At 45.6% G+C, this 288,358-nt stretch overlaps 3 protein-coding genes and 1 long non-coding RNA gene across 5 annotated transcripts; 1 reads left to right on the top strand and 3 right to left on the bottom strand.

Moving 5' to 3' along the window:
* Positions 1-8,876: 8,876 nt before the first annotated feature.
* LOC132330717 (uncharacterized) lies at positions 8,877-10,236 on the bottom strand. Its single transcript, XR_009487405.1, has 2 exons — positions 9,968-10,236; positions 8,877-9,889 (listed from the first exon to the last, which is right to left on the bottom strand). It is a non-coding gene; the product is annotated as an uncharacterized LOC132330717 (long non-coding RNA).
* A 5,024-nt stretch (positions 10,237-15,260) lies between these two features.
* Positions 15,261-26,236, top strand: NABP1 (nucleic acid binding protein 1). The gene is made up of 6 exons (XM_059853412.1): positions 15,261-15,590; positions 15,697-15,835; positions 18,824-18,895; positions 20,264-20,336; positions 20,603-20,669; positions 21,482-26,236. The coding sequence occupies exons 1-6, from the start codon at positions 15,500-15,502 to the stop codon at positions 21,667-21,669; spliced, it is 630 nt and encodes a 209-aa protein (XP_059709395.1). The 5' UTR covers positions 15,261-15,499; the 3' UTR covers positions 21,670-26,236.
* A 43,986-nt stretch (positions 26,237-70,222) lies between these two features.
* Positions 70,223-80,795, bottom strand: CAVIN2 (caveolae associated protein 2). The gene is made up of 2 exons (XM_059853411.1): positions 80,385-80,795; positions 70,223-72,772 (listed from the first exon to the last, which is right to left on the bottom strand). Exons 1-2 carry the CDS (start codon positions 80,778-80,780, stop codon positions 71,987-71,989), a joined length of 1,182 nt encoding a protein of 393 aa, XP_059709394.1. The 5' UTR covers positions 80,781-80,795; the 3' UTR covers positions 70,223-71,986.
* Positions 80,796-108,895: 28,100 nt separating this feature from the next.
* TMEFF2 (transmembrane protein with EGF like and two follistatin like domains 2) lies at positions 108,896-241,023 on the bottom strand. Of its 2 annotated transcripts, XM_059853409.1 has the most exons (11): positions 240,751-241,021; positions 239,277-239,386; positions 233,370-233,499; positions 230,623-230,649; positions 164,616-164,712; positions 143,455-143,603; positions 142,289-142,348; positions 117,598-117,721; positions 115,355-115,513; positions 110,541-110,627; positions 108,896-110,138 (listed from the first exon to the last, which is right to left on the bottom strand). In XM_059853409.1, exons 1-11 carry the CDS (start codon positions 240,929-240,931, stop codon positions 110,042-110,044), a joined length of 1,221 nt encoding a protein of 406 aa, XP_059709392.1. In that variant the 5' UTR covers positions 240,932-241,021; the 3' UTR covers positions 108,896-110,041. The 2 variants fall into 2 exon arrangements, with proteins under 2 accessions (XP_059709392.1, XP_059709393.1); XM_059853410.1 differs by lacking the exon at positions 230,623-230,649 and having other exon boundaries at positions 240,751-241,023.
* Positions 241,024-288,358: the final 47,335 nt, after the last annotated feature.

The following is a 288,358-nucleotide window of genomic DNA, read 5'->3' as shown; positions in this document are numbered from 1 at the left end:
AACGGTTGCATGGGTTCCATTAACAGCCCTCATGCCCAGAAATGCTGCTTCTTCTCCCACCCTGCCTATTTCTCCAGTCCTTACTGAAATTTTGTGTCAGAAGCTAAGCTATTTCCTTCTCGAAGGCACAGAATTTAATGAGGGTAGCTGGGTTTCCTCATGGACCCACTTTCATCAGCCAAACCTGAAGCAGGAGGTAGAGCCCAAGTCATGCCCCACAGTCCAAAACCAGCAGACTGGCCAAGGAAATCCAGAGCCACTAAAGACTTTGAATCCAAAGCCCTTCAGCCTCTCATGGAGCCACTGCTCCCACAGCCAACCCAGCAGCAGGGTAGCCCTGCTGTGCCTTTGCCCAGCTGGGAAGGAAGATAGCCAGGGAAACAGAAGCCTTGGCCAGCTGTAGCCTCTGCTCATGCTGTGTGGGCCCTTTGCAAGGAGAGATCCCACCTGTGGCCTTGGTTGTTTGGCTGCTTGTCAAGATTGCCAAGCCTAATTTAATTTTCGACTGGTCACGACTTGACTGATTTGATCAGTACAATTCTCCAGGGACAAAAAAGAAAAAAAACATTATTCCCACTTCCTGCTCTATTTGACTTTGCTAAAACAACAGATTAGTTATCACGGAGGTAAAGGCATCAGCTGAGCACAGTTCTCAGCTGGAGCGTTGTGTATTTAAATGATAACGGGGCTATGTGAGCACAAACACCTTTTTGTTAAAGGTGCCTCCCACTTAATGAAGTGTTAGATGAAAACGAAATTGTCCCCAGGTAGTTTTAGTCTGGAGTACTTGGGTAACACACGGAGCAACAGCTTATTAAAATGGAAGAAGCAAACAAAAATAACAATGATGAAAGGGATCCTTGATTCAAAATGATATTGTGTGTCTCAGAGCATTGACATTTGTGTCAATATCGTATTAGCAGCAATCAAATTTCTCATTGTCTGCTGCAATGTAACCAACTCCTGAGTGCAAAAGTCCATTAATCATGGAGGTGTGCTCTCTGTGCCTGTGTTGGTGGGAAGATAAATTAGGTGGCACTTTGCAGATCTGCTGAGAGAGAGGAGGACATGCATTGAGTATAGATGGAGTAAGATAAGCAAAACCTACTCCTAGATCATTTTCCTTGACATTTTCCCCGTGCCAAGCCAAATAATGGTTCAAATTGTACTTTTACTAACTATTCTGCATACTTCTGTATCACAGTTTTCATTTTAGACCAAATGAAAGTGCATTTCTGTGCTTGTGGCAAGAGGTTGAAAGTGCATTTCTGTGCTTGTGGCAAGAGGTTGTGGGGGGTGAGTTTCTGTGACTGCAGACTGTACAGGCATTTTCACCCTCTTAAAATGGGAGTAACTACATTTCATAGTTACCTTGGTCCTGACAGAAACTGCAATGCTTTCAGCAGGCTCTGGAGACCCAAGTCTGCCACAGACCTCCTGCATGATGTTGGCAGATCATTTTGCTCTACCTTTTTTCCCCTACTCTTCCCCAACAGCACCCCTGCATCCAGAAGGCACAGCTTTCATAACACCTAGTTACTGTTATGAGATAGATCCAAAGAAAGAACTTGTGGGTGTGTTTTCTTCATTCCTGAAACTGTGTGAGGATGGGCTGCACAAGGCAGATGCCAGATGGATGGATGGGGGGGATCTTAGAGACTCTGCATCCTGTCCCATCCTCATCATGGCTCTGTGAACAGCCCTTGCTGTGTGTGAGAGGAGCCCTGTTACACCTCTGTTTGGCTGGGAAGGACACTCCTCTTCCCAGGGGAATGGGTGGCCAGGGAAACACGAGCCTTGGTGCATGCTGTGGCAGGCCCTTTGCAAAGGAGAGGTCCCACCTGCAGCTCAGGTGTGCAGTCAGCTCAGACCTGCAATTTCTGCAGCCAGGATTACATGCATGGGGAACCTGACACCACGGATCTTTCCCCCCATTAATTCCCCTGTCATCCTCCAGAACGTGCTCTCATCCCAGTGCCTTGCTTCCACACAGTTTGCCCCGGCTGTTGTGTGGGCTGTCTGAAGGGGCTGCATGTTTGAGGAGGTGATTTCAGGTGTTAGAGCCTTTAAATGAGTGGGGGTTACCTGAGGGATCGATCCCACCTCATAGTGGTGGGACCCTCTGCATCTCCAGTTGAAAAGTGGTGACAGTATTCCTGACTTTCCAACATGGAGCTCTTGGTAACAGCAATGCCAAGTGTTGCTGCAGTGTACAGAGTGCTGGGGCTCTGCAGTTTAGAAATCTTTGGTTGTCCATAGCAACCTGCAGGCCCTGAAATACCAGCTTGCACATACGTGGGGGTTTGAAACGCTGCTGGAGGCTCCTAGGAAAAGGCTCTTAGCTCTGCTCCTGTGTGGACCTTTCCCCATTGCCCCTCCCCATCCCACACAGGATGGGGCTCCTGCCAGCACAGCAGTTTTTAGCAGGCTGCAGGTCCTCCCTAGGAGCATTGTGCATGGCCAGAGAGAAAGCAGGACTGAGGCAATGTGTGCAGGACAGTCCTCCCCAGAGGCAGCCCCCTTCCAGCACAGACACCAGGGCTCTGATGTTCCCCACTACACACAAGACCAGAGCTCACTGGTGACTGATGCATTGTAAAAGGCAGACTTGCTTGTAGTTGAAATTAGGAAAGAAGCAAAGAAAGAGATCAGAGCCACTCTATCTCACACTCCCAGGCCATGATCTGGGCAAAATTCCCTGTGTCCCAGCTAACAAGCAGGAGGCAGGGCAGCATCCCAAGCTGTAGCCAAGTCATGGGGCCAAAGCAGTGGCTGTGTGACATGACTCAACATGGCAGTGTTCCCCCCTGCTGCAAATGTCTCAGATGAACATCCTGGGTCACCCTGCACCTGTTGGTGACCGAGGACCCTTGTGTCAGCCAGCCAGTGCACACTGTATTCTGATGCAGGGTGCTGTGACAGCCCTGAAAGGGTCACTGCCACCTGTGCTTTGTCACTGCCTCACTCCTTAATACTCCCCTCTGTGGGGAGCCAGAGCCTGGACCAACTGCTCAGCTTCAGTGAGCCACTTTTGCAATATTACAGTATGAAGACATTTTGAGCAGCTTCTGTGCTTTTGGCAGCCTCCAGTCCTTACTGTAATTAGGCCTGGGTGTCCTCCAAAATGACAAAAACTTTAAAAGCCCCAAGCACAACCCTGGTGAATGCAGGTGGGGCTGTGATCTCCAGGAATCGCCATCCTGGGAGGCTTTCAGCTCCAGTGGCCAGTTTACATAATCAAGACCTGACACAGCAAAAGAGAGACTTACAGTCTGATGGCTTCAATCTTTTAATCCCTATTTCTACCAGTAATCCTTTCTCTGCCAGGAAGAGAAGTCCCCTACTTGTCCAAGTAGTTCTCTTGGCCTCAGCAGAGTGTCTTTGGCCTGCCTGTACTTAATGTAAACTAAGATTAGTTTTGGCATCTGTGGAATCCTAAAAAACTAAACCAGCAGAGTATGACTGAGGGCAACAGGCTTTACAGGCACAGGAGGTCACACTGGAGTTTACTTTTGCTGCTGGCAATTCCAAGGGTTTGCTACAACAGCACAACAGATGAATCTCCTTTCTAACTGCAGAATAAACACTGCATGTGGGGTAAATATTAAAGGAATTACAGGGGAGGGGAGGGGAGGGGAGGGGAGGGGAGGGGAGGGGAGGGGAGGGGAGGGGAGGGGAGGGGAGGGGAGGGGAGGGGAGGGGAGGGGAGGGGAGGGAAGGGGAGGGAAGGGAAGGGAAGGGAAGGGAAGGGAAGGGAAGGGAAGGGAAGGGAAGGGAAGGGAAGGGAAGGGAAGGGAAGGGAAGGGAAGGGAAGGGAAGGGAAGGGAAGGGAAGGGAAGGGAAGGGAAGGGAAGGGAAGGGAAGGGAAGGGAAGGGAAGGGAAGGGAAGGGAAGGGAAGGGAAGGGAAGGAAAGGAAAGGAAAGGAAAGGAAAGGAAAGGAAAGGAAAGGAAAGGAAAGGAAAGGAAAGGAAAGGAAAGGAAAGGAAAGGAAAGGAAAGGAAAGGAAAGGAAAGGGGTTCTTTGGCAAACAAAGGATGTCTGTTTACCTCTAGCAGACATTGCTTATTGGAATGTTTTGCAAGTCAAGAGATAAAGACCTAAATGGGGACAGCCAATGCACAAAGATGAGTGCTCTTCCAGCTTTTCAAGTTTTGGCTAATTGTGGCCATGGCTAATTTTCATACCACGATGGCTTAACAGTTATGTGCCTGTGACTGTGCAGCCCAACTCCCATGGGAAATGCTTCTTGAAGCCTAATAAGCACTGAGGTGCACATCCTGCGTGCTGCCATGGCAACAGCAGGATGCAGGAGAGCTGGGAGGGCTGGCTGCCAGGAGCTGCTGCACTTTGGCAAGAGAACTGCCCTTTGGATGTCCAAATCAGTTTAATTACCAGCTGTGGAAACTACCTGGTGTCTAGTGACTGATTCTTCAAACAAGTGATACCCCCGTGAGCAGAATGAACCCTTTGGTTGCTGGGCCAGCACAGCAGTGTAGTGGGGGACAGGCAGTCCTGGGGACACTGCCATGCAGTGCACAGGCTGGCAGCATTTGTGCAAAACTGCCAGGGCTGATAAGGAAGCCCAGGAAAGCTCCACTGATGGTTTTCTGGCATTCAATGTCAGATTGTGTTAGGGGGTTTTGTTTTTACCTTGCTTTCCTGGTCACTGCTGATGCCTGTCCCTTTTGCTGCTGACAGGACACGTGCAGGGCAGCCCTCACTCCCTGCTGACCACCTCTGGACAAGGCTGAGTGGGCTTTTGGCAGGAGAGCTGGTAACAATTCTGTCCCATGGAGAACGGTGGTACTTTGACACTTATTTTCCCCCAGGTGAGGTGTTTTCAGATCATGGCTCTGCAATGCTGGGGCTGTGTTTGCCAGGTCAGCCAGGAAGAGAAGTCCCCTGCCTGAGGAGTGGCAGTGCCCATGGGAACTGGTGGCTTGGATACCCTGTGTTCTCAGTTTTCCTCTGTGGCAGAGACTTCCAGCAGGGCAGTGACTCCTGTGCTGTGTCGTAGCCAAGGAAACCACAGGAGGCCCTGTCGCTGGTGAGGGAGGACAGTGGGATGGGAAATGAAATGGGGAACATGGGCCATGTAGGAGAACAGGGACGTGAAATAATTTAAATGCAGTTCCTATGAAGTACTCTGCCAGCTTGGGTAGGTACCTGGTAATTCCAAGCTGAACCAAAATCAACTGTTTTGGGGAGGTTTTCTATTCCATTTGACAAACTGAAGGAATATGATTAAATTACCATGGACCTGAAACAGCTTTCTTTTGACATATCTCTGCTCAAACTGTGGTAAAAGTTAGTATTTCACACTCTTGGGTCTTGACATGAAAGAAAGCAAGTGTTTTGCATCAGCCACCAGTGCTGACTGCAGTTGCAGGATGCACCCTTGGCAGTGGGTTTCCTGCTAGTGTTTTGAGTAATGTTTTGAGTGTTGCTACAGTGATGGCTGATACAAAGCCTGAGTCTTCTGATATGGCCCTTCACTTGATCTGTGGTTTGCAGCCCAGGTACCTCCATGCCAGATCCAGCCCATGAAATTAGAGGGTGGCTATCTAAAGGATGTTCTGAGCGTCTCACAGCTCTCTGCTGAGGGGTTGGGTCACCTGGTGAGCTCTCCCAGGAAGAGCCTGCATGGTCCTAATGCCAGCATGGAGTGGCTTGTGTGACATATGCTCCACGTGAATGCCCTGCACCCTCCACAGGTGCATCACTTGGCTGAAAACAGACAACACTCATGGCTAATTATGTGTTGCTCTGCTACCTGCTAATTAAGGAAAGCTGCAAAGCTGAGATCTCTGGGGTAGTGACCACCTCACTCAGTGAGTGCAGAGGTGAAGGATTAAAAACTTGGGAGAGAAACCTGGAATGGGTAATACAATAGTGGTCAGTTGGGTTTTTAACCTTCTTCAGGATTTACTGACATTCCTGTTCAGAAATACAGTGACACGGGATAAAGAAATGTATGTAAAAGTCACAATTCCTAACTCAAGGGAAGCTAACACATTGCAGTAGGAAAAGCCACTTCTTATCTGGCTGGAAAAGAAACCCAGTTGTGTTGGCACAGAGGCAGTTTGGAAAATTAAACAGCAGGAAGGGAAATGACGCCGTGGTTCCACAGGTGGGCAGGGAGGCCATCAGAAGGGAGCTCCCTTGCCTTGCAGGCTTCAGAGAAGGCTGAGGGGAGCTGCAGGGGTGGCTCCCACTGCTGGGAATTCAGCTGGGTTTCCTGGGGCATCCACGGCAGAGGCGGAGCTGAGAAGGTGTCTGACAGACTAAGCAAACAAACTCCAACCAGCAATGAGATCTCAGTATTGCTCCATGGTCCCCGTGCATTGCAGATGTACAGATGCACACCTCTGGCCATGGCTTCACCTTGGTACCTAGGCTGACAAATGCCATGGGGAGGTTTCTTCATCTAACATATACATTGAAGAGTCTCATTATAGTTCCAATATAGGGCTGGATTTCAAAACCAGAATGGTGCCATCAAGCTTCTGAAATTAACATCTGGTTAAAGCCTGGCTTATAGGAACTTTTTAAAACTCTTGATATAACACAAGATAAAAATGAGCCTGAATATGGAAAAGCTGTACAAAAATATTCATGATGTGTGTCACTATGTATCTTCTTTTACATGGCATATGACATGAACCAGGATATAACTTAGGGGGGTTACTGAACTGTGTTATCGAGGTGTTGATGTCTCTCAATTCTGCACCACAGCAGCTGAAGCTCTGTCGTAAGGGATGGATGACTAAATGACAAGGCACAGATGATGTGCCTCCTGTGGAAGCATCTATGGAAGATGCTAAATGGGTATGAGATACTATTCATTTTATCAGTAATGAAATATCTGCAATACAAAATAACTTTTTTGTGTGCTAAGATTTCGGTATTGTCTGGCTTGCCCGGAGAACATAATGAAACTATGGCACTGACAGATAATACAACTGCAAGCTAAATTAACTGCAGGTTTTGATCCTCTGGCTGTATAAGACTTTATTTGTGTTTTTTTGTTAAGCTAAATTGCAATAATTAATTATTCTTTTGCAGAAAATATATTCTGTATTCCAATATCACTCTGCAGCAAAGACGAGACTCTTAGAAAAGCTTTAAATGTAATCTCATCAAGAAGTATTCTGGGCAGCACCAACATCTTAATAGTTAAAAACACACAAAAAATAGTCCATACAAGAACCAAATCTTTAGCTCTCCTTTGTACATATCTAATAGTAACAGGAAGGGAATGGAGAGACTTGCTGCATGAAGACATTACCTTATATTTTACTATTACTAAAGCCTTTTATTGGTCAAGGAGACCCAGCAGAACAGAAACAATAATTATTTCCTGTAGTACTAGTTTTACAACAGTGGAAATGCACCCAGTTGGCAAACCCCTTTAAATGAGAGCAGTGAAGGCATCTGATGGTTTGGGATTAACCATTTCCCCAGCAGTGCCAGTGAGGAATCACACTCCTCTTTCCTAAAGTGAACCTGCAGTCATTCAGACAATGGATACAGATTGATTTGGGTGGGTAAAATCCCCTTTCAGTACCTGGTACCTGCTCCACTGGCAGTGTTTTCTTGCAGGATCTCCTGGAGACCTAAATGAGGCCTCTAAAGGTTAACCTGTGGGCAGGTGTAGGATGCCAGCAGGGAAGGTTCACCCAGCTGGTCTGAGGCTGATGACGTGCACAGGTAACCCGAGAGCCTGTTGCACAGCTTTTGTGCCTGGGGTTGCTGTGGGATCATACAGAGCTGGCTGGTTCTGTCCCTGCATGTGCCATGTCCACACCAGCTCTGTCCCTGTGTGTGCCATGTCCATGTTGGCTCTGTCCCTGTGTGTGACATGCCCATGATGGCTCTGTCCCTGTGTGTGCCATGTCCACACCAGCTCTGTCCCTGTGTGTGCAATGCTCTGGATGGCTCTGTCCCTGTGTGTGCCATGTCCATGTTGGCTCTGTCCCTGTGTGTGCCATGCTCATGATGGCTGTGTCCCTGCGTGTGCCATGTCCACACCAGCTCTGTCCCTGTGTGTGCCATGCCCATGTTGGCTCTGTCCCTGTGTGTGCCATGCCCACATCAGAGGCTGTGCTGCCCCTCCTGAGCACGTGCCTTTCAGCTGTGTTTGAATTCAATGTGCAATGCCTGTTGCCCAGTAACTCACTGGCTGCATGGTCCTATTCTGTGCTGCCCTGTCTGGATTATTCAGGAACCTGTGTTCCTGAACTGTTTGTTATCAGCAAGCCCAAGAGCTGGGAAACCCTTGGAAGCTTTTACTGTACTCTGTTTATTTTTCCATTCCCTCCCACACCTCACACAACATGGGGTGACAGCACAGGATGCAGTCCAGTGGTGACCTACAAACATCACTATGAGTAAGGCTTTCTAATTCCTCTTTAAAAGATCCCAAACTACAACTTGGTTTCAAACACTACCTCCCCAGGGGTGCCCATTCCAAAGGACCACTTGGAGTACCCATTTTACTTCACATATATTCATGGCTTTCGGATGGAACAATTTCATTTGTTAGCCCACCTGGACAGGAATGTTGTTGTTATACATGGTCAGAAAATGGAAGTGAAAATACAAAAGCTGGGGTACAAAACCTCTTCTTGTTGCCAGTGGTGCTTGAAATGTGCTACATCATCAGGTTTGATGTTCTGAAAGAACATTTTTTTACTTTTTGGTCAGGTGGATGATTCTTAGGGCTTTTCCTAATGTCTTTAATAGCAGTGATGATATGCAGCTTACAGAATTCTGCAGCAATTGTTGCTCATTAGTCACTGACACAAAGCTTTGCACAGTAGAATCTATCTACAGGTGCCACAGGGAGAAGACAAGAAAGAAAAATGTGTCATACTCTGAGGTAAACAGCTTTATTCCCTATTAGTCTGCCAGAGGCTGAATTAGTAATTGATGAAGCACTTTGCCACGATGAGATTTGTTTAGTCCACTTAGGATTTGTTTTTTGCTGTTAACACAGAGCTAAACAAGCGAGGCTGTGTCTACATGCTCTTCTGCAGATAGGAGCCTGCTCCGTGCCTGGTGCCTGTCAGCTGTGAGCCACATCCCCGGCAGCACAGCTGCCTTGTTTGCACAGCACCGAGGGGAGGGCTAATATTCCCACAGTTACTCATCCCAGCACCGCACCCCCTTCCTCCACCAGGTGCTGGAGCTGCCTCTGCCCGGCTAGGCAGGGCAGGCACGCTGTCTGCCGCACAGGAATGCAGCTGTCACACACACAGCGCTGCTGGCATGCCAGGGGCAGGGCTGGTGACAGCCTTGGGCAGCGTGGGGGTCATGGCACCTTCAGCCAGCTCCGTGGCAGTGTGAACAAAGTGGTTCTTCTGCCTAGGGAACACACCTGTGGGAAGGCTGGGGCTTTTTCCATCTTTAACACACCGTAATGCTTATGAAGATTTGAGAAAGGCAGAAGCCCATATTGTTAAGACCACCACCAAATTTTCAGAAAGAAGCTGACACTGCTACAGCTGAAAAAAAAAAAAAAACCCAAGAATATAGAAAAGAAACACAAATCCCTATCTCAAAAAGAAAATCCAAACCAAATTAAATTTTCAAAGCCTCCTTCCTGGACACAAATCCCCTATTTTTCTTTTGAAGGTCAGCAATAGATGATGCAAGAACAAGGCTGAACTTCCAGCCCATTAGGCTCTGCGGAGCCAGGCGGCAGACGGTGATGTGGTGTGTCTGCATACCGCCCCCAGGCACTGGAGAAGAGGTAAGATGCAAAACCCTTCCCGCAGTGCAAGGAGTTACAAGATCCTTCTCATCTTCAAGGGAACACACTGCTGCCACAGGGGTGCCATGGGACAAGCTCATGGACTGCAGGAATCACTCCTAGAAGAGACAGGGCTGGCAAAAGGAGAAGGCGTTTGCAAAGCCTTCTGAAATGTTGCATCCCCTGGCTAAAACTGTTAGGCAAGGGCTCACCTTGAAGGCACCTGAAGGGCTTCTGAGGCACTCCAGACAACTCCCCAGAGTCAGCTGTCCTGTGTGAAACAAGGAACTCAGCTCAGTCGGGAAGGCAGAGGTTTGGCAGAGCCCGGTGTCCCACTGGAACTGCCCTCATCCTCCAACTTGAAGTGTTTGTCTCTTCTATCAGCCTTGGCAGTGGGGCAGTTTAAGGGATCACTCCACACTTTTGTTGGCATAAAGCTGGTATCTATTTTCCCTATGTAAGCAGGAGTTACTGGACTGGTTTAGGTGACTGACTGGAGCTCCTGTGAACAGTGTGGGTTATTTTGGCACAGCTACAGTGGGAAAGTGCTAATCCCCTCATCTGCACTTGTTAAACCTTTTAATTAAAGATCACTTTGATGAAGGTGCAAGGCTGAGAGGTCAGAGTTTTGCCACAGCACTCGCCAGAGACCCAAGAAACAGCAGTTGTCAGTGGTAGTGGGCTTTGAGACTTGTCCTTTGGAGCTCTAGTGGAAAAGATGAAGAGGCACCAGCTCCTGTGCTCTCCATCTGTATGGGGCAAAGTTAGACCCAGAGGAATTTGGGTCTGATTCACAGCTGAGCAGGAAAGGTGACCTAGAACTGCCCCACATGAGTGATTTCATGTAAGTCATCGGACTGATGTGTGAGGGATTCATCAAAAGAGGGAAATGAATAACTTCCAAAAGCACCTTGGAGGACTGGCTTCTCAGATGAAAGCATGTGCTAAAATGTGTAGAACCCAGGAAGAAAAGGCTACATTAGTGCAGCCACATGAGCACATGGCTCCTCTGGAAAGAATAAGAATGCTGTGAATTCTGATTGTTTGCTTGCCCTTTTTATTTTCCTCCTGTGGTATTTACAGTGCCCTGGTACTCATTCAGCTTTCCTAGCTAACAGCTAGGGAGGTAGATGGAGCTGCCTGGAATCCTGGCATCAGATACCTGACAGGCACCTTCCTGCTTCAGGCATCCTGCAGGAGGCAGGAGGGCAGCAGGCAGCTTGGTTGTGTTCCTGTGTGGGGAACAGGACCCCAACAGAGCTGGGATTCCCCTATTTGAGAGGAAGAAGTTCCTCTCAAACCTCTGTGTCATTCCTAGGCATCACTCCTATTTCCCTAGGGAAATACTGACCCTGATGGCAGAATATGATGTGTTTGAGATGCTAAAGACACCAAACTACTGTTTGCTGGGGGGGGTCTCCAGACTGCCAGACTGGCTGCCAGCTTGTTAAGCACACACTGATGTGCCATTAGGGAGCTGAAGTGTCATCAGTGTTATAAACCTGAACCTGTAGCTTAATTTAGGGGTTTGTCAGACATATGGTAATGGGTTAGTAAGGCTTGGTGAAAGGTGGCATCTGCAGGCATCTGTACATTTTTAATCTCTGTATACAATAAAATATTGCACATTAGCTTTTGCTCTTGCTGGCAGATTTCTTGTGGGAAGATCTACTTTGGGACTCCAGTAGCACTGAATACTGAGCAAGTGACAGAAATAGGGAGTTTGGAGCAATGTCTCTGCTGGCATAGCTCCATTGCAGCCAGAGGGTGAAATCCCAGCCCTGTTGAGATGCACGGGACTTGTGCCAGGCTTCAACTGCTGAGAACTCTTTTAGCAACTCAGCCCTGATTTTGCTTTGGACTGAAACCTCCCTGTGGATCTCATCCTAGAAACACTTGCATCTTTCACACAGAAGAAAAATGTTCTGCAGCAAGCAAATGAGCTTGGAAATGATTTGAACTTCATCAGTGGAACCCTTGCTGTAGGCATTCACTGTGGGCTGAATTTGGTTTGTGTGGTAGGACACTGAGTGGCTCAGAGACACCCAAGTCCCTCAGCGATGGAAGGGCTCAGGCTTTGGCTGCAGTCACAGTTTATTGGACGTGCTCCCTGTTACTGCTGGGAACGGCAGGAGCAAAGTTTTGGTGCTCTCAGTGGAACTCATTCATGCAGTCAGTGCTCATCAACATTTTTTTAAGACCAGGAACCCTAGATATTGCCAGTACCTCTCTCTTCTCTTTAGTGTATATTGCTGTCCTGGCATCCCAGCTCCTTTTCCAGGCCTATCCATTGTTCCAGGGTATTTGCTGGAAGCTCTTGAGGATGAAGACACACCTGCATCAGAGCCCTGAGCTTGTTTGTGTGAGACTACAGAAAGGTCCAAGAGCTGGTGCTTCCATTACCCACAGCTGTGACTTGATAACCTTATGGTTCTGAGGTCAAATACTAAGCAGGAAAAGAAGTGCTGGAAAACCAAAATAAATTAATAATAATTCTGTTTTCTTTATATATTATAACGAAAAAGGATGGGGAAAACTGTTTTGCTTTGCAGGTCACCTTCACAGCAAACAGGAATCATTCAGTCACTGCTGGATAATACCAAGGGCACTCTCAGAGGCTGGCAACTGGAATCATTAAAAAAATATGAGCAAAATTTAAATGTCTCTTTGAGAAACAAACAGAGCAAAAATGCTCATCAGTGGAACAGACACTGTAAACAATGTATTTAATGAATCTGGAAGGCTCTTGTAAGGGACCAGATGACCAGCTCTGTGTTTCCAGCACAGTTCCAGTCCCTTAGTGAAGGAGTTTGTGACCTTGCCTTCCTATCCCACACATCAAGCTTTCTGCAGCTGCGTCTCCTGCATTTTAGAAAACAGGAACTATTTCACAGAATCAATGAAATTGGTTGGTGAGCTAGCGCAGGTTGCCAAGAATTGTGTCCAGTTGGGTTTTGAGTATCTCCATGGAGTGAGATTCCACCACCTTTCTGCACAACTGATTTGGTTTTGGGCATTCTCGCAGTAAAAAACAAAAAAAATAAAGGTTTTTTGTGTTTAGGTGGAATCTGGTATTTCAATTTGTGTCTCTTAGCCTGTCAGTGAGCACTACTGAGCAGAGTCTGCCTCCCTCTTGTTCTTTGTGCTGGGGATGGACCTTGGCAGCACTTGCAGGTGACCTTGGAAAGTCAGGAAGCTTTTCAGGATGCTGTGATCTCCAGGACCATGTCACAAGCAGATCCCTGAAGAGGCCAAAGTCTGCTCTTCAAACTCAGAGTTGTGGTCTTGCTTCTTGTGCCACCGTCCCCTCAGTATCCTGAACTCCACTATCTCACAGGCCCTGGACCAAATGCTGACCCACCTTCACATTTCCAAGCAGTTCTTCCTCAATTCTGAGGTCCAGCAGAGCACCCTTGCCAGGGAGTTGTCCGTGTGCTCTGAACTCACCTAGATTGCTTGGGCCCCTCCCTGTGGTTGTCATTTCTAGTTCAAACCTCTTCCTACCAGCTTCAAAAGAAGACTTGGTATAGAATAAATCCTCCATGCTTGCTGCTGGTCCCTGTGCTCCCTGCTGCAGGCCTGGTGCAGCATTTCCAGGTGTGCTGGCTGTGAGGTGGCTTGGAGCCCACATCTGCACCCCTGCAGCTGCTCTGGAGCACCAGCCCTTGCCTTCCTGGACAGATGTTCACCTAAAACCATCCCACCAGTGACACACCACACAAGTGTTCTTGGTGAAGCGTTTTAGTGTTTTTTCAGCTAACCACACTTGTGATTTCCTCTCTGCTCAAGGCTTGAGCATAACGTGAATAAACTTTCACCATATTCACCACAACGTAAATAAACTTTCTTAACTGGTTTTTTGGGTTTTTTTTTTCCTTGAAAAATTGAAGGGTTCTCCTCAAATCTATTGTGCTTGGGGCTGAAAACACAGGATACAAAATTATTCTTTCCAAGGGCTCTAAATAGATGTGGTAGACAAAAGGAAGAAATTAAGGCAGAAAAACCACCCATGTATGAAAAAATGTTGCCAGTTCTAAATGAAGGTAAAAGTGTTTTTGTCCAACCTCTGCCAGAGACACTGTCATTCCTAGAGTTTGGTTTGAAATCCTTCCCAAGTGACTAAATTAAAGCCATTCATGTACTGAAATACAATTGATGACTCTGAAAGTTTTAGCACTACCGTGTTATAGATCCCACCAGGAGATAGGCCCCTGAGGGAGCCTGTCATTTCCCTCGTCTGCACTCACTGAAGGATTCAGTACAGAAGTAGATAAACCTCTTGGGGGCTTTAAGCAAACTCTCCTTCCAGATTCCTGCAGTATATTTAATTCTGAGCACTGAGTGGCACCCAGCAAGGCTGCTCGGCTGCCTGCACACAAATATTGCTCAAAATTCCCTGGCCCAGAGCTCCCGTGTGGCAGAACGTGTGGCCAGGCACTTCACAACTGCTGTCATCTCTGGATTTCTGCTCACACAAACAGAAAAGCCCAGCTAGCTTGGTTTGGCTCTGTCAAGGAGCAGCGGCGCACACTCGCTGCTCTGCTACCCTTCCTAAGGGGGAGAGCTGAATTACAGGTGTTTGGGCTGTTCTGCGGCACAGAGCTATTCCCTTGGGACCCAGCAGCCAAGGGTGTCACAATGCTTGTGGGGGCTTGTCCACCACCTCGATGCCTTCCTGCCTGCAGAAGCTCCCTTCCCTATTTTACACCCTGCCTGCAGCCAAGCTCAAGGGAGTAACGCACCTCCTCAAGAAGCTGCTGGCAAAATTCAGACGCTTTGAGAGCCCTTTTAGTGTTCATCACGATTTAAGCTCACATTTTAAGCACAGGAAGGCTTAAAGCAGGCTACGGCACCACCCCGGGTTTTCCCTACACGCCACAAGCACTCTGTCCCAGGGTCAGAACGATGCGGTGTAGCCCTGCCAAACCCTGAGATGCCCGCAGCACCGACAACAGCCTTTTCTACTTCAGACATCAAATCTTTTCCGGAAAACAAAAAACTAACTAACTCACAAATCTTTATTTCTTTATTCCCACTGAAAGAGGGCGGAACTGCAGGGAAATCGTCCTCCGGGAAACCTGGGACAACGCTCCTCTCCGTGTTACAGCCAGGGCTTAAAATGGCGCGGAAGGGCAGCGAACCGCTCCCTCACTCCGCTGTGCCGCACCAGCCGCTCTCGGGGCGCGGCAGGGCTCTTGCCCGGAGGGAAGTCAGTGGGTGGGCGAGGGGCTGAGGGGAGGCCGAAGGGATGAGGAGCGGCAGGGCGAGCTGACGGAGCACACCCGGCTCGGCAGCCCCGACTGGGCAGCTGCAACGCCCCGCGAAGGAGAAGATGGCGGCAGCAACGTTAGCCAATCAGCGCGCGGCGCCGGCTCGCGCCCGCCCGTTACCCAGTCCCGGCGCTCCGCGTGCCCCGGACGGTTCCATTCGCCGCAATCGCCCCCTCCCGGGGCCCGCGTTGGTGGCGCCCGGCCGGTATAAAGCGGAGCGCGGCGCACGTGGGCTTCTCAGTGCCGGCGGGAGAGGGAGGCGGGGTGGTTTCCGTGCTGGTGGTGTTGGTGTGGAGAGGGAGCGGTGGGGGTCGGGCGTGCCGCACAGTCACCGCACAGCCCCTCGGTGCTCGTGTCCCCGTCCCCTGTGAGGGTCGCCGGTGCCCCCCTGCCCGGCCCCGCGCTGCTTCTGCTCCCCCACGGGATGCGGGCTCGGCCCGCCCCGCTAGCCCTCACCCCTGTGCCGGCCGCAGCATGAGCGCGGCGAGCGACACGTATTTCCTTATAAAAGACATAAAACCCGGACTGAAAAACTTAAATGTCATCTTTATTGTGCTGGAGATCGGTAAGTGGCGCCCGGCACGCCCCACCCCCGGGCCGCCCACGCGTGTCACGGCGGGCGGGGGGGCCGGCGGCGCCGTGCCCCCCCTGAGCCGCGCTTCTCCCCGCAGGGCGAGTCACCAAGACCAAGGACGGGCACGAGGTGAGGTCCTGCAAGGTGGCGGACAAGACGGGCAGCATCACCATCTGCGTGTGGGACGAGATCGGCGGCCTCATCCAGCCGGGGGACATCATCCGCCTGACCAAAGGGTGCGTACGGGGCCGGGCCGCGCTGCCCTTTGTCACCCGCGGGGCCCCTCCAGGGCCACGGGGGACACGGCCGCCGCCTCCGACCCGCTCCCTGTAACCCAGCCAGCGCCCTAAGGTCACTTGCCAAATTAAACCCACCTTTCCAAGGCCGGAACATGCTTAGTGTGGGCATGCAGGCTAGGAGGGGCTTGGGTTTGTAATAAGGAGGTGGTGGTGGAGAGATTTGTGGCGGCTTTAAAAAGCTCCCGAGGAAAATACTTCTGGGGCAGGGGGGAATGCAACAGTCGGTCCTGGCCTGTAAATCAAACAGGGGAAGTCCAAAGCATGTTCTTATTTTCTCAGCTATTTCTTTTCTCTGGCAGTCAGCTCCTAAATGAAAGGTGAGGATGATTACATATCACGCAGAAAAGTTGCTTTTCATTGGAATGACGTAACAAAAGTGACAGGCAGAGGAGCACCTTGTCAGTTTCGCTGTAAAATTCCTTTTAGGGCTACACTGTAGAATGTGTTAATTTGCTTGGGTGTGAATCGTTCCTCAGAGGTCATGTAATTAAAAAAAGAAACAAACCCAACTCCCAAATTTAATGCGAGAATGCTCGAGTCAATCTGAAAATCCTTTTCCGTGTCACTTAAATTGTCACAGCAAAGTCATAGTAAGTTTCATTTGAGTTCTTCATGCCAGTTAGGTTACACTTTTAGAAATCCATTACACTGATCCTTTGGCCTACGGCTCTCTGGGATCTGCAATGTGTGTAAGGTCCTGTTAATTTGTTTGTATGAAAAAGTAGGTGAAAGGCAACTCGGGCTGCTAACTGAGCTGCTCTTAAGTTGTTCATTTGAGTGTAATTCTCAGTTCTGGACTGAAATTGCATGACCCTTGCCACCAAAACTACAGCTGCTTCCTCCTATGCAAATGTCCTTTTACACGAAATGGGCTGACTCCTCAGCAGAGGTGGTTCTGGGCAAGGCTGCTTGCGTGGAGAGCACGTGGAGCTCAGGGATGGGTGGAACTAAACCAGAGCTCTGGGCCAGCACAAAGCCCCGTGTGTAAATGACATTGAAACAAATTAAGAGCGATACTGTTCAGATGCATTACTGTACCCCCTTCTGTGACTGGCTTACTGTAACTGCTCTGGTGTTTCTGTGCTACGAGTCCTGGCATCCTTTAATCTAAAAAACTGAGCTTGGCTTGTATGTATTACATTTATGAGCTGACATCACTGTTTCTGGTGGGTGGCAAAGTCATGCCTTCATTTACATGAATTGCATGCTCCCTTAGGACTGCGGAGGGAGTGAAATGGCAAAAGCTAAATCCATTCTGGTTTGGCTCTCATCTTCAGAAAACTGGCCTCGTGCTGGCATACAGGGCTCTCCAAATACAATTTTATATTTAAATAGAATTGACTGTGTGATGTTGCCATTGCAAGGCAGGTAAATTTCAGCTCTGTAGGCTAATCTGGCCTCATGGGGCAGAATGCCCTCTGATAAAAGCAGAAAAGCTTACACAGGCACCATGAGTAAACGTGCCTTTTTTTGCCCCTTGCTGAATTTCAAGCTGCAGATGCATTCCTCTGCAAAAGCAGACAGTGTTGCTTACTTTTCACTGGCTGGTGACCCCATTTACAAGAAACTGTTGCACTTAATATTTCTGAAATTGAAATTAGTGCTGGAGTTTAGTGCTTTATGACTAACTCTTCTTGAGATAAAAACCAATGCTTGCATACATGGAATAACTTTGTGCTGGGGGTTGTTAGTCATGTGGTTTGCTGTATTTTTTTTCCCAGCAAATGTATGTTTGACTTACATTTATTGTTTGGTAGCTCTTTTCCTTTGTTTTCTGCCACAAGAGTGCCTGACTAGCTGGTTATTAAAGGTTAAGCAGTGAGGGAATCTTTAAAGTGAATCTATGAAGTGAAGAACACTAATCCTTGTTCTGGATGGAACGCTCCCAAGATAGTATCTGCAGTTACAGTGCCTGTGCTTTGCTGCTGAAGTACAGAGAAGGTTATCACTGCACTGGCAGTGCTGTCCTCTCCTGGCAGCCTGACTCCTCCCTGCTGCCTCTTCAGGGCCCTGCGTGTGGCCGGATGTCTCCCAGTCTCAGCAGATAAGGCAGAGGGCAAGAGGAAGGTTTGTTATCTCTGTTCCAGAGATACACCCAGGGTGTAAGGAAGTGGTGACTTGTCCAGACTGGTGACTCCTCTGAGTGCAGTTGCTGAGGCTCCCTGTTCCTGTGCTGGAAGACACACATATTCTTTTAAACTCCCTTGCACTGTGCCTGTGTTTCTGGTCTGTGTTTTCCTCATTGTCTACACATACGTGATGCCCCTCACTGAAGGGAACAATTACACAGGAGGTTTTGTATGGCTCAGATTTCAGTGCTTGAAGTCAAGTGCCACCATAAAGAATAGACTGCACTCACCCTTTGTGAGGGAACATTTCCTGCAATCAAAAACCTGTTTCAGTGTGTTTCTATACATCACTTGGTGTTTGATGGCCAAACTTGTGCCTTTAAAAAAGCCAGTCTGGTAAGGACCTGGTTAAGAATGGAAGCACTTTTGATCATGCACATTCAGTAGCAGTAGCTGTTCTCCAGCAAGCAAAGGTGATTCTTCCTGGCTCCTGCTGAAAGCAGAACTGAGAGTTGTCACCAAATATAACACAGACACTGCTTTTGGCAAAATGCCTTTTCTCTGCAGGACAAGTCATAAGGGTTGCTCCAGTCAACAAAAGAGCATCCAATCTCAAAATAATTGGCTGCTTTCCTGGAATTGTCAAAGGAGTCTGCTGAGCTTCCGGTACCTTTTGCTAGAAGTAGTACATGGGGATCTATAAACAATTAGTGTTGGTGACTTTGGGGTCCCTGGGAAATTTTTTGGTCCATGCTCTTGTGTAATAATTGTTAACTTCCTGGAAGATTGCTTCCTTCAACTTCCTCTGTCAGCTCATTCACTAAGAAACTGCTTCACTTCTCCTTTCTCTGGCCAGGTACGCATCTCTGTGGAAAGGATGCCTGACACTTTACACAGGACGAGGAGGGGAGCTGCATAAAATTGGGGAGTAAGTATTGTGTGTTCATACCTCTCAGCAGAGTGCCATGGTAAGTATGAGACCTGGTAGTTCTTAGGAAATGGAATTCAAGGTAGCAAAAGTGTGTTCTCAGTTGTGGATGTAATGAGCTCTGACCCTGTCTGCACTGTAGGTACTTGGAGGAAAATCAGCCTCCATCACTGGCACAGGTGTAGGAGGAAAAAATGTATAAATGACAATGTGCTTTGCTTACCTAGGCCTTACCTTGATTAACCACTTCGTTTTGGTGGAAGCCTTTTGTATGTGTGTCATCCTTGAGGGCCAGGCAGTGCAGAGAAGGAAGAGCAAGGTCACTGCAGTGAATCATATCCAAGCAGAAACAGGCCTCATTAAACCTGCTTTAAACTGCCCACGGACTGGGGCAGCAGCTCCTGCCCAAGAACAAACATGAGTAACACACTTGAGCAACAGAAAAAATAGCAACCTTTTCTAACCAGAAGAGTGCTTCCTCTGTTGCACAAAGTGCTGTGGGAAACCTTGCAGTCATCAGGGAAGTGGGGCTCTGGGGTTGCTACATATCCTCCTGTATGGTTCAGAAATGCCCAGTGTTCAGATTGATTTACACAAAAACAAAACAAAAATCTGCACATTGTCTTGTACAAAATCCATTACCTCAGAAGTGTTACCCAGCTGACTTACTCTCCAGCAGGCTGGAGTGATGAGAGTCCTTATCTGAGTTGTACCTCCCAGCAGCAGGTAGGAGCTCCACTTGTGTTTAACCATTCCAAGCAGTGTAATGATCCAGATCTGTCTTCCTCTCTGCCATAATTTCCATGTTGTGACTTGATGGGCCTATTCCATAGTCCCCTTGAGTGGAAAAGGATGAAAGCATCCTTTTCATTCCAATTTCATTGCCAGTTTTGGGCTCCTCTGTGCTATTATTGTTAATGGGGCACTGCATAGTATGGGAGTGTGTGGGAGTGATTTTTCTCTAGAGGTGTAATGCAGTCCCTGTCTGGGAGCAGGCAGGGTGACTCAGTGCCTCAGGTGACCTTGTGAGTGGGTGCTGGACAAGATTATGCAGCTGGAAGAGAGACAAAGGGAGCCCTTTCATCAGCTTTTGTTTTGTTTAGGCCAGTTTACCTCCTTGATTAAATGAAAGCTTGCCTCTGCTTGATTGAAATGCCCTCACCAGGAAGATGTGGCAGCCTCACCACAAGCCTATAAAGGGATCAAAGAGCCTTTTAATACCTACAGATATTTTCTGAACAGTGGGGTCTGGATTAATTACTTCTAGGTGATGGGATGTCAAGAATATCTGCTCTGTGAATTGTGGAGTTGAGAACTCTGTTAAAACAATGGCTTTAGAACTTCCTAATAATCCTGATTTCTTCCCAGGTTCTGCATGGTGTACTCAGAAGTGCCAAACTACAGCGAACCCAACTCGGAGCACGTCGGGCAGAACAAACTGGTATGTTAAACTTGTCTGAGGCTTCTGGCCTAAAGTGCTCTTTGTTCTGAATATTTCACACTAGGTTGTGGTCAGATGTGACACTTCTTGGAAAAGGGACTCGGTGGTATATAGCTAGAAGTGAGCCAATAATTGAAGTAGCAGATAAATTCCATGTGGAGCCACTGTAAGAACACAGAGGGGAAAAAATCAGCCCCTTTCTGTAAAAATATGAATTTTCTTTCTCTGATCCATGTCTTTTTTTTTTTTTTTACCTTTCTATTAAGGCACAGGGTGAACAGAATAATATTTCTGCATCAAGTGGTATGGGTACTTGTACTTTTGGGCCACTGGGTAAGTTTTTTTCAGTTTGTAGAAGTGAAAAAATGAGAAACACTTTATGGGAATAGAAATTTATTTCAAGGGTTCTCCATTCTTGGGATAAAAAAAGTGTACTAGCCTCTAGAAAGTCATTCAAACTGGGGCCAGAACCTCAAGCATGTAAGCATGAACATTTCCTGAAAATGTTTTTAAGATTTCCTCTGTAGGAGAGAGGAGGAGATTAGAGTATTTGGGGTGTCTATATCACATAAGAGATCTTGACTAATCTTAAATTGTTGTGATGCTTTTGAAAAGTTTTTGCAGCACTTGAAATTCTGCTTTTTTTAAACTTGCTGAGGCATTGGCTTTTAAAATTACTTCAGTCTTGCTAGATACCATGGCTTTTCTGCCTCGTTAGCTCACGAAAAAGGATGTGGTGGTAATCTGAATTCCAATATTTGACTTATCCAGATCATTTTGTGCTGTATTTAAACATAGAATCTTAAATATGAAAATGCTTCAAGGCTTTGAGCAGGTGTAAACTGAGAGGGGACCTTAGTTCTGGCCTGCCTACACAGTGCCCACACTCAGTAGCTGCTGTTATACAGCTGTTATTGTGACCCTTCTTGCTTTAGTTGAGAAAGGGATGGAGGAAAAGTAGTTTGGGAGGGGAAAGGTGAGCTGTGATTTAGGGTCCTTCAGTGCCAGAGAGAGGCTTTTCCTTTCTGGTCTTCGGGGTTTGGTGTTTACTGCAAACTCCATGTATTCCCTGTTGGTTAACTTGTGTAAGGAATCGGTGATTTCAACCCACGGAACTCGTGATAATGTTTTTTTTGTCTTTTTAGGAAATGGTTTACAAACTGGACCTGAAGCAAGTGGATTTCCATTCACGTATAACCATGGCCACATTTATGCAGGTAGTGGGAGAGGCAATGGCCGAGGACCTGTAAATCCAGCACCAGCTAATAGTGTTCAGCCTCTTCCCCCTGCTGTCAGTAACGGGAGGGACCCACGCAGGGCCTTTAAAAGATGACTATGCCAAATGTGGTTGTACAGCTTGCTTAAACTCTACACTCTACTTGAACACTTACTGCACTTTTATTTATAGTTAACTGTGAACCAGTTTGTCCTTTGGTTTGTTTTTTTGGTTTTTTTTTTTTACCTTTTGGTGTATGGAGCAAACTTGATGTGATCTATTTCTTGTTTTGCATCAGGGAAGCACAGTGAGTCTTCCCCGTACATAAAGGGGGAGAAGGTGGATCCAAGGAAGTAAGGGTCACAGGTGAAAATGTCTCAATTAAAACCCAGTGCCCTTTGCTGAACAGAAGAAAATTTCAGTTACATACATGTATTTCTGTTGGTCAGCCATGTAGCCTTAATAGGTCTACTCTGTCCTGTGCAAGCATGTGTTGACTTCTGTTAGGGATAATGGGAGCTCCTCGTATGGGAAGAGAAATGAAGGGAAGAGCAAAAGTGCTCTGGTGAGCTGGGTGTCCTGGGAATGAATATGGCTTGTGAAGCAATAAGTGTGAGGAAATGGTGGTGCCAGACCTAGTGGTGTCTCTGGAATCAGGGAATGGATAGCTCAGATCAAAGCTGAAGATGTGGTGAATGTCGTGAGCCTTGATTCTGATTTCAGAAAGGTGTGCACTACTTGAAAAATTCTCTCTAAACACCATTATCACTGTCAAGGAAAGTGACACTGATTTTTGCTTTGGATAGAAGCTTGAATATTTGTTCTTGCTTTGCATGAGATAGCAGAATAGGAGGATCTAAATTCAGACAGTGTTGGGGAATATGTTTTTTCTAGCCTTTCCTCGTGTAAAAGCCCAAGGTTACTTTGCAGGAGCCTGAATTTCCAGGAGTGGACTGTTCTCAAATGCTGCATTACCCATCTCTTCAATGAGTCTGCCTACTCCTCCTTCCTTCATTCACTTTTCCAAATAAATTATGTATTAGATGAAGCTGTATATGTGGATTGCAGAGGTACTGGCCAAGCACACAGCTGCCCTTGTGATGCTGTTAAGCTTTCCTTCCTCTGTTTTATATGAAACATGGATTATCCCTTGAAGAGCCCTCTCCATATCCTGGGGGGCAAATAGCTGGTTTTATTTCTGAGATCACAAATGCCTTGACTCTAGATGAGAGTCCAGTGCCATATTTCAGATCAGGTTCAAAGCAACTCGGAAACTGAGGTGTCATACTGGATTCATCTGTTTAACTCTTCTTAACTGACCTCTCAAATAAAAAACAATTGCACTAACCACATCAAAAACAAATCTAACTTTCTTTCTGTCAAGCCATAAAGACTTCATGACAAAAGGCTTTTTCTGAATCGTGAGTTGTCTCTGTGGTCATTCATGTTCTTTGAATCTACGGATGTGTTACTAATGTTTACAAGTTGTTTACATTTGATACTTTTTGCTTTTGGTACTTTATCATGATCTATTGAAAATTGCTTCTACTTGGTGCAAGTTCCCTGTTTGGTGTGAAATGAACTGAAGTTTGTTTGAAATGCAAGCATCAGCAACAACAAAGTGCTGAAGGGAGGTTGAGAGAGACCTGTGTGCCCAGACACCTGAGGGCTGTTTGCTCTGGTGAAGTGCTTTCCTGGTACTTCCAGGTGGAACTAGTGAAACTTGTTTTGGACACAAGAGGGTGGCATGCCTCAGGAGATCGCCTCTGCATGCTGCTGTGGAAGAACACTGGTCATTGGTGAAGCAGAAAGCAGGCATTTCTGGGGAAATGGTGTAAGGAGGAGACGTGTAACTCAGGGACTTTAAATTGCTTACTTGCTTAAATAAATGTGATGTATAGTCGAGATGCATGGACAACCTTCTTCTGCAGTGTTGCTCTAAGACATTTGATGTGCTTGTGAGAAGGAAGCCCAGAGGACTTCTAAACCCAGGAGGTGTCTGTGACGTGTTCCAGAGGTACAGAAGATGTAAGTATGGTGTGAGAGCCATGCTGCCCAGTCAGCAGTAGCTGTAAAGTTAGCAAAGTGAACAGTGCAGGTGATGTGGTGGGGTCTTGGTGTTCATTGGAGTATATCCAGGGTGGATCACAAATCCTGGTGGTCTTCTCTGGGGCATAAAGAAGCTAAAATCAAGGGCAGCCCTGTGTTAGTGTATGCTGAGGTGCCTGATGTTTGTAGCTCTATGCATCTGAGCTTTTATTAAGCTAATAAACAGAATACTTGTTCACAAATTCTAAGTAAAAAGTGATATGATTAATGCTAATAAGAGGCACAAGAGTAAATCCCTGCAGTCAAGTGGATGATTGATGTGCAGTCAAGAGGAAAAAAGCAAGAGTCTGGTCTTCACATTCTCAAGGTTAGTAGCATTCCTGCTTTCCTGTTTCTTACATGAAACTATTGCAGTTTATTAATAAATTTTTACTTCTTTGCAGGGGAAATCTGTGCCCTGAAATGGACATGGAGTTAAATATAATTTTTCAAGGTCCTCTGATCTTCCACTGAACCTGTGACAAAGTTGTTTCCCTCAGAGGTATCAGTGTCAAGATTGTGAGCTCTCAGCTTGCAGAGGAATATGGGAGCCTTACAGCTGTTGGGATCATACCACCTCGGTTCACAGAGATACAGACACACACATCTCTGTGCAAACAAGCAGTTGTGAATTACTGTGACATGCTAAGGCAGGTCCTCAGTGCTCAGAGATGAGCTCAGGGAGTCTCTTCACAGATGTATTCCTCTTTATGGTTAGGCTGCACTTAGGGTACTCTCATTCTGGATAATACAGATTTCCAAAGGAAAAAAGACACTGGAAGGTGTTCATGTACCCAGACACAAACTGCACAGTGCTGAAGTGCTGCTGAGTAGTCCCCATTCACTTGAATCACAGATGCCCTGTTCTCATTGCCTGACAACAGCTCCCCCCTCTCCTGCCTGCCCCAGCACAAGGACTGATGGCAGAGTGGAAAGAGTTCTGCTGTATTTCTGCTGCCATCTGTTTTTTCTGTCCATCCTCTGCATGAATCACCTTGATTTGAAAGTGACAAAGCAGTCCTGTACTGTGAAATACTGGCCTATCTTTAGATACAGGGGAAAGTCATACACCCCATGCCCACAGTGAAAATGGAAAGGTGCTATAAGAACAAGTATAAATGCTGGACCAAAGTGCAGGACTTTAATGCAATCTGCCTTCACAACTTGGCTTTTTTAGCTTTGGTCTTAACTTGAAACTGGCAGTATGCAGTCCTGTGCTGTCCAAATAATGCTGGTCTTTAGCATCACAAATCCCAGGAAGGGTGTCTGCAGTGAGTGCTGCTTCTGCAAAGCCATGATGGGTGGTACAAAACACCTTTCTTACCTCAGTGTCTGCACAGCCATCCCCCTTAGCAGCACTGCAGGGCTGTCCACCATGTTCTCTGGATGGGGAGTGTTCAGGAGACACGTGCTGGTCCCTGAAACCCCTTTTGTTTTTCATAGACCTTGAACCTTGTGTTTCATAATGACCTGGCTGCTATGGCCATCTTCTGCAGCTCATGTACATACTCCTAAAACAAGGCATCTTTTCCCCACCATAAGGCAGTTTTCTTCAGAAGCTCCTGACGTGCTTTTATAGGACTAGGAGTTGTAAAAGCTATGGGGTTTGGAGTGTTTCTGGGGAAGTCTCCTGTTCTCCTTCATGGCCCGTGTGTTTTCACCTGCTAGGTTGTTCCTTTACTTCTCTAATGCTTGTAGATGTGCCCAGTCACACGTGCTCTTTGTCCTGAAGCCCTGAGCCAAGCAGTTATTTGCAGTGCAGGTGTGGTGTCCAGCTGCCTTGCTGGCAGCTGGCTGAGGAGCTGCAGTCAGTTAATTGGGGAATTGCATGCACCTGTGCATGCTCCTGGGGAGGCTGCAGGGCTGTGGCTGCCCAGCCCGGCCCTGCTGAGCTCTGTTAATGACTGCAGTGGAGCTCCTGCCGGCTGTGCCCCAGCCAGGTCTGCCCCTGGCTGTGCACTGCTGCCGGGTGAGCCTGGCCCTGCTGCTCAGGAGGTCCCAGGCATCCCAGGAATTCATTAAGAGATGCTCTTTCTGTCTTCAGCCTTTGTCCTACTGAGTCCTTTATTCTTGCTTCCAGAGAATGTCAAATTGTGCTGACTCTTTATGGGGATTCTGCTTTTCAATTTATTCTCTGATGGACATTTGTGTGTGTGTAACTGGGATGAGAAGATTATTCCTAAACAAGCTGTTGATTAAACTACTGGAGTTCAAAGGGATTAGGAAAAAAGTCTGGGAGTGACTAAGGGGAACACTTAAGGACTTCATTTTGGTTTTCAATTTCTCTAAGTTGCTGTTGTTTATTTTCTTGTTAAGAAAACAATGCAGTTGTAAGAGCTTCGTCTAAAACTGTCCTCCCACACCCCCAGCTGATAAAGACTGTCTGGATTTGTACATGTCCTAGCAAGTAAGATTTGGGAAGGAAGAAAACATCAGGATGTAGCTCAGAGAAGAAAACTAGTGCTCTAAATGTACCTTCAGAGCTAAATGTTTCCTTATTATACAAGTTTAAATGGGATGTTTTTGGCTGTGTGGAGTGGATTGTAGGGCTGATTGGCTGCTCCATGTTTAATAAATTTGTGTATAAAAGACAAAATTGGCTTAATGCACCATCAGCTGTGACTCCATGGAAGCATAGGTGCATGTTGGTTGTAGTGTGTCAGGAGAGCCCTCTACCAAGCTTTCTTTGGGTTTGTGTCCAGAGGATGAAATGGCTTTGCAAAGTACTGGACAGCTATTTGGGAAATACAGAACCATGCTTGTCCATGCCATGTCCCATGGGGTTCACTGGGAGATCCCACTGACCTCAAGGATAATTTGGAACAGGTCCTATGCAGCCAGTTGTTTCTCAGCTGTAAAACTGGGATAAAGGGGTAGTGCAGATCTGTCAGGTGCTAAATTCATAATTTATGGTGTGGAGAAGCTGAAAGCCACAGCCAATAAATATGTAGAGTTCTTTCTAAATCAGGAAACTTAAAAATATATATTTCTAAGCCTGGATCCTCTGTAATTGGGTAACTGGGCTTGCCCTTTTGGATTTGCTCTTTTCTTTTTTTCCCAGTGGTGCCAAGTGCTGCAGTTCTGTGCCCCAAACTGCAAGTGACCTGTCAGTGCAACTGGGAGGAGCTGCAATCCTGGGCTCTGCCAGCTGGGGCAGGGGTGGGGGATGCCAAGGCAGGCCTGGAGCAGAAGGGCTGGTGGGGCCTGCAGGGCTCTGAGTGCTGGCTTCTGGTACCTGTGTTGGGAAATTTTTGAAAGGGTAGGACAATAACTGTCAGAGTGGCTTGGAGAAGGGGGGAGCTGGTTCTGGTGTGGGACAAGGTGAAGATGCATTAAATGATCTCTGGCTGGCTCCACCATTTTCTATGATTTATGCATTAGGTTAATTTTTGTAATTTCCTTCTTCCTAGCTTGATTAATACTAAATTTAATTTTCTATAATCAACTTGAGCATGTAACTTGGAGAGATGAGGATTAGGCTGATTGCAGTAAAAATCTACCTATCCAGCCTAGCTTGAATAAAGCAAAACTATTTTTATCCCTAAATTATGCAATATTTTCATGGAGCTCTGCAGCTTACTTATTTAACCTTTGAAAGGAGTGCTCTATTTTTTCAGATCACCTAATGCAAACTTTGCAAATGGGTTTTTTAATTATGAGAAACCCACCTGCATGCCATCAACCAAATTATTAGTGAGGCAGAGAAGGATAACCAATAGTGCTGCCAGACTTAAGGTGAATATGAAAAATGTTTAAATGCCGAGAACAGAAGTTGCCAAGAAATAAGTTTAAACACCAGGTGCTGGAGGAACAAATTAATATTACTTACTTTATTTTTAGAAATAAAGTAGTTGAGGCCTGATAGAGATAGTCAGAATTTCTATGTGCAGCAGCAGCGCTTGGCTATGCAATAGAACCAACAAAATCAACACAACCTTCTTTTAGAAGAAAACAAAATATCTGTTTTAGTTTTAAAAAAGCCTTAGGTAGGGAGAGAAAGAGACCTTCATAAACTCTCTACTGTTTTTAAGTCTCTGGTGAGCTGCTGTGCTGTTGCTTATCAGAGCTGTCTGCAATGTGGGTTGGGATGACCTTGAAGCAAGAAACTTCTGTGCAAAAGCCATTCTTGCAAGAGTCTCCCTGGAATGGCCAGTCTGGTTTCATTTTGGCTGTGCTTTACTGATGGCAGGGCCCATTGCTAGGGATAGTGAGTCTAAATGTTATTGCTAAGCTTATTTTCCCCTGTAGTATGGGGAATCAGAGGTAATTTCTAGAGGAAGTGGGACCCATGACATCAGTAAGTCAGGACCATGAAGCCAATTAGAAGGATATGTCAGCTCAGGAAAAGTGCTGCAATTACCTTCCTGTAGTCTTTTTAGCCAGGTGGATTTGCAGCAGCTCACTCTGCAACTTCATCAGGGCTGGACCTGAAGGCATGAGTCACAAAAATCTGGGTTTTTCTAGTAGATGTAAATGTCTGGAAGCCACACTGGAAAAAAAAGAGCTGCATTGATCATGGTGGTTCTCTTGGATGTCTGGTGACTGGGAAACAAGAACTGATAGTAGATCTGTAATTACCTTGTGGTTTTGGGGATGTGCTTCAGCAGCCTGTTGTCACTGGGCTAATTGTGATTTAGTTTGGGTGGTGTGAACAAATGGCTCCTTCTGTGGCTGCTTTGGTGGCCAAAGCTGGGGAGGCTTTTTCTTCAGTCCAGGCACGCAGGTGGCCCCTGAGGAATTAGCTGAAGGGATTAGCTTCAGGTGCTGTGTGCAGCCTGTGATCAGAAGTCACAGCCTGTCAGAGGGTCTCAGCTGTCTGCAGGTGATGCACAAGAGGAGGTCTCCACAGGACAGTATTTTTAGGTACCACGGGTTACCTCATCTCCCAGAAATATTTGGTTCACTCAGGGTGTGAGGGCTTTGGGTTTGGGGTTTTTTTTGTTTGTTTGTTTCTTGTAGACTTGAGCTGCCTGCTGTGCAGCTCTGTGGTTTCTTTGACTGCCTTCTCTTTTACCTGTCCTGAGAAAACCTTCTCAGTGGAGGTGCTCCTGTGGTGTCCTGCTGAGCCTTCCCCTGCCTGTTGTTACCTTGCCCTGTGAGCACTTGCCCTGCTGCTCCTGCCAGTGCTTGACCTCTCCTCGTTTGTCCCTGCTCCTCGGGTGTTTGGCAGGTCTGCCTCATTATTTCTACTTGTTCCAGCTCCTTTCTGTATTACCAAAGTAATTTACAGCCCTGCCCAGTTAGAGCCCCTGTTTCCCTCCCCAGCCGGGTGTGACATTGCCTGCCCTCAAGAATTACAGTGATCTTCCTGCAGTCCCACTGATGGCATCCCCTGGGGCTGGAGAAGGCCTTTCATGCATCACTCTAACAAGTTGTTCACAGCTCCCCATGTGCTGGGCTTCACATTCAGCCTTCCAAAAGACTTTGATAAAGAAGAAAGGACTGGTTTTTTTCCCTGACTGCTGCAAATGAAAAAGCTTCTCACTTGGGAGTCGTGGGTCATATTTATGGAAATGGGGAGAGCAGTTGCAATATTTATGGCAGTTACAGAAGCACTTGAATCTATATTTTATTGATATGTATTTACGTGCCCACAGAAATCTTATTGCATGCTAGTTGAGAGAACTTTATTTAGATTTAGTATTTTGAAGTCATTTTTTAGTGCTTCTTTATTATCCATGGAGTGTGAGGTCCAATATTTCAAGTAGGACTGTCACCAAACAGCCGGAGGTTTTAAAAAGATTTTTATTTTACATAAAGATAAATGTTGAAGCCACATTTTTCAGAGGCACCATCTGTTCTATGTTGACCTTAATTTTCTGGATGAGTGCTTTTCTTCAAACATTTTAAGTCTTGTCTACATTTCATTTGGTTGGGAGTGTTTAGGTTATTTGTTGAACAGGAAATCAGATATTCAGAATGCAAACACACCATTACGTTGCAAATTATTCCCTTTGTATAATTTAGCAAACTGCTTCTTAAATACTCTGCAGACTTGCTGGGGTAGCTCTGTGTCTCTGGCATCTGGTGGGTTGGCCCTGTGTGGAGCTGGATTTCTTTGGAATGTCACTGTCATGCCTTGCACTGGGCACTGGGGTGCAGAACACCGAGGCAGAGCTGCTTTTTAATGGACAGTTTCTGGGAGTGAAGCTTGGCTAAGGATTTGTTGGTTCATGGCCTTGGAAGGATTTGCTGTGCAACAAACAATATCTGCTCCTACTGAAAGGTGACACTAAAATAGCTGTGTGAGTACATAGGCATTGTTCCCACAGGGCCATACTCCCCTTTCTCCCTTCAAATTCTCCTTGCTTCCATGTCTTCAGCTGAAATAGGTTTTATAGATTATTTTTGCCTTCCCTTGCCTCCAGCCTTGCTCTGTGACTTGTCTGGACTCCTGACTCTGCCACTTCCAGGACTCTGCCTGCCTGTCTGTTCCTTCTCTCCTGTATCACTCCCTTCCTTGCCCTATCCAAAGCTTGTCCCTTGTCATAAAACTTCTTGGCACTGCCTGTCACTTGCAGGGGCTGCAGCCCCAGCCTGTCCAGCTGGATGTCAGGGGTTCACTATTGCTATGTGCTACATCTGGGCTAACACTGGCCTGCAGTAGCAACTATTTTAGTGGCAAAATGTACTCTTGGCAGAGATACTCATATCCTCGTGGCTTTGGATGGGAGGTGAGACCATAATCCTCCTCTTATGTGGTTTTTTAGTTTTTATTTAGCATCTCCTTTTTCCTCTGCAAAATGCAGAGTGAGAGTGAGACCTTTTTTTCCCCTCAGACTATGGACTTGGAAGTAAAAGTCATGATGTGGTAGAAAAAGTGTTACAATATAAATTTTTTGTGTGTGTGTGCTTCAAGAAATTCCCAGAGGGGAAAGCTGTAAGGACTGCACTCTTTTAAATTAACCAGCTGGTTTCTTTACAGCTCTGCTATGTAAGTGCCTAGTAAAGCTCATTTCAATGAGGTGCCAAGACAGGGGGGGAAAGAGCTGAACAAACAACAAAATATCTGCTTAAACCAAGGCTGAGCTGATCTGAATAGCAAAGCCTGCAGTCTGTCTCACCAGGCTGGCTGCTTTTGGAAATACCTATTCCTACACCAAGTTTTGAGGCAAGTGATGGACAAGGAGGAGGAAGGAGTGACTGCTGGGCTTGTGGCTTGTGCTAGTGGCTGTTTGCCAGCCCAAAATCCACACAGTGCTCTGGTGCTGGATATTTAGAAGGTTTTTAGGTGTTCATGTGGTACCTGAGACCCTGTGGAGAAAGGCAGTGTGTGGCCAGGTCACTTGCTCTTCTTCCTCCTCACCATGCCCAGGGCACCAGGCATCTCTGCTGGGAAGTGGGGATGTCAGTCTTGTTTCAACTCCAGGATCTTTTCCTAATCTGTGCCATAAAATAATTAAATCTAGAGTGGGTAAGTTTTGCCTCTTGTGGCTATCACTAGCATCTAGATTTATGTTTTTGTTTGCAAAGACAGAAGTTGTTAATACTAGAGAAAACAAAGTCTGCTCTCCCTTGACCATGGAAATAAATGCTTTTCTACTTCTGAAAAAGCACTGAGTCCTGAAAATGGAAAATGAGAGTGGTTTGGGTTGTTTTGAGGCTGTGATTTATGTGCAAATTGCACATCTCTAGACAGGTGAAGAGTAACTTTTCCTGAGGAGCTACAGCACCGTGCTGCACCTGTGAGATAGGCTGTAAGGAAGGGAAGGTATCTAGCTTAACTGCCAGAAGGTCAGCTCTTAATTATTACTGTAATTAATCTCAGGTGATCTTTTTTATCTACTCAGCAGAAGGAGCTGTTGCAGAAACTCATTAAAGGCATGGCTCTTCAGCAGGTAGCAGAGTGGGGAGTTGGTTTGGGCTCTCCCAGGGCTGGGTGAGATCTCAGAAATAGCACACTGGCCTGGCAGCAGCATTTAGGCCCTTACATGCCTCTCTAGGGTGGCTTGGAACATCTGAACTGTCAAAAAGTTGGACTGTGCATTTGATGTGGGAATTTTGGGCAATCTAGTGGCATCCCAGCGTGCTGCTAACTGCCCTGGCAGCAGTACCCCCTTCAAGGGGCTTCCACTCGAGGGTCCCAGTCAGAATCTGAATGTCCCAAGACAGAGTCTGGATTTGCAGAAGTGGGGCAAGTGCATGAGCAACAGCTGTGTTATTTTCATAACAGATCTACATTAAAAAACATTATTTCTGTCTCTCCAAAGAGAAAAATGTTTAATTTTACAAGACAAAGACCTGGGGTTTTTTTTTCTGTGCATCTGACTTTCTACAATTGCTTAAGAAAACACCCAGCTTTGTTGCAGAATAAATTGTTTGATGCATATTCACAATGTTTCTTTTGGTAGTTCCATAGCATGAATTTTGGGAGGGTTTGAACAAATAATTGTTTTGAACTAAAAAAACCTAACTTTCATGTGACTTAAGGAAGATCTTCTGCAAATCCTGCCTGTCCTTTGGTATGGTATGTAGTCATACCTGGACCACGTGAGTGAGTGTATTAGGGGTGACCAAAAGCTCTCTGACCTGCTGGGCAGCAAGTTAAACATGAAGTCACTGTAAAACCATTTGGAAGACTACAAATTTGTTTCTAGTTATGCATGAGAATGTCTGAACTATCACCACCATGTGATTTTAGATATAAAAAAATGAGTGTTTTGAATCTAGGGGGCAATATGCTCTTCACTGGCACATAAGGATAGGTTATTACTTTAAAATAACAAAGGCAGCTCCATCCACTTCAAATGTGGCCTCACCCTCCCCAAAATCTGTGCTTGCTTTTCACTGCTAGTACTTTTATGTTCTGTAGTGGAATCCAACAGGCCCTGCTGCCTGTTTAATTTTTGAGGGAGGCTGCTGTGCAGCCTTTCTCACAGGGTGAAACTGATGCTGAAAAATCTACCAGAAAACTGGCAGGGGAAGCAGAACTGATGTTGCTTTTGTTTGTCAGGGTGGAACAAGGTGTTCAATAATGGGAGCTTGTGTATTGCTTGAATGTTGTGTGTGTGATTTTGTGTGTGTGCCTGGGCTCACCCCAACGTGCAGATCAGGAAAATGAACTGACAGACAAGGAGCAGCTGAAGGTTGTCAGTGGGAGGTTCACAGGGAGGTTATTGAGGGCTGCAGAGAAGGCAAACACAAGCTAATGGGTTTTGAGTCTTCTAGTCTGCAGCAAGAAAAGAAACTCCAGCCAGTCATAGCCCTGCTGCTGGGTTGCAGCACCCCTGATGAGAAAATGAAGCCACAATTTGCTGCCCAGGTCTCACCTGTGTGCTGTTAAGGGTCTGCCTCAGCAGGTGTCCTGGTCTGGCTGGGCTGGGGCAGCACAGAACTTCTGGGGCTCCCACTACTCAAAAAAACCCCAAACGAACTGAAACCCACTTCAGAATGACTGCTTGATGTTTGGAAGAAACAGCAAGGTTGGTTTCCTGGGCTTCTGAAATAGGCTTTCATATTCACTTCTCAAAGTAAACAATTAAAATTGCTACTTTGTTTGTATCCATGGTTTTTAATAAAGCAGGCTCCTCTTTAAGGAAATTGCCACAAACCCACATGTTCATAAGGCAAGTGTCATTTTTCCTTATTAGAACATGCTATTATCCCATGTAATCTCTGAATTATAACTAATGAATGTAGCTGCACCTAATTACTGAGCTAGCTACAGGTGAGAAGCTTATTTTTAATGAGATTTTTGTGTGATGGGAATGAGTGGATTCTCCAAATGGCATATCCTTACACACAGAATTTTTATCCGAGAACTGGGTATTCTAGTGATGAAGGTTGTGTTTATTTTGTTGTTTTTTGGTTTTGTGTTTTTTCAAATCTAATGCAAAATGTAATGTGTAACATGGCTGACTGCTCAAGAGTAAAGAACGCTGTTTAAGAAGAGGCTGTCAGTGTTTTACCAGGATTCCCAAATATAAGAAACTTGCAGTGCAGACACTATTGTGGAGATATTGATACTTTGATAGCAGTGAGGTGGCAATAAAGTCACTGCTTGGGAGCTGGGCCTGTGGGAGAGACACAGTGTCTCTCCAGTGCATCAGAAACCCCCAGAATGGTCTACAGGTGCAGCCCCAAAGGATGTTCATTCCCTGCACAAGTGATTCTGATCTAAAGCAGGCTGGTCCTGCTGGGCCATAAACCATTTTCTCCCTGGCCTAGCTGGCACTGGTGCTTGGAACACTCCAGCCAAAATCTGGGAGAGAAAAGGATGTCCCTTTTGCTGGTCTCAGGGGGACAGAAGAGCAATACATTCTCACTATCAAATTGGTGTCACAATTTGGAGCCAAATTTAGTCCTAGACATTGTTTATGGGTTCATCCAAATGCAGGCAATTAGTTTTCCCACTATTACAAAAATAATTTGTTTATTTGCCATCTGGTTATTATACATGATTTTCTTTTTTTTTTCCCCCAAGATAAAATGAAGATCTTTTGATTAGCCACTACAGTAAAATGTGTCTGATTTATTTGTGAGGGTTGCTGTTTGCCAAGTACATTGCTGCAGCACAAGTACTGTTTGTTATGACATTGTACTGAGTCACTTGTTGATGCTATTTGAGGGACAAAATTTAGTTAAAGAAACTGGAACAGGATGTCCATTTTATTTCAGTACTTGTAATCCTGAGTCATCTCAGATAGCTGATGAAATACAGCACCTCACATTTTAGACAGGGCTTCTCTTAACATAATTTGGGGATGCTGTAATTTGATAGAGGGTGGAAAAATACAGAGAGCTGAATTAATGCAGTGGGGTTTATTTTAGTTGTCACTTTCTGTTGAAGCGCTCTTAAACCTTGCACACAACTGTGGTAATTTCCCAGGTCCTTAAATACTTTGTATTTAGAGTGAAACAGGAACCCATGTGTAGATAGCTGTGCAGGTAGTGGCATTTTGAGGACTCTGCCTCAATGATGTGCATTCTGCCCGTGGAGATCACTTAGGTTCATTCTTGATTGATCGTGTTGGCTGCCTCCTGCTTTACTTCTGCTGCAAAAATAGAACTCCAGAGGCGTCTGGTTGAGTGCATGGGAAGCAAACAACCAATGGGATGGTTATTTCTCATGGATGAGGTTGAATTCAAATATGAAGTGAAATTTTTGATCTGATTTTATAAAAGCCTGCATATCTGTGTGAGTGTGAGAATAAAGGTCTTTGTGAGAGTAGTATGAACCATCAAATGTGTATTATTGTTACTTCCTCTATGAATTTGTTAATGGTTGTAAGATTCTGGAGTTGAGATATTTCCCCTTAGGAGCTCAGAGGCTTGTCAGAATAATTGCATGTATCCCATTAGCTTCACTTTGGGGTAGCAGGCAGCAAATCTTTAAAACATAGAGTATTTATGGGCAGAAAAGAAAGAATACTGACTCTATTTAAAGCTGTGGGAAGAATTCATATTAGAATAATAGAAACAAATAATAGAATATAGAAATAATAGAATAATAGAAAATCCCATATTACATTTGGAATTTGCCCTGTGAAACACAACACTGCTTTAGGTGAGGGATGCTGCTATAGGGTAAACACTGGTCAGAGGGTATAAGGGCCTGGTTTCACTTTTCATTTGGATACATGCATGCTCAGTAGCTGCAGAAGCTAAGAAGATATAGGGCCAATGTGTATTTCTCAAACACTGATATCCAGATAGCCCAGGAATCCACTAAAGATTGTTGGTAATAACACACAAAGTGAGAAAGAACAGGATGTGGCTGCAGAAGGGGCCTTATGGGGCAGGGCAGCACTTTCCTGGGACAAGCATCCTTGTTCTGACTCCTGGAGAGAAGCACAAGCACAGGATTGAGGCTGAGAGGTGGGCATAGGTGTTGGGGGATTGAGAGCACCAAAACCCTCTGACCTGTTTCCAGAAAGGTCTGAAAGAATGGACTGTGCACTGTAACTAATTTGCACAGAAAATGAGAAATTTCCAGGGCAGTGAAAATTTAGTGTGGGTACCCCAAGGGCCCTGGACACCCCATCAGCTGCACATATGCTGGAACCAGGGCTGGTGATCTCTTTTTCTTCCTTCCTTTATCTCTCCTCTCTTTAATCTTTCTCTCTTCCCTTTCACCTTCCCTCTTTAATCAAACCCCACTGCTGTGTACCTAAGAGGAGCTCAGGGACTATTGTAGCAATTTCCATGCCAAGTGAGTAATTTACAAATAAAACTTCATAAGCTTTTGCTGACCTTATGATTTTTGTCATTCTTCTCAACCACAAGGATCTCTGAATCTTGGGGGCTGCCTTCCCCTGAAGGGTGGCACATCACAGTAGTGCAGTTACTGTTCTGGGAACCAAGGTGACAGTCTGGTTGGAAAAGCAGAATTATACCACCCCTCATGCCATGCAGTTGTTGTTTTCCTCCTGGGATCCTGTGGATCTAGGAGAGCTGTGTTTGATCTGGCTGGTATGGCAGTGTGCCTGTCCAAAGGCTTCTCCTTTCATCCCTTCACCTCTGCCATTCTCAGGAAATCTGTGTGACCAGGCAGCAGAGCAGCTAGGAAAGCTCCTTCATCCCTTAATAGGAAAGAACAATGAATAGAGGTAATGTAGGTAAAACTGTACATTTAAATCATCTGCAGTCAAGAAGTGAAATACATTCATCCCCTCTGGCACTCTTGCTAATTTATATTTAAAGCAATATGAATTTCATGAGCATTTTAAAAAATCATATTTTAAATTCAATCTGCTGTCAAGTCATTTGATGTTTTGTGTAAAGTCATTTCCCGTAAACAGGTTATTGAATATCAAAAGACTTGTCTCATGCATAATTTCTGGAAAGAAACAATATTATAATAAAGATGAGAATCTGGCCCTCGTGTGAGTTGGTGAGCACTTTCTGGATCACTGCAGCTTCTTGGTGCTTCCTTTATCCCTGTCAAGGCAGTGACCTGGGAAAGGAACATTTGAGGAGTCCATAAAAATAATATTTTCTAGGTTACAGTAGGTTATTCTGTAATTAACTACTGATATATAATAGATGATGAAAGACGGTGTAATTTTTTTCCAAATACCAGAAAGAAAGTTGAAAAAATATGGATTAAAATCCCTCAAACCTGACAGACCTTTCAAGCTGTAGAGCACATGCAGAGTAATGGACTGGGTAATACAAGCAGATATGTTGAAAAACTAAGATAAGTTTGTTCAAAAGTGCTGATGAAATAACTGCTGTATTTTCTTGGCATGAGGTTCTTACCTGTGCTTGGAGGCTGCTGGCATTTGCAGATGCTGCACTATGTAAAACTGAGCATCAAAGCTGGGATGTAGCTGAGTCTTTTGCACAAAGAAATAAATTTGCCTCTGGATGCCACCAGTTCCTCTTCCGAGTGCTGACTAATATACCCTGGGTGGAAGTGTATAAAACACACAAATAAGGTGCTTGGGCTCTCCAAGATTTGATGGATCAGACAGTAGGGCTGAAATAGCTTTTAATTCAATCATTTATTCATTCATTCATTCATTTGAACAATCTCTGTTTTGAAAAGGGGTTTCTCCTTCTGTCTTTGAAGACTGCCAGAAGAAGTAGTTTCTACATTTTGCATCTCTAGTTCAATGTGATGAATCAGTATAACATAAACACTGAAATAGTCTTGCTTGTGTTAAAGAGGCAACTGGACATTGTGCTGGGTAGAACTGGACTGTCCTTCTGGCTTTCTCCAGCAAACTGCCTCCTACTTGACACAGGTTTGATGCAGTTTTATACCTTAACAAACTTCAATCTTAAACTTTGAAATCCCAAGCTCCCAAACTTTCCCAAGTCAGTCTTTTGGTTTTTTCCCCAGGTGTTGATTGTCCTGGAATTTTTGTGTTATTTCAATCAGGAATGAAGTTCCACCTAATTGCTAAGTGCCCAAATGCTCTGAAACATAGAATTTCTGAGCTTGAGGCCACTGAAGTATTTCTGAAATGGCCCCAATGACATCTCAACTCTGAAGCCACCTGGGTTCAGGTAACCTCTGGTTATCCCCGAGGTTTGCTGTGCATGTTTTGTGGCTCTTGGAGACGCAAAGACTCTGGCACAGGACTCAGACAAAAGAGTTGTCCATTCTTTCATTCCTTGTCCCCCTGGGCTGGAGGTTTAGAGCTGGATCCTGCCTGCTGTGAGCCTGGGGGCTGAGCTGGCAGGAGCTGTTCCCACTCAGGCATTTACCCTCCATCAGCCACGTGTGCCTCAGGGTGTTGTTAGTGAGGCTGGACAGGGCTTGGGAGCCAAAGGCTCCTTGGCAAGGAGATCAAAGCAGGGCCATGCTGCAGGGGTGGGAGAGAAGGATGAGTCCTGGAAGGGGCTGAAGGAACCCCCTGTTACTGCAGAGGGTGGAGAGTGGTGTCACCACCAAAAGGAGCAAACAGCAAGTGGGTTTTGCCCTCTGTGCTGTCTATTTTTTCATTGTTGGGTAAATTCTCATCTGCTGGGTATTGCCTCCCTTTCTTTATTCCAGAAGAACTGATGTGACTTAATTTGTGTCTGAGAAAAGCATTTTTTATGAGGAGTGGAAGGTGCTGTTCAAATCCTTGGTGTTCATATGGTAACATTTTCCCCATGTTCCTTTTATGAACAAGGTGAAATTAAACCCTGAGGGTCACAGACATCTAATGACCTAAATCTAATGCCATCTAAAGACCTAATCTGAAAATGCTGACACCATTGCTTTGATTCGATTCTTGGAAAAGAATTCAGAGCAGGTAGAAAGCTGAGCATGAGGGGAAAATGAGATAAATAAAACCAGCTTTTCCTAGCAAGCACATGGCTTTGGAAGAGTTAAAGTGTACTGTGCACTGATAATGCTGTGGCCTGCAAGTTAAAATTATAATGTGAAGCAAATCCACAATACCCACAGTAGGAAGCTCAGCACATTACAGTGGAATTAATGTGCCATTTCTGTGGTCAGAACGTGGGGCATGCTGAATAGCAGCTAAATTGTCTGGGAAGAGCCTGGCCAGACACCCTGTATTCCTGTGGAGCTCTTGTTCTGAGCGTGTTTGACTTCTCCCTTCTGGCTCCAAGGAACAGCAAAAGAAAATCTTCCCAGCTCCTGCACCCTGGGCAGGGCTGGCGTCCATCTCGGTCACACCAGCTCTGTTCTCAGAGGCTGCTGTGTTCTCAGGTCACTGAGATCACTCCTCTGCAGAGCCCCTGACCTGAGGGCACTCAGTGGTGGTCAGAGGTGAGGAAGAAATAGCATCCTTTGGCTGCTGGCAGGCTTTGTGTGGCTATTGTGCTCACTGCTCGTAGCTGTGACTGCATTCAAAGAAGTCACCGCAGATGTCACCACCTGGGACAGCCTCCCAAAGTATCTGCAGCTTTCTGCTGCACACAGAGGAGAAAATTTTATATAATGGAGTATTTCTGATAATAGCAATGTGTCAGTGCCTGCTGTGAAGTGTGCAGCAGAGACTCAGTGGGGCAGAGGTGCCAGGGATGTCTGTGACCTGCACAAGGGATGGGCACCTCTTCCTTGCAGGGTCAGCGTGGTAAAATGAGTTTGCTATACAGCAGAAATAAATTAAATTGGAGAAGATGTTCATGGAATACATGGGAATGAGAAAAAAAAGAGGTTAACTTCAAGTGGAGGAAGTTCTCTATGGCCATGGCTCTTTGTGACAATGAATCCAAAACCACCTGAGCCAGAGGTGAGGATGCACAGGCCATCCTCTGCCAAGCCCAGCTGGTGACACAGGGACAGCAGCACACCTCTGCCAGCCCGGGGCCCCCAGATTAGCCCCTGTGTCACCGACATGTTTTATGAAAAATCCTTTCTGTGGGATTTTTCCTCCTGAGAAGCTGAGAGGCCTCAGGAACAAACTGCAAGCAATGATTCTCTGCTGCTGTGGAATACAACAGGTGGGTCTGGGATTGGTCTCACCTGGTTGTTTCTAATTAATGGCCAATCCCAGCCCAGCTGTCCAGACTGTCTCGGTCAGTCCGAGCCTTTATCATTCATTCCTTTTCTATTCTTAGCCAGCCTTCTGCAGCAATCCTTTCTTCTATTCTTTTAGTATAGTTTTAAATATAATATATATAATAATATATCAAGCCTTGTGAAACATGGAGTCAACTTTCTCATCGCTTCCCTCATCCTGGGACCCCTGCAAACACTGTCACACCCCTGCACGGGGATGGTGGCAGGGAGTGATCCGGGTTAGGGGATGGTGGCAGGGAGTGATCCGGGTTAGCCCTTGCACAGGGATGGTGGCAGGGAGTGATCCGGGTTAGCCCTTGCACAGGGATGGTGGCAGGGAGTGATCCGGGTTAGCTCCTGCACAGGGGATGGTGGCAGGGAGTGATCCGGGTTAGCCCTTGCACAGGGATGGTGGCAGGGAGTGATCCGGGTTAGGGGATAGTGGCAGGGAGTGATCCGGGTTAGCCCTTGCACAGGGATGGTGGCAGGGAGTGATCCGGGTTAGCTCCTGCACGGGGATGGTGACAGGGAGTGATCCGGGTTAGCCCTTGCACAGGGATGGTGGCAGGGAGTGATCCGGGTTAGCCATCACACAGGGGATGGTGACAGGGAGTGATCCGGGTTAGCTCCTGCACAGGGATGGTGGCAGGGAGTGATCCGGGTTAGCCCTTGCACAGGGGATGGTGGCAGGGAGTGATCCGGGTTAGCTCCTGCACAGGGATGGTGGCAGGGAGTGATCCGGGTTAGCCCTTGCACGGGGATGGTGGCAGGGAGTGATCCGGGTTAGCCCTTGCACAGGGATGGTGGCAGGGAGTGATCCGGGTTAGGGGATGGTGGCAGGGAGTGATCCGGGTTAGCCCTTGCACAGGGGATGGTGGCAGGGAGTGATCCGGGTTAGGGGATGGTGGCAGGGAGTGATCCGGGTTAGCCCTTGCACGGGGATGGTGGCAGGGAGTGATCCGGGTTAGCCCTTGCACAGGGATGGTGGCAGGGAGTGATCCGGGTTAGCCCTTGCACAGGGATGGTGGCAGGGAGTGATCCGGGTTAGCTCCTGCACAGGGATGGTGGCAGGGAGTGATCCGGGTTAGCTCCTGCACGGGGATGGTGGCAGGGAGTGATCCGGGTTAGCCCCTGCACAGGGATGGTGGCAGGGAGTGATCCGGGTTAGCCCTCGCACAGGGGATGGTGGCAGGGAGTGATCCGGGTTTGCTCCTGCACAGGGATGGTGGCAGGGAGTGATCCGGGTTAGGGAATGGTGGCAGGGAGTGATCCGGGTTAGCCCTTGCACGGGGATGGTGGCAGGGAGTGATCCGGGTTAGCCCTTGCACAGGGGATGGTGGCAGGGAGTGATCCGGGTTAGCCCCTGTACGTGGATGGTGGCAGGGAGTGATCCGGGTTAGCCCCTGCACGGGGATGTTGGCAGGGAGTGATCCGGGTTAGGGGATGGTGGCAGGGAGTGATCCGGGTTAGGGGATGGTGGCAGGGAGTGATCCGGGTTAGCCCTTGCACAGGGGATGGTGGCAGGGAGTGATCCGGGTTAGGGGATGGTGGCAGGGAGTGATCCGGGTTAGCCCTTGCACAGGGATGGTGGCAGGGAGTGATCCGGGTTAGCCCTTGCACAGGGATGGTGGCAGGGAGTGATCCGGGTTAGCCCTTGCACGGGGATGGTGGCAGGGAGTGATCCGGGTTAGCCCTTGCACAGGGGATGGTGGCAGGGAGTGATCCGGGTTAGCCCTTGCACGGGGATGGTGGCAGGGAGTGATCCGGGTTAAACCTTGCACAGGGGATGGTGGCAGGGAGTGATCCGGGTTAGCCCTTGCACAGGGATGGTGGCAGGGAGTGATCCGGGTTAGCCCCTGCACAGGGGATGGTGGCAGGGAGTGATCCGGGTTAGCCCTTGCACGGGGATGGTGGCAGGGAGTGATCCGGGTTAGCCCCTGCACGTGGATGGTGGCAGGGAGTGATCCGGGTTAGCCCTTGCACAGGGATGGTGGCAGGGAGTGATCCGGGTTAGGGGATGGTGGCAGGGAGTGATCCGGGTTAGCCCCTGCACAGGGATGGTGGCAGGGAGTGATCCGGGTTAGCCCTTGCACAGGGATGGTGGCAGGGAGTGATCCGGGTTAGCCCCTGCACAGGGATGGTGGCAGGGAGTGATCCGGGTTAGGGGATGGTGGCAGGGAGTGATCCGGGTTAGCCCTTGCACAGGGATGGTGGCAGGGAGTGATCCGGGTTAGGGGATGGTGGCAGGGAGTGATCCGGGTTAGCCCCTGCACAGGGGATGGTGACAGGGAGTGATCCGGGTTAGCCCTCGCACAGGGGATGGTGGCAGGGACGCAGGCACATCTGGAGCCCCCAGCTGTGTGCCCCGCAGCGCTGAGGCGGAGCGCTGCCTTTTGGAGCCATTCTGAGGCAGCACGCTGGAGTGCGGGGATGGTTGCAGCGCTCTCGGGTTGCTTTGCTGCCTTCTGGCCCCACACCAGCGGCTCTGCTGTGTCGATAGGTGGTGCAAGATTGCCACGGCTTCTGGAAAGCTGGAGCAGCTTTCCCAACATTGCAGCGCATGTTTAGGCTCCAGGGATCGGAGGAGGAAAAGCTGAACGCTGTAAGCAAAAGCAGACTCTTAAATATTGGCCCTCTCAATATCTGGCCCGTGGCAAAGCTGCTGAGGCAGTGCCCTGCCATGTGTGCCACTTGCAGGGACTCAGGAGCTGGCATTTAGGCTGTGTTGGCATGATGCCCAGGTCAGTGGGAGCCCTGGGCTGGCTGGTGGTGGCTGCCCCAGCCTTGCTGCAGGAGGGGTGAGCCGTGCTCCCTCCAAATGAGCCCTGGAACAAGCAGGGCAGGACAGCAAAGCCATCAGACTGTTGGTCTCCGTGTTCTGCATGCCGTTAAATGGCTGTGAGGGAAAGTGAAAGCCTTGCTGATGCTGAGCAGAAGTGGCAAAGCCCCCTGGTTTCAGCTAAAGCAGCTCTGACTGCTAAAAATAAAGGAAAAAGAGGATTTAAGCTAAAGCTGGGTGTCTAACAAGTCAGCACTGCATGCTGAATGTCCAAATGCAGAGTTTGTCAATCAGGCTGTAAACGTGTCCTGTAAGGTTTGCAGGTGGTTGTGTTGCCAGTTGGGGAAATCTGGTCTAAATCAGAGGCAGAGCAGGAGCACAAAGTCATCGGGACTTCCACTGCCAGAGGAAATCTGTGCTGGTATTTCCAGTGGTAAACTGTGGGGTTGTAGAGTCTAAATGTATTATATGGAAATATTTAGCTTAGCTTTTTCTTCAGAAGTGACCCCTCTGAATAGCTGTTAGCAGGTCCACTCAACAGAAGAAATTAATGCTCATGGACACCCCAGTGTAAGGAGACTGTGAAGCTGAGTGAGAAACTGAAGTGATACAGTCTGGCTGCAGGAATATTTTCTACAAGGGTTTGTTTCCAAGCCCTGTAGCTGGCAGTCACCCTGTCCCAGCTGTCCAGGGAACGACAATTTCTCTTTGCTGCAGCTTTCAAGGTTTTTTTTGCTGCGTCTGTTTCACTTTGAAACAAAAAAAAAAAAAAAAAAAAAACAAACAAAAAAAAAACCACCAAACTCTTTTGGACTGCTTTCATCAAAGTGGAAACATCTGGTTTGGGTGTAAAAATAGCTGGGTGTGTTCTCAAGGCAGAGTACATTTTGCTTCTGCCTGTCCTGTTCTGCAAGAGCAGCAGGTGCAGGCACCATCTCCCCCCAGGGTCACTGTGGCACTGGTTTGCTGGAGCCCTGGTTTGTGTGTGCCTGCCTGCCCTGCCCAGCCTCTGGGGCTGTTTTCATTGGAAGCCCTGTATCTGCAAGCAGAAATGCTGCCTGGAGCAGCAGTGTGCTTCAGGAATGTGTTACCTGGGTAAGCAGGTCTCTGACAGCCAGAACATTACTTGGGAGAGGAGCAGTGCAGATACTGGGGTTTGGACAGCTTTTCCACTGCATTGTCACTTTGGCACGTTTGTGGATGAATCAAGGCCTCCCTCAGACAGCTGGGAAGAGAAAAGGTGGGGTAGATCTGGTATTTCTGCTGTTTGTTCTCTCCCTTCCCTTGCCAGCTGCCCTCCTTGCACAGCACCGTGCTGAAGCCAAGGCACAGGAAAGGGTGGCAGTGATCTCCAGGGATCTCCCTTGTAGCCCAGGAACAGACCCTGCCCTGGTCCCAGCTCCTCTGCTGGCTCTGGCCCAGCTCCCAGCCTGCTCTGCCAAGCAGGAGGGGTGGCAGTGAAACACAGAGTGCATCTGAGATGGATGGGGGAAACTGCATAAAGATCCCTTGCTAATAATCCTTGATTAGTGCAGTTATACTGTTCTGGTTAAAGGCTGCCACTGGACAGGATTAAGGAAGAAAGATGTAGGGGAAGCAGGATTGGTTGTGAGTTATCTCCTTGTATCTTTTAATCTCTCATGTGCTACTGCCTGATGTTTTCAAGTCTTCCTTTGGAAATGGCAGATAGAAACATATTACTGCTGTCTAGAACCTTTAATCTTCAAATGAAAATAAGCTTTTCTTGCAGAAGAAGGCTGCTTTTTCAGATGCTTTCAGAAATGCTGATATTATGCCTTGGTTGATCTGGCTAATTAAAAATGAGCTTGTGTCAATCAAACCTATTACTATAATGGTAATGGCAAAAATGCAAAGTGCAGCTCTAGTAAATCAGTGTTAGAAATGTTTCTTCTGTGATTCACTCGGGGATTACTGAAATTTTTGTGAGTTTTGATATTCACAGACTTTTCTGTTACAAATGTTACCCTTTTAATTCCTGTTGTCTGCTTAGATGACACACTGTTTACTCAAAACACTTAATTACTTGCCTAAAGATTGTGAAGGGCGTGGCCTCCAGGTTTCTGTTGGGCTGAGTCCAGCTGGGTTTGAGATTCCTCCTCCTTCTCCTCCTCTCCCTTGTACCGACTGCATCCTGTCTCCTGGGGAACACCTCCTTTTAGCCAGCTCTGCATTCTGCTCCCTGTCAGACTGGGCTGAGCTGAACCCACGGTCCCAGGGTTTCTATCCTGCTCAGTCTCTGAGCTGTGCCACTTCCCAGAGTTTGTCTGCTGTCCTAGATGTTCACAAAACTTACCCTGATGATGCTGAATCCTTCTCTGAAGAGGCTCATCTCACTGGCTGTGAGTGACTGAGGAGGCTCCCTGATTAAGCATATACAGACAGGAAAGTATTTTTACTCCCTCACATCCTTGCAGTGTATTTGGGTTTTCAAAATCTATTTCTGAACCAAATAGATGAGTAGTTGCAGTGAAAGACATTCTGAGTATAGAGTTTGGCTCAGAAGTGCACACATGAAAGAGAGACACCGATTGTCAAGGTTTGAAGGTTACTGCATGCAGCGTTAGGATGGAGTTAGATCTGCCCCTGGTTTTGTTTTCAGCAAAGACACAAACCAAAGAACCAAAGCAAACCTGCCTTTTTTTACTGAATCTCTCAAATGTCAGTACCAAGACTCCAGGTGCCTTAATGATTAATTAGACTCAAAATGGCAAATATGACCACCTAGCAGCAAAAACTAATTATATGCAAATAGTGAATTAAACTCAACCCAAGGTAACTCAAAAGCAGCTCAAGGATTTAAAAAAGTATTTCTTATCCATCCCCCCCGCCCACCAAATGCAAGGAGCTTGACCTTCCTCAAAGCAGCCTTGTATAGAAAGGCTCTGACTTTCCCTTCTGTTCCTGTATTTGCTAACCCCCAGTATCTCTCTTTGTCACTTAAACTCTCCAGTGGTGCAGCCCTCCTGCCTCTGTCTGACCCGAGCTCCTTCCCCTGCTGACTCCTGTTATCTCTGGCTCAGCCGTTCCTGTCCCTCCCATCATTTTGAAAGAATACTCTTTTGTTCTGCCCCTGTGCATGTTCTTGCACCCCACAGCCCAGTAGCTCTTCCCTGGTTCCTCATCCCTTCTTTCCATCCTTGCCTTAGGCATTTCTCCTGCCTGTCTGCAACCCCGCTGCAGCGCCAGCTAAAAACCCTCCCTGGGAAGATGTAACTGGGGCAATTTGCCAGCAGGCCTGACTGCATCAGGACAGGCTACCTCAGGGCCACTTCCTTTGCCCAGGTGTCCCTATTACTGTGACTGCTCTTCGGGGTGGGTTTGACACAGGCATGGTGGCACCAGTTTCCTTCACAGGTCCTGCCTCAGCCTGTCTCAGAGTGGAGCCCGGGAGGCAGCAGGGATCTGTGACAAGGGGAGCTGACACAGACCCTGCACACCTTTGCAACACAGCCTCTTGCCTTCCCAACGTGGAGGCCTCAAAGAAAGTGTCTGCCAGGGTATTCCTGTGCTCTTACACCCCTAATTACCTTCTCATGACTAAATCATAAGCTGCCTTTTGCTCAGGTCTGCTTGTAACATCTTCCTCTTTCCCTTTAATGTAGCAGCTGCTCAGTTCCTGTCTGAGGGATGGGGTTGAAATACCTGCAGACAAGCAGAGCATCTTTCAAATTCCTTTTGAAATACACCTGGAAATGGCAAATTCAGTTCCTGGATGGAAAGCTGAACTGCCTGCCACCTGAGGGGAGCAGCCAGGCACGTGCTTCCTGCCCAGGCAGGCAATGGTGTGATGGGAAACGTGGATTCTGTGTTCCAAGAGACCTCTCCCCTCCACAGTCCCCCCCTGTTCTGTTGCAAGGCAGTCTCGTGGTGGTCAGTGTTTTCCTAAGGCCTCAAGATTCCAGTGTTGTGATCAGACTGCTTTCATCAAATCAAATTGGCCTGAAAGCATGGGGGTTTTCAACAGGGCTGCATCTGGCTGGGAAACCACAAGGCAAAGCTACATAACCCCTCATTATAAAGCTTTTTGGCTTTAGAGACCGTGATTTCTTTGGAGGAAACCAGAGTGATAATGTTGGAGGGCTATTGGCAGCTATTCCCAGCTGTCTTTTCTTTTTAAGGTGGCACATGAAGGAATGTTTCCCCTGGATTTGCCCCTTGGAGATAGATCTCAAGGCAAAGAGGATAATTCTGAAAAGTTTTTTTGTTTTGTATGACTTTTACATTTGAAATACTGGGCTGCTTTAGACTAGAAGATGTGGATTTTTGGCCCAGCTGTTTTGGCCATGGCTGTTGACATGAGAAGAGTTCACCTTGCCTAAAGTGCAGGACCAGTGCAGGTGGAGGCAGCCTTTTGTCTTTCTGGTCTTGTGTGTGCTGAAATAATTTTTCCTTTGGATGATGTAAACACACAAGGAACAAATTAAAACACAGCATCCTTTGTGCTCTGTTGAGTTCCCCCCAAGACTTGATTTTTTGAGAGTGAGAAAAGAGAACATGTCCAGGAGGGGAAAAAAATAAACCTGTATATAACAGCTCGAAGCTAGGGTGAAAAATGCATAGAATAAGCACCCTTTATTTCCCTCAGGTCCTGCAGCAAAGCTGGTCATGATCTGCTTTATCTTTCTAAGGTAAAAATAAGATTTACTTTAAAAAAAAGTTTCAAGAGTGTTTAAATTAAAAAAAAAAAACCAAACAACTCAACCGAGTTAGAAAACAAATCATGCACTGGTTACCTTTATCATCTATTTAATGAAAACTGAAGGAAATCTGTGGCCAAAGCAAAAGGCCAAGGTCTAGCAGAACTCTGCCAATACATTTGGGAGCTCCAAATTCTTGAGAACTGTGTATTTGGATCATGCTTTCATCTAGTGACAAAATCTTGAGAGTCACCTTCTCAGCTCTTTGCTGCGTGTGATCCATTTGTCTTTCTAAGGCCTGTTGTGAATTCACCTGGCTCCCATCTCTGCACATATAAACATTCTAATGAGGAGGAATTACTGCTGCCACCGTGGATGTGTCTGGCTGGCTGCCAGGGAGTTCACTGATTGCTGGGGAGATGCCAGCCTTTATGAAAAACGAGCATTCTTTCAAATCACAAAATTGTTTGTGATTGGGGCTGAATTATGAATAGCTGCTGTGTCTGCCGTGGCCAAATAAGTTTACTTGGAAATCAGTGCTCGGGGCCCTGATTGGCAAATGGCTCTGCAGCTATTGAGGTTTTTGGGCCGAATTTTCTGGAGTGCAGAGAGCTGCCAGTTGGGACTGGGCTTGCACAGAGGGACTCTGGTCCCCAGAGCCCTGTGCTGGTTGTCGGGGTCTCTAGCTGCTCAGAGTGACCCCCAGAAAAGTTCTGCAGTCTCCCTTCCCAGCCCAGCACCTGAAGAAGGAGTCAGGGCTCTTCATTTCTCGGTCTCAAGGTTGTTTGTTGTGTCTTATCTACAAAATTCTTTCTCCTGCCCTGCCGAGGTGCACTCAGCAGGACAGTTCCAGGCACTCTGCCTGTCCCCAGGGTGGTGTTATCTTTATATACTAAAAACTACATGAACAATATTTACAATTGCTTTCCAATACCTATCACCTATGTGAGCTTCTACTCTAAACCAATCTAAAAGTGCCAACATCACCAGTGAAGATGGAGGTAGAGAAGAAGAAAGGCTAGACACACCCAAATCCCTCCATCTTGTCCCCAAAACCCCTATACTAAAAATCCTAAAATCGACTTTTGCACCCAGTGATAATTTTATTATGACACTGCTGTGGCTTGCAGATCTTCATACAAAGCTGGCAGTTTGCTCCAGGGGTCATAATCGAACCCACAGGTGTTCTGGGCTGTGTGCCAGGGTCTCTGAGCCCCCTGGCAGGGGTCTCAGCAACTCTGGACACCCAGAGGGATGTCCTGAGCTCCGACAGCTGGTGACTGGCTGCTCCTCTCTGGACTGTCTGGTGGCCCTTCCTGAGCTGGCTCCTGTGCTAATGAGAAGTGGGATCAAACTTTTGGATGTGTAGGAACAGTCTGTATCTCTCTGGTTGGTCCTGCCACTGTCTCCCCTTTCCCAGGTGCGGTGCTGCCCCGGTTTGGCTGCTCTCCTGCGGTCTGTGTGGCTTGGCTGGGCTCGCTTTGCCCTCCTGTGGCTGACAGCAGATATTCAGGAGCTCTGTGCGGTGGCTGCTCGGGGCACACTGAGCCCTGGCCTCAGGCTGGACTCGCCCAAAGCCCAGCCCTTCTGCTCAGAGCAGCTCCTTGGGGATGGTGCTCAGTATTTAGGGTTTGCTTTGAAGCACAAGCTCAAATGTCTTATCGTTGCCTATATTGTTCTGAACATCTCTGACTGGACTGGCTGATAGATATGACTGGTGTAGGATTTATTTGTTCACCCTGAAATACAGCCACATTTGAAAGAGGAGAAGCCTGCTGCTGGTTCTTCTTTCTCTGAATCCAAATAATGATAACTTCAGGCAAAACACCTCAGGGTAACGAAAACTTTCTTGGTAAGAGATGAAGCATTCAAAATCACTTCTTGAACTATATAATTAATAATAATTTACAATCATCTTCATATTGTTAGCCCCCTGCAGAATGGTTGTACCTTCAGATCTGTGGCTGCTCCAGCCTGTTGATGTCGATTCCTCTGTTGGTTTATTTCCAACTGCTGATTTGTTTCTAGAAGCTACTGAAGTATCTACAGAGAGGGATCAGACTGGGGAAATGTTTGCTGGCTCTGTGATGTGGCTTTCTCAGGCCCTGCAGAGGCAGGTGGTGTCGGCAGGGGGGCCTGGCCAGATGTGTGGCCCCCACACTGCTGGCAGGTGACTTTCCCCCTCTGTCTCACACAGGCATGGGGGGCATGTCCTGTCCCTCTGTCCCTGTCACCAGGGTGGTGTTGGACTTTATCCTGAGGAACTGGAGGTGTCCTGTGTGACAGTGAGAAATGCCTTCCAGATTTATAGCTGCTGCTTGTTGGGGTGACTTACTGGAAGTGGCAGGGGATTTTTTTCATTGTCAGGTAGGATTTTTAATGTGAAGATGGAAAAAAGTCATGTTTTAATAGCTGTGAAGTGGAAATTACTGAAATAAGGGAAGCTGTTGATGTTTGCATCTGATCTAAGAGGACTCAGTGGGTACTTGCTGGCTGTTTTTCCATTTTCAGCATGGTTCTTGGTATCCTTGGGATACCTTGATTTCTAGGTGGAGAAATGAGAGGACAGCACAAAACCACACAAAATAAAGCTATTCAAGAAATATGTCCTTAGTATACTATAAATGGATTTGTAATTGTCTTCTACTTCATTTAAAACAGCTGAAATCTCAGGAGTTTAGGTCAGGTAAGGGTTCTTATTCTCTGGTATGTGTGTGGTTCCCTATAAACCTCTTCATTGTCTGTGAGGCTCATGAAGAGGAAAGGAGAGCAAACTTGGTGCTGTATGGGTTGCAACCCTCCAAAATAAACCACCTGACATAAATGCAGTAGACTAAGGAAGGCCAGTTGATAATCCAAGGAAAACCAGTCACTAAAGCAAGTGGGAGCTCTTTCTTTCCCTGCTGTGGCCGTGCTGCTACCCTGGGTGAGCTGGCCCAACTCAAGTGCTCCATAGTAATAGGGTAACATTTTAAGTGGGTCCCTTTCTCCTATTTTTGAGCATTAATTAGTGTTCCAAGCATCTGTTAGTGGCTAAATTCCTGAAATGTGCTCTTAGGAGTTTATGGAGGATGTACTCTGGGAAAAATTGGGAATTCCAATTTGTTGCATTTTGCATCAAAAAGATGTAGACTTTGGGAGTAAAATTGATTTTTTCTGTCTTGCTAGAAGAGTAGGTAACCAATTCTTATCCCTCTTAGAGCACAGTTGTGCTGTCCCTAAGCTCTGAAAAATCCAGCAATCTTACAGAGAGACAGTTACAAAATTTCTCCATTTGATGCTAGAACAGTGTTCCTTTTTGCCCCTCCCTTTATTAAAGAGGCTGCTGAGGATTCTGCACCAGAAAAAGAGGCTTTTGCAGCCATAAGTCCAGGTGCAGGCACATGGGGAGAAGTCTGTCCCTTGGGTGTGGCAGTAATGGTTCCACGTGGCTCACCTGGAGATGGGTGCTGTGCATTGGAAGATACATCCCTGCCTGCAGCCATGGAATTTCCAAAGCAGGACTGGGACCCAAATGTGATTATAATGTGAGCCAGAATGTAATCATGAATGCAAGAGGGGATGTGGGACTGCAAACTCTGTTTGATATGGTAAAATCTTGGGCGTGCTGTAGTACTCAGCCTGAAGTTCTGCACCTATTGAAGATTTCTAAAGTTAGAGCTTTGGAGTTGCTTTAATGTGAAATATTTATTTTTATGTTACCAAGAAAATAATGGCCTAGGAAAAAAAAAAATATCTAGGGAAGGTGTTCACAAAACACCAAGATTAGGACTGTGAAAAATTGCATAGAAAATTGCTTTCAGGTCGACTCTTCAGAGCCAAAGTGGCACGAGTGCTCAGATGTGACAAGCAATCACCATCTCCTCTTAGACATTCCAGGAGCTGCTGGGTGCTCAGTGTGTGTTTGAAAATGAGGCCACTGCTTTAGGCTTCTGTGTAGGGACTTAATGGCCTGATCTGAGGCATCCACTTCAGAAGGTTCTGACTGGATTCACATAAGCCCTTCAAGTCAGAGCACAGGATTTTGTATTTCCTGTGGCCAGTTGGAGACTTAAATCCAGTTTTGCATTTCACATGCTGAGGTCGTTTATAGCCCCAGGAGGGAGGGGGGTATTTTAAGCAGTGCTGTTCAGAGGACTGGTCAGTCTCATAAAACTGCCTGGTGTTTGCATTCCTGCAGGCAGAGGGTAGCAAAAACCTGAGTGGATGCTCGATGGGACTTGGGGAGGGCTGACTCACCCTCACTTCCATCTGTAAGAGCTGAAATGAGGGATGTGGGACCCCAGGGGCTCCCCAAAATGCAGTTTGTTGTATCCAAGGTGTTACAGCAGTCCAGGGCTGTGGGTGACAGAGCTGTGCCCACAGCTGTCAGCTCCAGCTGCAGGCAGGCCTGGAGACCCTTTGGCTTTGGTTACAGTGCATTATTTACTTTTCTTTGCTGAGCATCTTCACACAGCAGAACCAATCTATACCTGAGCTATTATCTATGGCCTATCATAACTGCTGTAATTACCAAATTCATGTCATTGCTCTCCAGTCACCCACAGTCTGTACATTACAGTTTAAGCCAGAAGTTGTTTTTCAGTTTTCTTGCAGTAGAAAATTCTGAGACCTTTTTTCTACTTGCCACATCAGCAGGCTTGTTTGCCTGTTCTATCTTCTTGCTTGGTAAAAACATCTTCTTGTTTGGGTGGGTTTATCCTTTGCTCTAAGCCATAAAACCCCCTCTAACTAACACACCCTTTGCCTCCTTGGTTATCTGTGAGACTGGCTCAGCAATTCTTTTCTTCTAGATCAAAACTTTATTCCATCTTTATTCCTTCATCAGACTCCACATTTAAAACTCTTTCTGCTAAGCATCCATATCTGTGAGACTTCCTTGTCAAACTTTCATCCTTCCCAACATCCACCCTAGCCAGCAAACACAACTGGAGCCTCAGTGCTGCAAGGGTCTGGCCCCAGCACCTCCAAGTCTGTAATTCCTGGCACAGGTTTGTCCAAGCTGCTGATGATGGTGGCTCCTCAGCCTACCTGAGCAATCTCACTGGTGCTTTGTGATTGCTGCTGTTAAAGAGCATCCCCCACCCTTCTCTGCTCACTCTAACTCTCACTACTGACACTTCAGGTCATTGCTTTTCCCCTTCCTTTAATACCTAGAGGATTCCTTCCTAGTTTTGGAAACTCCTTGTACCTGACAGTCAGTTATGTTTTCATTCAACCTTCACTTTGTGCAGGATGGTTGAGAGAAGGATGACAAATGTGTCATGTCATAGTTTCTGTTCCTTTGACACTCTTGGCTGTCTGACTGGCTGTAGCTGGCATTATTTCAGCCAAGGCCTGAGGACTCTTGGCTCTATTGTTATTTTTACTCCACAGGGATTTCTTGCAGGTCCTGCATTTTATGATCTACGTCTCTTTGTGTCAGTATGACTTTGGCACATATTAATTTTAAGATTCCTTACAAACATCCCAGAAGAATTCCTGTGCCACTGCCACGCCCTTCCCTGTTTCACACAGGTGCTTATCTTTACTAAATGTAGACCACTGCATTTTTCTTCACTGGGTTACATTTTTAAAACTGTTTGTTCTTCAGCTTTATCAAAATCGTGTTCTTTCTAGCTCTGTTGTCAAACTTCCTTAAAGCTTTTGTCATCTGCAGGATTAGTAAGCGTGTTCCTTTCCATCATCCAGATTATTCATGAAAGTGTTCAAGTCACCCAAGACAGATCATCATGGAAAAGATCCTTTCCATCTGACAGTGAACCACTGATATTGCTTTCTGAGAACAGTTTCTTCTGCAGTCTAGGTCATGTGTCCCTCTTTTTTCAATGATTATGTCTGCAAAGAAACCCTTCCTGAAGGCAAAACGTGGGTCATCACTCCTAGTTAAAAAAGAAGGGAAGCACGTGATGATCCTGGATACTCATGCAAGTTTTGTCCAGTCCTGCCATATGATCCTGTTAAAACAGGGACAGACTTGGTGGACAGGCCAAGCAGAAAGAACTGGGGGGAATTTCCCTAATTCCCCCAGTTCAGACAGGACAATCTGTGGCTCTGTGCCGGGGAGCCTGTTCCTGTTGGTTCCTCTGGTGTAACCCTGCTGTGCCTGGCCAGGCTGCCTGCACACCCTCCCAGCAGGGACGTGCCCTGCCTTTTTGCCCTGCCTTTGCCTTTTTGCCCTGCCTTTGCCTTTTTGCCCTGCCTTTGCCTTTTTGCCCTGCCTTTGCCTCCCCAACCAGGGCTGGCCCTCGGGAGCTCAGCTTTAATTGCTTTCCACTGGGGTTTGAGGTGCAGCCAGCCCACACACCAGCTCTGGGAGCTCTGTCTCAGCAGGGCTCTGCTGACAGCAGTTTGAGGGGAAGGTGGATGGGTGCTGGAGAGCTGGTTTTGCCATTTTAATGCCTGCCATGGTAAGAGGGGCTTCTGCCCTGCCAGCCTGCAGCCTGAGGGACACAGGGAGGGCTGAGGAAGAGGAAGGCAGCCAGGTGATGTGCCCTGGCCCCCCTCTGGGGCTGTGCCAGCCTGCAGGGCAGCTGTGTTGGAGAGGGCAGGGGCAATGGGAACAAGCAGCTCGGTGCTGTGGAGATGTTGTCCCAAATTAGGTTCTTTCACCTGGGGACCAAGAGGCCAATCTACACAGAAATTTGAGATATTTGATTGATTTACTGTTCTGCACAGAAAGGGGAGCTGGGTGGCAAATCCCCAAAGGCACCACAAAGATTACCAAAACTTTTCACTATTTATATACTTTAGCAAACAAAGACATCAATGTTCATTGGCTACAAGATAGCCCATTCTCTTATTAATTACTATTATATCTCCCATTGGTTCATGAATCCCTTGCTTCCCATGCTAATTAGTCCATATGCTCAGTCACACTCTTCTTTTGGGTTGGGGCATTTTTTGGGTGGGTGGCCATGAGCTGGTGGCTGTGATCTGTCCCTGCCAGGTCTACCTTTTATGCAGTTGGACCTGATTTAGCACAGTTGCTGTGGTGGCTTTATTAGTTTCATCCTTGTCTTGGGGGTTCTGCCAAGTGTCCCTGTGGCCCCTAAATTCTGCTTTCTTTGTGTGCACCATCAAGGTGACATCCTTCTTCCCAAGCCTTGGTAACCTCCAGGCTGTCCCAGGTGTGGGAGCTGGGCTCTGCCTACCTGCAAAATGGCTGCACCAAGACTTTGTGCTGCTGGCCATGAAATAAATATTCTTTAAAAAGACACATGCACTGGACATACCGTAACTTTAGGCACAAGATCTTGTGGAAGGAAAATACAGCCTTTGCATGAACACACAGTGACTCATGCAAGATTCTGCAGGTCCAAAAAATCCCTGTCCTGAGGCATTTGCAGCCTGAGCTGTCCTGAGGAGACAGCACTGACCTGCCCTCAGCTGGGGTGAGCTCTGGGTTTCCCAGAGCGTTTCAGCCCTTGTTCCCTGTCACATAAGCACCCTTGAAGATCTGTAATGTCAGAGGAAGGGGAAATCCTGTGAACTGAGCCCCACCTATATGCAGAGAAGAAAATGTGTCTGTGTGTCCTTGGGCTTTGCCTGTGCTGCGCAGCATCCCGCATAGATGAGTGATGAATCATAGCTGAGTGACGAGCTCCAGTCCCACCACTGCCTCTCTTCCCTGCCTTATCTCCTGGCTGCTGCCTTGCTTCGTGCTAAGCAGGTCACCAGACCATAATAGTTCAGTGATTCTTGCATAGATGGCTTGAAAGTATGGGCTGGGGAAGGAAAAAAAACCAAAACAGTGCTAAGTATTAAAAGCATGTCATAACTCTAGTGCTGCAATAAGGAGATCTTTCATAGCATAAATGTTAGTCACTGCTAATGGGAAGCATCACATCTAAATAACATTCCCATCTGGTTAAATATTTTCCACTGGAAGGATATTCCCAGCTACACACCTTTTCCCTGAAGCAGGCACTGTCTCCTGCTTTGGCCTGATGCTTAGCTGGGCAGGCATGCAGATATTGGGTGGTGAGGCATGTTAAGCCTTTAGTACCACAGCCTTGTCTTAATTGATATTCACAATACCCTGACTCTTTGGTGGGGAGGGAAGAGAAGGCAGAGCTGTGAATGAAAAGCACCTGTGTATGTGAGGCATACAGAGAAATGTGATTTCTCATAGTTTCATCTTGTGAGGTATGATATAAGCTAAGCTGGAGAAAATGCTGGCTGTTTCATCTCCCAAGGCACCCGAGTTACCTTTGTGCTATGGGAGGGCAGATTTTCAGTTGAATTCAAGTGCAATAGTGGAGCTAGCAATAATAATAATTCTTACTTTTGTATTATTTCAGTAAGTGCTGCTAAGGACCTGCTCCTTGGTTCCCTCTCCTGTGCTTTCAGGGCGAGTTAGATGGATCTGACATTCACAGCTTGTTAATCACCAGAACCCCAGGTAAAAATAACTGGATACTTTAAGTGCTGTAAGATTTTCAATTGAAATTCAATAGCACCCTGGATGTTTGTCTTAGCTCTTGTAGTGTCTGTGCATTGTAGGAGTTTCACCATCACAGCACAAATGCAGCTGTGGCCGCATTGAGATGGAGCAGGAAAGGGGGTGGGGGTTTGAAGCTGCCACAGTGGGGTTTTTTTTGTTAAGTTTGGCAATTTCATTTCAAACCATTTTATTTGGCTTATTGTGAGTGGGTAAATACAGTCCTTGAGAGTTGTTCAAGCCGTACAAGAAGATGCTGTGCTGCAAGGAACATTATTCAGAGCATCAGAGCACTCTTTTTCAGGAAAGGACAAATGACATGTACATCTTGTGTGTTTACTCTTAGATTCTGTTCCTGTTTTGACATCGGGGGCATTGTTGCATTCATGAGATGTTTTCATTTTGAATTTGTGTTCTCATACCCAGAAGAAGGATGTGTTTTGGAAATGGTGAGTTTCAGAGGGGGGGATTGTTGTAGATCAAAGGACCATGATGTTGAAGAAGTGGAAGATGGTCTATACTGTTTTTTTTTTTCTTTAAACATTCTTTTTGCTACTAAACTAAAAAATTGCATAATGTGATTTCTGCCATTTGTATTCAGGGTGCTCTTGTCCCTAAACAGAAAAAAAGCTAAGGTAAAATACCAAGGCTCTGTGCCCTGCCTACTGAAGAGCAGCTGAGAAATCTCAATGGCTGTGGCAAGTTTCTTCAGAGTTAGCTGGGGTCACACAGCATTGTTTGTCAGGTGATGTTCTCACTGTCATGGATGTGATAAGCACCTGCCAGAACCTGGCTGGCATCCAGCTGCAAGGACCCAGCTTAAACAGAGAGGGATTTGGTTTTATATGCTGGTTGGACTTCCCACCTGGAAATTCAGGACAATTAAACTGAACTACCTGGTGCCTAATAAGTTAGTTTTCCACACTGGCAAACATGAATCAACTGGCTCAACAAGCAGTCCATTGTTAAAGGGAATGAAGTTCCCCTAGCTGGTGCTGCTTTCTGCCCATATTACCCCAGGCAGCAGATGCTTGTCTTTGGCTTTCCCACAGATGCAGCATTTTTGCTTGCCTGAAGCCCCCAGGGTACCCATAAATGCTGATCCTCCTCTGGTGGGAGATGCTGCTGCCTCAGGTGCTCACCAGTATGGGCAGAGGATGCCTGATCAGAGTTAGGGAAATTGATGCTCTCCTGGCCTATTTTGGGTCCCCTACTGGGGGACTCCTTCCATACTGCACAGCTTCCTTTGGACGAAGTGTTAGGACAGGATTCCTGATGGGAGCTTCCTCTGAGCTCTAAAGCACTGGGAAGCACTGCAGGCTTTGTCCTGTTGCATTCCTTGCCTGGATACTGCATGGCATTAATTTGTTCCTGGGCCTGCAAACCCTGTACTTGTGCCAGTTGTAGGTGATGTGTGTTTTGCAGGGGGAGGTTTACACTCAGGCATGTCCTTCAATCCCAGAGCACCCCCACAGTGATGGTTCCAGGTTTTAACATTGCTGTGGCAGTCTGCTGGAAACAGGTGGATTCATTCCTCACAAATACTGATCCATGAAATCTCCCCTCTAAGCTGAGGGAAGGGGCCAATTTCCTTTTGCTCTGTGTTTGTGCCTTTTGGCATCAGCAGCAGCAGTGCTGGCCACAGCTGATGTCACAGAGTCCGTGGCTAACCAGCAGGAAAGAGAAATCAGTGTTTCCACAGCCTTGTAATGCCCTGTTTATTTATTGAATGTCATGTAAAGTTTGAATCTGCACTTAGCTTTCCTCAGCTCCCTTGATCTGTCTCCCAGCTGTGGTGGATGGTTCTCTCAGCTGCTGCTGCTGCCTCTCTAATCTGCACTTTGATTCTGCAGGCACTCCTTATCTGCTGGCTGTGGTCTGTTTGGCGTCCAGCCATGAAAGGAGAAGCAGACTGTTGGGAACTCCTGTGATAATACTTCTGCCCCTCTGCAAAGGAACTTTCTGTGCCTTGCAGACTCGCCATGTGCACGCAAAGCAGTGTGCTGTAAAACTCTCAGGAGCACCAAGCTGCTAAATGCCAGGGCTGCCCCAGTTCAGTTTGTGCTTGGTTTTCAGTGGCCACGAGCTGATGTATCCCTGCTGGTATCAGTGGAGCTGTGTGTGTTTTTAGAGACAAATTCAGGGCTGCTTTGTGATGATGTGGTTTCACTAGATCTGCTCACGACCATTAATCCTTCTGCCTGTCTGCATCATCAGGGCTGTCCCTGGGGACAAAACCCTGGGTCAGAAGCCCCAGTGGGCAATGTGGGAGCCAGAGGAGTGAGCACAGGCAGTGACTCAGTGTCAGAACTGCCCAGGCTGCTGGGTTACAGGGGCTGCTGTGCCATGGCCAGCATAAAGTTCATCCAGAGCCCAGAGCTGGCTGTGTGACATGGCCCTGGTGCTGGAAGCACAAAAAACCCCCCAAAACTGAGGATACAGAGGTGATATAATTTATTTACAGGTATTGGTATAAATAGGCATGGTCAATACCTAGCTATCTGTTAGTAATAAAAAACTAACCAATGCTTGTAAGTGTGGTTCCTGTAAAGGGAGGGAATATGATGTCATACACTCAAATTTGTAGCTAAAAGTCAAATAGGGCTCAAACCAGAAATCTGAGCCTCGTGTAGCTGCAGGGGAAGCTCCCATATTTTGAGGCACATTTCTGCACCAGCCCTCTCTCCACAGTGCAGAATCTATCCCATCTAGGCTCGTGCTGGTTTTTAGTACATAAGTTTGTTTTATTGTCTGTGCAAATCACTAGAATTAAAATTACATTAGCAGGCTCAAAATGTGGGTTTCTTTGGTCTCCTTTTGGGAAGCCAGCTACCCATGCCCACTCTGACTAGCAGTTTGTCTGCTGACCTGAAAAAGCTGGTGTAAAAGAAAATTTAGCTGATGTAAAAGAAAACAAGCTTCCCCTGCTTTGCCTCCTGCTTTCCTGTGGTCTCAATGACAGCAGCCTGCTCCTTCAGTGGCAGAAGGCGAGGGGTGAGTGTGCTGCTGGAGCTGTGATATACCTAACCAGCTGTTCATCTTCTCCAAGTGAGGAAGAAAATCACCCAGAGGAGCAATGCCTGTCCCTGAGGCAGCAGCTGATGTGGATTTATGAGCTTGTAGCAGACATAATCAACCTATTTGGTTGTCCCAAAGCAGGAAGCAAAGCTCTCCTGAGGGAGCAGACCTTCTGTACCCTTCAGCAAAATGCATCTTGCTTCCTGGGTGATTCTGCTGGAAGGGAGCCAGCAGCTGGGGGTGGTGCTGCTTCAGCTGCAGGGAGGTTATTGCCCTGCTGGTGGAACAAGGTCTGCTGAGGATGCTCGGGGCTTTAGATCACCTGGCAGCTATCACAGTCCATCCCAAACCTTTGGAAATGGAATCTTGCCTGCCTGGGGAAAAGTCTGTACCCATCCTTGGTTTCCCCTGCTTTGGGCTCCAGTTGGAGCCAGTTTTTTTCTGACATAGAGCTTTGCTTGCCCCTCCTCAGCAATGACCTGTTGGAGCACTTCTCCCTGAGCTGACAGCAGTGTCCAGGGCTGCTGAGCCTGGCACTGCTCAGGGGAAGGGGAGCACTTTAAATCTATGGCAAACAGTGCAGGAGTGAGCTGGGCTGGCCCCTGCTGTGGCAGGGCAGGCTGAGCAGCAAGGGCTCAGGGAAATGTGGGTGCCTGGAAGTGGCTCCTGAGAGGGAAATCTTCTCCTGCACCTCTCATGAGACTGGGGAGCACAGGAAGTGTTCTGAGAGCAGCACTCTGACTGTCTGGATGCTCTGGATGCCCTCCTGGGGGAAACCTGCTGGTGTTCCCACTGTTTGCTCCGGATTGTGGCAGCATCTGAGAGCCACAGGCAGGGTTCAGAGCCCCCTTGTGCTGGGAATTGACTCTGAGCAGGATGGGGATGAAAAGTTCCTCAGGGACGGGCTGAAGGTTGGTGCTTTTCTCAAATTTTGTGGAAAAAAACCAATTGGTTCTTAAAGGAGTGCTGGAGCTGGTGGCATTTGTGGCCAGCCTGAGCAACACAGCCCCTTGCAGCATCTTCCTCCAGAATGTGAGCTGTGGAAGGCTGAGGCCTGGGAAAAGCAGTTTGGAAGCCAAATTCCAAAGGTGTGGTGTTGAATTCAGGTGGCACATTTTGGTGGCAAATTCTGGCATTTTAGGCAGTACCCGTGTTTTCAGGAAAATTTGAGGGAAAAAACAGGTTTGAGAAGATGTGGGAGTCATCTTCAAGGGGGAAATTGTTTGCTGTTGGAAGACCTAGTAATAATGTGTTAAAACATTTGCATGGTTCAGGGTAAAGAAGCTGATAAATCCCAACTGTGTGAAAACTTTCATTGTTTTCCATGAAGTATGACTTTTTCTTACCCTCCTTTTTCTATTCTATTTTGTTGGCTGAGTTTGGTTTTGCTTTTCTTTTTTACCTTTTTAATCAAAAGAACTCTCTGGGAATTACTGTGGATCTTCTCCAGAACTCCTTTGTAAGACCCTGTACTTCTGCCTGTCTAATCCATGCTGAGAAGCAGCATAGCCCACAGGAAGCACCATTCATTTCAAGGAACCAATCAGCTTTAGTAAGGCTATTAGTTGAAATGATTAGGTGAGAGTTTGTGCAATATTGAAAGTGCCAAGCCATTACCAAATTTTACATTGATTTTTCCAATTGTCATATTTTTTGACAAGTGTTGTAATTGTTTACTGGAAAAGGAAATGAGTATTCATGTTCCTTCTTTTGCTGCCTCTCTGTTTTAGAGAGAGGAGTAATTCATTATCTCAGGGATAGAAAACAATTAAAGTGTTGTTTCCTTAATGACTGCATGATAATGGAGTAACAGAACGGTGCCTCAGACCCGCAGCTCCTTCCAGAGTCCTTGGGAGGGAGGCAAGAGCTGTGTGCAGCTGAGCTGGCACCAGAAATGTCTCATTTCTCCTGTGCTGGGGGTGACTGAAATCTCCCTGCAAGCTACTCTATTAGGTGTGCTTATGCACTACTGAAAAAAATGCAGGCAGTGGTAGAAAATACCACTGCAAGCACACCCTGGATATAGGAATGCTTAATTTGTAGGCAGAGCTTCAGTTCTCTGGCTGAGAGCCAGTTTTTTGTGATACAGGCAGCAGTGTTTGTTTAATGTGTCCCTTATCAAATCCCAAAGCTAATATTTGCCTTAGTCCTCTATGAAGATAAACAGGAACTGTTTGAGTGAGAATTAAGATATTGTGTATCACACTCCTCAGAACTGAATCTGGGTGCTTTACCTTGGATCCAGAGAAAAGTCTTGCAGATGTGAATTCACACTGCTCAGAGCAGGCTCTCTTCAAAGCCAGCTGATGTGGTTCGAGTATCTGGGGAGGTCAAAGCAACGAGGTTTTCATCAAATGCAAAGCATTCTGGAGCTGCTTTGAATCCATCAGCAGCCTTTCAGGTCAAGCTCTTGCTCCTGAAGGTGGTGAAGAGGTGATTTTTGAAGCAACTTGTAGAGGACTTCTGCATCCCTGCAAAGAGGAGTTCTGCAAGCCCAGCCTGGTTCATGTTCATCTCCTGTGCTACACAGCCCAGGCAGGGCTGACAAAGTTTCCTTGCCTTCAGTGCCTTCATTCCAAAACTGCATTCAAAAGTAGAATTATTCTGCCTCCACAAACTCAAATTTGACTGTGACTGGTCAGGATAAAGGTGAATAAATGGGTAAAACAAATGATTCCTGGATGCTGCTGCTGATGCTTGCCAGGACCCCACCTTCCCCATCACCACTCCCTCAGAACAACCCAGTTCAGTCAGGTGGCTGCAAAGTTTAACACAGCTTTGTGAAAAACAATCTGGCACTGCAAGTCATGGTGGTAATGCTAGGGAAATGTGCATGGGGGAGAAAAGGTGAGGGGCTTAGAAGGCAGAGTCACAGCAATGCAGCTGGGGAAAGGAACAACAAATGATCACTGCATTACAGTGATGTGTAGTAGGGTTTTTCCTCACCAAGCAGTGTTTGTGTAGCACTCAAAGCTGAACAGGAAAATCTGAAAATATCATGAAGCTGTGAAAGGAGGATTATTGTGCAAAAAGAAATCTGTAGTAATGAGGGAAAATAGCATTTCATGCTACGGGCAAGCTTTAACTATTGAGATAAGAACAATAGCAACTGTTAATGCTGATAATCATGAACATTTGAGGTTTTCAGGTTCTTGCCAGGCTCACCACATGCTTTGCCAAGCTAAATGCTGGGAGGAAGCAATGCAGCTGGAACTTGCTGGAGTGCATTAGGTGGAGAAGAGGAAACCTTGTTTCCTGGCAAACAACTTCTTCAGCTCGTGCTTTTTTTGCCGTTTTTGGCCAGCTGCACTGTTGAGTGAAAACACTGGTTGGAGAAAGATGGCAGAGTACACTGAATGATACACAACCTTCAAGAATAAATCTCATCCCAGTGGGGATACAGGAGTAGGCTGAAGTCTGTTCATTACCTACATGAAGTAATTATTTGTGCATCTCAGGAATATCAGGAAAGCATCTTCACTTCCTTCCACCTCAGGCCCCTGTGTTGATGTGGATGGCACAGCCATGGCAGGAGAGCTGCTGCTGGTGATAAATGTGCCTGTGAGCTTTGCCCAGGGCCCCAGAGGATGGGCTGTGTGCCACGGAGGGGCAGGCACATGCCTTGCTGCTGAGTCCACAGGCAATATTTCATGTGCCTTTCCCTGGAGGATTTAGACTAGAAGAAAACCCCTGCAGAGTTTAGCTGATCCCTCCTTTACTCTCATATTCAGCCTTGTGCAGAGAAAATGAGATCAGGCACCAAGCCTTGTATTGTAGTGTGACAATTAGGAGCTACAGAACCAAAATAATCTTCCAGGTTGCTCCTCTAGGATGGCATCAGAAAGGGAGTTTTGCCACACTTTTGGCTATACAAGCAAATCAGCTGAGTTCTGAGTAGCCATTTTTACCTCTGGCTCCTACTACAGGTAAAACAACCCCCAGATTTCTTTGTTCTATTCTAAATTACAGCCTGGGGATTCATTGTGGTTCAATACCAGGGGTGGATCAGGCATTAACAGAGCTGCAGTGGATTAACAGCCCCTGGAACTGCATTGTTGATGCAGGCAGAGCTGCCTGTCTGCCCTGCAGGGATGATCTCACCCTGTCTGCATTTTGAGCTGACCAGGCACCATATGGATGCAGTTAGTGCCTGCCCTGATGAGAGACATGGCATTCCAGCCTGGGGCAGCAGCTGGCATTGACCATGTCTTCCAGTGGGCTGGAAGTGTGGGCTCAGTGAGCTGGGGCAGTCTCAGTGTGGGCATTGCCTCTGCCTGAGCACAGTTGTGCAAGGCTGGGCGTGCATGACTCGCAGAGTGATTCTGTGAAACTCTTATAAAGTGAAACACTCTCAGTAATATGGAATTACTCCTATTAGAGATGCAGCTTGGGTAGGTTATGTGTGATCAAGAAGCACCAGTTCAAGTTCTCTTGTCCCTGATTTTCTACAAACACTGATTTTGGTAGGCTCCTACTGCTGGCATAGATTTTGACTACTGTCACATCTTGCAGAAGGGAGCTGTCTGAAATTGTTTTGTTTTCAGGCTGGATGCCGAATACTCTGGTAACATAGACCCTTTAAAAAATACCAGGAGGGAAACTTTTGAGGAGCTTTGTCTATATTAGTATATAGAGTGAGGTATAAGTGTGCAGATGTCTTCAAAATCAAGGAGCCTTGGATGCCAAGTATTTTTTTGGGGGGTTCAGCACATTAGTCCTTATAAATTAAATATCAAGGATGGACATGAATGTGAGCCTATAGAGGTGGGATGTGTATTACACAGATGTACACATGGATGAGATACATTTCTACCTCTCAATGCACCTTCCCCTTCCTCTCTTCTGTAGAAGGAGACTTTCCTTTCAGGCACTGAAAGCAGCAAACAAATAAGTGAGGAGACATTTTCCATTTAAGGATTTGAGCCTTAATCCAGGTTTTTCCTTCTGTTATTTCCAAAGCTTTTCATCATTTTCTCCCCATGTTGTCTTCTTCTGTGCAGGAAATGATCCAAGTATGGTAATTATGAAAACCCCTGTATCTATTAACCTTGTCATTTAACAAGAATTCATAGTACAGCCTTCCATTTTATGAGAGAGTTACAGAGCAAATGGAGAGTTTCTGAAAAAGTACAATAGCAAGAATTAACAAGAATTCACAGCACAGCCTTCCATTTTATGAGTTATATAACAAATGGAGAGTTTCTGAAAAAGTACCATAAAATGACAGGCAACAGCTTATGAGATGTGAGGAGTGGAGCAGGAGAGCTGCTGCTTTATTTTAATAGAATGAATGCTGGGAAGGGTTCTTGGGCAGGTCTCTTCTGGAGTTAGAGCAGAACCTGGCTTCCACTGTGCAAAGTGGCACCACTAAATAAAGAAACTGAGGAAAGCCAGAAGGAACAAGCTGTTTCTCAACAGATTCGTGAGAATGGAGCAACTCCCACGGGAGGCCAGGCACGAAGGAGAGAGAAATGGCCCAGCCAGCATGGCTGCCTCATATCTTAATATATCCCAGCTTCTTGGCAAAGCAAGGGGGTGAGGCCCGGGGGAGGAGGAGAGCTGGGTGTGCTTTCCCCAAATCCTGTTTGCAATAGGGAAGAAATCCTGCTGGCTGTGCTGCAGCGAAGCCCTGGGGTTCAGGGATCTGCCAGGGCAATCCAGCTGCTGGAGGTGCACTCCTCAGTGCTTCCAGCAAACCCTGCCTGCCCCTGGGCTGCAAGGAGGTCGTGGGTTTCTGCAGGCTCAGGCTGGGCTACTTTGATGTAAGATGTTGCTTTTGCCTATTCCAGGCCAACTTTTGTCATACAGAACGAACAAAAAAACTCTAAGCAAAATAAAAATGATTGACTACATTGCAGAGTAAAAATCACTTCTAGACCTAATCCTGGGCATTGCTTCAGCAATACATTTTGGCAGGTAGAGAGATGATAAATATTGAGCTCTTAGCTCGCTGTGGCTGTCTCTCCCATGGCAGCTGTCCCACAGTAATTCCTGATTCCCTACTCCCATTTCCATCTTGTTGAACTGCAGACCCTGCTGACCCTTGGTTTTCCTTTCTCCCGTTTTTGTTGGTGCCTCTTGGTTCTGTCCCAGGCTTTGTTCTGGGCACTCTGCCGGTGTTTCTCAGTAGCCTTGCAGCTCCTTCCTCTAGTTCCCCACCCTTCCTAGTGACTCCTTCCCTCACACATTCCCTTCTCTCCTGCATACCCTGCTGTTCCACTTCTTATCCACATTTTCCTACTTTTTTCTCCTCCTACACACTTCTTGTTTAATGCCTCCCTCCACTTCTGGCTGCATGTCAACTATTGTATCACTAAAAATTACTGGGAGCTGATTAAAATTAAAATATCCCTGATGCATTGTTTTTTAGGACTAGATTTGTAGGATCCTACCAGTCTACTTCCCTTTTTAGCAAAAGAATTTACAGCCACTTCAAAATCCATTAAAACCTTTCCAGGTTCTCACCTTATTTGAAGCTGTGTGTCACATATATTTCATATCTGTGGCATAGGTAGTGTTTAATAGCTATAGCATGATTCTGTCTCAGTTGAGATCTCTGTGCTGTTGAGCCTAGTCCTAGAAATGTGTATTTCTGTGTCCTGCAGCTTGCTTTTCCCTTGAAGAGTTGTGCAGTGGCACACACAGGTATTCTCCTAAAGAGCTTATGCCTGAATGTGCCAAAAGAAACCTCCTCCTTTTCAGTTTTACCCAGGACATATTTACAGAGCCCTTAGGTGCCATGTCACCCTTCAGCTTTCAGTCCTAGCCTGCTCTCTGACTGCCAACCTCCAGCTATTGCCCACAGTGAAATGGTGAGCCTCGAAGGGAAATGAAGGTTATTTAGAAAAAGTCACACAGCTCTCATGGCTTTCACCGTGGCCGTGTGGAGGTGACAACTGACCCTGCAAATGCAGGCAACTTCCCTGTGCTCATCATTTGTTTACCACTAGTCAGATGCTCTCAGTGTCCCTTTTCCCACGTCTCTGGCAGTGCTGTGGTGAGCTGCAGTGCATCAGGGACCAGGCAGGGAGTTAATGCAGCTCATGTTGTCACCCTCATGGGGCTCGTTTGCCTACAGGCATGTCAGAAGGAACAAGTAAGAGCAGGGCATCTGTGACTGGAGCTGGCAGCACTCTGGAAAGATGCTGAAACTCCCTTTAAATGGATAGTGTAGGACATCAGGAGCTAAGTGGCTGAGGAATAAGATAAATTTTCTTAACAGTGTTGTGTTTCTGCAGTGGGGCTGTGCCTGGTACTTGATCTAAACGGGTGTGTGTCTGTGGTGTGCACTGCAGCCATCTCTCCTGTGCTGCTTGTTCCTAACACTGTCTTGCACATTTCCAGCACCCATCACAGTTCACATCACCTGCACTTCTACACAGCTCAAGCCTGATGGGAGAGACTGAAGAAGGCAAAGCCAGAGTCTCCTCACTGCAGATAATGGCACAGGGGTTACAGTGACTTTCTGCTCCCCACCTTCAGGAAGTTGAAGGTTCGGGGTGTTTTTCCACAAACCTTGAGGGAGGAGTAGAGAAGCCTGTGGTGTGATTGATGCTGTGTTGGTTGGTGCTCTGCTCTTTCACGTTGTGCCTGCACAAGCCTGAGCCTGCATGTGCAGCTTCACGCTGGAAAGGCCAAGAGCAAGGCACGTGTCCCTTCTGTTGGTGCACTCTGGGCTTGGTTCAGCTGCTGGGGATCACCCTGCAGAGCACAGAGAGAGATCCAAGCTTGTCCTGTCTCTCCATTTTGGATTATGGCTGTTGGCTGAATGTGAGTGTCCTTGTATTTGCTAACTGCATGTTTCTAATTACTCTCCAGCAACAGGCACTAGAGGTTTTCTGAGCACTCTGCCCCAGTACAAACAGCAGACTGTGTTGTAAGGGAAATGTAGGGCAGCCACACACACACACACAAAGTCATGTAATCTCTTGTGATGATCCAGTGTGATTATCTGCTGAGATATTCCAGGGAGCTGTATGGACAAGTTGATCCAAGGCCATATTTTCACTGAAGGGAGTGAAGAACATCACCATGATTATGGAATTTGGACAGTGCCTCGCAGCTGTGATCTGAGGGACAGGAAATGTTGGAGTTTAAAGCCACTGAGTGGCAGAGGAGCAATGCTAGTGTGCAACCTTGCTGCCAGCCAGTACAATACAGTTCCCAGTTTGGATCAATTCCAGCTCTCAGACCCCAATTCACTAACCATGGGGGGAAGGACACCAGTCTTCTTCTGGAAGGTCAGTATTATTTAAGGTTATTGAAAGAGAGTAAACCTGTTTCACCTCCATGAAGAAAACATTGCTGTGGAGTTTTTAGGAGCCACACAGTTATAATGAATAATGAATATATGATACTTGGTGTAGTGTTCAGCTTGGCCTGAGAGAGAGAAAATAATGGAAGTCTCTTCTTTCTGCCTGGGTGTTCAAATGAAGGAAAATCAAAGCTGTTGTACCAGAGCTATATATCAGCTAACATATTTTAGGAACTGTGGAATGATCATAATTACAAAAAAGTCCTCCAGAGAGAAATTATGAGTCATAGTTTATGTTCTCTTTGGTGTTGCTATGGAAAAAGAGGTTAGTGCCAATGGTCATACAGCAATATTAATCTCTGATCTGAAAGAAAAATAAATAACAATCTCTAGCTTAACCCAAAGCAGATTTATTCCCAGTTACTGCAGCACAGTCCATTAAAGGGGATAACCACATAAGAAAAATTAAAGATGACATTGATTATCAGTTTCCAACACGCAGCTGGGGAGAGTTCCTTATTTGAATGCAGACTCCCACAAATGACTCGGTGGAGTGAGAGGAAGGGGGAAAAGGCAGTTTGATGGAAGGGAGGGCAGGAAAGATCAGGCACCGCTGACAGCTGCAAGTATGCTGATTAAAATTTCTTTGTGCACGCACTTAGACCCAGCCCGGGGTGGGTGCCGGTTGAGTGCAAATCCTGAAACAAAACCCTGGCAACGGGCAGTCTGAAGCGGTGGAAAGTGGCTCTCAGCCTTTTTCCGACTGTTTGGGAAAGCCGGGGCGGTGAGTCAGGGAGCGGTGGATGCCTGGCTGCTGAGTCAGCACCTCCGGGGCTCTGCCAGCTCTTCCCTGCCCCTCGTTGCCTTGCCGAGGCAAAACCCTGGCCAGGACTGGGGCCAGACAGCTGCAGGCTGAGCTTTGCTATGGGTGAACTTTTTCCTCTGCCTGTAGGAAGATTCCCTGACACTTTCCCCTTGCCTCCCAGAGTGAGTGTGTCTCAGTGGGTCACAGTAAAACTTTTACCCCTGCCTCCCTGATGTTTTCAAGAGCTGTATGCTCTCTCTGTCACAGGCAGCTCCCGACAGCACAGACCTTGCAGTCAGAACTCAGCTTGAAATTTTGCTCACGATGCAGCCTGCAAAGCAGGGCAGAGCCTTCCTTTCTGCCACACGGCTGCATCTGCCGTGCTGATGGCAGGAAAGCTTTTTGTTGGGTTGATGAGCTAAGCAGATTGGACTGGGGAGATACAGGGATCCCATATCCTGCATCTGTGCATGCAGCTTGCTGACGATCACAGGAGCTGTACGTGTGGCCCAAAACCATTGTGTGGCTCAAAGCACCTTTTGAGCCAGCTGAAGGCTTTTCACTAACTTTCAGGGTTGGACTGGCCTCTTGTGAAGAGTCTGACCTTGAACAAATTGCCATTACTTCACTAATTCTTCTGAGCTTACCTCTTTTTTAAGTGTGTGACTATCAGCCATCAGTTGTGCAGCTGTTTGGCATTTACAGCCTGCAGCAACAAAGGGTTTTCACTGCATTTTAAGGGCTGTCCAGGTGTATTTTACCTTCTGATCCTTTTCTTCTCTTTCTTCTGTCTGTTAAAGAGACAGAACGTGCTTCACTCAGGCCTGTATGATGGCTTTCACTGCACTCCCTTATTTGACAGTGAAATGGCCCAGAAAACCCCTGTCCATGCCTTTTCACAGAGGAGCTGGCTCGTGGATTAGCACGTGGGGGTTAACATGGGATGCTCTTTGCTCTTTCCCCTAAAAGGGGACAGAAATGTCAGCTGGTTTTGTGTCATTGAAAATGGAAGTATCAGCAGCTGCTGAGTGCTGCTAGTTTAAATATTTATACCAGAAGGGTTTTATCACACCCTTTTTCTTTGTGCAGAGATGCCGCCGGTTCCAGCGGAGGTCAGGCTCTGAATCTGTGCAGCAGCTCACAGGTCAGGTCTTCCAAGGAATACTGGTACAAGTGGAGCTCACTGTTACCGAGTTAGGAAGTGTAAACAAGCAGTTTTTAAAAAAAGTAATTATGCAGACAAACCTGTCAGCACATCACAGAATACTCGTGTGCCTGACATCTGCCAGCCTGACAAGATCCAGGCGCGTGTCACCGACATGTTTTATGAAAAATCCTTTCCTTGGGATTTTTTCCTCCTGAGTTGCTGAGAGGCCTCAGGAACAAACTGCAAACAATGATTATCTGCTGCTGTGGGATGCAGCAGGTGGGTCTGGGATTGGTCTCACCTGGTTGTTTCTCATTAATGGCCAATCCCAGCCCAGCTGTCCAGACTGTCTGGGTCAGTCCGAGCCTTTGTCAATCATTCCTTTTCTATTCTTAGCCAGCCTTCTGCTGAAATCCTTTCTTCTATTCTTTTAGTGTAGTTTTTGACGCAATATATATCATAAAATAATAAAGCAAGCCTTCTGAACATGGAGTCAACTTTCTCATCTCTTCCCTCATCCTGGGACCCCTGAGAACAATGCATCAGGCGCGCACGTGAGATGCGTGAAAGAATGCAGTGCTGCTGGTCCCCCAGTCTGCAATCCTCCACAATCCCCCCTCAAACAGCAACTTCTGCAGGCTGATGTGCTCAGTCAGGCCTCCAGATTTGAAGGCAAGGGGAAGAAACAGCTTGGGGAACATCCTGAGAGCCCGAGCTTGCTTCCTCCTCTGGTTTATAAGAGAGCACAAAAGCAGGCATTCACAAGTCGCGAGAACGTTTTTCTCTCTTGCCAAGCTTGCTTTCTTTTGTTTGTCAGGATTACAGACCCACCTGTCCTTGTACATGTGCAACTGTGACGGAGAAAGCATTTAATTCCAGTCCTGGTGGCTGTGTGTGTGCTGTATTGCTGTACTGGGTATTTGAGTTAATTCCCCCAGATGCTCAGGATCTGCATCTCCAATGGGTTTGCTGGGTAGCACTGTAATGCTCTTAGAACACTGTGCGTGGGACTCGTTGCAGCATCTCTGGAACTGGATAAAGCATGGCCAGGGGTATTGTTTGAATTAAAGCTTAGCAGGACAAACAAACCAGCATGTCTGAAAGCAAAATGTAAACATGATGCTGGGGCTCCTGGTTAGCACGTCGTGGCTGTGGGAGGTTGACAGCTCTGCATAAAGGTTAAACGTGCTTTCTTTGGTCTGTCAGTAAAATTAAGCCTGCTAAAGACTATGTGGCACTCCAGAAGACAAGAGTTTATCTGTGTGCATAAACAGAACATGGTCTTCAATATAAATATGCTTTCAGGTCTATTTAGGGTATTAGGAGTATGCTGCAGTCCAATAAAAAGATGCAGAGCGAGCCAGGAGATTTTGGAAAGTGCCTGAGTACTTTTAGATGGGCTAGAAGTGTCTGGAAAGCAAAGCACTGGTGTTTGCATTGCTAAATAACAGCACAGGACTAAAAAGAAAATGGTACAGATACAACAGGGACATGAACTGAAGTAATAAATACTTGACCTTTAAATTTCATCTTTGCCAGCTTCTCACACTGCCTCTCCCAAAGACTGACATGGCTGTGTTTTATATTATGCTTTTATTTGTCATAGTCATAGTTAGTTACAAGTAAAAATTATTGAAATCCACTGTAGTTAATACAAAATAAAAATATAGCTGCACGAGTTATGCCATGATTTTTCTTAGAAACAGTATCTTCTATATGATACCATGCACTTAAGAGCTTAACTCTTAACAGTACTTGCCTACAATAAGCTCTGACTAACTAACTTCCAGTGTGATTTACTGGTTACAGATATTATCCCCGTGGAGTAATACCTGTTAATTATTTCATAATGGTACTTCTGCTGTAGCTTGTATTTCCCCTGTAATTTGTGATTCTAAACACAAAAGGAAGCAACCTTTTAGTGCAATGTTAAGTATCAGTAGAATTTTTATGTATATAAAAAAATAAAAATAACCCACTGCATAAACAACCAAGGATGTAAGGGAACTGTTGTGGGTACTGTGCTTCCCTTTCCTCCCTTGCCCCTTACCTTTAAGTGACAGGAATGAACATTCATAGTGAAAAAACTATCTTTCAAATAATTTTGAAAAATTACAGAGTAGTAATTTTAAGAGCAGGTGGGTGACTTTGATCTAAGTTACTAGCAGAGGACCAAATGCTGTGGCTTTGCAGGCTCATACTTGGGTAAACTCATCCCTGCCATGAAGTTCAATCCATAACACACTGTTCCCTTTGGACATGCCTGAAAGAGTATTTCACCTTTTTGAAGAAAGTGTCCTTACATCCCTGTAATTATCTAAGTTTCCTGTGTAGATATAGTTCTATATATGAAATAACCTGTAAAAAGATAAATTATGCTATTTTCAAAATACTCTGAGATACAAAGTTGTGCAGGTGCAAAATCTGATAGAATATTCCTATAAAGACTATGAATTAATTAGTGTTATCTGAGTATATATACTTTAAGCTGGGAGTATAGATGGAATACTGTGGGGGGGTTATTTTTGCCTTTTTTTTACATTTCATAGCATTTCATATTTTCTTCAGGATACCTTCATGTTCCTATCAAACACTTTTTTCTTTCCAATTTCCAAACCCTTAAAGGTACAGTAACTGACCACACATTCATGCTTGTCCTTAATGTATTTCCATAAGTCTGTTAGATTGAAAAATACTTTTTTTTTTTGCCCCACTCCCCATCCTACCTAAACACAGTGATTTCTTCTAAGTGAATAGCGAGTGACTACTGGCAAAAATCTTTCCCCCACTGAAATGGATGGAACTGGGTTTTCAGCTTTGCCCTCCAAGTACTCTGCTCTTTTAGTCCTATGGTGCCGTGGAGCAAAGCCCCACACACACTGCAGGTGTGTGCACAGCTACTGAGGCTGTTGGCATTCACAGAGCACGGCAAGGCGACTGAAATCAAACATTCCCACTGGCATTCCTACACTGACATACAGAACTTCTCACAGTGCTGGGGAACACCGGGGGCAAGACAAGAGAACAGAAAGGCTTGGGTCTTACTCTCCACGTGTTCCTCTGACCTAACTCTAAGGAAGCCAGCTGATCGGCTTGCCTCTCCTCCTGCAAGTCTCTGACACCAGCTGGCAGCATCTCTAAATTCATGAACACCAGTCACTCGGCCCAAAACAGCACGTTGCAGCTTTAGTCCTTGACCCTGCCCACTCTGCATTCCATAAATGATCACTGCAGAGGAAAGGATGGAAGAGTCGCTGCTCCTGCCTGCACAGGTGGAACCAGTTCCTCGCCTGTGGAAAACCGCGTGTGTCTGGCAGGAGAAGGGGGGCTCGGGCTGCCTACGCTGTTTGGTCCACCTGCAGGACGGCTGCTTGGGTTGTTTCTTCATCAGATTGCTCCACCTCCCCGCCAACTGGGTTGTTTCTCTCATCCAACAGTTTCTGGCTAGAAACTTCCAGAGGCACGCCGTACTCTTCGTCGTCTTCCACGATGGACAGCTCAATGTTGTTGTTCATCACGGCCTTGCCTTCCCCTCCGGGCTCCTTCTGCAGGGAGCCACTGGCTGCTGTGCCCTGCTGGGCCAGGGAGGTGCTGGGGGTCATGTCCGAGTGCATGTCGGCGAAGGACAGCTCGTCCTCGTTCTCCGCCCGCTCGGCGCTGGCCGTCTCGGAGCGCCTGTCCTCGGCCTCCGCGGGGCTTTCCCCCTCACGGCCTTTCTTCGTGCCGAATCCCACTCTGAAAGCCGAGCCCTTGGCAGAGGAGGATTTCTGGTGGTGCACAGTGAGGGACTTCTTGATCTTCTCCCTCCGTTCGGGCGACACGATCTTTGTGCTGATCTTGTTCATCTTCTTCTCGATGTTTTGGCGGGAAAATGCTTTCTTGAGGCTGTCCACCTTCTTGAGGCTGGATCTTTTAAGTTTCTCAGCTCTTGATTCTTCTGTTTTCTCCTCTGCGCTGTCATCCAAGTCATCTCCCTCAGGAAACATTTCATCATCTGAGCCCAACTCCACTGTGTGCAAGGTTTCTTCCAGGGTTTTGTTCTCATCCACAGGCTCCTCTTTTCCTTCTGTAATGCTAGGAACGGGCTCTTTTGCAAAAACACTGGCAGGGATCTCATTTTCCTCCTGAAAGAATTGACAATATTTGAGTTTCATAGTTCACAGGATACAAATTTAATAAACAAAGCACAACCCTGAACAATTATTTTCCCCCTCCCCATGATGAGATCAATGCTGAACGTTTATTGGTTTTTTCAATACGTTTAACCAGTGACAAACCACTCAAAGCCCACTGAACCATTATCTGGTAAAGTTTAAGACTGCTGAGCTGTCAGCTGTAAGACTACTCTTTCAGAGTGACCTGGAATGGATGCAGAATGGAAACCCTGTTCTTTTAATTTATATTAGCTATTCTTTAATGAGAGTTTAGCTGTCGAGTTGTACACCTGTCCCTGGGGAGAAGGGAGGGCATGGTGGGAGGGAGGTTGTACTGCAGACCTCCAAAAGTCACCTAACCCCACAGAGCTCTCAGTTTCTTGAGCCAAAGACTGAGAATATCCCTGAAGAGGTGCTGGGTGCATCTGGGAAGTATCTCAAATGGCAAATGCAGTGAGCACTTTTGCCATATTCCTGGAAAATCTATGTTGCTTTTAGAAATGGATTGTTGATACTGAGAAATGATGAAGTTTATGGTGTTTAGAGTATATCCTATTTTACAGCAATTTACAGAAGAGAAAACCAAACTAATAATCTTTGTTGGTAAGTATTAAAATGTGGAGAGGACAACTCCTTGAAATGTAAGGATACAAATTTATGGTATACAAAAATAAAAAGACACTGTACCACATAGAGAAAAAGAGCTTCTAGCTAACAGGGAAAGCATTGCTTTTTAGAAACAAAACCAAGAAAGGACACAGAAAGAAAGAATCTAAAACCAAAAGAGGCTGAGCAGGGGCAGAAGCTGCAGGTCGTAACGAGGGATGTCTGTGCCCACCGAGTGCACAAGCTCTGCAACCCCGAGGAGCTCAGAGGCAGCACAATGAGCACTCTGTTCTCTGCAGGTTTTGCAGGCATCTACCCATGCAAAGAAAATGAGGCTCTCTGCACACTCCCCTCCCCTCTCAGCACTTGGAGCCTTGGATCTGCATAGTCTCTAGCCATTACCTTCTTTATCACTTTCAGACAGAGTGCATGCAATTTCACTTCCCCACGTGCACTGGGAGGATTTTCTTTTCCCTCCTCCCTCCACATTTATCTTTAGGTACAAAAAGCAGTAAGTGCTGAGTGAAATGGCTGTAATAGTCTCAGATCTGTCCCTAGTGGGCCCGAGTGTACAGTGAAGGGGGAAAAAGGCCACATACACTTCCAAGTTCATGCTCATTATTTCAGGACTGAGCATACAGTTGTGATTGCTGCAGAGAATGGTGTCTTGGGTTAAATTTGCTGTCAAGGCTGTTGTTCATGGTTGTTTAGTCTGGGGAAGAGGAGGCTCAGGGGTGACCTTATTGCTCTCTACAACTCCCTGAAAGGAGTTTGTGGCCAGGTGGGGGTCAGGCTCTTCTCCCAGGCAACCAGTGAGAGGACAAGAGGACACTTAAACTGTGTGTCAAAGAGGGCAGGTTGGGCATGAGGAAGAATTTCTTCACAGAGAGAGTGATTAGACACTGGAATGTGCTGCCCAGGAAGGTGGTGGAGGTGTCCCTGGAGGTGTTTAAGAAAAGACTGGACGTGACACTTGGTGCCACGGTCTGCTTGACAAGGTGCTCTTGGGTCACAGGTTGGACTCAATAATCTCATTTCCAACCTAATTGTTTCTGTTTTTCTGTGGTTCTGTTAAAAACTAGGACTACTTTGGTAGCCCTTCTGGAACCCAAGACTATGCAACAGGCAGAATAATTTTATACCATATATTATACATACACACAGAGTGATTTGAATGTGCTGGTTACTATCCCTTGCTGATATAAAAACGGGAAGTATAAAAGAAATGGATGCTGGTTTGACAGTCTGTACATGCTTTATTCCTATGGGTTCTGCACACCTCTCTGGGCCAGGGGCCTCAGTCAGATCCACTGGCACACAGCTGTACAAGCCCTCTGCCTGCAGGGGAGGATCTACTGAAGCCCACACTCTTCTCCCCACACCTATTATGTTGTTCCAACTGTCAGCAACAGTGACCAAGATAACAAAACAAAGGAAACCTGCACCAGCTTTAAGTGAAACCAGCTGCTAACTGCTGTACAAATATTTATATTTTCTCTCCACTGCAGTTAATGAAATGTGGATTACATGAGTGGGTGCAGCGTTGAATTATTCCCCAGAGCACGAGAACTCAGTATAAAACATAATTTTCACGTCTAGTGCATTCTTTCCAAACCTAGGTAATCACACACAGTTTTAGACATCTGAACATTCAGGTGTAAGTGCCTGAGTGGTACAGAAAGCTCTGATTTTAACGAGTAGAGAGGTGGGTTGTTACTTTTAAAGTATTTTATCTAGGAAAGTGGTGTCATGTGAGTTTAATCACAGCGCAGTCTGAGCCAGAGATGGGTCTGAAAGGTCCTTCTCAAGGTCAGCTTGGCTCTGTCTACAGTATTCATGCTGAACTGAAGTGCTGCATGCACTCTCTAGAATAATATGGATGCAGATTTGCTTACAATTTTTATCAATTTTCTGAGCAGAAGAAAGACTGTCAAGCTACCCATGTTTATAAAGGGAAAAAAAAAAACCCAAACAAAAACATACTGTATAATAATGAGCTAATGACTGAATTAAAAGCAGATCCTGGGTGGTCTCTGGCTATCAGGCAGTGCTGGAATTCAAGTGATCAGCCCTCTGTCTAAGCTCTGGAAAACATCAGCCTCTGGGCATCTATTTGTGTGCTTACAAAATGGGAATGACACGCTTCCCATGTCCTGCTTCCCAAAGACCTCGGGATTACAGGAACCATTAAAATGCAAATGGAAATAAATGAAGTAAAATGCTTTGAAAACATGAGGGTGCTATAGCAGGAATGCTCTGTGGTGGAACAGACATTTCTATTTCAAACATGGTTACTGATAACACCTTCTAAGTGGGCTATTGATAACTTTTTGGTCTTACAAGTTTATGTGACAGCTGTATTTTGTTTCTGATACATTTTTAAGCAGGCTCTTATTTCATTTAGGAAGACTAGAACAATACACTGAAAAATGCCAGCTGTTACAAACTGCATAACTATTTTCCATGCCAAAAGAAGTACAACTTTGATCTCTTCTTCTTCATCTAATCTAAAATTCTAAGAAAGCAATACATCTTTGTATTTTCCACATCTTTGTTCAAAAACAGCCCTTGCATTTTTTTCTCAGATGGGCTTGACTGTAGGTACCTGGCTCCTCTGAATTTCATTTTTCCATGTAGGAGATGAATAGAATAGTGGAAGTCCTCTGCATAAAACAACTCCTGCTAACACTAGTAATACTTGCACAGTTGAAATCAGTGCCTTCCTTGTGGCTTTCATCAGCCATCCTCGGGAACTTCCTGCAGGTCAGAATTTCATCCCTATCTTTTACAAAAAGGAATAAGATCCATAAGAGTGTGCTACAAAACTGGGTGGCCTGAGTCAACAGGTAGCTAATTTACTCAGGAAGTGCTGATTCTCTGATGCTGCATGAGGGAAATCAATCTGCTTTGGTTTGGTTCCTTTTGTTATATTTGCTGTGTGAGGCCATGACCTTCAAGAAGGAGAGAAGGCATTTTCCCAGTCCTGCTCCTCTGTATGTTGCTGTCATATGCCCAAATGATCAGGAGCCTAAAACTTGTTAAAATAGGTCAAAACATGACAAATCCTCCTGAAGCCAGCTCCAGCTCCTTTCCTTTGGACAAATGCAGCTCTGCAGGCTTGGGTGTCACGGTGGGGAGGGAGGGCAGGAGCAAAGTGCCACCGGTCCATTTGCACATCCTGGGCAGGCTGGGGTGGTCGCTGCACCTTCCCCTGCCCTCCCACAGCACAGCTGGGCCGAGCCCAAGAGCTGTGGGAGGTATTTCTGTCATTAATCAGCATCAGAGAATTCTCCCTGCAAGGCTCCAGCGGGGAATGCAGCATTATCAGCTTGTAGTTCTTCTGCTTCCCTCACTCGTTCATTTGTGAGCTTGAAGTTGCCTTTGCAAAAGATTATTGCAGTGATCTGAACAAAAAGGTGTAGCAATTATTCCTATAAAAAGGTACAATAAAATGGCTAATTTTTGGTGCCCTCCTCTTGCTTCATTTTAGGATGAAGGATTTACCAACAGCAGCATCTGAAAAGGACTTGAAAATTAGCTGTGCTTGACCCCAAGGTGCAATTGTCACTTATTTCATCTGTCCTATTTCCATGACATTTAAGCAGAAAACATGACATTTAACTGAAAAATTAAACATGAGCCTTTTTTAATCTTCCATTCTGCTTCTGCAGCTAAAAAAGCAAGCAAAACCCCCACCAAACCAGAACCAAAAAGCTGGTCATGTGGTGAGAACAAAATGCAGGGGAACAATGCCAAAGCTTAACAAGGATTTTTAAAACAGTCACTTCAGTGTTTTGCTAAATTGCTGTGTCATTTATAATAACTTTTGCATCCTCAAATTCTTGGAATGGAGCTCCCTTAAAATATGCCACCAATTAAAGAAATATATGCAGACATTCTAGGGAGAGAAAACTAAGAGCATTTTAATGGAAAATATGTAAATAGGTGAACTTTTCTAAACACAGTTCATTCTCAGTGCATCTGCAGAGGGAAAGCTGATGCTGGCACGTGGCAGCACAACTTGATAAAATGCAGAGCTGGAGCTCAGTCGTGTGTTTTGGCTATGCTCAGTGCTCCCACCAAGTATTAGGGAGTTTGGGGTAGGTGCTGAATGCAGAACTGAATCACAAATACGAATTTTTTTTTTCATATTGAGCTGTCTGCCTAAGCTGGGGAAGCTGCTTCTAATGAGGAACATGCTCTGTGAAGTTTGGCATTGTTTTTTTCAGTGGAAGAGAAGGATCCCCCAGCTGAAGAAGAGTCCCACACATCCAGATTCCCCTTTGTTTTCCCAGAGATCTGGCGTCAATATGCCTTCATTATGTGACTTCTCCTTCCTGCAATTGTTTTTCCATGGATTCCTGTGCAAGGCAGGACAGAAACCCAGCCAGCCTGCTGTTTTTCCCCCTGTGCACTTATCCTAGCAAGGCAGTGGCCCTGCTGACTACCAGACTGTCCCTCCTCCAGCCTGAAAGGAGGGACAGTCCATGCTACCATTTAACTGCAGGACACTGCCAGGAGCAATTCCCAGCTCCAAGCTGATCCACTTTTATTTTTTAAGCAAATTTAGCTGCAGTATTTCTTTTTTTAAGCCTTGTGCTCCTGATCTGCACTGGCTGGGACTGGTTAAGTTGACCATCCTGCACTGTGGTGAACAGACCTGCTGCCCAAAGGCACCAGCCCAGGGACAGGCAGTGGATGGATGTTCTTCATCTCTTGCACTGGGACACAGGCCTGTGCAGTTTGCCTTAGGTTTGTGCACTATTAAGGAAAGGTTCAGACGTTTCACCAGGCCTTAGCTTACACCCCTATTTAGTGTCAGGAAAGAGCCAGCAGTGCTTTACCCCTCAAACCCTTCCTGGGGATTTTTACTGTCGCTTTCACCCAGTCCCTGCAGATTGCTGCCAGTGGAAGATCCCCACCCGAGGTCATGCCAGCTGTCCTGCACACACAGAGCTCTGTTTGTCTTTCCTCCCTGCATTATGTCATCCTAAAATAGTAAATATTGAGTTCTCTGGAGCAGGCGCTCCTTGCAACAGCAAGGCTTTAATTCTCACACTCAGAGGTATGAGAAATGTTAAAAATTGCCTTCCCCCAGGCCTTGCTGGTGCACCCACCCCACAGGACACTGTCTAGGTCTGAACCTGTCAGTTCATTAGCCAGTCATTAGCTAACGGGGCCTGGGAACAGCACAGTCATGTATCACCAACATGTTCTATGAAAAATCCTTTCCTTAAGATTTTTTCCTCCTGAGAAGCTGAGAGGCCTCAGGAACAAACTGTAAATAATGATTCTCTGCTGCTGTGGGATGCAGCAGGTGGGTCTGGGATTGGTCTCACCTGGTTGTTTCTCATTAATGGCCAATCCCAGCCCAGCTGTCCAGACTGTCTCGGTCACAGACAAACCTTTGTTATTCATTCCTTTTCTGTTCTTAGCCAGCCTTCTGCTGAAATCCTTTCTTCTATTCTTTTAGTATAGTTTTAATAGAATATGTATCATAAAATAATAAATCAAGCCTTCTGAACATGGAGTCAACTTTCTCCTCTCTTCCCTCTTCCCGGGACCCCTGCAAACACCGTCACAGGCATGGATCCTAAATTACTTGCAGAACTGCAGAGAACATATGTCTTTTAATTTACCCAGTCTCTGGAATAATTTCCACATTCCTTCTGGGGTGGGAACATGCTGCAGCTCCTCCTCTTCTGGCCTGACAAGCCTGGACTGCAATTTGGGAGAACAATAAGCAGGGAGGTGGGGGCTTCCTTTCTGGGGGAATCGCCTGTGCACTCACCAGGCCTGCCAGGTTTTCACAATCAAGCACCACTCTCTTATTTTGGGATTGTTTAGGAAAAAGCCCCAACGAGCCAAGGAGCAGAGTTAGTGGCTGAGAGAGGTAACACCCAGCTGACAAGCTGAGAATGCTGAGGTGCCTGAGCTGTGACTACCCCAGCCCAGCATCTGCTCTCCTGCCCTCCCTCAGTGATTTGTGGAGGCCTGTCTTGATTTTTTTAAAAATATGTGAAAGTCACGTCCTGTGTTTAGTTAAACTCACGGCGTGCTCTATCCAGGCCATTGCTTAAAAAGGGGAAAATATGCAAACTGCTGCTATCACTGGATGGACTCCCAGGAAGCAGAGTTTTTCAGCTGAATTTTTAGCTCATCCCTGAATGGGCCAGATCAGTCCTGCAGAATGAAGCAGGGCACCAGGACACAGGGAGATGCAGACCTGCCCCTCTCCTGCTTCCAAGGGCAGAGGCAGTGGCAGTTTTTAGGGACATTTCCACTTCAAGTGTGCAAAATGGGCTCTTTCCTCAAGTTTGCCAAGAGCCTGGAAAAACATAAGGGCCCTTCCAGTTTACCTGACCCCCAAAACACACAATAAAACAAACCTTTTCCCAAACATATGCTGGGAGTTAGTAAAACATGTCTCTTTCCCTTCATTTGCAGAGAAGAAAAGGTGGCAGGTTTCTCACGGCGGGCTAAGAGTTAGCAAAACAAGGTCTCTTTCCTCACGTTTGCAAGGAGTTAGTAAAAGACAATTTTATCTCAAAACTGCAAGAGTTAAAGAGGGCTCCGAGACTGCAAGGGTAAACGAGGATATTCTATTCTATTCTTTCCCAAAGTTTAGTAAAAGTTAGCCAAAAAAAAGGAAAAGAAAAGTGTTTTTCTTAAGTTTGCAAGAGTAAAAAAGAAAGACAGCTCTTTTCCCAGATTTCCTAAGAGTTTGGAAAACACGTTTTCCGCACGTCCACGAAGAGGAAAAGCAGGCGTTTCTCCTGAATTTGCTAAGAATAAAAGAGGGTGCGTCCCCCAAGTTTAGGAGTTAGCAGAAGACTACTCTTTCCCCAAGTCTGCTAGGGTGAAGAGGTTTTTTTCTTCCACATTTGCCGCGTTAGCACAAAGCCAGCTCTGGTGTCGGAGTGTGCGGAGGGATAGCAGGCAGCGAGCAGCAGCGGGCTGTTCCCGGGGCTCTCACCTGGAAGATGAGCACCTTGAAGCGGTCACGGCGGAGCAGCTGGGCGTGGTGCTGCTCCAGGCGGCGCACCTGGTCGCACTGGCGGTCCAGGCGCTCCCGCACGGCGCGGGTGTGCGCGCACACCTTCCGCGACTTCTCCAGCAGCTTCTCCACCGCCTCGCCCGTGGCGCCGTGGCTGCGGCACAGCTTCACCAGGTCCGCCTGGATGCACCGCACCGCCCCTTCCAGGCCCCGCTGCCTCTGCTCCATCTGCCGCTGGTTGCCTTCCACCGCCTCCAGCATGGAGACCAGCTTCTCCAGCAGGGCCAGCACGGTCAGCGCGTTCACCTGCCCGCCGCCCGCCGCCCCCTCCGCCGGCAGCGGCGGCACCGCGCTGCCCGCCGCCGCCTCGCCCATGGCTGCGCGGCCCGCACCGCGCCCGCCGCCGCTATAAGGGCAGCGCCGCCGCCCTGCCCCGGGGAGGGTTGGGCAGAGCCCGGCCCCGGCCCGCCCCGGGCAGCGGCTGTGACCGCCCCGGCAGCGCCGAGCCACCCCCGGCCCGGCCCGGCCCCGTCCGGCCCGCGGGGAATGGGTGAGCGGCCGCGCCGCGCTCGCTGCCTGCCCGGCAGCATCAGTAGGTGGCAGGAGATACCGCGGAATGCAGCCCCTCGGAAGGAGGAGGAGGAGGAGGATGAGTTGGTGGGGATCGTCCCGGAGAGAGGTTGTGGGTGTAGACCCGAGTTCAAATTAATCTGAAGGCCTTAAACTAATAAGAATAATTAAGAGTGTTTAAATCATTGCTGTAATTAATTACTGCAATATCACAATTATTGCAGTAATCGTATGTCGAGGTGCTTGTAAAAAAAGCGTGCTTTTTTACAAAGTAAGTTGCTGCCGTAATAAATACATCAATTATTACATTAATCACATATTAATGTGCCCTGACAATATACAATAAAATTATAGCAGTATATTTATTCGTATATCAGCATCCTGATGATTTGTAATAATTGTCATAATAATTAACCAACTTATGAAACATTGACTGACGGTGAATCAAAGCTCCTGTAATTCCTTCCACCCCGTGCAACATCAGACGGGGTTTTGGGGTTTTTAAAAATAATAATGTAAATATTTTTATCTCCTCATTGTTTTTATTGGTATTATTACAGGGCTTTAAAAATAATTTAGCTGATGACTATTCTATTCTATTCTATTCTATTCTATTCTATTCTATTCTATTCTATTCTATTCTATTCTATTCTAATTTGTTTTGTTAGTAAAAAATCCGAAACAAGTGTGGTGTTGCATGGGTGGAGGGAATGCCAGGAGCTTGGATTCCCTGCTTGGGATGTGGAGATTAGCTGGGCACTCTGGTTGTCCTGCCTGGATTTTCCAGGCTTTCTTCAGTAAGAAAGAATCATAAGGTTGAGCGTGGCTGTTTTGGGGGAACAGTGATAAACTGGGTGTGGTGGCAGAGGCACTGTGTTCCCGAGCACCAAAAGGAGCTGTTTGGCATGAAGAAATACCAAGCTGTTTATTTAGAATAGAGCATAACTTTATCTGTTATCTCCAGGGAAAATGTTGCAACATTCCATGGGCTTGGGTGTTTCATCCTGTGCTGATGTTCTCAGGCAGTCAATATCTGTCTTCTCCCCTTTACATTTGCTTGGAAACAGGACTTCTTGCTGCAGCACAGATGTTTCCAATGTTTGGGTATACAGGACTCAAAAATTTGGGTAGCTGACATAAAACATTTTCTAATATTTGGCTGGATATGCTTTATGATTTCCCTACATCCTGCAGGTTAAAAGCATCTATTTGGAGCCCAAATGGCCATGATTTCTGTCCTTTGTACAGAGAAGAAAAGAAAAAAGCATTTACCATGAAAAGGAATAAAGCCTAATGACTGAAGAGCTATGCAAATGAGTTACCCATTTCAAACGCTGTGTGCTTGAGCCCCTGAATGTTCTGCAATGTTACCTTTTTCTGGTCCTTGCTTTTTTTTCCTCCTCAGGCTGCAGCTTCTATTCTTCAAGTTGTGGGAGCTTGAAAAATGCATTTGTGAGCGAGTTCACTTTGGAAAAAAAATCACCGAGTCTGCCAGAGCTGTCCACAGGGGAAACTATGCTGAGACTGTAAACTATGCAGGCTGAGAGGGGAGTGGACATATTTTAAAAGCACAACCTAAACAAAACCCTTCTGTTTCCACGAGCTCTCCCTGGCAGCACCACCTGATACGCCCTTCCCTAGGAAGGAGGTGTTTGTGTCTCCAGAGGGCTGCCAGTGCCAGCCCCTCTCACTCAGCATCCTGCCCATCTCCCTTCCTCTCCCCCTCCCTTCATTTTGGCTGGGACCAGGAGCCGAGGCAAAGAAAAGGAATTTTTGCAGAGAGCAGTGAGCTTACCTTGCTCTGGCAGGGAGCAGCCTGTGTCCATGCCCAGCTGCATATCTTTCCTGTGGCAAAATAGCTTTTTAATTTTCCAAATTAATTTTTTTCTTCAGTTTTGCTGGGCTGTGGTGAAGCCCTGGCCTGGCTGTGGTCCCAGCTGCTGGCCAAGCTGGCTGCCCAGCCCATCTCTGGAGCCTGTCTCCTCCAGCCTTTTTGCATCAACCTTCTGCTGTACCTGGCACAGATGGATGATGGAGGAGAGAGCTGCCCTGTCTATGGAATCTAAAGAAACACTCTCCTGACTCCTGTTGTGAGCCTTCTGCAAGTTTTTGTGTGTTTAAAACTCCCAGCCACGTGTGCATCCTACGGAAAAGCTGTGACACCCCAGGGGAGCCAGCACCAAACCCACTTTGGGTTCTGGTCAGTCCTCTGACCCAGCAAAGCCAAGCCAGGGAGAGCAGCCCTGATGGAGCTCCAAGGGCCATGGACACCCGTGGTTCCTCAGGGTCCCCATGGCTTGGGAAGGGGTGCTGTGCTGTCCCTGTGCTCCCTTCCCAGAACTGCTGCTTGAGGCAGTGCTGTGGGGAAAGGAGGGGTGATGGGAACAGGAGGAAAGATGGCCCCAAACTGGGACCTGTCCTATTCTGCTGCTAAATTCCAGCTGGGGGTTTTGACACCAGCTGTCAGCTCTGATTACCTGTCATTGTTGTAACAACACTGTCAGGCTGCCGGGCTGCCAGTGCTTGGAGGAACTGGAGAATTTTAGTGCAGGTTTGGGGTTTTTAATTTTATTGATTAATTTGGCAGAGTAATGGAGAAGGTTTTTTGCCAAGTTTCAATATGGATTTTACTGGTGAGAAACTTTCTAGGGGAAAACATTTTACGTTTATTTAGAAAGAAGAAGCATTAAAGAGATTAAATTTATCAGGGTCACCCGATGTAAGTCAAGAGTTCTTTTCATGTAAAATCAATATGCGTGAATTATATGGACAAAAATTGGAGGTTAACTCACTCATTACTCACGTGGTGCTCAGGATAATAAATGTTTGATGCTGGAGCATTACTGATAATTTATTGGGCATGGAGTAATAGGTAAAACAAAATGACAGGAAAGGATGGAGAAAGGAATTAATAGGGGAGGGAAGAACGGCAGGGGCCATGCAGGTCATTGTCATCTTACTGAATGTCATGTCCAAGCTACCAGTGACTGAAGAGATGGTGTGAGGCCATCTGACTGCACAGGTGAAGGGCTGGCTAATGGGAAGAGCTGTGGAAAGTGTGGGAGGAGAGCCCAGCATGGGAGGGCTGGTGCCTTGAGGGGCTGATGTCCGCCACGCTTGGACAGGGCAGAAAAGGGGATATGGATGGGACATGGCTTGGGAAGAAGTGATCTACATCTCATGCACCAGAGCCAGCAGTGTCTGCACCCAGCAAGGAGTGAAGACATGGAATCTGGTTGTCTGCTGCTGAAGGGCTTCTCTGAGGGCTGGGTCACAGTGCCATTTCCCTCCTGTCAGCCTGCCCCATCTGTCACGGTGACACTTGTCACGCTGTTGGCACCTCTGCTGCCCAGCCAGGGCTGTTGGACACTGGTCAGAAGCTTCTGGGGAAACAGAGGCTGGACTGGCTGGTTTGTTAAATGTGTGATGATTGAGTGAGGTTGATGTTGTCATGCAGTGAGACTAAAAATGCTCATGGGACTTATTCCAGTGGAAGACATTTCCCCTCTCAGCACAGGTAGCTTCTTCCAGGGACACAGCCCAGAGAAATTAGTCCATGAACCTCTAATGTTGCCTTTTGATGGTTTTTTTAAAGAAAGTAGTATGTCTATTATGAGTCAGTCTCACTAGAAGCACTCTGAAAGCATTAGAGAAGAAACTTTGTGTGGTAGAGAAGCAGGGACTGATGTCCTGCATTGTCTTTGGCACTGAGCAGCCAGTCTGGACCAGCACAACCCACTCCAGCCTGCTGATGGATGCCAGCAACTGTGGTGGATTGTGGACCAGCTCTCCTCCAGCAGTACTTACTAGCCCTTACATTTTGGGAAGGGGTCAGTATCTCAGATGTGATGTGGTGTTTTGTGTAGAGGAGCAAGCACTTGAGCTGGGGAGGAGAAACCTCCTACTGCTCCACAGCTGCTGAAGTGAGGGATTCAGCCCAGGATACTGCATGCAACCTGGCAAGTCCATGGAATATTTAGCATGAGGGGAGCAAGGGGAAGCCCAGCACCCATGCACAAGCTGGATTGGGATCTGGCAGCATGTGGGCCCTGGGGCTTCTGCTGGAAGAGAGGGAGCTTGGTGGAAGGGGGGCTGTAGGAGGAGGATGCAGCAGCATCCTTGGCACACTGGCACTGTGAGCCTTGGAGAAGCAGAGAGAGGCTGTGGGGGAGGCAGTGGCTGTAGGAGGCTCCAGGAGGACACCAGCCCTCCTGCAGCACTGTCCCTGGGGTGTGCAGGGGAGCAGGGCCCTCCCTGCAAGGGCTCTGTGTGTCCCATGGCCACCCAGCCTGCTCCCCACAGAGGGAACCCCAGTGCCTGGCTCCCAGCTGCTGCCTCTGTGCTCACAAGAGTAACTGCATTTGGAGAGCCCATTGGTGGGAAGGGGGAATTTGGAGAGTCTCTGCCAGGAGAAATTTTAATATTTGGGGAAAGAGAGAGATGTGGCTGTCTGACAGGAAATGTATCAGCATAGAACTACATGAGACTGCAATTTTACTCTCTCGTGCAAATGGCATCCAGTAGAACTCAATATGCAATGAAGAAATCCACTTCCCCTTTATCGGCCAGACTAAATCATGTTGTGCACAGGAGACTTCTTTTGCTGTGTGCCAAGTAGTAATGATTCTATGCAGACTTGCAGACAAAGGAAAAAAATAAGCCACATAAAAATACCATATGTGCCAGGCATTTTCTGTGTATTTCCTCAGACATTCAAGGAGCACAATAATAATCTACGTGTTTGATTTTGGTGGTTTTTTTTCCCTTTGAAAAGCAAATTTAGTTTCGTGAAGGGGGGAAAAATAGTTTCCTTAGCTTCAGAAAAAAGGGAATATTTCAGCTGCTCGGTTGGACTTTTCTGCAGCTCGGACAAAAGCGAGGTCAGGACAGCAGCAGTCACAAGTGGAGCAGCATATGGCCGGTCAGGCCGGACTGCCAGCGCATTGTATTCCTCCAGCAGATATGTGGGGCACGGAGCAGGAGGAGCAGCACCACTAAAACATGATGCAGAGGTGATATTAAAAGGATGTGAGAAATGGCAGGAGCTGCAGGTTGGGCTGTGATTACCTACAGGGGACAAGCTCTGCCTTTGGAGCAGAGCTCCAGCTCCGTCCTCCACACCTGCTCCCGCAGCCGAGCCTTTGTGGGGGCATCTGCAAGGTCACAGGGACCAGGCAGCCAGAGCTTCAGGGTGGGGGTTTTGTTGTCCCTGGTAAAAGCCCTTTCCAAGTGGAGGGTGGGCTTTTGGGAAGTGTGATTGAAATGCTGACCAATGTTTTAACTTCCTTCAAAAAGGCTGTGTTCTTTCTGGAAGAAAATGCTGGTTGTTTTCCCCAGTTTCAGACAGAAGCTATATATGGAAACAGAGCTGCTTTTCCCTTTCACTTTTGGATATTTCTGGAAAAAGGGGATGTAGTTTTCAGTGAAAGGCAGGATAACCTGTCTGCTTTTTCTTTCCCTCTTCAATAAAAGAGAGTAAAAACTAGAAAGCTTTTAATAACTTGAAGTTGAATACACATGGATGCTTTCTTCTAGGATACTTTTTATTACAATATGTTCTCAGTGATTTATTGTCTTCTGAAATTTCTCGAGGAATATTTAAGAATTCAACCCTCTTGGAAAGGACAAGAATGGGCTCCTCCTATGAAGAGTAACAGTGTTCTTGTGTTTTTGTGGAGATTACTTGAGGTGATGCCTCGTCCTAACAGAGGGGAGATTTTCTAGCAGTAAATAAGGGATTATGATGTGTATTGTACTTAAAAGGTGTAGGCACACAGTTTGTGGTGATTGGGATGGAGCTGTGGCCCAGCCCTATCCCCAGTGGGCACAGCTGTGAGCAGCCCTGACAGCAATGAGCCATGGAGTGCCCAGGGGCACTGAGCAACCACCACAGGGAACAGAGGGCACACAGGTGCCATGCATCCACAGGAGGGGGGATAAAAGGTTGGGTTAAAGAACAAGAAGTGCAGATGCTTAAAGCCTTCTGAAGTTGTGTGGTGATACTCTGTACGGGCTGATGCCTTCTGAGGAGGAATGGTGTTACTCTGTTTGGGTTGAAGCTTTCTGAAACTGGGTGACAATACTCTGTGTATTGTGGCTATTTCAGCTGGGGTATATGCTGTGACAAAAAAGGAATTGTGCCTTTATTGAGAATTTTTATTGTTGTTACAAAGCTGAAAGAACAGGCTTTCCTACTTTGCCATCAGGTTGTTTGGACTAGGATGATAATGAAATAACATTTAATGGAAGCAAGTAGGGCATTAATTATGTGAAAAGCATGTGAACTAAGATCTGTTTTCTGCAGATAATTGAGGAGACTTGAGTCACTTTGGCCTGCAGACACACCATCATTCATTTCCTTTGAATCTTTTATTTGAGATGAGCTATAATGGACTTGGAATCTAGAGAGTGTCTTTCCCTCATTGCTGAGGCATCTGTCATGTTGTGCCATGCTACTTCATGTTGCTCTGATGACATGGCAGAAGATAACAGCACCATGCAAAGCCGAGCGTGATAAATAGGACATGGCATGTCCAAAACAATACTTGCTTTTAGTAGATCAGTTATCCTTTAAAAGCTAGTCTTTAGGTTTGTCCTTAGATAATTCAATAGCTCCCATCTCTGGTAGGAATGATGTCAAGCTGAGTTACTGTTTGTGACGGGCAGCACTGATGGGACACGATGGCAGGAAAAGGATGAAAGAGCAGCAGGCTCCGGGTGCACATCCCAGAGCTCATTGCTGAGTACCTGGTCAGGGCCAGGTTCACAGGGCTGGGCATGGCAGCAGGGTGGGAAAGAGTCAAACAGGATCTGTCACAGGCCAGCTCTCCACCCTGACAGCCTCTGCCCACCGCAGCACTTTGGGGTTTAACTTCCCCTTTAGCAGAGGTCACCAACAGAGGGCCTGCATTAGGGCAGTGCAAGAAGGAGGAAAGAAAAAGCAACTCCCCAAAAATATGGAAAATTGTGTGAACTGGTTAGATGAGGAACTGAAATCAAATATTAAACCCCAAAGTTGGATGTAAATCTTGCCCAGCCAGTTTGTCATGCAAACTGCATTGGTGTGATCTGACAGGGCCCCAGGGAGGAGAAGCCAGTTCAGCCCCCTGGGAACGACAGAGTCAGAGAGTATCCAAAAGCCAAAAGTGGGGTGCATCCTGGACCTCCAGAGTTATTTCCTCTTCACAGAGGAATATTTTGAAAACTGCTTATTCTTGTATGTGAAAATCAGAAATCTAGGCTGGAAGAATCTGTGGCATTTGACAGCATTTTTTCTCTTGTTCTCCCTCTCTCTCACCTGCACTCTCCCCTTGCTGGCTTTTATATGCCCTATGCATACTGCTGTCTGTTCTTGATAGTAATTATTTTCAGTGATTCAAAACACTTATTAACTTAGTTAAAAAAAAAAAAAAGAAGCACATTTTTCAGAGCCCCTGTTGAGGTTAGAAGAAGAAAAAGAAGGTTAAATCAGGTACTGAGAATCCACGGTGCACAGTATTAATAGCTTATTCATTACTTCACAGGCATTAAGCATTTTTATTCAGAAGTATTGAATAAGCAGAAAGTAATCTACATAGGAAACAGCTAAAATGTCAGGCTGCAAATTAGTTTGTTTAGGCAGCAAGCAGCGAGGGTTGCAGAGTTGCCCTCTTGTGCTGTCGTGCTCTGGGTCACAGGCGGTGACCCTGCCTTCAAATCACAGCCATGAGCAGGCTGAACTTGGTTTTTAACCCAGGCACAGTTCACCAGGAGTTATTTGCATGTGCTGGCTGCAGGACTGAGCCCTGCTCGGGGTTTCACATGACTGCTGGCTGGTGCCCTGCACAGCCTGTAATCCACCCCAGAGCTGTGAACCTCCTCCTCTGCTGTCCCAGAGAATCTCCCCTTGCCTGCACCAGGAGGCTGCTGCAGCCCTCAAGTGGGTGCATGTATTGCCTGGTTGTATTTTAGCTCATGGATCTTTACCTGCTGAAGCCTGACTGTCCACAGGCTCCCGGCTGTCTTGCCAGGCTTTCTGGAGATCTCTCAGACAATTCAGGGTTGCAACCACATAAAGATTACTCTCTCCTGCTGTGAGAAAGGATGGTGAAGAGTGCACTGGCTGCACTCTGCTACTCTTGATGTTTTGCCAAGATCTATTTTGTGTTGCAGTGTCAAATGTGTTCGAGCGACCTCGTGGGAGAGCGTTCTGTTCTCCAGGTGGCAGGGAAGCTGGTAGGGTAGCCAGTCTTCCAGGCTGGCCTCTTGATGTGCATCAAATCAGCCCTGAGATCTGTTTAGGCTGCCAAGGCAAAGATCAATTAGTGCCTGCCATGCAGGGTACCCTGAGGAGCAGCGCAGTGCCCCCCACACCAGGCTGGAGCTGCAGAGCACTTCCTGTGTGCCACCAAGGAGCTCCAAAGCCATGACCTTGTCGCCAGTATGCAGCTGAGATGGATGTGAAGCCATGACCCAGATGTGTAGGACTCTGTCCCATAATTAGTCCTCCAAACCAAGCAGCTGCTGGGCCATTGCTTTTCACCTGGCTCTCCCCCTGATCTCATGCTCACATGGTGCTGCTTGAATCATTTCACTAAAAATTCCTCGGGTGACGCATAAATCCGTGGCAACCGTACCTGTCCCTGTCTGCACAGTGCCAGCTGCAGGCAGGTCCCACAGCTCCCCCTCCTCATCTCTTCTGCTCTTCATCACTTAGGAAGGGAGGACAGGGAGAGCTTGGGGATTTAGGGCACAGGAGGAGTACATGGGGATCTTGCATGCCTGAGGGATTTCCTCAGTATAGGATTTTGATTTTTGGTGGTGCGGATCTATCGTAAAGGGACCTCATCCCTCAAACAAGACCAACCCAGAACAAGCACCAAAGTATTCTTCCCCTCTGAGTCTTCTGACAGAATTGCAGATTGCTGAAGGAAGGGTTGAGAAAAATCAATCTTCATTTGGGAAGGGCTTTTTCTCCTAGCGTGCTTTCTCCACAGAATCTCCCTTTCCAGATGCTTCATTGCTTGCCAGGAGCAGTAGCCACAAATCCAATACTGAATGGGAGCAAGAAAGGCCATGGCAGGGCAAAGTTGTAATTGAAGAAATAGAGCAGCATGTTTTTGCTTCTGTTTTTTTCTCCCCTTAGATAAACTCCCTTCATAAAACCCATAGGCCTGCAGAAGTAAGCTTTTTTTTTTTTCCCACTGGCATTTTGCTTTAGCAAAGTTTGCTCTAAAAGTACAGAAGAACAAAACAAGCCTGGTCCCTCACTGCTAAACGTGTTTGCCCAACCTCAGAGCTTCACTAATAACTCTGTTTCTTAGCACTAGACATCATAGCAACTGTTCTGCAGTGTGCAGTGCTGCAGTGGGCTGGTTTGTTTGTTTCTGAGTGATTTCCAGGCATCTGAGGATACCACGCTGGGTTAAGGCAAGCAAGATGCTTTTAACCTTCATGCACAGATTGAAAAAAGCTGGCTGCTCTAAGAGCTACATGTAAATCCAAGGACTAGTATGAATAGAAATCTTAGCTTCTTTAGCTGACTTGAGTTGAAAAATACCATTTAAGGGACTCAGAAAAATATCTTGTCCTCTTGGACAAAACCCAGCTGAATGGGAAGTGCAAGGGGAAAAAAAGGCAGGCTAAATTCTGCAGTAAAACATAGCATTCTTTCCATTGTCTCTGTTCCTCTTTTCTTTTTAGTGCTGCTAAATATTTCCCCCTGTTTATCATCACATCAGTCGAGGGCTTTGTGTAGTGCGACAGCACGTCATCCAAGGAAGCAAGCAGCACTCTTTAAAGCTGTGTGTTTCCCCAGATTCAACATTACTGTGCCAGACAGCAGGTCTGCACCTTCTGCTGCTCTAATGAGCTTTGAGAGGAGCAGGCAGACAGAGCAGAGTGTGGCTCTCCACCTGAATCCTCTCTGGGTCATTTGCCAGATCTGCGTTTGTGTGAGTCCGGTGTCCAGGAGAGCTCTCCATCTTGAGATGTGAGAGTGTGGGTGCTAATAAAAATGAAGTGGTTTAAAAATAAAAGAGAGGAAAAAATCTCCCACTTCTGGCCAAGTTGCACTCAAGGTATGTGCCATAGGGATGGTGCAGGAGGTTTGCAGTGGCTGTTGGATGATTTGAGAACTGCAGATCCAGACTAAAGGAAAAAAAAAAAAATCAAATTTTCTCCACTTTATACCTTTGGCAAATAATTTCACCTCTTCTCCTGTTAGTAAATATGGTAATATTTAAAGAATTAAGAGCTGGTGGTAGGAGCATATGAAATAGAGGGTTGTGGGAGGTTAAAGAAGTCTTCCTGGATAATTTTCCTCTCACAAAAATTTGGTTGCCTTTGGAATAGCTCCGTTCAGGATGCTGATGGCTTTCTGCCCTCTCTCAGTGTTCCCGGGGCTGACAGGCTCCAGGGGCTGTGCCAGGTGCCCTGGGGCGCTGTCCCAGCCCCATCCCACCCCCTCTCCTGACTGCAGCCCCTTCCCCTCCTCTCCTGCTGCTTTTAAAGGACAGCCCAAGTATTTCCAGGGCTGAAATCTGATTTCCTCTGCCTTGTGACTCACAATTAATTAGGAAAAGGTTAATTCTGCACCTTCCAGTTCTTTTTCTCCAATATTATTCAGACCATGCTTATTTTCCCTTCCCTCTCTGTCTCTCCTGTAAGAGTGGCTTTTTTTTGGGATTAGTCCATTGCTGGTCTTGACATTTTTTGTCTGTTGCCTTGCACGTCTCTATTTAACAGCATATTACCCGTGTCACTTCATGTGAAATCCATGTAATTATTTTTTAGGTTTGAAAGGTTTTTGCTTTCAAAGGGCAAACAGCACTTTTCAGCAGTCTTTCCAGGTGCATAAAGACACGTGGGAGCTTCCAAACACAGTGGGAGGAGAAGTTTCACCATCAGCAGTGTCTAGAAGTGCTAGCTGGTGTCCCTTGACACTTTCTTTGTGGAAGATGATGGTTGTCTGCAGAGGCTTTTCAGCAGCTAATTTTAAAAGCATCTTAAATAAATCTCTCCTTTAGTTACAAAGAGACAATACTAGGTAGGGACAAAATGTCTACAATCTATTGTGTGTGCCCTTCCAGAAAAATCCAAGGTAAGAAAACAAGGTTTGAGAAAATGTTAAGGCCTCTTTCACAATATTTATTTCTGGATTCAGGGTTTTCTTTCCTCATTAAAAGTATTCATCAAATTCAGCATGATGTTGCCAGCTGGCCAGATCAGTGTCAGGTGTCACCAAAGGCTATTTGGTGCCCCCAGATTCTGCTGGGTGTGGTCCAGCAAAATCAGGGGCAGTGATGTGTTCTTCTTTGGCAAATCCTTGCCCTGCTTGCCAGTGTTATTAATTTTCTCTGTGCCAGCAGCCCTGGGGAGTGGCGTGGTGCAGTCAGTCAGTGGTGCTCAGTCAGGGGCAGGACACCAAACCCTGGCTGATGGCTGGAGCATGGCTGCACTCACAGAAGATCTGACAGATCTGCTCTTTGTGAGCTGTGCCACTCCCTTCAGAGAAGGACTGCAGAACGTGCCACAGACATGGGGGATAATCTGTGTTTGAGACTCCTGGTGGGGTGTCCTGGTTTGAGAGGAAGTCAGATTTTGGGATGCTGTGGTCAAACCAATGGGTGCTCAGATTGCAATATTGGCACCTGGTGTGGCCACTGAGGACATGGATGTGTCTCTGAGAACACAGGGGGTTAAAAGCTGAGAACTCCCAGGGGAAGCTCTCTTTTGGTTCTGGTTCCTGAAGGAGATCAGAGCTCCCCTGCCCGGCTCCGGGCTGGGCGGGTGAGGCCATGCAGCCAGAGGAGGTAGGCTGGGGCTTTGGACAGAGAAGGGAAGTGAAGGCCCCTGCAGGATGGAAGGGTGGAGGAGCACTGAGAGGCTTCAGGCAGCCACCCTCCACCCCTGAGGGAGAGAGAGAGAGCTGGTGTCTGTGCCTGTGCCACCTTGAGATTTGATAGCACGGCTGGTGTGAAGGAGAAGGGTGGGGGTGCTGTGAGAAGATGCCCAGCAGGGCAGCCCTGGGAGTTCTGGACAGGCAGAGCCTGAGATTTTTAACCCTTTTCTTGGATGATGGAAACCTTACAAATGCTGATTCCTCCTGGAGCTGAATGAGAAGAGAGATAGAGATGAGATAAGAGGAAATGGACCACAAGAGAAGTTCAGAAGAATCTTAGGTGGGAGGAGGTGATGGAGTGGCCTTTGGCTGGACTTTTCTTGTATAGCCATGGACAGAATAATTTTTTTTCCTGTGAGACAGAGACTGCATTCAGGGGGGAGGCAATGGCTTGGAGCCAAGAGAGTGCAGTGATGTGATGTGAAGGAGTGCTGGAACAGAGACGACGGGTGAGGAGGGCGGTGGTGGAGCCCTTCGTCTTCAGGAAAGAAGAAGAAGAAGATGATCTCTGTTCTTGAGACGCCTTGGCCCCAGGGGGTGAAATTTTTTTGGGGGGATAGGTATCCCAAAGGTGAGAGATTGTGCTCTTTTTGGAACTGGGCAAAGCACCCTTAAAAAAGGAAAACCCTAGAAGCAGCTCTGGTCCATGTGCAGTGGTGAGAGCACTGGGCATGGAAGGAAGATTGTCACGATGGCAAATGTTCTCCAGGTGGTGCCACGTGTGACATGGAAACACAAGAGGTTTCAACTGTGACTCCAGGGGAAGCCTATGGCACAAGAGGGACTCCTCTCTTCTGATGAACTTGAAATTGATTATCTAAAGGGTGGTGCTGGACTGAGAGTTGATGATCTGAGGAGTGGATGTGTTGGAAATTTGGTGGGGGGGGAGGAGGAATGTTTTTGGAAGGTTTTCATTCCGAGTTCTGTGTGTGTTTCTCTTTATACATAGTTGTAGGTTAATAAAGATTTTTCCCTTTTATTCCTAAGCTGGAGCCTGCTTTGCTCTATTTCTGATCACATCTCACAGCAGACACCAGGGAGAAAGTATTTTCATGGGGGCACTGGCATTGTGCCAGGGTCAAACCATGACATTGAGTCAGAGGTTTCACATAGGGGGGTTGGTCTCAGTCTGGTGAAGAGCAGTGCTGTGTAATGCTGTTGGTTTTGCTGCTTCACCCTGCTATGATTGACATATTTTGTCATCGGGATATGTTGATATGGCCCGGGATAAAATTTAACCTAGAACACTAAACACAGACATAGAGCAACCAAAGGCATGGGGACATGGGAGGGCAGGTCAAACCAGTGAGAGGACCATATCTAGCACTGGTGGGGGCTTTGGGGTTCCAGTACCCACACGGGGGTGATGCTCTTTCCAGTGGTGTGGGTGAATCTGAAGATGTGGAAGGTGTGTAACACAGAGTACCTGTGTAATATGTGATACACAAATACATTCTGCATCCTTTAGACCAACCTTTATTAATCTCCTGTGCAGAGCACACAACTCTGCCCCAACCCTGCAGTTCCTGGAGCTCCCAAGGGTGAGATAAGGACATGGTCAAGAGGTTCCTTCATTCTCTGTCTATTTTTGATAGGAGAGGGTTGGAAGTACTTCAGCTGTGCTGCTGAACTCCTGGGTTTGGGCCTGGTGTTTCTAAGTATTCTGGGCTTTTTCTTACTTTATTCAAGTGCTCATTATGTTAACATCAATATACATCAATTTAATACCAATCAAACATGTTGTTCCATTTGTGAAGACCTGGGAGAAAGAGAGAGGGAAGGTGAGGTCCCCCTTGCCATTCCTGCCCAGGGCAGGGTGGGCCATCCAGTGCAGCATTTGCTCACCCCAGAGTCCCCAGGCTGCCCTTCCCCAGTGCTGATCCATTGGCATGGATGGGATAAACAGGGCAGGAGATATTCCTCCTTTTCAATGCCTTTATTAAATGTGATCAGCTCAGGTGGGGAGAACCGACGGGTCCGTGTTCACGCCGCCGCTGCTCCAAGGAGTGGCTCAGAGGAGGAGAAAAGTGCAGCTTTGTTCACTAGTTCGTGGGCAGAGCTGGCAGTTCCATCCTCATGAGAGCACCAGGGATTCCCAATTTTCTGGTTTGACATTTGAGGTCCAGCTGACAGGTAATGGAGAGGGGCAAAAAGGGGCTCAGTGTCTCCGCAGGCTCTGGATTCTGTTCCTCACATCCAGACATCACTTTGATCTCTTAATTCTGGGTTGGCTCGTTGTTTTTAGGGGTTTATTTGCTAAGTTTGGTGGTGGTTTACCCCGTTGCATCCTGGCTCGGAGGTTATTTGCATGTCAACTTCAATATCCTCTCCTTTCACCATCGGGGGGGATGCTGTCCTCCTGGCTGCAGGCAGGGTGGTACTGACAAAAAGGGAAATCTCAACAATAGGGAGTTAAGGACCGGCTCTTAACAGGTGATTACAACATGAAGTTAATAAAGAACTCTCCTCTGCCAGAACTGGCTCAACTTGTAATTCTACAAGCTTTTAAAGAAATGGGTAACCCTTTTTTTACTCATAACAATTGATGGAAGAGGGCCTGCAGGGCACTGCTGGCAGGCAGACACACTTTGTGTCCTTCAGGGCAGCTCTGCTGAGGGACACAGCCTTCCTCTGCTTTTCTCTGGAGCCAGGGCTGAGGAGCAGGGCTGCCTGGACCTTTGGGGTGCCCTGTGTTCCTGGTGTAGCCCCTGGCACAGCAGCTGGTGTGTGTTGGGGTGAAGAAATTTGGCTCCCTGAGGGGGACATGACATTGACATGACTGACTTGCAGCCAGTCTTTTAAGGGGCACTTGGTAGAGCAAATACGTTTGAAAAATAGTATTTTTGAAACAACAGCACTGTAGATATTGTATTCTTGCCCTCCCAGGGTCGTTTTGAGGGGAGCAGGCTGTCCTGCAGGCATGGCTCCAGCCCCACTGTGCAGCGTTCTCTGCGCAGCGCGTCCGCAGCGTCACTCGCCTCTTCTGAAATTACTTTTGCACTTTTAGGCATTTTAGGGATTGTTTTTTGACCTTCAGGCTTCTACCTCCAGCACAAGGCTTGTCAGCTTCTGGGACATGGGCTGCAGACAGCTCCAGACTGAAAGGCTGCCCACTTGTTGTCTGATCTCCAGCCAGGCTGTCCTTGGGGCTGGGCTCCAGCAGCTGCAGCACAGGCACACTAAGCCTGTGTGCAGGAGAGACCACAGGTCTCTCCTTGGTGAGCAGACTCGGTAAGAGCCATCCTACAGAAGCCTGAGAGGCAAGGGGGCAAAGCTAACCTCCAGGGGAGTTGGTTTATTAAAGTTATTTCCAGCCAACTCCATGGCTGGAGTGTGGTGCTCTTTCGTTAATGAGTGAATGGCTGGGATTTCATTTTCCCCCTGTACTGGTTTTCCAGACCCCTTCTTGAGAAAGCAGACAGAATTCAGACAAAAGTGACAGTTTTCTAGATTAAATTACTTCCAACTTCTTCTTTCTGATTTCCTTCAAACCAGAGCAGAGTCTCTGAAGGCATCAAAATGGATACTTTTTGCATTTGAAATTATTTGCCCCATTAACTAACATAAACATATCTTTAAAAGTCATGGCTGTTCCTGATGGAGTATTAACACATATTTCTGGTGAGAATTTGGATTTTGAGGAGGGGAGGGCTTTTTATGCACCCAGAACCTAAAAAATACACACCCAAACCACGTGTGTTCCCTTGAATACATTTTCCACAGACTTCTGCAAGGTCTGTTGTGAAGGGAGCAGCAGCCAGAGACTGGCTTCACACACCACAAATGCCAGGAAATCAATTTAGGGTGTGTGAAAAACGCCAATCACTTGTTTTTTAAAATTTTAAAAGTTTAATAGTAATAGTTATAAAAATAGTAATACAATTAGAGTAATAATAATTTAGACAATTTGAATTAAGACAATATGAGGCAATAAAAACAAACAGTTACGGATGTCCAGGTACCTTTTTCTGGGCAGAATGAGCCCGAAAAAAGACACAGTTAACAGAGCATTAACCCTTAAAAACAACAGCCTGTTGCATATTCATACACCTCATACATGATGCATCAATTCCATTCAAACACAGGATTCTGTCTGGTCATCCTCAGCTTCTTCCTCTGAATCCTAACAGTGCCTTCGAGGCAGGAATAAGTTCATTTCTTCTGATAATGGAGCAATAAATTCTTTTTCTCTGAAGGATTGAGGTGTCCTGTGGCTGCTATCTCGCTGCAAGTCCTTTCTTTAAAAAAAGTTATCCCACATAGCATAGTTTCTATTTTAACATTTTGTTATAACCTAAAACTATATTTAACACACTACTGAAGAGAATTAATGCAGCATCACTTTCTAACACAACTCATCTAATATTCATTTTAATATTTGCAAAAAACCAATCATAAAATATGCATTTTTCACAGGGCAGCAAAATATTTCCCTTTTCCTTGGAAAGTGGGCATGCTTTCCTTTCCAGCCTTGAAGAGGTGCATAGAGCACAGCCAGGAGAGGGGTGAGCAAAGTGCTGAGCTGGGCTGCAGAGCAAGGGCTGGACCTTCAGTCCCAGGGAGCCTCGGGTCTGATGGGATTAGCCTGCTTATCTGCTTTTCTGCCTTTCAGTTAGGATTTAGTTAAGAATTTCCTGCATCTGCATCAGCAAGAAGAAATGGCTGTTCCCGAGATTTGGAAAGGTCAGCACCAGGCCAAAGATATTCAAGCACAGAGTTTGAGACTTTCAAGGTGTTGGAAGTGCCTAGACTGGAGCCAAATCCTAGAAGTAGGTCCTTGGCATAAGGAAAGGGCTGGAGTGCTGTATCTGTGTGCCCGTGTGAGCAGCAGGAGGTGTTCCCACTCCACTGTGGGCTGGCTGTTTGTCCCTCCACACCAAACCTGCAGCCAGGCTCCCACGGGCTCTCGCTGCATGTGTGACCCTGGGGACACCCTGACCTTCCCCACCCCACCTGTGCTTTGCCCACCAGCCAGCATCTGGTGGGAGCCTGCTTTGGAGAGTTGCTCCTCTGCAGGCAGAAAAAGCCCCTGGGATTAATGGTCTGCCTGAGAGCTGAAGGGGAAAAAAAAAAAAAAAGAGAAATAATTTTAAGTATCACATTAAAATGCCACTCCACATCTGAAAGGATCCATTAAAACTTTTATAGAGCTTTTTACATTTGTTTCCCCTCTTTTACATTTTGTTCTGATTCAGGCACTTCTCTCTTATAATTCTCCTATGTAATAAACATTTTTGCCTCAGTTGGCTCTGCTCTGAGAGGGACTATTTTTGGTGCAGAGGAAAACATGGCACTTCTGATAGAATAGAGTTTTTCTTTCCAGCATCACCATTTGCAGGGATCCAGCCTGGGCAGGAGCCTTGGTTAGCCCCCTGAAGGTGTTCCTGCACGATCTTTCTTTAAAATGTTGTATTTTTTAAGGGATTTGGAGAATGCACCTAGGCTTCACCCTCTAGTTCTTCTCTTTGTTAGGAGGAAAGGTTTCTAAGGTCCAGCAGAAATCCCTGAAAACACTCAAGGCCAGGCTGGAGGATGTTCCTGCTCATTGCAGGGGGGGGGGGGTCACCTTTAAAAGGTCCCTTCCAGCTAAAGCCATGCTGTGATTCTGTGATTGGGCTCATTGGGCAGGTGGCTCCCTCCTCCCCAGGACTGTGGGCAAAAAAAATAGAGCTTCCAGCTGTTTAGCCTTTGTCATTACTTTTAAATTCCTAAGTGCTTGAGGGGCATGGCCACAGGCCCTGCTGTCTGCAGAGGAAGGCAGGAGCTGCAGGACATGTCCTGCATCCTGTCCCCTCCACAGGGCTGGACATGCTCACCATGCCAGCTGCCTGCCCAGGCAGAGGGGGGCCTCTCCTGAAACCTGCTCCTGCTGGCCCAGTGTGCTCAGGGAGCTGGTGCTGCCCGTGTGCTACTTGGAAAATCTTTCTAAGGCCTCCAATTTAGACCAGACTCAAGTGTCCCCAAGGGCAAAGCCAGCACCTTCCCAGGTTAGTCACAAACAACCCAGGGGAGCACAAGCTGTGCCATGCACTGCCCTTTCCTTGCCTTTTGCTCCTTCTCCTGTGTCTGTGACATTGCAGATCCTGCCCGATGAAATCCCATCACTGCTTACCTGTGCTTCCTGACTGGGGGATTTGGCAGTGTATTATTTAATCCTTCAGTTAGTCCTCTCGCACAGAAGGGCATTTCTGAAAGTTAAACGCTTGAAGCAAAGCATCTCAGTGCCCTGGAAGGGATGTGGCCACCCCAGTGGGCATTTCTCAGGAGCAGTAAGGGTGTGAGCATTGCCAAGCTCCTTGCAGGGCTCCCCTTCTCTCTGTGCTGCCTTGCTGCTCTACCTGCTGCTTGGGCTTTCCTGCCCCTGCTCTGCCTGCTTGGCATCAGCACACCTAAGCCTTGCAAACCCAGGGCAGACTTCAGGAATGCAAATAATGTTCCCTGTGCATCCAAACCATGTCTCTAAAAACCTTTTCCTCTTGTTCCTTGTTGCCCTGGAGGATAGTTACTTCAAAGAGCAGCCCTGTTGCCTGGCATTTTAGTTTATCTCATTACTATTGTGCTTGCCAAGCCAGCCAGCTTTGCCAAAAACAGAATCAAGGTTGTTGGCAGTGCTGGCTGGCTCGATCTTCACCCTCTCTGCTGGCAGAGATGCTAATTTCCCCTTGATTGCAAACCCTGCATTCATCTTTTGTGGATAAGCCGTGCCCACAGCCACATCATAATGGCTTTAAAAACCTGGGCCTGAGCCTGTGGGCCCCTCTGCTCTGCTCTCCAAGGCAGGGCTAATGGATGCTGTTGGATTATTTACTCACCACTTTTTTGGCCCAGGGCAGCAGCTGGCTGGCACCCACAGCTGGCAGAGGGCAGCACGGGGAGAGCTGCAGGGGAGGAGCTGGGGGAGGCACAGCCTTGCAGAGGGACGGAGGGATGGATGGATGGATGGATGGATGGATGGATGGATGGATGGATGGAGGGATGGATGGATGAATGGATGGATGGATGGATGGATGGATGGATGGAGGGATGGATGGAGGGATGGATGGATGGATGGAGGGATGGAGGGATGGATGGATGAATGGATGGATGGATGGATGGACGGATGGATGGATGGATGGATGGATGGAGGGATGGATGGAGGGATGGATGGATGGATGGATGGATGGATGGATGGAGGGATGGATGGATGAATAGATGGATGGATGGACGGACGGATGGACAGTGGGTGAGTGCAGGGCTGCAGGCACCACTCGAAGGTCATTTGTCACAGCAGGGGATGGCTGCAAGAATAGAGGTGAGATCTGACAGTTCCTGGCTCCAGGGGCTTCCCTGGGCTTCAGGAAGGCTCAGAGCAGCCTCAGGATACCCCCAGGATGGCTCTCATGCCATCTGATTTCCCTCTTGCTGTCTGGAGTTGGTTGGAACAAGCTGTGTGTAAATTTTTACGAGTCTCGGGTGCAGAGTGCTGAGCTGGCAGTGGTGTGGCACAGCCTGAGCAGGTTGTGCTCCTGCTGGCTTGGGCTGGCATTGCCACCATGAGCAGAAAGGGACTGCCAGCTTTGGGTTGCTGCTTAAAGTCACTTTAATGGCTGAGGATTGTTTTATCATTTTTAACACCCCTAAAATGAAACACACCTCAAAAAAAATTAAAAAAATTAGCAAATCCTGGATCCATTAACCAGGGGTGAGCAGCACCTGCAGGGGTGGGTGAGTTGGGGTGGACAGCCACATCCCTGGGCTTTACATTCCTGTTTAGGATAGGCCTGCCCCAAGTGATGCTATGGCTGTTGCTAAGCAACAAGTGATGCCTGCTGTAGCCAATATTGCCCTCTTAAAGGTGTGTTTGCAAGGAGCCATCTGCTGCCTGCATGACATCAGTTTGCAGGTGCATGGATTTGTATTAGTTAGTGGCAGTAAACTTTGGCAATGCTTCAGAGTGGTGTTTAAATGGAATACAGTGTGCCATGAAGATCTTGTGCAGCAAAAAAGCATTAAGCCCTCCCCTTTGTTTAATTGGAACTTAAAGCTGGGATATCTTACTCACCAAGATAAATTAACAGTAAATCAGGTTGCAGAATAAATGAACAAAATAAATTGGGTTAGTTGGAAGGTTTTAGAAGGAGGAGCATTTGTGAGCTGCTGGCATTACAAACAGTTACAAAATCTTGAGCTGGAAGGGAAGGCTCACACAGAAATCTGTGACTGTCCCAGTGCTGCTTTGATTTCCAGTCTTTATCAGGAAAAGACTGGACCTGCTCTAACCATGAATTAGCACCCACATCAAGAAAGGCTTTTGGCTGCTCGTCTCCTTCTGGTTTTGTGGCTAGTTGCCAGAGATTTGCAGAGGATAGGGCTCCTTTCATGGGCCATCCCAAAGTCCCTTTTTCATCTTCTTGTGCTTCTTTTCCTTCTCTTGCTTTGCTCCACCAGCCAGCACCTCACTTGGCCTCCTGTGCCTGCAGAAGATGCTCTGCTCCCCAGGGATGTACCCCTGGCCCTGCCTGTGGATGCAGGGTCTCTCCTCACCCCACGGCCTGGGTGGTGACTTTGGACATGCACAGAGCCACTTGCAAGGCAGGGCTGAGGTGCTGCTGGCTCTCAGGATGCCCAGGAGGGGCTGGCCTGATGGTCTCACCGAGCCACAGAACTTCCCTGTGCTCCTTCACTCACCCAGGGCTCCTCTGCAGGGCACAGGAAACTCTCATCTGAGGGCAGCAGTGAGAAGGGGAACTGTGGCAAAGTATTTTAACTGTATTACTTTCAGGTGGTTGCCACATCTTTTCTAATTAAAATAAAATCATCTTAGGACTCCTGAAATGAATATTTGGTATAATGGATTCAGAAAGTGATGAAAATGTTTTCATTAAATAGTGAGAGAGGGAGAGAGACCCTGCGAGGCACAGCATTTTATCTCAACTCTCTAATAACATTAATAAACTCTTTAATCTCTGTCACGTTTATGGCTTAATGGCAATCCTTAAAGACATGACAGACAAGTTAGAGCTGCCAGGTTCCTTTAACCTATAAGCATTCATATCCTTCTCAGGGTTTTGATTAAGTGGAAAATTCCTCTGCAAGGGGCTTTTTTCTCCTTGTAAACCTGCGCTCTGCAGTCGTGCCAGTGGCAGGGGAAGCTCAGCTGGGGCCTGGCCGTGCTGTGGCATGGGGCTGTCACCTCCCTCACTGCCAGGGGAGCACCAGGGGTGCTTAGTGGTGTGACCAGCCCTGGCTGTTCCCCTGCTCCCACCTGGTACTGTTCCCCTGCTGCTGGCCCCTCCTGTCACCCAGGGGACTTTGGCTCTGCTCTCCGTGACAGCTGTGCTCAGAGTGCTTGGTGGCCAGCTGTGTGCTGAGCTCCCTGCTCCCTCTGGGCTGCAGGGCCCTGAGAATCCCTGCCCCTGTGCCCCTGCTCACACACAGGGGCTGGGGCACTCTGCTTTCAGACAAGTCATGCTTGCTGGGGAGCAGTGTTTGGGGGCAAGGTCAACACCCCAGCTGTGGGTGCTGAGAGCTGCCAAGCCCAGGCTTCCCTCTGCCCCAGCGTGCCATGGGATCTGTGTGGTCCAAAGCAGCAGATATCCAGGGGGAAAACAGTCTGGATCATGTAATTATGGAGCTGCACAACAAGACAGGCACAGCTGGGGGCTGACTCCAGCCTTGGGATTTTCTTTTTTATTTTTCTCAGCAATCTGGCAGTTTCTAACCATCAAGTTCCTGACTGGAAAAGCTAATTGATATTCCTTTAACGTAAGGTTTTTGCATTTATTCTCCTTTATTTGTTTTGTTTTGTTAATGTTACATGAAAGTGCAGCCTTTTTTCCCTCTGCTGCTGGGGCTTGGACCCAGAACATCCATTTTGGCAGCTGCCCCCCCTCTGGAGGGATGCTCCAGTGGTGGGGTGAGTGCAGAAGGGGGTCATCAGTGGCAGCTTGGTCCCTCCTGGGGACCCTGCACCCTTGGGAGGGCTGTGACAGCTGCATCCCTTCTCCAACCCAAGGACCTCCAGGTGGGACAGGTGTTATTTCATCTACATTTGGTTCACTGTTATCTGCTGCACACACAAGTAGCAGCTCGGTGAATTCACTCTTGCAAATAAGCTGGAGCCTCTTTGGTTGTTTCTCAGTCACGTGCCAGCAATGAAATGAAGAATCTCCCCTCTTTTATTTGCATCAATTTGATGCTGTCAAAAGAAAGAGACAATACTCATGTAGCATAAGGAGAATTTTTAAATAGAAGCATTACATTTTAAACCCCTAATAAAGATAAAAGCAAAATAAACACTGGAATTTGAATTTAGAGAATGAGAGAAAAAAGATTCAGGAAGAGCTGGGCTGGTGGAGTAATGAAGGTAGTGGCTGGTAACAATTTTTAATAGCACATTAATGCTGAATTACTTTGGAATTTCTGCAGGAGTCGGGATGACATCCACATAAACACCAAATGAATTCCAAATGGTTGGTATTATCATAAAGAGCACCAAATGAATTAATAATGATGGAACACTTAAACTAAAACGTTATCTTCCCTAATCTGTTTTCTCTTTTACGCACTGCGCAATTCATTTTTAGCCAACTATGACCCTTTCTTTCATTTGTCTTTTCATTTAAAAACATATATATTTATTTCTGCATGGATGTTCTGCTCCTGCACTGCTTGAAGTGGGACTTGGGCTAGTCCATCTTCACAGCAGTTTTGCGTCGGCCTCAGAAAATTTAAGCAATGGATGGGAAGACATCTGGACATGAGATGGGAAAATGACTATGACTAATAAGAACAATAATAATAACCATTCCCTCTTGATGGTCCCACATGTGCACAGACCTCAGGGCACCCTTAACAGCGTTTAATAAGCTAAATGGCTCACTTTACAGCAAGGCAGTATGTCTCCCCCTCCCATGGAGGAGCCCAGCAGGAGAGGAAGCTGAGCCCGCAGCCTGTGTGCCTGAGATCAGTGAGCAGGAGTCTGGGGCTGGTTTGGGTGTCCCAGGGAGGAGCTGAGCCCCAGCACTGCTGCCACACACGTGTGGCACTTTGGGGTCCCCCATGGGGCTCCCTGGCACAGCCTGGGCAGGGGCAGCAGCCCAGCAGGGCTGGCCCAGCCGGGCGGGGTGTGCCCGCTGACATATTAGCAGTCAAATGACATTTAGAGAGCACAAGTCTCACTCTCTCCTGCAGGCCAAGTAAATATCATTAGTAATGATATTAAATCTCAAATTGTGCTGCTGCACTATGGCAACCACTCAGCAATTTGCTATTGCAGCTTGTTCCTAACAATTACTTTCATCATAGACTTTATTTCTTGGAAAACTATTACTGACCATAATCTTCTACATGGCATGCTATGAAAAGAAATAATAATAATAATAAATTAATTAAAGGAAAAAAGTCAACCCAGCTTCCAGAGTGAGGGTGCAATGCTGCCACGAGGCTGGCATGGCAGGTTTTGGTTTTTTTAGGAAGCTGGCAGTGCTGGGAGCTTGGCAGGGCACAGCTCTTCTGCCCCGTTATTCTTTGTGGCTTTGGTGCAGGAAGTGGTGCAGGGAAGTCGGGTGGCTCTTCTCTACAGTATCCATCAAACAAATACAATTTCATTTTTCTATACCAAGTTAAGTTTTTGTATGTGCACGTGTATTTATTAGATCTATGAGCATGTAGGCATATCCCTGTGTGTCTATAGGGTACGTGCATGAACACACACACATAGATGCATACATATTTCTCCATCTATGTACTGATGCATCCATTTGTACATTTATACATCCCAGGCTGTCCATACCAGTGTGTGCTCACACAGAGCAGCTCCTGGCTGCTCCTTCCTGCAGCAGTGCTGGCTGGGCTGTGCCCCTGGCAGCCCGCCGGCCCCACACACGTGCCGAGCTCCTGTGACAGAAGCAATATATAATTATGTTACAAATTAACTTGCAAATGCTGGCGGTGATGTACTCCACTGGAAAAAAAAAAAAAAATAAAATCATCGGTTTCGTCTTCTCTGGTGTCTTGTAGCTGGTCCCTCCAGCACGCTCTGCATCTGTCAGGATCCACGCCCTGGGAGCACTAATCACTTTTATTAACCATTAAACAAGAGTATCCTTTTTATTGGAGAATGTCAAACACGCGGGAAGCACTACCCACAGCCGCTAATTCAGGTCACATTAGCCGGCTGTGCCTCACCTCTGCGCTCATCCCCGCCCGCCGCAAGCAGCGCTGCCGTCGGGGCCGCTCCCCGCTTTGCATTTCCACCCGCATCCTTCCCCCAGTAACTGCACTCCTTCTCCCAGTGACCCCATGAACACCAAGCCCCTTTTAAAGCTTCTCTCGGGCAGGTTTATGAGGCGTTACTGCATTTTCTTATCATCCTCCGCCTCCCGGTGGTTTCTCCTTCGGGCGGGGCGTGCGAGGCGGCGGCGCCGCGGTCCCCGCAGAGCGGGTGGCGCTGGCCGGGTCCCCTCCGTGTCCGGGGGACCGCGGTGACACCCCCAGCGCTGGACCACGGCTCCCAGAGCCCGGGGAAAATCAAACCAGGAGAAGGACTGACCCCACGGCTCCTCCCTGGGTGTGGGAACGACCCCCGTTCTGTTGGCGGTGCCACCTCGTTAGCATCGCAGAGCGGGCTCCTCACATGCTTTTTTTCCATTCTGCAGCTTGGCTGCTGCTGTGTGAGACTGCGGAATATTTTACTGCCTTGTGGCTCGCATTCAATACGGCAAATAAAAAGAAAAAAAAAAAAAAGAGGAAAAGTTGACAAAAATCCTGCCTTTTTTTTTTTTCTTCTTCTTGCGTGTATCTCTGTTTTTAACAGCCCTCCTGCTGTGACAAAACTGTTAATTAAACTGAAACTAATATAAATTAAGGTCACCTAATATGACAAGTATTTGAAAGCAAAGCATCAGCTGAAGGGCTGGCAGGGCAGGAGCTGCTGTGGCTGTTCCTTGTGCCCCTTCTGCTTGCAGGTGCCATTGTTGGCACTGTCAGGGTGCAGCATTCCAGATGCTGTGTGTGTGTGTGGGGCAAAAAAATGAGATTTTTGGCTTCCATATCTGACGGAGCATAGTGTAGGAGGCTCCATCAGCCCGGATGTGGCCTGTCGAAATACAGCTAAAATATTTGTATTATTCATATTATTAATTATAACAGTTTTAAATTACTCTAAAAACTTAATGTGTGATGACCCAGTGTTTCTCCGTCTCCCTTCAAGTTCAACTGAGGTTGTTGATCATTCTGGAAAAGCCCCACCAGCTGTGCTAGACACCCTCAGCTTGCCTTACAAACCTGTGGGGGCTGCAGCTGCCTCACCAGCAGAGCTGCAGCCTGGCCATGCACCCATAAATTAAAGAGAGGGCCAGGCTGGCCGAGGCACAGCGCTGGCTTTGATGTGCAGTAATGAACCTCGCTTTTAATTCGGGGCTGTAACTTCCGTGCCGACGCAAAACCGGGAGCCGGGAAAAGCCGCATGCATAATGAGGGTGAAAGCGAGGATGCGGCGTGCCATGTGTCTGATGTCGGATGAGAGGCAAGATAGCCTTTAATCATTTTGTTTTCAAAGGAGCTTTAGAGAGCTCTTTGAAGATGAGGCTTTTTTTGAGGGCTGCTTCAGGAGAACGGGGGGGGGGGGGGGGGGACCTGCCCGCTGGGTTAACCTGTGTGCGGGACACACCTGGGCAGCCCTGCCTCCAGCACAGCTGGCACAGGGAATCTCTGCAAAACCACAGCTGCTCGTGCTGGTGACACCCTGATGGAGCAGGAACACATGTATTCAGAGCAGTTGGAATAGGGTGTCCGGCATCCCTTCGTTAATTATAATATTTTTGTAATGGTAATGTTCTGTAAATCGTGTCTTATTCTCTTTGGATGAAAGGGACTGATAATGAACATCTGACTGGACTTTTAAGGAGAAGCACCGTGGTGGTGAGGTGTCCTGTGATGCAGCATTTGGGGTGGTGAAAGGTTAGGCCTGTGTCACACATGCCTCCACAACACAGGCAGTCAGGCTGGTAGCTGCAGGTGAGCTCCTTACGGGCTGGGATCCAGCCCAGCATCCCAAGGCTGGTGTTGGACCCATCTGACCACCCCAGGCTGGGGAGGGTGAGGGGCTCTGCCAATAGCATGCCTGGCTTTATTTTGAGGACTGAGGTCAGGATGCTCTTGTGATAAATGCATCACATACAAAATAAGAACACGTTTTCTTGCTCCAGGAATGTTACAGGCTGTTCCTTAGGGAATGGGTGTGCCAACAGTCCTATTTTTACCACTTAATTCTACCTTTTATACCTTTCAGCGTGGTTTGTGGTAAAACAACAGCCAGGAAGTATCTGCAGGCTGTTGGGCCATGTGTGTTGCCCCACAGCCATCACATTGAGTGTGATATTTTCAGTGCTTTTTGCACATTTGGTCATTTAGTGTGGTTTTTAAAGCAGGTGAATGCTGGTAGTTGAGGTTATTTGCAGTTGCCATTGTGCCACGCAAAGAAAGCCTGTGAAACAACCCCAAAGAGATGAATTACTGCCCTCCCCAAGGGCTGAGTCTGTCTCCATGGGCATCACAAGGCATCTCGCTCAGTGCTCAGTGCTGCTGAAGTGTGCACTGAGACGAGGACAAACACATTTTCACCCCCCTGTGTGACTCCAGGTAGAGGAGCTGGGCTCTGCCTCATCCTCACAGCCATGGCTTTGCCCATGTGCCCAGCCCACCTCCCTGCATCTTCTGTCAAACTGCATAGACATTGCCACGGCTCGAGTTCTGGCCAGCATGGGGATCTAACAAACACACATTTTCCAAACCCTTCAGAAAAGGAAAAGTCCACATCTCCAAATTTGCTGGGTTTTCTAGTTCCTGCAAATGTCTTTGGTGGAAATCTCTGTTCCTGTACACACAACCCCAAGGCACTGTTACTGTCAGACTGTGTGCCCATGCCAGCGTGTTGAAGGTTAAGTTTGAAAGACCAAAAGAGGTGGGACCTGCCCCGTGTGTTAAAATAAAAATCCCTTTCTCCTCTCTGCCCTCCTGCCTCAGCAGGTATTTAAACACTGGCCTTGCTGGGGAGGTGTGAGCCTTTGTGACAGGCCCTGCAGCTGGGGAGGCAGCTAATGACACCTGGCAAATGCTGTTTGGGGATTAAATGTGCCACTGCTCCGTGAAAGGCAGGCTCATAACGTTGGGAAGTTTGGAGACAGTGTGTCAGACTCCTGTTTTCACTCCTAAGCAATGCTGGGCTATTTTTGTCCAGGCCAAACTTTGCCTTTTTTAATTAGGTTTATTGCTGTAGCTCCACGGCAGTGTGTATGGGCTAATGTTGGATTTTTGTATTTAATGGAAGCTACCAACATAAACAATGCAGGGAGCCCATAGTCCCAGTGGGGGGACTGACACTGACAATTGGAATTGGCTCAGAATAGGTGGTTTTGATGCTTGTTAGACTCCAACTCTTTGCTCAGGAAGCACAAAGTACAAAGGGGGGGTGTCTGAAGGGTAGGGCTACGTTTGCCTCTTTCAGCCTAGTCCTCAACCTGCTGCTGAAGGAGCTCCTGCAGAGGAGGGACATTGTAATGCCACTTGGGCATGAGTTTCAGAGCCTGCAAAGTCTCCCCAGAGGGGGTCTTGTGCCATCAGACCTGTGCAGTGCAGCGCTGCTGTGCCTGCCCTGCACTCCTTGCCAGAGCACCCCGGCTGAGCTGAGCGTGGGACACAAAACCTGCAAGGGCTGGCACAGAGAGGAGCATCCTGCAGTGGGTGTGAGCCTGGAAACGCCCCTGTGGTGCAGCCAGCCAGGGTCACATCTGCTCTCAGCCTCTGCTGTGCACTCCTGCCCCACTCTAGCACTCTTCCAATCTGAAAGCAAGGATCCGATATTGGAGAGCTGGGGTGAGGGCTCGGGAGCAGGGGGTTGCTGGACAGCCCCCTCTCCTTCTGCCTTGGCCCAGCCTACAGTTCCAGGGAGCAGAAGGTCTCTGTGGGGCCAGCACCCCAGAGAGCTGCCCTGTGTCATCATCTGCCCCTCTGCCTGTGCAAGCACCACTCCCACTCCCATCAATCAGCACAGACCAGGTGTCTGGAAGCATCTCTTGCCAATCACCTTTTATTACCTTTAAAAAGCCAAGAAACCCAGAACAAGACAGAAACTGAGACCGTGTGAACATCATGCAATGGATTCACTTTAAAGCAGGCTGGGGTAGGGAGGGGAAGACCAAAGTTGTGTTAGAGCAGCAGTACCACTGCACCCGTGTCTGAGGGCCAGGCCAGGTGGGCTGTCACTGGTGGGCTTGGTGGTGACTGCTGTGAGTGACCAGGTGGATGCTGAAGCAGGAAATGGAAACACACTCATGAGACATCATCCCAGGTAACCCCAGGTCTGACTCTGACGTGGTGATGACAGTGAGAAATACTCCTAACTCTTGTCTTGGGCACGTCCTGCCTGGGCAAAGTCTCTTTGGAGAGGAGCAGCACAGTGACTGCTGTTACAGGGCTCTCTAGTTCAGCTCTGCCCCTCAGTGGCACTGAGCCTGGGCACTCAGTGCAGAGGGTTATCCAGCAGCAGTGATGTTACCCCACTCTGCTGTCCTCAAAATTCACAGCACAAACTAGAGCAGAATTACCTTCTGGAAAGGATGTGCTTTGGAGAGTTTCAGCTATCACAGAAATAACTTTGCATCTTGTCCATCATGTGGATGTGACAAAACACATGCCCTTATTTTCCTGAGGTATAGCCAACATTCGGGTTCATTACATTTAATGGAGTGGGGTCACCCATAAAGTTATTCATAAGGTATTTTCTGAGTGTTTTTCACCTTCTCTTTGAAAAAATAAATTATATCAGCATGTTCACGAGGTGCAAATGGGACTGGCATTTCAGCTGTTATTATGTTATTAACTTTTTTAACCTAATAATTTTCAATCAAGAGTGAGAAGCAATTTTCACTCACTCCAGTGACCAGAGTTGGAGATTCTGCCAAGTGTTCTTGTAGGGTTCACCTTGACAGCCACCTAATTCCATCCCAAATGGAAATGTTACCCCCGACACTCTCCTTGCGGTTACCGAGAATTTCCATTTCCCCTTCGGTTAGGATTTAATTTAGAAGGCAAAGACTTCCTAAGCTATGGGAGAGTAAAGATAGATGGCATGGGAGAAGAAGGCTGATGAAATGTAGTTGACTCCGGATCTGAAATATTTTATCCCTCCTCAATGTAGGTTAAATTATTCTTCACCTTTCCCACATCCATAATTGTCGCTGATCTTGGACCAACTCAAAACCCTACTACTGAGTTCAGTAGACTCAAAATTGCCACTAGAACTGGAAAAAGAAAGAAAAAGAGACTTGTTAGTGTCCATACACAATATCCCAAGACTATACACAGCTATGAGATACAGCAAATTTAAGAAAGGCAATTTTTTTCTCATCACTGAGTATTTATTATATATAACAAATACATGAAAAAGAAAAAACTATATTGTGTGATATAAATAGTTTATTTACATTACAGAAAAACATCAAGACAATGTATACTATTTCAAATATATCCATACATAATCAAATATAGCTGTAGTACATGTTCTCATTGGTGTAGATTACCACAAATGCAAGGCAACATGTGTAGATCTTGTCTTAATCTTTTGTCTAGAATACTGTATTTTGTAGTCCAAGCTCTCTGCAGTTAGTTTTGCCATTGTGGAAACATGCGCTCTTTAAATTAACCTTGTCGATGCTCTTGTTGTGTTGTCTGAACTGTAGTGCCCTGTGTTTTGCTTCTGTCTGTGGATTCTGTTGCTCCTGGGACATTTCCTGGAAAAGAGAGTTGTGAGAATACACGGCTCTTAGCAACACATCTGCTCCAGAGGTGGCAGGGATGTGAGGGCAAGAGGGGCATCCTGCAGCCCTCAGTGTGCTTCCTCCTCAGTGAAATGAAACCAGCTGGCTAATGGCAATGGCACCACAAAAAAAAAAAAAAAAAAAAAAGAAAAAAGCCACCACAACCCCCCCAAAAAAATACTGTGAACAAAATGATGGCAAGGGAGATGTTTGGATTCCTGAACCCTGGACAGTCCTGCTGCGTTGCAATGATCCCAAGCACACCGCGTTGTTCAGCTTTAAATAATGGGTTTATTTTGAGCGAGGTGTAGGTGGAAGATCCAGGATGGCCCCATGCTCACCTGGCCAGTGTCCCAGTCTGTGAAGTGCTTACACAGTGGCTAAAGGGGCTGCCTTTGCAAGGCCCTAAGTGCCTGCAGCCCCCCTTAGTCTCCATGGCAGTGCTCCATCAGCAAACAGCCACTTCACCTACAGGTGCCTGCACCGTGCCACGGCTGCTTGGCTTGCTCTGGAAAGCCCCAGATCTGATGTTCCTTTGGACAGCTGCAGGGGCAAACCCCTCGTGTCTCAGGAGCTCCAGTGTTCCTCAGCAAGGGCACCTTTCAGCCTTTCACCTGCAGCAGCACCTGCTGTGGGGATGCTGCCATTTCTCCCTAATGGAAAGCTAATGGTGTGTTTCTGCTTTCCTCTCATGGGAAGGCACCCTCAGGCAGAAAGCATGGAGAAGTTTAATCCCAGGTGTAGGCCACAGGATGTTATAATCAGCTGGAAGCCTAAAAACTGTGGGCAGCTGTACAACAGAGACTGAAACACTCTCTTGGAGTGCCATGAGAAGGGGTCCCACAATACTCCAGATGACACTGGCATGGAAAAAAGATTCCCTTTGTATGGGGAATGACTTGTTCTTCTGTTACAGGAGGGCTTTCAGCAGCATTAGGTAAAACCCTGTGGCTTATGCACTGGGGAGAGCCCACCTCAGTGCAGTGAGAGCTTAAAGCACTTGCCTGCAGCTCTGTGTCAGGTAACTAAGAGCAGAACAGAGTGAAATAAAATAACAAAGGTAATTTTCCCCCCCTGTTGAATGGGAGTGATGTTATAGTTTTGTGATGTCAACTGAAGGGCTAAACAGGAGCATAAGAACTTAGGAAACATTTTAAAAGATGCTGGAATACAATTATGTAAGTGTCTAGCAAAATATGGGTCAGACTGTCCTGACTCGCCTCACTTTTAAGCCACCAGGACCACCCCCTCATGAGAAGCTGTGTGGCTGTGGGCTATATTTTGCCTGGTTCCTTCCTGGGAAGCAGTGAAGTAGGCTGCTGTCATTATCCAGGAAAAGCCAGTCTGCCTCTCCTGGGCTCTCGGGGGTCACGGCAGAGCTTTCATTACGGAGCCGAGGCAGCCTTCAGCCGGTCTGTGATCTCATGACAAACTCATTATCCAGCTGTGAGTTCCCTGGAAAGGCCACCAGCCTTTGGGAGGGAGGCAGGGAGCTGCTGTTGGCAGGCACAGGCTGGTTCCCTGAGCATCACGGGCGCACCGAGAGCCCCCGGCCGCTGTCCCCGCACGGCCCCTCCTGCCCTCTGCTGCTCTGCAAGGCACGGTCAGGGACAGCCCCATGGGCTGAGACAGCCCCAACAACACCCAGGGCTCCTCTCCGAGCCCCCAGCATCTGCATTTACAGCCCTGCTTTGCCCCAGCACTCAGCCACGGGAAGCAGGGTTAGGGAGCCAGGGCACAGTGGGCACTACCAGACTGATTTTCTATGAGATGTGGAGGAGCCAGGTGGCTGGGGGATGATGAGGATGGTCAGCAATCCCAGGGGATGCAGCTGTGCATGGTGGATACCAACTGCTCCTGCTATCCAGGAGATGAACATCTCATAGGCACTCTCCCCAGCCAATGCTGACAGTATCTACGTGGCTGCTTCAAGCTCGAGAGAAATCAATTCAAATGTAGAGATTACTCCGATTAATGATGAAAAAGCATCTTTGAACCAAAAACGCCTGTGTTCCAATTGTACATTACCCATGGCTGGGAGCCTGGGAAGGCCCCAGGCTGCTTACACACAATGCTACAGCATTTACAGGTGAGTTGTGTCTGAAGTGCAGCAGGGGTTCATAAGGGGAGCATTGGCGTTTAACCAGCTTTTGAGACTTAATCATCTGCTAAAACTGACTGATAGGTTTTCCTTGGTTCTTAACTCTTTAATCAAAAGTCCTTTGTAGTGCTCTGTGTGGGGGGTGCATTCATTTAGGAGCACAGCAGTTACATCGATGTAAACCGAGTACTGGAGCACAGGCTGCCCTCCCTCCCTCCCTCCACTGAAGCTTTGCTCCCGAGCTCCAGTTACTCACAATGTGATTCATAGCAGGTAAAACACGTTATGCATTCATTTTTAATCAAGTTATTTCTTCACATAAATAAGCTGCTGTGACTAAACATTAGGGAAGCACTAAAAATGCAAAGCTGCAAAGAAAACTGCTGAGAATCATTACGACACTAGGCCATACCTGCATTATTTGCCATCCTCCTTCACTTTAATCACTGCTTCTGGTTTTGCTTTATCTCTAAGCTAAAAGTCCGTGGGCAGACTATGCCTCACTGTGCCTCTTGGCCTCTGGTTCCCCACTCTTCCACCTCAGAAGCTTATTCCCATTGCTGGCACTAGTGATGAATAGCCAAGCACCAACTTAAACCCCAGTCATCATCACTTCTGTTGGTTATATTTTCAGCTGAGTCCATCCTCTGACTCTGTTGATTGTGTGGCTGCAGAAATGGTAATGGGGGCAACTTGGGGGGCCAAGTGCCCAGGAGGCAGAGGAAGGGGCAAACCTCATCCCTCAGCAGCCTGTTAATTCAGATTAAAGTGTCTGTGCAACAACAGCCCTAAAAGTCGCCAGGATTTGCTGAGAGCTTTCCAGCAATGGGGGACACCCCCAGAGATTTGCACCACTGTCCAGGTAAAATTTTAAGAGCAACAGTAGTAATTATAGCTGGAAGATTACAGTGGTAGTTTCGTGAGGCTCACATGGATGCAGTGCACCAAACTTGATTAATTAATTAGCTGACGTTGCACTGAGATAAGCAGCAAAGAATTTGGCTGCAATGCCCTCTGAGTGAAGTCTCCCTTCCTTCTCCCAGGAGCCTGGCAAGGTGGTTTCAGTACTTTCAAGAATTCAGGGTTTCAGTGCTTTCAAGAATTCTGGAGCTCAAACCAGTACAGTCAGGTTCTCCAAAGCAGAGAACTTCAAGAACTCAATTGCTCATGCACATGCTGCCACAACTCTCTCTTGCCATGTGGATTTCTCTTAGGCCACTTAAGAGCACACTTCTGCAAATGTACCTCAAATCATTATGCTGGGATGGAGGATGCTCTGCAGTAATTACATGCATTACAGAAAAAAGTCAAAAGATCATGAATTGACTTGGTTACAAAGTGTGGGGGGAAAGGCACTGTCTCTGTATGAAAACAGCGTGACAGGTAATTTGCATTACAGTACCCGATCACTCAGAGCTCCCTGTCCTCATTCTTCACTATGAAGTACTTTGCTCACTGCATCAAGGTGACAAAACCAGACTCACTTGACAAAACAATACACATTTATTCCATTATCAGTTCCTACACCACTTTCTTTCTCTCACTACACGCTGTATTTTTGGTTGTTTGAACTACCTCTGTGAACACCACCTCCTCTAATTTATTCCCTCATTTGGTAGTTGCCATTCAGGTGATGAACTCTGGCTAAAAAAGGTTTTGTTTTGTGCCTTTAGGCCAGAGAAGGATTTATGAATTTTTTTTTTTTTTTTGGTCTTTTCCAGGAACAAATGCTCTACACTTGTCTTCCAGCCAGGTAGTGCAACACAGGGACTGAAATAGAGATTTTATTATATATGGAGGTATGATACCTGAATTCTTTTTTAATTTTAAAAAGAAAATAATTTTTAAAAGAGGGATTTATCAGTGCTGCTAGCTGAATTAATTTAACCTTGTGATTTCTAAGAGAAGCCTGTAGGTGTTTGACCTTCAGAACTTACCCCAAGCCCTCCCAGAGACAGTAACACAGTCAAGTGGGGAGTAGAGCAGCACATGGAGGGGAAGGATTGCATTTACCCCTCTCATTCTGAACTACCCTGGGGCTTTTTCTATTCACACAACCCTCTGCTCCTCACTAAAGGGAAAAACCCTGAGTACATCATAAATGGAAGACCCTAAAACATGAGCAGTGCCTTTGAACATGCACTCAAGCCTAATGAAATCATTTAATCAGCAGGGTTGCAAACAGGCTTCAAAGTCTGTGTGCTTTGCCTGATTAGGACTAAGGGAATGGGCCCTTAAGGAAACCAGATGGAGATATGATTAGTTTTATTAAGTGTTGATCCAGCTGCTGTATTTATATTTCCCCTATTTATATGAACAATATTTGTCCAAGCATCTGAATACAAAATAGAGAACTTCACTTGCTCTAGGCACCGTTGCTACCTAAGTTTGATTAAGATGGAAGTGAAAATCCAGTCATAATAATGAAGGAGCACTGGCTGGCTCCTTCATCTGGACCAGATGATATCTTCTGTTTGTTGGTGAATTAAATAGCATTTGTTATCAGTGGTGTCACTGCAGAAACCGGTATAATCAGCGCACATTGCAGGAAAAACAAAAGTCTTTTCTCCTTCTACTGTAAAATAGCAGAGATACTGACCTTGTAATACAAAGGACTACAACACAGATGATAGCAATCTGGATGGTTCCAATCACAGCTGCTATTAAGACATACTGAAATCGTACTGGACCTGGAACCACGTATAAAACGCTGTAGTCCTTTTTTTCACAGTGTTGTCCAGTGTAGCCGGCATCACATCTGAAATAAAACGTATTTTTTTCCTCATTATAGCTGCTGCTTTCAAAGAATGCTGGAAAAATTGTATGTAGAAGAAAAAAAAAAAAGTGGCTGAAGCACAAGCTTATGTGGTTTTTGGGTTTTTTGCAGAATGGACTCCCACAGAGAGAGAATCAGTGAGTGCTCAGCCTCTCAGAGGGAAGACCTGTGGTCCTCAGTGTCACCAAGGTCTGTGAGAGTGAACAACTCTGTGAGAGTGCCAGGAGGGGCCCAGGGGACCAAGACATAACTGGCCTCGAGTAGAACTACTTGCACATTGTGATGAGAACCCATTTAGTTCCTTGCACAACATCCTTTAGATTTCTCCTTTCCATTGGGGAGGTGGGGGAGGGTGAAAAGCCACCGAGCTGTGGTTCCTTATGCAGATTACCCCTAGGGAGGTGATAAGCAATCATCCAGGCTCCATATGAAATGTGATTAAATGTTCCTGAAAGTGGATACATCATTTACATTTCGTCTGGTTGCTATAAAAAACCCCTCTATTGATGCTGCAGCCATCCACCCCGATGCTGCCTGCTGCACTGCTCACCAGTCCCCCTGCTGCAGCCTGACATCTCCACTTTGCTCTGTGATTTTGCTTTTACAGTTCTAGCTCCTGCCCTGTTTCCCCTTAACTGCCCAAGCAAGATGTGAAAATCCAGGTCAATGGCAGCAGCAACTGCCAGGGACTGAGACAGATGGCTTGGGCTCCTCTCAGGTGTGCTAGTGGAGCACTAACCCTGATGGGTTAAGCCTCGTGCTTCCTTGCTTTTCCTCCCCTGCATTCCCACAGCTGCCAGCACCTTGAGGAAATGACATTTTTCAGCTGAATGGAGCACCTAAAATACAGAAGCTGCAAAGAGCAAAATGTGTCCTGGCTGTTTGTGTGAGCTGGGAGGAGCTGGTTTGAGGTTCTGCCCTGGGGAGAGTCTGGTGTGTACCTTTGTGCTCCTATCCCAGCTCCCAGGAAAATGGTGCTTCATGTATAACAGGCATTTTCCAGCCACCTGGCCACTGTGTGGACTTCAGAATGTGAAAAATGCTTATTTTATGATTGACTTTTTGCCAATATTAAAATGAATATTAGATGTGTTGTGTTAGAAAGTAACACTGTATTAATTCTCTTAAGTGGTGTGTTAAATATAGTTTTAGGTTATAACAAAATGTTAAAATAGAAACTATGCTATGTAAGATACTTTTTTTAAAGAAAGGACTTGCAGGGAGATAGCAGCCACAAGACACCTCAATCTTTCAGAGAAAAAGAATTTCTTCCTGCCTTAAAGGCACTGTTAGGGTTAGGAGGAAGAAGGTGACACTGCCCAGACAGAATCCTTTGTTTGAATGGAATTTATGCATCATGTATGAGGTGCAACAGGCTGTTGTTTTTAAGGGTTAATCCTCTGTTAACTGTGTCCTTTTCCGGGCTCGTGCTGCCCAGAAAAGGTACCTGGACTGTCTGTAACTCTTTGTTTGTATTGTCTCATATTGTCTTAATTCAAATTGTCCAAATTATTATTACTCTAATTATATTACTATTTTTATAGCTATTTTATTACTGTTAAAGCTTTAAAATTTTAAAACCAAGTGACTGGCATTTTTCACAAGAAGCAATATCTGCCCCTGTGCAGGGAGGCATTCACTGCAGGAGCACTACAGTGCTTTCACTATATTCCTCCTCCCTGCCCAAACCTCCCCCAAAATCACCTCCTGCTGAAGCAGCCAGCTGCCCCACCAGCACCACTCCTGCCCCAGCAGGGACACACACTGGTGGCACTCCTCTCCCTCAGGCTCAGGAGGGCACCCAGTGAGGTCTCAGTGCTTTGTGAAGGGCTTTTAAAAACACATCTAAATATAACTGAAGGTTATTGGATGGCTTTACAGTCAATTAACACTGTTCATAACTCAATACACTTTTGGGACTTCGCTGAATAATTTAAGTCTGATGGATTGTGTAGCACAAAGGGCCATGGTTGCCAGTATTTTCCATAGCTGATCCAGATTAAGTGTTTCTGTAAGTCAGTGTTTCCATGTGTGTAGCCTTCCCTTGCTGGTAGGAGAAGGGTTACCTGCAGGACGGTTCCAGCATGTTTGTGGAGTGCTCACACTTGCCATGCATGCAGAAGCCGTTGTAATGCTCTGGACAAGGGATGTGGATCCCTCTTGCACTTTCTTCCAGTTTATTTGCATTCTCTGTGAACACAGGTGAAGGGGAAAGTTAACCTGACCACGTAGGATGATGGGAAGAACTCAACATATGAAAGAAAGGAAAACCAGAAGAACAAGATGTGAAAGATGGTGTTCATGGGAAGCAGGAGCAAGGTTTGCCCCTTCAAACAGCTTGGCTGATTTTGCCCCTTCAAACAGGTTGGTGAGATTTGCAAGGGTTTATTTCAGTGTTTTATAAATCCTGTCAAGTTACAGTGAATGAGACACCTCAGAAAATAACGTGACTATTCAAAATCTGATGACAGAATAGCACATGCAAAATACCTGATTATTTCTGTTTTACTTTACTTGTCTCCTCAAACTGAGACAAGGTTGGGAAAAAGACTCTGGATATTTGCATGTAATATACATTCTAAATTTTTTAATTCAACAGAACATATACAGAAAGACAATTTTATGGCTGAAGTAGAGCAGGAGTCCAGAGCTGAAGTTTATCATCAGTGCTGCACAGCCATGCCCCAAAGCCCAGTGGCCTCCTCCACATCCCACAGCATTGAGCACTTTAAACCACTCTGATGTTCTGAGTTTACTTCTACAGCAGTCAAAGAGTCACTGAGACTGCACATCCTGGGAAATCCCTTCATGCAGCCAGGAAAATGAAGGCTTCATTTAGTTTTGAAACAGGTATGTGCTCAACTTCACAGGCTGAAACACAGAGTGTCACCACCACAAACTCACATGAATTTTGTAGGCCACCAAGGTATTCATTAATCTGGGTAACTTTGGCAAATTCTTCCATTTAACCAATACTTATGATATCTCAAATGCTACCACTCCTTTTTTCTGTGATAGTGTCTTCAAGCCATGATTAATTAAAAACAGAAGAATAAATCTCATGATGGATGTCTGAGGAAATGTAGCTCGCACGCAAATAAGCTGAAGCATTTTTATCTTCCAGAGGAAGTCCCCGAGTCTTATAAAACAATTGCAATTTGTGTTCTGCCTCCAAGCCAGTCATGCCAGCAGCAGGCATGCTTAGGTATTATCCCACCTCTGGGAACAGTGTGTGCAGCAGATCCAAGATTCAGATTTTCATAATGAATTTCTTTTCTGTCGCTGCTGTCTGAGGAGAGTTGTAAGAGTCTCAAACCACTTGCACTAATAAAGTTGGTTATATTGTCCTCATGTGAAAACAGGCAAGGACCAGCTCCCAGCAAATGAGAATTACAGGCAACCTCGTGTCCCTGCTGACAGCATTAGCTTCTCTTTCATCCTTAGGCTTTTCAGCACCTCTGCACTCTGGACCATTATTGCAGCTTTTCAAATGCACAAACGCTGATCACAAGCCCGTGTGCCCCTCCCTGTTCCCTGATTGCAGTGGGATACCTGGGTGAGGCTGCTGGGGACTCTGACACTGTTCACAGGGGACCCAGGATGAGGAAAGAGATGAGAAAGTTGACTCCATGTTCAGAAGGCTTGATTTATTATTTTATGATATATATTATATTAAAACTATACTAAAAGAATAGAAGAAAGGATTTCATCAGAAGGCTGGCTAAGAATAGAAAAGGAATGAATAACAAAGGTTTGTCTGTGACCCAGACAGCCTGGACAGCTGGGCTGGGATTGGCCATTAATGAGAAACAACCAGGTGAGACCAATCCCAGACCCACCTGGTGCATTCCACAGCAGCAGATAATCATTGTTTGCATTTTGTTCCTGAGGCCTCTCAGCTTCTCAAGAGAAAAAATCCCAAGGAAAGGATTTTTCATAAAAGATGTTGGTGACAGGGGACCATGCAGTGCAGGGGCAGGGGGGCACTGAGGACTCCTGGGCTGGGGGCTGGCAGCTGTCTCTGGGACAGCACACACAGGATGTGCTGACATGTTGCAGGGATGCTATAACCTCCTTTGACAGCTTGCTCAGGAATTTCTGCTGCCTGAAAAAGGTGGGAACACAAGGTCCATTTGGGCTGGCACTAACCATTTCTGGCTACCTATCACCCTCTAAGTGAGACACTGAAATATACACACAAAGGCATGTTCCTTTCTGTCCTGGAGATCCCCTCAGCCAGAATAAATGTGTGTGATGTGTCAGCTATCAATGGACTTGCCCATGGCACACGTGGAGATCTCAATGTGCTCAGGACCTGTGGGATTCCATACACATGTAATGATCACTGTGCCTGATGGGTTCTGGGTGTGCTTCACCTCTGCTATGGCCCACATTCAAATCTATTTCTGTCCAGGAAACTGCAGCAAGAAGTATGGGATCCTTATTAATACACTTTTTTTTACCATGGTGGAAAACATAATGCCATTTCCTTCAAGTCCTCCATTACCAGAGGAAGTTTGCTTCCTCTCTGAAGAGCAGGAGACTGCTCTGTGTGTGTGGATCTCTGATTGTTCCTTCTCAGGTGCTGAGGTACCTCTGCCACGTCTGTGCACCACCACTCAGTGCAAGAATCCCTCCTCTCTCAGATCAGCCAGCAGTGCGATTAAGATTGTATGAAATCCTTTGGTTTAACTTTTATTTTTTTAAAGGCTCACTTCAAGATGGGGGGAAATTGTAACTTTCAGGACAGACTCACCTGGGACTTGAAAGGGGGACCAGGACCTGTCTGGATGTGCAGATGCCCTCCCTGTGTGTGGGCTGTAGGGCTGGCAGTCAGGTGGGCAGAAACCATGCTTTCTTTAACAAGGTCTCTAGCACACTTTAAAGTAAATCCAGGATCATGCAGAACTTGTAATTACACCTCTAAACATAATGTTGTGATGGAAAATGCTTGACTGAATCTAAAATGAGATGGCTCAAGCTTTGCTAGCATTTGTAGGATAAACACTTCATAGGGTAAACACTTCACACAGGAACACTTGTCACCTGTCTCAGAAGAGCCCACAAAACTTAGACACAAATTATCTGTATCTCATTTTCACTGATGACTCCTCCAAAAGAGTCAGGGATTTATATAAAGGCAGAGAGAGGGAAAAACACATTTTTAGTTTACCTGAAATACAGACCACAATAAAAACATCATTTCGTTCAGACTGAGAATTTCCCTGCCTCAAAGCAGGTTATTTTTCTCACTTCAAAATCCTTCTTTTTGGAGCCAGTGTAGAGACCCAAGCACCCAGACATGCTCTAAAAGTCCCTTCATGTTCAAACTGACTGCTCCCATTCCTGGGAGGACCTGAGCACTTTTCAGCAATCCAGCTGTTGATGAGACACTAACTCTTATGAGTGCATCACAGGCTTTCCATCACCATGAACAAGAACTATAAACTGACTCTAAAAAGAGAGGATATAAACAAAAACCATGCTGAGGTTATGAAGCAAACAAGAACTGTACATATCTTAAAAAAAAATTAAACCCAAATGAAATAAATTAAGACTTCTACCCTAATAAAAACTTGGGGTTATTTATAAATTCTGAATTGGATGCAATTTGTACAGGATCACTACAGTAAGGAGCCCCTCTACCACACCAAGCTCACACACACAGAGAGCTAAGCTGAATACAAACCCACTTTTTTCCAAGCACAGCAGATCTGTATGCATGCAGCAATGACACAGACCAAATTCAAAGTCACTCAGGTTTCAGTAATGTTAAATCCAGTAGCTCCTCTTCACACACCAGACTTGCTGCGTTGTTATTGGCAACAATGTGGGCAAGTTTTATTTGTGCCAGAAGGACAGACCTTGTACCTTTTTGTGATGGACAGGACTTGAGGCAGAAGCCAGCTGCAAAGACTAGAAGCAAAGACTGGACTGACTGGATCAGTCTCTCCTATCTCTGGACAAAAGAAATTCCTGCCACGTTTCTCAGAATTCAAAAAAAGAAATGCATCCTCCCCCTCCAGATCAATTGTATTCAAGAATCTTTTTCTTGAAGCACTTTTGTGATCGAAAAAGTCACTCTGATGAAGCCAACATCTTTTGCATTTCTGCAGCATTTTTTTCATCTTTAGCCTAACATGACATTTCATATTGTTCCCATCCCTTGCTAGTGCCAGCACATGACATGATAGCCTATCAAACAAGACACACTAGTCAAAACACGTTATTTTTAAGTGCATGGAGGCCAGATGCTACTTTGTGTAGCTTGAAACAGCTTATCATCTCTCACTGGAGAGCTCTCCCAGGTGAACCCTTGCTCTCCAACCTCTCTGGATGGCAGGGAGATGCTGAGATGATGAGCTATTTCTCTGGGATAAACTGGATACTGAAAAGATACCCAGCGTGGCTGACCACCCTCTCAGTGATCTTGCTTTCCCTGATGGATTGTCCTCTGAAATGTTAAATAAATTATTTAAAGCTATCTTGTCTAAATTCCTTAATATCCGTGCCTGTTCCTGTCTTTCATCAAGACGGCGCAGAAGAATGATTTCAAATATATTTTGGATCATTTTAATTTTAATTTCTGGCTCAGCTATATGGCTTCCCTTCAGTCTTTGGAAGTTGAATGTATACCCCTGAGGTTCTCAGGTAACTGTTTCAGTGAAAGCTGAAATTCAAAAGCTGGAGCAGCCTGCCTGGTGGCAGGATGTGACTCTGCAAGGGATGAAAACAAGGCAGCCAGACTCTTCTCTGGGCAGCCCTCACTGGTCCCCAGCTCCCATCTTTCTGTTCCACAACCAGACACGTGCACTAGTGCTGCTGACAAAGGAATAAATCCATTAGTGCCCTTGATGAGGATTATATGAAGTGCTGTCTGGAGTGCCCAGAAAATTCTTTCCAGACATAAGGTCCTACGATCCACTTTAGAGAAATTAAAATAAGAATCTAGGCAAAAATAGCATTCTTGTATCCAAGAACTGACTGCCAGGCACTTAACAATTAGTTCTGCAGGGCTGATAAATCTGTCATTCTTCATGTGTGAATCAGTGAGACTTTCTAGGGGATTTCAAGCAAGCAAAGTAGAATATACACAGTCCATAAATTCTGATGTTAGCATTTTGGCTGATGTACAGAAGGTAATGTTGGAGGTTTGGAAATAATAAGTATTAGGCTATGCCCATATGAGAAAATATTGGCTCACATACAATGTTAACACCTAGGGTGCAGTCATGTCTGGACCAAGGGAAGACCTGAAAATACATATAGACACATATATTTCATCAAATAAGGGATGAGACAGTAAATGATGTGCAGCAGAAGCTCTTTTGACACCCATCTCCTTGGAAAAAGTGGTTAAGGAGAATTGACTTACATAATAATAATTTAATCTTTTAATACTGCTGAGGTCAGTCAAATTTGCAGATGGAAGCTCTGGCTGTTATTGAAGTAGTGACTCCTTACACATCACATTATCAGAGGACACATGAAGGAAAAAAGGGATTTTTGGGTCAAATGTATGTCTTTAACCTTCTCAACCTCTTTTGGAAGCATATTCCTCTCGTACCTCCCAAAGAGATGCTGCAGAGCACAGCACTGGGAACCTTCTTAAGAAATCTCTTCTGCTCTGCATGAAAGACACTTCTTGTGTAATTGAAATCCAAACAAACATGCAGAGAGTATCCACCTGTGGAGCAAAGGCAGGGATGCTCTGAATTTTGGGAAAGAGCTTCAGTTGATGGGAATCTGAACCCGGTGGATGAGCGTAGGGATGTTTACGTTACTCATCTTCAGTCTTCACAGAGTCAACAATTGCTGCTCTTTGGATGTAAAAGGGAACTTTCTCAGGCCAGGAACACCTGCAGGAATGGTTCAAAGAAGCATGGTAATGGTGCTGCTTCCTCTGAAAATGCAGAATTGCTTTGGCAGGTTTGCTGGTACTTCCCAGGCTCATTGCGTCAGGCTCAAACCATGAGATTCCCCCCCTGTTCAACAGCACCCAACAGGAGGTGAGATCCCACAGCAATTTAGGGATGACGTCCTTAGGCAGGCTCTCATTTCTGCCATGATCAATCCCAGCTCAGACCCAGCTCCAGAGCTTCCTCCTGGGTCTTTGCTGACCAGCTCCAAGGCACACTGTCCTTGGCAAACCTGCCCTGCTGCCCTCTGCCAGCTGCTCAGGGCCAGCCTGGGGAGCACCTTCCCCCTCACGTGCCCTTGTCCTGAAACCTGCCTCTTACCATTACAGAGTGCCTCTTCACAATGAGGGAAATGTGTGCAAGCAACCCGCCTGAAAATCACTCTGTGGGTGGGCGTTGGGTGAGGATTCCGAGGGAAGCGCTTGCTGCTGCTCAAGAGGGAGCTCACCAGCCCACTCTCCCTGAGAGCAAGAGGAAAATGAGGCACCAAATGTCAGCTGAAAACGTCTGGCACCACTGTGTTGCAGCCTGAGCCTAAATTCCTCCTGCAGCCACTCCAAGTACAAACTTGAAGCTAGTTTTTCTATATAAACTGCACAAAAAATACCCTTCCCATATTAGCTGCTTCACCGAGGGGAAAAAAAGAAATGGAACATGGTGAAATAAATTACATTCACTTCTTTTCTCAGGCACAAAATAGGCTTGCTGAACACAGTAATTTATTAATTTTAAATGTCCCTATGCAAATCAGTTCCCTGGAATAAGATAAAATCCATTTTCCTTTTTAAAAATAATCTAGGGCTTTTTATGTTGGAGATGATGGCAAGATGTCCTAGTGCACTTCGAAAAAAAATATTGTGCTCTGTCTTTGCAGCAATGCATCGTAATTATTCAGCCTGCTGCCATAATTAATAATAGAAACCAATGAATTAAGACACTAATAATCCCCAGATGTTCAAATGAAGAACAGAATACTTTCAGCTTGTCAGCATATATATGGGGGCTATGCTATATATGTTAAAGCTGCTGCTGAACTTTGGAAATCAAGAAGCACTTTTATTTACAACATCTGTGAATATAGTTTCCTTCTTTGAGAAAAGTGATTGAAATCAAGCAACTTGTTAATCATTTTCCTGCATACGTAACAAGACCATTTGTCTACTCAAAACTAAACCAGGGCTGCTTTTCTATTTTTTTGTACCCTTCTTTTTCACAGTGTCTGTTGTCCCCTTGAATTCACAGATGCCTTACCCTAGAGACTGTACAGGCCCCTAAAAGCCAAGGCTCCTGCATGTAAAAGAAGGTTCTACCAAGCAGGTACTGCAATATGAGGTGCAATACAACCCAAAGTTGCACAGTGATGTGGGCACATGGCAGCAACCACTGCTCACATCTCTGAACAGGAACACCCAGCAATATAAGCTAAACTGGAATGTCACTGACATGTTCTATGAAAAATCCTTTCCTTAGGATTTTTTCCTCCTGAGTTGCTGAGAGGCCTCAGGAACAAACTGCAAACAATGATTCTCTGCTGCTGTGGAATGCAACAGGTGGGTCTGGGATTGGTCTCACCTGGTTGTTTCTCATTAATGGCCAATCCCAGCCCAGCTGTCCAGACTGTCTGGGTCACAGACAAACCTTTGTCATTCATTCCTTTTCTATTCTTAGCCAGCCTTCTGCAGAAATCCTTTCTTCTGTTCTAGTATAGTTTTAATATAATATATATCATAAAATAATAAATCAGCCTTCTGAAGATGGAGTCAACTTTCTCCTCTCTTCCCTCATCCTGGGACCCCTGTGAGCACTGTCACACTGGAAGAGAGAAAAAACACCACATGGGCCAATGTGTTGCTCCAAAGCAGCATCTTCTCCATGTCCAGGTGCTCACATTAGGCTCAGCTCCTCCCTGGGATGATTGTTTCATTCAGGGAGGCAAAGCAGGCTGCTGCCTCACCTTGTTTGACCTCCTCTGCTTCTCTGCCACATTTCAGCCTCTCACCCTGACCGAGGCCACCCCTAAAGCAGCAGTCACTGCTTTTTGATGCTGCACTCCACCCCTGATTCCAGGACATCCAGAGGAGGCTGATGCACTGAGCTCTCCCTCTCAATCCACCCTTGATTCCAGGACATCCAGAGGAGGCAGATGCACTGAGCTCTCCCTCTCAACCCACCCCTGATTCCAGGACATCCAGAGGAGGCAGATGCACTGAGCTCTCCCTCTCAATCCACCCCTGATTCCAGGACATCCAGAGGAGGCTGATGCACTGAGCTCTCCCTCTCAACCCACCCGTGATTCCAGGACATCCAGAGGAGGCTGATGCACTGAGCTCTCCCTCTCAATCCACCCTTGATTCCAGGACATCCAGAGGAGGCAGATGCACTGAGCTCTCCCTCTCAATCCACCCCTGATTCCAGGACATCCAGAGGAGGCTGATGCACTGAGCTCTCCCTGCAGCAGCTCCACAGAGCTGCTTGTCCCCGTGTGTCAGTGGCACCTGCCCCTTCCCAGGCCAGCAGACTGGCAATGTCCCTGGCTCCCCGTGTCACCTGTGTGTCAGCTGTCCCCAAGCCATCTCCCCACACTTCTGTGGATGAAGTAACACAGACAAGCTCTTTAAGGCAGCCACTGCCAGGGCCATTCTTGAGGGCTGCAATCATTGCTAGGTTGTGGTTTTATGATGCAGGGCTGTATTGTGGGTTTCTCAAAGCCCTAGGTAAAGAAGCCCTTATAGTTTGTGCTGCCTTCTTTTGTGTCAGGATTGAATAAATCTGTGTTAACCCCATTCTTAGAACAGATTAAATCCCTCTTCGTGCTAACTCAGCTTCTCTTTGTTTTTGGCAAGCTGCTGACGTTCCCTCACTCAGATTCTCCTGCCTAAGAGAGATGCCACCAGCCCTGTGGGAGCAGCATCCTCCCCCTTCAGAAACCAGCAGTGTTAAGAAATAAAGTTTATCTCCTTGCACATGATCTCCTTAGGCAGCTGATGACAGAGCCCTTAGAGGATGAGTTAACCTTATTATTATTGTAATTCTGTGTTGAAGAAGAGTTGGTGTCAGTTCAGAGATTGGTGAGGTTCCCTCCAATTAGGCTGCGTGCCTGAAGGCAGAGGGGCGAGCCCTGGATCCATCACAGGGACTGCAGGAGCAGAGTGGGTGTGAGAAATTCCTCCCAACAGCTGAGCCCAGGGCTTGTTTTCTCTCCCATCCACCTCTCCTCCAGCTACTCATTACCACCAGTGTTGGAGGGGGTAAAAAATGGACAGGAACACCCAGATCAGGGCTCCTCTCTATGTCCTCCCCTCTGAAAAAGTAAGCCTGAGAGTTTCAATTTACTGCTTAATACCAGATTAAACAGAGATGGAAACACCACCCCAGTATGTGGATGGTAACAGCAGAAGATGCTTCTTTCAGTCAAATTGTGTCTCCTTCAGAGAAAGCAGGCCTGGATCTGCAGAGGATGGCTAGGAGGGATGCTGCCAGAGGAATAGCTACGTTTAGCATTGTCTTTTGGGGCACAGCATCCCTGCAGCACAGCCCCAGCAGCACACAGACATGATTCTCACTAACCAGCAGCTCTTCACAACCCTTCCCAGACTAGCACTGCAGTGACACAGCACTATTAGTTAACTTTGTTATGTGATGATTAAGGAACAAAACTCCCTGAACTTGACCGAGTGGCATCCTGCTGTTTCTGCTTTGTGTGCTACTATGCAATTTCTATATCAAAGCAGCCTGGCTAGTGCAGCACTCCAGAGCAGCTTATTTATATGTAGATGTGGCTATATGACATTTCCAAATGCCATACATTTGCATATGAAGGTTCCACTTTTTTTCCCCCAACTTCAAGTAAACAGAGTCTGCTGCGATTCCAAAGCAGTGCTTTCCCTCACTTGGAGCTGACTGAGAACCATCCTCCTGAAGCAGTTAAAAAAACCCTTGAATTGCCTAATTTTCACAATTCAGCAACCTTAGCTATCAATAGTGTCTCTGGGTGGGTCTTGTGATTTATAGCTGTACCTTTGATACCAAACCAAGCAGAGCACAGAGAGCAAAACTGCAAGACCTTAGGATTTCCTATGAAATGGCTGCAGATAATCTGAAATACCCATCAATATTTACAAATAGGCCTCAGACATATGATGGAAGCTTGTGGTCATCCTAAAAAAGCCTGTGGGTCACATTCATTATAGCTATGAAGATGGTATTGATTTTTGTCACTGATTTTCCACTTGAAAACAAGAGCAGGAGCAGGAGCCGCTGAGGAGCTCTGAAACTGCAAACCTAACACAAAAACCACAACCTTATGTAACACCAGGAAAGCCAAGTGGACATTATATATTCAGCTTTCTTGTCAAAGAAGATAAGGCTGAAGCAGATGGTATGTGGGCAAAGTTTCAACCTGAATACATTGCCTTCTAAAAACCAAGAGTGCTATGAAAACAGCCGGATTTTGTGGCAGGAGGCCGACGAACACGGCACCTGCACATGGAAGAGCTCAGGCCTCGAGGTGTGTGCTGTGGAGGAGTTTCCTGTTGGCCACGTGTGCATGGCAAAACACGACTCTCAGCACTTCTCCTGTGTCACCTTGCATGAGCAGCATGAATTATGTGTGACCGAGCCTCCTGCACGCTGCAGCTGGGATGCACAGCCAGGGTGTGTGCTGAGGGAAGCACTCCTTGGGCATCACCGGGCAGTGTGGGAGGGCTGGTGGGCAGTAGAGCCCACGGTGGTCACCAGACATCAGCTGTCCTCCTCTCCCACAGCTCAGCCCTGCTCCCAGCCTGAGCTCCCTGCTCCCCCCACATCCCCCTGGGCTGGGAAACACCGAGGTGGGGATGAGCTGCTGCCGTGAGCCCCGGGGCTCTGCCTGCTCTCAGAAGACCATGGCAGGCACTTCTTGACTGTGACAACAGGCACAACAGCTCCCAGGAGTCACCTTTGCTGTGGTCTCAGCTTAGGGAGTCTCACCCACCATCCACTGCATTTCCAGAGCACCTCATCCTCCACTGCCAACTGGTAGATAGCATCAACTATGACAAATGGGATGAGGTGCCAGAAAGCTGATAAATACTTTTGATATGGCTCTAAAAATAGTGAAGGGATATTTGTATCCTTCTGACACTTTCTGAAGAGTAGATGGATATGCATGACCTAAGTTTGAAGACGGGTGTCAGGAATATGGATGTGTGGAAGCAGCAGGATCGTTTGGCTGGCGGTGCCCTGGGGGACAGTTGCATGACTGATGATGGCTCCATCTCCCAGCTGAGGTGTGCTTGGGGGGGGCTCCAGCAGAAAAATGGGAGGGAGCCCATCCAGAAAAAAACCAGGATTCATCTTGCCCACCTAGGACATAGTGTTTCCTTGATGGGTATGATGGAACAGGAGAAATGGGGTGTAAGTCCTCTCGGAGCAGCACTGCTGTGCCCTAAGTTGTGCCCTTGCAATTCCTGCCACATTAACTCCTGGGCCACGTATGATTGAGCCTGGCATGTTCCCAGGATCACACCTGTAAATTTTACCTGGTATTTCCAAACCCCTTCTAGAAATGTGGAAGACAAATACAGTTTCTTCCTTTTCCCTCCAATGTCTAGAACAATGTAGACTCCAGTTCACACATCCAAGCCCAGATGTCCTGAAGTTTCCCCTTCTTTGGCACCTAGGCAGGAATTCAAGTAGTGGTGCAAGCAGCAGCTCTTCCAGATTGTAAGGATACACTGATAGAAATTTCTTTTAAGCAATTAAACTGTGGATTGACAAAGCATGCTTCCAGTTTGTGTGGAGATGCACTTAGAACCTGTATCCTCCTGATCATCTCAGAGAACAGGCACATCTTACATTTTCCATCCATCCTCACCCCTTCACCTGCCTGCATGGCTTTTACTGGCAGATCAGGCAGGCAATCAATGAAACAAAGCAGGAACTTCCTCTTGAGAAACTGCTGCACATAAAAGCACACCCTAATCCAATTACCAGGCTGCTCCCTAATTTCCAATAGGAACTCCAGGTCTGAATGGATTGTTTTCCACAGAGAAGCGGTGCTTGTAAAGGTCTCTGACTTATATTTAGGTCTGCCAGCATGGTGTTATGAGACTTTACTTTCTGGTTTCACACTTCAAACAATCTCAAAAAATTACAGTTGAAAGCAAGTATGAATGGCAAAATTGTCAGAGGCTTGATGGAAGGCACGGATAAGAAAAGGTTACCCAGGTAGGTGACAGCAAGGACAAGTAGGTCAGGGATGTCATTTTGGCTACAAGGCCTTTCCTTCAGTCCTTTTGACACTCTGAAGGTTTTACAGTCCTAGTTTTGCACTGATTTCATATTCAGCTTTGATTACTAAAAGCAGCCCTTTTTTCTCTTTTCCTTTTTTTTTGGGGCACATGTTGGCAAGATGCTGCCAAGCTGAAGTGTAACACCCACTTGGCTCCCTTCCCTCTTTTCTTTTTTTCCAAGGTAGCATCTGTGCTTGTAAAAACATGCTGCCTGAGAGGATTCGTCCAGGAAACTAAAGAAAGAGCTGCAGAATTTTGGGGGAAGTGTGTGTGAGAAAATAGGAGACTGAAATAAAAATACTTGACTCCTATATGTGGTATTTTTGTACACTTCCTGGATCACATGCCTGGCAAATCCCTTGTGAATATCCTGGTAATTTTAGTTGCCAGAGCATGACCCTGAATGGCCTGTGACTACTCAGAGATATGCCTGTTGTTGGCTAAAAGCATGTGTTCAGCCATACTTCTCACTGCTTTTGTTCAGGCTATTCAGAAAGTTTTGTTATGCTCAGAAACATTTTGTTGGCATGTTGCAAACACGTGATCACTCCTCCATTCAAGTCAAACCTGAGGGATGAACCCTACGTGGTTTGATGCTATTTTTACTCACCCCTTTGCCCTGAGTCCTGCATTGTAAAACTGTGATGGCAGTGGATCCACACAGTCTACAACCTTGCTTTTTGTATCAGCCCAGCTGCATTGTTAAAATCTTTTGTGGCTGCCCAGAGGGCTGGCTTTCAGCAGACTGTGTGTTTGACATTCCCACTTGGTAAACAGGAGCACACCAAGCAGTGTGCATCCTTTCCCATGCCTGCAGCTGGAGAGATATCCCTTACCAGTCCCACTTTGAAGTGTAGGAGAAAATGGATAAAACAATATAAAGTCACTGCAGCAAAACCTGCTATTTCACCAAAGATACACTCCTTCCCATCTGTCATGAAACCCTGCAATGGGGAGAGAGCCAAAACCTTTGCATCTTCTTGGGTTTGCATCAAAAGGCTCCAAGGTCACCACACAAATTGAAGCTTTTTGCCCATTACTCCAGCACCACAGGTCTATCAGGCAGCAGCTGATCTCTGAGACGCAGAGAGGAGCCCACCCAAGGCTGCAGAACACACTTTGTGCCTCTCAGAGCCTGAGGGGCTGCTGGAGACCCCTCCAAGGCACACGGAAGCCACCACTACGGAGCTGTCACCTCCCCTTGCCCGCTGACCGCAAACTCTTCCAGTGTCCTCAAGCTCGCTTCCCCAGGGACCCAGCCCAGACTCTGCCTGCTCAAACACACCAACAGCAGGCAGCACCTGGTGGCCCATCTCCCACCAAACCCTTCCATCCAGAGCCCTGGCCATCCCTGTGTGATGGGACAGGAAACAAGCGCAGAGCTCGCCCTGCAATTTCCGTCCATAAATCTCTACGCCCCAGAGATTCATCACTGGTCACACAGCTCATCTTGAGGCACAGACAGAAAAGTCTGGTAAGAACACCTTTTTTTAAAATAAATGAATACCTGCATTTACTATTTTTATCCACCTGTTATTACTGTCTTGCAGCAGTGCCACAGAAGCGAGCTGTAAAGATGGCATTTGTGAAAATAAAGGGTTTGGTATTTTAACTCTGTGCCCACTCCTAGAGCTAATACTGAAAGCAGGAGAAGCTGAATGGAAAAGAAAGGGCAATTCTATGAAATGGAAAATTTACTAAGAATGAAAATGGACAAAAAAGCCATAGAGAAATCCCAAAGACACTCAACTCAATGGCCATTCTCCCACTACTTTCAGCAAGGCTGGAATTTTACCTACTGCCTCTTTAAATCTCGTAACAGTATTTTAAACCAAACAGCTGACATCCTTCTGCCCAGCCAAGGCCTTTTAAATCACTGAAATGCAGGATGGAAAAAAAAAATCTGCAGTGCCAGGTGTGTCTAAAAACAGTCACAGTTCTTGTTGAGGCAATCTGCAGAGGAAAATGGTTAGCATTTATCATGCCTGACAAAACACTAATAGTTTATCAGTTTTGATATTATAGACTAATAACAAGCTTTTCCATGGCTACTTCATTTGCAGAGCATGGAGACAGGCTGAACTACTGTTACTTGATTTTAGAACAGTGCTTTTTATTTAATCCTTTCCCATCCTAGCTGGATGGAAGCACACTTCCATTATTAAATGAAATTGTAAACTAAATACTCTAGGGAAGGGGTGTTTTTGATGTATACCTGACACAGTTTTAAGCCACAGATAAAATAAGAGGGAGATTAAAACCATAGGGAGAGAGTTTTAATTTATTTTCCCCCCCTAATAAATATTTGTAATGCTGTCTAAAATGGCTAAGGCTTGTGCTAACAGCAGTAGGCAAAGCAGTGCATTTTGATTCAGTGCTGATAATATTCTGACATGCACTGCCACAGGTACTCTAATAGCACATTTTGTTTACAGCTGTTGTATTTCCAAGAAGAGAGTTTCACAGCCACTTAACACTCATGGGGACAAGGTAAAATGACAGCCCAAGTGTGTAAGAAGTCACCTTTCTAGGCAGGTAAGTATTGCTCTTCAAACCTCAGTTATTAAGAGCACTTCTGCTTGCTGGGTGGTGCAGAGGTGCTCCTCAAACTGCCAAGGCTGGGTTTATCCTGAATGCAGAGGAATGTTTGTATGGACAGAAGCATGGGAGAGGGCACAGCTTAGATTTAAACTGCTGCATCTCCCAGTGGCATTCATACTTCTTCTAAATCATTTCGCTTTTCCTTCAGAAACAAGCTCCTGTCACTTGTGGTTTCGTACTTTTAAATGTGAATATGGAAAGAATAATTATGTTGCATTGCTTGAAAAATCAGTGCAGGGTCTGGTTTTTAGCAGGTGTGTTCAGTGGGGAAGGTAAACTCACATTTTGACAGGTGTGTGCAATGGGGAAGGCAAATGCACCTTTCAGCAGGTGTGTGCAATGGGGAAGGTGTGTGCAATGGGGAAGGGAAATGCACCTTTCAGCAGGTGTGTGCAATGGGGAAGGTAAATGCACCTTTCAGCAGGTGTGTGCAATGGGGAAGGCAAATACACCTTTCAGCAGGTGTGTGCAATGGAAAAGGTAAATGCACCTTTCAGCAGGTGTGTGCAATGGGGAAGGCAAATACACCTTTCAGCAGGTGTGTGCAATGGGGAAGGCAAATACACCTTTCAGCAGGTGTGTGCAATGGAAAAGGTAAATGCACCTTTCAGCAGGTGTGTGCAATGGGGAAGGCAAATGCACCTTTCAGCAGGTGTGTGCAATGGAAAAGGCAAATGCACCTTTCAGCAGGTGTGTGCAATGGAAAAGGTAAATGCACCTTTCAGCAGGTGTGTGCAATGGAAAAGGTAAATGCACCTTTCAGCAGGTGTGTGCAATGGGGAAGAAGTGGAACCACCAGCCAAGTGAAACTGTTGTGGCAGAACATTTGTTTTTACTTTCTTTACCCAAATCTATTACACCAGGCAAAATTTGCCACTTGTCTCCATCTAGTCTGATTCTGAAGGTCTACTGAAAATAAATATACCAGCTCCTTCTTTTCTTCTCCAGCTGCATTTCCTTCAACTCCACCAGATGCACTTATACTCCTGAATCCAGGTGAAACAAGGCTCAGGTTACCACTGCACGTGTCTAAATGATCAAATTATCTCGTGTTTGTATTGCAATTTGACATGATGATACTCCTTCTACAAAAGAGGATGTTTCAGTCAGTTCTAAGTAGCAACTTTCCTTATGGTTACAATTTATTTATTACAACTGTCATATGCTTTCATCTTGTGGTATTTTGATATCTAACATTTCATAAAGAATGCCAAAACATCCCATGAAACAAAATTCTGAGGAAATTCAGTTCTATGAATATTTCAAAATAATTTTTTTTCAACATTTCAGACTAGATCAAACACAAATATTTAAATGTTGATGTTTCCTCAAAATGGATATTCTAGCATCTCATTATAACTTTAACTCTCAAATCCTTGGGAAGGCAAGGATTCCTAACAGCAAATTCACAGAAATTTGGCCTAAAATAGAGCTGCTGGGCATAAAAATACACTGTGGTACTCCTTAATATCTATTTAACTGATTCAAATTAGTGTAGTGGATGGCAAACAGCTGCTGTGCACCATTTTGAACAGAATCCTTCAAGGATGACTCTTGAGATGATCAAAGTGCCTGGAGCCCAGAGGAAGGATGGAACCGAGGGTGAGGGAAATTCCTCCCCAAATCCAGAAAACAGGGTTAATTTCCCAGTGTGTTCCTTGAGGAAGATTGATAGAATCTTGTCTCAGATGCCCTTTTTTTTTTTTTTTTTAACTTTCTTTTCTTGTAGGGGAAGCAGGGGAGTTGAGAAAGGAAAGAAGATTCTATCAAGAGGGAAATGCCTTCAGGGTGCCAGAATGCCAAAGGCAGCATCTACTGTGCTCCTGGCACCTGGATGGAGTGCTGGGGCTGCAGACTGATACCTCCAACAGCAGCAGAGTGTGAAACCCAGGCACGCCAGCAGAGTCCCCCAGGAGTCACAGGTGACCCTGCATCACCCCAGTGTCAGACTGTTGGTCCCACAGAGGAACTGGGCTGCACACTCCTTCTAGACCCCAAAGGGAGAAGAACTTCAGCTGCCCTGTGACTTGTGGTGTGTGCAGCAGGTCTGGGGCTGTCTGCAGGAAATTTAGGTACAGGTCTGTGAAGCCACTTCATGGCCTGCATGGTTAGGTGGAGCTCATACAGAGCTCTGCTGTTTAATGCTGGTCTATCTCAAAGGAGGGGCCTGGAAATGGTGAAGATGCAGTATCAACTACCTGCTACAAAGTGATTTAGTCAGATATAAAAAGATCTTTTTGGTTAACTGTAAATCCCTTCACAATGGCAGTGCTGTAGCCAGGAATTATGGTGCATATTCCATATGTCCATGGCAGCTGAACACTGGCTCTAGATTGTGCTGTTTCATTCCCATAAACCTCAGACAACAAAGGTTTGGAAAAACAAATTTTGGGAGTAGCTGTAAGTAGAGCATAAAAACTAGCATGACTGCAAACCATAAATGTAATTTTTTGAGGGTGCCTACCCTTGCCATTACCATTAGAGGTCCTGTTTAGGAAGTTGGTATGTGGTTAAAGAAAACTTGAGAAATCAGGCACAATTCAGCTTGTGTTGAGTTTTGGGATCACATTTTTATGTGTAAGCAGGAAGGTATCTCTCTTTTGTGCAAGCTTCACCTTCCTTTCAGCTTACCCATTCCTCTGATCAAAACACAGACACTGAGCAGAGGACCAGAGGATCAGCACTCCATGGCTCACAGCTGTCAGTGCTGCTCACAGCTGTGCCCACTGGGGGTGAGGCTGGGCCACAGCCCCATGCCAGCCACCACAAACTGTGCCTACACCCAGCCATGTGTAAATGGAACCCTGCCTGCTTCTGGACTGGGACACAAATGGAAGGATCTGTGGAAATGCCTTCATCAACTCAGGTCTGCTCATCTCTATTGCACACAGAATTTCTGTTTTTATCCATAACCTTTAAGAGAACAAAATGTTACAGAAGACTGCTAACATGATAGCAGAAGGGGAAAATCAACAAGTAAAGGCACACAGCAAGAGAGTCTTGGGCAAGCAGAAGAAGTGTTTGGAGCAAGTTTCATGAATTTCTCACAGTTCTGATGGAAACCCCACATAAAAAAACATACTTGGATTACAAACTCCACCCTCACCCCACAGAGCATTTACACCTGAATTCACTTCCAGGAGTTAAATGCTTCAGAGATGCTGACAACAGTAAAATAGCCTGGTCTGGTTTTGTATTTTTTTAGGCTGCCCATGCTAATACAGCTGTTAAAAGTTGGAATTTTTTTCCCTGTTTGTTTTTTACAGATCAGATTCTGAGCCTGGATTTATTGAATTTTCAGGTTCCCAAGCTTTAATGCAAATCAAAAAGCTTTCTTTATAATGTTCACTCACAACAATACTGAATTTGTTTATTATGAGAAAAAAGCACAAACGAATTCTGCAACTTTTGATTTCCACTCATTAGTGACTGAATTAAGGGCTAAGCTTTGGAGGCACAAATGGAAATGTTCTTCCTCCTTGAGCTACATCAGTCTAAGGCAAAGAGATGTCTAGCAGTTCACCCGAGACCTAATTTAAGTTTTAATGCTAACAATTACAGGTTCCATGAGCATGACACTGGGAAATTGTAAGTAATGAAAAAGGCACAATTTATCTCATTATAAAACCAAAAAGCCCCCAGAAATCCAAAAGAACAAAGCACATTTTACCAAGCTTAGCATGTGCAATACAAAGTTAGAGGAGAACTCCCATAAAAAGTGAGGTATTCTCTCGAGGCTGGCAGATTAAATGAGCAATATTTCTCTTTTTTAAAATCTCCACAAGCCTGTTTTTATTTTGCATGCTCCTCAGGAAGAGACTGTTAGGAGTAAGTGCTGTTAAATCACATGGCACAGTGCTCTGGAGTGCTGCAGTTTCCTTCCTGGCAGGGGGCTTGTTTGTGAGGCTGTTATGTGACCCCTACGACAGCGTGTCTGTCTCCCATTCCAAAAAAATTATGTAGATTTCAGCAAGATAGAGCCAAGCAGCATCTGAAGGTAAATTTGAGAGGGTTCTACAGAAGAAAAGCACTGTGTTGCAGTGCCCACAGCAAGACAACTGCATTATTGCCCCAGCCTTTCCTACTTTAGAAATAAAACTTCCAGTCTTCCTTAATGACTCAGGAGATGCTTGAGTGGGACTTTCCACACTCCACCTTTCACAGCCCTGGAGTTAAATCACAAAAGAAGTAGCTGCAGGTTTTTATTTCAAAAACACCCAGGACAAGTGGAGGTTTGGGGGCCAGGAGAGGTGTTGGGACTGGCTCTGTTGCCTACTCAGACTCGAGCTCAGAAGTAGCTGGCAGTAAGATTTACTGACCCAGTGGCTGGTATCTATCATTGCCTTTCAGATTTTCCTCTGGATACCAACAACCCTGGAGGAGCTGCAAGGCAACAGAAGGGCTGGAGACCACCAGGCTACAGGGATCTCTCTTGTGTTTGAAATCCTTGCAGAAGGAACTGGGTTTTTTTTCCTGTGTTTTGCAGAGCTCATCTACCACCTTTTTGAGAACTTTCACTGTGCAGAAAACTTAAGTACATTTTCGTAAAACCTTGCAAAAAAAAAAAAAAAATTGCAAATAGCAATTTGTAAATGCAAGCAACAATTCAAGCAACATTTTAAGGCTTTCAGTTTTTAAATAATGTATCAATTGTACCATTCTTGTTCTTCCACAGGTTGGAGTGTGTGTGTGAGCACAGGTGGAGGCTGCAGCTAGACAGCATTCATGCTGCCACACAGCTGTCAAAATATTAAAATCTAGGTTTTTTTTTCACTTTTAAGTGATTTGATGGACTAGCAGGAAGGCTTTCTATATAATCTATTTATTGAGTGTGAGAACCTCTGAGTCTGAGGAGTCGAAAGGCAAGCAAATCTGCATGTGCAAATCTGCATGTGCAAGGATGTAATTTCCCTCACATTTTTACAAAGCTGCAGAGGAGAAATAGTTTCTCTCTAGCTGTGATGGTTGCAAAGTATCCAGCTTTGTGTCTCACTTGCTAATTCCATTAAGAAGAAAGGAAAGCCTGGTTCACAAAGGGAAAGCAAAAATGCACCACAGTTTACATCCCATAGCTAAGCTCTGGGGCTTTATTATTCTTCAGCAGTTCAGCAAATGGCTGACACACTAGTAGACACAAAATTTAATTTAAAAGGACAATGTCAAGTGGTTTATACTCCAAACTTAACCTCCTTTGAAAATGTTATGATCTGGAGAAGGAATCTAGTCTGAAGTTCTCGTATTTTAGTCTGGGGTGGGGAACATTAAAAATTGTGACTACAGAAATTCAGCACTGCTGTTCTGATTCCTGGCTACTCTCCAGGCCTGTTACAGACAACGAAGACGACTGTGACTGAATTGTATTTATTTTGGAGTCCAAGACTCTTGGACTTTTGAAGGGACTCACTGAAGAGTCTGAGACTCCTCTTTATCCTTGTAATGTGCAAAGGCTGCCATGGCCTTCGAGCCCACAGCCCTGCCCCAGCCAAGAGAAGATGCTGTGTTGACACAGATGGATTTTGCCCTTTTTGGTGGAGCTGTGAGTTTGCTTGGGCAACACATCCATCTGCTGGATTACTCGCCCGAGCAGCCCTGGGAGTGCCAGGAAGCGCTCTGAAAAAGATCCAAGGCTGTCATGCAGGTTTGAAATCCCACGGGGAGCCAGCAGGGTGAGCAGGGAACAGAGCAGCCACGAGCAGACATGCAGCATTTTGTGCTCCTTATTGGTTTTGGGCACAGCAACAGCGCTGGCAAGACAGGCCAAGGCACTGCCTGCAGGAGAGTCCCAGCACTCCCCAAAAACCCAGAAGGCACCACCTGAGGCTGCTGCCAAGGGAGACTTTACTGCCCTCGAGGAACCCAAAAATACAGCTCAAACTGACCACTTGTGGATGCACATTTTTCACCAGGGGAGACTATTAGGGCTGAAAATGCCTTCTTCCCCCTTCCATCCCTTTCTCTGCGCTGCTGGCATTCAGCTGCTGGGACTTGATCTAATCAATGCTCATATGGGAAGGTTTGTCTGGCCTGGAAGATGATATTATGGAATAGGTCTATCAAATTTGTCAGTGTCTTCGCCGACAATTTTCATGAATATATAACACTGAAATATGGCACATCCAGACTGACTTATTCCTTATGGTGCTCAAAATGGCTTGGAAAAAACCCCTCTGTAATTTGATAATGAGAAAGGATAAAGTCATTAGGGGGATAATTGCTAATATCCAGATCTTAAGAAGAGACTGTAAATACTGAAGAATACAAATAAATAGGCAAATGGATGAACAAGATGAGAACTCCTTGATTGCCTGGCCTCTGAATTCCAAAATGCCACCAAAACAGCCTTATTCATGCATATAATGGGGAAATTCAAGACAACATCCATCATGGGGCTTTCAGCTCAGACACTACATTCTAAAACATACATTACACTTCAAATGCTTCAAAATGCTCTCTCATGGAAATTGCAAGATAAAGTGTGTTTCTATTGGATTTGAGGGAAAAATAGCACCCATTCATTTATTCAGTAAAACCAAATCTCACTGCACAAACTTGATCAAGGTCAATGATCTGCCATTGGTTGAGGAGAGTGAAAGTCTCCCCAAGTCTGATAAATACCTTGGGGGTGCAGAAAGAGGAGAGGCCAGAAGTGCACAGAGGCACAAATGCACAAGTGTACAGACACCGTGTTGACACGGATGGCACAGGCAGCTGTGGAATGGTGACTCTGGAGAGGCAGGACAGGGCCTCCTACAGCTGACTCTTCTCAGGTTTGCTTAGTTGTAAAAGGGGGTACTGCTTTTCTGGTGATACTGGTCTGGCACTTAAGAGTGCTGGCATAAATCCTGCCTGTGTAAAGCAAGAGCCCTTAGACACCGAGGCGATGCAAACCTACGGCGAAGATTGCCCCCCAAAGGAACGAGTACCCCTGGCTTTGCAAACCAAAAACTGGTGTGCTAGTGCTGAGCATCAGCGGGCTGGCAAGAACAGGAGGGAGCAGGGATGCTGACGGAACAGACAGTTTGAAGAGTTGGATATGGAAGAGCTCAGCTGGGTGTTGGGACTTGTGGCTGTTGGCAGCGCTGCTGCCTTTGTGAGCCCCTGCGGTGGAAAAACCCGCGCTGCTCAGCCACCACGGTCCCTGCAAAGAGCACGTGGCTGCATTAGCATAATTGACAACATCAATTATTGTAGCCCACTGCTACACTCTCCCCTGGGAAAGGCTGTCCATACAAGCCGATGTTTTTAAAAGCATGCGGTGCTGACGGTCTCGGCGATTTTAAGCGCCGTTAAATGGCAGAGAACAAAGGTATTCTGTGGAAAGCTGCACGCCTGGGGAAACTGCTTCAGAGGCTGAGGAACTGTTGCTTTTTTCACACAAAGCTCCCCGTGGTTAGGGCAGCATTTCCTGTCTGAGGTGGTACAAAGGTGGGGAAAAAGTAGCACACACCACGTTCTTATCACAGCCATCACCATCAAATGTTTCTGCAGCTGAAAGAACACGAGGATGGCACAGAGCTTCCTGTCTGGCAGATGCTGATGCATGAATCTTCACTGAGCCTCAGTTCTACACTGCTGCCTTCCTTTTCCCTGGTTATTTCTGGAAGGCTGGAGCTGTTGCAGCTTTTTGATACAGCAGTCCCTTTCCCCTAAGGTCTCCTGACGGGGTTATGCCCCAGACATTTGGGGACACTGGAGGCAAGTGGATTGCCCTGCATAAACTAGCAATTTTCAACCTACATGCTGTTACAGTATGTAAAAATGAAAAATGTAAGCCAGAGGAACAGGTGCACACGAAATTTATCCTTAGCTAGCTAGGCAATTGTGGCTGAGGTTAAATCAGTGGATGGAACCTGGTGAGACCTGCCCAGGGAACACAGCCACCACCCTTGAGAAGCCCACTGGGGCCTGAGCCACACCAGAAGCTCCAAGAAGAGGCTTTCTAAGAGGCAACAGTGGTGTCTTCCTATGCCCGAGGTGCCTCCTGGACTTCACTGCTGATTCAGGATGCCACCTTCACTCCCAAGGCTGTAGGGGAGGAAGGTGCTGTGTGTCCTTTCCACAGCTCTCTGTCATCTCTCACTGGACCATCTGTTCCCACACTCTTTCTCACCTGCTGGTGCTTGGAGACCATCTCCACTACAGACCTGCTCCTCTGTGCCTTGGCTCTGCCCTCCTCCCTGTCAGGTAACCCAGATTCCTCCCTCCTTGGCTCCCAACCCCTGACAACACCTTGCTGCACTCAATTTTCTTCTACCCACCACCTCTCCTCTTGAATGTGGGCTGAAACATCATCTCTCCTAAGCAGGAGCTGCTCTCTTCCTCCTGCTCACCTGAGCTCAAGGTGCCATGACATGGCTTTCTTTTGTCACCACTGCCATCTCCTCCTCCCTAATCCCCAACCTGCCTTTCCCTCCCTTCTTGTTACAACTCTGTCTCCCCTCTAGCTGATGTGGGTCCCTGCCATCCTACAGGAAACCCAGCAGGCAGCAGCAGTGTAGGACAGGCTGCACACTGAAAAGAGACTGCAGGACTTCATCTCGGCTTCTTGGGGAAGCCAGGGCTCTCCTCAGCTCTCCAGCAAGAAAGAGAAAGGATTTAAGATCAAATAATGTTGTCTTAAATCCTAACTTAAAATAAATCATTTTGGCCTACTTGGCCTTATCTCCTGTCCCCACAGGACACAATATCAGCCTTTCCAGCCTTTTAAGAAAACTGACTGCTACCTCCCACAAAAAGCTGAGGTTAATCAAGAGTTCAGAGGAAAGACACTGAAGACTTTTTTCTTTGCATGTCCCTGTCTTCACCAATGGAAGGGCTCCTTGGCACTAGGAAACACCTGGACCATGGCTCACCCTTGATCTTTTAGAAATTCATCCCAGCATTTTCTTTCCATAGCAACTTCTACCCTCCCTGCTCGTGCTGCAGCAACCCCCAATGCCCCGCACTGCTCTGCCTCACCGAGACATCATTTATTCAGAGCTCTATGTTTTAATCATCACACACTGTTTTAAGTAGGAACAGAACAATCATTTCTAAGGCTGGGTACCCCACTGTCACAGGGGTGGCACAGGAGATGACCAGCTGGATTAAACACTGCCTCAGCACTCTCCCAGCAGGAAATGTTCACACCTGTGAAACCGTCACCTGGGTTTCACCCGAGCCATGCAGCTCAGGCAAACCCAGCCATCCACACCTACTCTCTCCAAGCACTTCAAAAACCACAGAAATGTCAGGAAACTGAAGCAATGAGTGCATCACCTGACCCATTTTCACCAGACCTTCCCAGAGGCTTTCGTTCTCCGTGTGAGCTGGGAACGTTTGCATGCACGTGCGCCCGCACAGACATTCCATCTCTAAATCAATCCTCCCAGGCAAAGGGTGTAAAAAATGTCTCCCAAACCTCACGAGTATTTACATGTTTTTAATTTCAAGTGCCATATAGGGCTATTCAGCCATTATATTTTACTAGAGCTTCTAAATAAATTAAACCCATTTATCACTTAACCCCCCCCACATTTTAAGAACCTTATTAACTTTGTGGTTAAATGCAGACAGGTAATATCTATTATGGCAGCGTTCCATGGTATCCCAGCAGTGCTATGAGCTGGATTTTCACTCCCTTAAACCTGTATATCATGACAAAAATGTGCATAATCTAGTGCACCGATTCTGTAATTTTCAATAACGTCTGCTAATTCTGGCAAATAATTTACAGTACTCATTTCCTCTGTCAAAACAGGTGTTTTATGGCCAGAAGTAGTTGTAGGTTGACAAAAATAGAAGCAGCCCATTTATTAAGAAGAGAGTTTGTAGCAAAAGAAAGAGTAATGAAAAGACAGTGTTTTCTTAAAGTAAAGCAGGAAAACCATACGAGAAGATGAGGACATTTCACCCCAGCAAAGGAAGGAGAAAAGAGACTTACACAGACACTGTGAATTGTGATTCTCACAGAATAGGAACAGTACCTGCATAATCTGTCCTTGCATAATGCCCATCTTCTGATTTTGTGGTTGTTGTAGTATTGTCTGCGTGAAAAGAAAGGTGTTGAGTTGCCCGGGGAGCCTGGAGTCCCACAGCCCGTGCCCCCTCCAGAGTGCCCAGGCAGAGCCAACTTCCCTTGCACACACATCATCTCTGCTGGCTGCAAGGCTCTCCTGGGCCTGCCAGGTGAAAACAGCAGGATCTTTCTTCTAACAATATGTGATAACAGATTGCAGCTGGGATAAATATATCAGTCTGAAGCAGGAGTCGTCATTTCTGCTCTACTTGGAGTAATTGGGGAGTTTTAATATGTACCCTGAAATGAACTGCCACTTAGGGTGGTTAACTTTAAAGAGACAGGAGTAAACTGGAATGTATTTAATACACCTGTATACTATGGCCTTGTAAGTAGATGTACTGAGGATTTATGGGTCAGAAGCTAAGGAAAAAAGCTATTGAGAGTCTGAGCCTCAGCAGACACTTCATTTACTGGAGCTATTGAAAGGCAAATTCTCTTCATTTTCATTTTAGAGAAAAACGTGTTTTTGAAGTCAGCTCGAGGGTTACAGGTGATGTAGCAGCCCAAGAGATGGGCACAGAGAAGCACTGTCTTTATGGAGGAACAGAGCCAGGATTGGAAAACTTCCTTGCAGGCATCCTGGGCCCCAGCAGGGGTCACCTGAAGAACCAGCCCAAGCTCTGTGTTTGGGAGCACCTCTGCAGAGAGCCTCCTGCGACTGCCTCGTGCTGCTCCAGGTAAGGGAGCACCAGAGGGTCCATCCTGGGTGGCAGAATGCATCTGAGGGGCATTCCCACTGTCCTGCTGCAGCTGCTGCCTGGCAGACAGGGCTCTGGGCAAGCTGCTGGGGCAGGAGACTGGTGGCTGATGCAGAAGCCAGTGCAGGGCTGGGCAGTGCCCTGCTGCTGCTCTGGGCAGGGGTAGGAGTGGTGCTCCCCTCTCATGCCTCGCTGTGTCTGCATCATGGAGGGCTCTGCCTCTCACCACAGCCTGTGCTCTACAGTACCAACTGCAGTCTAATGGAAATATAACAACTACCAAATAAGAAGCCAGCCCTGGTTCTGTTTCTATTTTTCTCCCTGAGCAAAAATTGAAAACATTCTTTGAAATGAGTTTTGTTACGAGAGTTACCTTGACATCGACCCAAAGACATGACTTCAATTTTCTCCTGTTTCTGGCATGATGCCTCTTTGATTTGACATGCATTATCATAAGATTTCCCATCGGAAGCACAAAGAGGATTGAAGTTGGTTTGAGAACAGTCAATGTTGCACACACACCTGAAAAGAGATAGAAAGAGAAAAAAGAAGAGGCTAATATGAGAAACATTTTTCAAGACATCATAAATACATCTCAGAAATATAAGTGTTTGTATTGTCCTGACTGTACAATGCAAATCAACATAATGAAAGTGGAAAGTTCTGTCAAGAGGTCATTTGTATTTCTTGATGGGAATGAGATGCAGGGAGAGGGAAGAGGCGCACGAAAGCAAGCAAAAAGAAAGATAAAGGAAGTGTGTTTTACATGGAAAACTGTACCACAGCATTACCACTTGTAATCCCCTGTAAACCAAAGAGATGCACAGATAAAGCAAGCTGCTGATCCCTCCTGCAAACTACAGAGCCACAAAATTCTCCTCTGTTCAGGTGCCATCCATGGTATGGAATACCATAGATGTGGGTTTATATTGATTTATGATTTAATTCTGTAAATAATTACAGCACCTAGAGGCACTCTCATTGAAACAGATGTGAAACTGAAGCCTCACTTCACCCCACTGGGTTAAATCCACCTGCCAAGACTGAGACTGGAGCAGGGATGTGACTGCACTCTGTGCCTCGGGCTGGTGGGATCTCCCCAGCTCCTGGACACAGAGAGGCTACTCACTATTAAAAGCAGGAGAGTGCTGGTTTAGGGAAGACTTGGTGCCCAAGCACTTTCTGAAGCACTTGGATAACTCAGCAAGCAAAAAGCCTGATGCAGGTGTTACCCAGGAAGGTCTCCTGAGCTGGTGTGTCAGGATCCTGACCTCTGTCAGGGGTGTCCAAGAGCACAGTGTGGGCACACGCAGGCAGGGCAGTGGTGGCCCATCCTCAGATTGCTTAGGCCACCTCCAGAGACTCCAGAACCCGGTTTGTGAGCTCCTGGGCTGCCCTGTGATGTGAACCAGAGCACAGGGTGTTATTGCCTTCCAGAGTCTGCTCTGGATCTGAACTAACACATGGACACATCCCGATCCCAGCAAGCCTGGCCACTGCTTCCAAGATGGAGAAACCAAATTATTTCCATTGACAGCAGGCTGCAGACTCTTTTCTTTGGGTTTCTCCTCTTTCATTATCATTAGCAACATCAGACAGCCTTGGGCATCGCAGGGGAAAGCCAAGCTAATCTCCTGTCCCCCAACTGTGCCATTAACAGACAGCTCAGCCTCAGCACACCCAACGTCATCTTGCTTGGGGACAAAGCCAGAGGTCTAACCTGGCAGCTGCTCCAGCTCTTCTGAGCACGTAATTGTGCACATGCTGCTATCCAAACTCTTCCTGGCTCCTTCTGACATTAAGGCAGAGCCACGAGATAGATGCTCTGTCTCCAGCCCACTGGTTGTGCTGGAGCTGGCAGTGCCAGCTCCACAGCTCTCCCTTTGCAGAGCTAAGGAATGGAAATGTCAAGCCTCCAGCCTCGCTGCTTGATTTAAGAAAGTGTTTAAAAGTCAGTCCACCTCCCATCTGCAGCAGACATCTGGACACCTTTGACTACTGGAGGTGTAAAGGGATATACACAAAACTTGGGTGGGAAGAGGAAGAAGGAAATCGGAGGGTTTGGGTCAGATGTCTTCATCACCCCATTTGGCTTCTGGCCTCCAGGAATGTGCCCAGGGTGATGGAAAACAGTGGAACCAGCAGTTGTCTTTTAGAAGTTTTTTTTTACACTGGGTAGGTCTGTTTACCCCAAACGTTCACTAAATACAGAAAACTCCAGTTTAAAAAGAGGCCAGTGGTGAAAAGCTGTGGTTATAAATTAAATTACATGATTTCATAACTCGAAGAAAAGCGTCTAGCTCCCTGTGTGTAGAAATTTCCCCACACTGATAAACACACAGAATATAAGAAAAAAAAAATCCAGTGCATTTCCCAAGAATCTCCTTATCAGCAAAATAAGAATGTTCTGCTCCACTGAAATATTAACCATCATCATTTCTTCCTGCAGCCATTTCCAGCTTCCCACCTTAGTCAAACTCACTTCATTAGGAAACATTTACTGCTCAAGTAATAGCAATTCTTTCCACGTAGCTCCACCATTTGCATTTCAGATGGGACACAATCAGCCATATGCTCCTTTTTTTTGTAATAAACCAGCTAAAGAACAGCTTCACTTCTCTACATTTTGCTACAGAAAAATGAGTGAAGGTTAATATATATTATGTTTCAAGTCAAGAGAAAATGAAGCCAATGGGAAAATTACAACAAAAGGGTGCTCTTTAGGGGAAATCTCAGCAACTTTGGATGCAGTTTCAAGAGCACCTAGGGGATGCAGGAACCTAGGCTCAGAGTTAGACACTTTAGAGATATATTTTTAAAGGTGTTTAAATGCTTAAAAATGCATGCAAACACTTTGTGTGGGATTTCTGATATCTCAGAGACCTATTTCCCACTGATTTCAAAGACTGCTTCAGAGCCCACTAGGCATTTATTTACATCTCCTGATACCTTCCAAAACACAAAGACCCAAAATTACTTTCCTGACCTCTTCCAGCACAACTGAGCAGAGAACCAAGGTTTTTCTGAGCCCCATTCTAGAATTTCAGCCGTGACACCAGCCCTTGTCTCCAAGCAAACCTCTGCAGCGGTCGCACGAAGAGGACACACCGCGTGAGCACCACGAGCTGCTTCTGCTGGGGTCAGATCACTCTGAAGCAGAAAAGGACTCCCCCAGGATGACACCATATGCTCCAAAGCCTTACAGGATCCCCTGTGTGAAGCCTGATTTTCAGAGCCAGCTAGAGGGAGGCTGAAAACACACCAAACTTGCCACCCTGATCTCCGTGCTGCAAGGATCCTTGCACACTTTTCAGCAGACTTTTCTAGCTTGCCTCCACAGTTTATTACTGCTTTTGCACTCAGACACTCAAATCCTGCTTTAAGGCTGCACAATTAGGTCGACATCAAATATATGTCAGGAAGGGCAAAAGGCAGGATTGCATCAGGAAGATTAATGTGCCTGTGTTGCTGGCTCTTTTTAATTTATAGTGCTCCTCTTATCAGGGAAAATTATGGCATTCCCACACATTTTTTCAAACTGGGGGAAGCAAAAGTCTGCCCATTTGGACCATGCTGCCAAACTCCAAAAGGGCAAATTGCAGTGCAAAAGGTGAGGCATGTACCCCAAACGTGTGTGCCCAGGCAAATGCAGCCTCTGAGAACAGCTCAGACTTCAGGGGGATCCACCAGTGAGGCAATAAACACACGCTGAACAGCACTGAATGCATTTGACTGGCTGAAAACCTGTGAAGGTGCCTTCACTTCTTGGAGCCTTATAAAATGCAAGAGTGGGACTCTCTTGTGTTGAACAAGAACCAAGCTGTGACATCCCTGCTTGGCTCAGGCTGTGTGTTAGGTGACAGTACCCATGGTGTTATTTTCTGGGCACGGAGGGTACACTCTTCAGCTCTTGTGGGACACAGAAAGCCCCTGCCCTGAACACTGCACAGGGCTGGCAGCACCCATGCCACTGCCAAGGGTGTGTCCAATGGCTGGCTGGCTGCCTGCAGCTTCCCAGCCCCTGAGGCACTCCAGTTTGCCTTGAATTTTAAGTCCTTGGCTCATCTGACCATGTTATCACCCTGCCTATGACTTCTGATTATAGTTCTATCAATAAATCTATTTGCTTGCTGTGTTCCTAAGTGTAGCACTGAAGAAAGCCTGGCAATAGAAGGGCTGACTGAGCACTCCTGGTGCTCAAGACACTGTGGGAAGGTCAGTGAGGTCTCCTAGGGGGTCACAGAATGAAACTGTACCCCAGAGCATACACAGAATAAATGTGTAAGATTTAACCATGCCTTCTGCAGCTTTAAAAGCCTCTGTGAGGAAGGAGAGCCTCCAAGATGTCAGCAGATACTCTGCAGCTCCTCTGAGAAAGGAAGGAATGCTGTTCCACTTTGCATCTTCAAGTAATGGGCTCATATGTTAACAGATTAAAATTTGGGCTGCCACCATAAAAAAAATCATTAAACAAGCCTCATTTTATGTCTTTTCTTCCAGGTCATTGTGAGAGTCTCCAGTGCATTCCCTTTCTTTTATACACTTTATTTCATTCCATTTCCTTTCACATGATGACAATCCTGGAGGAGCTGAACATCCAGCAATCTGTGTGGTCACTTTGGTGATCATGGAAGCCAAAACCACCAAAGCAAACTAAAAAGATTGTTGAAGGGGCAAGCCTGGGCACCTCCTGAGAGTATTTTGGGCTACCTCCCCATGGTGGATCTTGCAACACTGCTCGAGGACGTTGCTGGATCCTGCCATGAGAATGTCACACCTAGGATGAACCAGAAAGTGTCTGCAGGCAGAGGTGCAGCTCTGCAGAGAAGGTGCAGGAGAGGCCCAGGAGGATGCCTGGGGGAGAGCTGGCAGAGCTGAGCTTAGCCTGAGGCAGGTGAGATGCTGACAGGCACCTCCTGGTGCCTCCCTGCCAACCTGTGGGGCGTGTGCTGCTGCACTGTGGTCTGTGAGCTTTGGCAGCTTCCATCAAGGCAGGAACTGCAAAGAGGCTGCTCAGCAGCATGAGGGAACCCACGGGCATTTTGGGATTTCACCTGTTTACTGTGCTTCTTCCCTCCCCAGGGAAATGAGAGAGGAGCACAAAGAACTCCTTCCCAGCCTGGATCCTGCCCAGCCCTCAGCCTGGTCCACATGCCAGCAGGGATGGGGAGCTGCTGCACCAGGCTGCTTGGCCAAGCTGGAGCAGCCAACTTGGCTTCCTGTTGAATCAGTCTCCATAAAAAGGAATGGGGTCAATAAACCAGGCATGGGTGAGTGCACAGTCTCCTGACACCCCACGTTTCTGCAAATAGCATATGGTAATATTTTCTGGGCACAGAGAGCACCTGTGCCTGCAGAGAGCAAGCTACTGAAGGGAGGATTCATGGCTGTGAAGGGCTGTCCCTGGAAGGAGGAGCTGCATTTTAAGGAGGAGTCTCAATAAAATGAGAGAATGGTTCTTTGCCCATGAAGGGTAGGAGAATACTATAATTCTGTTTCCTTAGTTCATGAATAGAATATAATCATTCGTGACACGGTGATGACAAAAAGAAACCCACTCCATGCTTTATCTTTACTCCTAAGACAACTCTTCAGTCTTTTGTTTCCAGCAATGTATTACTGAAAAATGATTTTAAAAAAATGCCTGTGCAGTATCTGCACGTAGCATGAGACAGGTTTCCTGTGTAGCTCTGATGGGAAGCAAGGAGGATAAATGAGACAATGCTTCCAAAGGAGTGGTTTCACTGGGAACAGATGCAGGCACATTTCTGTCAGAACGAGATGGCAATGGCAGCTCTTTCCCATTCAGCATCTTTTAATTAGCCCTCTGCTGTTTGGAAACCTGAGAGCATTGTTGGTACTACCTCTGTTTATTAAAGATTCATATTCAGACTTTGCTGGCCATGGGTCATTTGCTTTTTGGAACCAGAGCAACAGAAAATTGTGCCTGAGATATCTGAGAGAGAAGTACTTAATGAAATGACTAACGTCTTCAGCCAAGTGTCTAGCTGATTACAGGGTCTAAACAGCAGAACAGCAATAAACCTGCCACAAAGAGAATTGTCAGTCAAGAAAAAAGGCATAAAACCAAAGAGACAAGGAGGCAAGAGCTAAAAATGAGAACATGCAAATCTAGTGTTATTTTTACTAGTCAGAGCTCTGATATTTGAGCACATATGCTAATTTGGTCAAGTGTGAGATCCCACCATGTCTCAGAGAGCAGTGTTTTACAGGGAAGGTGAAGTTCCATTCTGCAATTATATATTTTCTCCAGGCACACACAGGGGGGGAAAAAAAAAAAGCAATGAAAACCCCAGCAAAATTTTGCAGCATAAAAAAGCCTAAAGCCCTTTGCCACAAAAGAGTGTATAAATAATAACACAGTTGTTGTACATTTAGGATAGTTCGACCAGAGACATTTCTTATTTTCCTCTGCTCTGACCAGAACATGGTGATCAGAACCCCAAATTTCTGGATGTCAGCACAGACCTCTCCAAGCCCCCTGCCCCTCTGAGCAGGACATTAAATGCCCATTTAAAGCAAACCTGGCAGTGTATATGCCTGCATAAAGAACCTGGCAACCAGTCCCAAATGCCTTTATCATCAAGGTGTTTCTTTCTGGTACACAGGGCATCTTTGTTGACATTACCAGCAGGCCAGCTGAACTGAAGCCAGGCTTAGCATTACACCTGGACTCTGGAACAGGCATTGCAGCACAGCTCAGCCCTGTGTCAGGAGGCTGGTGGGAGCTCTCCTTGACCCAGGCACCTCTGGGGGTGTTTCATGTCTCAACACAACATCATGCAGAGACTTCTGAATGAGCTCCAGGCAGGGACTGGGCCAGGAGAAGCTCTGGGAGCTCAGGGAGCTTGCTCAGACACACAGTGTGTGACAGCCCTTCACTGGGGAGCAGGGACAGGTCACCTCTGTACCCACCTTGGCACATCACCCACCCACAAAGCCACCTGCACACACTGGCAGCAAAACTGGATTGCTCCAGGCTGCTTGGACACACCTGTGTTTTGATGTGGCAAAAGGAGCACACAAATCTGAGCTTCTGACCCTCAGCCCATCTCCAAGCACACGTGAGAGCTTCACAGTGGTCCCAGACAGCCCTGCAGCAGCCATGGGCTGGCACCATGGTACCCCTAAGGCAGAGACACCTCAGAGCAGAGTCACCAGGGACCTTTGGCAGCCTGGCCAAACTCAGGTACCCCACAGTGGTCTCTGCAGCACGTGCAGCACAGCCCGAGAGGATGGCACCCAAAACTGCCTGGCATCACTGCCTGCTTTGGCATGCACTGAACATCAGATATCCACTGACACACATATACATAAAATATCTTCAGAGTGCACACTGGCACACAACGTTTTACACTTCCCATGAATCATACCCTACAACCTGTCTGTGCTTGCCAGGAGACTGAAATCCTATCACTGCACTCTTAAGAACATCATTAAGAGGCTTAAAGAATAGAGACTCTGCATGTCTCCTTCAAAACAAATTTTGCTGTAATTTTTGAGGTTGATGCAAAACTTTAGCTGCAGTGCAGAACAATAAACAATGCATATTTTATAATGGCAGCACAAAAATAGCAAGCAGTATTGCTTTCCTGGGCCTGCTGGTGCTTCTCTTCTGCTATAAGATCACAAGAGAAGGAAAGCATGGCTTATTTTGAGTGCCTTCCATTCAATGTTTGTTACTTACTTATTTATTTATCTAATTTATTTTTCCTTTTTGTCCTTTGCAGCCCTGCTTCTGCACCAAGGGCTTTAGCATGCCTACTTTGCACGGCGGCTTCCCTGGGATATTTTACTTATTTCAACTGTTCAAATGTTTATCTTCACCAGGAGCAAAAGGAGACAAGCTTGATCCCCTCAGGGTGATGCAATGTTTCTGCATGGCATTTCAATAGCATCCTGTTATTCAAACAATTAGAAATCACAGAGACCATGCATGGAATTATCAGCATACTGCATGGAGATTTTTATTATTATGTAGTGCATAATGAAAATGATTTGAAGGACCCCAAAGCATCATAACAGAAGGAAGCGCTGAATAATCAGGTGATTTTTTTTTTTTTTTTTAACTGCAAGGGCCCAAAATATTGTTTACTGGACATATGTCAAGCTAAAATGCACTAAAGTGGTGAATGTATTTACTGATGGCCTTCCTTGGAAACCAAAGGCAACACATTCTGGGAGTGTAGCTGCAGACAGAGCCAGGAGCTTGGGCTACAGCTGCCACACTGCTGCTGCTGCATGGCAGGGATGGACTGGCAGTGCTTCCAAATACCCATGGGTTTTTCAGAGCCTGCTTTGCATGGCAGCTCAGGGAGGATGTCCCAAACCCATGGGCTGCTCCTGGAGACACCCTGCTGAAGAGAGTCCCTGGGCACTGGCTGCTCCCCGAGCTCACTGACGAGCTGGGCCCATGCTCCTCCAGCTTTCAAGAAGTCATCCTGGAGACTGCAGCTCATTTTATCTGCAGTGCAACTTGAGTCCTAATTCCCCTTTAATTTTTGACCTGCAACTTCTTTACTAAATTTTTGACAAAAAAAAATTACAAACTTCACCTTTGCTTCCTTTTCACAATTCACAGCACCAATTATAGCATGACCTTCACCTGCCTTCCCAATGCCTCTGGTGCCCTCAACAGTACATTGAATTGTAGGCTAGCAGCTTTAGGGCAAAATAAATGTGTCCCTCTCTCTCTTTTTTTGTCCTTCTAAATATCACTCTTATTTTAAAGATACTAAGTTGTATAAAGTGATCTTTGCTACACTGGATGCTTTAAAGCCAAACAGAGAATCACAAGGCTGATGACTGGGTTTGAAGAGTCATGGAAAAGCCTTTGTGCTAGCTGTGTGACCAGAGAAAAAAAATTCTAATTCTGTGCACATGCCAATTCAAGTGTCTGCAGGTATCTAACGTGTAAAGTTTATTTAGAACTCACAGAATAAAATAAATGCCTCTCTGTGGTTTGCCTGCCCCTGGTGTCCTTCAGGTCTCTGTGGGCTGTGCTAAAACAAAGCTTTGCTAACTGTTCCTCTCTCTGTAAACATCTGAGGCTGTCCTTCATGGACAGTCTACTGCTGTGTGCCTCAGATTGCTGCTGCTGTTCACTCCTGTCTTGAAGCCAGCAGAATAATGAAAATTGTTTCCCCAAATCCCCCGGTTTCACCCCGGACTGAACAGCCAGTGGGAATATTGCAACATCCAGTGGGAAGCATGGGACACTATCTAGCTGCAGGTCCTGGCATGGGCCTTGCCATGCAGGAAGGATCCATCTGCTCACAGAGAGCTGCAGCTCTGTCTGGGACCCACCACAAATTTCTGCTTAAACTTCTGTTAACACTAGAAGTTACTCCTGAAAGTGGAAATGGACTCTGATTTATCAGTGAAAGCAAAGGGATGATGATGGCTCTTGGCTAGCAGAGAGCAGCGTGCTGCCAGCCCCAGCCCTTGCTCACATGAGCTGTCCATTGCTGGTGGGAAGTGGAGACCTTCCTAAAATGAGCAAAAACTGTGGTAAAGGAATTCCTCCATGGGAAGTGTGCCTCCACATGTGCAGCAAGCCCAGCCCAGCTCTCCCCATAAACCCCTCTGTGTCCTTCAACACGTGTGCCTCTCATTTCCTCAGGGATTCACAGAGCCCTGAGGTGGAAGAGACCCACAAGGATCATCTTAAGTAAAACAGCCCATGCAGGGGCTGGACCCACAACCTTGGTGTCATCAGCACCACACCCTAACCAGGGGTACCTGCCTGAGGCAGCACCATCTGAACTGGCCACACATTCCAGGATCCCCTGCTTGGTCACCTGTCTTCAACTACAAAACAAAATCCAGCCTGCTAGGCAATGAAATTTTAGGAGGATCCTTCCAGGCTTTCCTTCGGGCGTTGTTTGCACCTCCTGCACAGGCAGAAAGGTTGTCTGTGCACAGGATCACCTCACATTACCTCAGCCCACAGGTATGAGCCTGCCACCCAAGCAAATCACTGCATTTGCAAGGAGAGGGTACAGTGGTAACCCTCTTTTCCTCAGAGCCTTCAGGGCTGCAGGTAAAAGCTGCTGCACAAAGGCAGGCATTATTCCTGCTGGCTGGGGACCTGCCCTTGCTGCCTCTGATGACCACGGGCTGGCTGCTTTGGGGACCAAGCCCCAAGGGACAGAGCTGCTGCTGGGGAAAGGAAGACAGAGGAATGACTGCAATGTGCCACCTCAAGGACACGTCCTTGCCAGCAAACAGTGGGATGAGAGCAATCTCCTTCAGGGCTGGCACCCAGATCAGTGGATTCCACCTGCAGCTCCTTGAAAGGAGCAAGTGCTGTGCACTGGCCAGGGCAGGTGTCCCTGGGGCACCTGTGCTGTTCCACAGGGGAGAGCTCCATCACCAAACGGGCAGGCTGAGACACAGCAATTAAATCTGAACGTCTGGGGACACCTCACACAGGCTTTTAGCTGCAGCCCACACGTGGGAAGGGACTGGGGCAGGAGATGGGCTCTGTGAGGAAGGGACACCTGCCACTCTGCAGGGGCTGTGAGAGCTGAGGTCAGCCCCGCACATCAGCTCCCACGGAGTTTTCCTCAGGCTCATATTTAATGCATGGGATGTATTTTTAATGGTTTAGATGTGTGAACAAACCGTGGCCTCGATGTTCCTACACGGGTGTGTGAAGGAGCCTCCGACCTTCTGCAACGGATGCAGTTCTATTTTAATAGTTAACATAAAGTGGGATGGAAGAGATGAAGCATTCCATTAAGACATTTGATAATAAATTGGTAAGTGCTTTCCCAGTGTTTTACATAGTTATTCTCTCTCTTGATCTATTTAGCCAACACATGTAATTCCGAGCTACAAAGTTGTATTCCTGCTTTCGTAAACACACTTACATAAAACTCAATAACAACACAGTCTATTTATTGCTAAAACGCTAGTAGGAAATTGGAAAAGGTATAAATACAATTCATTGCTGGTGATCTCCTGCCCCCTGAAGGCACTGTAAGGCTCCAAATCTTGCTCAGTTCACAGCACCATAAAACCAAAGCAATAAATGTCACTCTTCTCTTGATTGCGCATTAGGCCAATCGGCTTTTTATTGCGCCTAAATAGGCCGCCAGGAAGGCACCGCTCTCTTTACTGCTGGGGGATGACTTTGCCTAAATGGGGGGCCAGGGAGGAAGGAGAGCTTACTTTTAAATAACAAGGCTAAGAGAGAACGGGGGGGAAGAAAGGTGCAAAAGCACGCTGCTCTGGAAGGCCCTTGCACTTGCTCTTTCATGCTGTAATGCCTTGATGTACGCGGACGATAACGTGTCAATGCACATTAATATCTGATGTGCATTACCATATTATCATCCCTTATGTGCACTTTCACAGCCTGGTGAGCCCAGGCTCTCCCAGCCATGGGCTTACACAACCAACATCGCCCTGGGGGCACAAACCGAGCCTCTCACAGCTCCGGGCAGCACCCGTGCATGGCACTGCCCTTGCAGGGCACAAAGGGACCCTCCTGTGTCCCTGTCACAAAGCAGCGGGAGCTGGGTGATCCTTACAGCACCCTCTACTACAGCAGGAGCACAAGACACACAGCCAAAGCCATTCCTCCCAATGCAGATCAAGGGATGTGCTCACAAGGGCACAAAGGGACCCTCCTGTGTCCCTGTCACAAAGCAGCGGGAGCTGGGTGATCCTTACAGCACCCTCTACTACAGCAGGAGCACAAGACACACTGCCAAAGCCATTCCTCCCAATGCAGATCAAGGGATGTGCTCAGAAGGCTGGGACGCTTTCCTACCCAGGACTGAAAACTCTGGTCACAGCTGGTGGCAGAGGAGTAAAAAAACCCCCAAACTCTGAGTTCATTTGCTCCCCTGTTGATCTGGACACATGAAATGGTGGCTCTCCACCATGCTGCCACATGCATATGTTGTACCTAGACACTGCCTGAAAAGAGAGAGGGATGCTGTTGCTGCCTCACACGATGCTGAGCCACACACGTGCACCCTTGTAATGGGTATGGGGCAGGGCAGTGCTAACACAGTGCCACAGCCACAGCACCTCGATGGTGGCATCCTCCAGCTGCCCCTGGCACAGCAACCTTAAATTCACCTGCTCGTGCTGGGTGAGCCACTCCAGCCCCCCAGCCAGGCAGAGGGAAGGCAGGAGAGGACAATCTCCCTTCCCCCCTTGGGTAGTGTCCCCAAAACCCTCCCCAAGCTGTGACGGTGATTGCAGGGGTCCCAGGATGAGGGAAGAGATGAGAAAGTTGACTCCATGTTTCAGAAGGCTTGATTTATTATTTTATGATATATATTATATTAAAACGATACTAAAAGAACAGAAGAAAGGATTTCAGCAGAAGGTTGGCTAAGAATAGAAAAGGAATGAATAACAAAAGCTTGTGACTGACTGAAACAGTCCGAGACAGCTGGGCTGGGATTGGCCATTAATTAGAAACAACCAGGTGAGACCAATCCCAGATCCCCCTGTTGCATTCCACAGCAGTAGATAATCATTGTTTGCATTTTGTTCCTGAGGCCTCTCAGCTTCTCAGGAGGAAAAAATCCTAAGGAAAGGATTTTTCATAAAATATCATGGCTACACCCAAGCCCCTTAAGGTGGGCAGCCACTGCAGCTCCTCCCCACTCTGCAGCAAACAGCCAGCTGGACTAACTGCAAGTTGGCTTTACATTTCCTCCCTGCTGACCACCCACCTCTCCACGTGTCCCATCCACACACAGAGATAGGCACCTTGGCCATGGAAACCTAACAGGAAAATTGGTCTGTGCTGAGCCACACTTTTGAAATTACTGCAGCTTTTTTTCCCCAGCTCTAATGTTGACAGACTACTAATTGCAAAGACAAATGATGACTGTGTCTCTTACAAGCCTTCCTCCCCTTGAATTTCAGAAGAATTTGTGTTTTGCTCCTACGAGAGCATGGTATGGTAAGACATGAAAACCTCCCAAAATCTCAGAAATTATTTTTGGCTTTTCACAAATCAATATTTCCTCTGAAGCAACTGAAGCAGTCAGTAAGGCAAATTCTGCTTTTATCATCGCAATTTCCAAGTTATTCCTTTGCACTGTAAGACTGCCAGAGCACTCACACTACAACTCAGTTTGTTCTCCCTTCTACCAGCAAAAGGCTCCACAGGCCACTGAGAAGTTACTCCATAGTTATCCAACAGGGAGAGAACTTTTGTTTCACTGAAGTCAGTGGGGTAACTTCCACTGACTTCCTTAGGCTGGAAGTTCACCTTCTGAACTGAAAACCAAGTTTGGGTGAGCATCTGAAAAGAGGAGCAAAAGGGGAAAAAAAAGATCTATAAGCTTTATGATTGTGTGGAGTATTATTCCCTGGACACACAGCAGGTTTTGCTGTAATTGCAAAAGATAAAAAATGCCATTTTTATTACAAACCCAAATGTTAGAGATTCTAGTTTTTGGATAAGAGATGGATGTGTCATACAGGGTCCTTAAAAACCTGCTTGGGTGAGTAGTACAGATGGAGTACAATGTGGGCTTGCATTTATCTGAGAACATTTAGAGCCATGATATATAGTCTGCACGACAGACTTCCTCGATGTATAGAGAAAATATAGCCAATTTCTTTGTGTAGGCTGAATTATTTACCAGAGTGTTCCAAAGTGTATTGGTAATAAAACACTATGAAGTATAAGTAACTCCAGACAATCTTGGCTATGTTAAAACAAGTTTGGGGTTTTTTTTAAGCATGTTATTAAGAAAATAAATCCTGAGAATCTGGAAAGGCAGGACTTACTCAAATGAACACATGTCTCTGAAGGATTGTGTTGACTCAACAGAGAGAAAGTTCAAATTCTCCCAACCATCATCTTACAGGAGTTGAGAATCAGTCTCACTTCAAAATTAAATAGGCTATTTGGGCACAGGATGAAGGATGCAGAGATGGTAAAGTGATTCTATGAAACTCACCTGACTGGGAAAAATGGCTGGTTTTAACTAAAGCCAGAAAATATATATATAGAGTACAACAATTTCACCAGCTGGCCAAACAAGCCATCATTTTTCCAAGCACTACCTTTCTAGTCAGGCCACTAGTAGTGCAATCACTTTAGAAACACAAGGTGCTCATTTCCTCCTCCTCCTCCTCCTCCTCTGGAGATCTGGACAATGGCTTTTCTCAGGGCTGCTGAAGATAAAGCCAACTGCTTTTTCCATACCTTTCCTGGCTCCTTCTGAGAAAGAGGAAAACCACCTAATTTTGGCTTGATTTAGGGTATTTCTGAAGGCTGTGGGGATCTTTCCCTGTTTATGTTTGGGAACAAAGTCACTTTCACACCTAGGGCAGTTTAGGTTGAGACTGCCCTCTGAAAGAGTCCTACAATATCTCAGCAGCTTGCCAGAGAGAAACCTGACAGGAACCATGGCATTCATGCAATGCTCACCTGGGGACCTTATTTTCTGACCCTAACATGATGTCTAGACACTGGTTTCCAAGAAGCCAAACCTTTCACCAAGCTGGAGCTGCTGCAATGCTTTTCTTGTATGTGCTGTGGACAGCAATTCAAGCTACAATTTTGTATTTTGCTAGTTTTCCCCCTTTTGTGTCTGTTCACGTGGCATTTTTTTCCCCAAGTCCCAAACAAAGAAACATGGCTGGGGTCTCCCTTCAGCTCTCATACTCCAGGCAGCAGGATCTGGCTGACCAGCCTCCTAGAAAAGCCATCTGTCTCTTTCTTAGAGCTGCCTTTGTAATTAAAAAATAACATACAGATGTGAGGCATCATCTTGCTTTTTCTAATATCCCTCATGTTTTTCCCTTTCATTGCAAGTGCTTCATTGACTAATTTCCAGTTGCTTAGGCTACCTTTTTTTCCAGTACTGCTGACTCTTAGCCCACTGAATGGTGTCCCTACACTTATCTCAACAGTTCTTCTGGAAGTCAGCGGCTTCCCTTTTATTTCAAAATCTTTAAAGCACAGAACACACACCAAATGAAACATTGCCAGGTAACAGAGACAGAAGTGGGCTGATTTCTGGGCAGGCACTGGAGGTAGCCCTGCCACCAGGTTGGGGCTAAGATAAGTGACCTGGGTGTGAGAGGGTGCACCCTGCTTGGTCATCTGCTGCTGTGCAATGCAGAGATTGTGCTCCAGTGCCTTTCATTCCCTCTGCAGACCCTTGCCTGGACTCTTATTAGACATGACTACTAATCTCCATGTGAAGATTTATGCAGCAGCAGGACTTCGGGCCTTAGGTATGATCTCAAGTTAAGCAGAAATGTAAGTTTTTGCAGAATTGCACATTTTAAATGATTTTATTCCATTCCTGTGCTTATCTGAGCACAAGTCCAACATGTATGTGTAAGTGCTATGCCCAGCTCTGAACACAGATCTATATTTTCACTGGAAGAGAAGGAAAAGCAACAGAAAACAGCACTGTATCTACTGTATAATGCCTGGGACATTGCAGATGTTAGAGCAGCTCGTTGTTTCTGCATCTGGAACAAGTAGGTCACACACAGTTATTATACACACTGCTGAACATGAAGCAGCCAATACCCATGTAATATATGTGAGACTTCAAACCACCTTTTAGTACTTGATAGCAGCACAGCATCTTGTTTGCAAATGCTCTGCTTGAGAGCAACTGATGGAAGGGGGAAGGGACCCAAAGCTGACTGACCTAATTGCTGCGTGGATCCAGAATCTGGCAAAATCATTAGTTTCTTTTATGTTTTCTTTCTATGCAATAATAAAGATAAATATTGATTGCTGGGGCAGTATTGATTGCAGGGGTCGCTGCAGATGGCAGCTGCATGATTTGCACAGATAGCTCCCATGTACAGAGCCACTAATTTGCATGAGAATGTGGTTTCACCCTCCTCATGTGCTTCTGGCTGTTTGCTTGCCTTATAGGAGCATTTACCCAAACTACATGCACCAGTGATTAGCAGTAAAATATCAAACAGGGGACTGAAAGAGCTCATCTCAGAAATACCTTTTGTGTATTGCCTGTCTGCTGTGGGTGAGTTTATTGTCCCAGCCATGTGGACAGAGGCACAGGGCGCAGGGACCTGCTGTAATTATGCTGCAGTGTCACTGCCTCACCTGGGAATGCCCCTCGGGAATGCCACCCAGGGGCTCAGCAGGCCTGGGACCAGCCCTCCTTCCTTCCCCACTGACCCACACGCTGAACAAGCCCAGCTCCTTCCTTCAGGCCTGGATGCCTCCCTCCAAGTCCCAGCCTGGGGTCATCAGTGACCCTCAGGAATGGCTTCAGAATATTCTCCTGAGCTGAGCCTGTCCAGCGGGATCCTTGCCCACTTGCAAGGAATGGAAAAGGCTCCTCCAGTGTGGGCTTGTGAGGAGGGAAGAAAGTTCCCTAGCACAGTGCACAGTGCCTCCTGCAGAGCATGACACTCCACTCCCAGGCAAGGAGAAGTCCTTGGGGTGAGCAGGAAGCAGCAGGGGCATTTAGGCACCTTTTTATCTCTGGTACCAACCCTTGAGTGGCCCATGCCAAGGTTAGGGAGTGCTGCCTCTCTCCTCCACCTGCAGCCTCCCGAGGGAGCAAGGGCAGGCAGAGGAGCACTCTGGAGGAGGCCTCTGTAAGAGCCTAAATGAGGGATGTGGGACTCCAGGCAGCTCCCCAAAATGCAGTTTGTTGTATCCAAGGTGTTACAGCAGTGCAGGGCTGTGGGTGACAGAGCTGTGCCCACAGCTGTCAGCTCCAGCTGCAGGCAGGCCTGGAGACCCTTTGGCTTTGGTTACAGTGCATTATTTACTTTTCTTTGCTGAGCATCTTCACACAGCAGAACCAATCCATACCTGAACTATTCTCTATGGCCTATCATAACTGCTGTAATTACCACATTCATGTTACTGTTCTCCAATCACCCACAGTCTGTACATTACAGTTTAAGCTGGAAGTTGTTTTTCAGTTTTCTTGCAGAGGAAAATTCTGAGACCTTTTTTCTACTTGCCACATCAGCAGGCTTGTTTGCCTGTGCTTTCTTCTTGCTTGGTAAAAACATCTTGTTTGGGTGGGTTTATCCTTTGCTCTAAGCCATAAAACCCCCTCTAAGTAACACACCCTTTGCCTCCTTGGTTATCTGTGAGACTGGCTCAGCAATTCTTTTCTTCTAGATCAAAACTTTATTCCATCTCTATTCCTTCATCAGACTCCACATTTAAAACTCTTTCTGCTAAGCATCCATATCTGTGAGACTTCCTTGTCAAACTTGCATCCTTCCCAAGAGGCCTCCTCACCTCCTTGCACAAGCCAGGCTGCAGGGGAAGCTCTCTCTGAGCACACTGCTGTGTGCCTGCCTTGCAGCTAGCATCCTGCATCTTACCATGGGCACTGCAGCACCTCCACTCTGCTGCTGGCTGACCTGCTGGTATTGGAATGCAAAGGGAAAGTTTGCATACTTAACCCCAATTCATCATTTTGATTTTGATTAACTCTGCAAGTCAGAGGTTTGCAGGCTTTAATCTCGTTTTAAGAAAATATTCCTGTCCTCTCTATTGTCAGCATTTTCCAACTGGAAACTCAACCAAAGGATCTTTCTTGTTCTTTATCTCCTTCCAATCCAAACCATGCCTTGTCCAGTGCAGGGAGTGCTGGTATTTCCTCAGTGGCTCACAAGAAGGAGATCAATGCTGGAGCCCAGGTTTCTGACGTGGTTCTGCACTGACCCTAAGCCACCCCAGCAGAGAGCAGGCATTCCATTTGGTGAGCACTGCTCATGTACACTGAGTGTTTCACAGATGCTTTTTGGAAGAGCTGAGCAATCCACCATGGCTCACAACGTTACGCCTCATTCTTCAATTCCTTTTAAGTGTATCTCTCAGGGTGTTCTGTTGAGTAGGCCTGTCTTACAAAATCAATTATTCCTTAGCCAGCTCAGAAATAAAAGCCAAAGCAAGCAACACCAAATGTCAGATTTACCAATAGATTGCAGCCCCGTGCTAAAGAGCGTGGCCACTGCCCTGCTTTAAATATTCATGAAGCCCACTGGTGCAAAATGCATTAAAGGTGGGAATAATGCCAGTAATACACAATCCTCTTAGTGACAAGAAGCTTTCACATATTAAAGCAGCAAGATGTTAAAGACTTTCAAGTGAACAGTCTTTGTTTTTAACTTAGAGAAGGAGATTCACTAATGGAATGCCAAATTGCATTCACTCTCATGATACTTGACTGCAGAATGGGATAATAACACATGTGTGCTTCTGCATGCCATGGAAAACCTGTTATTACAGAGGTTTCTCTCCTGCCTTTCCTCTGTACTTTCCAGAAAATGTTCACACAAATCTTACCCCTTCAAGAAATCTTCTGTGTGCCAAACCCCCATTAGAATCCCAGGAGTCTAGCCATTAACAGATTGGTTTTTCACAAATAAAAAGAAGTAAAAATAATGGGGACAGAGTACAATAGCACAATTTAGATGAGTGACAACTGGCAATGAATAACCAAAAAAAAAAAAAAAAGAGTTAAACCAGAGAAATCGCTCTGCAAAATATAGGCTGTGACAATGCTGAAGAATGTCAATTGTCACTTTAAATCATCAGCAGCCCAACCACATCTGCTATCACACCTGTGCTCCCTTTCCTGATCTACTCTGGCACCCTGGAAATAGTAGGCAAACATCCAGCCTTGCATCAGCTCTCTGAAGTCTGGCTCTGCTACCAGCCTGTGCTCCTCTCACCTGGGGCAGATCAGGCACTGCCCCTGCACCCTCAGAGTGCTCCTGACTGACAGGGATTTGCTGCTGGTGCTGGGACTGACATCCTGTAATAGCAGGTCCCAGGACCACCAGGAACTGCTGGCCTGGTTTGGATTTTACAAACCTCACCAGTCAGGTGACAGAGCTCAAGGAGCCCTGCTCACAGCTGATACTTGATCCACAAAAAAAAAGGGAACAAATAATAAATTGACGTTTCTCAGCAAGGGGAGTGGGGCAACAAGTGCCTCTGGTGCCAAACATGAAAATTCAGCTAACATATATTGGAAAGAGGGATCTACAACCTCCATACATAGTCCACTTTTATTCTAGAATTAAAAATAATGAGAAGGCTCATTGTATGGGAAGATGCTTATCCAAGACTAACCAGGGGGGGCAAGGACAGGAAAATAGATCTCAGTTTTGGCTTGTGAAGTTGCTTACTTCAAAGCAGACCTTTCACAGGCTTTAGATGGGGTTTGGGTTTTTGGATGGGAATTGGCTTTCCTGCCTCCTAACAGTTTGTCTGGGAGCATCTTCCCAGAGCCAGCCCTTCCCTGCTTCCTGCCCCCAGAAGCACCTTCCCCTGCAGAAAGAGTGCCTGAGGCTGAGCACCTCAGCTCCTGCCATCATCCTGCTGCTCTGTAAAAGCCAGCTTGTTTCAAAGGGGAGGAATCAGACTGTGCCAAAGCTGCAGTGGGAACACTGGGGTAAGTTGGATCAGGCAGTTTTAGCAAGCTATTTCTGGAAAAAAATAAACACTGCTACTCAGTGCTTATGATTAATAATGTTATCTTGTAGCTAATTTTATTCCTTGCCCCTCTCTTCTCCTGCCTTCCAATTTGGAAGCACACTTAATTATGAAAACATGAGCACTAGACTGTGAATTTTGATATATTAATTTCACCGTGGTTTTGTTTCTACACTGCACCACCAAAGCTCTCAAGGACAAGCAGTCAAGGAGACAATGAAAATCATAACACCTGGGGTAATTTTCTTAAGCAAAGTCAACATTAGGCAATTTCTTACTCACAAATTTCATTACATTACTGAAACCTATAACCATGATGCACCTTGCTCCTGTTTTTCAACACCACAATTTCCTTTGGTGACCGAAGCCAGAGCAAGGACTCTGTTTTTTTGCTCCAGGTTTTTTTAAGGACTAGAACCAGAGATTACTAAGAGGCTGGCAAGACAAAACCAAAAAGAGCACAGATGGATAACCATGACCATATTCCTGAGCTCCTTCACTCAACAGGAGAACTGTTCCTAATGTGATGCCTGACCAAGGGTGCACAGATGCCTTGCCTGGCTGGGGTCAGCTGCCAACACTGCTCAGCTATCATGTTCACCATTCATTTATGGACTGCTCTCTGCTCCAGTCTGGCTCTCCACACCAGAGCTCTGGCCTCAGTGCTTTACTGACACCTCACTGCCCAGTTTGTGTAGCCATCCTTCAGCCACCACTGGCCCACAGCCTCAGAGGCACCATCCACACAGCAGCTCTGACATTTGCATGGTTGTTTTGTTGTCTCCCTAAATCTGTTTTAGTTAAGAGTGTGGCATTAGGGCAGTGTTAGAAATATAGCTCTGTGAATAGTGACCTTTTTGATCTATTGGCTGTTCCAAAATCACAATGAAATTATTAGCTCAGAGTTGGCTTAATGCAAGCTTGCATATATCCTAGGCAAAATGAAAAATAACAGTCTGAGTTGAGAGAATTATTTCCCTTCAGCTTTTGTAATTAAGGTTTAAAACAAAAAAAAAAAAATCTGAATAATTTTGAAACTCCTTTTAAAAACTAAAAATTAAAACCATTTCCATTGAGAAAATGTCTAAATGCACACTCTCATTTTTTCAAGCAATTGAGAGCAAGGTTTTCAACTCCAACAAAATAGGAAAAAGTGAGACAGATTTCCCAGCCTTTCTAATGCCACACATGAATTAACATGATGATAATACTAATGACACTTTTTAACTGGAAAAGCTTTAGGTCAATTATTTTTCCCAATTCTATTTTTTACTGAAGTATGAAGCTATAAAACCCCAGATGGAACAACATAAGTTATAATGGCAACAAAATGGATAACTGTGTTTCTAAACTTGGTCTAAATCGTGCGTGTTCCAAAATTATAAACCAGAGTGTTTTATCCATTTTTTCAGAGTGATAACCACCTCAGTCACTTTGAGATGAATCTCTGTGTGCAGAAAACAGAGTATCTAACATTTGTAATGCTTTCTAAAGCATAGTACCTTTAAATAATACAACTAAACTTGGTCTAAATCGTGCGTGTTCCAAAATTACAAACCAGAGTGTTTCATCCATTTTTTCAGAGTGATAACCACCTCTGTCGCTTTGAGATGAATCTCTGTGTGCAGAAAAGAGTATCTAACATTTGTAATGCTTTCTAAAGCATAGTACCTTTAAATAATACAACTAAACTTGGTCTAAATCGTGCGTGTTCCAAAATTACAAACCAGAGTGTTTCATCCATTTTTTCAGAGTGATAACCACCTCAGTCACTTTGAGATGAATCTCTGTGTGCAGAAAACAGAGTATCTAACATTTGTAATGCTTTCTAAAGCATAGTACCTTTAAATAATACAACTAAACTTGGTCTAAATCGTGCGTGTTCCAAAATTACAAACCAGAGTGTTTTATCCATTTTTTCAGAGTGATAACCACCTCAGTCACTTTGAGATGAATCTCTGTGTGCAGAAAACAGAGTATCTAACATTTGTAATGCTTTCTAAAGCATAGTACCTTTAAATAATACAACATTCATGAAAATAGAAGAGTAGAGCAAATTACTGTACCAAACATCCTCTGCATCTTCATCGCACTCCGCCCCAAACTGGCAAATGTCACAGGTCGATGTCTCTTTTTGATTGGTTTCACCTGAGCCTTCATTGACTGTTTGATGGAAAGCAGAAGAGTACACATTAGTAAAGACAGCCCTGTAGCAAAGCACTTCTCTCTCTCTCTCTAGAAAAATCTATTCACTGCATCAGCCCAATGTGCTGCTCACAAAGCTGCAGGCTGGCCAGCACTGCTCCTGAGCGGGCCAACAACACGCAGATTTCCATGCTGGCCTGTGACAAACCCCTCAATTACACAGTTCAAAGGAAAACCAGAGAAAAACCCTTCCTCTCCCCTCTCCCCTTAATCAATGACCTCTTCAAGCTGCAGCCCAGGAAGGTCGTGTCCACGCTGAGCCTGCTGCTTTCTTCCCTGGGAAAATAATGGAGGGCACTGAGAGCATCACATGGTGCCTCGTGTCCTTTGCCCATGAAGGCCTTGAGGTGGCCCCAAGGGGATCCTTTCCTTGAAAATGTTTTGAAATTACCTGCTGCGTGGTGCAATCTAGCCCACTCCAAAGGCAAAACATTTTTCTCTGCAGAAGCACAGCTATGAGCCCCAAGGACTAGTTATCTCTGGCAGGGAAGATTTAGTGCTGTCCAGAGGAGAGGACAATCTCCAGCAGAGGTTAAATCTGAAACCAGGGGAAAGTCAATGCTCATGTCTGCAATTGTGTAAGGTGTGTACCTGGCCCCCTAAGCCAAAAACAAGAAGGGACTAAAGGAAAAATCATAATTTGGGTATAAGAGGACTGCAAAAAAAAAAAAAAAAATTGATGGCTGAGTGCTGAAAGACAGAAAGAGACCACTGAGGAAGGTACCAAGAAGAAAGTTTGCTAAAAGATCCAAAAGAAACATTATCTATGTTTCTACTGAAGTGTTACACACCCTTTGGTACCTTCTGAAAGATGCCACACTCCAGCGAGACACTGTACCTAGAGATATCCTTCTGCCAGCTGCAGAGTTATTAAACCAACACAGACTTTAAGCATCAATCACCTCTGCTCAGACTGATGTTGTTATCTGCACCACCGACCTCTGCAGTGCCACCTCTCCTGCATTTGCAGTCAGCACTGTGGTGGTGCAGCCTTCTGCACACCTGGGTGCAGCCCACCAAGGCTGGGGTGTGCTGGCAGCCCCAGTGGCACCCACAGGACAAATCATCTGCCTGATGTGCATCCAGGGTGTTACCAGAGGCTGCTGTGGCAGGGGGCTCTGACTTTGAGAAAGCTGCTTTTGTTATTTACTCAAAAAAGTCTGGGGTTCTCGTCCGTCCTCAAAGCTGTTTGAGGAGAAAGGGCTGCTGCCCCTCCAAGAGCAAGGGTGACTCCAATGCCTGTTTTTCAACAAATTTGCTTCCCTGTCCTGGACAAGTTACATAACCTCTGCCATGCTTCCCACTATGTGATAACAGGAATAATATCATTTCCTCCCAACAGAGAATGTGGAAACAAGTATATTAAAATATGGTGATAAGCTTAGATACTATAGTGATGGAAATCACAGCAATAGCAAAGGTAGATCTTATCTAAAATGCTTTTTTCCTGAGCCTTAATATAGTCAAAGGAAGTGTTGGTATTTTTAGGTATGGACTGTGCTGCATTAATTTTCTATCAGTCATGCTTGAATTTAGACTATATTAGACTGGAAAAAAAAATCACCTATGAAAAGCATTCTGATTATCTGATTATCCCAAAAGGAAAAAAAAAAAAAAAAGGTAGTTTTGCTCTATTTGTACAAATTTGCTCACCTTTATATCCATAAAATTCATGTACAAAAAAACAAAGGGGAAACCAGGAAAAACACACTCTGGATTTTTGTTCTACTGTGTTGTCAGGCTTTGCAGGGAAGGTCTGAGCTCTGGTTTTTCTGTTTCCTTGAATGACTGAGAAACTCTGGGGGCTCACACGTTATAAAGGCCAAGGTATGAGGGGGGACAAGGAGTCCAGGTGCCACATCCTCACTCCATCAGCATCCCCACCTGCTGCCCGTGTGACTCTGGCCCCACAGCATCACGGGGCTCAGGTGAGATCCTCCCCACCTCCCTGCAGCTGCATCCCTGCAATGTTTCATTTACATTTTAAACAAAGAAATCTCTCTTGCTGAGGAGCTAACTCTGACAGCCAACTGTGGCAGGGGATTTCCAGTGGTTAAGATATTAGGCAGGACATGTAACAAGTGTCCTGGCACCTATGGGCAGATGACTTCTTCCAACAGCCAAGCATTCCTCACCTATCAGAAACACGACAATTGCTCCAGTTCAGGAGGGTGACAATACATACTTTATGGAATGGAGCTTTAATTTCTTTATTTTGTAATTCTGCAAATCACTTCCCTTGCATTTCCTTTTAATTTAAAACATATGCCCTGCTCTCTTCCTCCCTGCAATGCTTCCCTTCATCACTGCCCAGCCCGTGTCGCTTGGCCAGGGACCTCACACAGCTCCACATCACAGAGCAAGTGAAACAGCTACTTAAACCCCTAAAAAAGGCATTTGAAAGACTGAGCATGCTGAAGAGCAGTAACTGATTTGGAGAAGACCATCCACTCTACAGCACACTGCAGTTCTGCATTTCTATTTGAAAATAATAGGTCACTCCTTCATATTTTTCTGGAGAAGCCCAGTGACCAGCTTTCCACAGTCAATGTGCATGTTGTCATTAAATGTGCAAATGTGCAGCAGTCCTTACTAAAACAGACAGCTGTTTATCTCCTGCTTATGCTCCTTCTGTTGTCAGTAATACAGATAACATGATTCTTTACATTTCTTACAGGTGTGTTTTCTCTCCCTACACAAACATACCCACTGGCATATGCACCCACACCCAGAACTGACACACACAGGGTTGTTTTCTCCATGCTGTGCAGATAACTGCTTTGATAAATCAGACATCTTACAACGAGTTATTTTCCCAATATTTCCTGCTGCTTTCTAGCTTGAGGACTAGTGGATGCTTATTTGCTAAGGTGACTCTTTTTTCTTTTTTCCCCCTCACTGCACTTGCTGATTTGCACTTCTTTTCTAACCCAACTGGAGAAAATTGTTAGCAAAAAATAACCTAGTTTCTGGATTCCTCTTCTAAATCAGAGAATAAGTCTCCTTCTCATGCATGTTAGGTAGTTTTCATATTAGCAACTACTGAGGTTTTAACACCAAGACCCTGCAGGAACATAGTAGGGCTCCAGGAAGGCTAATCACTGAAGGCCACCACTCATTACTCACACAACTGAGAAATTTTAAGCAATATTATCAACTTGGAGTCCAAAGAAATGTGCTAACAAGGGTTAGAAGGTCACTAACATTACTTGGAAGTCACTTCAGAGACTATGTCAATCTCCTAAGCAATATAAATTCTCAGCTGTGAAGGCACCACACACAATTTACAGAGTCAATGGACTGTGGGAACCACAACAGCTCCTGTTTTAATCATTTGGTCCTTCTCTGGCATTCTCACAGTGCTCTGATGAGATAGCTGTGATTTCAAGAATGTCTGTATTGTTTGCAGGTCCCACAAGAAAGAAACAATTTCTGAGGCATTTTACTCTGTCTCCCTAGCTGAAAAAAAACCAGATTGAAAGTATCATCAGTAGATTGGTTTGACCCTGTGCTTATTTCCTGTAACATCAGGAGAAAACTAAAAGCCCCAAAAATGCCCACTGCCACTGTAGCCACCTCTAATTTCTCTCTACATTCTTTGAATCAAGTCTTCTGGAGGTACAGACCTACAAAATAGTTGTAGCTACAGCCCCAAAAAATCATGCTAGGACTTGACCCACACAGCTTCCCAGACTCATGCTCTATTAGGGGCTGGATCAGTGGTTTAGAGGTTTTAAAACATAGATGTGAAAAACGCCAATCACTTGTTTTTAAAATGTTAAAGGTTTAATAGTAATAAAATAGCTATAAACACAGTAATACAATTACAGTAATAATAATTTAGACAATTTGAATTAAGACAATATGAGACAATAGAAACAAAGAGTTAAGGACAGTCCAGGTACCTTTTCTGGGCAGCACAAGCCCGAAAAAGGACACAGTTAACAGAGGATTAACCCTTAAAAACAACAGCCTGTTGCACATTCATACACCTCATACATGATGCATCAATTCCATTCAAACACAGGATTCTGTCTGGGCATCCTCAGCTTCTTCCTCCTAACCCTAACAGCGACTTCGAGGTGGGAAGAAGTTCTTTTCTTCTGATAATGGAACAATAAATTCTTTTTCTCTGAAAGATTGAGGTGTCCTGTGGCTGCTATCTCCCTGCAAGTCCTTTCTTTATAAAAAGTATCCTACATAGCATAGTTTCTATTTTAACATTTTTTTAAAATAACCTAAAACTATATTTAACACACTACTGAAGAGAATTAATGCAGCATCACTTTCTAACACAACACATCTAATATTCATTTTAATATTTGCAAAAAGCCAATCATAAAATACGCATTTTTCACAATAGACATCAAAATCTCAGAGCTTGAGCTGCTGAATAACCCTTGCTCAGTGTCTTCCCAAGGTGCTTGATGAGTGGCAAAGTAAGGGTGGTAATGAATTCCTTGCAATTTCCAGAAAAGCAGCTGCAGGGGGATGGTTAGGAGTGTGCACAGCATCTTGGTCTGGCACACAAAGTGCCACGGGGGACATGCAGGTACCGTGCCCCACAGACCATACTGTGAGGAGTGAAGGGGTGTGGGGAGAGTTGTCACTGACATGTTTTTTGAAAAATCCTTTCCTTGGGATTTTCCCTTCTGAGAAGCTGAGAGGCCTCAGGAACAAACTGCAAACAATGATTCTCTGCTGCTGTGGGATGCACCAGGTGGGTCTGGGATTGGTCTCATCTGGTTGTTTCTCATTAATGGCCAATTCCAGCCCAGCTGTCCAGACTGTCTGGGTCACAGACAAACCTTTGTTATTCATTCCTTTTCTATTCTTAGCCAGCCTTCTGCTGAAATCCTTTCTTCTATTCTTTTAGTATAGTAGTAATATAATATATATCATAAAATAATAAATCAAGCCTTCTAAACATGGAGTCAACTTTCTCCTCTCTCCCCTCATCCTGGGACCCCTGTGAACAGTGTCACAAAGAGCAGCTGGGGAGCCACAGGAGTGAGGGACCATCAGGTGGCAACGTTGGCTGGACACAGATCCCTGAACCTCTCTTTGCTAACACGACTCTGAAGGTAACAGGGCAAACTCTAGAAAGCCTCAGCTCAGGCTTCACGCAGCTTTTTAGGACTATTACAACAATCCTTGTTCGATATATTTCAACTACACAGGAGAACACAACAAAGAAACAATATAAAACATCACCACATGCTTGAATATACAAAATATGACTATAATGAATTATGAATTATGACTACTCTGATGTAGTTTTCCTTTGATCGATGTGATCAGACACGTGCTTATCACAACCCCTGCTTCTGACTTGACTCCTCAGAGTGGGATATTGTTGAAAGAAAAACTTCAAAAAAAGGCTTGCTCTAGCTCGTCCTAACAGGATCCATGCTTGTTTTCAGCTAGAAAATCTAGGTAAAGACAAAGGTCACGTGGAGATGAGAGCTGATGGCCCTTTTTGTATTGCAGAATGAAAGACAATGTGCAAATTAAAATGGAGTGGAGGAGGATGATCTTCAGACCAGCTGAGGTGATCTTGCCACGTGCTTCAGTCCTAACAGGAGTGCTCTGGGCAGGTGAGAAGGTGAGTAGATAAAGTGAGAAGGGTCTAAGCAAGGAAGCCAGCAAGAATTTACTAAATGTGTGAGAACAAGCACTACCAGACAGCTAACAACACCTCACAAACTGCACCAATAAAAGCCCAGATGCTGCAAGCGACTTCACTCTAATCAATAAGCCTTTTTTCCTGAAAGCATTAGCTCAGTCAAAACCTGCAAAGTGAGAAAAATGAAGGGTGCAAAGCAGGGGATCAACTCGCCAATGGCTCTGCCCTCCAAGTCTGGCAGAGGCTCAGAGCGGCATTACCGTCACAAGGAAAGGAAAATGGCCTACAGGATTGGTGATAAATTCCAACTCTGATGTGCCTTGCCCTGCTTTACTCCTGCCAGCTGGCTCCATCTCAATAAATACAAATTTGCCCTCTCTCACACCCATAAACTCTCTGGGGAAATCACTCATTGCAGGGGAAAACGGCGTCTGTGCCCAGCTGGGGACCCAGAGCAGAACTCCTCAATATTGAAATGAAATATTCTCCTTCACACCAACGTGCCTTTGATGGTTCCTTCACAGCAGTGTGAGTCCTTGAAACCCCCTCTCTGCTATATGGGTGATTTAAACAGCATGGGAGGCTGTGCCATACCTGAGCTGGCTGCCTGGGAAATCAGAGCCCCTTTCTCAGGGTTTACACTGCCCCAGGTCCCATCCTAGGATACCTCTGCCTTGCCATCCTCAGCCAAGGGCTGGAAAAGGTTAATGGGATGACTTTGGCAGGATGCAAATACCTAGCAGTGCTTTTGAGGAAGAAGGAGATGCAGCCAGCCAGCTCAGATTGCTGATAAAATGTGCTCTTATCTTATTGCTAAAGACCATGCAGATAGAGCCTGGCACTGCTTTGATGCCAGTCAGACTCAATTTGCAGTGCTTTTCAGCTCTTGTATTTCTACTGTGATTCTCAGCTTATGGTCTTTTTTTTCTTAAAAATCATAACCAGTGGATTATCTGAATGCATAAGGATCTCAGCTTCCATGTATATATTTGTTTTGAAAGGTATGCCTAAGCTTTAGAGCAGTGGAGAAAATGCTCGTGAGTACAACAAACACCAGAAACTCTCACGTTTATTATTTTTAAAAACTACTTTTGCAGGGCTGATTCATGACTTTTTGCTTCCAATGCTGAGTTGATGTCAGACAGGAAAGCAGCACTTCTGGAGCAGCTCACCTCGTGCACAGGGGTTCACCCCCACCTTGTGGATGAAGGCTGTGCTTCTGCCCTGGATATGGAGTCCTGTAGTGCAAGAAAACTGCCTGGGAGTGCCCTGAGTTTGGGGAATAACAAGCACAAAATTTGTTTCACACTATCACTGAGCACTGCTGCTCTGTCTTTACTTTGTACCTCCTGTCTTCCTTCCTGGCACGCCTTCTAACTCTCTTGGGTCTTCTTTCCTTTTCCCACCACCCCCAGTTTTCCAGCAGCATTTTCCCAAACACCTGGAGCAGCTCTGTCAGCCCAGCTGGCCCCTTGCTCAGCCCAGACCAACATCTCTGGAACCTCAGGAGCCTTCTCCAGCTGTCACCTGGCCTGGGGGCTCAAGGCAGCATTCCCACCCTGTACACCTCACTTCTTGTGGCTGAAAGTGGCTGGGATGGGAAAGTGGCTGGGATGGGAAAGTGGCTGGGATGGGAATGGTTTCCCAGGAACAGCTCTGCTCCTCTGCACCTGTGTGCCTGCAGCTCTCTCCTTTCAGCAGGTGCTCCTGCAGCATCCCTGGCTGAAGCCAGGCCACGACCTCCACAGAGCTCTGCAGGGACATGTCTGCATTTCTGCAGCCAGGGCCAGGAGGGAATGGACTCGATTCTGACTCAGAGTGTGTTTATTCTAAACAAACACCACTTGCTTGTTGCTGTCTCATGCATATTCCTGCAGCTCCCACAGTGCATGTGATAAAAAATTAAAAGCGACTCGTCGAGGCCAGTTTCTCCCAGCAAATAACTCCAATGGTGTCACAAAAGGAATGGCTCACTGAGTAAAACCCTGCTGGAAGCTTTCTGAAAGCTGACATGAAGCAGCTGTGCTTATTGCACCACTGTGTGGTCCCCCTACAAAATGTGATGTTTGCCTGGTGGCTGTGGGCTGCCAGCAGCGCAGCTTTAGGTGCCAGCACCTTTATGAAGGTGTACAATGACCAGCACTGACAGTGCTTGCCAGCATGAGGAAGAGTAGGCTCATTTAATTGTGCCAAGAGCCTCCCCTCATAAACAGCTTCGAGTAAAAAGCCAAAATAGCACATAGGGACTATTCATCTCTGCCTTGCATTAATTTAAAGAGAAGCCTCACTTCCTTGGAGGAGAGTTTTCAAGAAATAGGTACATCTTTTTGGAAAAACGTGCCTGCAATACTGCCAGAGCTTTGGTGGCATCAGTCCCTGCTTTTATGTCCTTCAATATGTACAACAGGATGAACAGAATAAGCAAGTGGACATGGCCACAGCTTGGAGGATGCAAAGCCACGGGTCACCAATCAAGGCAATTATTAAAGAGCCTGGAAGGAAATTACTGCAGCCCAAATTGCAAGGACCAGAAGATTTTTCAGGATCAAGGAGAACGAAAAAAAGATGATGTCTGATTCCTCCCTCAGGTTGACTTGCCTGGCCACACAGATCATTAACCTCAGCTCTGTGCCAAAGCAGGTAGGAAGCTGCAGCCCAGGAAAGTGCCCAATGTCTTAATGCTTCTCTTCTTTGTCAGAAAATGGCCATCACAGCCTCCCCTGGAGCAGGGGCACGTGTGAGCTGCTTCTGGCTGGCTGGTCTTGTGTGCCAGAAATTCTATAGATGGGATGTATGGGCCCCATACATGCTGGAACAACACAAATTCCGTGAAGAAATACGGCATGGGGTGCAGGCTCAGTGAGAGGAACACGAGGCAGCGCTGCCTTCCTCTGGAGAAGGTGTTACACTTGGACACAAACCACAGAAATCACCCATCTGTGCTTTCCCTGGCCTCTGCCAAGAATTCACAGCCCACCTGAGGTTCTGAGCATTTTCATTCATTCTAGGCAGAGAGAAACCCCTATCACCAAATTTACAGAAATTCAGTGAAAAAAAATAGAATATCCAAAGCCGTGCTTTCACAAAGCCTAAAATAAGCACGTCCCAAACAGATGATGTGACTTTCCAGGGCTTTCCACAGTGAAAGGATGCTTTTGCCAGCTTTCTACCTGGTGGAAAGATTAACAGGAGTCTTAAATGTGAACCCTTACAGCTACTCATCTTTCAAGGAACAGAATGAAAGGAACAAAGATAAAACCTAAAAGAGCTGTCTGGCATCCACTTGGTGACTACTTCAGTTTTAAGATCTTTGTCACTTTGCTGTTGATTTAAGTCTGTGTATCCTTTTGAATATTAGTATGGCTAGCAAGATAGCAACATCATACATAAAAATGTTCTTTATTCCAGAACAGATGAAACTCCCAGTGGTAAAAGAAGATTTAGGTATCTCTGAAGATTTCTTATCGCTGTGCAACATAACTCTCTAATGGTTCAGTGCCTTGGAGGGTCATCTGAGATCACTTATCACATAAATCAAATAGGTGGCAGGCTATAAGAATGGAAGCCTATAGCAATTTCATGTCTTTGCTTGCAGACATCAAATCTATCTTTTAGGCAGACTATAGAGGAGATAATATTCCACTCCATTTAAGCCAGTGAAGAAACTCAAATCTGGGTATTAACCAATTTTTGGGAAGCTGCTTCTGGTCTCGACTGCACCACAATTATCTTGGGAAATGACTGGTTTTAAATCCTAAAACATGGATGGCAGACACTGGTCCTGGTTTTAATTTAGACTAAAGCTGCTGTAAAATCACTCTGGCAATGGAAGGGAGTGGCAGAGCAAGTGAAAGTCCAATTTAGTTGATGCCCATTTACATAATCAGTGGTGTGTAAAGTGGATCCACTGTAAAAATGCCTTGGATCTACCTTGGATGCAACAAGAAGAACAAAGTTTTCTTCTCCCTCTCCACTTTTCTTCCATGTAATACTCCTTTCTCTTGATTTCTGCGGTGTTAATTCAGGTTCCACATGTAACAGAGAGCTGGAGCTGCCTTGGGGCTGGGGAGCATCAAGCTTGTGTGCCAAGCTCATTCCTAGTAGTGGGATCTGAGAAGGGGACTCTCTAGTGGTGTGCCAAAACTGACAGTCACAACCCATGCCCAGCCAGGCTGTCACCTCATCACTGGGAGCCAGGAGAGATGGCTCCTTTGCTCCTCCATCAGCTCAGTGCATCCCCAAGCCACCTTCACAGCTCCTGCCACTGAGTTTGGTCCTTCTGCAGCAGCACTGCCTGGTCTGAGCCTCTGAACCGTACAGCCAGGGCTCATCCCTGAGATTGCTCCTTCCCTGTGAGAACTCCCTCTAGAAACAGAAAGCCAAAATGCATCTCAGAGCTAGTTGTTCAGACCTGTGAAGATATTTCTGCCTTCCCAAGGCTGTAGGCAGGGACCCCTTGGGTCTCTGCTGCAGCTCGGGGTGCACAGCGGTGCTGGCACCTCAAGAACTTGCCAGAAGCTGAGACGAGGGCAGCTGCAAAGCCTCCAAGTCTTGCTGGAGGAGATACAATATTTATGCAACACCGATCATGTCTTTTACATAACCCTGCTCTTCAACAAACAAACATGAAAACATATGGCATCCGTTAATTGCATGAAAAGATTTGGTAGGAAGACAATCTTTCGGGACAAACGGGGAAAAAACCCAATCAAGCCATTTTCCCCCTTTTATTCCCATTATTAGTGAGCAGGCTGAGGCAGTGCACGAGCACTGGCTTAAAGCACTCCTTGGTTTATGGTTTAGGCACTGAAATAGTTGTGTCCAGCACAATATCCATGAGAAATACTGGCAGCACTGCTGATAACCTAGGCAGAAAGGCGAGGAGCTCCTTGCCTGAGCAGCACAGCCACTGCTGCAAGGGTGGCCAGCACTTAGGAGCCTCCATGAACCAGGTCTGTGAATAAACAGGGGATCTAATTTTGTGCTGTCACACAGAATTTACATAACTGGAAGAAAAAGCCTCCCAGACCTGCCCTAAAAGGACAAATAGGCTGAGTGTGACACTTCAAACTCAGCCTTGAGTTTGAAGCAGCAGAGAAGCGTGGATCTGAATCCATTTACACCAGAACAATGCTGCCCTTCTGAGTATAATTTTACAGACGTGTTTATGATATAGGGGGAGCCACATGGCACAAAAGGTTTAAGCATTTAATCTCACTTAGCTTCAATACACTGCATATACAGAAAACTGGAAGCCCAGCAGGGAAATGCCAGATTTCATTCCCACTTAGTTGTGATTAACCTTTGTGAGCTCGCCCAGAGTTCTGCCACCTGTGAAGGCACTCGGGGCATGCAGGCTGCAGAAGCCCTGGCTTGCTGCTTTGGCCAGGGGACCACAGCTGCCACAGGAGAGCTTGAGCTCTGCTGCCCCAAATGGGGGCACTGCCCTGCCCCAAACAGCAGTGCACCCTGCCCCTGCATCCCCCAAGTATGGGAAGTGTAGGGAATGAATGACCTGGAAGGGACTCTCCCCTTTTTCTTCCTGCAGCTGAGCCTCCTTGGCTGAGCTGGGTCCAGTTGAGAGCAGCCTTAGCCCAGCAGACAGACACAAGGCAAACAGCTGATACACATCACACTTTGCAAATATGCTCTTTCTCATTAATACTGATTCCCACACACAAACACTTTAGCTATATTCACTGATTGCATTACCATTGCAGAAGTGTAATTAACAAATTAAAAGGGAGGATTGTGATTCAGTTTAATTTGGGGGAAATCTTTAAATAAATAAAATAAAAAAAGGAGTCTGATGAGTCTGATGTTTGAGGATCGTTATCCTCTGCTATTTGCTTTAATTCTTTGGACATGCTCTAAGAGAAATGCTTTCCTTGGAACAAACATGCCTGAGCAAGCTGCAGTGGTGGCTACACGGTTACTTAAAGAAAAAAACAATGACAAAAAACCCACAGAAAATAAAGAAATCCTGACAGATGCTAGATCCAGATACCAGATTGCAAATGAAGGTGGTGATAATGGAGGGAAGAAAGGGGGGAATGCCAGCTGCAAAGGTGGTCAGACTGATCTGAGACTGACAGCTTATTCACCCAAATTTATGGAAAGCAACACAAAACATGCACGCTGCCTGCCCACAAGTATTTGTGGAAGAAGGGAAAGCAGAAAATCCCCCATACTTGCTGCCCTTCCAGATCTTTGTATGACAAAACAAGCCAGTTCCACGGAGTAAATCAATGCTTGTGAGAGCAGTCAAAACTCCTGAGCTAAAGTTAGACTGAATTTCTCTCCTAACACCAACTGAGCACTCCTGGAAGAACAGCTGCAAAATGATACATACTGCCCCTCACATTTCTGCCAAAAACACCTTTCAGGTGATCTAATATTATGAGAAACCATAATCATTAAGGATTGATCATGCTAATATAATTTTCTGGATGGCTTATTAACCTACTAAGACATGTTTTTCTCTACTTCCCTTCATTAGCAACAGCGATAATTAGGTAAGGACAGAGTAGCAAAATTGATCATATGCTACTGCCAAGGGGGACAGAGAATGTATCGTGGACATTCAGCATAATGCTCTCCAAACTTGAGGTGCATTAATTTTAGTTAGTACCATAGCTATTTTTCTGCCTTTGATGCAAGGGACCTGTTAATGTGGATATTGCATAACACGAGCTGATTTCTCTCATATGCCAAAACAGAATTTCCTTTTTCCTTCAAAGATCTTAGCACAAAATGAGATGAGACAGGAACACATCCCCTCTCTGTCACAGCATATGTCACAGACAAGATGGCCATGAGTAGCACTATACCATAGAGAGGAGCACTATACCATAGAGAGGAGCACTATACCATTTCAGAAGGCTTTAAGCATCTGCCCTGCTTGTTCTTCAGCCCAACCTTTTATCCCCCCTCCTGTTGATGCCTGGCACCTGTGTGCCCTCTGTTCCCTGTGGTGGTTGCTCAGTGCCCCTGGGCACTCCATGGCTCATTGCTGTCAGGGCTGCTCACAGCTGTGCCCACTGGGGATGGGGCTGGGCCACAGCTCCATCCCAACCACCACAAACTGTGTGCCTACCCCTCTCAAGTTGTCCTCTCCTTATCTCAGTCTTCTCATGAAAGCAGAGCAGCTGCAGAGCCGTGGCTGGGAGGCAAAGGAGTGAGTTACACTGTCCCCTCCTGGGCAGTAGCCCCCAGAGCTCCAGCAGACCTGCAGCACCAACTTTCCCCCACCATCCCAGTGATGCAGCAAGCTCCTGTAAAACCCGAGAGACAAAGGCATCTCAGCCATGGTAAACTTTAAAATGTTGCTCTAAAAATGTGAGCAACTGGCTTTCCCTGAGCTCCCCCGCAATGTGAGCAAGAGGCAGCTTTCTGTAGATAAATTGCATTACAAGGAGCTGAAAAGAGTTGACATTACAAACTTGGCTCTCTGATGGTGTCCTGTACGAACAGGGAAAGGGAGGATCTGCAAAAGCGAGAGCCAGACTTAATACAAAAAGCATCAACCCAGCACATTGACCTTATTTAAGCTCAAACAGCACAACACTAGAGTATTTAATGCAAAAATGTAATAAATATTCTTTATTCACCATGCACATTAATGTTTTCTTTAAATATGCAATTCACTTGATATCTGCAATCCCCACCCTTCTTCAGATGCAAAATCCAAAATAATGATTGTATCAGTCATTGCTTAATACATTCAACTGTGGCCCTGATTTTCATGCATTAATGGTCATTTACATATCATTACCCATCATGCCATCCACTCAGATTTTTCTTCCTAAACAGAGTAATACATTTAAAGTTATCATTTTAAAACAAAAATGCTTAAAAAAGGGACTTCCATTTCTCGTTATCTTATCTGTGCTCTTAGCAGCTAATAGAGTGGAATATTAAAACAGAAAATTCTCAGTGTGTGTGACAACTGTCACAGTGAGATCTTAGAGAAGAGGCAATTACCAAGGGATTTTTCTCAAATTTGGAAACACCGATAAATAGGAACAGAAAAGCCGAAGCAAACCGAGCAGAAGCAAAACAGTAATTATAGTACATTCTTCTATTTCCCTAACACAAGTCCTTGTTAGGGGCAAAGCAAAATCCACGCTAGCAAAATCACTGCGGACATGAGGCGCAGTTAGAAGCATCAAATGAATAAATTACAATTTTGCAATTAATACTGCCCATGCTCACGACACAGGAAGGTTCCCCCCCCCAACCTCGCTACTTTTAAAGTAATTTTCTGCTATGTTTAATTAGGAAATTCCTCTACAGAAGGCAATGTGATAGGAGATTAATTCTCTATTTTCTCGCCCGCTGTGTCAGTAGACTCCAGTGGACACTACAAACCCCAGTTAAATACGGCGAGGATGATCGAGCACGGGGCTCCTTTGGAGAGACCACGTCTGCAGACTGTGGAGCTCATCTCAGCCCAACAGAAAGGAGTCAGGAAATGGTGTCTCTCCGTGCTGCAGCACCACGAGGAGCCATCCCAAGAGCTCCATGGTGTGAGGGCTCACCATGCTGGCTGAGAGGGTTTGCTGTCGTGGCTAATGGCACCGAGCAGCCCCGGCTGAGAAACGGCACTGCTGCAGCTGGCTTGGCTCTGCTGCTCCCCCTCGCCACTAACAACTATTCCTCCAGCAGGCCCACCCTGTTTTACATCTTTTATGCCAAGTATGAAACAGCAGTTAAACAATAAATAATGAAATATTCACTGGTGGGCAGCAGAGTAAAATTTGGTTTGGTTTTTTTTTTGTTGTTTTTGTTTGAAGGGAAGAGACAAAGGGTGCAAACTGTATTTATTCTTAATGAACAATGCAGGGAATGAGCTATTTACCCACAGGACATAAACCCCATGAATGGGCTCTTGCTGCCAATGCTGATTAAATATCAGGTTAAGGCTTTTTTAAATTGAAATCCAAGGCAGAGTAAGAACAATTCCTTAGAGGAAACTCAGACCTACGAGATGCAGAAACGTGCAAGATGTTACCCTTTGAAGGAGAGGGTAAGCAATTTTCTCAGAAGTTTCACTAGTGGAATGGCTGAACACCAAAACAGAGAAAGCATGAATGATTTAGAGGAGGAAACACAGACATGTAGCTGAGTAGAGACCGAAAGCTTTGTGCATTGATTCACCAGGACCAGATTGTTATCATACAATAGAAATTGCCAGTACAAACCTCCTGGGGACAGGAAAGGTCACAACAGGACAACTGGCAGAGAAAATATGAAATGCAGAAGAAATTTAGAAGCTTCAATTCCAGTTTCATTCTGAGCTTAAAAAAAAAAAAAAAAATCAGTATTTTGGCTAGTCTGATGCCTATTTATTCCTGCACATTTTGACACATTTATAAGGCATTCTTATCCCACTCTGCTTGATGCTGCTCTGGTTTCATGTAGAGAAATGCTCCAGCAGAGCATTTAAGAAGGGACAGCCACCTTTGCAGAGTCCAAGGGAGAGCTGCAAGGATGACAAGGTTTAGGAAACACAGTTCCGTGGTGAGCTTAGGGGAATGGAAATTTTTTACTTTGGAAAAAAGAAGACTGAAAGAAGACTACTTGTCTGATACAAAAAGGAATGTAAAAAAGGCTGCTATAAAAAGAAGGATAGTCCATTGTTCTCCACATCCATTATTCCCAAGACAAGAAATAATTGACATAATTTACAGCAAAGGAGATTTAAGTTAGATATTAGGAGATTTTGTCCCCTCAACCTCTAATAATTGCTGTGGGCTGGAACAGGCTGCACTGAGATGAAGCTGATGTGCTCAGAGGTGGCTTCTGAGACCTTCCATGCAAGGTGTGAGCGAGGGACAGCCTAACTGTAGTTGTTCCCATCAGATTGAGGAGGATGGATGAGATGATCAGTTGAAGCTACTTCCAGAACTACGTGCCTGTGACTGCACCTTTCCTGCAAGCCAGGGAATGGCTGGGCTCCACACTGCTCACTACTCAAATCTTCACCTGCACAAATCCCCACTGAAATCATGGCACACTTTTTGGTAACATAATTAAAACATCTTCGTGGCATTTGGGGGTGTGATGAATGCCCATGTATGGGGCCAGCATAAATTTCTGCATAATCTCTGAAAGTTTCTGACTCCTGCAAATACAGAGGATTTGGTCACACCCAAGACCTTGTGGTCAAGAATTCAGTTCATCTAATCCTCAAGAGTTAGGGGAGCCAACCACATCTTCCTCTCTCAGGAGGGAAGTATATTCCCTTACACACAGTGATTTGAATATATCTGTTCCACTTGACCAAGATTTTGTTCCGTTATAATAAAACACCTTTTAGAGAAGAGGCATAGACCTCTTTAAAACGAAGACACTTCAAAAAAATTGTGAAATGGACTGCAAAATCTGCGTTAATACAGAAACACAGGTAATGCATTTCCCAGAGTTTCCAGTGTTAGCACTCAGCTCGTCACCCTCACGCCAAAATGATGCTGCCTGTGGTGACTGTGCCCTGATGCGGAGATCAGGAGGGACAGAAGCACTGAAGCTCCTAATGCCAGCTCCAAATCTGAGGACAGGAAAGCTGGGAACCCCAGGGAGCTCCATTTCCAACCAGGGCAGTGCCTGAATGCGTGTCAGGAGCCTGGGTGGGCTGCACGAGAGCTCACAGAGGGCTCACAGGGGCCTTTGCTCCCTGTGCCCTGGGGCTGCACTTTCTGCAGCACACCTGCCAGAGGCACAGCACAAAGTCTGTCCCCTCTGCTCCTGCTTCCAAGCACTGAGCAGCTGTTCCAGATTGCAAGGCAGGATGTATTCTGTTACCATCTGTATGGCAGTTGTCTGGGGTCAAGTGGGCAATTCCCCTTATCTCTCTCCCTGAGAGATCACAATCACTCCTCCCTCAGCAGGGGACATCTGCTGATAACAGGATATTGAATGTCACTGCATGGCTGATAAGAACTGTAACATCCCATTGTGAGATGCTCTGCCCAGAGGGAGGAGCCAAGCATTGCTACCCAGATATAATCTGGAGATTCTGACACACCAGCACAGCTTCTCCACTGGATTCCCCAGAGGAACAGCAGCTGCTTCTACTTCCATGGATCTGCAGAGGAAGAATACACCCTTTTTTCTACAGGACCCCCTGCTCCAACAGAACCACACCTGACACTTCAGGAGAGCTGCAGCCACTTTTCCAACTGGACTGCTGCCAGCACCCTGACCAACAGGGTGTCAGGTTGAGTTCTGACCCTGTCAGGGTTGTTCCAGTGTATTGCATTGTTTTATTTTATCCTTTTATTTATTTTTTCCCTTCCCTATTAAAGAACTGTTATTTCCTGCTCCCATATTTTTTGCCTGAGAGCCCCTTAATTTAAAATTCATAGCAATTTGGAGGGGTGGGGAGGGTTTGCATTCTCCATTTCAGGGGAGGCTCCTGCCTTCTTTAGTAGGCACCTGTCTTTCCAAACCAAGACAGCAGCCCTTCCACAGCCAAGGCATCCTCTGGTGGCTCCTCAGCCTCAGGTGCCCACTCCACGTAGCTGCTGGGGTCACACAGGGTGTGCTTTTGTTCCCCTCCTTTTCCTTGGAGAGCAGTCAGGCCCAGGGCAGGATTCCAGTTCATTTGCACAGTGATAACACAGCCTTCCAGAAAGGAAATCCAAAACAGTGGATTGGGTGCAGGCACATCCATCTGTCATCTCCAAAAAGCACACGGGCTGTGAATGCCTGGTCACTCCTGTAATTACCTGTTAAAGCTGAATGGGCAATTTTTAGCTCGAAATGTGTGAATATTTTAATGATGCACAAAACAATTAAGAATATTACATGCATGGCTCCTGATCACCTTGAGATTTTCTCTCTGCTTAGTGCTGGGGAAACTCAACCTCTATAACCCTGCTGGAGCAAGAGGGCACAGCTAGAATCAGGAAACAGTGAGCAGAATAAATTGCAGCAAGGCAGGAACTTTTTAAAATGCAACTTTTCCTTCCACAAACTCTTAGATAATGATGAAAAAATGTCCACAATGAATTCTGATATAAGAAAAAAAAAAAGAAAAAAAAAAAAAGAAAGGCCAGAACAATAAATGTGTCCCATGTGACAGCCAGGAAAAATGAAGGGTCTGATTCAGGTCCTGTTCTAATCAACGGGACTCTCTCCATTACCTCTGCTAACAATCCCACTAAACCCTTTATGTCTGGTTGAGTAGATAGAGCACAGAGGTAAGGAGAAAGGAAGCCCAGCCACAGAAATGGCAGCTAAGCATCAGGCAAGGCAGTCAGATTCTCCATGCACAGCCAAGCAATGTTAACATAGCTAAGCAGTGCAATTCGATGTGTACACACAGATAGGCAGAAAAAAAGGATCTGGCCCAGTGTGGTAGGGAAAAGTCTTCAGTGATCACACTTAAGTATTTGCTATAGAAGATGCAATGATGTTCTTGCTCAAGACACTGTGAAAATATGGCTTGAGGAAAAGCCCTGGGGATAAATTCTACCTGGTATGTGCCTGCCTAAAATGCAGGAACTGCTGTGGCCCCAGGCACACAGCAGGAATAAGGAGCAGGATGTGCCCCCTAGCTCATGGATGGGAGGTGAGCTTTCAGCTCCTCTCAGGTGGGTGCCCATCAGACTTCAGGGGAGCAGAGCTGCTTTCTAACATGTTGGGGCCAAGCCCTGTGTGTTGACTATGAAAATTTCTCAGGAAAAGCTGCTTAGCATATGAGAGATGTGGGTACATTTCTTTTCAAATCCTGTTCAGAGTGAAAGAAGCGTAAACATCACCTAACCCAACCATTGCTTTCAAGTACCTTATTTTCACACCGAGTTGCTATAAACTATCCCCGTAGAATTTTGTTGTAATTACATGCAGTAAAAGGAACAACCAGGTAATTACCTCAGACTCTGCAATAACATTTCTACATTAAAATGTAAGTGCAAGGTGCATAGCTTGTATCCATGTTTCAACCATAGGAAAAACAGAAAACTACTCATTTGAGGGGAAAGGCACACATTAAAAAGCCCTCTGGCAGCTACCAGCACTGTCCCAGTTCAGGCTGCTCATAACCCCCCTGACAGCAGTGCATGGTTTTGAAAACAACCATGTGTGTTTCCAAGGGGTGTTTTATCCTCCTTGGGAGCCTGGCACCCTGAAGCATACACAGGAAAGCTTAAAAGAGTCCATTTATATGTGGAGAGAGGTACTGGAGAAATCAGCTTTCTGACCCTGGTCCCTGAGCCTGCCATGGGCTGGATTAACAGGGGCTGCCAGCTCCTTGCACTGCTCTCAGGCAGCACTCAAAATCACTGGGGGCAAGGTGGTGTTGGATTAGCCACATTTCACCTCCACAGGCTTGTCTTCCACGTTGAAGAATTTTCTGTCTTTCATGAGCTTTTGTGCTTCATTTAAGCCCTAAATAAAGCACAAATAGCCTACAGGAGTAAACTTTACTCTCTACCTGTCAGAATAATTTCCTACCTGAATTAACTTGTGAATACACCTTAAAAAAAAAGCCAGACACATTCTTCTCTGTAGCCTGATTATGTGCCTGCCTTATTTTCCAAATGCCTTCTTTAAGCTGCTTTCCCATTTTGGGTGCAAGTGGAATCATGTTAATGCACAGAGTGAAGAGCAAACACATGCTTGGATTTTCTGTGGTGTGCATGATCTGGTTTATACACTGGTTTATACCCCAGGCACGACTCACCCCCTAACAGCAGTCACATGGGCTCTGCACCTGCCCACAGTCCTAGCACCTGAATGTTTTGAAGACCTCCTGCTATGAGCTCTCATCATGGGGGTTGAGAATGTTCTCATCCTTTTGCATCAGCAACAAAAAGCTCCCCCAAAAAGTCTGGCCTGGCTGAGTGGGAGGAGGAAGTTTGCTGAGTGGGAGGAAGGGATGCCCCATCACAAATCTCAGGAAGACACTTCAAAGAGCAAAAATGAAGGAAGAAAAAGAAAAATCGTTGGTTAAATATCACTAGTCGAAATGCCAGCAGCCCCGATGAGCTGCAGCCCTCCGGACAGAGGTGATCCATAAAAGACCTGCCATCTGATAAGGCCTTCTTTCAGCTTAACAAAACTTGGTGTCTGCATCCCATCTCTTATTCTGGCATTTCAAACAGGCAGGCCCTGCTGCTGGCTCCTCCTGCCCATTCCGTGGGGCTGGCATTGTGGCTCCTGCAGTGCTGTGAGAAGGTGGTGGCAAAGCCCTGGTGCCTGCCCCCAGCTCTGGGCAGCGCCGCCTTCCTCATCACACTGCCCCAACAAACCAGAAACAACTACCAGCTTTGATTTCTGCTTCCAGGTTTCTTTTGAATCAGAACTCATGGAGGACAGCACAGGCTTTTGCATCACTGCCCAGAATGTGGGCAGGCCATAAAATCCCAGCTGTCCAAGCCAGAGCTGGCAGCCCTTTCTTTCCTAAGATAACCGTGGTTGTAGGAAGTTCACTAATGCTCTTGCTTTCTGGCAGAGCAGAACTCATCCTCTGCCCTCCAGCGTTTGGTGGGAGCATCAGTGGCACGCCATGGACAGCTGCAGAAGTCAGGGGAGGGCTGGAAGAAGTCAGGGTGGGTAGCAGGAGTCCATCTGAGGGGATCCCAGCTGCACCACACAACCAGCACCCACCAGATGCTCTGCCTAGCTCCCAGTCACCACTTTATTAACAAAAACACAGATTCCCTTTTCTGGTTGTTGTGGTTTGAGAGGAAATGAAGTTTTTTTGAGATGGTGTGGTCACGCCAATCGGTGTTCAGATTTTAATACTGGCACCTGGTTTGTCCACTGAGGGCATGGATACATCTCTGAGAACACAGGGGGTTAAAAGCTGTGAACTCCCAGGGGAAACTCCTTTTGAGTTCCGGTCTTGGAAGAGAGCAGAGCGCCAGGCTCAAACCATGACACTGGTCTTACTATCACAGGTAGTTTAATCAAAGAGCTAATGAAGCAAGTGGGAAAAACACAGCCATGCATTGTGCTGGCTACAAGGAAGATGCTTTGGAGGAACAGAAACCTCCAGTGACCTGAGCTGGCTGCAAAGCGGGCGACCCAGCTCTGCCAGCACAATGGATCACTTCCAGGAGCTAAGCCTGCAAAGAGCTCCAAGTGCCCGCCAGCACATCCAAAACCCTGCAGCAGAGCACAAAACACAGTTCTCTCTTATCTCAAAGAACCTGGTATTTTATTATCACTCTTAAATCAGGCACAGCCTTCTTCATCACATCCTTATCTGGATATGGGCTCACTTCACTATTTCCCATCTCAGAGCCCTCGCTGACAAAAGCACCACATCTGCCCCTGCACGGTTTTGGTCTGCACACAAGGAATGGCTCTTCTCAAAGACCCCAACCCAACCTGCAAATTTCCACTTCTTTCTTAGTTCATACATCTAAAATGGGATTATTTTATGGGAATCATCTCCCTAATGTCTGAGCAGCTTCGTGGCCTTACACTGTGCCTCTCTGATTCATTAATGCTGTTGTTTTCCTAACAATATTTCCGTGCTAAAATGAAATTCACACACTTTGCATCCCATGAACATTAAAGACTTTTCAGGGAATAAATATAATTGCTCAGCGCATCAAGTATGATTGATCCCTCTGCATTTCCTGGTAATTACCCTCAAGAACAGTGTGCATTAGACACTCTCAGCTATCAGAAGTAGTGTCTAGAGACTTGTGGTCAGGTTTACTAAAATACTCCCTGCAGTATGTGACCTATAAGACATATATGCATATCCTACTTAAGTGGATTCCATTTTGCTCTTGGACCTGCATCCGGCCAAAGGAAAAACATCCATTAAGCTATTCTACCAAACTACCCTTATTTGAAACAAAGAAGAAAAAATGCAATCACTGAATCACAGAATGCTCTGAGCTGGAAGGGACCCACAAGGATCATTGAGTCCAGCTCTTAAGTGAATGGCCCATACAGGGATCAGTCCCACAACCCTGGTGTTATTAGCATCCTGCTCTGACCATCTGAGCTCATCTCAGTGGCATATGCACCATTATGTTTTTCTATCAGCTTCTACATTTTTTTTTCTTACTTATTTAATTCCTGCCCTTTACAAAATACATTTGCAAACAGAACTCCAAACTTAGACTGGACTCTGGATATTAACATGCACAGATCATCTATATTCCCTCTGGAAGCAAAAGATTTTGTGCTGATTTTGGCTGAGGTACTGTTAATTTTCCTCACAGTGACTCATAGAGGGCTGTATTTTGACTGGCTGGGGTTAAACCCCTACTGCTCTTTCAATGGCTACTTTTTATTTCCAGTATAAACAGATTACCAGAAGTTATGCACCATCAGAAGCTTCATCTCAGCCTGTGGTCACACATGCCTGTGGGACAGGTACCTGTTTTTTCCCTGACTGCCACTGCCTCCCTGACAGGTCAGAATAGGCTCTTGTTCTATTTAAACACTGATGCTGAAATACACTCCTCCTTACCAAGCAGTACTATAGCTTTGGCTTTGAATCATGTTATTTCTCATGCTTCTAAAACAGTGGCAAATCTAAGCATCTGAGTAAATGCTATCCCAAATAATTTGTGGTCTTTCAGCACTGCCAAGGTGAAATGGTGCACCTGCTATATGCTCACTTCTCCAGTGTTTGGTTCAGAACCCTTTCAAAGCCAATGAGGACATTAAGCAGTTGAAAAACATTATAGCCAGCTTCAAAAATCCTTGCCAGGGTCATAAACACCTTGTCTCTGTGAGCTACTCTTCTCTCTTGCTACCCGTATCCAAATGGATGGATCCAAATAGTCCAACTAGCTGAGCTCTAAATCACATCAAAGGTATCATTAACAAATGGAAAAAATGATAGGGGTCACTCTTGGAGACATTCAATTTCCTGCAGCCTATCTGCATTCCTTCTTCATATTCCTTTGGCTTGAGATCCCTGAGACTTAATCAGAGCTCAATGATTTATTTCCAGGGAGCCTTTGGTAACACTGTTCCCTTTTTTATTTATCTTCTGCAAATGGTCTGGTGCCAGCAGACATTCCCCAGCACCTATATAATATTTCAGTGCACTCCCCAGCACCTATACAATATTTCAGTGCACTCCCCAGCACCTATATAATATTTCAGTGGATTCCCCAGCACCTATATAATATTTCAGTGGATTCCCCAGCACCTGTATAATATTTCAGTGCACTCCCAGCACCTGTATAATATTTCAGTGGATTCCCCAGCACCTGTATAATATTTCAGTGGATTCCCCAGCACCTGTATAATATTTCAGTGCACTCTCTAGCACCTGTATAGTATTTCAGTGCACTCCCCAGCACCTATATAGTGTTTCAGAACACTGTTCCCAGGTGTGTACTTTGCAAAAGGCCAAACCTCCTTGCTATTCCTCCCTTCCATGCTGCTCTGGCTGAGCCTGTTTTTCCACACTGTCCAGCTGGCCCATAAACCAGTCCTGAAATCCTGGACAGGCCCCATGACACCAGGGCTTTTTCCTTAATTGCTTCCACAAATTTTGAATGTCACTAGTGCCTCTTACTTTGGAGTTAGATGGGAAGGAGGGAAGCATAACCCTTGCTGTCTACTCAGATCATTGTATCATTGCAGATCTGTTTTTTCAAACCTTTTAAGTACACTTGAATTCCTAGCAATTTTGCACCCTGCTCCACTGAAAAGGCTGAGGGGTGCAGGTGATGCTTTCAGACTATTGCTGATACATTTTTCTTATCTCTAGATGCTCTAGCACCCATCCTCATGCTTTAATTTGGTTTGCTGTTTTAGGTGTTGAAATTATTGTTCCATGTAGCCATCTGTAAGCTTCAAAGCTAACCTCTCTGCTGCTAGATGAAGAATCTGCTAGAAAAATTCTGCTAGAAGAGAAACAAAGACATCACCTTTTGATCACATGACAGCAAATCCCACCATTAGTATACAAGAAATAAGTGCTACCTAAAAAACCCCCATCAAAAGTCTCACCCTCTGATGAGCTCAGGGAGCTTTGGTCTGGTGAGATGACTACAGTAACAAAAATACAGCTACCACAGCCTCATCTACCTGTCCCCTGCTCTCCAATCTGTGGAATGCCCCAGAAAAACTCATCAGTATCATCCTGGAAACCCCTATTCCCAGCACAGATTACCTGCAGGAGCAGCATATGAGTCCTGAGCTAGAGAAAAGGGGTGGCTTTGCACAGGAGATTGGATGTTTGCACAGTTGATGGATGCTGAAGGCACAGAAGTGGGCAGGATGGTTTTGATGGCCATTTGCAGTGTCTCACAGGTCTTAGTTGCCCTTTTTAGACCCTAGCTTTCTTTTGCAAGGAGTCTGTATCTGCATGGAACATTTCCTAGAGAGAAAACCACTGTCCACACATCACCTGGAGAGACCTAAGCACGGAGGCTGTGCTGGGGCTGCTCACAGTGTGGGCACTGCAGAGCTGTGTGCTCCCACTGCCTGGCAGAGCTGGACTCACTCTGGGGCCACACCACTGGATTTTCTCACTTTGCACACGCTGAGGGTGGGAGCTGGGATTGTGCACTGTGTGCCTTCCTTGTACAGGACCAGAACACAGCCAGAGTCTTTGGGAATCGAGTCTGAGCTCAACTTGGCAGAAGCCCAGGCTAACATTCTCACTGCCAGTCACTGCTCCTCTGGAAGCATCCCTCTGTGGAGCAGAAGGCTTTGAAGGCTTTGAAGAAGACAGGGCTTGTGGCAATGAAACAGGGTAGACATTCCACAGGCAGGTGAGAAGAAATTACTATGGCAACACCACCCTTTGTTAGAGGTGGAAGAGCTGTTTCCAGTAGAGCACTGTGTTCCATAAGGCCTAGTGTAAACTTGTCTTCACAGCTGGAGAATACCTGGGAACAATAACTGGGTAAGGAGGTAACCAGAAATTCAGCCTGTACTGCCAGAACACATGGAAAAGCACAGAATAAAATGACAAAGAATACCAGGGCTCCCATCACCAGGCTTTGGAGGAGCAATGCTAACCACATCAACATTTGAGCCTTGCCCAACTAAATAGGACCATACATCTTCAGCTGTTCAAACTGCCAACTCATTAACTTCAACTATAAAGTTCATATTTCTATGAATTTTGCATTTCTAAGGGAATCCAGACTACCAGCAGCAATTTAATAAATTTATAATAAGCACATCCAGGCCTACTGTAGCAACAATGTCTGGGTAGCAGTTCTGCATGCTCTGAATACAAGTGGATATTAAGAGAGCCAAGAGCAAGGGTTAATCATGGTATTTAAAAAACAAAACCACCCCTGCCTATGATTCATTTCACAGACTTCAGTGTTTCATGAAGCGAGGCACGTAGATGAGTAAATAATCCTTGTGGGCTCAATTTGAACCATTTGTAGAAATGAAGAAGGGTGGGTACAGTGTTTCCTTGGGTAGGGAAGGAAAGTCATCACATTAAGGAAGGGGGCTGGCTCTGTGTGAATAAAACCCGGCTGCTACTGAATGTATTGAAACATGATCTGAAATCAGATTTGCAGTCAGGCTGCCAGGAGACTGAAGAGGTCAGCTGTTTGTTTTATAAACTGGCAGTGTTTTCCCCTCTCCCTGCCTGCTCCAGTCTCACCGGGAAGCAGCGTGATGGATGGGAGAAGGTCTCCCTGCTCCCAAAAACCCCTGCAACAGAGGCTGTAGGCAGGCTGTCACCTCTGCCTGCCACTTCTGCCAGGACAAGGAGCTACAAAATATGCTTGGTGCCAAGGGTCCCTGCTTAGCCCCACATTCAGCACAAAGCCATCGTTAGCCTTCCTCCTTGGGCCATAATTGTTACACCCACGGCCCTCTGATGACATTTATAAGCTGTGTCTCAGATAATATAGCACTGCCTGTTGAGTGGCAGTGCTGCACAGGACAGGAGACAGCCCTGGCTGGAAAATGCCTGTCCCTTCTGCAGGCAGCAGCTCTGCTGGGCTCTGTGAGCCCCACAGAAAGATGCTCTGCTCAGACACATCAAGCACCAGGCAGCTTATCAGCCCATGATAACCTGGCTCCCAGCAGAAAAGGGAAAGAAACTTCCCCAGTCTGAGCACATGAAAGCCTGAAAACTTTTAGGCTTTTTGGATGAAAGGTGGCTTTAAGCATCTCCCCTCTGAAGAGACTGGCAGAATAAAGACACTGTTGGAGCACTTGAGCTTTCTGCTCTCAAACTCGCTGAAGTCCACAGGGAGCATTGTGTTGCCTTTGGTCAGCATTGGATCAAGCCACAGATGCCAGCAAAAGCCATCCCAAGAGCAGAATTTCCTGTGCTGGTGTGGTCTGCCTGCATCCCACAGGAAAAAAAAAAAAAAACCAAGAAGAAATACAGAGAATTATCTGAAGGGAAAATAATCCTGAATTTACACTTGGGCAAAGCACAAAGCTTTGTCTTTATTACCTCTCTCCCTAGGCAGATTTTTTATTTCCTCTTTCATGTTCACCCTTGAATTCTCTGCTTGCTTTCTGGGGACATGGGCAGGTTTTGACTCTCACAGTAGATACTACCAGGAGAACAATAAACAGGTGATTTTCACCTTCAGGTGCCTGAAACTTCCTTTAATGTTTCATTACAAGCACATACAGCGGGCCAGCAGTGCACACAGTGCAACTTGAAAAGAACTGCGGGTCGAAGTATCTCGCAGCAGAATATTACTGTGGATTTAGCACTAATTCCAGCTTTATTCCTCTCCTAATTCCTGTATCACATAGCCTTATCTACAGAGATAAAGTCCCTTGAAGTGCAATTGCTTTGATGCATGGATGGAAGACTTTTGTCAAAAATATTGTAAGATTTGCTCAGAAAACAATCACCACTGTGTTTAGACCACAGTCCACTCCAAACTCCCCTGACAGGTCTTGTGCAAACAAGCAAAAAATCTTCCCCTGGCTGCCTACAAAAGTCCCATTTCAGACAAGGCTGTAGCACACAGGACATTGACCTCTTGCAGTGTTTGGAGCATGGCCATGCTCTCCTAAAGCTGAGACCATCACAGCATGTGCACACTGTGAAAAATGCGTATTTTATGATTGGCTTTTCGCAAATATTAAAATGAATATTAGATGTGTTGTGTCAGAAAGTGATGCTGCATTAATTCTCTTCAGTAGTGTGTTAAATATAGTTTTAGGTTATAAAAATGTTAAAATAGAAACTGTGCTATGTGGGATACTTTTTATAAAGAAAGGACTTGCAGTGAGATAGCAGCCACAGGACACCTCAATATTTCAGAGAAAAAGAATTTATTGCTCCATTATCAGAAGAAAAGAACTTCTTCCTGCTTGGAAGGCACTGTTAGGATCAGGAGGAAGAAGTTGAGGATGACCAGACAGAATCCTGTGTTTGAATGGAATTGATGCATCACATATGAGGTGTATGAATATGCAACAGGCTGTTGTTTTTAAGGGTTAATCCTCTGTTAACTGTGTCCTTTTTCGGGCTTGTGCTGCCCAGCAAAGGTACCTGGACTGTCCTTAACTCTTTGCTTCTATTGTCTCATATTGTCTTAATTCAAATTGTCTAAATTATTATTACTCTAATTGTATTACTATTTTTATAACTATTTTATTACTATTAAATATTTAAAATTTTAAAAAACAAGCGATTGTTGCTTTTCACACACACCATGCAGCTAATTCCCTGAGTGCCTGGGAGTATCAGTGTCCCTGAAGGGCACACTATTGATCCACAGGTAGATTATGTTACTTGCTGGGCTTTGGCATCCTCGCAGCAAAGGGCTGTGTTTAATGCACACTCTGCCTGGGCTTTCAGGAGCTCTTCAGCTCAAATCATAGTGGTGCAAGGCATGGATCTTTTGATGTCAAATCCTGTATGATTTTACAGCTGGCAACAAAGAAAATTTACATTTACAGCTGACAGCAAGTTTCAGCCAGAAGGATTTCAAAGCACTTTTAAGAGCTATCATTCAAAACAAATAATGCTGAATTAAGATGTTTCTGGGTTGAAATATAGAAAATATTGAACAGAACTACTCAGCAGCTTGGGGTAAAAGGTGAAGAATACGCTACCCAATTGAATGAGTGCAATGCAATTTTAGTTAGGCAGGATGCAATTACAAAAGCTGGAATCTGGCCAAACCACCAAGGTTAACTACTCTACTTTTTCTAAAAGTATCATGGGATTTTTCTAATGATCATAAGTTAATGATGTTGTGTCTGAAAGTCAGCACCTCTCCCCTCACAGCGGCCTTTACAATCATTTAATAGCAATGGCCCAATATCAGATCCAGTGAGAAAACCCCAAATCACCATTCCTACCATCTCAGAAATGTGCTTATCTTAGAAAATTGGGTTTGGAAGGGACCCAGTGAGACACTAGGTCCAGTTTGCTAGAATCTCAATAAAGATCACAGATATAATCATATCACTGATAGGGAGCCTAGAAAGTTTGATAAACCTTTAAGATTTACCTCCAAGTTATGAACACCATAATCTTAGCACCTATCACAAAAGGAGCACACACACAACTCAAAGAGGACTGTTAGAAAATCAGGCATGACAAGCCAAATATGGGCATTAACACAACAGAAACTTTATGTTGTTTGAACCAATTTTCCTATCTTCAGATATCGATGTTGGTGTACAGGTCTTTGGCTGAAAAAGGTGGCAAATAAATAAAATACAGTTTTTAGTTTGCCACGCATGCTTTTGGATTTATCTTGGTCAATCCATTTCTTTTAAATGAATTTTAGGCCATTCATTCAGTCAGGAGGTAGCCTGTGTTTTCAAGTGCTTGCTAGATAAATCATTAAAAAAAAAGTGCAGAATTTAACTGTGATTGCAAATGAAATGGAAAGACTAGGAATAAAAAAGTCCTTTATAATGTTTCATTCAAATCTAGGGTATGATCTACCAAAATCAACAGAGGTTTTAGGTTGGTTTCTCTGTGCTTTGACCCTCACGTAGCAGATCAGAACAGCTTACCAGCTGCAGAACAGCATTTGCACAGCTCGTTGGCTCACACCCCTTTGTGGAGTGTTGATCTGATTAGGTAAATGAGATATTATAACTGTCCTTCTAGGAAGTTTTGGCTGATGCTTTTCCTGTGCAGGATGCAAGATAAAGAAATCATAATAGCCTGTGATTGCCTGGCCTCAAAAATAATGGTATTCTAAATCAAACCAAAGCAAAACAAATCCAGCTCAGAGAAGTCAGGGCAATTTCTCAGAGAGCAGCTCTGCCAGCCATGAAGATCTCCACTGCCATCAGTGAACTGAGCACCTATCCTAGAGGATCTCTATTGTGCTCATTCATTAAATTCTGAGCAAACCACACAACAGCTAAGTGTTATTTTGAACTCTTAGCCCATTGTACCATCATTTGCCAACAGTTACTCTTCCTTGATGCTAACAACTAACTCGAAGGCCTAGTGAGAACTTAATGGGACTGAGACTCACATCAAGTTTGCCAGAAAATCCAGGTTCTGACACATTTTAAGGTTGCTGGTAGACAGTTCTTTGAGTTCTCACTCCTTTAACTGTTTACAGGTGAAACAGCAAACCTGATCTTTGCTCTTACACTAGCTGGAAGTGAGCATACATTTGTGAGTATCTGGTGAGAATTTTTCATCTGAGATTACATTTCCTGTAGATGAAAAAGCTATCTTCTGGTCCTAACACTCTGATCTTTATTTGATTAAAAGGATTCATTCTGATTTCTTTCCCTGTGATTCTGCATAGTATCACAGTGCCCTGTCTCTTTTGTGAGATCTCTTCAGAGGTCACTGCTTGGCCCTTCTCTGAGTCCCTCACCCCAAAAGTACCACTGTAGGCACAGGGCTGATTTTGCTCAGTCTTGAAATATGTGAAGGTGTTTAAGCATGCAGGCAATGCAGCCAAGCTATATTCAAAGGTCTCTCCTGTCATCTGAACTGAGAATCTAAAACCTGGTGTTAATGTTAATCAAAAGTGGTTTATGAACGCAAGCTCCCGCTGAAAACAGAGGGATGTGCACATTCTCTTGGCTTGGATCAGACCTCTGATGGCTGAAGTATTTTTCAGCTGGAGATGCCAAACAGAAACAAAAAGACACAGAAGAAAACGTGGCTGCTACAGTGCCTTTTCTCTCAGCTAGGAGGGTTTTATAGCTGTGCATTTGGAGAAGGAAAAAACCCAAACCCCACAACGTTTATGTACCCTGGTATGAGTGCAATAACTCAGTAATAACCCAGCACATAAAAAGGAGCACAGAAAAGGCTCCAGGTGAAACTCTCTGCTGTGCAGATTGCTTGTCTGCTTTGCTGGGTCACCCTCCAGCTCTCTGCAAGGCCTGGCAGAGGGAAGGGGTCTCACTCAGGCTCTGCCCACTAAAAGCAGCACTGACAGCTGTCTTCAGACACAGCTCTCTGTGCTCAAACCCAGAGCTGAACCAGCCACCCAAGGCAGCACAGACACAGCTCATGTGCTGGATGGATGGATGGATGGATGGATGGATGGATGGATGGATGGATGGATGGATGGATGAAAAATGAAACCATAAGAAACTAAATTTCACTGAAAACTTAACGTTTCTCCAGTAAAAAACATCCTTAACCCAACTGTGGCATTCAGTGCAAAGTTTCTGCTTTCAATAAAAACTTTTGGATTTTTTTGTGCAAGAACTCAAGCTTATATTCTTATTTTGGTGACTCTAGCTGTACATTACAGCGTGGTGCAGGCTCACTACAAACACCTGATTTTACAGGGGCTCTCCTCGGGGGCAGCAGACCCTGCCATCCATCCCCAGCTGCTACTGCACATTTATTCTGAGCTCAGAGCAGGTAAACAGGCATAAGCTGCAATCCACTGGGCATTTTTCTTCTATTAGAGACATCTGGGATCCAATTCTGTGCTGCATATTATCCTAGTGTGGCAATGCCAGTAGGGCTGGTGCTCCTGTATCTCTACAGACTGTGAAGGTGAAGGAGTATTTACGCTCTAAAAAAGAATAAAATTACAGAGCTGTGAAGAAGAGCAAGGCAGAGGAATAAAAGTCTTTGCATTAAAAAACTAAAACTATCTGGGGATGGCTGAGAACCCATGTTTGTTAAGAATATTAAATATAAAACCAGTTTTTTTGTGACCAAGGCACTGGAATAATTTTTTAAAAATGAAAACAATACCAAAAGTCAAAGTGTAACTTTACATCTGGAAAATAGTTTTTTCTTTCCCATTTTTTTTTCCTAAGCTATAGACTCTCACATTTGTGGAAGCCTTGCTTAGCAGAGCTTTCTAGGAATCACAGATTGTTCTGCTTCTGATTGTATCATAAACATTTTTTTCCCTGTTTTTTTTTTTCCTTAATTTTGGCATGAAAGCAGACGATCTTAACAGTGAAGTGGTTTTGGCAGCACAGGTTTTAAACCTCTTAGCAAACAAAATATTTTTGTCACTGCATCTCCCTACAGAGGTGGCTGGAATTGATGTGGCCCACATCCTCACATCCTGAGCAGTCATTCAAAGTGTGTGCACCTTACATTCATGTGTATAAAGTGAGATTAAGGTGCCAAAATGCCAACTGAGCCACCCTTAACATGAAGAGCATGCAATCACAAAAGGAGCTGTCAGTTGGCTCAACAGTTCTTCAGACAGAAGAAATTCTCTGTACTCTCTTAAGAGTACAGAGAATTTAATAAATCCCAGGGATGTCTCTTCCCCAGAGGGAACAAAGCAAGCCCAAGCCCACCACTGAGCTCTCCTTGTCTTGGATCACACAGTGGGGACCTTCCTCCACCTCCATTTCTTGCTTCTAGAAGTTATCTGCCTGATTTGATCCTTTCCATGCTCTCTTAGAGCCTGTCTCACCTGGCAAACACACACAGGACTCTCTGCCTGTAAAAACATTCTCAGAACATGTTTTGACCAGCCTTTCTCTCTTCAGGAGTGCAGTATTGCTTTAATATTACATCTCCTCCAGCAGTACAACACTTTTCCCTGGCTCCCTCCCACTGTGTTTCCATCCCTGGCACCTTCCTGGTGTCCATCCCATCTCTGTGGCTCTTCCAAACACTACAAACCCACACATCCATTTCTTTCTTGCTTTCATAGAAGACCTAGAAAGTATATAAACCTTCATGACACCTTCCTGATGATCATTTTCTGTACCATACTTGACAAGGGAAACAAAATCAGCATAAAAGGAAGAGGGAAGTTACTACACTAAGGTGTGACCACAAACAATTTTTACAGCTCTGCTTGCTTTCTGTAGTCTTTCTGCAAAATCAGTCTCTACTTATTCACCTTTCTGCTTGAAGAACTTGAACTCTCAAGGTCTTCTTTTTCCACCAGGAGGATTTTAACCCAGCATGGATATTATCACAGTACATAATAAAACAGTCATCTGGACAAGTAGACAAGCCCAGATCCTTTCCAGGTGCTCCTAAAGAGCATTTCTTCTTTAACTCTGGATTGGGGTTTACCTAATAATGCAAGCTCTGATCCACAGACACCACCATTTAATGGGAGTTTAACAGTCTGGTGCATTATTTGATTTCCAGATGCAGTCAGCACCAGCCCATCATTAGAATCAAGGCACTAATGTGGCCCCAGGGAACACTTCTCCCTAGGCCCTAGTAATCACCACTGGCCCTTAAATTCATGCCAAAGTGTTAGTTCATTCAACATCTTACTCTTTTTTTGTTACAGCTTAAAGAGAAGAACGGAGGGTAATTTCATACACAAATGTACAAGAGATTTGGTGCTCATCTGGTGTGAAGAAGGTAATTTAAAAGCTCTTCTATTTAGAAAATCTAAATATAAGAAACTTTGGCCTTCATTTATTGAGATTCTGAATCAGGTCTAGAGACCAATAATAGTTCAGCTCACAAACCATAAAGAGATGCAAGCCCCACTAATTTCATGCTCCTTTAATCTGCTTTCATCAACTGTGTGGATTTTGTAAAAGCACTCAAAAATTAGATGTTACCATTTAGTGAAAGCATTGACTGATTTCTAAAGGGTTAGCTTGCAGCTACTGAAAACATTAGTGACATGGCAAATAATCCAGTGCTATGAGCTCCCCTGCACTACATGGGTTTTGCTCTAGCAATGTATATATAATTGTATGAAAGCTACTCCATGCTCTTAATAAGGAGAGAGAAAAAAGGCTTGGCCTGGATGTTGATCTGATTCCAATGAGGTTATAAATAAACTGTTACTTGTAGTCCCCAAGACAAACAGTCTGGATGTGCTCAAACATCATATTCATTAGCATGGATTGTATTTACACAAACGGAAAAGAAAGTGAGCGAGGCCATTGATTTCATTGTAACGAGCAATGCAAAGCAACTGAATGCTGTTAATCAACAGTGTGAGCAATATTGCCTTTACCAGCTTTTTAGTAAGGCTTTTCAACATGTATTTTCCTCACTTCTCTGATCATTGTTATAAATAATTGCATTAAGAGTGATGTTTCATCAAATTGTCTTACAACTGCAATAACCTTTCATGAAGATTTCTAGGACAACATTACTGTGAGTACAGAGAGGGCTGAGTCCTGAGGAAAAACTCAACCAGCTTAGTGCAAATGAAAACACTTTGTGTGCAGTGGATCCTGGCACTGTGCTGTGCAGTTACAGAGAGCATTAATGGAGAACAAGCCTGGTGCCATCCAGCTCATCAACTATCATCAGCTTCTTGACTAGAAAAACCAACATCATCTCCATCCTTCTACTCCGAGTCAGCAAAATGCTGAAAAAGCTCCTGTGAGCAACAGCCACAGTGTACATCAAAGCACAGACTCTGTTTGTGTTATCCACCAGGAAGTGCCTGTGACAAAGTGACCCCCACGCCTGACCTGCATTCCTTGCCTCCTTGGAGAAGAGTGATGCAGAAGACAACTTGCCATGAGCTGAAGTGGTAGATGGGCACTAAAAAAGTATCTGAGCATAAAAACCTCTCCAGGAAACTAACAGGAAAGTCACTTCCAGCATCAGCTTCCAGTGATATCCCAGCATTCAGACTTTGGAGTGAAGTTTAGATGGCAGCAGCAATGACCAGAACTCCTTTAGTCATGAGAAACACTGCAGATAGAGCAACACCACAGGGGCAAGAAGGCAGTGATGGACAGACCCTAAGATCTGATGCCACCATGAGAAAGGCAAAACCACCTTAACCTCTGAGATGACATGTTCTCACCACCAAGGAAGTGCCATTCCTGTCCCTGGAGTGCTGTGCTAAGCTCCAGTGGCCATGCTGAATGAATTCTAATTTCTCAACCTAGTTTCTGTGCATAAGGGGAAATAGGAAAGGTACACAGGCTTTGGCTTGTTTGGCTTAAGGCAGAAGCTGAGAAGTGCAATGGCTATGACAGGATACTGCTGGTCTGGAGAGAGAGGACACGTGTCAGGAAGTGGAAAGAACTGGGATCAGTGGGCCACTGGGTCTGGGATCAGTGGGCCATTGGGTCTGGGATCAGTGGGCCACTGGGTCTGGGATCAATGGGCTATTTGGTCTGGGATCAGTGGGCCATTGGGTCTGGGATCAATGGGCTATTTGGTCTGGGATCAATGGGCCATTGGGTCTGGGATCAATGGGCTATTTGGTCTGGGATCAATGGGCCATTGGGTCTGGGATCAGTGGGCCATTGGGTCTGGGATCAATGGGCCATTGGGTCTGGGATCAATGGGCCATTGGGTCTGGGATCAGTGGGCCATTGGGTCTGGGATCAATGAGCTATTTGGTCTGGGATCAGTGGGCCATTTGGTCTGGGATCAGTGGGCCATTGGGTCTGGGATCAGTGGGCCATTGGGTCTGGGATCAATGGGCCATTGGGTCTGGGATCAGTGGGCCATTGGGTCTGGGATCAGTGGGCCATTGGGTCTCTGCCCCTTCTGTGTGTAGCTACTCAGCTGGCTCTCATCAGAGGAAATCTGCACTGTGAGCCTGGACAACTTCTCTCCTGATGGAAGATCTACACACAGGAATTACCATGAGATCCAACTATTCTGCTGGAATTTACATGTTAAACTTTTCACCTCTATGGAAAAAGTGACAGCATTTTTGTAAGGTTTTAAAAATGGGGTGAAAATAAAGCACAAGAGGGAAGGAATGCACATGGAAGTATCATTCCTTAGCTAAATCAATGGATACTGGTTTTGATAACATGACACTGTGTTTATCATGTCCCCTTCCCTCCTCCCAAATGCAGCTGGTGAAATTCTGACATGAACCCAGCTCTGATCACTCTAGGATCTCAGCAAACCCGGGCTGTGTTAATGTTTTCAAAGGAAATGGAAGGTGTTTCATAATTTTAACTCAAAGGCTTCTGTGAAAATTCAGTAGTATGTTCATTCTGATTACTTTGGTGTTCAGCACAGACCGGCTCTGGTGATTTTATCACAGTCCTGGTATGGCTGAAACTCACTGGAAAGAAAAATCACCCATTTCACTGCTCCTTCGAGAATCAACTGGTAAAGCCCTTTATCAACAGAAAGCAGGGGAGGTGAGCTGAAGCACTGCTTGTATTTGTTCAAAGTACAAAACGTGCAAGTCAGATCTAAGGAAAAATTATATGACAACTGGGTTAGAACTATGCAAGGCCAACCTTTTCTGTACTGTCTAGAGATCCCTTGTTCATAACCTCAGGCTACTATCAGCACTGTGATGCTTGCAACAAAGTACTATGAGCACACCAGTACTTGATGAACTGAATGAATAAATGTTAAATCCCAAAGCATGATGTTCCTTGTGATCTCTGTTAAAAGCCTGCAACCCTTTAAAACAAGAGCCTTAACTTCATAATCTCTGTGGCATCTAAATCATCCTGAGGAAGGAGTTCATTTTCCATACACCGTGTTCTGCCAAGCGCAGTTATTTTTCCAAACACTTATGTAACTGTTCAAGGGGAAAGGCAAGGCTGGAGCTCACCCCGAGAGTGCTCCGTGCTCAGCTCGGGCTGATGCTAACTGGAGCAAGCTCTTCCTCAGGTCCCTGACTCCTTTGGCTCATCATCTCCCTTGTGCTCTCTTGTCAAAGTGCTGGCAGAGGCCCTGAGCAATGAGCAGCTCATCCACAGCCCGGGCAGCCCTGGAACAACTGCCTTGTACTGGCAACCTGCTGTTTATTCCCAGAGATCCATTCATGTCAGAGTGCTTTATCAAGGTTCAGACTCAAAGCACAGCAACAGCACATCTGTGTTCGGGGTCTGATCTGCAATTAAAAGATTTCTGTTCAGCTGGGTATTTGGACTGAATCCTGGAGCTGCCTTTCCACCCTCTTCTCCACTTTAATCACAGGTTTTCTTCAGGCCTCCTTTGTGTTTTCACTCTTTGTAGTTACCTTGGATGACTGTAAACTGGGCGAACAGGATAAAACACCTCAATACCCAGCACTGCTAAGAGGAGTGAGAAAGCAAAGCAGCATGGCTGCAGAGCAAGGGCTCAGCAAACAAGGACGAGCATTCCAACTGATGAGAGAGGACCCAGGAACCATGAATCCAGCTCAAAAAATACCTTTCATCAAAAATGATCAATCTGAAGCACACCTTCTCCTCCCCCTTTGGTTTCTAGACTGCATTGCCAGCTTGCTTTCTACCCCAGAGTGACGAGACAAACTCCTTGAAAGCAATCAAAGAAATCTCAGATCTTCAATAAATCACATTTAGAGGATCCTAAGCTTGTGTATAAATTCAAAAGACCACAGAGCCCAAGATGAAACCACAAAACTTGGCAGCAAATGCCACCCCTTGCTACGCACAGTTGGGAAAGGAACCATCTTGCCAAAGTGTTTATTTACAACTCTCTTGACAATATTTAGCTATACAGGGAGCCATTAAGCCAATACCAGCATTTCCAATGCTTTTAATGACCTCCAGAGCAGCCCTCTAGAGACAGGCAGCCTGTGAGCCATGGAAGAGAGAACCAGCAGTGTGGAGATGAAGGTTTTCTTAGGCCCCAGGGACAAGATGTGTGGCAGCTCCCAACGGGTTTGATTTCCCTGCTGCAGACCCAGAAGGAAGCCTGTGCTCAGACTGGACCAGTCAGACTGAAAGCAAGCTCTGATTCTGGCATAAATCAAGAGGAGACAGCACAAGGCCTATGGGGAGCAAAGCAAAGATGGAATCAGGAAACCACAATTCATCATTTATCTTCCCAGCATCCTGCTCACAACGGAAACTTCCAAACTAATGACTATTTGAATGCAGCCTCACATGCAATGCATCATCCCTGAGCAGGGCTTTGAAACATCAAATAGAGAGTTCTGAGATTAACAGGAAGTTTACAGATAATTATTAGGAGGTGATTGCCTTATTTTGGTCTATTGTTTGGTGTATTTACATTCTTATATTCAAACATATCTGTACTTTGCAATATTTACATATCTCTAGTTTGAGGCTTCACACAGTAGTACTATAAAAATGCTGATTTACTACTTATGCAGACACGGTACACATTTTACTGTGCTGCCAATGCAATTTGCCAAGCTGTTTCATTCCTCCCTTTGTAGTTGTATGATTAAATATTTTGATTTTTCTCTATTTAGTTTGCTTAATAAACTTTCATGTATTTTGTTCAACAAATACTACAAAGTTTGGCTCTCGCTAAAAAAAAAAAAATATAATTTCAAAAAGGAAAAAAAAAATTAGGTTTTTCCCATATCAGTCTTTAGGTTTACCACTTGACCGAAATATTATCCCATATACAATGAGAATTACTGTGCTGAGCATTCAGTTTTGACCAAAGAAGAGCATTAATAAACACCAATGCTCTCTACTTCATTGTAGGGAATAGTTAGAAACCAAGTTCCAGGTACAAAGGATGACATCTCTGAAAGCCAGGTACAAAAGATGACATCTCTGAAAGCACCAGTCTGGGGTGGTTATGGATGTTTTCTTGCACACACCCAGTGCTTTCTGTTTTCTCTGTTCTTGCATAAATCTTTCTCCATTAGCTGATTTGATCAGATTTATGAGAGATGAACTGGCTCTCTCAAAGCTCCATCTACGATCTCAGTAAAACTATTATGCTTATTTATATCTCAATTGCTTATTTGTAAAATAACTGTACTCTTCCCAGAGAGGAACGTAGCTTCATCACAAGAAGACACACACTGACTGCAAACACTGTAATATTCTTCTTTAAGCTGTAATAATGCTGACACTTCTCTAGTGTTTTGTTCTTCCCCTCTTAGAACTGTTAGAGCTAAAACCCAGTGCTTCACACCACACACTGAAGTGCCAAGGGAGAGTATGATATAAATATACAGATATGAAACAGCATTTGGAAATGATGAGTTTGATCTTTCAAAAGACAAATCACTAATCTCTGGCTCTAATAAGATATGGGATGATAAAGGTCACACTGAGTAAAGGACTAAGCTGACGGATCAGCCCCAAAGTTTCAAAGCTGATATTGCTGTTCTTTTCCCATTGGGGGAAAAAAGCAATCCTTTGTGTGACCTGCAGCAGTGTTACAGACACGTTGCAGAGACCCTTTCACTGTGCTTAACACAAGGGCAATTTTAAACTCACCCAAGGATGTGCAGGCTGAAGCGTGGCACAGTGGTATTTTAAATGCCACAAAATTATTCCATTTATTCTTTCAAAAGACACTTTCAGTCTGAAACTGGTAAAAGCTCTTTCCCCTCTGCACATCTTTATGAGGGTGATTAATGTGATTCAGTAGAAGTTGCCAGGTGACTGTGAAAGGACCTTTGGTCAACAGTTACTTGAATTAGCTGCTGACATGAAAAAGGAATTGCAGAGTGACACGGCTTTATTCAATTTGGGGCTTAATGTAAATCTGATCCACAACTGCCAGCAAATAAGAGCCTCAGCAGAGCACTACCAAAATCCCTGATTTACACCTTACATCCCCAAGAGTGAGGATTTCATGGTTACTCCCACTGGGGTGATAAGTGGTGTCTGCACTCTGCAGAGCTCTGCAAAGCGTGGAGCTCCATTTCACTGGCTGACTTTTCTTTGATTTCTTTTGCTCAGGTGAACTGGGTGTTTGTCTTGTAAAACCCAGCCCCTGGTGCTTGTCTCTACACTAAGAGCAGCAAAGATCTGTGGCCTCTCACAGCCACAGAAGCTGTTACAAAAATGCTGGACTTCCCCTGCTGCTCTTCTACCAAGTCACCAGGGAACTGGCTTGTCCATTGCTTTCAAGATCTTTGAGGAAAGCTAATGTCCTAACACTAAAGAAGCAAGGATCTGAGAAAACAGACTTTTTCCATTGAGAAGTTTATTCCTCTACGTCCCCAGATGAACAAACAAACAGCTGTAAGGTGTAGCTGGAAAAGTGAAAAGTTCTCTCCTTTCCTTTCAGAAGCCACTTTGCACTTATTCTGGGTTGAATTTGCAACTGTGCTCTCAGGTAAAGATCAGGTTGTGCTACACTGATCAGGTTCAGCAGACAAGGAGCAAGAGAAGGCAGAGAGAGGAGGAAGAGGAGAAAAGAAAATGAGGGTACAGTTTTGGGAAAGCTGTGAAATGGGGCAACTTCACTCTTGTGTTTTCTCTGCCACCCAAGTGAGCTCATTAATGCCTGAAGAATTTGAGGGAGATTGATTAATTGCATAAGGGCCCAGAAAGGACATGGTTATTGTCATTAATTCTAAATAAACACAGTATCATACAAATTGCATCTAAGGGGAACAAAAAAATCTTTTGTCCCTCTCAGCAGTGAGGAAAATACTAAGTAAACAGTGCTAATTATAGAAACAAAGGGATGGAGTCAGGCACAAAGCTTTTAGGTCACTGACTCCATTCATAGAAGGGGGAAAGAAAAAAGGGTAAGGTACAATCTAACCTAATTATAGCTTTGTAAAAATTATTTTCGAGCCATTAACTGAGATTTGGCCTACTTAGATAGCAAACTTCTAGGGGCAAAGACTTGCTTTTGTCAGTACTTGCCTATCTGGCAAAATGCAGGCTGTGTCCCTGACCAGAGCTCCTGCACCCCAGTATATTAATGCCCCAAGCCATGAAGGTGAGCCAGCCTTGGGTGGACATGTGCCAGGAGCTGTGCTGCTGCTGAAGGACTTCTGGAGCTCTCACTTGAAATTAGCAGCTGGCAAAATGTGGTTTGAGATTTATGAGCTAGAGTGGAAAGAAGAGAGAAAGGCTGTTCAATCTAACACTCAAGTCAACCCATCAAAGTCAGAATAGGCAACCATCCTCTCCATGCCCAGAAGCCAGGCCAGGAGAAGCTTTTCCTGAGAGCTCAGGGATATACCTACAGTCCTCACCAGAACCAGTTATCCAGAATCTGGGTCAGTGTAAAAAAGAATTGGAAGAGTTACAGAGCTGAGTGGGAGAGGAGCACTCCAGGACTGATCCCAAGTACCTTTCAGGCTGAAAGCACTGTTCACTGAGAATGAGCACATTACTTTTGATTTTCTATTTCTTCCAGGTCAGTGCTGGCATAACCTGCTATCTGCAGAGAGCCACCTATAGTCAGGGCTCTGCTGTGGTATGTATGATACCTCCTGGTTTTGCTCAGGCCTTGGGTGCTGGGACCAAGCAAACACAGAAGTGATTCCGTGGATTGGGTGGGGGAATGTTTGAGGAGATGTACTGCCCAACTCTATGACTGCAGAGGAAAAAACCCTTGAAAAATAAGTGCACTATTAAAGATCCTGAAACCGAAATGCAGTAACAGAATGGAAACATTTTTTTAAAACAAGAATCATTCCTGATTTTAACACCAGGGGTGGCACAGGGTAGAAATTCTGTGCTCTTGAATGGCCCCCACCTCCCAGCACCCCGGCGATTACTTTTCAATGGCAGGTGAAGAAGTCCCACGGTGTAATTTACCAGTCACCTCCAATCTGAGGAAAGCCCTGATAGATTACAGGTAAAAGCGTTCGCTCCTTACACAGCAATCAGCAGATGTCAGGAGTACAAGTGCTGCTATTCACCCTCATGCATAGGTTTGAAAAACACGTGCAGAAGAGCTGGCCAGAAGCATTATTTTTTAATTAAGAGGGAGAAAAAAAATCTTTACAAAGCACCTTAAACTGACAAGGTGAGGTGTGTGGAGTGACCTAAGACAGACAGGCACTGATTGAAAGCCATTGAGGTAATTCCCAAAGTAATTAGATCTTTGGACAACAAAGTGATGAAACAGGACAAATGACCTTTTCTCATTCGCACACCACCAGCTTATTTTTCTGATTTGTTCCACTCTCCAGGAACAGTATTTCTTTTAAATACTATCAGAAGAAAAAAATATGGCTACGGCACGGAGCTAGGATGCAGAGTATCTGGATTCAGCGCCTGGCTCTGCTGCAGATTTCCAATATGACCTTGGGCACATCCATTAATCTCTTGCATCTCAGTTCTTTAGCAGTAAAATGGAAGGAGAGCTACTACTTTTTCCTTGCCCGCTTGCTTGTCTGCTCTGCGGAGCCCGTGAGCGTTTTCAGAGCAGAGTTTCCTGGCGCAACCACCTCTATAAATTTAGCAGAGGCCATGAAAGTCAAATGCTGCGCTAAAAGTCAGGCAGAGGGAGGCCAAAGGCAGGATTTGGAAGCGCTCCCTGGTCCCTGCACTGCCTGTACCTGTGTCTTGGCTCTATCTGGGACACTCCCAGGCTGCTCCCTGCCCAGTGCTGGCGTGGGCAGGAGACGAGCCCCTGCTGCCCACTGACCTGCCCACCACAGGTAACCCAGCAGCCATGCATTTGTGAGGCGGCTCCCTTGACCTCAAAACCCCACTTGAAACACAGAACTTACTTTTAGAGCACAGGAGGATGACAGATTTTAGCCTGAGCCACATGGAAACTTTTATCTATAACACTGCATCAGAGAATTACATGTTGGTCTCACAAAGTTATTGGGAAAATCCACCTTTTTTTGGCATCTAATCACCTCTTTGCTGCAGGTGTGAGAGAGCAAACACATAAATATGCACCCGGACAATGCCATACAAGTTCTGCCTGCATCACATGCAGATACCTATGTGTGTGTATGAATGGACATAACACACCCATTTCATCCCAGAGAGCAATGTCAGAGTTGGTTTGCCATCACAGTAAACATCCAGCTTGACACATTTTTCAAAAGACCTCTGTGAATTCCTCATAATTACATTTTTGAGGATGTATTTTGCCAATGTGCCAGATAATGCCAGAAGCACAGCTTTGAGTTGACTGCATTCTTACTCCCACCAGTGTCCTGGCTATGACAGTTTTGATACAAACAGTGTGTATTAGATCATTAGTACAGAGACAGCCCTCTCTCCCTGACACGCTTTTGAAGCTCAGGCTGATGAATGGGAACTTGCTACTTCTGTGTGCAGCTTGGCCAATACATCACAAAGCTGCACCCAGGGAAAGACATCTAGATTGCCTCTGGCCACGCTGCTGGGGTGTTCCCAATCAGCAGAAACAAGCAAACAGAAACACACAACACGCCTGCAATCAATCAAGATATAATTTTCTGTAAGCACACGGAAGGTCACTTACTGACTAATAAGGCAGCCAATTATCCAAGGCCCATTAAGAAGTATGAGCACCCAAACCTTTCCCTGCTCATGAGAGATTTCTCAGTGCCCTGTTTGCAGTCCCTCTTAAAAAGGTGAAATAGGTCTAACTTATGGAAATGTGCAAAGAATAATAGGTCTAAGATTTCTGTGAATGAACCAGGAACGAGGGCAGGCTTTTTAATTTTTTTTTTGTGTGTGTTTGTTTATTTTTAATTTTAAACATAAACTACTTCAAAAGACGAAACTTGTAGAATCTCTCCCTGACCTGGAAGACCATGAAATGACCTGGAAGAGGTGGCAGTAATTACAATCAGAAGTAGCCCACTGATCCAGCCTTACGCTCTGCATCACCCTTTTGCTAATCAAGTGGCTGTATTGATCCCCTCTCCTTGGATGCTTTCCCTGTCACCCCGGGGCCCATGCAGTGCTCTGCACACGGGCTGCAGCTTGAGCTTTCACAGCTCTGTTATAGCCAGGCATCGACTCTGATTTGGAACAGAGTGGGGCAGCCCTGCACTGCAAATACAAAAATGTTTTAGCTCTTCTGTAGTTAAATCCGCCCTCCAGAGATCACATGCCACTTTCCATCGCTGCTAGAGAAGCACAATAACTTTTTTCATTTTTCTCTTTCCGTCAGTCTCTGCATGACTCCCACAACTTTTGGATCAGATTTTAAAAGAGTACTAATTCCCCACAAGCCTCAGGAGAATAGGCAGCCTCATTCAGATGAGATACCCAGCCGGAGCTCCCACTGATGGAAAGGCTGTGCTAGAAATCATGCTGCATTAAGGACCTTTGCAGGAGAGAGCTGCTGTGAACCCAAACCACAGGAACTGGCTTTATACATTCTTCTGACCATGACAGCCTTCAGAAATCTGAATTTTGGCTATTTTTGCAAAAAGCAAAAAAGGAAGGTCTCCTTACATCCATATTTATGGACTCTGTTATTTTTCATTTTTGTTCAAGATCAAATCCTGGCATAAACCAGCTCTTCTCTGTTGACTTTGCAATTACACACAAGGCTCTCACTGGGCTCTGCATTGACCCTGCTGATCCTCCTTGTCATTTCTTCCTGATGTGCTCCTGTACAATCTCTCCTCTGAATACCACAGTGATGATCAGTTACCTCTTAGAATCAGTAACCGGTCTAAAAAGACTTATTCCAACTTTTTCATTAAAAAGACAGTTATTACAGTCATGTTTGAAATTCAGCTCTTAAAAAAAACCCCAACAAAACAAAAAACCAACCAAAAAAACTACATGCAGTTTCTTTCCCTCTATACTGATAAAATGGAAAACTTCTGCTGGAAAATTCTAAAGATAGTGTTGTACACTTGGATTTCAAGACACACTAAGTTTAGAACAAGATAATGTGGCGTTTTAATTTTGGTTTTTCTATTTATACATTTCCTATGTGGCACAAGCCCCCTTTAATGAAAGCATGTTTTGGAGTAGCTTCAACACCCAGCGTTATTACAAGTTTTTGAAAGCACCAGAAGCTTATCAGCTAAAATATGCTAATTTCTCTAATAGGGTAATGAAGTCTAAATACTTTCAGGAAGACACTGCTATGATAATGGGTCTACTTAAAACACAACATTAGAAGAACCTTGATTACAGGTTGCTCAGTAGTTTCTGACTTCCTTAGGAACCAGAGTTTGTTCCATTGCTAATTTGCTGCAAGAGCTGCTGGGAAGGAAGCTCATTTCCATTTCCTTAGTCAATCACCTTCAACAACAAAACCAGAGCTAGATTCTTAGGAAAACTGCTCATACAACTGCATTACCAAGGCTTCAAGACTGACTTTGAGCTGCAAAGGCTTTGATGATGAAGTGAATCCAGGAGACCAAGTGGATGGTGTGGTGGTGGCACATAGCTCAGAAGCTGATGGACAGCCAAAATGAAGTGACAGGGTTGATGAGATGAGAAAAAGGCAGGGGAAGGGTGGTGAAGGTGGTAAAAAGGTGGTAAGCCCACGAAGGAACCACCTGGCTGAGGTCTGTGCACCTCTCTGGAACAAGCCTCTGCATTTCTACTCGTGCAGTGCTTGGTAACTTGGCAAGTCCCTCATCAGAGCCTCAAGACACTTGTGTTCCCTGATAGGGGAGCTCCTCTTGGCTTTATAAACCTGGTGATTTCCCAAGACTTGAGCCTTATCAACATGTTTCTTTCACTTTCAACACACAGAGGCAGCCCTCAGTGCTAGCTCTCAAATTCCCCTGTATTTCAGACCCATGGGGAGCAGGATAACATCACACACCTCTTCTTGAGCCCAGGAAGGTGCAGGAGCAGAGCTGTGGTATCTGCTTTGTGTCCCCCAGTCAAAAGCACCACTCCTCAAAGCCCTGGACATCCCAACCCTGCACTTGTCCCTGCCTCACTTCAGAGCTGCAGGATGCAATACTCCCACATCCATGGCATTTCCTGCACCACTGAGGCCTGTTCTCCTGAGAGCACCCTGGGTTTGCCAGGCTGCCAGTGGCCTGGCCTGACTACAAACACACACTACAAACACTTCTTTATTTCCCCACGTATCCTCCCAGCTGCAGGATCAGCCCACTACAGCATCAGCCCAGCCAGCAATGATTCAGCTTCTTGTGGAGGAAGAACAGGTACGTGGTGTGTACCCTGATGCATCTTCTCAAGCAGCAACCCATGTACAAGCCAGCAAGCCCATACTGAAAATAAAATAAAAAACCTACTAACAAAAGAGACACTTCTGTAACTTAACCATCACACCAAGTTCTGGCCCCAGACATCACATCTGATTTCCATTACAGGAAAATCATGAAAGTCTGACTGTGTCATACAGGTAGACTCCTTGAAAGGAAGAGGGCTTGGTATTTGTCTCCATGAGTTCAGCTGGGATTGTGCTCTCCCTGTTGTGGAAACAAATGGTGCTGTAAATCCAGCAGTATTGAGCTCAGAGTGATCTAAGTGAACTAAACAGTCTAGCTTGATATTTGCATTTCCTTTTTTATCAAAACAAATAGTAATCCACTCATTAAATCCAGTATTTCTGTAATTAATTTGCAGTCATTACAAATCACCTTTAATTGGATTAGCTATAATTACTATAAAATAATTTCCTGAAATCATGTTATATTTGTGGGATTTCTTTTTTTTAAGTCTTATTTTTAGAGACATGAACTTAGGTGAACAAAATGAGAGATGAGAAACACTTCAGAAGTGAATATCAGAACTCCCTCTACTCTTTTTTTGCCGAGCTCATCTGCATATTGCTCCTTTTGTCCCCAATTTTGTACTTAACTTGACAGACCCCAATTAGCCAAAACAGTGACACAATGCTGCTTCTCTGTTGCCCCACTGGCCTCCTCAGGAGTCTGGTGCCCACTAGGACTCTCCTTTTCCATTTCCAGTCTGTCCCTGGCATAAATCACCTCCTGATGCAGAGGGATCAAAGCCATGCCCATGTTTTAAAAGCAGACAGGCATTTTCCTTGGCACAGCATGACTTTAGGGAGCCAGTTCCTCTGAAACCTTACATTTCTTTGGTGAAACAGAATGCCTCAAGTCAGAGATCCACAAACTATTTACCATGCTCTGGGATCACCTCTGTGCTAATAACCCAGCCCTGTGCTGTCTCTGCTGTGCACAGTGCCACGGGTTTGGTGTCCCCCTTTTGGCAGGAGCTATTTCCCAGCCAAGAGTGCTTCAAGTCCTCATCTCCTGGGTCATGTTCCTCCACTGCTGACCTATGCTAACACAGCTCCAGTGACTTCAGTCAACAGTGGCTGAAGGTGTGGAGCACACCTCACACAAAAGGGTTGTTCTTGTGCGCTGTACACGATTTTACAGCTGCAGAAGCCACCTAGGCTTCCTGTGCTCATCTCCTGAGATGAAATCAAATGTTGTGTAAGGAAGAAATCAAACATAAAGGGGCCGACGACCTGTGGGCATAGCTGACCCTAGACAAATGGAATAAATTTGCTGGAAATAGAGGGTTCTCATTCAAGACCTTTCATTCTTAAAGTAAAATTACATGGCACATTGGCAGGAGTTCTGGCACTGCTCTAACACCAGTCACAATTTCACATTTAATACATGCTGTAAAAATAGCACATTCGATTCACATGAGCATGTCACGTCACATAACTGTAGCACTGAGCTGCAAGTTACATTTTCTACCCCTCCTATGAGTGTGCTGCCTTCCTTTCCCACACTCCAGCTCTCACAGCTCCCTGTGAGCAGAAGTCCAGCAAGATTTAATCAGGCTGAGCAATCTCTAAACTCATTTTTCAAATAGGTGGAGTCAAACCGGCTACTACTGCACGAAACAAAGTCCTCTTGAAAAAAAAAGAGGGAGTACAACCAGGTGTTATATTAAAACAAAAAACAACCACCAAAACTCATAAATGCTGCTCATTTTATACAACCTGACTTTACCTAAGTGTTTCTGTTTCAGTAATCCCTTAAACAGAGTGCAGCTCTAGGGCTTTCAACAGCACCTCCTCTTCCACTGTGGCTGCTAATACACACACCTCTGGCCAGACCTGCCTCCTGCCCCCTTTTTCCACAACAGGCACTCTCGAAAGGTGCAGAGCACTGCGACCCTGAGATGCATGCAAGGTCTCTGTTTCAGTCTGCACGTTCAAGGGATGAGTCAAATTCTTCAGTTTTCAGTCTCAGAATTGTTTATTGTATCTTATCTATTAAAAATTTTTCCCCTGCCCTGCCGAGGTCCATCCAGCAGGACAGTTCCAGGCACTCTGCCTGCCCCCGGGGCAGTGTTATCTCTTTATACTAAAAACTACATACAACATGGTTACAGTTACTTGCCAGTACCTATCACCTGTGAGTTGTGAAACTCACCAGTGAGTTTCTACTCTAAACCAATCACTAAAAGTGCCAACATCACAGCAGAAGATGGAGGTGGAAAAGAAGAAAGGTTGGACACACCCAAATCCCTCCATCTTGCCCCCAAAACCCCTATTCTAAAAATCCCAAAAATCGACTTTTGCACCCAGTGATAATTTTATTATGACACTCCTTACACTGCTGTGGCTTGCAGATCTTCATACAAAGCTGGCAGTTTGCTCCAGGGGTCATAATCGAACCCACAGGTGTTCTGGGCTGTGTGCCAGGGTCTCTGAGCCCCCTGGCAGGGGTCTCAGCAACTCTGGACACCCAGAGGGATGTCCTGAGCTCCGAGAAGGCCCTTGCTCCTTTTAAAAAGTGAATTCTTCCATAAGGAGAGAGCAGTGGGACTGACAGCCAGGCTCCTTGCTCACCACTCCAACCACGTAGCATCACACACAGGTTCACCCTCCCTGGCTCCTCTGCTGAGCCCCGGCACTGCAGCAGTGGGCAGAGGACAAAGCTGTGGGCACAGGAGCCCTTTCCTGCTGGGGGCTGTCCTGAGAGGGGCTGGGAAAGCACCAGGCCAGCAAAAGGCAGGGCAGGACCTGGGCTGAGCCGGGACTGCTGCGCTCGGCAAAACAGCCGGATCAACATGGGAAGGAGAAAGAGGGTAGGCAAAGAGCACTTACAATGAGATGGAACTTTCCTCAGTTTCTCTTTGAGCTCCAAGGCCCATCATGGCATAAATGATGCAGAGCTCACATATTTAGCATCTTTGTTGAAGACACTGCGTGGCCCAAGTAATTTTGCTCACTGTTTATATACTTGTTGAAAATCTCTGACTTGATGCTCAGACATTAGGCAGACATTAAGTATGTTAATATTGCAGTTGTAATTACATGTTTTTTTCCTTCTAATTTTGGAAGGATAACTCTTTGAAATAATTACACAGAGGGTGAGTTAAGTTCTGGGAAATGGTTGAGTCACCAAGAGTCACATCTGCACTCATGCAGAAAGGCTCAATGAAATCCTAAACATTTTTATCCCTTATAATTAAAGAGCTGGGAAAAGCAAAAAAGTTGGTTTATGCCTTTTAGGAGAAACACACAAAGTCTATTTGAGAGATGCTATAGGGATTTCCTCTAAGAGAAACAGCGTGGCTGCTATGACCAATTTCTGCCTTTAGACTTGCTGAAGATTTTCCACTTCACAATTAGAACAGTGTTTTATGTTTATCCAGCACCTCCATACTTAAAGAGCACACGGCCAAACTACAAATAACATCTCTCAAATCTTAAAAGATTCCCACACAGAACTCCCACCTAGAGCCAAAGATGAAATGGAAGAGGACATGCAATCCACTGTACACAGACAACTCCAGTTTGCAGTATAGTCACTGCATAATAGGACACTAAAATACTCCCAAAAGGACTGAAGAAGGAAATTACATACAACTGAAACAGCCATTTAAATGTCAGGCTTGCAGAATTCTAACTCTGAAGCTGCTTATTTTGGAGCAACCAAGGACCGAGGGGAAAAAAAAAAAAACAACCAAAAACCAAATGAAAAGCAAATGGAACTTTTCAGTGTTCAAAAATGGGGTTTTAAAACCTGAAGGTCTAACATTTTAACAAATTCATCATCAGTAAAAGTAAGTTCAAGTGGACCTGCTGCACCTTATTATCCTCTTTCCTTGCCCAGCTGTAATGCAGATTTATTTCAGCAGCCCTGGGTCTCTCAGCAGTGTTTGTGTGCTACCCACAGGTCTGTAGTCCTCTATTCATCCACATTATTTAAATAATAATACATATGTATAATCCTCCTTCCTTCTGTAACTGTTCTACTTGAAGAACCAATTAATTCCATTTGTTACTTCCTGGTGTATTATTTCTTCTCTACAAGCTGGAATCCCTTTAGGAGCCCTGTCTTGCCCTTGACTACTGATTATTTCCTTGGCTTTTCAATCATCAGAGCCTCTTCCTGTGGATTTTAGAGCATTATTGTGATTGTCAATTTTAATAATGCAGGTTTCCATAGTCTGTGCCTGCTGCAGGCCTTTTTAAAAAAGACAGAAAAAAGGACAATCCTGCTTTAAAAATAAATGAACCAATCATTTTGATTTTTAAAAAATGCAAGTAACTTGGTCTCGCTTATTATATGCCCATATATTATGTGCTGCATATGCAAACACTGACAGACACACAGCTCTTCTCTCCTTCTGTTCTGGTCTAAGAAATAGCCACAAAATGCCTTCATGTTTAGAGAAAGTGAGCTTCCAGAAGAACAAAGCAGGAAAAGGATCACCTATTTAAATGCCTTGAAGCAGAAGGCACAGAACTCAGACCTTTGAATCCTGACCCCCTTGAGGAATGGCACAAGCCATTGGATCTGCTGAGGTTACTTTTTTTCAAGACATTATAGTTGAAAAACATTTAACACATTCTCAGGAATTTATCTGTTTTGTAAGCATCTGACTGCATGATCCTTAAGTGCTTGAATAAATACTTGCACTTAGACAATTCAGAAACAAAGGCATTTCCTGAGGCATCAGACTTCAGGAAGCAAAGCTGCAGATCACCTGTACTTCCTTCTGCACTATTACATGATTAGGGGAAGCATTAAATGCCTCCACACACTGCTGTGGCTGGTTTAATTTAGCTATCAGGCTTCAGGCAGAGCTACACCACCTCCAGATTCACTCCTCCAGCTGCAGCCTTGGAAATTACAGATCTCCAGCCAAAGTCACTGGTCATCTCTATTTGCCTGCACCCAGACTGCTCTGGCATGGAGTGCACAAAGGGAATTAAACCTCTCCCCATCCATCTGCCAAAATGAACAGCACAATAACGCCTCCAGTTTCAGCAGGGGCTTCTGCTGATGGTTTTAATAGCTGAATTAAAACCATAAATAGAAAACAACCCTTCATCTTAACACTCTGCTCTGCGCTGCTACCACCACCTGAAGTGGAGCTGAGAGCAGGAGAGGAGTCAGTGGCAAGTTCCTGGGATGTTACCTTGGCCAAGCTCACAGGATGGGTCTCCTGTCTGCTGCCTGGGTGATGGCAAGGTGCCCATTTTAGAGTTATTTTAGAACTCTTCACTGTGGCAGAGCAAAATCAGGCGTAGATCTGAGCTTCCAGTTACATCTGTCTGTAAATAAACAGCACATCTGCTCTCTGAGCTGCACGGGCACCGAGAGGCTGATGTCTGTGAGGTTATTCAGGACCAGCTGAGATGCAGCTCTGCCCCAGTTTTGTCCAAAGAATGATTTCCAAATTAAACCCACCAGAAGGCTGCTGATGAGAGCAAGCCAAAGCTCACAGCCGTACTGTATCCATGAGCTTTCAAATGCTGCCTCTGCATCTTCCTTTTAGTTACTGATCAACATAAGCACAAGCTCATCTGGTTTGAAAGAAGGGCTGTGAGAAATACAACAAACCAGTTATGTCAGGCTGCAGGAACACACCACAGCCAATCACCCAACAATTAGTAACAGTACTCTACACAGGTATAGCTAGTAAAGACCTATTAGCACCAGGAGCAGTGTGCAAAAAGCACAGGGGGGAAATGGACAAGCTGAAATGCTGGGAAAGGAAGCGTTCCCAAGAGGAGCAGTGCTCCCAAAAGAAACACCTGTCTTTTACCAAGGAGTTAGAGCTAAGAGGAGCAGACAGAGGCAAACAAAGTAAGGAGCAGCACAGGGAAAGGTCCTCAACAGCTGGAAGGCTCTTGTGTTCAGCTCTCAGAAATCCAAGGAAAACAGAACATCCAGAGAAATTGGTTTCATTCCAACCAAGGGATCACTATTAAGATCATTATCATACCACCAGACCTCAGCATTTAGGTTTATTCGCAGCTGGTTCTCACACACAAACTCATTTTTTGCATGAGACCATTCATGTTCACATTTACACTCCCATCTTGTGGCACAAGCCAAACATTTGTTGGTGGTTTCCAGAGAGCCATTTCCCACTAGGGTAGCTCAAGGATGAAGCCTTCACCTTCTTTGGAAACAGCTGCTCCTGGCTATCTGCAGTGACATGATTTGGAAATACACTGACCCCAGTCTGATTCATGATGAATATGCACATAGAAACATAAAAATTGTGAGCATGCATTTATGCAGAATAATGCACACAAAATATGCATTAGGCTCCCTTGTCGTGCTCATACCAACAAAAGGTTAAACAGCCCTCAGTGAGAGAGAGATATTGAAATGGACCTTTTTATAATGGCAAACAATAATGCATTCTGGTTACCTTCTGACATGGCTTGCTTCCAGTCAGCATTAAGGAAAATTACTACCTGATTTCAATACATCTTGGTTCAATTTCATGCAAGCTTATTGTCTTCTAATTATCAACACAGCAATTTGATCTGCATCCAGATAAAGGCACTGCCCTGACTTCTAACACCAGAGCAATGCCCGTGGTGCTGTGCTGATTTCTCAAGCAGTAAGCAGTTTGCTGCTGTCTCACATCCCCAAGGCACACATAAGCAGATGCTGCATTAAAGCTTGTTTCACAAAACTGCTTCAGTTGTGGTATACATTTTTAATATAATATACTGAGTGCAGTACAGCAAAAACTTCCAGGGCCAATAAAAACCTACAAATTCATTAGCAAAACCAGCTCCTCAGTTAAATCTAGCTGAAGATCTAGTTGAAAATGACTGTCCAGGAGAAGCTGAAATGAGTGAAAAGCTTGATTGTGCTTGCTCCATGTGAGCATGGCTCAGTTTACCACCCCACTTTTCTGAATGTCAGGTGGGATTGCTTAACATCAAGGACAGGCTTCACTAACCGTTCTCTTCTTTTTCTCACAAGGACACTGTGGTTGGCCTAAAAACTCACCTTTTTTTGACAACATTGCAATTCTGAGTGTAAAAGCAGAGGCACAGCTTTTCACAGTCAGAATGGCTTCCACACAGAAGGCACTAGCAGGGAAATGTGCTGGGGCATGCCATGGCATCCTTTCATTCCTGGGTGGGTTTAAAGGATCAGAAATTATTACACTCTGTTTTTGAAAGACAAGCCAAAGGAAAAAGCAACATTTTCACTCTCCTTGGCTTATTTGCATTTCTTACCTGCATTCTGCTCCCTCAGATGACACTGTCAGCTGCAGGATGACAAGGGAAGAGCACCTCTGGAGTACTCTCAAGCTAATCCTCCACAATGCCTGCAAACTGCCCAGTGAGTTGGTGCTCACAACAGGAGCTCCTGAAAAGCACACAGTCTGCCCCTCCTCCAGAGGGGAATCTTTGTTGAGCTCTCTGAAGAAACCCAAGCTAGGAGAGGATTATTATTCTCAAAGTATTTTTTTAATGGCCGTGTAACACAAAATACTCCAAAAATTAGCCTGGCCAGCAGCAGCCTAAGGGTTAGATAAATCATCTGGTGGCTGCCTCTGGTAGATGTGACATTTGTCCCAATGGTGTTTATGGCATTACTGGCTGCTATTGCTGAGAGCAGCCTTGTGTGACCACCTGCCTTAAAGGAAGACAAGTTCTGTAACACAGCCTGCAGGATTACTGCCTTTTATGAAACCCTCTGGCATGAAATCTTTCCAGACAATAACAGTGCAACCACAGCAAGGAGGATGAGATAGATAGCAGAAGAGCTTTCCCTTCCTCACCACTTATTTCTTCTGTGCTTCACCACATTCCCTCCCCACCTCTCCTGGATGTATTCAGCACGTGTCCCAAAGGGCCACAAGGCCAGGGTGCTCTGCAGTGTCCCCTCCCACCCCTCTTTACGCACAAACACAACTAGGAGAGTGTGCTTGCTTTTGTCTCCATGAGATGATGCCACCTTCACCACAATTTTTCCCCCCCACGGGACGTAAGGAAGATCAGGGCTGCTAAAACTGCTTATAAGCTCAGCTGAGACATCAAGCTCATCAAGCTGAACCAGTCCAACCCCTGAGGAATAACACTAGAAGTTAAATCCTAAAAACCAGAAAGACTCTCGCTGCCTGCCCCACTCTGAGACACTGCCAGTGGACAAGTGACATGACCAATGAATGCTCCGTGCCATTGACTGAGGACTGGAATTTGCAGGGGTTTCTGTGGTGACACTTGTATCACACATGCTGGCACCAGCCACCACTGTACCAGTACCTGGGCACTAATTTAACCTGGCCTTAGCAACTTGGCAGTGCAGTTCACTGCAGTCAGAGCAGTCTGCTGGGGATCCTGGGCTCCTTCCACATGCCTCCAAATCAGTGGCACTCCATCAGCCAGTTCTACAGAGCCATTAACACAGAAAATGCAGAGGTGACAGAGATGGCCCTGATCCTGAAGGCACAGCACTTTTATGGGAAGGGAGCAAACTCAGATTATGTGCACAGCCACCACGTGTTGTTTAAAACAAATGGGGGTATGTATTCCTAATTACACAGATTGCACCAGTAATCTCCTCAAGAAAGAAGATACATCTCCTATAATACCATCAAAGATTGATTGCTTGTGCCACCATCTTTCCTGCCCCTAGCAGCTGCTTAATTCTCTAGTTAAGACAAAGCAAAATCTCTCCTTCCTGTGAAGCTGAAAAGCAATCTAGCAGGAAAATCTAGAGATGAAGACAGGAAAACATGGTGAAGTAGCCTGGTGAATTCACAGGATACTATGAGTAGAAGTTTCTTCCCATTTGTTTATTAACTTTAAACCTTCTTGTACTCTGCATTTATAATTGTTTGCAGACCACTGAAATGCTCTAGAAGGTTACTTCAGAGATTCTTTCCAATGCATAAATCACTGACAGATTTTCTCAGCATTATTTCCAAATTAAGGGTACTTGCTTGTACTGGCTTGAGACTGTATCAAGCCATGGATTGTCCTCAGTGTAGCTGATCTCTGTAAATCACATCTACCTGACCATAACTGCCCATGGAAATCAGCAGGTTCTCTTTTAACCAACAAATGTTGTAGCACAGGAGTTGAGATGGAATGGAAATACCTAAATCTCAGGTACAGCTCAGATGGACAGGCACAAAGGAAAACAGAAAATGCTGTGAAAGACAGCCCAGTGCCAGCTCATGCCTGTTAAAACCACTCTTTTCAAGTAAGAATGAATGCCTTACACCCAAAACTTTTCACTTCCTATGTATTATTGTCAATTCAAAAGTGGCTCATGGTAGCGTTTTCAAATAAAAAGGGAATCCAAGAAAATCCTCCTGACAATAGAAGGAAAATTTCAGCCTAAAAGCAGCTGTTATGCAGCTAAAGGCGTCCAGAAAAGAGTTCCTAATAGCAGAGGTGCTGTGAATGCTGCACCTTTGTATCCTGAGCCCTTAAGTAGCACTAATGGGTTCAGATCCAGATTTACTCCACTGGTTTAAGAGAGTTCCTCTCTGTGTAAAATGCTCTCATTTCAACAAAACCCCAAAATTACTGCTGCTGCCTGTAGACACTGCTTAGTCATATGTCATCCTCACCTTGAGCAGATTGATGAAGCATTGGGATCCAGGGCCTCAGATTTGATGAAACACATTTTCCAGGATGCCACAGCACAGGAAAGATGCAACCTTTCCCTGCTGACACAAGGGAACCTGGTCTGGCTCAAACAACACCCCAGCAAGGGGGCAAGAGGAGAAAAACCCCAGGAGGAAACCAGAAAGAACTCCAACAGCAAGGATGGAGCCAGGGATGGGCTGGGCATGGGCCCAGCCCCTGGGATCTCGTGGTGTGACTGTGTAACCTGCTGAGTGCCCCAGCTCCCCTCTCCTTCTGGGAGATGTAAGGGGTCCAAGAGTACCTATGGGCAGTGTCCAAGGGAGCTGGGTCAGGAGGGGCTTGTGATGACAAAGGGGCTGGCTGCTGTCACCAAGTCATCTGCTGAGCCTCTCCAGTGCCTGCAAAGGCTTCCCAGGGCACTCAAGCCCTGTGAAGCCAGCTTTCAGAGGTCCCCTGCTGCTGTTTCTGGGCCACCTGAGGGATGGCAGGACCCTGCCCCTGAAGTTCTGAGCACTTTGTTGAGCTTTCACTTCCAGCACAGACACACAGGTGCATAACCAGAGATCCTGGGAAAAGAGGACACCAGGACACTCCTTGCACAAATGGGGAGGGGGGACTCATCCACAGCCCATGATGTCCTGTATGGTGGGGCTGATGTCCAGCTGAGAGGGGACAGCACTGCTGTGCCATGTCACGGAATGCTGGAGGCAGGAGCCAGGTGACAGCACCCAAAACTCACAGTTTTGGAAACACTCAAATGCTCATTTCTGGGGATTGCTATACAAGGGCAGGGGATTGCTCTGCACATCCCTAGCAAAAGCTTCCAGAGAGCCAAGGAAAAAAAGAAAAGACTAGCAAAAACTTTCAAAAATATTTGAGAAAACCTGTGCCAAAATCTCCTTGGATGTGTATCCATGACTAAGCACGAGAAGTGAATTGCTGCTGCTGTGCAGAGGGTGCTGCTCACTGGTCACAGTCTAAAAGCACTGATGCAGCAATAAGCACAGCTTAATTGCCAAGAAGCTTCCAAATTAATAGCAGAATTTTTGGTCAAAAACATGTGAAAGCCTGTAGGCTTTGGAGCAGTAAAATAGAACTGGGGCCGTATGGTGGCAGAACAAAGTCTGCTGAAGAATGTTGTATTTTCTGCCTCTGATAGGGACTTTCCAGAGCTGTCAGCTGTGCTGCAGAATTAGAAACCTGACATTGCAGCAATCAGTTTTTAGATTTCAAGCTGTTGAAATGACTTGTCTGCAGGGAGGGCTATGCAGCATGCAGCAATCAGCAGTGGAACAGGTAAAGATGCCAGGGTACAAGGGCAGCCCCAGCGCCACGCCCCAGCCAGCCAGGCACACCTGCCAGAAAGGAGCCCTGGGAGAGGATGGCAGCACAACTTGCTCTCTCTCTCTCTCTGAAGCAGTACCAGAGAGGTGCTGCAGACAATTCAGTACATTTGTGAGATTGCAGCTTGATTATATTTGCTTCCCCCTTAGAGACAGATCTTCCACACGCCCTCAGCTCACACTATGCCAGTGCTCCAAGGCACTTGCTGGAGGGATTATAAAAGAGCTATTTTATCATAAGCTCACCTCTGAATGCATTACAGGTGACACCGCTTAATTTTAGCCAATCTGAACAGCTAATTAGATGTAAACAGATTGAAAAATTGTACACACGGGACAACTCATTTTTCAAAAGGCCACTAATCTAAACAAACCTGAGTCCATCCATTCACTTCAACGTTTGTCTAAATGAATTATGGCACAGACCTGTCCTGCACTGGCCTTGTGATTCATGTAAGAGGCTTCCTCCTCTTTTGATGAACATTTCAGGCACTGTACAAAAGAAGAAGTTATTTATTTATCAAGGCCCGATTATAACAAATATGAAGATGGTCTCTGAGTCTAGTAGACAATGTGTATGAGCCAAAGCAATTCCAGCCTACTCTGGTACTTTCTCTCTTGCCTCCCAAACACATCACACACACCACATCAAACACAGGGAGGCTCTCTTGTAGCAACAGATAAAAATCAAATTATATTTAGTCACGACCAGTACTGGTGAGAATACTGGTTCAGAACTCCTTGGGTGTGATTCTCCCCTGGAGAAATGAAAGGGAAAACAATCCTGGACAGATCCTCCAGAGACATCTAGGGATCCTCCTCCCCTTCAGGACTCCCTCCAAGCACCAGCTGGAATAGACCAGTAAATGCACTGGGAATCAGGGAACCAGTGCAGGGCAGAGAGAAGCTCCAAGGCGCCTGTCACAACTCAGATGAGATCAGAGCTACTGAAGTTACCCAGCACTGGCAGCACAGAGAAGTGTTAGGATGCAATGCACTGCAGTCTGGCCTATTTTTTAACACAGAGCAATTAGCAGAGCATTATGCATGAAGTTTTCCACTTGCTACTAAAGCCCACATTGCTTCCCTACGTGCAGATGTAAATGTACACAGTCAGATGGGAGAGGGCAGGGAGAAACACGCTTGTGTGGATTCTGAAATGAACAAATATATCCACATCATCAATCCCTTTCTGGACTGCTTAGCACAGCAACCTTGCTGAACAAAATAAGCTATACTCTGCCCAATTCATGTGAAAACTAATTTATGGTACCTAGAACTAAGAGCTGCTGAGCATCTGTTGTGATCTTCCACGAGAGTTTCAAATTCATCCCCACTTGAGCAGAGCAATCCTGACACCCAAGGGTCAAAACCCCAGGCGCTGCAGAATCCCACCTAACTTTTAATCACTGACTTCATTGTGCTATTGCCTTCATTTACAAACACACATAAACTTCACTCGGAGTTTGTCTAGCTTTAATTGCCAGCCCAGCATCTCATTAGACCTTTGTCTGTCAGCATCAAGAGCCTGCTGCTCGTTTGTGTTCCCCACACTGGTATTTACTGGTGGTGACCTGAGCAACCCTCTCCTTTCCTGGACAAAGCCTAAGGCATCAAAGCTTTTGTCCTCGGCTGCACACAGCCTCTCCCCTGCTTCTCAGGGCCTTTGGGGCTGCAGTCACCTCCTCTGGGGAAGGTGGAGGTAATCTGACATCCTTACTCCTGCTCCAGAGCCTGATTCTTCAACACACCAGTGGCCCTTGGCCCTGCTGTGTGTGCAGAGCACTCTCACTCCAGCCCACTACCAAAACTCAGCTTTCTCTGGAGCATCACTGTTTCCAGCACTGCTCCCCACCCACTTTCTGCTTTCCTGTCCTTGCTCTCTGGTTGTGGCTTTATGTTTGGCCACATTAAAGGACCTGCTTTGGCAGAGTACCACGTAAATCAGAGTGGGTTGTCACAGTGAGCCACTCATTTCTTCGTTCCCCAGATGTGAAAAATGCTTATTTTATGACTGGCTTTTGCAAATATTAAAATGAATATTAGATGTGTTGTGTTAGAAAGTAATGTTGTGCATTAATTCTCTTCAGTAGTGCGTTAAATATAGTTTTAGGTTATAACAAAATGTTAAAATGGTAACTATGCTATGTAGGATACTTTTTATAAAGAAAGGACTTACATGAGATAGCAGCCACAGGACACCTCAATCTTTCAGAGAAAAAGAATTTATTGCCCTCTTATCAGAAGAAACGAACTTCATGACCAGAAAGGATCCTGTGTTTGAATGGAATTGATGCATCATGTATGAGGTGTATGAATGTGCAACAAGCTGTTGTTTTTAAGGGTTAATCCTCTGTTAACTGTGTCCTTTTTTGGGCTTGTGCTGCCCAGAAAAAGGTACCTGGATGTCCATAACTCTTTGTTTTTATTGTCACATATTGTCCTAATTCAAATTGGCTAAATTATTATTACTCTAATTGTATTACTATTTTTATAGCTATTTTATTACTATTAAACCTTACAAATTTTAAAAACAAGTGATTGGCATTTTTCACACCAGATATGACTTTCGAGAGAACCTGATCAGTGAGAACAGTATGTGCCCACCTAGGCCACTGTAAAACAAACAAATAAATAAAGAGCACAGGGCAGATCCTTTTGCTGCCTATCTAACAATGATGAATCCACTTATAATTACATCCTGAAGGCAGTTTTTACTCCCCTAATTGCACACCACGTCAATTTTGCACGATTCTTGCTCCTTAATCAGTGTCATGTAGCAGCATGCCAAACGCTTCACTGACATCCACGTACACTGTATCAACCAAACTTGTAGCTTCATAAATAACATTTCAATTAGTTGACAGAATCTATTACATCAGCCCACACTGCTCAGCATTAATTCTCATTTATTTCTTTATTGAGCAGGTCCGGGACTGCATGTCCTGTTCTACCTCAATCAATGTCAGATTGACAGGCCTCTAAATATCTGATTTTTTCCCCCCCCTTACCCTTTTTAATACCTACACATCTACATTCTCTCAGACCTTTAGAACTTTCCCATGTTCTTACCTTTATGGAAAACCAACACTAAAATTCCTCAACCAGCTCTCTTTACACTGCTACCTGCAAGATATTTGGGGCTGCAGCAGTTAAAAGAGCCCTGCTTTGATATCTGCATTTTCAATGAGCTTAAATAAGCACCATCAGGATCTAACTCCCATGCAGCTAGAAGAAATGGTATTAACAAGTCCAAGGCATTAAAAAAATTCATGTGAAATAACATGGAATGGTTTTGACCTCTCCTTCCCCGAGCTGTGATATTTTCAAACTGCAGTTTAGAGATCTCCCTGTTGTTGAACACTTTGGGCTTCTATTCAAGTATTCTCCTGAGCAACGAGCTGTGTGCTTGTTTTAAAGTAGAAACTAAGCATGTTCTATAAAGCTATTCAAAAACCTGGGCTAGAAGACTCATGGCAACATCTTAAGAACTGGTAGTGCTCTCCCATAAAAATCTAACTCGTCTGGATTTGATTATGAATCGCTCTGGATTCCTGGGCTTGCACCACACTCATGAAACTTGTCCTGTGTGTGCATTTACATAAAGGAGGAGGCTGTGTCTCCAGTTTGCCAAGTGTCTAGGAATCAGTTGTGCCCTTCCTGAAGATGAACTCCCACTGACTTCAAATATAGCAGGCAAAATTTCTGGTTTCATTTCCCAATCTCTGAAAGGAAAGAAAACCTCTTAGACAAAAGGGAATTTAAACATCAAGTGCAGAATATATTAACTTTGCCAGATGCAGCTGAGATCTGAAATGCAGGAGTTAGAGAAAGCGAATGCACAAAGCTTTAGAGAGACTTGGCAGTTTTCATCCCATTTGTTCTTTTTAAGATCTCATGAGAGCATCTAAGAAAATCCTATGTCACACCAAAACCTGCTCAAAGCAAGTGGACAGTGAATCAGCTTCCTCCACCACTAAACCACAGAATACATAATGACAAGATGCATGAGGATCTGAAACAGTTCAGGTCACTCCCAGTCTGCCTCAGATCCCACTTGTGCAAGACATCCCCATTCAGAAGAGAAATTTAAAAGTCAGTGGCTTTTAAGCATGTGATAAAAACGAAGCATGAACTTGAACACATGCTCTTGCCCCATGATGGAAGGTGTTTGTAGCAAGCTTGGAAGAGCCATTTGAAAGCTTAAAAACCATTCTTTTCCTCTGTGGAAGAACTTCCTGCACAAAAAAGCAAAACAGGGGGCTAGATTTGCCTCTCACTGTCATCACGGCTTATCTCTAGTGACTCCACAGTTGGCACAAGGAAAATTAATCCAGGTTTACAGAGATGTAGCAGACAAATCTAGACCACTACATCTCTCTCTTGCTGTGTTTACAATAGCAGACCAATAAATGAGCGTTTGTGATCGGGTACTGCTTTTTTAATCTGTTTGCTGGAGTATCATAGGATTTGTTTGATGATTTGATGACTTAGTTATTAGTGGATTTACAGATTGCATGTGATTAGCCAGCATATTTTCGATTTTTTTTCCTCTGTTTCTATGCAGAGAAGCAATTTTGACTTCCAAAGCAAAACCAGGGCATCCTCAGTAGTTTTAATGTAGGTGAACATCTTCCATTCATAGAATCCCTGTGTGGCTCTGAACTACTTACACAAAGTGCCAAAAACCTAAAGGATTGCATAATGCAGGAAAGAGGCTATGAATGAACGTCATTCATACTTCTTGCCTACACAAGCCTGTGCATCTTCATGGCATCTCCTATTCATTCCCTTCAGTTTTGCATGAACGGCTGAAAACGGGCCACAAATCATTCACTGCCCGTCAAAACTCCTCCCCGTGGCATTTCTCAGGGCCTGCTTGATGGGACCAGGAGCACAGCAAGGACTGCTGCCCATCAATAACACAGGTAGAAAACACAGCACTTTTCACTGGATGCTTGCATTGCAGCTTCAGAAGCAGCAAGCAAAACACAGGCAAGATCCAGGCAACGAAATCCAAGCCCACCATCTCCCAGGGCTGGTACTTCAGAGCCCTGGGGAGCTTCCAGGAGCTATGGGGATTTGCTCCAGCATTTCAGCCCAGCAGGGTGGATGAGCTCAGTACACTTAGCTTAAATGAGAGCCCAAGAGGAGTCCAAAACTGGCATTCCTGTCATCTCCACACTTCCTAGGATTTTCCAAAATGGCTAATAAATCCTACCCAGCACAAAATGCCCTGGCAGGCGTCTAGGAGTCCGGCACCTGCGAATGCCCAAGTGCTTCTCTTCTGGTCAACAAAAACACATGGGAACTTCATCCTTTCCTAATTTTTAAAGGCCAAAAGGAGACATGAGCAGCCTTTCCCTGACCTAACTCTTATACAGGTCAGATGAGCAGCAGCCCTGAACTGGAAGCCATGTAATCATGTTAGGACAACGAAGAGGCTGAGCTAACAAACCCGGCCTCTCCAAGAGCTGATTGGTTTGGGCTCAGTGCCATGCTGAGGTTAACAAGGTAAAAACCCGTTTAACAAAGGAGACATATTTGACCAGCCACAGCCAGGTCAATCATTTCAGACTTAAACATTCCCTCCAGAGGCATTTACCCAGTTGGTGCACGTTGCTGTAGTTGATTCTGTACCTTCTGATGCTGCTTTAAATTATATCTCCCAAATCAAATTAGAGTAGAAGAAGCTTTCCTATTTCCTTATTGCAGTTGACAATCGCACGTGGGGTCAGCAGATCTTCTGAATTCACATGAGAGAAGCTTGAATTACCTATTACTCCCAGGAAAAGAATCTGTAGCTCAAAACATGAATTCCCTTTCTTTCCAAGGTTAAACTAGAACACGTGTGTGTGTGTGTGTTTATCAGCACTGCATTTTATACCCTGCTTCATTCAAACCAATATACACTCCAGGTTTTATGGTGTACTTTGGCTCAAGTGTGATAGCTAGGACAGTGTTTACAGCAATATTCAGCGTGTTCTGCATAGCCCTGCCCATCAATCAACACTGTAATAAAGCAGAAAGGGAATCACTGCAAAAGCAGCAGAGCTGCTGAATTCAAGTAAACCACTCAAAACTAGTACAGAGAAAATGCAGAGGCATTTGGGTCAGAGCAGCCATTTACCTGTTGCTTAAAGGAAAAACAAAAAAGCATATACATGCTGCATTATGGTTTGCCTTAAAAAAATAACATGGGCTCCAAAGTGTTAATTTTTTTCCAGCCTGTTTTCTCTGGGTTAGTGTTTCAAGATGACTGCTGCTCCATATAGATTTATAATATGTATGTGTTTATTCACACATCTCTAAGTCAACAGGAAAGGCAGACCAGAATACCAAATCTATCATTAAATCTACATGTTGGCACCTACAAAAAGCTGCAGGGCTTCTTTTTTTTTCCTGGCTAAGACTGAAGGGATAAATTGAGAGAATGAACAAACAAACAAGGCATGCTCATCCTTAAAATACACACACGAAGCAAGAGAGGCAGAGAGAGGGGGAAAAGAAGGTGTCTTGTAAGGTAGTTGCCTTTCAGGTTTGTCTAACAGCTCAGGAATAAGTTTAAGAGCAGTATAATCTCTGATTCTTTCAGGATTTCACATGGGCTTGCTGACAAACACTGGGGCTCAAAAGCCCCAGCACTGGGCTGGCTCTGAGTGCTATTCCCAATTCAGACACTGGAATGTGATGCAGCTTCCAGCCCTTGCCCAGCTGGAACACCCAGGCACTGCTTCACAGTTTTTATTCTCTCCCCTGCTGTGAAGAACTGCTTCACAGTGTCAGGGTGTACCACCCTGGAGCCCTACTCTTGGAATTAGCACCTGTAGATGCTACTGTGAAATAAATGGTGATGATGAGATTGATGAATTATCACTCGTTTGGTTGGTTTATTTTTATCTGGCTTTAGTCTGAATCATAAAGAATGAAGATAAAAATCAAACTAGGATGAGATGTGTGTACCCAAGGCCCCACAGAATTCCCACTGAAGCCATTAGGACTTGAATGGAAATTGAAGAAGGCTCTGAAAGGAATTCAAGGTAGGTGCTTGTGCACTGCCCTGCTGGGGGTCACAGCAGCACCCAGGGTGACAGTCACCTTCAGTGAATCCAGCAGAGTGTGAATGCAAGCCAATCCACAGAGCTGGGAGTGCAGACAATGCAGGCAGGGCAAAGGAGTGCTCAGCGTGAAAATGAAACGAGGAGAGATGTTCTTAGCCCATTAGGAGCTATAATGAAATACTGCATCTTGAGTTTGTTGCTGTTAGAAGGAAGCCAGGAAACGAGCAAGAATTCATTATAAAGCTGCTCAAGACCAAAACATGAATCATTGGGTTCTAAAAAAACCCAGTTGTCTAGAGAACGGCATAGATGAAAATGAATGGAATCTCTTTAAATTACTCTCTGTATAAAGTCTTTCACATTCATCCTTTCTGGCTTTCTGATTAGTATCTTTCTGGGATGTGGGTTTTTAAATAATTCCACACCACACTCCCAGCTTCTGCAATCAAAACACTGAAATGGCTCTTGATTCTGCATTTTTCATCTTCATTTACAGGGAAAAACGTCTTCTGCAGTAAGAAATTTGAACACCTACTGTCCTACCCATCTACTGGATATCCCCAAAAGTGTATGCTGAAGGCTCAGTAATCAAATGAGATTAAGATTCCCTCATCACTTTACAAATAAGAGGACTTTTGTATGTTATTGCTGCATAAAGGAGGATTAAATCACCTCTGGAAAGCCCTCAAGATCATTGAAGTGCTGAAAAGCTGAGACCCCTCTGATCTCAGCATCCATGACAGAAAAGCAAAAAAACCCCAAATCCTACATAGTGAATTGAGAAGACTTCCCTGCAAACCCAGATGGGAGCACCTGAAAGGAAAACCTAGCAGCAAAACACAGTCCCTGACTCTTTTGTTCATGCTCTGGCCAGTTTCCTGAGAAAAGGAGGCTTGTATGACCACATGGTGTGCTCACCTACACCTGTCCCTCACACCAACCCCTTTCCAGCTACTTCTGAGCCCTCCAGCAAGTACAGCTTCCAGGTGACAACTCCACTGAAGGAGCAGCAGCACTGGGAGCTGAACTGGTGTCAGTCATGGGGGAAACCACCTCGGAGCTGGAAACTTGCCATGTTCTAAGAACCAGAACAACACAAGTTGAGTTCATTCCTTGCATCAGAGCAAAGAAATCCAACCAGGAGATACAAGGCTGTTGAAAATTTTGTTCCCTTATCTCACAGCTGGCTGGGACCATCCCTAAGGCAGGAGTTTTGCTAAAAAAGGATGCTGCACTGGTCATTCTGCTAACCAAGACTCCTTGGAGAAGCATAAGAAAGAAAAAAAGCAATTCAAGAAAAATCAGAAACCACAGAAGATTGCCTAAGACCTTGGGCTTCTCATAGGAACACGTCCCACTCATGACTGCTGGAGTGGATTTTACAAGACTTACTGTGATGACATCCAAAATTTATTACAGCTTTTACAACAAAAGCATGTCTAGTAAGAGTGATGTAGTGACAACATTTACTCGTCTGGATTTAGCTTCTTTGGGCACATAAATATACTTTTGTACTTCAAGAACAGCCAGAGCTGCCTACTAAATCTTGAATAACACCAGGCAGCTTTGTAGACCTTTAAACACATGTACCAACTTGGTTCTCTCTGCTTCCCAAATCTGCTTCCTTACCACCTGCACAGTCAGTCCCAAGGCCCTGCTCTGCTCATCTTCTGTCAGCCCAAGCTTCTACAATGAAAGTCTCTGGAAATCACACCTCTAAACTCCAATGCTTTCTGAGAATGAAATTCATTACTTTCAGAAAGTGGCCAACTTTGTTTTCCCATCTCCTAATCACAAAACAAACTGAAAACTTTATCTGTCTTCCTTAGTACATGCATGATGAATTTAGTGCAACTTCATTTGAAAACCAATTTATTGACCATAGCTGTGAAAACCCTATTGTACATATAAATCAAATAGTGGATTTCTAGTAAGCACTGAACAAGGCATTTTTCTGGTGTAATGGTTTAAAAAGAATCTAAAAGAACATTAGAGTAAAATAGGAATAGCTGGAAAAAACTAGCAATACTTCATGTTGCAGTTTTTGGGGGAGCCAGATTTGAAGCATCTTGAAGCATCCTGAGTTGCAGAAAGCAAAATCAGACCCCTTGAAGTGCCTCATGCTCATGCTGTTGAACACTTCACAGGTAAAAATAATGCCTTCCATACACACTGCACTCACTGATATCCTCGTTTCCAAAGTCAAACAAGGACTAGGGGATGTGATTGTATTTGAAAAACCTGGATCCAGCCAGGAGTAGCCATAAACCAGTGTCTGAGCCCAGCCCTGCTGTCCATGTCACACCAAAAGCTGGCTCAGCTCCTGGTGGCTGCCCCAGCAGCCCCCCAGCCTGATGCTGGCCTTGCCCTTCCCTGGCTCCTGGAGCTTACTCAGGGAGCTGGGGCAGAAGGGAGTGGAACTCTCCAGGACAGCCCCTTCCCAAACTACCCAGCCTAGCCCTGGCCCCCCAGAGAACCTACCAGCCCCAAATTCACACTCCCTGCCCCAAGGCAGGGCACTGCCCTTACACTTCCAAGAAGGACTGATGTCAGACAAGCAAATCCACCACGACTGCACCAAGAAATAAGGAAAAAAAAAAACCCAAAAACCAATAAAATAAGCCCCTACTTAAATGCTGGCTTGCCTGCATTTTACAGTATCCCCTGCATGCCCCAAAGGGCTCAGGCTATTTCCACGTTCAGTTTTGTTGTTGCTGTTCTTATAAAAACACATTGTTCTTTGCCTGTGACATTTCTTCATATCTTTGAAAGTATGCTTTCTTCTACCACAAAATATTTGGCTTGAATCCTCCAGTGAGGAGGAGCCAAGGGTATGGCTCATGTTTTAAAAACAAAAGTAATATTACCCTAAACATAAAACAAATGAGTGCAACTGTAACAGTAGATGGAGATAGAGCTCCTAGCACAACCTATGAATAATTCCAAGTCCTATTAGAAGTAACACAGCTTTCTGAATTTCCCAGGAAAACAGCATGTCATGATTAGGTTCCAGCTTGACTGAAATGCAAAATAACACTTTTTTCAAAGACAGAGCTGAACAAAAGACAATATGTAGTGTAACAACTTAGATTGCAAGGTATATCCACTTACAACCTGAAATTGTGGAAGACAATGTGTGCACACACAAGAACAGAGATATTAAAAGAGGGCTCTTACCTCCATCCCCAGATCCTGAGCCAGCATCTGAGAAAAGAACAGAAAGGAATTTCTATTCATGTGCTCCAGTATGTGCTGGGAGCTTGCAAAGCAAGGCTTCAGTGAAGTGTTCTACAGTGCAGCTCGCCTTTGATGGCATCCCTGGGTAAATTATAGAGATCTAATCTGAATGTAATTCACTCAAGCCATCTTGCTCATGTCTCTGTTTTATTTTTTTTTTTCTTTAAAGTCCCTCTATCAGATGAAAATAATGTAAGCCACAGAATGCTGCAGTGTCCTTAGGAGGCCCTACCTCGTTTTGTTGTACTTAGAGCAGTACATCTGTGTTCCCAACACTAGCACAAAGTTACTCCAATTGGTCACTGCTAATCCTCACCAAGGAGAAACTTTAAAACCCATTTGTAAATTTGTATCATTATCTTTGGGAAACAGGACATCTCATCAAATTCTGACTAGTTGGAGTAAACCATTAAATTACTATTATTCAAAGCCTTCAGGTAAATTATTAAAATGCCATTTTTCTCAAGGTTGTTGCTGAGTTTCAAAACTGAGTGCTTTCTTTTTCCTCTGCTCCACATTTTGTTGGCTGGAATGATGAGAGCCACAAATTTAGAAAGTGCAACATCCCAAAATTGCCAAGCCCAGAGCTCCAGCAAGAAACTTTCTAAGCAAGGCAGAGCACGGAAATGCACACACACAGGGCTACCAAAAATAATGCCTAAGAGGAGTTTCTTCTGCAGGGAAGGGAGGGAGGCTGCCATGCTATCCTCCCCCTTGGTGGAGCAGTTATGCATTGATCAGCATCAAGATTAACAGAAAGAGTTTGGAAGCTGTGCTTAGGGATGGAAGTACCCTGTGAACTGTTACTGACAGCAAGGGCTGGTGGATCTCAACTTGCACAGGCCACCACTGCTCAAAACTAAGAAAGAAAAGGAAAATCTTTGCTAAATAATTGGTTGCAAGAGTTGCTTCAAGTGATAGATTCAGCAAGGCTGCAAAGGACAGGTGCAAAAGGTGGCTGAGAAAGGGAACAGAAATAACAGTGTTTTCCCAGTGACCATGTCCTGAATTCTCCTGATGCTCCTTCCCAAATGGGCTACTGAGGAAAGAGGGAAGGAAGGTCTGCACTACAGTGCCCCCATGGCCCTGGGAAGCTTTGCTTTTCCAGATGTGCCAGATGTGCCCAGCACAGAAAAAGCAACGAGCATCTGCTATCACCTGCCTGCCACAGTGAGCTACCATGGTATGTGGCCCTCTGCAGAAAAGGACCTCGTGTCCCTCCTCCTGCCCTCCCCTTCAGGGCCCAGACCCCTGCCAGGCAGGGCTGCTCACTGGCACTGCTCCCAGAAGCCCAGGACTCTGCTGGGGGTTCTTCAGCACCCTCTCCCTCTGCCCCATCCCATAGAGAAAACCTAAAGAAAATGGCTGTTCCCTTCTCCACTGAGCTCCTCCTTGGGAAAAGGAAAAAGAAGCCAAAGACCTTGAGCAAGACTTCAGGAAAATATCTTTTTTTTTTTCCTCCTCTGTCTCTGAAATCCACAATGTGTTTCAAAGAGAACGCTGCCAACACAGTCATTGCCAGCAGGCAAATAAGTTTCAGAAAAGGTGTAGCAATGTGCTGAAATTATCTCTTTAATCAAAAAGTTTGAACCAAAAAGACCAGTTGCTGTGCTGAGAGAATTTACTAAGGTGAACAAATCCTACACCACAGTAGGTTTTGTCAGCCCGAGCTCCATTTAATACCAATTTATGGACAAAAAAATTGCAGCATATGTTTTTTTCTTCTTGAAAATTGTCAGGTAACAGCTTCAGAGAAGAACAACATTTCCAGAGAAAGGAGTTTATTTTCTCTCAGGTGTATGAAACATGAAATTACAGCACTGAAAAAAGTTTGTCTAATGTACTTTTTATTGACTCCTCCATCCTCAGCCAAGAAAAAATTCTGCTTTAAGTTTAAAGAACTCTCTCAAGAACAAAGGCTTACTCCTGCTCTTTTCAAGTTAACTTCACTGCCCACCTCTAACAGACACCGAGCACGAAAGGAAAACATCAAGAACTGCTGCACACAAGCAACTGGGTTTTCCTGACAGATTCTGCTCATTCACCTTTCTAGCTGTTTTCATGCAAGCTGAGATATAAACAGCTCACGAGGCTCAGAGTTGAGCAGAGCTGTCTCACACGTCAGTCAGTTTGCTCAAGCCCAGAACAAAACACCTGTGGCACAGACCTGCTCATGATGTGTGCTTTGGACTAAATCTAATTTCTGGTATAAATTGGCAGGACTCATTACAACCAGTGCTCTGGTGAATCATACCAGCTGGGCATCTGGCCCTACAAGGATAAGGAAAAAAACCTAAGGAACTGGATTGCAGGCAATCATGCTGCAGCTCTCTCTCTCCAGATTATGGAGAGGTTTGTGGTAATCCAGATGCCCATTTATCAGACATCTGCTCACTTAATCTGCTACCAGTTCACTTCAGAAGTGCAGGCAGGGCACGGGATGATCAGGAGTACAAGACACAAATTAAAAACCAAATCTACTCCTGTGCTGAACTCTTCCAAACAGTGCCAGGGGTACAGTGGATCAGGGAATGTGAGCCTGTAGGAAAGTACTTAAAAGCAAAGGATGGCAGGGACTTCTCCACAAAAGTTAACCAGTAATGAACTCAAAGCAAGAATGCAAATGGTTTTTGCCATCCCCAGGCCATTTTCCTGGGGGGCAGGCAGGCTGGGTGAGTTATACCTACCAGTGGCACAGGATCCCTCGGACACCAGCAGGATTTCACTCTGCTGCTTGCAGGCAGCCTGTTTCAAGTAGCACTCGTTCTGGTAGGTGTCACCATTGGAGCCACACACGGGCACGTAGTCATTGTTACACTGGAGGGGAGGGACAGAGAGCAGCAGCGTTAGTCACACCAGCACAGGGGACACAGCACCCCTTGGGGTGCCCCCACACACACACCCTGCTCCCTGCCAGCATCAAAACCCTGGGAAAACCACAGGGAGGGAGACACTGACGTTCCTCTCTCACCTTTACAGCTACTGGGGTATTTTTAAAAAGAAAAATCAGATTTGAAGGGATTAGAGGAAAGGTAATCTGAGTGGGCAAAGTGTTCAGTGAGTGCCCCAAGAGGTCTCTGACTGCCAGCAGGAGCAGGGGGCATTCCCAGGGAAGGAATAAGGCAAAGGACTCCTCACAGGGGCAGACACAGCTCCTGTGTTTCCACTGGAAGGCTCCAGACAAACAGTAATGAACAGGCTCTCTCTTCCCTGCTCCTGCCCACACACCCTGCAGTGCTACAGAGGTCTGCACACACTCGTGTGTGTCCAGCTGCTGGAGTACTGACTGGCAGAGGGAATGATTCCTGAGACACCAACCATCTAAGCCCACCCCTCTCTCTGCACAGACATTTCTGCAGCTGGGATGCTCCACAAAGGCCCAAGCTCTCCCCACGGTGGCCAGTGGGCAGGAGCAGCAGCACTGCAGCCAGCTCAGCCACTGCAGAAGTTTCTCCCACCACACACCCCTGCTTGGGCTCAAACTCCTGCTGAGCTCTGCCTGATTTCCTCTCCCACTGGAAGACAGTTTTGCCCCTTCTCCTTCGTTTAAAAAAGATAATCATTTCATTTTAGACTGAAAATTGGGCAACCTACAGGGTGCAGTTATCACAAGATAATCATGCTTGGAGGTTTAGAAATACTTGGATGTGCCCAGTACATGGCAATTATACCAGGGATATGATTATCTCGTGATTACCCTACTCCTGGTATGCCTCATTGTTTAATTAGAACAAATGGAATGATCACAATTATTATTTACAAATGCTCACCTCTGCCTAAATCCAAGTAAAAATCTAGAAGAAATCGTACATCCTATTTAGCTGTATCATGCCATTATGCATCTGAGGTGTGTTTGTTGGGCACAATGTAACACACAGAACTGAAATATCAGGGATATTACCATCAAAAATGCTTTAAACTGAATGACTACAGAAGTGATTAACACAAACAATTGCATAGATTGCATTAATTGCAGGCCTCCACACAGAGCAGCTGCCAAGAAATTATTCATAGTTGGTCAGAGTGACATTTTGATTGGGCCAAAACAAATGACATTTTCCTTTTGCATTGTATTCTCTTCAATCTTCCCAAGATGCTGCCCACCCCCAGCACCCTCTTCCTGCAGCACAAGGAAGGAGAACAGCAGCCACAACAGCAGAAGTCCTCTCCTTCTGCTCCTCACGAAGGGTTCCTCCACGCAGAGATTTTAAACTGTTGATTAAAAATGTTTCTAGGCTATTTTCACCATTATGTCCCAAATCTGAGCAACGTTTCAAGCATAAAATGCCAACTTCATCCAGCAGCTCAGCAGCAATTGCTAGAGGCTGATCTGGAATACATAACCAGGACAATTAACACAATCGTGCATGTTTTTTAAAGCATGAAGCATCAAATCATGCTTGCTCTAGGTGTAATATCCGCTTGTCACCCAAGGATTTGTGAGGAATTTGGCCTGGAGTATCTCAGCAGGCTTTCTTACATGCAGAAACAAGGTTGGATTCTTTGCCCAAGAAGCACAGAGGCAACTTTTCTGCCCGAGAAACACAAAGGCAACTCCTCAGCTGCTCTCACCCAGGGCAAGGGATGATCTTTGACACGGACTCAGCAGCAGATCTGAAAGGCCAGACAGCCCCACAGAAATGGTGAAACCCCAATCCACACAGAGCAGTGCTATGAGCTAGGCTGGAACTTCTTCCAAAGGCTGGCCAATTTTAAAATGCATTTGAGAGACATCAGGAACCCAGGAAGTATTAGTAGTCCACTCTTCCCACCAGCACCTTTGGAAAACTAGGATTCAGATGGGAAGGGCAGGAGCCATAAGGAGCAAAGGGAGGGATATCATCCATATGGATCCTGCCTTGGCTTTGAGCTGGAAACTGTAAGGGGAGTTATGCAGGAAAGAAAACAAGACCAGCAACGAGAGGGCTGTGATGTTGGTCACCAGGTGGATCCTAACCCACTACAGCCAGACTCCTGTGTTTGCCCATGCTGAATCCTGGTCTCACAGCTCATCATCATCACAAACACCTCCTGCTAGTGCTGGAGAATGTCACGTGCTACATGTCAGCCTAGTGACATATTTTTGTCACTGGTTTAGGGCTCACTAGACCCGGCCCTATATGTAGGAATGGTTGCTCATCCCCAAGGAAATTGAGCAAGGCCTCAGGGAAATCCATGTTAAAACTCCCACTGAACCAGCAGCACAGTGCCATACTGCTCACCTCTCTCTCACACATGCCAGTTTTTAACACACAGCTGTAGAGCAGGGAAATGGACTCATGCAATTCCATCAAGTGCCAGTCAAAGGCTGCCTTCCTCAGCCTTGAGTGCCCACTGTCACAGCCAGGGACAAACCATCTTTGCTTTGGGAGCCTTTGGATCACTGCTGTGCACTGAAAGCAGGTGGGGTTTGTTTCCTAAAGATGATTGTAACCTGTACAACTCCTCCTCCTGGTAAAACGTTAAAAGCTTGACCTCCTCCTACTTTCGTGGATCAACTACTCCCAAAATGCCACCCACATCTTGAACCAAGCCCCAGAAAGATATATTCTGGAAACAGAACAAGGCTGGAAGTTGGACAGGTGATGTCCAACAGGTCATCAGGACAGGTGATGTTGCAGCTCCACAAACACTGAAGCACGTGGAAGACTCAAATGCATGAAAACAGGACTCCTTCCTCCCATAAAAACCAGTGACTGCCCACAGGCTTGGTGGCTCAAGGGGAAAGACACTGATGGAAATACCTGGCACATTTTTTGATATGTTCATGAAATGTCAGAGGGAAGAGCCCAGCTGCCAGACCTATGGCTTTGGGCAAACAGCTACAGACCCCAGCAAGCCATGTCTCCAGCCCCTTGCCTGCTGGCACAGCTCTACACCCCCTCTGTTGGACCCACTGAGTGTGAGGGAAGGAAGGGCTGGTGGTTTCCCACAGGCTCAGCCCTCCTGCAGGAGCCAGCACAGTCCCAGAGCCTTCCCTCCCTGCCAGCACCGAAGTCTGGGCTTGTCCTGCCCAGGGGACATCTACATATCCTGATCAGAGTGGGACATGATGTTTTTCAACAAAATACATGTCTCACTGAGAGCTATCACAGCAGACTGTGACAAGAGAACCAGCCCATATGAGCCCCTCTCTCAGCACCTGCCTGCTGGCTCTCCAGGGTTGGAAGCCTTCTTGAGTGTTCCAGAGCAGTCTGATCAAATTCACCTTTTCAAATAAAAATAAATTCATTTTAACTCCACTTGGGCAGACATGAAGCATCTGTAATTCTGGTTTGAACAAACCCAAACAAAGACTGCAGAAGCCCTGCTCTCCACTTCCATGTTCTCAGCCCCTCAAAACACAGGCTGGTCAGCCCAGAGCTTTTCATCAGTACTGAGGCAAAATGAGCTCTCTATCCTTGTCTATTCTGCCAAATAGGAGAGGGAGACACAAAACACAGCTATAGTGATGAGGAGTCTGCTGTTGACTTGCTCACTATCACCATAGAGAGCTGTCACTGAAATGGGAGCCCTGAATTCTGATGGGGGTCCCCGTTACTCGTGACAGAAGTTACCTGGCCATCTATCTCTGTCTCACTTAGCCAGTCTCACACACCACACTAGAAATTAATTCTCTACTCCAGTGGCATATCTTTTTGGCTTGTCAGTGTCCAGTGATGTTACAAGAGCAGCTGACATCCCCCCAAGCCCTGCCTGTATCAAAGCACTCGTGTTTGACTAGAGAAGCCCCCGGCACCAGGGCGCCCTTGGCAGCGCTGGCACAGCATCAGCCACAGGTAATCTGCCCTCCAAGGTCACAGTCAGCCCTGCAGCCCCACAGAGGGCTCACAGCAAGACAGAGAGCTCTGAGGGTTTGCAGGGCCTGATCCAAAGGCCACAGAGACCAAAGACTGCTGTTGATTCCAACCCATTTCCTAGTGATCGGCCCACAGTTGCCCAACTCATTATTTTGATCTTATTTACATATTCATATACCGACTGCTTGATTTCCTTAAATCTGTTTCAACTGCCCCCTAGAGAACTGCTAAACTCAGCATACTTAGACTGTTCACCTCTCAAAGAGGGGACCACACAGCCTGGGGAGGTTTACCTAGCTCCATTTACCCCAAATGCTAATGCCAATGCCCACCAGGCATTAGCACCCTGCCTTGGGAAAGCAGGGCTCCCAATGCCTTCTGCCCTGCCAACAGCAACATCTGAGTTTGCACCCTCCAGGCTATGAGTTCACTGCTTTGTTCCAGATGGCAACACCAAACTGGGACCAAAGACAAGACCCAAGCATTCTCAGTGGCTGCTCTTAAGTTCCCGAGACTCACGGCACACCATCTGCCCTAGCTTACCATCAGGCAATGGGACAAGTCACAGACATTTCACTGCCTTACAGCTTTTTCTTAGAAAGATAAAACAGACCAGACCATAACCCTTGTATCACTGCATAGTCTGAGCCAAGGCAAATGCTCAAAACAGCATTCTCACGCTGAATTTCTGATTGCATGCAAACTCCAAATGGAATAAAAGACTCCCACAGTCAATATGAATTCCCTTCCAACATGGGAAACACAAGCATTTAAGAACTACTGTCTTGCTCTCATTAGAGAAAATTCCTTCCTTGTTTCAAATGAAGGAACTTATCACTTGGGTTTTATCTCCAAAGGCATGTTTGTCTCTAGAAATATAAATGATACTTGCAATGCTTTAACATCTATCAAAGCTCAATATTAACACAATCATTACAGATGTGCCCAGTCTTGAGCTGTTCACTATTTGGCCTGCTCTACTGCAAACACTCAAATTGGCATTGTAAGTTTCACAACTTCACCAATCCACATTAAAATGCAGAAAAACACTGGGGCATAAACACACACACAACTCTGTGCTGGTACATGCTTTAAACTCCTTTAATTTGTGCAGTTTCTATTCAGGTCATTATTTAAAGACCAGCTGTTCTGCGAGTTAGCTAAAACATTAAATGAAATCCTTCATAATGAAATCATCTGACTTTGAGAAGGGCTGAGGTTTAGATGTAGCTGAGAGAGGAAGAGAGAAGAAATAGAAGGAAAACCCCTTACTACTCAGTAATAGCTCTCCTAAAACTATATAAAACCTAAAGGAAGTTCATCATTTTGGAACAGAGGGATTGCTCCTTAATCTGATCAGCTGGGCAGATAAACAGGCAGAAGCATTGTCACTATGCAGCCCTTCCTGAAAATATTGCATAAGCACATTACAGATCCATTTCTTTAACTAGATCAGAACTCCGAATACAATAAGCCATGATCTGTATCAGAAATGAATTTAGAAAGGACTCTAAATCCTCGTTAAAAGGGCAGGGATGAAAAATCAGAAATGCACAACCTGAAACTGCAGACCCAAAGGGACATTTAAAGCCACAGCATCTACATCTTCCCAGAGAAACTTATGTCTTCTTGACACCAGTTGGTTCTCCTGCCAGCTTTTATACACACTGCCAGGTTTGCCCTCTAACTTCTCTGCACATAGAGAAATAAATTGCCAAGTGATAGGTTATAAAGGCAGTTCCTTGATTTGTATTCTCATTAGTGAATTAGAGAACGAAATATCAATCTTCTTACCTTGAACTGACAGACACAAGTCACACTGTCTCCAATCCTCAAACACTCCCCATCAAATTTACAGGTATTGGTGTCGCAGAGAAAGAGATCATTTTCTCTGTCATCGTAACCTCAAATGTAAAGAGAGGAAAAAAGAAGTCAGCTTTGGTCTAGCAAGAGGAACAATACGGGGTGATTGCATTTTAGTGCACACAGCACAATAACCTTGTTGATGAAATTGACAGAGTCCAGATTTCCTTTTGTCCTTCCCTGTCCTCGGCTTTTCACTTTTCCTCTTGTTTCTCCCTCGGTGTTTCTCTCAGCTCTTATTCCCCACTACCTCACACACTTTTTGTTCCATTTCACAGACTCGGTTTCCTCAAAAGTCACCCAGTAATTATGTTATTTCATGGCTCTGGGTTGGAAATGTCATCAACCTACCCCCATCCGATCACAAATCTGTTGGACAGAAGTCCAAATCGGAATTTCTCCAGCCCATGACACAACAAAGCCCCCAATAATAAAGACAAACAGGCTGTGTGTTTTCTGTGATGGTCTGCCTGATCCCAATGAAGATTGATGACCTCTAAGTTAACAGGAGAAGTGCCAGGTTCCCCACGAGCCGCTGAGTGAACCGAGCTCTTTGCCTTCATATTCTCCAGGAAAAACCAACAGATCTGACTGAACATTCAGTTCACGAATACAAGCATGAATTTCAGATCTCGCTAGCTGACTTCCCACTCCAACAGCGAGTGGCGAGATACTAAGCAAAACAGCTATATCAGACTCCAAACCTATTAAGATCTGAATCCATTGATTTTTTTTAAAACCACCCGAGCGCTCTTAACCGTATCGCTATATGTTTAAAACGAAGAGCTCACAGCGCAAATTCCCCCGATCTAACACGTCATGTGCGATCCACGCAGCACCCCAAATAACGCTCTTCCCCTTAGAAGGCTACCACAGTCTAATTCCCGAATTATTTTAGGCATCGGAAAAGGACCGGCTGCTGACCTGCATAGGAAACCCGTTACAAAGGTCAGCCCGACTTTAAGACACGGGCAGCGGGCTCCCGGTGTGGCGACGCCGGTACCCCGATCCGCTCTCCGTTCGGGGCGCTCGGCGGCAGCCGCCCGCAGGATGCGCACACGCGGCCCCGTCTCCCGCAGCCGCCCGCCGAGTGCCCCGTTCCAGCGCGGAGCCGCGCTCGGCGGGGCCGGGGCTCTCTCTGCCCGGGGAGCCTCCCGCACCGGCGGAGGGCGCGGCTGCCGCGCCCGGCGCCGCGGAGCAGGGGGCAAGCGGGGCCCCGGGGGCTGCGGTGGCACCGGGAACGGCGGCGAGCCCCGACGCCCGGGACTTTCAGCCTCCGCTATTCCCGTGCATTCCACGGGACGCGGCATCATCCTCTGAAGTTGCCTCCCCCGGGCTCGTCCGCGCAACTCCGAGCGCCCGGCGGGGCACGGCGGGGCCGGGCGCGGGGCGCTCCGGTGCTTACCGGAGCAGTTCCAGCCGGTGGGCGTCTGGCAGTCGCTTAAGGAGGTAGGGAAGGCCGCCAGCTTGTCGGGGCGGGCGAGGACGAGCAGCACGGCGGGCAGCAGCAGCCAGCAGCAGCAGTCGCAGAGCGTCCAGCCGCCGCCGCCGCACTGCCGGGGCGGGGAGGGCTCCCAGGGCACCATGACTTCCTAACTCAACTCTCCGGCAGCGGCGTGCCCCCCGGGCGGCGCGGCGGGCGGCAGGGACGGGCGGCGGGGCCGCTGGGCATCCCGGGGCCCCGGCCGGCGGCGGCAGCGGGTCGGCGAGCGGCGGCCGGGCGCTACGCTGGGGCGAGCGGCGGAGCCCGGCGGGGCGGCGCGGGGGTGCGGGCGGCGGCGGGGCGGGGAGCAGCTGCCATAGGGGCCGGGCGGCGGGGAGCGGGGGGAGGGCGCGGAGGGGCCGCCGCCGCGCAGCCGCCGCCGCCGCCGCCTGCCCCGCTCTGCCGCCCGCATCCCTCTGCGCGGGGGAAGCAGCAGGTCCCGGCCCGCCGCGTCACGTGCGCCGCCGCGCCGCCCCCATTGGCCGAGCGGGATGCGGGGCCCGGCGGGCGGGGCCGGCGGAGCCGCTGCGCCCCGCGGCAGCGCCCGGGGCAGGGCCGGGCCGGGCGGCGGCGGCGGCGCGGGGACGGCGCGGCTGGCGGGGCCGCGGGCGGCGCTCCGCACCCCTGCGCTCGGGGGCGCCGTCCCGCCGGCTGCGGGGATGTGCCGGCCCCGACGGGGCGCGGGCCGGGCAGCGCCGCTCCTCTCCGCGCCCCGACATGGGCGCGCACCGCCCCGGCCGGCGCCGAGCCGCAGGTGGCAAGCGCGGCCGCGGGCAGGGACATCCGTGGCACCCTCCGCGCACACACACCGCACTCGCCCGGGCGCTGCTGAAGTTGCCAACCGCGCGCCCGGGTGCCGGTGTTTAACCACGCGCGGCTGCGACGTTAGGAAAATAAAACACCGTCACGGCTGTAGGGTCTGGAGCGGGCACGGGGCCGGAGAGGTGACGAGGGGAAGAAACGAGCACTGCGGGGAAAGCAGGGAGAAGAGAGGAGAGAGGGAAGATCTTGCCCAGCCTCGGCAGGTAGCGGCCAAGGTCTTCTCGGGCTGCGGCACCATCCCACTATCCCCGCGACGGAGCCGGAGGAAAATGCACCATCACTCTAGCACAGAGAGCTGCTCTGGCCCCCACACCTAAGGCACGCTGGCGGAGCGCAGCCCCGGAGCAGCATCCCGCCGCCTCCAGCCGGCGATGTGCCACGGGGCTGCGGGTGCCGCCTCCCCCGCTGTGCCCTGCGCCGCGGATCCTCCTCCCTCCTCCCATCTGGGGCTTCAGCTTTAGCAGCCGATTGCCAGGACGGTCGGGGGGACTCCGGCGGCGGGAGCACGGCGGCGGTGTTCCCCCCACCCTCCCTCCGCGGCCGGTGCTGGCAGCCGCCGGCCCCCGCCGCAGGGCTCGGGGCGGTCCAACTTCGCCCTCTCCTCCGCGCATCTCCGGGCTCGGCGCCCGGGCGCAGCGAAGCCGGCAGACACCCGCCAGGTAAATCGGACCCTGGCTCCCGAGCGGCGCTTAACGTGCGGCCGTGCTGCCGGCGGGATGGGGCGGCCGGCGGCTTGGGCGACAAGGACGCCTTAGACTGGTGGATAATAAGAAACGATCGGATCGATTTCTGCAGATGGCAGCAGGGAAGCGCTTTCTAAAGACGGGCGCTGGACCCCGCGGCCGCCCGTGCCGGTGGGAGCCGCCGGCGGAGCAGCCGGGCCGGGCGGCACCGGGGCTCTGCGCGGATGCCGGGCGGTCGGCAGGCGGGCTGGGCTGGGCTGGGCTGGCCCTGCCCCTCCTTCGCCCCCTCCTCCGTCCATGGGGGCAGCTCGGCATCCCCGAGGGCTCCGCACGGCACGGGCGAGCTCCGAGAGCGGGGTACGGCTCCCTCTGGGCCTGAGACCCCCGAGTGTGTGCGAGGAGACCCTGCTGGAAGTTTGCTGTTCCCGAAAGTATGGCATCCTTTTCGACCCCTAAGCTGAGTGTCCGCGCAAATCCTTACACCAGTACTACTGTTTATTGTCCCTTCATATAGGGGCATGGTATGCGGGAGCCAAGGAATACTTCACGCTCAGCTAATCCCCGCCTAGCTTCTCCCTAAGCTCTAAATCAGGTTTTCTTCTGGCTCCTTTCTCCCCTGTACATCTGTGTCTGCTCCCTGTTCTGCCCACCTGCTGCTATCTGTATTGACCTCTTCTGCCCACCTGTACTCCAGAAGCCTTTGCTACAATTAAAGGGTATCAATTTGCACATTCCAATATGTTCTAAAGCTCTGATGAAGACCCACACAAATCTGTGCCTACAGTTTCCTATTTACTAATCAAGACCTAAGCAGAAAGAAAATACTAATTTTTTACTGCCTGCTAGTGGTTGTACTGAATCTTATCCTTCATCTTCTGTGGGCTTACAGAGCATCTGCCAGCTGAGCACCTGGTGCCAGATCAATTTTTTTCCTTCCTTTTATCTATTTTCATGGCTTTTTCATGCCATTCAGTTATTTCATACACTAGCACGTTCCTTTTATTCCCCCATCCCCTCTTCCTTTTTCTTTTAACTTTCTTCTTTTTTTTCCCCCTCATTTTTATTATTGCTTGTTAAAACTCAGCTCTCTGCTCGACATATCACTGAGGTGGTTAAAAATCAAAAATGTCCTGGCTGGCTACAGGTACCACAGTCACACAGCCTCACCAAGGGAATGTCCTCCTCTGCCTTCCTATCTTTTTGTTCCCCCCTTGTTTCTTCTTCCTACTTCCCTGGTTCTTCTGTGCGGTCTCCTCTCCATTCCCCTGGGTGCAAATAGCAAAGCCTGCAGTTTCTCTTTCCCTTCTTCTTCACTCTCCTCCCTTCTTCCACCCCAGCCTGCCTTCATTTCCACATAGCTACAGGTCATAAAGGCACTGCTGGCCTCATCTCTGGACCAGTTTAACCAGACCCCATGGGGGATGAAACTGCTAGGTCAGTCTTTCCCAGACGAGCAGCCAGAGCCTCTGTGACGTGTCCCTCCTGCCACAATAACTCAAGCTCCAGATGATCCCACAAGTGTACCCGGCGTACACAGAGTACCATTAAATCCTGCAGCAGAGCCTGGCTCTGGCCTGTGCTGTCCCCAGAGTGCCATGAAACACCGCAGCCACCGAGCTGCAGGCTGACTGACAATTACCCTGCTTCATTTCCAGCCACTCTCACAACAGGCCCTGCCTGGGGAGATGAAGAAGCCCCTCTGTTTGTATACTGGTTCTCAGACTTTGGGATGTGGAAGTTCCACCAGAGGTCCTGGAATTGCCACAGCACGATGAACCTGTGAACCTGAAAGTGCCTGAAGGGCAATCTCCTTATGGCAGAGTAGGACAGTTTTTAATCTGACTAGCACCAGTGTCTTCCTTTAAAAGATTTTCCTTGTTGATATGAAAACTCCACTTATAAAATCATTTTGTTAAGATAAAAAAAAAAAAAATACATCTGTCTGCTCCAAAAGGGACGGCTGGACCCACAAGCCCCTTTTTCTCAATTATGCTCTCTAGCAATTTCTTTTGAATTGTAGAGACTGAGATACAATCATTTTTTCATGTAGTTCCTAGCTCCACAGCATTCTACCCTCTTAATGCGACACTGCACACACGATCTCTCAGCAACACATTATTCCCAGCTATACTTCAACACTTAGGCTAGTTGACATCTACAGTCTTGTACTCCCTGATGTGCCCATCCCATCTCACCACTGCACAAAAGCTACTGCTTGTAAACCACACAGGCAGCGCTGGGCTGGTGTGAGGAACAAATTGCAGCCAGCATCTCCTCCCTGAAACGCTGAGGTCATGCTACTGAGCCACCAGAGAGGTTCCTTGTGGCTGCATGTTTGACTCTAATGCCAAATGAGCAAAAATAATCACAACCTTCTTGGAAGAGCCCTCCTTGTACATGATGAGGGCAGACTACATCTGGAGTACTAAACCCACCTCTTGCAGAGCTTTTCTGAGGCCAGGACAGTTTTGAGATGCTTGTGCTCCAAGAAACAGGCTGATGAGTGTGTTCACAGGCAGCTGATACCAATGCAGATTTATCCAATACACGTGGCCATGCCATGTGTCCCTGGGCTCGGAGACCAGCTCCCAGCTGACAAGCAGCTGTTTGAGGACTTGCAGGCCCTCAAACCTCTCAAAGCAAGGGCAGGGTGGGTCCTGGCTGTGCACTGCACTCCTTGAGCTGGGACTGGGCAGCAGCAGCTGGCAGAGGGGGCCTGGGGCCAGACTGCACCTGATCCCAGTCCCACATAGGCATGTCAGTGAGTAATGCCTTCTGTTGCTGTGCTTGGCCAGCAGACGCTGTACTGGAGAGGAGTTACACAACCTCAGTTATTCACACTTGTATTATATCTTGGCTGTGCTGCTCTTGGGAGGCTGCAGATTCCAAAAAGTTTCCCAGAACTTGGGAGAAGCCAAATGGTACAGATGAGTGTATCAAAACCTCCTCAGCTACACAAGCTCTGGGTACACAACACCCGCTCTCTTTCTTCTCTGCCTATCTATGAAGCTATGACTATGAAGCTAACTTCAAGGATCCTTATCTTTAAAACACTTTCTGTCCTGTGTCTGATGTCTCTAAAGGCCTAGGAAGGTAACCTTGGTTAAGAATATCAATGAAAAAAGGCTTCTTACAATTCAGCTAATATTCATGAACAATGTTTTCTTTGAGCAAGCACTGGAAGTATGGGCTAACATTCTACAGCTGCTAAGTACAAGTCCCACCAAATTACAAGGGCCATTTGAGTTAGCCTCTTCCCTGTTGCCACCACATCACAGCCTGTTTATGAAACACACATTTACAGAACTGAAAAACCCCAACCAAACCCCACTCTGCACAATTCTTGAGAGAACTACAACTACTGCACTAGTTGTAGTTCCTAAAGAAAAAAAAGTGGAAAAAATCTATTTAACCTACAAGAGATTTGCCCATACATGGTCACAGCCAATCCTAAAGAAAATGGAGTGTGGGGCTCACCAATTTTCAGTGGTAATTCTTCTTGACAAAATGTGGGTCTGATTCAAAAGATCCCACCAGAAAAGGCTTGGAAGCCCAGTTGCCAGTTGAAAGACCTAAGGCAGAAGGAATGGATGTTACCTATTCCAGGAGGAGACCAGTGAAGGACACAAAACCTGCATGCACTTACGGTGTATGAAGCTGGAATTTCTCCCCTCACCACGGAAGAACAATACTTATTTCAGGTCTGTGTATTTTCAGGCCTGGTTTGACCAAAAGTTGGCATACTTAGCCTAGACACATGTTTCTGTCAGAAGTTTGTGAATCTCTAGCAGATTTTATGATCATCTATTTTTCATGTGTGCAGAAAAAGCACACATGGCTTCACTCAAGTGCACAGGCAGCAGGGAGCTCTTTGCCTACATGCAGTTTTACAGATTTTATACAACTTTCAGCTAAATCACATATCTCCATGCAAAGTATGCCACTCTTGGGTATCACATGGATTTTTAATGCTCTGAGGGATCCTTTGGGTCTATAAACAACAAGTAGATTACATTCATCTACATCATGGCAGACTTTCCTCCCCCCTTGCTTGTGAGACAAAATATGGCTCTTGTTCTTCCCTGGAACTAGCATGGAATCCAAGCACAACTCACATACAGTCATGAGAAAACCATGCCATATTTTTCATTGTAATTAACCGCTTCAGAGCAAGACTTCTCATGTATAAAGATGAAGAAAGGCCTCAGCTTTGCCTGAAAGACAACTTGCCTTTCAGTAATGTCTCACACTCTGAGTTTTGACTGAAACATTCTGCTGCTTTGGTGACCTGTTGTGCCAAAAATGCTGCCTTGTGTTACGCTTTGCTATCAGCTGAATTTGCCAGCACATGCCAAGGGACAGGACAAAGTATTGCAATTTATACTGGAACTCTATTTTGTGCTGCTCCACACATGAAATTGATGTCAGGAAAAAGTGCACAAAGGGCACGGAAAACGTAAATAAATACTGTGATCCTTTTACCTTCAGTTTTAAATAGATGGATTGAAATGCATGGATCCTAAAGATTTATGAATCCGTTTATAGTCCATTCTGGAGTTTTAACATTTCATGCAGCTTGTAGGAGGGAGTGTATTATTTATAAAAAGTCATGGTTATTCAGCTGTGTTTATTTCTGAAGAGCAACAAAATACCTTCAAGGGAGAAGAAGAAATTCATAACTCTGGTTTACTACCAGGGTTAGTCAACTTAAAAGTCTTTTCTCATGACTGATTACAAAGACCTTTGCTCTTGTGAGCATGTTTGGAACACTGGACATTTTGCTACCAGCAGTAGGAATCACCTCCATCTCTCAGGACAGACAGCACTGCAATGGATTCAAAGAGGTGGTGGTGGGAGAACCTTTTTTGTTGTGGAGATACCTGAGCTTTACTTTTGCAGCCCATTTCCCAGCACAGTATTGAATGGAAATTCAGAACTAGGGCCTGCAAGAAGAAACCCCACAACAGTTATTCACAGATATAATTTCTGTGTGACATCAGATTCTTGGCCATGTGAACAATTTCTTCTGTCTGATGAAATGTAACATCCATTTCTTGTTTTCATTTTCAATCTTTGGATTCCTTTGCCCAGAGTTGTTTTTAAGACAAAGGGCCTGAAAGGATTATAATGTAAAAGTAAGTGCAGCCTTAGCATACCTTTGGTCTTTCTAGCTACTTTACCTCATTGGAATTGCAGTGATTGCTTTTCTTCCTAGCAGGTAATAAATCAGTTTCAATGAAAAAGAAAAACAACTCAGACATAAACCAGCATTTTCAAATAGTGTTTCTCAGTCAACTTTTATCTTCACCCTCTGTGAAAGTGGAGCTTGCAGAAGTTGCATTCGGCTCACTTCAGCTGACCACTCTGTATCCCTCTAGCTATATACAATTCCTGCAAGCCACCAAGGGAAGTTCATAGTTTAACTGAAGAAATCCCAAGCAGTCTGACCTATCCCTCCTGTCTCTGAGCTGTGTCTGTCTGTAGAGCAGAGAGCCCAGCCACAGACAGATGCAGCACCGCTCATCACAGGAGCCATCTCTGGCTTGTCTCCAGCAGAGCCTCGAGGACAGGTGGATGGTGCTGCTCAGGGACAAGAGGGAGTCTCTCTGTGGTTAATAGCTCCTGATAGGTTTTATTTCCATGAATTTCCCACGAACCACATGAACATATGGCAGCCAGGAGGACCTGTGGTCACGAGCCTCACGAACCATGTGAGAAGATAACTCTCCTAAACTCGGCACCTGCTAACATCACTTGATACTCCTACTTCATGCATTATGAAACAATAAACAATCATTTTGTATTCAGCACCTTGTGCCAGCCCTTATCTGTGAGCCCTGCTCTGTGTCTTCTGATATATTGCTAAATCATTCTAACAGATAACATCCTGCCCACGCTTTCCTGTTGAGCAGGGATGGAGATCTGGCACCTGTGTCCCTACTCATAAGAGGCATCCATGGGCAGTGTCTGACCACTGCCAGCAGGAGTGTCCCTTCCATAGCCCTGAGAGTATCCCTGCTGTCCTGAGCACATGGCATGGGTGCAGTGTGTGAACCCAAAGACACTGTTACCTGTTAAACACGAGGGTTAGGGAACTAAAGGGCACCTGGACACCCCAGGAGAATATTGGGATAATTCAACTGCTCTGTGGTGGTATCATGCCAAAGTGGTGACCAGAGGGGTGGTGTGGTGCTGTGTGCTACTCAGTGAGAGCCTGGTGGACAGCCTTCAGCTGGCCTGTCTCAGCTCAGAGAGTGAAGGCTCATGGCAGCATTGCCAGCTGTTCCTGGGAATGGAGCATCAATGAAAAACAAGTATCACAGAAAAACCACTAAGGCTCTTGAAGGATTTGCATCAGAAGGATTAGCACCTGGGTCAGAAGTCAAAATCCTTGGGAATTTTTGCACACACACACACACACACACACACACACACACACACACATATGAAACATAATGCTTTGGATATTATGAAATCAGATTCCACATCTGAGAAGGGAGAGGCCTGGAAGAGCTACAGTTCTGTGAAACATCATTTGGCACTTTCCATCTTAGGATCTGAAAGGGATGTTTTGGCAACACTGACATTGTACACTGCAAGCACAGAGATGGTGCTCTAAGGAAAATTAATATTTCCCATTTGATGTATGGCACCAATACTTTCGTAGAGTTTCTTAGCAAGCCACACTAATCTTCTAACTGATTTGCAAGCTATCACATATGCATTTAACTTTACCTTAAATGAAACAAAACAGCAATACAGTGAAATATTGTTGAAACCTGAAAACAGTTCACTCCACATAATTAAATTTTAATTCAAAATGTCATAGCTTGTGTATGATAGAAACATTTTTTATGATCAGTCAGACAATTTCTACATAATAGTTACCTTTATTTGAAGGCATATTGACTCAAAACAGTAAAAAATGCAAATGAAGATTCTTCACTAGCTAAAATGATGTCAAATTATATATACAAATGGTAACATAAAAGAAAAAAAAAAGATTTGTCAAGTACATCAAGTAAAGCTGTGGAATAATACAGAACTCCTTGCTGCCTTAATCAGAAAGTTTAATAGCTCCCATTTAAAGAGGAATTAAAGGCAGAGTGCAGTCCTAAATACCACTCCCATCTACTCTGAAAATGGTGGCAGAGTAATTTTTCAAGGGTCTGTGACACACAAACAGAAAGCATCCCGGGTATTTGCTGCCCAATGCAGGAAAAGGGGATTTTACATCTAATATTGGGACACCCAAAGTGAAGGTGAGCAAGATACCCCTGCACTTGAGATATCCACAGAGTCACTCACCCCTGTCCACAACCTCTCAGCTGTGTTTTCCTCTGCTGCTGATCCATGTCTTTGCTGCCCCTGCCCTGCTCTTCCCTGTGCTGTGAGGTTTCCAGGCACAGCACACACCCTGCTGTCCCTCTGTCCCACACTGCTGGGAGAAGTGAGACCCTCTGGCTCAAGTTGTCTTGGTTCAGTGCCCACCCTCCTCCTACTGCAGCCCTGCTGGAGGATCTCAGTCCCAGATGGGTGAGGCTATGAGGGCAGGACTGGCAGAGGCTTTGGCTTCCTAAGGAAATGGCACATTCTGCCCAGAATGCACCTTCACCATTCGTTTTTCCTTTACTTCCTAAAACTTGCCCCAGCTTTGGTGCAAGGCAATCACCATGAAACTCAGTGCAGGAGAAACACACAGCAATTATGGGAAGTTCTCTGCAATCCCCTGCCCTGCATTAGCCACTGCCTCACAGCAGGCAGGGCAGGGAGGAGTCTTGTGACAGTGCTCACAGGGGTCCCAGGATGAGGGAAGAGATGAGAAAGTTGACTCCGTGTTCACAAGGCTTGATTTATTATTTTATGATATATATTGTATTAAAACTATACTAAAAGAACAGAAGAAAGGATTTCATCAGAAGGCTGGCTAAGAATAGAAAAGGAATGAATAACAAAGGTTTGTCTGTGACCCAGACAGTCTGGACAGCTGGACTGGGATTGGCCATTAATGAGAAACAACCAGGTGAGACCAATCCCAGACCCACCTGCTGCATCCCACAGCAGCAGAGAATCATTGTTTGCAGTTTGTTCCTGAGGCCTCTCAGCAACTCAGGAGGGAAAAATCCCAAGGAAAGGATTTTTCATAAAAGATGTTGGTGACAGAGTCTGGTGCAAGGACTCCAAGAGATCCCCTGCAGATGTTTCATGAGCTTAGACTGCTCTGAAATGGTTCTTACCTCCACCATAGCAGGAAGATGTAAAACCTGCTCTGTGCCAGCTCTGTAAGTGAGCAGGGTGTGTGGATGTGCTGTCTGCTGATAACAGACCAGGTGCCAGTAGATGGCTCTCAAGATATGAGGCCATTGGCTCTCACAGGGCTGAGCCACCTTGGGGAGCACTGCTGCTGCTGCATGCCAGGAACAAAACAAAATGGGCCTGGGCACAGGACAGGACAGGCATGGAACTGTGGCATCTTCTCCCCAGACATGCCTAAAAACAGCAAAGTTCTTAGCTTTGTTAGTTTTGATAATTCAAGGCAAAAATGCACTCCTCACTAAAACACGCTTGAAATCTCCTTTTAATTCTTTAAATGAGATTTGAAGGCTGTTTAAGTAGGCTGGGAAAAGCTGAGATAATGCTTCTGCAGCAGCCCTGGTAGTGTGCAAGGAGAGGTACTGCCAGTCCCAGTGGGGTTATGTAGTTAATAAGCCAGATTTTCTTAACTAAACAGTTGAGCTATGTCTATTTAGAGTTGATTTTCTCAAGCATACATGAACTAACACCCCTAAGGGGAGGGGGTCCAGGAGGAATGCTCACAGTTAGAAATTCTACAGAGGATTGAAGGGAAATTTTAGTACTGTGTAACTACAGCAGATAACATTTAATAAGAGGAAGAGAAGAGAAGAGAAGAGAAGAGAAGAGAAGAGAAGAGAAGAGAAGAGAAGAGAAGAGAAGAGAAGAGAAGAGAAGAGAAGAGAAGAGAAGAGAAGAGAAGAGAAGAGAAGAGAAGAGAAGAGAAGAGAAGAGAAGAGAAGAGAAGAGAAGAGAAGACTCTCATTCTCAGTTTGGACAGCAATTTATATTCCAAGTCTAACTTTTGTGAATTGAGTAAATATAGAGATAACAAAAGCAACCAAATTCTTGTAGCTATCCAGTCATTCTTAAAACAAGGAAGAGGGTTTGTACACCACAACTTTCTACAGACAACTGGCCATTTTGTATGTACTAGAAATTCTGCTGGAAATGTTGTTAATTTTTAAATTAAATTTGGTTTTATTGTTACTTTAAATGCAGTTTTCCACGAAGCATATCCTGAGGCCTTTGCCAGTCACCTGTGATATATTTTCCTGGTCAGCAACTCCAGCCTATATATATTACACTCCTTCTGTTTCTTGGTTTCATGTCAGGGACAGCTAGAATGATTGCTGACTAAATAATCAGTGAAGGGAACACCATCTCTGTATGTTTCTGTAGTCATTAGGTTAGCAAGAAAATAAAACTAACTTTCATGATCTCCCTATAGGTTCCTGGCACTTTCCAGGAGCAAAGTAGGGAGCAAATGTAATTGCTAAAATCTCACACATTCATTATTAGACTAATGATACCTTTTTCTCTCCATCTTGCCCCATAAAGGCATCTTCAGAAGTGGAGGTGTAGAGCTGCTGCTTCCCATTATAACAGGAGGGAGAAATGCAGGCTTGTAGTATTTCAACCCCATCAAGCAGTAGTGTAAGTATGTAGAATATTAGAGGATTATGAAATAAGGTGGAATAAGATAATAACATAATACAGCATTATTAGACAGCGTGCCCAAACCATTTCCAGCCACAAGAAAAACAAGGGTGAGGCAGGGGGCTTGCACTGGCACCAGTGAAGGTGAGGAGTCCTGAGTGAGCTGCCTTCCTTCTGTGCCCTCCAGAGGAACAACACTTCCTAATTTCCAGCTCTGCTCCCAAGTTTGTGTGTGTTCATGTCATTCCTTTTGCTTCCTCCTGCTCCAGTCCAACCACAGGCTACAGAGGGAATTTAAGGAAGGTAGCTGGGTAAGGTTTGTCAGGTAAGTTTTGCCTGAAGAGTATCTAGTATTTCAGACTATTAAAAAAAAAAAAAAAGGATGAATTTTCACTGAGAAGTTGGGCTGAGTTGAGGAAGGAACAAACTGCTTTACTTTGGTTTTCTGAACCCCAACTTTTTGCAGAAGATGAGTGTCATTTAATCCACGGCAGTCTCCAAAGCCTTGTGTGGAACTCTGCTCTCAGGTTTGAGAAGGAACTGTTGACCTCAAATGATGTTCCTGTAAGTTACATCCCTGAACTGTAGCCTTTCTGGTATTAATAGGGGTACCAAAAGCTGTGTGAGTCATGTGAAAAAAGCTTCCATTCTTATACAAGGTCATCATTTCTCTTTTCCACCCCACCCCAGATTTCTCCCATGTGAGGAGGTAGAGGCTGGCATTAGCATTGGAAGGAAGCTGGCTGACATTCTGATCCCACAGAAATAAATGTGAGTTAGTTATTTTAGTTAGCTGGAATTTTTTCCCATCAGCTTTCATGACTAATATAGTTAGTCCTTGATTTACATGCCATTATCTCCCTCTGAACTTTAGAGAATCTTGTGCTCATTTCTTTTTATTACAGCACTAGAAACTATTAAAGAAAAGCTCACCTTGAAGTGTAGAAGAAAAGGTGGTGGTTCTGCAAATGCAGGCTATCTAATGAATTCATGGCTTCCCCTACAGAACTGTTCTCCTAGTGGTGATGGGAATTTTTCAAGATAAATTTGCTAAAATGAATTTCACTTATTATGCTTCTCCTTTTATGGACCTGTGCCCTGATTCAATCTCCCAGTCTGAACATCTGGTGTGCCTTAAAAAGATTCTTCCACGTGGAGCCTGGTTCCTGATTTCCTCAGCTATTATTTATTACATCGTTTGGGCTTTAGAAGGGATTGCTGAACCAGTGTGGATAATCTAAAAAATAAACTTAATCTAAAACTAATGCAAACTGTACAGCATAGGAGATTTAGAAAAGCTTACTTAGCAGTCAAGTAAAACCCTTTTATTTATCTTGGTACTTCCTGAATCCACCTCTGAACAGATATGGGACCATGAAGGAAAAAAACCCCCAAGTACTTGCTGAGTTACCAGAAGGCAGAAATTCCTCACACACCTGAAAACAATTGTCCAAGCAATGTTTGGGATCACAGAGGTTTGAACTCCCTCTCATCTCCCCCATCTCAGTTGCCAGGTGGCATCAGGAAGTTTCAGCCCTTGTTCTGAGAGCAGTGTCTATTACCCACACTTAAGCCAAAGCATCTTTTTCAATTTAAATGAGGGCTGCCTTAAGAGCCTGCTGCCTGAAATGTTCTCTGATACTGAGGCAGAACACTTTCCAACAGTGCACAGTCAAATCTGTGGGGCCTGCTAATGCTGTGTGCTGGCAAAACCCCTCTTTGGGACATAGAAAGGTGATTATCACCTTCTAAGCTTTGTCCAAATAGAAAGCTAAAACAATCTGGATTGGACGTGAACGCTGAGCACAAAAGTCTTTAACATCCCATGTCTCCAGAGTCCAGCTCACTGCCAATGGCTTCAGCAAATGAAGCCAAATAATCCCAGATCCAAGGCCTTCAGGAGTGAGAGAGGCAGAGCTGTTGGTAGCAGCCGTGCTGCTCTCAGTGGTGTGCAAACGTGAGTGCTCAGGAGCTCATGAGCCCAGGGGAGGATTTTTAACGTGTTCTTGCAGGAACAGAGACTAGCTCTGCTCAGGGCCAGGTGACCTACTAGGGGTTGTACAAGAGACCTTCTGGCACTCTTGGGGATTTTCCACACCTCAAGCAGCAAGTTTTAGTTAGAACTTTTAAGGTTTCTTCCAGAGAAGAAGGCTTCTCTTTTTTTGTGTCAATAATACTTATTTCATACACAGATTATTTGTATATAATTTTTGTCTCTTTTCTCTCAGGCTTAACCACAGTTAAGGGTTTGTGTTGCCATAACAGTGCATTTTTCAGTGATACTGAGGGGGCAGATCCAGTCCAAACACCCCTCCCAGTCAAATTCATCTGTTCTGATACACAGGTGACATATCTGTCATTCAGAGGATGTAAAATGGCCCAGAAGATGTGGGGAGTGAGCTCTGGATTGCCTGGTCAGAGCCTCTTTACTACTGTCCAAAACACATCTGGGTTATTTTGCTGAATCAAAATTATCTGTTTCTTTGTTTGACCTTCAAGAGTACTTTTAACCAACCTGGTACCTTGAAATTTAGAGAAAACAGTTTCTTTAAAGCAGCAGTACGTGTGCACTACTACCTTTCTCTCCTAAAACCAGCATGCCAGCCAGCACTTTATTGCAGAAATTTGTTCTGTGCTGGAAAGCAGCCCCAGAACAGACTTAAAAGACAATGTCTCCCTGCCTCGTTAGCAGAGCTGCCCACCAAGGCTCCCCTGGGGCAGATTTGCTGCTTACAGCTGACCCACAGAGGTGGGGAAGGTGGCTGGAGCTGAGCTCCGGAGCACTTCCCAAATCCGCGTTCAAACGCATTTCTGACGTCCTGCCGGGGAGGAATTGAGCATGTGGCCTGTCCCTCCCTGTGCCAGCAGGTCCTGCAGCCAGCAGGGCTGGGGCTGGGGTCTGGCTGGGTGCCCAGCCCAGCAGCCACCAAGGGAAGGTGTGAGCCTGAGGAGGAGCCACGGAGCCAAGGCTGCTCATCCATTGGAGCCCTGCCCGTGAGAGATGGTGCTCCAGGGGCAAGTGCTCAACTGCACTCTGCAAAGGATACCTCTGTTAAAGACTGTCAAATGGCTTAGAAGTAAGATTTCTGGAAAATGTACAAAATGAAAACCAAATTACAGCACTGCTGTAGGTAGTGACAAAGCATGAAGATACATCAGCATTAAATAAATAGCCAGCTTGGGGTTCTCAATTGCAATTACCACACACTCTCTGTGTTTGCAATACCTAGGAGACCCACAGCACATTACAGAATTTTGTTAATTACTAAGTGAGTGAGGAAGGAGAGGAAAAAATGCTGTGACTAAAATGTATATTGTGTATTGATTTAGAGAACTGTAATTTAAAATTAATAATTTATCATTCCTTTTAACAGGCTATATTCTATTTTATAAAAAGTAATGAAACCTTTGGAATACAGAGGAAATCACTTCCCACTCTGTCATTTCATCTGTGCTGAGAAAGGAGAAGGAGTGGTTTGTCTTGCTCTGGCCACATTTATGAAATATGCAGTTTGGCAAAGAGTAGATTAGCAAGACTGCAGACCTCTCTTTGCTGTTACTTATCATGCAGTGGTGGACAAAACAGTAACTGGTGTGTGATGTTAAGAGTCTTTCCAGGTAACACCCTCGGGAAGCAATCACAGGGGCACTCAGAAGAGTGACAGTCATTGTCCCACCAGCTTCAGCAGTTCTGACCAGCTTGGCTTATTGAATGATAATGAGATCATCTCCCTCTTGCTCAAAAAGCTAAGTCACTCAGATCACAAGAAATAGAACACTGCAAGCTATTAATGAAATCACAGTTGGTTCACATCTAACTAGAGGAACAACCAAAACAAAAGTAACTTGTCATGAGAAATTATTTAACCCTGCTGCAGCTGCAACATTTGTTTTGAGTGTATGTGCCCATTTGGGCTAAATAATTTCCTACAACCACGCTGTGAAAACTTTAGGGGGAAAAAAGCTTCGTAGAGAGCTTCAAACAAACCCAAGTATTAAATTCTTATGTGTTCTTTCTTTATAGAGGCATTAATCATTTTCAGCTATTGCTCATTTTTAGTGCAGATAGCTCGTGCTCCATCCTCGCTGTTAGAGACACAAAAAGCTTCAGAGCACGGTGGGGAGGTCAGGTCCCAGCCTCCTTCCCAGGGAAACAGGGCTTATGGGATTACATTGATTATGAGCATGCAACTCTTTTCTCTCTCATCCATTATTTATTTAATTGGCTGCTTTCAACCAAACTAGAGAATCACAGATTTCTCCAAAGTAATTAAATTCCTACAAGTTTCGTTGAAGCAGACAAACAGGAAAAGGACAGAGAGCCCAGAGTGCTTGAACAGAGCTTCTTTTTAATAGACACCAAAGAACCTCGAGAGGAGATTCAACTAATGATACCAACTGCAAGAAAAATCCATGTGAAACTCTGACCCTGGTCAAGGGTCTTTAGAGACAAATTACACACTCTTAGACACAATTTTAGTGCTGGTGAATCTGTGCCAGCTGCCATCAGCTGCTGGGTGTCCCTTCCATTTGGCATGGGTGCTCAGTGTGTTGAAAGTGTAGTCCAAAGTTAGGACACTGTCCTAAAATCTGGAGAGACATTACTGCCCTGCCACACACTTCTGTGTGATTATGGATTGGGATTTGTACAATGGGGCTAAAATGAGGATGATGCCTTTGGTCTCTACAAAGATGCAGCAGGTAGTAAGGCACTCACACAATGTGGGGACACAAAGAAGGAACCTCAAAGACCCTGGAGAAAATTAGGAAGTTACCATACAGGCTTCCCTTTCTCCCACTTAATGCATAACTTGTCTTCTAGATTTTATTTTTACATATCTTGTTTCTTGTATCTTTTTTGTTCTCTGCCTGCCTATCCTCTGACACCAGTTGGCTCCTACAAGGTGGTTCAAAATCTGTAATCAGCCTGGGAAGCACTAGAGGAACAGCTCACAGCTTCAGAAGGAAGCCTCAGGAAGAGAGCCCAAGGCAGGGAAGAGGCAGCATCCCAGGACAGCTGGGATTTTCAGAGAACTGCTACTCTGCCTGCAGTTTGATCTACATGCCCTGTTGATTGCAATAATATACCCCCAGTACCTTTTCTCTTGAGACTTAATTATAAAATTAACATCCCAAATTGTAAAAATTTCAACAGGTCTCCAAAGAAAACCATCAGAAGTAGGAAAGATGCATATATGTGGCAATCAGCTATGAAGAGCCACAGGCATGGGGAATGGCATCTAATCCACTAATTCCCAGCAGCTGGAGAAAAGTCATTGCTTGTGGGCAAGGTAAGCCCTGGTGTCCTTTCAGAGCCACTCTCACTTTTATGCACTCTGTCTGCAGGGATGGGACACCACAGCAGAACAGAGGGAGCTGCTCTGTTGGGGCACACACATTACAAACCTGTATCTCCATAACTATAGTGTACAGGGGTGTTTTCTAATTTCCCATCCCAATTAATTAATTTTTCTTTCAAGCTGAAATTTTTTCAATTGGTGGAAGTTTTGTTCTACTTAGGTTCATTTCACTTTCTCTACATTTTTTGGTGGTTCTCAAAGCATCTCCCTTTCTGGGGGAGAAAAAAAAAAAACACCACCAAAAGCAACAACCATGAAAACAAAACTCCCAAATCTGACATGTCAAATGCTAAAGTAAGGTTACTTCTATTTATCTAGATGAAAAGAGAATCACCCATTTCATACACAGTAGGCACTCCAGGACAAAAACAGAAACCAAGTGGTTTGTCTTTACCTCTAGTCCTGGGTCATCTTACTGCTGTGCAGAGAATAATGAAGGATAGCAAAGGCACTCCCATACTGCCAGATCACTTGGCTTCTGTTTAAGTGCATCCTTAATGACAGAACTACCCCAAATCTCATCCCCAAGCAGGTCTAAAGAATACAGAGATGTCAAATATCTAAGCAGCTCTTAGAAGAACATCCCTGGTGTTATTCCTGGGCAACATTGTCTGTTACACTGCCAAATTAATGAGGACCAAACCAGCAAAAAATTCTGAGTGACAAAACAAAGCATATCTCCTAGCTCTAGATGGGCCACTGAATGATCATTCCTCTGCTCACAAAGTTTGGTTCCAATTACACCTCTGAATTGCTCATTCCTTGAAGACATCTGGTGTAAATTGCTTTCTGAAAAGTAGCCACAAATTTCACAAAGTTATGCAGATACAACAGCTGCTGTATATATGCTCACCCAAAAGCGAGAAGTGGCATTCTGCTTCTTCCCCATCTTGGAACAAAAACTCACTTCTTTGCATCTACTGTGCAAGCAGAATTTGGGGTTTTTGTTGTTGATGGATTTGGGGTTTTTTTGGCTTTGTTTTGTTCTGTTTTGTTGGTTTTGGTTTCTTCCCCCCCCCCCCCCCCCAATCTCCTGCTGGCTCCTTTCCTTCCACACAAACCTATGCCTGCAAATTACAAATGCTGTGTTGCTAAGTTCTGGCTTTATACCCAGAAAGCACTTCAAAATCCTGGCTGAGGTTGTGCTGAGTGCTCAGTGGCTGTTTTGGTGGCAGCTGTTTTCTCTGAGTCACCTGGAAACCAGCTGTTCTTTAGCTACCTTCTCCTTGGGTAGAGCATGCTCACTGGAGGCAATTTCTGGGATTTGTGATTCATCTGCAGGAGATTGCTGGACAAATCCTGCTTTTCCCATGTGCTGGAAGGCCACCTCTGCAAACAGCTGTGCCATTTGGAAAGGTGGGACAATGCTCTTGCTTTTGAGAGTTCGATTAATCAATATAATGTGAATTTTGTTCAAAACTGTATGGGTCCAACCTAAATTTCAGTTATCAACAGGAATACCTCTGCACACTTCACTGAGCTTTGAGTTGGATTGTGCTAAATACAGCATCTCTGTTTTCCCAGCAGATAATGGCTGGAAACAAAATTCATGTGTGTGCAGAGAGATCAGAAAAACAAAATCTATACCAAGCTCAAGCAATGAATAAACTATATCTGAGCTAGGTATGTGGTTTGATTCATCTGTCGTTTAGACTGGCTTGGTGTCAGTGTCTCCTGACCTCAGCCAAATGATTCTGGCAGTCCCCTGAAGAACAGGGACAAAACAAAGCTCCAGCCTCTTGAAACAGCATAACATGAGTTACTGTGATGGAGCTTTTAATAATATACAAGACACATACAGAATCCATGTTTGGAGTAAAATAAGGATGGCATTTACTCTGAAATGAATGTTTGACTTGGATCCTGGCCCTACAATAGTGAATGGCAAAAACATCCCCAACAAAACAACTCCACTCATATTTTTTAAACTGAAATTTTAACAGGATTCTTTTTCCTGTGAGAGATATGAAGAGGTATCTTTGCTTACATTGTTTCAAGACCTGTTTAATAAATCTACGTGAACTGTCAGTATATTTATCTGATTTGATTTTATATGATGGGAAAAGGGGAAATAAATGTGTTTAACAGAGAAAACCAAGCAGGCATCTAAAATGAAGAAATTTTTCCCAGCTTTTGCTGTGATCATCTGGTTCTGCATCCCCCCTGCTTTCACTCTTGTGTTTCTGTGCCTCTGTTCTTTCTAGATTTTATCTGTCTCTCAGACTCAGCTCCTGTCTCTGGAACAGAGATAGCACACCTGGGTTACTGCAGTCTAAGTAATGAAAAATGGCCATTAGTAGGATATTTGTTGCAGGAAGAGAAAATTTTGAAATATTCCAGCTGTATAGTAACTGCCACAGAGTGTCACACACAACACAAATGTATGCCTAGAAATGGACAAGCTCCCATGAACCTTTTCAGTTTTCCCCAGTTTCTTGGGATGGTTTTTTTTTGTTTTTTTTTTTAAACTCATCAGCCAAGATATATGCTGTCTAAATAACACAATAAGCTGTCTAAATATTTCTAGTACCAGGGGATAAGGAGACATTTAAAACACTTAATTGCAGTGAGAAGCTGAATACAGGAGCCAACACAGGCACCATTCCTCAATCCCCAAATATTAAAATAACAAATATTAATACAATGTAAAGCAAGCACAACCCCTACAAAAGCTGGATCGACCCTTCTCCCAGGGCTCTGCCAATCAGCAATTCCTGATGGAAGATGTTAAACAGGAAAATATTTCCACATGGCCTTGTGGACATGTCTGCCCCTTGCCTGGCTCAGCCTCCACACGTGAGCAATGGGCTGGTGAGCTGCTGTCCCTGCCCCCCTGCCCTCCCTGGGGTGGGACACTTTAAAGCACTGCTCCTGGCAAGGAGTTGAGGCAAAAGGAGGTGGGAGTGGAAGGGAGAGGTTGTTCTTAAGGGAAAAGGATTCTTCCAGTGGTAGAAACCAAATGTCACAGATGGGTACATGCCCAGCTCAGAATGGTTTCTGCTCTCCAACACCTACTGCTGCTTTTTTCTCTCTACATCATCAGCAAGGATCAACTCTCTGTAACAGGGATTTATTTTGGAGAAAAGGCAGAAGCTGGAGTCCTTGCAGAGAACACCAGAACTACTTCTGAATAAATTGCCCCTGTGACCACAGTCTGATACCACACAAACATGGAACTAACTCCTGTAAAGGCTGCAGGATTTGTCTTGTCTTTGTTGAACCTTAGGCTGCTGTTTCATATTCTAATAGAAATTAAAGAGCTAATTACATACAATTTAGACTACACATGAGGGACGCAGGCTCAGCTTCCAGCTGAGCTGGGAAAATTTTAATTGTTTAGTTAGAAAAGCAATCTATTTGGAGATGTTCGAAACAACTTCTGATTCTAGGTTAAAAGTCATCAGAGCAATTTATGATCTTACAACTATTAATTTCCTAATTTAGATCAAGGAATAGCAACTGTAAGGAAAAGGCAGTGACTGTGTAGATTAGATCATTAGACCCACAGTCAGCAGAACTAATGTCCATTAACCTAAGTGGCAGCATTAACACCCTTCTTCCTGGCATGGACCCACTGCCTCCCCCTAACCTGCTTTGCTGGAAGAACACCTGGCTACAACAGAGTGACACAACTCCAGGGAAAAAACCCAAAACAAACTAAGCAGAAAGGCAGCCTCCATGCTTCTTTGGCTCTGGGATTTTCCAGTGTGATATGGAGTCCATCAGTGCCGGGTGCCAGGGGAGTGTGTCTCCTCCTTCCCACCCGGCTGCTCAGGACACTAAGGACCCCAAAACCACTTTATTGGGAAAGGACTGTGGGAAACTGCAGGGCAGAAGGAAGGAAAAGCACTAGTTTTCTGGCCAGCATCAATGTCACCTGCCTCTTCTCTCCTGCCTGGTCAAGTCACCCAAAAACCTGACAGACAGCTTCCAGCAGAGACTGGCTGTAGTGCCACTGGCAACCACAGGGCATTATTACACTGAAGGAAAAAAAGAAAGAAGAAGTAGAAAAAACTCAAAGGCATTTCATTTTTATCATGATGAAAAAGTGTCCTCATGTTCCAGTAATGAATGTGAGCACACACATTTTAGGGATCTTTTAATAATATTTACTCCTTAGCTATTCTCATTTCCCAAAAGCGCCCCTTTCTGGGTCTGCCACCATCATTTCTGTGCAGTCCACAGTCAGCAAGGAATGTCATTTAAAAACTGCTAATGTGTAGGATTTAAACAGCATTTATGTGGCTGACAGATTCTGTCTTACTGTGCAGAAGGGATAAGTAACAAAAACCAACAATAAATTAGAAACTTGCGACAACAGTGAGATTTAACGAGAGCGCATTCACAGAGAGCTGCTGAGGGCAAATTAAACCAACCAGGATGGATTGCCATCTGTTTTGGGCAGTGTCACTTGGCAAGGACCTAAGGCCAGAAGGGACTGGTGTTATCTTTGCTGTCTAGGTCGCCACACCATGCTGCCTAGGATAGGCTCGAGCCATGGATTGAAAGAAGATAGTCCCCTTCAACTTCCCCTCATGCCAAAGCACCACAAAGCAAATCCATTTTGCATAACCCTTGACAAGTTATCTGCCATATTAATCTGGTGATTTGCTCAGTTGAGTCTCCAGATTTATCTGCTCTCTTTAATTGTGGCCATGATTCAGTCATCGCATCCATTTTTGCTGATATCACTGAAAGTGTACCTCATTTGTTCAGTAATATGCTCATTTTATTAAAAAGATAAGGAAGCAAATATGAAATGAAAGACATTAATAAACATTGGACTGACTCAGTACATCAAACCACCACATGAGTACTCATCATTTAAAAAAAATAATCACGTCAGTCACTGAATTAATGCAACAAAAGATCTGGGCTCTATTTTCTAGGCTCTACATGAATCTGGTATAAAAAAAGAAATACACAGCCTCTGTTTTGAGGCAAAAATATTGGGTAACTGTTTCAACACCAATCACTAAATAGATTGCCTGATGTATTGGTGGAAAGTTCAAAATTCCAGGTCCAAGAGCATCATGATACAGAATAAAACACACTGCCCCCTTCAACCCTTCCACGGCACTGACTGAACTGCCACTGAGCTCCACTGCTAGGGTGAAGATCTTCAGGTGCAAGGAATACACCTTGCCTAGAATTTTCCCTTTCCCACCCACCACGAAGAGGGCAGAGACATGGAAATCTTCAGGGTGGTGTTCCATGACCTCTGAGGCCACGTTAGAATCTATCAACAGCACTAGCAGTGAGCTCTCTTTGGAGAGAAACTTCTGGAGCTCTTGGCAGCACTGCTTAGTACTCATATAGTCCACTGACATAGACCTGTCAGGGCAATAAAAATAAGAATACTGTCTTCAATCTTTCCAGTTTCCCCAGCACAAGTGTCATAACACCATATTCCTCCTTCTCTCTTAAATAGCAGCAAAGCTGTTGTGTGTCAGAGCTTTTGTTTCTTACCAGAGAAAGAAACTTGTTGTATTGGAGTGGTTCCTTTCAGTCCTTGTTACTATAGAGTTCAGGTGCTGCCATGGGAGGGGAATATTGCTACTGGAAATATTATTTTTCTGGGCTTTGGCATGCAAAAATAAAGATGAGGCCTTTACTAGATGCATATTTTCAAGGGACATTTATGTGTTACTTTAGACCACATAGATACTGTGGTGAGAGGTGACTCTGCACAGGAGAGTGAATCCTCTTTGGATGTGAGGTCCTGATTTTGCTCTTTGTAGATGCAGAAAACTGCCCCTTCACCCAGCTTTACTGACCTCCAGCTCCAAACCAGCACGTGTCACATTGCCTAAAACCACAAGGCTGATCAAACCCCAAGATATCAATAAGCAGACAATTGCACCCTTGCTGCCTTCTGAGCCTCTAGAGAACATTTGAGTTATTTTGCAAACTTTTCTTCATATTCAAATAAAAGTCCATAGAAATACTTGCTTTAAACAAAAACAGCTTTTCACATAACCCTTAGATTCCTGAGCTCTGCCTAGAAAAACACATCCAAGTACCACAGGGTCTGAGGAAAAGAAAATATGAGAAGTCAGAGCCAGCAACACTAGCATTTTAAATGAGAACATGAATTTCTCTGACATGTGGGGATAGTCAAAGAAAAGAGAAGGTGAGAACTGTGATCAGGGCAGACAAGGGCATTGCTGGAAAGGAAGATGGACAAAGAATTTGGCAGAATTCAAGTCACAGTCTGCCTCAGCTGAAGCAGATAAAACTTGCCTTTTTCTTAGAGACCTGTTGTTATGGTTTTAAAACTTTTTTTTTTCCCCTGTCCAGCCTCCTGCCTATCTTTCTGCTGCAGATTTAAAGAAATAGGAGGCAGGTGCATTGTGAGATGAAGGACTGAAAAAAAATTGAAAAAAGCAGCAGCCCTTATCATTCTCTGCTCTCTTTCCCAAGTCTATGAAGCAGGCTGTGAAGGAGCTGCTCTTTATCCATCCGAGGAGAAAGCTCCTGCTGCAGCCTGTGCTGTGCCTGGCACCTGGCGGGGAGGAGGGTCCTGCTGTCCTGCTGTCCTGCTGTCCTGCTGTCCTGCTGTCCTGCTGTCCCATTCCACAGGGCCACGCTGGGCAGCATGCCCCTCCCCAGGCTCCATGGCACGGTGGGAAGAGGGGAAAGGCTGGCAAGGGAGCCAGGGGACAGAGTGCCAAGAGCAGGGAAAAGGAAGCAGGAACACTACCAAGACAGACAGAGTGGAGGAGGCTGGATGAGAACTCAAAGAGCCACAGCCAAAGTGCCAAGCTGAGGCAGAGCACTAAATTTAACAGAACTGCTCAGTTGAATGCTGCTGGAGAGCTCAGGTTTTGAAGGATCATAGAATTAGGGAGTAACTTTAGGTTTCGTGCTCCTTCCCCCCTCTGTGATGACCTTCACTGCTCACATCCCATTCAGTTTTAGGTAGGAACTTCCCCAGATGGCATCTTGGCACCTCTCATTTCCTGGAGTGGTTGGACACACCCAATAAACCTTTTCAAATATTATATCTTGCCCAATTTAACACCATTGTCCTGATGTAAGTGCACACCATGGAACACATTTTAAAAGCTATGTTAAATTTGGCTTCAATAAGCTTGGGGAGCACTGAGGGTTTAGCAGCAATCTAAGCTCACTTTTAAGGCACTGCTTGCAGAACCAAGGAGGATGGAGAAAGATCTTGAAGAAAAGTTCAGAAAGGGCAGTTATGTGGAATTCTGCTACTTCTCCTCACAGTTTTCTGATTGATGATCCTTTCCAACAATTGTAAAATAAGATAATTAATATTACAACATGGACTATTACAACAATGAATATATTCTGGTGGAGTTGCATGTAACTTCAGAAAACTACTCCATGTTACCAGCTTCAGCTTTAGATTCAATAGCAAAACAATGATCAAACCTTATTTGATGCCAATATACTGATTGTCCTGGTGGAATTTATATTCTTGAATATGCCTCTGCTTGGTCAAATTAGGTCACATATCAGACAATACTAAAAATTCCTGACAGAGTTGCACAAGGTTGCAGCAAAAGCCATCAAAATAAAGCAGCATGGTAGGAAATACAGCAGTTTAAACAAGGGTTCAGTATTTAATACTGTATTCAATTTTGTATTTTGAGAGGCTGGCGAGGATTAAGCTTGAAGAATTGAAATAATTTATTTCATAGGTCTTTATTCAATCCACACAGTAAGAAACACTGTCCATGGTGGCCTCAGAACCATGACACAGATGAATTGCTTCATTCTGTTTCCACACAAGGAATTGGATATTGTTTAATTAGGGAGAGATATTTTAAGAGGCCATGAGATTGACTGGAATATTTCTGAGACCTTTCTACTTTGCTGTTAGGGCTGAAACACAGCAGTGAGTGTAATGAGAACAGAACCTGCTTCTTCCCCGGGAATTTGCCGTCATGGAAATCACTCCATGTCACAGAACAATGTTCTTGTAGCTACCTGGCCTAACCAGAGTGCACTGAAGCTGGCATGTTTGGGGGCAGACTTGGCTTGTGCAAACATCAGAGCACTGGTGCATGTGCATCACCTTGCCCTGCTTGTTTGGGTGGAGCTGGGCCAGCCACAGCAGCTCGAGCACAGCCCTGTCCATCCCAGGCAGCAGGGCTGAGTGCTCAGGGCACAGATGTAACCAGCACTGTCTGGGACATGGTGCAGCTGGAGTTAACTATTATCTTCAAGACTTAATTACACTTAATGCTCCCCTGTGTCAGTGTGAGGTGGCAAGAGAGGCTCCCATAGCTGTTTGTCAACAAAAAAACCAGAGCTGATAACAGTAGTCTCTAATAAATTCCATCTTGAACTTCGGAATGTGACCAGCTGTCATCTCCTGTCCCTGCCAGCAGACAGGGACAAGCTGAGGAGCCTGAACTCCCACTATTAATTACTGGACAAGGAAGTTGCCGTGAGACAATTGTTATTCCCCTTATGTCAGTTTTTACCAAGGTTTCCAGAATACCAGGATCTGTTTTTCCATGCAGTGACAAAGGTAGAGGGTCCTTCCAACCCTGCAGTAGCCACAACCCTACTGCTGAGCTGCAGGAGACCATGCTAGCACCACACACATTTCAGCATGTGTGCACAAGAGGGAGGGTGTGCACAGAGTTTAATTCATGCTGCTTGGTTTCCATCCTGAAACACAAGGAAATGTGTTTGGGATCCATTCCTCTGTCACTTAATGGAATGCCAGACCTAATTTCCTCCTTGAACAGCAAAACGAAACAAAGCCCTCCACTTAATATTGGAAAATACAAAAGGTTTAGATTTTAAAGCTGGGTAAGGCTCCCTTGTTTCCAAATTCCACTGGATAGTCAAGAATAAAGCTGTTCTGAAATACCATGGAAAACAAGAGCTTAAGATCTGCTTTATGCCCAGGCCAGGCACAGATCTGTGAAAGGACCAAACCCCTAAGGCTCACCCAGAACAGTGGCAGTGGCATCCTAAAGACTATTGGGGTGCCAGAACATGAGTGGTGTAGGAGTGGCAGGAACTCATTCTTCCAGCATGTATTTCAGCTGTGAAACAGCATGAATTTTTTTGGAATGGAAAAGCATTCATTTAAAGGAAAGATATAGTTACCTGAGGGTTTGTGGTCAGAATATAAACATGGGCAAAACCTAATAGAGGGAGACAATGTCTGTGGACTTGTCTGACCTTCTTCCCCCCAAACAGCACCCTCAGCTCTCACCTGAACCTTGTCTTGAGCTGTTACCTGTTCCCAGAATTGAAGGGGCCATAGCACTTTTCCAAGTGATCCCCTTAGCCTCATTTTACCAAGTGAACCCTGACCCAACCCTTAACCATCCTTAGCCTGTTTCCCCCTGACACGGGGAAGAGAGCTACCTTTGGCCCTCCTGCTAAGAAGACAAAAGGAAGGAGAGCCCTGCAGAGCTGCCACCACAATTCAGCTGAGCTCAGCTAAGCCCAATACAGGGCACAGCCCAAAAGGTGTCTGAGGAGAAACCTTGGATGAGCACATCTCTAACATTCCTCCTAAGTGGAGGTGTCCAGCAGACCCCTCTCTTTGTTTCCACACTGCAGCTTGAACTGCACAGCCTCAAGGGACACTGCCTGAAGGTGGAGGTGTTTGTGGACACATGGGACACCCACCAGGGAACAGCACTCCTGGAGGAGGCAGCAGCCTCCAGCCACTGTGGTTTTGGCAAGGTGGCTCAAAGAGGTGACAGGAACACCCAGGGGTGTGAGATTGCCTGGCACTTCCTACCACTGAACAGCAGAGAGTACCTGGGCTCCCCAGTGTAGAAGACTGGAGCCCCTAAAATGCAAACCCACAGAAAGATACTCGAGCTGGAGGTGACCTGCACTTCTTACAAGAGAAGTCAGAAATCACAGACTTCCAGAGGCTGCAGGCTGTGTGCTCCACATGCAGAGGAAAGAAGAGAGAAATTTGGTACCAATAATTTTCCTACTGCTTTTTTAGGAGTATCTGCACAAGTGCTAGAAAAACTGCCTTCCCCATTCCAGTTAAATAAGACTAGCATTTTCTTCCAGTAATTTCTAGTAGGGTGCACATTTGGTTTCCTGTAAACTATAAATTCACAAAGACAAGCCCCACAAACCAGCACGAGTAGAATCATCCCAAGATTTATGTGTGTATGACACTTTCAAAAAACTCCCACAAATCATTTATATGGCAGGATGTGCTCATGCTGGCTGTGAGCAAGTAATCAGGAAACAGCAGCTCACATCCCTGGGCTGGCACTCGAGGTGGGGCCTGGAATAGAGCTGGGTGGAGAAAAGGGAATTTGTACATCTTGGGAATGTAGCAGAGCTCTCCACGCAAGACGAGACAGCAGAGTCAAGGTGAAAACAAGCCTTGCCCATGGATTTGTTGGGATGTGAGCAAGAGCTTGTGAGAGTCTGTCCAAAATATCCCTCAGCTGCCTCACGACTGTCATTGGGGGACCACTAGAGAAAAGACTCCCTTTCTAAAATCTCTGGCTCTGTAGGAGAAAGTTACACGAAGGCCCTGTGGCCTGAAAGCTTTGCAAAGCTCTTGTTTTCACAGGTGTGTTTGCTGTAGAAGAAGAAGGAGGCACTGTGCCCTTTTTGCAACAATAGCCTTGGAAGCTGTCCCACCTCTTGGCCTGGCTGGACTTCTCCTGAGTTTTGGGTGGTCCCCCACAGAAGACCCCTCTCACTCGTTTGCAACCACTGTGACAGACAAACTGAGATGACAGGAGCCTCTCCACCAGAGACATGAAACCCCCATGTGAAAAGGTCTCTCTCACCCTCCCCAAGGACTGGGACTGAAGCCCCCAGCCCAGAGGGGTGCACAGGGGGGAGGTGAGCTGACCAAAGCAAGATGGATGTTGCAGGTGTGGGCATTGGACCATGAAAACAATGGCCCTCGCCCACTGAGAGGTGGACTGTGTCTACCCTTTTCCAAATACCATTTTTTCCCCCAATACAATAGATTCTGTTTCAAAATTATTCCTTTCCCCCACTGAAAATGTGTATAATTGGAGCCCAGATGCACTGCATCTCTGAGATCTCCCCAACGTAACAGGCGGATCCTCGACGGGACTGGACCCAAGGATATTGTCTCTACGTTTGGTAGCTATATTCCCCTCTTTCTCTCTCTCTCTCTTTCTCTATCTTTTTCTCTCCCTTAATCCCTCTCTCCCATGTTTGCTGTGGTCATTCAATAAAGGCACATTTGTTTTGGTTATTACTGCAAACCCCCTTGTACTGTGTTGGTTTTTGTGCACCCTGAGATCCCCCACGAACCATCATGAAACCCGTCTGCGAGGGCAGCTCGTGACAGAGCTGCTGCACCTCCTGAGATTTCTCTCCAGGAACCCACCTGGGTCTGCTCAATGAGCTGTGCCAGGGAGGAAGGAGCATGCTGGGCTTACAGCAGACCCTCAGTGTTCTCCTGCTGACATTTCTGGACCCCCTTACTCACAGATTCCCTGGTTATTCCTCGTTGCTCTCTCTCAGTAACTTGTTACACACCCCTTGCAGTGTGTAAGAACAGAGCAGCTACTGCTGGAAGTCACAAACACCTCAGTGCTTCAGGATGCTCAGGTACCACCAGGAGAGCTGAGATTTGAAGGGAATCCTCGTAGTGCTGTCACTTATGTTTCACAAGAGCAAGCACAGCTCGTGGCTGCTCCTCTGAATACCAGGTTGATTGTGAATTCATGATTCTTGTTATTTCAGGAAATTGTCGTCACCTACTCAAAATCTGCAAAACTTTAAATGCATTTTTAGTGGGCTTGGAGAGAATTAAACACAATTTTGTGTCAAGAGTAACTAAAAGCTTGCTATCAACCTGGTTTTACTCTTAGTGGAAGGAGTCAGAGGTATAAAACCAATATCAGCCTGCAGTGAGTCTGCTGAGAAAGGAGGAGAAAAATATTCCTTCTTTTGCCAGAGTAAACCAGATTTGAAAATCAACCTGAGTAAAGAAAATCTTCAGCCACTGTGGGAAAACATAGCTGAAAAGCCAACAATTAGCCCAGAGTGAAAAGGCTGCTTGTACCTAGGGTTGCAAATTCACATTTTTAAACTCAAGGGGCTTTGCACCCACCTCACAAGAGCCTAATCAGTGGTGTCAAGATGGCCACAGTGGCCATGACTTAAACCCAGGATTAAAAAAAACAAAAATCAACTTCTCCAAGCACAGGGACTGCCTGATCTCTTTCAAGCTAGGATGAATAATACAGATATGTTTAAATTTGAAATACTCTTCTTGTGAGCTTTATCTTCCAGCAGCAAATTCCTATCCTCTTTCCCCAGCTGAGCCAAGATATTCCTGAATATTTTATAACTAAAAATCTTTTTCTCTTTGCCCTCCTATGTAGATTCTCACACCCTGCAGCCCAGCATGACAAGTTCTTCTCTTTGAAATATTGAGCCACTTTCAGTGGGTCTTGTCAATCCTTTACACCTATTTTAATTGAATATTTCAAAGTGGAGGGAGATCAGAGCACTCTGCCTGGGTGGGCACTGGCTGATGGTGTCAGGCTCTCTCTGCTCATCTCCAGCTGCAGTGATCAGATCCCTTGCCTCTCTGGGCCAAGGGGATGATGGATGTCACAGCCTAATGGGTGCAAAGTGGTGATGAGGGAGCTTGAAAAAGAGTAGATAAAACGTGCTAAATTTAGAAGCTGTTTGTTTTCAAGAATGGGTTTGAACTTTAACTCACACAAAAATTATGCCTCGCAGTTCCACTCTTCCGTGACATCTTTGTTCCTCAGCTAGGGCCACAAAATACAATATTCCTCCATTATTAATAGCCAGGCTATTGGCTTTTTCCCTCCAGCTCTCCAAGTGTGGATGCCTGGATCACAGAGGCAGATGCAGCACCCAGGTCTGCTCTAGATGCAGGACTTGGGCTTGGATGCAAACTTTGGCTGCATTCAGCCCAAGTCATTCCCAAAGAAAATTAATGGGAAACACTGGAGGCTTGGTGTTATTCATACCAGAGTCAAACCAAAGGATATGTTACCTTCCATTCTGGTACAGTATGTAAATCTTAAATAGAATCTGAACAACTAGTAAATTACTATTCAATTTCTCAAGAAGCTTATTCTTCTAGATAAAGTAGAAGGCAGCATTAAATGGGATCTCCTGTACTTGAATTACATTTCTTTGCTTACATGAAAAGCAGCCTTTTCAGAGGGAAGGACTGCAGAAGAAATGGCTGTGTGTACCCAAAAACTCTTGCCAGGACATTCTGAATATTGGGGACCATCAGTTCCATTAGCATCAGGCCACAGGTAGAGAACAAAGAGAGGCTACTGCAAGAAAAAGTCCTGAAACTGGGCACAAGCCAAAGGGGAAAAGGAGGACAGTATTTTCTTGAAAGCAAGACAGTTAAGGAAATACTGGTAAGACATTTTGATGTGAGAATTACTTTTGCTTCTTTTTTTTTTTTTTTAATCATCTGTTTGTTTCAGCTAGCAATGATACTGAGAAATTAATTATTTTTATTTGTTGTCCCAGGCAGAGTCCCCTGCAATTCCTTGATAAACTCCTATCTCATGCTCATGTCTTCATCAATTTAGAGTCTTTCCTTCCCATTAGAATTAGTTGTTTACGGTTGACAAATATTATCTGTATTTTCCTTGCTAAAATGATCATGGGGATAAAACTTCCATTTTTATATTCACAAATAAAGCTCAACAATTATATGGCTTTTGGCATAAACAGGAACATAACAAGATTTCTTTTCAAATATTTTTCCTCCCTTAAATTCTCTATTGTGGTATTTTGGATCCAATGCCCGAACATTCAGCATAATTAATTAAGCTTTTTATTCTCAAGAGTAATTTAGTGGGATTTGCCAGGAAATGTTTGGAAAATGGCTATGCACTTAATAATACGTGCACTGACTACTGCTCCAGCCCTCTGTAGGAGTGGATAGCCACCATAAGCATAAAAACTTAGTTAGGACTGGGAACTGTGTGCCTGTTAGGTAAATACAGCTTAAAAAACCAAGAGGTGAATTCTGCATTATTCCAAATGATTGATACAGTATCAGAGTGAGAACCCAGTTCCAGGTGAAATTTGCCCAGATTGCCAAGGGTAGAGAGAGACATTTTGGTCATCAAAAGGTTGGGGCAAAGGATTGAAAAGCAAAGAGTAAAGGTGTGGTGGAGCCATCTGAGGAAGCCTGAGCACTGAAAGAACAGGCTTCTGAGAGCAGAACTGCAAACCACAAACTGCCCTCTGCTGAAAGAGCCTCCAGCAGGTCTCCCCTGTTCACAGTCACTGGGTGCAACCTCTGTCTCACAAACTCTTACAGTCACTTTCTTCCTTGTGTGTTAATTCCACTGCCAGAGTCCCTGGAAACAGGGCTCATGAAAAAGTTTCAAACCCAAAGAGGAAATGCGAGGTGGCTTCACACTCTGGCCACTAAATAATTTCTTTTGGTACTCAGGGTACCTTGGATAGAGCTTACTCAGGAGTCTGAGACCTGCAGCTCAAAAAGCTTTTCCTCATCATCACTGTGAACTGAGTCTGCCTCCAAAAATCTGTTTGCATTGGAGCTGTTATGCTGTAACCTTACTGCCTACTTCCATGTCAATAGCAATGGAAAAATAATAAATCTGCTCGTTCTGCTTGCAGAGGTTTCCAGTCAATAAAGACATCTGGGTTACTGGTTTAGCAGCCCCTGAGCCTGTTTAAGGTTTCATTTTCTGGGCCCCAGCAGAGAAGAAATCAGCACTGCTTAATGCAGTACAAGAGCATTGTCTGAAGTTGCTTTGAAAGGAAAACCAAGATGCACACAGCCCTGACCCCAACTTTTCTCTCTGTTACTTATAAGGCATGATAAACTAATAATTAAAAATCTGAAATCCTTCAAGTACCATGTGTGTATTTTCAAACAGCTTTACTTCATATAATTCTTTAATCAAATGTGCAGGAAAGGGGCACGATGAAGGCTGACATGTATTTCAGCAGCAGTAAAGGGGGATCATACTGAGTTTTGATGCAAGCATATGCAGCCCTTGTAGACTGCAGCCTGACACTGATAATTGTTTTGCCCCACGAGTTTGGAACTGTTGGGAAGAGTCTACTAGCAAGATACCCTACAAAATATGGGCCTGACCCAGTGCTTACTGGAGTTAATTGGATTTTTTTTCTATGACACTGGCAGAGATGATTTTAAGCCCCTGGAGCAGAAATTGGCTGGCAATTGTCCATTTTCTCTCGTTATTCACCAAGAAGAAATTCTACTGTGCCTTTTCAAAGATGATAGCTGAGTGTTAAATTCGTGCTTTTATTTCGCTTAAGGAGAATGAATTTCTTTCAAATAAAATGTCCTTTTTCGTTCTTTTTAGCAGAGTTCTGGCACATGTTTTCAGGGTCAAGATCTAATAATAGCCCTTGCAAAACCCCCACAGTTGTGACATTCACTCTTTGGTGCAGCAAACAATGAGACTGTAATGATGATGATAATTGTGTTTATTTTTGATTCTGGACAAATGTCATCTATTCTCCATCCAGTCCCATTGTCAAAAGGCCTGAGCCATGACCTCCAGCAGGATCAGCTGACACAGTTCCACTTGGCCCAAATTTCTGACAATCTGCTGAAAATGGCAATCTTATTTTTTCTTCCTGTGCTTTTTTCGCTGCTGAAGAGATCTCCAGTAAGAAACATTACCTTTAATTTACATTAAAATATTTCACTAAAGTTAAGCCAAAATAAGGGGTGCTAATGATGCAGTTCAGATCCTCACACAGCTGAAGATCTCCTGGTGTCTCTTACAGAGGTCCTTCACCTACTCAATGAAAATCTGCCTTTAAAAATAAACACACCTGTTTGCCAGCACCTTCCCCTCCTCCATTTTTAGGGACACCATCTGCATTTAGGGTCTAAGGAAGTGATTGTAGCTTCTTCTGGGGTGTATTTCCCTGCTGCCACTAAGCTGATGTCATACTGCACCCTGGGGATGAAAGTAAAAGGAAGGACAAGAGTGAGAGGGAGAAAGGGAAATGGGGGAGAGAAAGGAGGGACTCAGAGAGATCTCAGGTATGGGATAGATTTCTTCCAAGTAATTCTGAATTTGTAAAAAAACCTAAACTCTTTGAATATCTTTTGATTGATAGTTCATTATATTTTAAATAGATAGTGGAACATATTTTTTGAATGCTGAAGTAATAAGAAAAATAAAGGATTACCAACTGCCTTGGAAGTGTATTATTAGAAGTAAATATTTGAATAGTTTTAAGTATTGCTTTGTAGTTCAGCAGTCCAGCAGAGCCCTTCTTTATCGCAGTCCTATTCTCTGTATGTTTACTTAAGAGAATTGAAGTGATTCTCTTCCTTACCTAATTTCTTGTTTTCCCCTCCTTTTTTCATTAACAGACTTTGATTTAATAGTTTTCACTGGAGACATAGTTCATCATTGTACCAAAGATGGTAGCATCCAGCAATTTATCTGTCAACCTCTCCTCAATACACCAGCAATTTTTCATAGAAGAGAGGAACTTACTGGAGCAGTGGTCTATTCTTATGGCATGTGGACCTATTAGAGCAGTAAATTTATCATTATACATGACATAAAAGATGCATTACCATCCATTAAGTTCAGGTGGAAGCAAACCATTGGATGCCTACCACTGGATCTCTCCCACACCACAATATCCTTTCCAGTAATGCCTGTGTGGTCTTTGAGGAGAGTTTCCCCTCTAAATGGTGCCCTACAATTAAACGTGCAGGGCTTTCAAATGCAAGCCAGCTGTAAGATATTGGCATCAACATTTACTGCTGTGTAATGAGGTGCACCCAGTTAAAAGTGCATCAATTATTACTTGTTTCATATGGACAGGAAGGCTGATTTTGCATTTATCTTCTGCTGCACCTTCCACACCCCTCAGATATAAATTGAAAAAAGGCTCATTATCTTTTGTTTTTTCCCCTTTCTGTTTTAATGCAGCAGTCCCAGGTAGGGAGGGGAAATCTGCACAGTCCTGTGCTCCTACAGCAGAGGAACAGCACTCCCAGGCAAAAAGCCACCATGCCCCAGAAGCACAAGGGGAGCCCCCAGAGCTTTGCTTTTAGTCTCAAACCCCCTCTATTTTCAATTAAACGATCTAAATATCAAAATTACTTTGTTCTGTCACAAACTAGGTTGCTGCCCCAAGAGAAGCATGATTTAATCTAAGTTTACACCTGTAGCTGACTCGTTACAGGAGGATAATTTGTCTATTGAGTTTTGCCTGTTTTCATTTTAATGATGCTCTTTGGCAAACCTAGATGTCTTTTTCTCTTTTTCTTCCATTCTGTCTCCAACAAGTAAAGGCCAAGACAGGATTGGAAAGGTCATTCTCCCTTATCCTTTCTCTTCTCCCCCACAGTGAGAAATGTTCCAAGACAAACACACCCCTCTACCCATTGTGCTTGGCCTCAATTCACCCCTTGAGGTCTGTTGGGGTTTCACACTAAACCTTCAAAAAGAACAGGAAACACGTAGAAGTGAAGAACATTTTCATTTAAAGGGTGATAAAATTCATCACAAATTCTCAAGACTGTTCTATAAAGATTGAGAGCTTTCAAGTAGTTTGTACTGCTGGGTCATTTTACAGATATTGCCACTACCATAAAAAGAAAAAAAAACCCCGAAACAAACCCAAAAATAGCAAGGAGAAAAAAAAAATACCAAAGAAGAGGTAGAACAGGACTAATTTTACAGGGTGATGAAATTGAGGACACCAAGAACAAGCACAGAAATCTTAGTGTCTGATCAAACTTCTGCATGCCTCCTTCCCTCCTCAGGAAAAAAAAAATAAAGAAGAGGCAATTATACTCCACACTGATAATGAGAGTAAAGTCCCAGGAAGTAGCACATCAGCAGTGGGGAGTTTTCTTTAATTATTTGTTGCATTCAAAGGCAAAAATTATTCATAGATACATTGCATCAGTGTAAGTAAGCAAGGTAAGAAAGCAAAGAGGGAGTAAAGTAACTGATATTATTTAAAACAACAACTTTGAGAAAAGATGGTGTTTGGTGGGCTTTTGCACTTGAAAATCATTGAAATGTTGGAACTCACAACATCCCTCTGGGAGTCCAGAGCTGCCAGGACTCTTGCTAGGGGGCTCAGAGACTTTGGCACACAGCTGAGAACACCTGTGGGTTCGATTATGACCCATGGAGTAAATTGCTAGCTTTATATGAAGACTTGAAAGCTACAACAGTTTAAGCAGTATAATACTAAAATTATTACTAGGTGAAAAAGTAGGCTTTGAGATTTTTGGAATAGGGGTTTTGGAGACAAGATGGAGAGACTTGGGCGTGTTTAGCTTTTCTTCTTTTCCTTCTCTACTTTTATCTTCAGTGGTGATGTTGGCACTTTTAGATTGCTTTAGAGTAGAAACTCACTGTTTAACATAGGTGATAGGTATTAGAAATGCCAAGACTGAAAAAAAAAACCACCTTCCAACAATATTCACAGTTAAGAACCATTTGTCAATCCCTCAGTCTGTGCAGAAGAGATGCACAGATCAGACCCACCAAGTGTGGACCCACATCACACACCTGCAGGGCTGCAGCCAAAGCTTTTTCAGGCTCTTTCAGCCTGAGCCGAGCACACGCAGAGGGGTGCCTTGGAGGAGTACTGGAAGCTGCCCCGGGTGTGTTCAGAATGGGTAAAGGATGTCCCATGGAGTGATCACTTAGCAGAGAAACACATAACAGCCCTCTCACAGTGTTTGCCCCGCTGGCAACCATTACAAACCAATTATTTCCTTTGGTCTCTTGAAAGGGATGGGAATATAGGCTTCCTAAGGAGTGCCATCACCCCGGAATGGCATCACACCAGCGCTTCAAAGGGAGCTGTGCTGAGCACGGAGGCGCTGCCTGCCCTGCCCTCCCACCACCGAGCCAGCCCACGAGCTGTGGCTGCAGGAATGAAAGGTGCTCCCCAGGTGCCTTGTCCTACCCACCGGTAAAGGCAGGAGAAAACTCTCTGAAATCTCAAAGACCTCAATTCAAATGTGCTTGCAGAAGCAGCTTTTTATCTATCAAATGCTTTTGGACTCCAATTAAGCAAAGTGCAGAAAGGGCTGGGATGGCCCTGAATAACCTTTGCACAAGATGATGCTTGCATGCCAAGTGCACAAAAAGCCATACAAGTCATTTAAACCTATATTTTTTTGTCCATTTGCAGTAACAGCTACCCCTGCATGCTGTGTATCAGTGGGCTGACTTGTCAGTGGCTGAAGCCTGCTATTAGCCACCGAGCAAACAAGGCTCCACGCCCTCAGACCTGGGGAAGGATTAGCTTTTGCTGTGAAACACAGACATATTGGCAACAAGGCTTTGGATGCAATTTGAAACATTACTGGAACAATCTGGTACGCTTCAAAAATTCTTGACATTCTCCCACAGTGGCAGGCCCTGTAGGGGATATTTAGCATTAAGCGTAATTATTTTGTTTTATGCAGGGAATATTTAGCATTAAGTGTAATTATTTCATTTTATGGAGCCTGTCTCAGGCTCTGGATGTCTGTACATTGTTTCTGTCTTAAGAGAAATACATACAGATTCCAATAGGCATTGATCTACACTCAAGTACCAAGGTACTGCCACTCCAGACAACATTTCCAAACCATCCTTCTCCCAGACAGCATCTCTGCTGGGGAGGACGAAGTTTTAAGCCTACTGTGCCCAATTTCACCTGAATAACAGAGGGAATAACTGGAGAGCACTTCAGAATAAGGACAACTGAACACTAGGGTGCCAATTTGCCTTTCTTGTTCCTCTCACTGCTGTGGGATCAGTGTCTTGGGCTATTGTGACAAGTCACTTCAGCACAGGTCCTACCATCCTTCTCCCTGTCAGAACTCAGGACATCCCTCTGGGTGTCCAGAGTTGCTGAGACCCCTGCCAGGGGGCTCAGAGACCCTGGCACACAGCCCAGAACACCTGTGGGTTCGATTATGACCCCTGGAGCAAACTGCCAGCTTTGTATGAAGATCTGCAAGCCACAGCAGTGTAAGGAGTGTCATAATAAAATTATCACTGGGTGCAAAAGTCGATTTTTGGGATTTTTAGAATAGGGGTTTTGGGGGCAAGATGGAGGGATTTGGGTGTGTCCAACCTTTCTTCTTTTCTACCTCCATCTTCTGCTGTGATGTTGGCACTTTTAGATTGGTTTAGAGTAGAAACTCACTGGTGAGTTTCACAACTCACAGGTGACAGGTACTGGCAAGTAACTGTAACCATGTTATACGTAGATTTTAGTATAAAGAGATAACACTGCCCCGGGGACAGGCAGAGTGCCTGGAACTGTCCTGCTGGATGGACCTCGGCAGGGCAGGGGAAAAATTTTTAATAGATAAGATACAATAAACAATTCTGAGACTGAAAACTGAAGAATTCGACTCATCCTTCTAACATGGGGCTGAAACAGAGACCTTGCATGCATCTCAGGGTCGCAGTGCTCTGCACCTTTCGAGATCTCCCCAGCTTAGCACATTCAGGTATTAAAGGTGTGATCAGAAACACTTGGGTTTTCAGCTCCACACCTTTGACTAAACTCAACAACCTGTGAATTAATCCACCCGTAATTTGTAGCACAAACACGTGAAAATCCATTTGAGTAAAAAAAGCTCTTCCTTCCCATTCTGCAGTTCATCTTTCAGCTGTATGTTGAGGACAGCAGGGCACGGGAGAGGCATTTGGGCACAGCAGCAGGAAGGCTGGCAAGAGGTGCCAGGAACCCTAGCAGAGGACACAAAGCAGTGAGCTCTTCAGCCAGAGGGCTGTGTATATTTTTGTTATTACTGTATTTTACCTCCACTCCTGTCAAGTGTCTTAGAAGGCAGTCCCTGGTACTTGTTACCAGACTGTGTCTAACCTAAAGCACTCTGGACTGAAACCTCATTAAAAAAAAAAACAAACAAAACACTTGGAATTCAACATCATGTATTACTCCAAATAAGAAAGCAGATGAGTGTTCTGCACCTCGCAGGGAAGGAGGGCCAGAGGGACACTCATCCCTTTGTTTAGAGTGCTAAATATCAGTCAGAGTTAAGGATTCATGACTGGCTCCATCACAGTCAGTTTCCTCAGGTAGTTTTTTAATTTGCTTGACCAAGAAGAGCCAGCTATTGTAACAAGGATTGCCCCTGTCAGCACTGCTCAAGGCAGTTAAACATAAGATGTTATCACTGGGGAAGAAAAGCTGGCCCTTTATTTTATGGATGGGAGAAGCAGCTGGTTACCATAGCAATGTTGCATTTTCACATGTGGAGGCTGCAGTTGAAAGGGGCAAGCAACCTCTAAATTTTAGCAGTGATGACTCTGGGACAAAATAGAGGGCAAACTATTTGCTTTTCTGTTGAAACAACATCTGCAATTTGGGGAAAAATATGCTTAAGGTATCTTGTGTGTGGTTACACCATTGCTTTGCCTCACTCTTGCCAGCAGGCACCTCATCTTGGTGTTGATTGGATAGAAATTTTAGGGCTGCTCTATCACCTGTCTTCATTATCCACGATGTTAAGAGGACATGGGTGAGAAAACAAACATGTAAAACTTCTTACTGCCAACTAATTAGCAGAGGTTTTTACGTTTATTTAAATATAGATATTTAAAAGCTTCCCTCTGGGAGAAAGGAAACCATTCCCCAGAGTGGGCTTGCATTTTAAGATCTAAAAAGCAGCATGCACTCGTGCATGTGTGCAGATATTGAACATGTACACGAGACATCTTCATCAGCTCCACGGGCATTTAGGCACCAGGTGAGGCACCATTCTTTAGGAAGGCTCATTTGGCCAATTACAAGAGGGAATTTTGCCCAATAAAATGAGGGGGGCATCAGCAAGCACGCTAAGGAAGGATTCTCCATAGTTATTGTGTCTCTGTACAGGGAATTGTACCTGAATCACCAGCACTCTGCTTTCCCTGGCTGCTAAGCACGAGCAGGAATCAGACAGAAAGAGGAGGGTGGGCACCCAGGAGCTTTAACTCACAGCTTGTTGTTTGGCAGGCAGTAATACTGAACACTGCCTCCTGGAGCGATGCATTTGAGGCTGCTGCCCATAATGGGCAGGCTCAGTCTGTCCAGAGTGGGAAAACCCAGAGTGTTTTGGTGTGGAGTTTGGTGATTCAGAATGCAAGCTGGACAGCAGCCACTGGTGGAAGCTATGGAGGAAGGAAAGAGGGAAGTAAGGATGATACAAGAAGTTCTTTCACTGTAGTCTAAGAAAGAGCTTATTCCACAAAGACTCAGATGTCTTTTAAAGCTTTCTATTCTGAAAAAGTATTTAAAATATTATTAATACTTCAACCACTTTCATGGCTTTTATTAAATTTCTAGCTAGAATGAAATCATGTGGCACTGACTTTCACAGCATAGCTCACATCTTATGAAAGACTCATTGCCATCCAACCTTTAGTTGCCACTTTCCAGTTTAACTGAATTTAACAAAGACTCCTGTGTTCTCTCAGTCACTTAAGGAGTGGGGGAGAAAATTCCTCAGGCAGCTTTTTTTCTTTGCTTCCTCTCTTTACACTCCATCCAAAAGAAATCAAAACTTCCAGATACAAAACATTAAGATTTTTTTTTTTTTTTCTCTTTTTAAAGAGAGCTGGTCCAAGGCAAACAGCATTGCTTGAAATGTTGGTCATGAAAATCTCTTGCATAGTGAATTACCCATCTGTGAGCTTGGAACAGAAACAATGCAGGCTTCGTACTTGGACTCCTGTTGGTATTTAATGCTCTTCCCAATATATCATTCATAAAATCCATGGATAGAGATGATTCCAGTCATTCTGCTTCTTCTAGCACATCTGTCTTGGGAAGTCAGTCCCACATCTTTAGCAAGAGGTGTGCAGAAGGGCAGGGAGGGACCTGCAGCGAGCTGGGGCCCACGCTCTTCTCTGCAGCTATCCCACTGCAGCAGACAAACAGGCAGGGATGCAATTGCTGACAGAGCTTTTGATGGTTTTCCATTTCCCTTCATCTCCAAAACACGGATCCTAAGAAAACAGACAGCACTGTGGGCTCAGCATTCCTTCTCATGCCTTTGCAGGAAGTGGGAGCCATGCCACTGCTTTCAGCAAGAACAGAGATGGATCCAAAGGAGAGCTGGATGAGACTGATCTCCCACATTTCTGTGGGCCCTAATTTCTAGCTGTTCTCATCATTGCTGTCCCTTTCCTCCACCCTCACCTGCCCTCATTGTTCCTCCTAGAGACAAGGTAACTGAGCTTTGGCCAGAAAGATCTAATAAGAGCAAGGCTGCTTTAATTGTGGTTTTAAAAAAGAGACTTTTCCCTGTTTGAGGGAAAATGTCCAACTAATGGCTTCAAGTAAACAGAAGCCAATACCTTTCCAACATGCTTCCATTTAAGAAGATTATCTGAGAGGGAAAATTTAGGAGGATGCTTGAATAGCTTCAGGAAAGGACAGGTCTCAGGTAATTTGCAAGATCATGCATCCCAGCATGCCCATGACATGAGAAATAACCCTAAAGGTGCACAGGCACCTAAGTAGTAGTGGGCAAGATTTTCTTTCTGATGCCTTGGGTGAATTTTAGTACAAAGCACTATTATGGTTCTGTGCCTACATCCACTGAACTTACTTGGTCTTGGGACCATCAGTGATTTAATGAAGAGAAGCTGGAGACCCTGAGTCACATCTGAAAAGCCACAGTGCTCCTATAAGGGAGCTGTCACTGTCAGGTATCCCCTTGCCTCTCCATCACTTCCACTGTGTCAGGTAACAGCTTATTCAGGAATTGTGCACCAATTAATTTGAAACAAAGGAAGATGGCATTGAAATCAAGTTGGCAGAAAATTTAATTTTTCCACTTTCCTTGGAGCCTAAAACAAATGGGTTGTATGACAGACGTGGATGGATAAATGGGAGATGAGAAGAATGTATTGGTAGCAGCCTTTGATCCACTTTTGAAAAGGCAGTTTTGCCACACGTCTGCTGGAGGAAGACAGAGATAAAGGACATTCTCACAAATAAACTCCTGGAGGCTATTCCAATGCTCTCCCACACAGTACACCTGCTTTTCACCACAGAGCCCATCAGATAGTTCTCATTCCTTAGACTGTTTTGCATTCCCATATGTCTCCAGAATACTTTTCTACTACTTAAAAAACAAACAACAGCCGTAACAAAGCCATCGAGGGCTTTGCTATTTGTCATGCCATATTCTTCACACACACATGCACAAAGACTCAAACCCTTTCTCCTCCCCTTAAAGCACAGCAGATTAATTTAGTTTGCCTCCATATCTGCAGAAGAGCATTGCCATGACAAAAATTTAAATGTCAGGAAGAATTCAGTACTGTATTAGAAAATGAGACATCTGCTGTGGTAGGCTTTGGCAAGGAGTGATGTTCTCTAATTGAAATGCCCAACCTCTAGTGGGTTTCCACTCAATAAACATCCCCATTGTTGGTGAAATTGTTACAGACAGAAGCTTCCAAGTTAGAGAAGCCAGCAATAAGCCCTGCTTCTCTACAGACAGAAAAAAAATCTGTCCCTCATACATGTAAGTTCATAGGATGAGGACAATGAGGGAGACAAGCAAAGACAACTGTATTTATCCAGAGAGAACGGATGAACCTCATTCTTCTCTTGAAAATCATTTCCATTTCCAGTGTAGATGTTGTCTGGGTGGTTAGATCAGAAGTGGGCTGTAGCATCTGGTTTGCAGTTATGCACAGCTACTTGAGGTTTGTAATTCTGCTTCCCTCACCAAGACTATGGTACCTTCTGGTTGCAAATCTAATCCTTGGCAATAGTATTCTTTAGTGACCTGAAATCTAAAATACAGTTTTCCCTCTAAAATACAGGTCCACAACTTTTACATTTGATATGCCATCAGTAGGAAAGCTACTACACAAGTAGCTAAACATACTTGTGGCTTTTTTCTTTTCTATATTATTCTTGTTTATTTCTAATTTTAAAAAATGTTACCTGTGCTATTCTTCCTTTTACAACAAATCCAGTGTCATGCCAAATAAAGTCTCATTTAAGAATGATGTGGAGTCATGGAAAACTAAAATTAGAGAAAAGTTGACTCTCTCATCCAGCAGCAAACACATGAGCTGCAGCACATTAAAAAAAAAGGCAACGTGGGAATGGCACAAAGAATCCACTGAAGTAGCAGACAAAACTACAGAGCTGCTCTGAGTACACAAAGGTTGGCACTTGCACAATTCACAGGTGAAACAAAGAGCGTGTTGGGATGCAGCAGTTCAGAGATGTGGCTGGTGAGTGCCCAGGGCTAATTCGAAAAGGAGGGCTGCAGATGGAGGAAGAGCAAAGCACTTGCTCTCTGACAGGGATCAGGGAACTGTTTCCAGTGAAATAGAATAAACGTTACCTGACATCAAAAGCTTAGTTCTGATCAAAACTCACCCGTGAAAGGAGGCAACAGCAGTGGAACGAGTTATTCTCCATATGCACTTTAAAAAGGGAGATGAACCAAAAGGGGAAAGTCGCTTTACATAAAAATGCAGTTTTACCACTCTACTTAAAAAGAGCAGCAGCGGAATTGGATCATACTTTGTCATCACTGACACTTCAAATATCCTTTTATTTCTTTGTAATCTCTTTCCCAATCATGTTCTGCTCATGCAGACTGACAAGAAGGGAAACTTGCTCCTGCATTCTGAGTACTTAAAGACCCGCTTCCCTGAAAAGAGAGGAAGTGCCTTTTGAGTACAAACTGAGAGATACAGATCTCAGATTAGAGAACCTATTTGTAACTCTGATATAAACTTGTTTCTCAGCACTTTTGTGCTCCTAATATCACCTTGTGTTCAGTTTAATGATCTTTTTATTCACTCAGCTGTTTTTGTTTTACTACTTAATTTGCACTTAATCACACATCATTTTATGATTAACAATATTACTGCAAGAAGAATGCTTCACGTTCCTGTGGCTCTGCTAACTCTGGAATGTTTTTAAAAACCCTATGAACACCCACCCCGTGTGACCCAGATTTTTGCTGATGAAGCAAGTAATGTACAAAAGGGTAGAAAAGGGAAAAAAGAAAGTTTGAGTTTCTGGCTACGAGTGGTGCAATTACCACAGGATTATTCTGACTTCATTGTCTTGTCTTGCATTGTCTTGCCTTGTAGTGTCCATGAATACATTTAATTTACAATCCTGTTCTGGTTGAGGGTAAGGGCTTAGGGCTTACAATTGAAGAAAGAAAGCTCAGAAATACCTTTAAGTGAAGATGTTTCACATGGAACTTCACAAGCAGCTCACACCATTTTTTTTAGGTACTACATTTTAATGGTCAGATATGTCCTTCTGATTTAACTTAAGGGAAGATACACGAGGTGACAGGAATGCTTCCAACACACTGCCTGTACAAAAGACCCTGTTAAGCAATTGCCCATCTCTGAGGAAGGTTTGACAAGGTGAGTGCCCCTCCACAACCTTAAACAGCACAGTTTTAAAAATCTCTTCTGTTTTGCAAGAGCCTTTCACAACCCATGGCAGGTACTCAAATTCAGAAAGAAAGACAAGCAGCACATTGATATAAATTATCAAGTACTTGAAACAGTGGATTTTAGATCATGAACAAGGATGTTGAACTGAGGGGGCACAAAGAACTTTAGCATTTCCAAACAAATTACACCTTAACTTTGTCATCTTTAAGTTCTTCAAACACCACCTTTTAAATTACATTCAGTGTGAGACCACAGTGGATTTGGAGACCCTCAAAGCTGCCATAGCCCATGACCTGCAGGCAGTAAGGAGAAATCTAAGTTACTGATGCATTCACAAATCCAAAGAGCAAAGTTCAGGATTCAGACCAGCTATTGCCTGGCCTTCAGAAATTCTTCATTTAAGGATAAGCTTGGTCTTGTGAAATACCAAGCTGTGTTTGGTGTCAGGTACATCCAGGCAATGTGTGTATTTGTGGTTGTGACCATGGGACAGTTATAAAGATGAATTCTAATAATGACTGAGAAAAATAAAGCATGGAAGAAGGCCTTTGAACCTACCTTGATAAGCCTTAAGTTGATTTAGGAGCATTAGAATTGAAGCTTTAAGATGTTGCTGTTTGACAAGAACTTTCTGCTGGTAGTTAAGCCTTAAAGAGTTTTGCAATAATAACCTTTTGAAGTATAATTGTAGAATATTGCTTGTAGTAAGGATCTTTGAAACTATAGCTTTGGAATGTATAGAAATGAAACCTGCTTATCTCACACCTTAACAAAACAGTGAAAGCAGCTTGAGAAAGGAAGATGGACATCAGCTCAAGGATTGATAGCCTCGGCCAAGGGAAGCTGGACATCACTGCCATGAGATTTATGGTCCTTGCAATCAAAAGGTAGACCCACATCTGGAAACTGGACCTCACCAGATGGGATACTCCTTCCTTTACCTGACCACCACCTAGGATACATCCTGAGAAAAACTAAATCACAATAGTCTATGGAATTGTGACGTAAAAATTGGGACTAGAAACTGCTGAGAAAGCTCATGGGTTCCCCTGTAAATACCTGCAAGTCCCAGCCATAGGTGTGCAGTTGGAGGGAAACTGCCCTCACTGTACCCAGCACTGTGTTGCTCATACTTTACCATATTAATTAATAAATTGGCTGCTGCTTGAATATTGGCCTAGTCAAGCTTCTCATTTGTAACAGTCTTCTGGTTATTTTGCAGTTAATATCTTGGTTTTATCTAGCTACCATTAGAAAATGGGGCAGAACTTCTTTCAACTTCATGGTATCCCCAAAGGGCCACAATGTGAGATTTATGAGACTACTTACTTCTGCTTCTATGGTTTGTCTTGAAGTAAAACAAGTAAAAAAACTTCATATGTATAGCCAGGTACACAGCAATTATTTTAAGATATGGGCACACAAAGAGGAGAAGAGGTAGAAAGAGATGGTTAAAATAAGAGGTGTCCTTGGAGGTGAGAACTGCAGAATCTAGACAACATGAATATAAAATGTAAGCATGGGGATAATAGAAAAAAATATCAAGACCTATAGAGACGTCTTGGTAAATGTCAGTGCAGAATTTGACCTTTTGGTATCTATCATACATTCACCTGTCTTTGTTTGGGGCTGGTATCTCCAATGTCATTGTGCATTGCCTTGCAAATCCTCTGATGCCTGTTCAGAAATGCTGTACAGGGAGGATCCAAGAAATAAGACAGACAACTTCAGCAACTACAGGGACAAAAGTCACATCTTCAAGTGTCTCAAAAACTGCTGTCCTTCTGCATCCAAGGTGTTGTGTGTGCATTAGCCACAATTCTATTTCGTGGTTTTGAGCATGGGGATTCCCATTGCTTGGATTCAGGTGGAAAGGAATGCCCTAACTCAGCCATGGCACTGTAAACTTCCCTTTTCTTCATCTGACTTCATTGCCTGGACTGACATGTTTTTGGCAAAAGTAAGTTGCTGTCAGCTACTCAAAAAATTCCTCTTTTTTAGATTTTTTTTTTTTTTTTAACTAGCAGTACACTGATAGTGATCCTGGGACAAACTTGTGCACTGCACCCTGCCTCTGGCCTCTATCCTCTGTCACCCTGCCCATTAAAACCACAACCTCCAGACACCAGTGAGGGCCCAGCATGGAAAAGGATGCTTCATTAGCCTTGGCTTTTCACCTGGGGACTGGAGGAAGAGGATGTGGGAAGAAGAAAGGTGAAGAGAAGTTATTCTATTAACAAAAATAGGACCCAGAGGACCTGGATGTGCCCTGATGTTGTTGTGACAGAGTACTGAAACACTGGAGTCACCAAAATCCAGCCAGATTCTACATGATCCCCTCGACAGAGCAGGTGCTGTTCAGACAAGCACTCAGATGGCACCATGTTCTCTCCCAAAATCACCAAGCTCATCCCATCCAATGTGTTTGGGACTATGTGACAATCCAAGTGAGCATTCCAGAGAGCTCTGATTCTCTGCAGGGCACCAGAACTGCAGCCTAGCTCTGCTTCTGGACTGAAAGGATTTTTTCATCCTGGTTTTTGCTTTGGCACTGAGTTTTATAGGGGTGTACTGGATTGTATAACAAAGCACCACTGAATGCTGTTGTTTCATAAAGTCGATTTTTTTTTTTTAATTGAGTTATTAAAAAGTCCTCACCCCCTTTTTTTAATTAAGAGAAAAGTGCATGACCTTCTGACACTGATGAACAGCATCCACAAAGGCACTGTTGATTTCCCCATCTGCAAGCAGATCCTATACAAACAGCAGGGAAACATTTCCAGAGAAGCCCAAATCCATTTTCCACGGGGGAATAACACCACATTCTTTTTGTTTTCTGTTCAAAGGAGTGGAGAAAGCTCTGAAGGAGACAGAAGCTGCTACAGATATGATCAGCTGAAGCTAATCTTGTCTCCAAGGAGCGAGCTGCCTGATCAGTGCCCTAAGTGGTTGGTTATTGATGCTGGAAGAAGCACCACTCCTGGAAACCTAGCAGGGCTGCAGCACTTCCCTGAGCCAGGGCCTCGGGGTACACCTTCCTGAAACCCTCTGGAGGGTGTGGGTCTAACTTTTGGGGGTGCAGTTGGCTTTGGTAGGTTTGCTTTTGCTTTATTTTGTTGCTTTGCTTTTGTGGGTCTTTTTAAATTTCCCTCCATCCAAAACAAGATATTCCTCCTAAAATGTCTGTAGGTGGAAAGTGGAAGTCTTTTTTCAAACATCTGTAATTCAGATTAATATTTGCAATTTGAATTTTCCATTTTGTTAAGATCAAACAATGAAGAGATGCCAAGAAAAGCTACCAGTTATAAATTACAGCTCCTCAATAGCAAAACCACTGCAATATTGAAACATAATAAATTTATTTCCTTTTACTTTAACAAATCCCAGGATTTTCATTTTGGAAATAACCTTGTAACAAAATGAATGCAAACCTCCCATAAAATTCCAAAGATCAGCAGACATGAGAACTATGGAGAGAAAGGAACACTGAACAGAGAGCATGGTTTGTCTTGTTCTGTCTGCCCAACATCTGCAGCCCTTACTCCTTTTTGCTTTCCACTAATTTTGCTCAGTTTAGTTTCTTTGCTCAATTTCCCCTTTCTCTGCCTGGATGTGTTTTACCTTTCTCAGCAGGTGATTTCCACAGGCTGTGGCTCAAACCCCGTGGCTGGCTGGCAGTGTCACCCCCGTGCCCCTCAGGACTACAACTATTGATTTATCCACTACTGAAATCCTGCAAAACACAAACCCACTTTATTCAAACACCCTGAAAACAAAATAAATATCTAAATACCCATATATTGAGGAATCTGAGGGAAGAGTGGAAGGGGATGATCAAACATGCCAACGACTTTTTTGGCAGGTAATAAATTTGGTCAGCAGCTCCAGCTGCTGCAAGAGAACCATATTTTGACTGAGAGCTTCTCCCTCCTGCAGCAATCCATCTGCAATCAATAGATTACCTGGCAGCAGGCAGCCCTGGGATGCACTGCTCAATGCCCATGTGCAAGGAGGGTTTTCTCTCTGGGCTAACTGGGGATAAATTCCTGCTGTCCACATCCACCTCTGCACCTTCTAACAACTGCCCCTTGTTCAGAGCTCTATTTACAGCACACTGACACCAATCCTCACCCCCCAGAAAGAGCTCACATGTGCTTGGCTTATATCAGCTGAAGATAAGCAAGTAATTCAGAGAAAATAAAGTGCCTTCAAATATATTTAGGTTGTTTTTCAACCTGTAAAAACAGGTGGGATGTACCCACTCTTCAAAACTATTCCTATTTAGAAATTTCCCCCCTACCTAGAGGGCTGGAACAGTTCACTCTGTATATTCTGCATCCTCATACCAATATTTGGATTAAAAATTACTAGTGGTCCAGTACTTGAAAACTACCTTGCACTTGATAGAATTTTACATTATTTTATGGGAAACAGGTGATATGTTAGGGTAAAGAAAACTTGAAAAAGCTCCAAAAGGAACAATAACAAGACTCAGGCTGACAGAGAT

The sequence above is a fragment of the Haemorhous mexicanus genome, chromosome 8 (assembly GCF_027477595.1).
Source record: "Haemorhous mexicanus isolate bHaeMex1 chromosome 8, bHaeMex1.pri, whole genome shotgun sequence".
NCBI lineage: Eukaryota > Metazoa > Chordata > Aves > Passeriformes > Fringillidae > Haemorhous > Haemorhous mexicanus.
Note: the sequence above shows the minus strand (reverse complement) of the source record. Positions and strands in the feature narration are given on the sequence as shown.

What these genes read in the sequence shown, in the direction of transcription:
- NABP1 (XM_059853412.1), top strand. Translation starts at nt 15,500, where the DNA reads ATGAGCGCGGCGAGCGACACGTATTTCCTTATAAAAGACATAAAACCC. An exon ending in CTTTATTGTGCTGGAGATCG is followed by an intron (nt 15,591 to 15,696) that starts GTAAGTGGCGCC and finishes TTCTCCCCGCAG; the next exon opens with GGCGAGTCACCAAGACCAAG. An exon ending in ATCATCCGCCTGACCAAAGG is followed by an intron (nt 15,836 to 18,823) that starts GTGCGTACGGGG and finishes TTCTCTGGCCAG; the next exon opens with GTACGCATCTCTGTGGAAAG.
- CAVIN2 (XM_059853411.1), bottom strand. Translation starts at nt 80,780, where the DNA reads ATGGGCGAGGCGGCGGCGGGCAGCGCGGTGCCGCCGCTGCCGGCGGAG. An exon ending in TCAAGGTGCTCATCTTCCAG is followed by an intron (nt 72,773 to 80,384) that starts GTGAGAGCCCCG and finishes CAATTCTTTCAG; the next exon opens with GAGGAAAATGAGATCCCTGC.
- TMEFF2 (XM_059853409.1), bottom strand. Translation starts at nt 240,931, where the DNA reads ATGGTGCCCTGGGAGCCCTCCCCGCCCCGGCAGTGCGGCGGCGGCGGC. An exon ending in CTTGTGTCTGTCAGTTCAAG is followed by an intron (nt 233,500 to 239,276) that starts GTAAGAAGATTG and finishes CCTCCCCTCCAG; the next exon opens with TGTAACAATGACTACGTGCC. An exon ending in CTCAGGATCTGGGGATGGAG is followed by an intron (nt 164,713 to 230,622) that starts GTAAGAGCCCTC and finishes TCCATCAAACAG; the next exon opens with TCAATGAAGGCTCAGGTGAA.